This window comes from Lichenostomus cassidix, chromosome 1, assembly GCF_008360975.1.
Source record: "Lichenostomus cassidix isolate B80296 chromosome 1, HeHo_3.0, whole genome shotgun sequence".
Taxonomy (NCBI): Eukaryota; Metazoa; Chordata; class Aves; order Passeriformes; family Meliphagidae; genus Lichenostomus; species Lichenostomus cassidix.
This window is the reverse complement of record NC_139479.1, coordinates 112,639,836-112,855,942: the sequence shown is the minus strand read 5'-3', so window position 1 is coordinate 112,855,942 and position 216,107 is coordinate 112,639,836. Positions and strand designations below refer to the sequence as shown.

The 216,107-nt window shown below is 39.8% G+C and overlaps 1 protein-coding gene across 2 annotated transcripts; it reads left to right on the top strand.

Moving 5' to 3' along the window:
- The first annotated feature begins 26,650 nt into the window (after positions 1-26,650).
- Positions 26,651-203,143, top strand: EPHA3 (EPH receptor A3). 2 transcript variants are annotated; one of them, XM_085077109.1, is made up of 17 exons: positions 26,651-26,884; positions 41,937-42,001; positions 78,196-78,856; positions 140,170-140,325; positions 140,777-141,112; positions 154,795-154,919; positions 161,661-161,820; positions 163,014-163,116; positions 163,562-163,629; positions 167,195-167,320; positions 171,834-172,019; positions 175,744-175,805; positions 178,032-178,241; positions 185,363-185,512; positions 187,470-187,663; positions 197,616-197,771; positions 199,211-203,143. In XM_085077109.1, exons 1-17 carry the CDS (start codon positions 26,767-26,769, stop codon positions 199,314-199,316), a joined length of 2,982 nt encoding a protein of 993 aa, XP_084933235.1. In that variant the 5' UTR covers positions 26,651-26,766; the 3' UTR covers positions 199,317-203,143. The 2 variants fall into 2 exon arrangements, with proteins under 2 accessions (XP_084933235.1, XP_084933225.1); XM_085077099.1 differs by having other exon boundaries at positions 26,652-26,884; positions 161,658-161,820.
- The last annotated feature ends 12,964 nt before the right edge of the window (positions 203,144-216,107 follow it).

Genomic DNA, 216,107 nt, shown 5'->3' with positions numbered 1-216,107 from the left:
CTTTATGCCACATTGGTTATATCACTGCTGTTTAATTTTCCTGAGCTGAGAGCTCATTGGTGAAGTTCTAAACCAGTAATTCATTATATTTTCTAATTATCTATGCAGATAACTGCTGTAATTCAGAAAAAAAATTAATTGCAGTATATGTGGAGGAATAACATTAATAGTAAAAAAATTAACTGTTTTTTAAAAAAAGTTATTAAATTTCTAGAGTGGCTCAAGTGAGATTTAGAATTAGGGAAAAAAAAATGTCTGAAAATAGAGTTTTGACTTGTTTTGCTTGATCTGAAATGATTGGTCCATCCTGCTTCATAGACTTTTGATAATTTGACCTTGAGTGAAAGAGCTTTCATTCCTGATAGAAACTAATTGTATGTGTGGTGTTCAAACCATAGTGTTAAAATTAAATTAGTACTGCACAGGAGGGGATCATACAGGGAGAACCACACTGTCTTAATGGGCTATAAACCTGAGTGAAGCACTGTTTTCAAACCAATGAAATAACTATAAAGTCATCTTTACTCTCTATGATTCAAGTATACCCCTGAAAGTTATAATTTATACCTTAAATACCAAAACTGTAGAGACTGAAAAACTTCATGTTTCAGTAACATGACAAGAAGCCCTCAGTTCAGTTTTTTTACCAAATTTTAATGCTGAGAGTTGACATGAAAAGTTTTTTCAATACTTTCTTTGAAGGAAAGTCAGGTTTCATTATATTACTACGAGTCTTTGAGCTGTGCTTCTCTTTTTTAGGAGCACGTGTTTTAAATTAATGCAGTTTCCATCTCCCTTTTTTTGCAGCACACTTCACTCTCACAGTGTACACAGCGATCTGATCCCAGCTTGTTTGCTCTGAAGATAATGTAAGTTTTGCCAATGACTTTGACAAAGAAAAGCACTTTGCCCAGTAATTGCTTGTAATATGCAGATATAACTATCTATAGTAATACGTGCTGTATTTCAAAAGTAGAAGGAACAAGGAATGTAAAGCCAAAATACTGAAGGACTCTGGGGCTTCACTACACCCCCCTTTCGTACTGGTGAGCTCTGGCATTGTAAAGCGCTCTTGAAATGGTGTAATTATGAATTTGGGTCACTTCAAGGTTGCTTTACACAATGTAAAGAAGCCTTTGCCTAGCAGGGGAGTGGTGTTTGGGTATTGTCTGCAAACCCTCTTCTTCTGTAAAGAGAAGTATGATATTGAAGAGCGTGCTCCAGGGAAAGAGCTGGCTCTGCAGCAAGAAACCCTGTGATAATGAGTCTGTTCTGCACTCCTGCATCTGGCTGGGATAGCCTGTGGTAGGGCAGAGTGAGCACCATCACCACATTCAGGGTATTTTAGCTGGATATCATCCTGGGCAGTGCCCAAAGTCAGCTGGAAATGAGCACTGAGATGAGATGAGAACTGAGATGTTCCTGAACAAGTGGCAGGAGTTTGTGAACTGAAATGATTGTTTGCTAAACCCCATCAATGTGTATGACTGCCTTAACTAGCTTAGGTTTGGGACTAAGAACCTAAACTGATATGCCCTTTGCCTTTTCCTTCCTTTATTTTGGATATATTCTTCAGCAGGCTGGAAGGTGATGAAGCTTGTGGTGCTTCTGAAAACAAATTTATCTGTGCAGGGTGAAGGTAGCTGTCTAGAAATGCTGAAATATCAGTTCTGATATCCTGCCTTTGAACACATGTAGAAAGACACCAGAACTACACCTGCTGCCCCTCCTGGGATCCACATTTAATGGGGATTCACACCCCACACACCCATTTAAAGCCACATTTCTGGGTCTACTCATTAAGGGGAAAAGTCTCAGCTTTTATTTAACTAAACTTCTGTCTTCAGAGATAGACCTGCAAGTGTAAAATCAAACTGAAGGCAAGGAAAACAAACGTCTCTTGGGCTTTTGTGTAGTTTAGTGAAGGAGGGAATCTGGTCACCACTGAACTGTTTGGATGCCCTTTTTTCACTCAGGTAACATGCATTTGTTTTCTGAGAGTAAGAAAACATACAGAGTAAATGGAAGAGCTTACGGCATGGCTTAAGATATCCACATTCACTTACTGCTGCATTTTTTAATAAATAAAGCAAATCAGGATCTTCTTCTACTCCATAGTGTAATTTTGATGTTGCAAATGTATTTAAGAAAGAGCTTTGAATAAGCATTGCTCATCAAAAAAGCCCTGATCCTGCAAATTCTTGTGAATGAACAATCACCTGACCCTCTTGGTTTTTTTTATAGCTCCTTCAACCTGAGTAAAAAAGGCCTAGACTAGTCTTAAAAAATGTAGTATCTCTTCTGTACCCATTCCCATTCCTTAGGTTTTTCTAACTGAGGGGAGTTGTTCTGAGATTTTGATGAAAACTGTAAAATATTTGCTATTAACACAGAGTGTCTTACAGAAAAAATGTTACTGAAGTACAAACCGTACCGGTTCACACCTCTGGACTCTCATTTCTAATTTAATTCTTGTCAGCAGCACAAAATGGATTTGGCATCTTTGTTTAATGTTCACACATCTGAAACTGCTGCTGTGGCTCTTTCCGGCAGGCACTGGGGTTACGCTCCAGTGAAATTAAAGGAATTTCATTTGCTTCTATCTTTGGCAACTGAACAAGGGAGTTGATAAGAGAAACTCTTTGCCAATTGTCTCCCAGCTCAGTAGTGATATAAGATATTTTCATTGAGGTGCATGTGTGAATCAGGAAGTTATTATTCAATGGACAATATTTGTCTGCATTAGAGAAAATAAAAGTGCAATTTAAAAAAAAAAAAATTCATAGAATTTTACAGGATCTACTGGAAAAAACTGAATTCCATTTCTGTGTTGTAATTGTCAGTTTGTAGTGGAAGGGCTGCTTGTTAGCACTGACTAATAACTATACATAAGAAATTTGGCAAATATTATGGTGCTGGCTTTCTCTGTTATTTTGTTCTTTCTCTATAGGAAAGATTTTTTTTTTTTTTTAAATTTACAGGTGCAACAGCATCACTGTTAGTAACCAAACCATTAACATCAAATGTCACATTTCAAAAAGCTAGAAAAATCATACATTCTTTGTTTCAAACTGAAGGTTTTTTCAACCTTCACAATGCTGTAAACTGTTGTTAACTCCAGTGGGATCTGAACATATATTTTTGCTGTTGGTTTCTTTTTCAGTGTCTGAACTGAGCTGTGATCAGTGTTCATGTTGAGAGGAAAGTTGGCTAGAACTGAGGATGTGTGTTCAGACAAAGTTGTTCCATGCAAAGTGCTGGAACTACGTAAGATTTAATTACATGTAAGAAATATTTTCACTTTTCCATCAGATAAGGACTACTGGGAAACCATTTAGGGGCTTGCAAAATAAGACTGGCATTTTTAAAAAAAGTATCTTTTAAGAAACATGGGGCAAAACCCCAGTCGTATTACTTAAAGAACAAATTGACTACAAATATTGGGTTTGATGTAAATTGACAAATCACTTCAGCTGATCTGAGCATGAATATTGGTGTGGACAAACAGCTTGGCTGGGTAAAAATGAAAATGTGCATATTTTCAATTTAAAGTAAGATCTAGAGAATACAGATACCCTCCAGACCGAAGTGCACGAGCTGAAATTTGAAACACATTTATGGAAAAATACAAATATTTTGCGCATGAATTATAATGTGGCTGCAGCCCTGTTGTTTATAGCTGAGGAGGAAGATACACGATATACCCAAAGTGAAAACACTTGTGAGTTAATGGCAAATTTTTCTTCATTCTGCAAAAATATTACATAGACCCTGACAGTCCTTGAGTTTCCAATCCATGCCCAGAGCCATTGGTTCAAATCAGATTTCACTGAGCTGTTTTACCATGAGCAAGGGCCATGCAAAGTATCCTTTCCAACAAAGATCTCCATTGTATGGCTTCACCCCAAGGGTCACAAATTGCAGCACCAAAAGCATGACCATTATTGGTGATGATTAAAGGAGGATCAGATAGATTGCATTTGAATTTACAGGTGGGATTGATGTGGCAGAAAACTCGAGCCCTGGTTTTTTACACAGTTAATTTTGAATTAGTTGAAACCTTAGGGTGGTGGCACTTTCTCAGAGAACCACAGACAGCAATGCACAAAGAGAGGCTTTCTCCTTTTAGTTCAAGTGCTCTTGGCTGGAAATCTTAAAAAGAACAGATCTACACTTTCAGCATTGTAATTTGATTTTTTTTTTTTTTAGTTGTGATCTGAGGGTAATCTGACATCTAGATTGGCTTTACACTTTTCCACAGGCAATATGTGGCGAGAGAGGAAACTGAGGAGATGGGAGCATTGTCTAAATTATACGAGGAAAAGCAGTAAGACATCCTAATAAACCATATATATCCATGTCAGAGCAGTAGTATTTGTAATTGGCACAATGTTAACTCAGTTTCAGAGTGTAACTCAGCACATGTTTCAGCTCTTTTCTAGAAGGAACAGAAAATCCTCACCAGTATTAATTTAGTCACAGCACATTATGAACTTCTAGGCAGGGAAGCATGTCCAGAACTTGGTGAGAGTCCTCAAAAGGGAAGTATTCCTGACAGCTCCAATTCTTTTTTTTAATATAATCCCATTATGTAAAAGTGAGAGATTGCTGGAAACATTTTCCCATAAAGAGGAAAAAATTGTAGTCACTTTCCCTTGCAGATGGGAGGTATCAGGGAAGCAGCTTTAACCATGGAAAGGGAATAGTTTTGCTGCAAGCAGTAACATAAATCAGATGCATCTTCAAAATTAATTCCACTACTTTTATTTTTTTGCCACTAGTTTCAGAATCTAGGGAAAATAACACATAAATAAATGAAAATGTGGCTTCTTCCTACCTTAGGGATATAGAATGGATTAATTTAATTTAATTAGATGAATGTGCTGCTTAAGTGGAAAACGTTTCCTTGGTGGAGTAAACAGACAAGAAGGCTGAACTTCTGAAACTTTGTTAAAGTCTCTCAAATAAGATTCCCTTTGATTCCTTTAGAAAGAAGAAAAACACCCAAACAACAAAACATATTATTCATGATCCGAAGTGAAGGGATTTTTCCTAATTGTATGAGCTCTTACCCTGTCCCAACTTTTTGTCTCCAAGTATGTATTCGGTTTTAAAACTTCCTTTAATCCCCATCACAGTCATGTCAACTGTTCACTGTCCTTTCCAGTAAAGACATGCCAGATGGGGATGAAGGTCAACAATTACCATGACTACAAGTTTTTCAGACAGGAGAAAATGCTATCACAGTGTCTGTTACGCCTATATCATAAAATTAGTAGTTTTTCATCAAAGCAGGTGGGGGAAAATGTGACTAGAACAACAAAGACATTGCTTTCTGTATGTATGGGATCTTCCTCTTTGCAAAACCTAATGTTTTCTTATTTCTGAAATTAAGGCATCACCCAGAATAAGAGTCCCAGATTGGCTGTAACTGTGTGTAACTGTGATTTAAACTTTCGAGTTCTTTTAGTACTAATGAAAAACAAATGGCAAAACAAGCTTTGTTCTCACGCACACACACAAAATAAGATTTTATCTCTGCAAGAAGAATTAGGGTGATTTTCATTCTCTTACCTACTTTACATGTTTGGTTTGTTTATGTAGTTGATTTTGGCTGCTCTAAACCAGCTCAAAAGGAAACTTACTGTGTTCTGCTTTCCCTGTTAAATCTGGCACAGGGGATGGAACCAATGCTGGGAAAGATTATTTCTTGCAGGAATAATGAAGCAATAGGAACACTGCTGCCCATTTTGGTTTTTTTTTCTTCCCTCTCTTAAAGTGGATTTGGACATACCCACTAGTTTGAAAAAATCATATGCTGAATGTCCCATGAGTAATTACATGGTTATTCCTGGATTTATTTGAAAATGCAAGCTCAAGCTCATAAACTCAATTTATGGATAAGAAATCTTATCAAATGTGGAGTGATTCCACTCAGGACAGCAGGAACTGTCCACACCTAACTCACTGCAGGGAACAGGAGACACAAAAGAGAAAAGACAGAGAGAGATTCCAACTTATAAGTTAGGGGTATTGGTGGTACTTCCTGCTTAGGAAGAAGTTTTGATACCTTTCTCTGAGAATCATTTCAGGTGTAATGCTTCTTGGTATATTACTCACTGTATTAGCCACTGCCTCACTCCTGTTCCTGTGCCCATTATTTCATTTCTCTTTCCCCTTCTTTTTTTTCCTTTGGTTCTCTGAAAAAGTTCCTTTTGGACTTCACTGTTCCAGTCAGAGTTCATTTATGTTCAGAGTAATTATATTATTATATAAATTTAGTTTAAATCACACCTGCCAAGTCCCTACCACCTATGTGTCAGGGGTTACAGTTACCTGGATCCACCTGAGGCTTTGCAGATCTTCATCCAAGACACTATTTTGTAACTAAAAGCTACTTTTAAATTGATTATCACAGAATAATTAGAATTGCCACTGTGGGAATGTGCATCTCATCTGTTCTTCTGACCAAAGTGTCTTGACAGGGGCACAAGTTTTAAATCTGAACTTATTTATGGAGCAGCTCTGGGTGACTTAAACTTGCTGCCTTGTGACGCCTTCACCAGCATTGTTAGATCATCATTATTCCAAACTGTGTGACTTGTGTGATAGGGTTGGCCTGTGGTATCAAAAATAGTAATTAAATAATATTGTAATAACCTTTTCAAATGGGCTCATTTGGATTCACAGAGGAAATAGCACCACTGCAGACACATTGTTTGCATTTCACACAGCTGGCTGAGCCAAACAAATTATCAAAATTCACATTTATCATACGTGCCTCAAAAATTCCAAATGGTTTTTGTACATTTTTAAAATTTAAATTATTGGAGTAAATTTGTATTTAAAAAAAATATTGCTAGAAAAAAAGCCTGAAAATTCCTGGTCATATTTCCAGAGGTTAAAAAACCCAGAGAGATTCCACTTTTATTTATGAAAATCCAAAAATTAGCTAAGGAGCATGTAGAACTTTCAGAAGGGGTCACTGTGGTTTAGTGAGGAGCAAACCTAGCAGTTACCCAAGACAGGAAGTTTTGCAAATTTGCCTCAAACACATGTGGAATCATAATGCATAAAAGGTGTTTGACCTCTCTGTCTCAGAGCAGACCAATGTTTTGATCCTTCACAGTCTTCCTTGCTGGTATTATTTGGGTTAAGGGTATTTTAGGACAGGAAAGTTCCTTAACAGCTCTTTTCCCTCTCTGCATAGTATGAAGAAGTCAGAGATAATAACAAATGTGGTGGCTTTCTAGCAGGCTCTAGGTGTAACATGTAAAATATGTGACATAATTATCCATACAGTATCTCCTAAGCATATGTGCTTTCTAATTTCTCTCTTGGCAGTTGCTAAGGTAATCTTGAGCCATGGTGTGAGGAGTATAATCTCCCTGGGGTCAGGGAAAATGTGCATTTGAGTGACCAAATGCCCCATCTGGACCAGGACTTTATTTGGCTCCCCTGTCTGATCTATCCCGAGATGCAGAAAGGCAAATGAGGTCACTCAGGGCTCCTCAGTCCTGGTGGGAGGTGCTTGGCAGGAGCTCTGAGGTTTGGCTTCACTGGGGTAGCCACAAGGGTCGTGGCTTCCCCGTGAATCGACCTGGCTACACAGGTATTCTGTTCATCTGTGTGAAGTAGGATACAAAGAACAACAAATGCAGCTTTAAAAAGACAAAAATTCAATCAATGTGTTAATGAAAGTACTGAAAACAGCCCTGATTAGAATTTAGAGGGCTAAAAATTATTTAGCGTCTCTTTAATCAAAAATGTATTTACCAATTTCTCTGCAAAGCAGTTTAAACTGTCTAAATATTGCAATCAAAATATTTTATTATTCTTGTCAATTTGGTGGGTCCTGTCAAGCTGCTAATGAACAGTGACAAAACAAACCTCAGCTCCTCTAGAGACTTTTGATGCATTTGAGCTTTTGCCTGCTTGAAAGAGCTTATGAGAGCAAATCATATGGATCTTCTTCTAAACCTGGTCACTGTGTCTCATGAACAATGTCTGCATCCTAACATACAAATGTGATTCCTTGAGTTGCTGCTGATGGGAATTGCTTCAGGTGCACTGGCAAAGGCAGCTGTGGGTCAAGGTCCCAATTTTACAGTGAATCCTGACTTTGCTGAACATAAAGTAGCACATCCCTGGTTATTTACTCTAGAATCTGCACCCAGACAGAGGACCCCCAACTTTATGGCCACATTTCAGAACACGAGAATCCCTTATTTCCCTTGGGGAGTTGTAGAGGAAAGGGGAGCCCCCAGCCTTGGCACAGGCCTGGCGTAGAACCCCAGGCTCATATTTAAGGCTGTGAATCAGCTCTGATCCCCTGGCTGCTCACAGCCACATCCTCTAAAGCTGTGACAGCCTCTGCAAAGCTTGGCAAGTAGCTCCTGCTTTTTCTGGTGCTCTGGAGAAGCTGGGAGCCCTGATGGCCTAGTGCAGCTGGGCTTCCCAAGAAAATCTGGAATGCGTGGATGGTGAGCTGTGTGGCTTTGTCACCTCACTGTGCTGATCTCTGTGTTAGCTCCTTCTCCATGTAAGCTCCTTTTCACTTCAAGCCCTGCTGAGGAGGTGGACATGGCAAGAATAGGGACTTGCTGTGAACTGTGACTGCCAAGCTCTGTCATTTGCTTAAGGCAGGCAACTCCTTCGCCTAACAAGGCTTTTTATTGCTATCTAATGAAACAGGGAATTAAATGGCCAGCCAGTTTGTCAGCAAGTCAGGAGTAAACATGACAACTCTGCCTGATTACAGAGGTTACTGCTGCTCAGAATTGCTGTTCTGCTGAGAAGCAGCTTAGAAGAATAAGTGCAGTTGGTGGTTTGTCACCTGCCTGTGCTGTCTGTGAAATGTCACAGCTGCCAGGAAGCACGGGAGGGACACTGCAGGAGCAGGAAGGAGAGGCAGGAGAAGCAGAGGACCTGATAACTGGAAACTACAGAGCCTGGCAACTGCAGATAAGCAGATGCTTCTTACTTAATCTGTGAAGAAGTATCATTAGACAGGTGGCAGGGCTGACATGCTACAGAATTCATTTAATATGTCCCTTTTTGTTTTGCTTCTTGTTCCTTTTTGGATCTTAGAGTTGTGTTTTTCCTGTTGGTATGGGAATGCAGTGGCTTAAGTACACTGGTCCTACAAACCTTGCACATTTCCTCTGCAGCTTGTGGTTTCTGTAATATCTGCAAATCAAACTGAAGGCGCAAATGTTGATTTTTGGATGCAGAGGTACATGCTGAGCCACAACTGTTCAGTCAAAAACATGGTCTTTGTTGAACAGGTCTTAAGGAAGAAATTCCACTCATTTCTACAAACCTGACTTATTTCAGGACAGCTGCAATGCGAGCAGAAATTGAAATATTTGTGCCATAAAACTGGAATATCATGTTTAAAAAGAAAGTCTCTTACAAAGTCTGCTGTTCTTTAATAAATATAGTGATAACAATAAAAAACTTGATGTAATTATACTCGATCCTGTTCAAAGCTTCTTTCTGTTGACAGAAACATGAAAGACTTGGTAGCTACAAGAATGCAGGGGTTTAGTAGAGAAACATTCTTTCAAAGACACTGCAAAGGGGGAGAAATACATGAATAAAAAGGAAGACACACTATGGATTTTAACCACAGAAGACACACTGGAGTATTCAGCCCCAGGAAATTCAAAGAAGGGGAGATTTACTGCAAATTTAAGAACAATGTGGTTACACTGTAGTTTATATCTTGTGGCATTCAAGAAATGTGGTTAGAAATTGTGTTTTCTGCGCTTAAAGAGAAAAGAAGTTTTGCTTTGTGCTTTGTAATGTTGAAAGCATTAAGATCCATAAACAACAGCATAGTTTAATCAAGTTTTACCACTAACTCCTAGAATTATTCCAGAAGCTCCCAGTATTCTGGCAGTGTTTCCCCTCTGTCATCAGCACCCACAGGCTTCAGTTCCCATCTGATGCTCACAAGGAGTCTCCACGGAGGATGTCATTTCCCTGATCACAGTTCTGCAGTGGTGAAACTGCTTTTTAGCATGAAGCACTCTCAGCTACAGCCTTTTGATGCCAACAGCAGCCAATGCACTAAAGCAGATCTGGGATGGTGTCTTTTAAACTTCTTGTAATCTTGAAATCATCCGTGCTTCTGCCTTTTATGTTTTAATAGTAAAGCCAATTTGTGCTTCATGTACAACACATTTCATTCCTATACAGCTGGTTCTCAAAATATCCACATTCTGAGGTTCATAGTTCAGTTTAGTCATGCTTTCTTTTGTTGAGTTGTCTTTGCCATCTCTAATGAGTACCTCTTCTGGAAACTTTTCGAGTAATTTGGAAACTTTTTCTGCATCATTGTCAAAAGCCCTGATATTAAAGAAACGTCATTTCACCAATGAAGTGCTGACAACTGTCCAAGGTGTTGATGATAGTCTGTATTTTACTGATTTTTTTGGGAGAGGAATTTACATTTATAAGTAAGGAATAAGAATGCTGGGAAATTCACTGTCAAATTTTGAGTTGCAGAATTTCCTGGAACACAACAGTATCAAGGTTTGAAAAAAGCTCTGAATTATTTTTCAAAGTTCTGACAGTCCACGTAAAATGCTTTGCATCTCTTTCTTGGTCACACAATTTGGTATTTAACATTTACATGTAAAGCACATTCTTACTAGTGTTACACTTTCCTAAATAGTCTGTCTACCAAAGTAAATATTATAGGGAAAAAAAACTGTTGTGTATTTTTAGTAGAAAGGGTATTTTTCCCCTCAGTGTTTGCTCTATTATATCTCTGGTCTGGAGCAGGTGTTCTGAGAGGGTTTAATTCTTTGCTAAATGAGGATAGTAGTTATTATCTGCCCAACCATAGCTTTAATTTTGATGTGAGCATTGTAGTTGAATGATTCTTAAATGTTTTCATTGAGAGAGAAATTTAAATATTATTGTTAACAATTATGTTCTAAAATGTATTGTTCTTTGCATTCCTTTATTTGGAAGTAATGAATCTGAGAAGATGATTTTGAACATGACCAAGAACTTGTATTTTATACAGAGGGTCAGAATAAGTTTTTTTTTTTGTGTGAATTCTGGGACAGTTGCTTGGCTGGAAATATTAAAATAAATATTATATTAAGATATAGGAATAAATGCTTCTACATAAGATTAGCTTAGCATATATTTTTTTAAATCCAAAATGGAAGATATTTGAAAACTTCATTATCCAGAATACACAAAGTTTGGGTGCCTTCACTGCACCAAGTCCTCATCCCTATGTCAGTGCATCCTGGAACTCCTTCCTTCCCAAATCCAGCTTTCCAGCATCTGAACAAAGCAGCAAATGCCTTCCCTCTCCTCTTTCTTCTTGCCCCTACTGTTTTTAATAATGCCTGTCTGACATGCCAACAATCAGGCACATGCTCTGCCACTGTTGTTGTCTCCTCTCAGCTGCCTGGTAATGGCTTGAGAGGGACGAGGAGGGGAATTGCACATCAAGGAGCTCTTTTGTTGGTGGAGAAACCAGGAGTGCGTTTCCAATTTGCAGTTTGGCACAGGAGCCTCAGAAGCACCAGGGATGTTTGATACCCTCTTGGTTGCCTGCCAATAAACTTGGGGATCAATCACTGCGTTGTGAGAGGATGCAGAAGAAAAGATAAAACAAAAAGGCACATGCACATAAAACAAACAAACAAAAAAGGAGAATAAAAAAGCAATAAAATCCTGACTTTTATATTTGAGCAAAGTAGGACATGTCACAGATTGAGAATTGTATTGCAAAACATGGAGGAGCAAGTGTGTCTGTGGGTGAGAGTGAAAATACATGTCTGTGTTTCTCTTTCATAATATCTCACAGACAAAATATTTCATAATTTGACTCCACTGACTGTTTTTGAGTTAAACCAGGGATTGCACCAAGCCGTTCTTAGGGAACCATTTCCAAGTTAGTTCAAGACTTCTTGTGGCAGATCTCCATTCTTCTTAATCACTTGCAGTCAATCAGATTTTAATTTGTCTTTGTCTTCAGCCCTGCAAAGTTTGGGCCTGAAATTTTTCTGCTTCAAGGATCAAAGAGTGTTTTCCCTGTGTGTGTCAGGCACACTTATGGAATGCTCTTGTATGTTTACTTAGCTCCATAATTATTCCATATTCACAAAAGCAGATTGTTTCAGGAATGTTTTTCAGAAGAACCTGTTTGAAATCAGCCTTTGTTGGAATTATGGCACCTCCAGTTCTGCTATTTTCCCTTTGAAATACATTGTAGGAATTCACTAGAAAATCTATAACAACCCTATTCAGGGATGAATGGCTTATTCTGCTTCTTATCTTGTTAATCAATATTGTTAACTAGCTGTGATGGACATAATTAATGGAATGACCCTAGCCCTTCCTAATTAGAGATAACTGCCTTGTTCAGTCACATTCACTCTCCAAAATATAAGTGTGTGAGCATAAATGTCATAATTTATTTTAGACTCTGCCGTGATCATTATGTATTCTGTTTTCTTGTTAACAACTCATTTTAATTCTTGCTCACCCCGCAAACTTGAAAGCCATAAAATGGTCCTCTTACCTCTCAGAGCTGGATGGCCAAAAACCCACATATTATATTGCACACGTACAGTCAGGAGGATAAAATGATGAGGGTAAAACTAAAATTCCACTTCTTACTGGGTTCTGACTTCAATCCGTTGCCCAACAGCTTCTCAAGTTGTTGCCTGATGAGCAATGTCTTAGCTAGAAGTAAGATGGTGCTTTCATCAGAAAAAAAAATGGATTTTGGTATGCATTTCATGTATCCTTTTATCAGCTTTATTATTTGTTATGCTTTTGCTGAGCTTCCTTGAAGAAGAACAAAAGGGTACACTTATTATGCAGCTATTTCGTGAGAGCTATTTAAAATAACATTTGAGGAGGAAAAAACAAATCACAATGAATAAAAAGCCTGGCGAACACATGATGAAATGGAATGAATATCAGAGCTATTAAATTAATAACCTTGCAAAGCATTATTTATGGTATCTCAATGGAAGTTTAGAAATTGATAGTGACTTCTCAGAATTAACTGAGTACCTTTGTTGTATTTCAGGAATACAGATTCAAGCTCATCGTGCCCATTCCTTGTGGGGAGAATTGTTCCACCTGCCAAAAACCTCAGGAGTTTCATCTGATTTTCATCTTCTCAAGGCAAACAGTGGAGGTATTGACTCAGGATGGCATTCATTCAGCAAATCTGTGCAGTCTGAGATTGTCTGCAGGCAGCTGTCCTTGCTGTCACAAGGTGCCCATTAAAAGAGGGTTTGAAGCAACAGCCTGAAACAGATTTGGCAACTCCATGGCCAAATCTGCAGAATTGCTGATACAGGATTTGGGTTTACAGATTGACATGCCCAAGATGGGTTCAAACCTCCTGCCAGATTGAGGGCCAGAGGTTTTATTCCTGTGTGGATCATCTCACCTGCTTGGGGTTGGAGGACACCCCTCAGCTCTGTGCCCAGATCCCTGTGACCTGCAGAGCAGCACATCTGCACACCAGTTCATAGGACTGGATAGGACTGAGAGGAGGGAATGAATGGTCATAGATCCTCCAAGTGCAGATTTTTTTTTTTATATTATTTTTGCTGCCCTGACTAATATTCACTAGTGCAAATTACACGGCGATACAGAGGTCCAGTTCTCCAAGAAAAGGGTGTCAACAGACCAGAACTGTCTCCTCAGAGTTAGCTGCCTGCTTTCTGATGGTTTGAGTTGTGGTGAGTGGCTGAAATTCATCCTTTTTGCTACGGCTGGGAAACCTCCCTGAGTGCCCACATTACAGCATTAAAAGTACATCTGCTAATTCTTCCAGGATAGACTATTTCTGTACAACATTAATTTGCCCCAGATTTACTAAATCGGTTATTTCTGTTGTAGATGCTCATGCAAGAATGACAGTGAGAGTGACCCAATGAGAAGAGAACAAGGAAGATAGAGGAAAGCTGACAGAAACACTCCCACCCCTGATGTTATTTCACTTTTCTATTCCATTTCTCTTCCCTCTGTTTTGCTTCTCCTTTCCTCTGATCAAGTTTCTACTGGAGTTTAATATTTTTCAGTGAGGCCTCTTTTCTTTTTCAGAGCAATTCTACCGTGTTACAAAATTTGTCTGCACCATGTTTTCCAAGTCCCTAGCAGCTGCATATCAAAGTTTACAGGAAAATAAAAATCCCATATATAATGTGGTGAAGGTTTTAACTTCGTAGTGTTTGGCTAATTTTAAGGGTCCTCCTCCTGTAGTGTCCAGCTTGCAACTGGTGTGATTTTGCAGAGAACCAGACGCCCCCAATGTGAACTTTAAACAAGATATTGGATGAGAGCTCATGATTTTCAGAAAACATTCAATGATATGTAAAAGAAACAATAGATTGGATTGAAGAACAGCACAGTAAGAACCAGTTCTGTATAAAATCTTTCTTGCAAATCTACTTCTCCAAGTAGATTTTCAATTCTGCCAATGCTGCAAATGTTGTTTGCCAGTACCACACATCAGTTCATGGTAAGCAGTAAAAATCCCTTGTTTATCAAGCTGGTTTTTCCCCTCATTGTTCCTCCTAGAATGCTGATAGCTTAGCTGAAAATAGTAAAATTTCCAGTCAGGATCTCAAAGCTTTGTTTCTTTGATTGGCAGTCATCACCTGGAAGGTGTTACACACCACACAGGGAGCAGTGCCATCTCCATGTCCTCCCTGCTTAACTGGAGAACCTTGTGGAGCTCTGCTATAGATAGATACCAAAGCTTTGGTCTTCATTCCTTTGTTCTGAGATATTATCAAAGCAGAATCTTTCCCTTTTCATATTGTCTATGTTGGCATTTTTCTTTCCACTGAAATGCTCCTAAATTGAGCTTCTGAGATGAACAAATGTTTCATCTGCTTAGGGTTGTTCTCAGTAAGGGTGAAAGACCCAATCATTTTTTGGACTGAAGGAGGCAGAGAATGGATTTTTCCGAATCCAATTCCTATCTGTACATTAACATTGAACAAATCCTTATGGTTTTGTTTCTCTTTAATTCCTTTCATATCTTCTTGGGTTAACACCAAGAACTTTATGGCTCAGGACTGTATTCTCATAGATCAGAGCTCTAAAGGACATTGTTCTTGGCTGGTATTTCCAGACACTGCTATAATGCAAAAATAAAAAGAAAAAAAAAGGATAAGATAATGATATATGCTGTTTATATTCATGTTTGTACCTGTAGGGATGTGTTGATGGGGAGGTGTGGTGAAATGATAAAAACATTATGAAAGGCAGTTATTCCTTCCTGCGAAATAAGGAACTCTTATAACAGCACCAATTTAATTCTGGGAATGTAGAGAAAAGGAGCAGGACTATGTAAAGGTAGCACAAAAAAGAAATTGAAAAATTATAATGGAAAAATCTATATTTCAAGCACTGACAGGAATATATTTATGCATGAAGGGTGTTCAGTGATTGATCTGCAATAAAACTGAGTGAGACACAGAAACAACACAGAGATGTTTGTATCACTCTACAACCTCCACTGGAGATAAATATGAAATACACTCATATTTCTTGGGAGATCTATTTTAAGCCTTCCTCATTCCAATGTGCCCTTACCTTTTGTAGTGGATTTGTAAGCAATTCCTTGTTTCTGATGGAGTCATGTTCATCTTTTTGACCCATGAAATGGCTTCCGAGGTCTGTCCTCAATATTTAAATGGTTACCTTAATCCAACGAGTCTGCAGTTCTCAAAATACATGTTGAGAGACAACAGTCCTGATTTCTCTCAGTCAAATCTCTTTATCCCCTATTTTCTGTTACACGAAGAAAACCATCTGTCATGTTGTCATTGTTATTTTTCTATTAACCACAAAGTAGAAAAATGTCTGGTAAATTGAAGTTGCCTCAGTCTTTCACTGGGTTTATTCTTTTTTTTAAATAATTGGACTTGGTGATGTTGAAGGTACTTTCAAACCTTAATGATTCTGTGGGTGCTGGGGGGTGGTGAGGATTTATATTTTCTCATCATTAATATACTTTGATTTGAATACACAAAGGATTTACTGGAAGGAAGCATTGGAAAATATATTAAGCAAAACCACAAGGCTTCTGAAACACAGAAACCAAAAGTCAAAACTACCGATGCGTCTTCTGAGTTTGAAATACCAAAGTCACACTCCTGGCATCACATTTTACATCACATATCTTGAATTTGACATTCTGTGTTTTGTTAGGAAACTCTTTAAATATTACATTTCATGGTACAGACTTGAACTAAAAATTATTTAGTTACAGTTGCTCTGATTAGCTGCAAAAAAGAAAAAAAAATATATGAGCGTATTAGTATGTTAAATCAGCTTGTCTGTTCAGGCTAAGGAGGATTTGGTCTAGAAATGAGACACAGGTCAAAGATAGCTTTGCATCTCTTAATGTTCAGGGCCTTACATGATTTTTTAGTGGGAAGAAATTAGGATAATTTTCAGCACATGGAAGGTAGAGGAGATGACAGACCTAAAAAAAAAACCTTTCCATCCCATCTTTCATTGATATCTGATATCAGATTATAATACCAATTTTTTCTTTTCATTTCAGAACCTATAAAAAATTAATTTGAAAAAAAAACAACTGCAGAAGTCACCATGTGGGTTCAAGCGAGACTTGATATTTACACTCAAGATTGAAATCCAAAATGAAGAGCTGTGTAAGGTAGTAAATGGTATCCATGATTCATTGCCCAAAATAACACCTTGCAAAGGGGATGATGTTTGAGATCCCCCACAGATAAAAGGAAAATCTTCTCTGATATGATTGGCCTTTGCCTCTAGAAAACAGCATGATTTATACAGTATTTTTTGCATTAAGGCAAGTGCTGGAAGAATCAGATGAGACAGTGACGAGGTTTTATGATAGAAATCTTATTTTCTGTCCTGGCTTTTAAGATTAAGCCTCAAATTTTGTAATGCTTGCGTCACAGAACCTCATAACAACTTTCAGGAGAAACTGAGTAGTTGGCAGTGCAGAAGGCAAACTGAATTCCCCTCTGAGAATCTGCAGAAGTCATTGGGGTGTCTGCAGGCTGATAGACACAGCGAGGAGAGTCTCCAGAATGAAGTATTAGTTTAAAACCTTACATTTATCGCATCATATTCTATAAAATTCATGGATCTTTTCCGCATTTGGAGGAAAAAAATCGCAAATGAGATAATTGTTCTGCAATTATTGATAGAATTGGATGCTCAGCAGAAGGAAAACTAATCTGAAATTCAAGTCAGGGCGAGGGAAAGTCATTAGCTATGCTGTGTAAAGCAGACATATACAATCAATGTGTGAATGTCACGTTTGTCAGGCCAAAGTGATGGGAAAAGACTTCGACTAAAAGAGAGAAAATTGAACACATCTATAGCAGTGCAGGATAGTTCATATCCTGTTGTAATTGCAGTGCACTTGAAGCAGAATGAGAATAGCAAGGGAAGAGAAAAAAACCAAAACAAAACAAAACCTCTCCTGAGCTTTACAGCAGCACTGCCTGGAATGTGTGAGAAAGGTAGAGGCTTGAAAGGTGATGTTGGGAAGAAACCTGAGGCCAAGCAAAGAAGATCAGCAAGATGGTGTGGGGGAAAAAAAGCAAAAAAACAAAAAAAAACCAAAGCAGAATTGAGCTTTAGGCAGCGAGGGAGAAAGTAACTGTAAAAGAACCCCAGATGGTGCCAGGGAGAACTGATGGTTCTGTTCCTTCTGTCTGTTAAAATGTGTCAAGTGTGCAGGATCAAAGTGCACATGGTGATTTGATGGCAAACAGAGACATGCTAAAAAATGAAGCTACTCTGGAGGTTTGGATATGCATTATTGATAGGTGTGTATTGGGTAAGATATTTAAGAATTGATTATTATGTATTGCTGCTTGCTCTGGTGGTGTGAGGGGAACGATGTGGCACCAGCCCTTCATGCAGAAAAAAGCTGAAAAAACCCAAAACTGAAAATGGTAAGAATATTACTACCAAGCCAGGAATTCCAGGTTTATTTCAGGCTGTGTCAGGTACAAGTCCAAAAGCTTCTGAGTGTGCACAGAACCAGGAAATCTTGAAACAGTTCTTGCTTGAATTCCTTTGGTATTCTAGGTGTTATAGTCAAAGTCAAAAATCCAATTATAGCATAATAATAATAATGATGATAAATAAAAATTTTGAATTAAAACTCCAAAACACTAGATCATTATACACAAAGCAAGGGAAGTAACAGGTATAAACTTGCCAGCCCTGTACAGTATTTTGGGAGGGGACAGAGGTGGGGACAGTTTACACCAGTGCCACCTTTAAGGCTGCTGCTCTCCCACACCTCTGGAGCTGCTGTGGGTTAATCCATATGCTAAAGGAGCTGAGAAGAAGTGCCAGGGAGAAGAGAAGATTCCTGTACTGCTGTGCATGCGTTTTTGCAGTTTGGAAAACCTCTCCCTTCCATCTCACAGGTTCCTCCACCAGCCAGAGCCACAAGCAGCAGCAGCAGTGTGTTAAGGGATTGAAACAGTAAATTTTACAGCACAATTCATCAGTGGCGTCAGTCAGATTTAAGAGAGAGAGAGAGAGCAGGTTTTAGCAAAGCTGCACAGATTGCTGTAGCTGAGGTCAACAGCAAACTCCTGGTGCTTTTAAAAATTGATTTTACTGAAATCTTACTCAATTTTCTTAGTAATAAAGGCCTCCAAGGATTTAAAGTGCTGTAAGCAAGAGCAATGGTTGGCGCTGTTCTCTAAGTAGGTGTGGCTTAGCTCCATTACAACTCCAATTCCAATAATAACATCCTTTAAAAATGGAGTGCACTTCCTAATATTTTAGTGAACAATTTTTTTGTTTTCGCTTGTAAAAGCTGGGAGGTCAGAAGCTTAAATTCCTAAAGTCTCCAAGAAACCTATTTAGCTCCTTTGCAAAAAGACTAAAATGAAATCGGGCAACATATGTGAAAGGAATAAAAATATATTTGCTCATCTGACAAACCCAGTGCAGATTGCTTAATTTAAAAAAAAAAAAAAGCAACAAAAAACTTGGCAAAATCGGCATGGCTTGCTTATTTAATTCTAGACAAAACATTTGAGACATTTGTATAAAAGAATAGAAAATGCTGTCTTTATTATTCTAGAGCTCACAAGGATCTTTTACAGTCTTCTTAAGGAAAGCTAAAGGGTAGGTGTCCCAGCATGATCTGAAATTGATACAAAAGCAAATTCTTTAGAAGTAGGTGATATCCTAACTTGGATTTTACTTAAAAAAAACAAAACAAAACAAAATTTAATTTAAAAACAAAACCAAAAATAAAAAGAAACCACCCGAAAACCCACCCAAACAAAACTCCCAACCAACCCAACAATCAGGACCCTTAATATAAAAGATCTCACCCTCTCTTCTGTCCCTTCTGGGTCACAGATCTCAGGCTTTTGCACATCTCTGGAGGTGTTTGCAGGGTTCTCCCTCCTTCAGCAGAGATGGAGGTTCCATTTCTGCTTCCGTTTTCTGTGATTTATCTCAGGGGTTCTTACCTCTGTAAATGCTGCAGTTTTGTTCTCCCCTGGGCAATAGTAATAATTCATTCAGCTGCCATCCTAGAGCAAAGTATTATTTAAAACAAAGTCCCATTGAAGGGAGCACATCCATAAAACCAGCAGAATACACTGTTTGCATAGATTGGGTTTCAGCAAAACCTTCCCCTCCACACATCTCAAAAGTCCCTGAATAATTTTCACAGCCCCACTGCAAAGTCTATTTTTTCATTTATGTAAGGCTCTCATGTCATTTTTGATGAGTGTCCTCTTGTCTCAAGAAATACTCTTTGATTCTAGTGGGTTTTGGAATTTTAGTTTTGCAGCTTGGCCTGACATCAGTGTGAATATATCTTAGGAACTGAATGTGGACTATTTTCTATTAGTTGTCTCCAGCTTTTCCAATAGATTGAGGTGGTTTTTTTTTTTTTTGTTTGTTTGGTTTTTATTTTATTATGGTTCTTTTTGTCTATGCATTTTCTACAGCTGCCTCTTGAGTTAGAACATTGCATTCATTTAGGAAAATCCTGCAACTCTTTGTAATAAATTTCCCCCACCATATTGTACAAATTATTTATTTGCTATTTCTTTCTCTTCATCCTGCTGCTACTTCCCAGTTCCAAAGCTGATGCATCCAAAGGAAATGATTTGGTACCGACTGGTTTATTTCTCTCATTAAAATATCTAGAGAGATGACTAATTTCAATTCTGGTAAACCTTTCCCAGCAACTTTGGTAATACAAATGGCAGAGGCTTTCTATCTTTGTGGTACCATAAAAGTAACTCACATATTCTTCCAGGTTTTGGTGGCAGCTGGAAGAAATGAGAGAATCTCTTTAAGCAACAGAGCCTTTAAGTGAACTGTCTCATGAAAAATTACCCAGATGAATAAAGGGCTTTTAAAGACCAAAAATTTAGTTCAGATAAACCAAATCTGACATTGTAGTGGGGAAAACTGCTTTTTCTCATGTTCAAGAAAACCAGAAATCTTTGCAATACATTCTCCTGAGACAGGCAGCTCATCTCCAGCTCAGGATAAGAAATGTTTGCATTTCCAGCTCTCTTTGGTGAGTGAGAAAGGTTAAGGAGCTCCATCCTTCACTACAGAGCTGCAACTGGCTGCAGTACTGGGGAGGAAAACACAAAATATCCTAAAATATCCTATTTAATTGATAAGAGCTGCTTGACCCAAGGCTGACAGACCATCTTGCTATGGGTCATTTATTTCCTCTTGGGCTGGGAGAATATTAATGACGTATAATTATTTATTGCATGTGTTGTCTAATAATTGCAACAACAATATTATAAAGAATAATATTTAGATAGTGTTAGCTTAGTCTTGTGCAGGAACTGCAATTCTTCATTGCCCAAGTGGCCATGGAGATTAATAAAAAGCAACCTCGAGTGTTCTGGCAAAGTAATTAACTGATTATAAGCAAGAAGAGAACACGGGAAGACTTGAGAGCTTCTCAGCACGCACAGGGTCAGCTGGGGTGATGGGTCAGGAGGGTGGGGACTTTTCACAGGACCTGAAGTCATCCAGCAGCACAGGTGGGACTGCTGAGAATGTGTTCTGCACCCTTTGGAAGGGCAGAACACATTGAGCATCAAAGCATGAAATAATTTCATACCTTTCCTCATAATGGCGAGATGCGTATTTGCTTGCTTGGTGCACATGTAACTGACTGCAGCTGGGGGGAATTATGGTTTGGGAGGCTGTAATTAAGGGGTGCCTCGACTTTTAAGGTTTATTTTTGCTGTCTTATGATTGGAGCCTGAGAAATGTTGGTACAAGCTGGGCATGCCCATTTGCTTTCATGGAGGACCTTCTGAAGGGTCTGTGTATCCAGACAAATCCTGAGCTTATGTAGCTCTTAATTATTACATATGACGTTGTTCTCGGTTTCCAAGCTAATTAATCTCTCCCCAAAGCCCTGAATGAAGCAGCTTTGGAAGCAAACAGGAGCTCTCTGTCTCCATGCAGGAATTAGAGTTGGGAACAAGTCTTCGGAAAAAGACTGTCACCTTTTGAATTAGGATTTTCATTTAGTTGAGAATTAGTAACTACATGCGCACCATGCGGTCAAATATACATCTTGCCATTATGAGGAAAGGTATGGAAAGGTATTGTTTCATGCTTTGATGCTCAATGTGAAGTTGAGGCCTTTTCCCCATCTTGTTCTGTCCCCTGAGGCTTCCTTGGACTGTGGACAGAAGTTATGGTGCCATTTCCATGACACAGAAGAGAATTTTGTCTACCAGAGAGGAGGTGAGATGGTTTGAGAAAAAAAACCCAGCAAATGAACAGAAAATATAAAAGTACCTCATCATTGGATGGAATCTCAGGTATTCTTCACTGTAGCAGAAAAAATAGAAAATGTGAAATCAGTTGTCAAATGCAAAATGTTCCCTGTGGAAATGAAACTGTTAAGGAGTTCTCACATGTTGTGAACACAGACTCTTCAGATTATTTGCATTCTGCTGTTTAAAATTGCACTTGGCCATGAATGTTTCTGTCTGTTTTTTAGCTGGCAAAAATAGACGACCTATTTTGCTGTCAGAATGCAAGCCTGGCTCTGCAAAGATGAGGGAATTCTTCCAATCCAGCTCATCCAGATTATGGAAATTTGCCTGTGCACTCTCCAAGTGCATTCCCCAGATTGGATGCTGATCCCTGGTATTAGAGGTGCTGTTTCATTTATTTTAAAATATGTCTGCCTATTTTTTGTCCAACACTGCCTCACAATATCTTCTAAAAAACAACAAAAAAAAATCAGTTAGTTGAAAGACATGAGAAAATTAATTTCATTTCTTGGTTGTCTTTTTTTTTTGTCCTTATAACAGTAATTCTTGAACATTCTTTGTGACCTGCAAGAAAAAAACAAACTGATCAAAACTTGCCATTATGCACCTTATTGGAGGCCTGCCAGGGTCTCCATAATACAGTCTGGCTTTACAGGATTCATGGATTTCTACCGTAAATGCTCCATCCAAAAGCTAAAATTTGGCAAGCTCTTTCACGATAGCAATACTCTCCCCTGCACATAAATGTTGCTTTTCCCTGAAAACTGGCAGTAATGCTGGTGAAGCTTTTCTTTTATGGCTTCTATAGATTTTTGTTTACAGATAGGTAAATTCAGTCTAAGTGCTTGGACTGTCACCTTTTTATTACATATTTAACAAATGATTCAGGCTTTATAGAGGAAACTTGCAGCCTGAACTTCATTGGCATTTTGCTTTTCTACTCTTTTCCATCTCCATACTTTTCTTCATTATGGGGTTAGTGTGCAGTTGCTTCATAATTGCAAGTTCAGCTTTGTTGCTGCTCGAAGCTCAGTTTCCTATGCTGTCTTGTTAATCCATTTTTCTGGATTTTCACATAATTATTATGTAAGTATTGATTGGGAAGGGCTATAGCTTAGCTTTAGATGACTTATTTAAAGTAGCTTTTCACACTTCATTATCATTTGTTTTTATTGCATCCTGCCTTTTACTCTTCCACATCCTGCATTTCCTCATCTGCTTGCATTTTCAGGGCGACGCTGTACATTAGGAGACCTTTGAGTTATGCTGTAAAAACTCTCCCCAAGAATATTCAAACCAAGTAAATCTACTTGGTGGCTCGTGGGAGGGTTCTTCCTTCTTCATCACCATCTCCAAAACTGGCACATGTCCATCAGGCTTATGATGAATTCATGCAGCAATGCTTCCATTTATGATATTTTTTACATGGGCACTAAACTGTTAATATTAAAACTGATACATGCACAAATACATGTAATTTATATATACTCAGGTGGTTATTTGGAGGCCTAACTGATCACTGAACAATTTTGAAAAGCTGTCCCCAGTATGATTTATGTGGAAAAGTTCTGTCACTGCAGGTCCCTGTGAAGGGAGGTGTATCCACATCACCAACAAGAAGCTTCATAAAGAAATCCCAGAAATTGAGGGGGAAATGTTCTCACGCCTCCAAACAATCCCATGGAGGCACAGGCGAGGCATCACTTGGGGAGCATTGTTCTGCCTCCTCCCTGAATAAATGGGGGATTGTCCAGCCACCTTTCTTTATGAGTAGTGAACCTGTCATTAATTCTTTTTGTTTGTTTTTTAGAGGAAAACACTTTAAATCTCTTAAGATTAGAAGTTTCATGTCATTCAATTAATTAAACTACACCGCTCAAGAGCCATAAACATTAAAAAGCTTCTTGGAAGCAGGCTGTGGCCCAGTCCATTGGATAAATTGATTGATTACTTCTGTGGCTATTCCTAATAATCTGTAGCATTTTTTCATTAGGCAGAAAGTTGTTTTCCTATTTAGTATGCAAACGTGGGATCCGGAGCATTCTGCCCATGTGTTATGATTTCTTTTTTCCATTATACAATCACAGAATGTGTCACCTCCCTGTTTACAAAAGAAAAATGTAAGAGATAAAATTTGTGTTTAGTAAGGATTTTGATCTCCAATATATTAAAGAAATTAAAGCCCAGGGCTGGCAGAAAATCATAAATCATAGTTATGTGTTCCTCTAGAAGGATTTTATGGATGCTAGGGCAAAGATATTACCATGTGCACTCTGGTTGTGCAGAAATGCCACTAGAGGCTATTTTCTTTCTTCAAAGGTGCCCTTTAAGCTCACAGAAAATTACTCTTAATAGAGTAAACATGCAATTTGCACAAAACTAACACAACGTGCGTCACAGAGAAAAAAGCCTAGTGAGAAATTTGTAATGAATTTAATCTTTCTTTCCTGCTGAGAATTTTCCCAGGTCTGGGTTTGTTTGTTTGGTTTTTTTTTAACCTGGAGTTTTCTTAGTATGCATTATTTCAAATTTTTCCAAATATTTCTGCTATTCATTTTTTAGCTCGAGAGGTTTTCTTAGAACTTTGATACTAAAAATTTGCATTATATGGATTGTGTTGTTTAATATCCTTTTCTTCCTCTGAGATGAGTTCACTGGTGCTGATATAGTCACAAATTCAGAATATGATTGCCATGAGTAGCCTCAAAAACTCCCTTCTTTGGAAATATTTTATTTATTATCTGAAAACAGAAGTTTGTTGGGTTTTGGGTTGATTGTCATCTTTGTTCTTCTCCACTTCCCTCCCCCGCCCCCATTTGTTATCTTTCTTCACCCTTTTTCTTTCACCTTTTTCTTCACCCTATGTCTTTACCATTTTTCTTTCACCTTTTTCTCACACCTTAAAAGCAAAAAAAATTACCTGAGATAATGAAATAAAGATGTGACTTCAGAGAGACCAGAACTAGTAGCCCTGAGAACTTAGTAGAATTTTAAAGGAGTATCTCTGCTGAATTAAAAAACTCAATGAAAATAGCTGTATATTCTGAAAAGCTGAAGAAAATCTAGGAAAAAAAAACCTCCAAAAAAAAGCAAAATATTTTTTATTACTAGAGAAAGTTACATTTTGAGGAAATCAGTGTGTATTTCTGGACTTTTCGCTGTGGAAAATCATCTTTGTCAAATGAATGAAAAGGTGTGGTGAAATGAGTCTTGAGAAGGACAAAGGAGGACAGGAGATCTCTTTCTCTGGGCCATTGTCAACTGCATGACCAGAGCACCCTGCTCCTCCCTCTGCCCCTGCAGGTTTCCTGCTCAAGAGCTCTGGGCATATTTTTCTCCTTTTGGAAGCTGAACCACAATGGAAATAGGTAGGGTAGATGGTAAATAGTATAAGAGAAAGGAAGGACTGGAGACATGAAACAAATGGTATTAAATCTGATGATTCCTTAATTTGGCTGGCTGAATAATCAAGCCTGGAAACAGGAAAGGAGATGAATGTTTTCATATTAATTTATAGTGCTTATGTTCTCCACTGTACTCTCCTGAAACAGGAACCTGAGACTGACTTCTCACGGCCTTCTCTGTCCTTTCCTTTGGCTTCCATACATTTCCAACCCCTTCAGTGCAGTGTAGACCTGGCAGAGCTGAACCAGATGTTTGGGGTGTGCAGGAGACACCTCAGCACAGGTCCTGCCTTGCAACCAGCCCAGCACCTCCTCTTGTGCTGCTGGGGGACAGAAAAGCTGCATCACTGATGATAAACCTGCAGCTCAGGTGCTGCAGGCAGCAGTTCTCTGACCCTGAGGACACAAGGACACGCAGGACAATGAAGGAGGAGGTTATTTAGATGCTTAACATACTGGTTTGAGAAGCATTGGGGCTCGGTTTCTCTGCTATCAAAGAGTTTTGATGTTAATTCTGCCACGCAGTCCCACATCTGTTGCCAAAAGCTCCTCTCCTCCCATGCTGTTGCTCGCTGCTTGTGCAGGCAGCACATGCATTCAGAGCTAGGCTCTGTACTGCAAGGATGCATAACTTGGGTTTGGAGTGAAATGTTTATTTGACCTCAGTACTATTCAAATATTTTCCCATTTCCACAGAACCACGCTGGGTGGCTCTGGAGACCTGAGACGAGTCGCTTGGGAAGAAAGATGTCCATATTCTGAAAGAAAAAAAGATCTACAGAAGGGGAACCTTGGGAAGTGCTGCTCTGCAGTGATTCCCCCTGAGAGCAGTGGAATAGCAGCATCGCACGCCTGTTTCTCTGCTCTGCTCTGACAGGTACTCTGGGGCCTCTGATGGGCTGAGAGGACTGAAGGAAAGGTGCAGGCATGAAGAGAACGCTTCTAAAAAATACTCATTTCACACGGCAACTTCTAGAGTAGAGCCACACACCCCTACAGAGAGCAGCTCTCGGGTGGAGCCCCTGCTCCAGTTTGCTTTAGCCATGGCAAAGTCACTCAGCTCCTCGGGCCGGAGGTGCACCGGGCTCACCAAAGGGATGAGCGATGCAATTGGCATTTCTCAGCAAGCCGGCTACGGCTGCGGGCTGAACCTCCCGAGCTCTTACCGCTCCTTCGCCCTGCATTCAGCCCGGGGAGCGCGGTAATTGGCCGGGGCGGATGGCAGGGAGCGACACCCGCCCGAGGCTCCCGGCTGACGTGACTGGTGTGAGGCGCTCCGCCGAGCGCCGGGCAGCATCCCCGCGGGCTGCGCGCCGCTCCGCGCTCTGCCCCGGGGCGGGGCGGTGGGAGGGGCGCGGAGCGGGGCGGGGGCTGCGCGGCGGCGGCGGGGCCGGGCGGGGCGGGGGCGGCTCCTCCCGGGCGCAGCGCGGAGGCGGACCGGGGCATGGTCCCGGCGCCGGGGCCGGTGGCGGCGGCGCGGAGCGGGCGCGGAACGGTGGCATGCGGCGCGGAGCGATGCGGCTGTGCCTGCGCTCTGCCCCGCCGACATGGACCGCCGCCGCCGCCTGCCGCCACCGCCGCTGCTGCTGCTGCTACTGCTGCTGGTGCTGCTCGGCGCTGCGCTCGGCGCTGCCGGCCGTCTGAGCGCCCGCCCCGCCAACGAAGGTGAGCCGCGCACGGCCGGGTGACCCCCTTCTTCCTCGTCCTCCCTTTCCGTCATCCCCCCCTCCTCTATTCGTTTTTCTTTCAATTCTTTCCGTTCTTTTCCCCGTTCTTCCCCCGCCGCTCCCCGTTAAGGTGGTCCCGTGCGGCAGCGCCTCCTCGCCCCGGGAGCGGCGGGCTCGCCCTGGCACCGCGCGGCCGCGCTGCACGGACGGACGGACGGACGGACGGACGGATGGATGGGTGGAGGGTTGGATGGGCAGGCGGGCAGCCGCCCCACCTGCCCCCGAGCAGAGTTGACGAGGGCAGCGCAGGCTGTGCCACCCCCGCCCTGCGCCAGCGGTGGTGACCGGGAGCCGCAGCCCCGGCGAGGTGGCAGCGCGGGCAGCGGCCGGGCATGCAGAGCCGCCAGCCCCGGCAGGTGCCCGGCTCAGCCTCCTGTGCCCCGGGCTCCCTTAGCCGCCGCGGGTGACAGCGGCACGGAGCCACCCAGGGGTGTCCCCGCCGCCCTCAGCCCCGGGATAACAGAGCCCTTTCCCTGGGCAGGGAGGGTGGTTGCCTTAGTCATCCTGTCTTTGGAAAGTTTTAATTAACCCAAGAAAGAAGCTTGTTCCCTTGTGCAAGCTCCTTCTGGTTCCCTAGCGGGTTTGTATCAGACCGCGTTGTTCCTATCGGATGTGTATCAATGTGTTAAAGTTGTCTGTGTGCATGTGAATGTGAGTAAATTTCCTAAAACCAAGCAGGAATGGTTTGTTTTCTTTCTCCCTGTTAATTTTAAATATGGCATTTGCTGAACATGCATGTTAGGTTTCAGGGCAAAAAAAAAAAAAATAATTACAAGAAGACACTGAGAAAGTGAATAAAATACTTGGGGGAAAAAAACCAAACAAACCCAAACCACAAAACCCTTGCTCTTTGCCTATTAAAAAAAGAAAAAAAAGGAAAATGAAATGGAGCTTTTGCCTGCTTTCACAGTGAAGGCACTCGGCATGACCAGGATGTCCAGTGTAATTATCTTTAGGGATAAAATCCAGAGGGCAAAGGTTGTGAAGAACTTCTAGCATCCAACAGCCATGTAAAACTTGCACCTGCTTGAGCTGGATTTTTGTGGAGAGAAGCTCTGAAAGCTATCAGAACAATTATTTCTCCTGTAGAAATAATGCTGATGCACTTATTGATATTCTGGGTGCTTGTGCAATGAGGCAGTGAGATAACAACTTTAAATGATTTCTGGAAGGAAAAAGAAATGTAATAAAAAATAAATAAGCAAAGATGCAAACTTTACAAGTCCTGGGAAATCTTTAATCAGCTGGTTTCATTGCTAGGAAGTAATTACAGAACCATTATACTAGAAAAGCAATATGTCATCTGTTTGTATGTTTTATGTAAATTTGTTTTGCATGCAGTTCTTTATAGGCATTTTTTTAATGAGTGAGCTTTCAACAGTCGCTTTCAAACCTCCACTTAGATGCTATTTTGCAAATATTGCCATCTCTCAAAAATACTTTTCAGAAATGAAGCCAAGAGTGTTAATAGGGGTTTTATGAAGAGCTCTTTGGGAAGGGTGGTGGTTCTGTCACTCAGCAGAGCAGCTCAGCCTCCATGGCAGTGGCAGACAGGCACATTCTGTACACTGAGACTGACCATGCCAGTGAGATGTTGGAGCATTCCCGTTTGCAAAAAAACCCCCACTTTTCGTGCCTTTGTTTGGAGTCACTGGCGCTGAGAATGGAGAAAGGAGGGAAAATATGGGTATCATACGGAATGCATGTTAAGTACACTTGTCCAAGTCAGCTTTCAGCAAATGCTGCCTCCCTTCTCTCTCTTCAGCTCCAAGAGCTTGGACAAGATGAGCAAGATTTGCGGAATTGGTAGTGAAAACAACAGTAAAAATGCTGTTACCGGAGAGCAACCTGCTTTTGCATGGCTTTTTTTTTATTTTTATTTTTATTTAAAGTGTATGTTTTGCTATGCTTTTCAAAAGCAGGAATTTTGACAGTTTGTTTTAAAAAAAGAGATCAACTTTAAAGTGGGTTTTTTGGTTTTGTTTTTTTTTTAACCCCCATTTAGGAAAGCTCCGTAATTCTTTTTTTTATTTACACTATACAGACTTATCGTGTGAGTTTAGAAATCTTAATTATTATAATTTGCTGACCCACTAACTGATGAACAAGTGTTAGCATGCAGCTTTAACTCATGTCACAAGATGATGTTTTTCTCTATTAGGTAATATTTTTCTAACAACTTCACTTATATTTCTGCTGTTGTTCCTATAAATTTCCTCCCAAAACTTGAGATAGATATTTCTGCATTTCTCTGGAGTATTTAGAGAAGTTTCTTTTTTCCACCACTGAGAATAAAAGAAGATATATTTTGGACAGCATTTGTTAGTATAGGCATGCATGTGAAAATATGTACCTTTTCCCCTACATTTCATATCAAAGCTACTGCTGAAATTCTCCATGCAAATTGTTTTAAAAAAAGATGGAACCAATTTTTGCTGTGTTTATATAGCTTAGTCTAACTTCTAGGGGACATCAATGTAGCAGTGTGCACATAACAAGGGTATGGGCAGAGCTATCAGAGAAATATTTCCTAAATTTATTTGACTTGAAAGAATTATTTCTCTTATTTAGAACACAACTTCACTTAACATTTGCAATCAATATTAAAACTGATGACTGTTATGGTAATACTGCAATGGAAGTGGATGGGAGGAAGGGAGAGAAGAATAAAGAGGGTTTGAAGACAAACTGTTGGCTTACTGAACTTTGTGCTGTTCAATACATTAATTTTTTTTGTTGTTTGTTTGTTTTTGGAGAGCCTGAGATTTTCTTAATTTGCTTCATCCCAGAGAAGTCTCATTTAGATTTGTTTCTGGATAAAAAGTAAAATTTCCCCTGAGTTTGTTTTCCAACTCTGCCGTGCTCATCAGAAATCTGCCTGTGTTTCCCCCACACAGTCACAGGAGCTCAAGGAGGTTCTCTGAAGTTCAAATTTATCTGTGTTTACTGGTAAGAGGTGTTTGCCTTTTTCTGCAGGGCAGGAAAATGTCAGGAAGATTTAACATCCAACTTTTCCAGTTTGGAGTTTGCAGACTGAGCCCCATAGGTGCATAGTAACTACACATTCTCCTATTCCATTCTGCTGGATATTTTTTTCTTAGTGAGGATTATGGATTTTTTTTTCTTTAGAAGGATGCGATTCCTTTTCCAAATAATTCCTGTGGTATCAAGGAATTGAATTAGTTCTGTCATTCTTTAATTTAATAATTTCTCCTCGGTCTCTTCTGTAACTATATTGCCTGCCTGAGGGTACCAGCAACCTTAATTTCACTGTTTTATAACCCACAACAGTTAACACTTGACCCAGGTCATTAACAGGATTATCAGCAAATTTGTTTAAGCTTTTACTGACAACCTGAATTGCTTCAATAATATTTTGACTGTGCAGACAGGAAACTTCTTGTAACCTCTCAATCTAGCATAAAATTAATTTCTTGTGAACACAGCTACCAAAAGATCAATATGGGAAATCTGCTTACAGTACTGTGTTTCAAACAGTGCCTGTTTTGGGTTTACAGTAAGAAGATTCCAATCAGCCTCTCTTTTCAGTCTGTAATGGATTTGGAGCTGCAGTTTCATTTTTTGTTCATTGATTACCATCTCAGAACTTTGCATAGGTGCACAATTAAATGCACCATTTTTATCTGAGCTGGTCTCTGCTAACACTTAAAGTTGCTAAAGACAATTTGCTGTGCCTTGGTAGTCGTGACAGCTCTTGGTGTGCTTTTGAAAAATGTGCTGCTTGCACATGGAACAAGATGCTTGTGCAAGCCTTGCATGTGATTTTGGGAAAGGCTGGCAATACTGGGAACTTTTCAATAGAATCAGAAGGGGGAAATACTTTTTACAAATCTTACTTTGCTTGTGTCATGTATCATTAGGTCAGGGTAAGTCTTCATTTCTTGTGACACAATTCCTTCTGGTGCCCTGGCTTGCTACTGAGTGTTCATCTGTAGAAGAAGTTAAAAGTAGGTTTAGGTGTCTTAATGTGATATCTTTTGAAAATTAAGTTTCAGAAAGCTCAGTCGTGGCGGGCTAGAGGACTGTTTTTCATACAGCTGTATCTATTCAAAGCTTCTGTGCTTAATCCTAAGCAGTACGATGAGACAAACAATAAACATTTTAAAATTCACACCATGATGGTTTAAAAACTCTGTGCTGTGGGAGAAGTTGGGTAAATGCACTGTTTTCTGTCCACATTTTTGACAGTAGGCTGTAACACATGGAATAATTAATTTTTTTACTGTTTGTCACTGGATTTTTCCTTGACTCACTGCTATTGCAGTATAGAGTATTAAAAAGAAAAATCACTACATTGAGTACAGCAAACTTAAAGCAGGTGTTTGAAACGCAGAGACGTGCAAATTGGACACAGCAATTAATTCTTTTTGCAGTTAATTTGGATACAACATATTTGCTGCCCAACGAAGCACTCAGGGCATAGAAATGGGTCAGAACTCTTCTGTACTATCAGCTTCTGCAAAAAAGCACCAGCAGATGGGCAAGCATGAAACAGATAATAGGCACACCAAGTTTAACAGTTGTTTGCATAAAATCTTTGCAAATCAGGAGTGCGTTCTGATTGAACTTAAATTTTTTCGTTCCCATCTGGGAGGATGTACAAATTAGTTTTAATTTTTTTTTAAATTATTATCTGCTGGAGTTAGGTAAATTGCTACTAGTATACTTACTTTTCGATTCTGTTAGAGAACTTGCAAGTTTTCCTCTAGGAAAATGTCTATAATTGCTCTTGTTCTTGTAATCCCCACTTGATGAAAGTTTAGAAATACGGATGCAGGTGTTCATTTTCTTGTTTTCAGAGCTCTGGATTTTATCACCAGTGAGGGTCACTACAGAGCTGTTACCAAATACCACAGTCCTGTTTGCAGAGTTTTATGCAGAGCCTGAGTTAGTGCCATGAGATACCTGCAACTCGTGTAGCTTTGTAGCTGCTCTTTGATTTCTCTGTAAAAGAAAATCCAAATAAAGGAGTAACTGGGGCAGTAATCATGTGCTTACTTATGGTGAAGTTCAAAGCTCGGCTCAGTGGAGTTGGTGTTTAAACCCAGAAGGTAATTTTGATACTCTAAAGAGCAAAACTGAGTGGATGTTTCCAGAGTTGGATAAATCTGCATAGGTGGGGCAGAGGGCTTTTACTAACCCACTTTCTAAAATGGCCTTAACTGCCTTTCTAAAATGTAATTCCAGCAGCCAAAGAGTGCTTTTTCTAGAATGAACCATTTCCTTTCTTTTGCATAGTTAGATTTGTTGAAGCATTGTATTTGTGAGGAGGAAAAGGCTCTCCATATGAAATGACAGAGTGAAAGAGAAGATTTTATTTGTTTACAAAAGCATCTGACTACTGTTAAATGATCCTTCTTCCTAAAAATTAACCACAGTGGGGTAACCCTTATTTCTGTAAACACTTCAGAGCAGTAGCTTTTTTTTAAAAAAACCCACATATTTCAACTGTTCTAAACAAGAACCAAAAGTTTTAAAAGAAAATAAGTTAATTCAGAAGATTAGATATGAACTCCCAGGAGTGTAATTTTGGGAACAGAGCGTGCTAGCAATTTGTGGGCTTAGGATTGTATTCCCCAGCAGTAGTTTTGTGCTTCTTAGTTTCTTAGGAGTTTGATAAATCCAAGCGCAAGTACTCATTCTGAAGTGTGAAACAGATGCAAGATTAAAATTCAGTGCCTTAAACTGAAAGTTCCTTTCAAGTTTCTGCAGTGAATGAATGAAAGAAATAAAGATGTAGAAATGAAGATAATCCTGCCTGAAAGAAACCTTGGGATGGTGACAGAAAAGTTCCAGTCAGTGAGAGTGACGGGGAGCCAGAGTGAAACCCCAGCATGCAAAGCCTGAAATTTGCAGAGATGTTATTAAATCAGACACATTGTAAGCAGAAACATTTGTACCACCCTCCTTTTTTTTTTTTTTTGCTCATTTAACTACCGTGTCCTGCTGTTCCAGGCAAAATATGGAGGGAAATCCCATTAATCTACTGGAAAAATATTGATGAAAGAAGAATAGCAGACCAAACGAACAGTGGTTGAAACTTGCTAGCAATTAAGAGAACAATAGGTTGAATGTTAAGGTTCAGTCAGGGCAGTTTAGTGTAATATGGTGTGGGAATGGTGCCCTTTTTTTTTTTTTTTATTTCCAGCTGGTTTCTCATAATGTTTTTATATCTATGTTTGGATAGAAAGATTTGCATTGCATTGGTCTCTCCCTTTTCTTTTTTCTTTTAAGGAGTAATTAAGCCTCCTAAAGTATAGCTGCCTCACATAAGAGGACATTAATTAAAACCTGAAACTTTTAAATTGGTGCCTAGGAATGGAGGGGTTTTAGAAAATCTAGAGTGACAAGTTGCTCTTTAAATAAATTGCAATTAAAGCACAAATATATGTTTTGGTCCATGGTAGGCTTCCCACAAACTTTGTGCAGTAACAAATAACAGCAAGTGACATGGAATTTCTTAATTTAATTGCTGAGAAGTAAGGGGACAGCTAGAGGGGGTTTGTTCTGCTTGATTTTTTTTTTTTTTGAGAGGCAAGGCTTTTTGAGAGATCTGTTTTAGAGGGGGAGAGAAGGATCATAGGAAGGGAGTAAGCAGGGAGAGATGAAGTGAAAGTTGGATTTGAATCTTAGAAAAATCAGATCAAAATCCAGACTTTCTCGGATTAATGATGAAGTTAGGAACCCAGAATTCAGCCCTGACAGGGATCTCAGCAGTGAGCAAAGCACAAATTAAGAAATTCCTTGCCTCCCTGAAAGTCTGAGCTCTGTTTACATTAGTAAGCTTCGTGACTCTGATTTACCAGTGGTGAATTTCAACAGAGGCTGTAGTAGGGTAAAGAAAGAGTAGAGACATTTTTACCATTCTATTTAATCTTGCTCTGACAGTGCTTTCTTTAAAAAGGAGGAAAAAAAAAAAAAAAAAAAAAGCAAAGTGAGTTATGTCTGTCCAGCTTCATGTTGATGGAGAACACTGGCTTGATGCCTTTAAGTTGAGATGGCTCTGAGATGGTGAGGACCTTGCCCTGCAAAACCATTTCTCCCATGATTTACCCCAGAGAACAAATGTCCTAGCACTGGTTGAGAGCTCACTTTTCCTGGAGTACGTGGCTCCAGATGTGCAGAATGTACTGTGCTCACCCAAACTCTCTGAAGGAAACCCAGCTGTAGGGAAAGTTCATCAGGTTCTTCTGTTCCCAGCCCACCTACCCACCCTTCCTCTCATGCCTGTGCCATTTTTGCTGTTCCTTCTCCTCCAGAAATCAACATTCAGGCAGAAAGAGCAGAAGGCAAAGACAATTTTCTTTGCTTTTGAGGGCTGTGGGCCAATTTCTTTTTTTACTAAAAGCTGTTTACCTGAGGGGGGACATGCTTTGACCCTGTAGATGCCCAGAAGAAAAGACACAAGAAAATAATGAAATGTTTATTGGCATTGCTTTTCCTGAGAGCTGGGTTAAAGCTCAGACACAGGATGCTCAAGAAGTTAAACAGAAGTTTTCCACGCAAACTGAGGAAAGAAACAGTGGAGAAGAGGTGTGAAGAACTTGTTTAGCTTGTGGAATAGAAAGGAAACCCAAGTCCTTTGTGGGAAGGTAGTGGAAGCAGAAGAATAAGCAGGAGACAGGGATATGAAAAAGGGTCTTGTGGGTGGATGGAAGTAGAGCAGCCATTTAGTCATTTACCTTTGTTATAAATATTTGTGTTTCTCACATATGGAAATGGTGAAAAAAGATGTTGGTGGGGTTTTGGTTGCAAAGGCAGCAAATGAAGTCAGGGCAATTCCATTTTTCATATGGATAGCTCAGCACACATGTTCTGCATTAATTACCTCCATAAATTCTGTTAACCTGGCAAACAATGAAAATATCATGTTGGTGACATCACTGTGTTGGAAAATAAAAATGGCTTAGGCATCTTGGTTTTCTCAAAGTGACATTTGAGGAGATTTCTTGTATTATTGGCATTTTGCTCTTGCACTTTGCACCATGATGTTGAATCTTTTACTGTGTGGGCTTATTTTATCTGTGGAGCAGCCAGGTGAGGACCCAAGCATTCCATGCAGGCTTGAGCTCTTTATTCATGGAGTTAGAGAAGAAAATCTTGACAAAACTATCATGGCACACTTGAATATGTGGCTTTCCAAATATAGTACTTCAGGACTCTCGGAATTGTTTTACAATTCTTGACTTCTGTGTTTTAAACTTAGAAAAACAAAACTCAAGCAAACCCATCCCAGCTCTCTTCTCTTGCAGGGGTTTTGTTCTTCTGTGCCCCATGCAAGGAGTTTCTTAAAAGTGAAATGTTTTTATGAGTTGTGGCATGCTGCCATTTGATTCACTTGGGGGATATCACAGCCTTTTTAACAAATGAATAGTCATTTCCTGGACTTATGCTCTGGTCCCTGTCTCAAAATTTTCTGTCCTCCAAGGGGTATTGATCATTTGCTGTGGTTTCTGTTGATTTCAGGACCTTGAATATGTTTGAACTGCAGCAAAATTTGTGGGAACCTAGGAACTTTTAGTCGTGGGTGTTGTATATGCCCAAGAGTCCTTTCTGTGACACTTTTTAGTGTCTAGAATCCTAGAAACTGAGCATGTCATAGTAGGTTTGGAGTTCTCAGCTTACCTTAAGTGAACTTGAACACTGTGACTCAACATTTATTTTCCCCTTTCAGTTGCTAAAAGTCTTCCCAAGGGGGATCTTTGTCATGTTCCAAATCTACCAGCCCTTCAGAGAGCTCATTTCTGTAAACCAAGTGAATACTGGAACTTTTTTTTCCCCCAAGGGAATGTAGAAGTAAAAAGAGTTGACTGTGCAGCGTGGTTAAACCTTTTTGAGAAGTGCTTTAGAACTTATTAACATGATTTGAGTAATGGTTGCTGTTGAGTTTTGGCCAGACATAACATGTGGTGCCATTTCATGTGCCTCAGGGTTTGGGCACCCAGTGGGACTGACAAATATGACACATCCTACAAGAGACCCACTTCTATTCTGGGTTGATAAAAGGCAGGGATTGGCTGGGTTTGGGTAACTGAATCTCATCCATGGTTTCTGGTATTTTTTTTTTCCTCTGAGAGGGCAAAAAAACTTGGGTTTTAATGGGAATTTAAGCTCCCTTTCAACAGAGTAGCCCCCATTTTGCATTTGCATGTTTAACATGGTGCCTCAGTGAGATCAGATTTAATGCCAGAGTGGTGCAGGAGCATGAGATGTGTAGGATTTGTACTTGAATGTGAGTTCAGCTAAACTGTAATTCAGGTATCTTGAAGCTTTATGCCTCTTGGGTTTTGTAGGGGGTACTGGAAAAGGACCAATTGGAATTGTTAAAAAAAAATCCAAAAAAGTGAAGGCGACACAGTAATTTGGAACCCATTAGGTTAATCCATTTTTAATTTTTATATCCTTGTCTTAATGAATAGAACTGGCACATATCAGCTTACAGGAAATAGCCTAATAAAACCAAAACCTTATTAGGCCCCTTTGATAAACAGTGCATTCCAGCCCACCGCCAGTCATATGTTTTTGCATACTTGGAAATCGAGCCTTGTGCCACTTTAACAATATCAAGAGCACGCTCATGTTTCAAAGTCATAAAAAAGACATAAAAATCTGTTTTGCCTGTGTTCATCGCTGGGAATGGATGGATGGTTGTCTCTTTTCCAGGGGCAGGCTCCAAACTTAGCAAAAGGCAGAGGACCACTGGAGATCTTCCACTTAGCACTGAGCGCAGGTGATGCTTTTATTTATAGGCATTCCAGCATTGCTGGTTGCTGCCCTGCATTCCCTCCTTCGTGGCAGCCTTTTCTGAGAGAAATTTGCAGTGAGGTTGCTGCTTTGGCTGCTTTTAATTTTTGAGCTGTAGGAAAAGCTGAGGTATCTAAATCCAGCCTCAGATGCTCCTGGGGAGTGTGTTTGATAAGAAAAGTAAAATCTGGGAGGAGGAAAATTAAATTCTTCCTCTTCAAAAGCTGAGGGAAACTGCCATAAAATTAGAATTTGCCAAATCATCCAAATTGATGGTGGAGGCTTTTATGTTCTAGAGCAGCAATAATCTCTAGGTTAAGTTGACATATATTGCTGGTCTTTTGTCCTTTCATCTAATATTTGTAACACCATCTCTTAATTTTAGAAACAGTTTTTACTGAACATTTTAAATTAAAATAATGGAGGCTTGGTCTGGGCAGTATTTTCTGAAGATTCCTGTGTTGTTGCAGCAACTGTTCTGTAATTCATTTTGGTTTTTGCTTGCTTGTTCATCCCTTGCCCCTACGCTGGTGGAGTCCTTCAGTCAGCAGTTTAACCACAGATTGAACATGACAGTTGCCAAATTTGGAACGTTCTGCACAAAATCATGTTTGTTTTGTACAGTGTAACAGCAGAGGCAAGGAGGGTTGAAAGTGCAGACCTCACAGTGCTGTGCCTCTCTCAGGAGTCTGGCTTTGCCCTGCAGGAGAAATCTCAGGTTTGGAAAAGAGTTATTTAGTAAATGGGCCAAACTGTTGATGTGTGGGTTGGGTAAGTGCTGCAAGGTTCTCCTGGCTTCTTTTAGATCATTTTCTTCTGAACAGTGCTAACATCTTCATTCCAATATTTGAGGGGAAATGCAGGACCATAAAATCACAGGAGGCTTCACTTTTATTATTGGACAAGCAGCAAATCGGGGGACTTAAAAACAGGTTTCACTGCTGGACACCCTTTTTTATTTGTTGTCCCTTCCCCACGATCTCTTGGTCTGCTCTGGCCGGTTTCAGCATGATTTTGGCAACAGCTGATCATGGTTGGCAATTAAAGGTGCAGCTAGGCCTTGCCTGAGCTTTGTCTGTCTGTGAGCATTGGTTCTAGCCTCAGAATAATCCAAAGACACAGAGGTGATCTGATCCCATTGCTGGGGCAGTGGAGAGTTGGGAAGACTCAGATCTGTGTACATAAGTGAGTGAAAATACAAGTGAAAGCCACCTTTGCTGGGATGGGTTCACCATTCCAAAAATGCACATCAGACTGTGCTGACTCTGCTCTGTCCCACCCCAAAACCAAGTTCTGGCTGACTTCCTGCAGCATGGTATTTTTTTTTTTTTTGCTGCTCAGGATAATATGGCATGTTTCAATTGTGGACATTGACCATTTAATTTTTTTTTTTTTTTTTTAGGTTGAGTAGCAAATTTAATTTTTCTCATTGCTGGCATTTATTTTAATAACTAACCAGTGTATTTCTAAACTGGCAGTTTGATGCCAAACTGGAAAAGGCAATATGGTGTTGTTTTGGGGGGTTTTTTGGTGTCTTTTTTTTTTTTTTTTAGTTTTAATAGAAAATGTTAATTAGTTGAAGAAAAATATATTTCATATATCTTTTGATATTGCCTATTGCTCTGTATTTTCTTTGCAAAGAAGATGATTTGGAAATGCTTTTCCATGGTGAAGTTATTTCTAGGTGGTTCTTTAGATATTGCAAGTTGTCTCCTAGCAGAGTTTCCTCCTCATTTCTCAGGCAGTGAGGTGAATCTCAGAGTGATTCTACCTGGCACAACATTTGTTTGTTTATTTTTTCCTCGGGGGTGATTTTATACTGCATTCAGTTCATCATAGCAGTTATTAATCCATGTGTCTGGAAGTGCTGCTGCTTTCAAACTATATTCAGGAATCACTTCCATTTTAAGGTTCTTTTCTTTCCCCGACATTACTCCTGATGAAACCTGCAGTTCGTGAGCCTCCCAGCAGGCTCTGTACCATCACTCCCAAATCTGGAAGCAGTTTCTGGTAGCAGGAGTGTCATATTCCACCCAAGCCCCCATTCATCTTCTGCTGGGTGCCATGAGTGGGAGAGTGAGGGAGCTTTGCGTTTCACATGCACATCCCTAGTCCAGTTGCTGGAAAGAAATTCGTTTTACCCCCTTGGATTCCACACTGAGAGAGCTGATAATGCTTTCTCTTGTGGTTGTGCACAGGGAAAGCCAGGAGAGTCAGGCAGGAGAGAGCCTTTAAAAAGAGAACATGGTTTAACTGGCATTTTGGGGCTGTGCTGCGTTGGCAGAAATACTGCATTGTACAGTGTGGTGAGCAGGGCTGTTGCACAGGAGGACCAAATCATTGATTTTCAGAGTCAGAAGTCATGGCTTCTCAACTTAATACCAGTGAATTCTCCCGCAGAATTACCACTTAGTTTTGAAGACAGTTAATTACATGATGGGATCCAGTGTGGGACACTGTGTTTGCTAGACAGCACTTTACTTATTTATTTAAAGTTTTTTTTATGAGAACTCCTCTGTGTCTCCTCAGCACAACCAGGAATCCTTTCCAAGGCATTCTGTTAGAAAAATCACCAGTAGAACACAACTGTTCAGCTTTTTTAAGAGTTACCCTTGGTAACTGGCTGGTCAGCCTCAGAGGTTTTTGTAGGAACCAGATGACTGATGGTCATACAGTTTTGTAGGAGCTGGCACAAGGAGAGCAGATGAGTTGTGTGAGAAACTCAAAAACTTCCTGCATCTGGTAAATACGTGACTATTGGCATTTGTAGGGTATTTAAATATTGGCTTTCATTTCGATTTAATTATATGTGGAAAAAACAAATGAGCATCACATTGAAAAATGCCTGCCAGTGATGATCTGGGTGGATATATCTTCATGAAATACTTCATGAATTCGTTCACAAAAGAGACCAGACCAAGTGCTGTATTTTGTTACACTAAGGGATTTATCAGGATTGAAGAAGTTGTAATGAGTTAATGTAGGAACCAAGTACTTGTGTGATATTTTACTTTTTTACTTTTTACTTAGCCATCCAAACCCATGGGGAAAAAAAAAATCAGACCATGAATTTCTAACCCATTCTTTATGTAGTTCTTCTGTCGTAGCGTGGGGAAATGCTTTTTTTCTCCTTCAATTTCCAGGTTAATGTGTAGTTTTAGGACATACAAACTACATATCATTTTTGTCTAGAGACCAGGATTGCATCTTCTAAGTTCTGCATTAATTGTTTCCTCTTTATTGAGATGTGCAAGTCTCTCTTGAAGTCACAGGGAAAATGAGTGTCATAGAAGCTTTTCTCAGGGAGAGGAAGGTGTTTATTATCAGGTTATTACTTGAAAGGAAATAAGTGGTTTGCATTTTAGATACTATTAAAGAACAGCACAACACACACCTGAACCAGTGTGAAAACCTCCCTTCTGAGGATTCCTGAAACATAGTGAAGCAGGTTTGAGCATGGAAAAGTGGCAGCTCCAGTTTGAAGGAGATGAGGAAGATGGAATGAAGGAGAGAAGCTGAAAAAATATTCTTGATTTCCCAGATTTGATGCTGTGTATTGGATCTCGAGTTGCTGCATTTAATTGCCCCCATGTGCTGTTGAAATGCCTTCGAGGGCAGGTCTAGAGAGGGGAAACTACACCAGGCTGTGAGTCTATTGCCTCTTGCTGCTTTGCAGATGAAACTGATTGAGTTTGGACTGAATTCATCAATTTTAGAGTGGCTGCAATCATGTTTTCAAGGAGCTCATTCATAAACAATAAATATATTACTTAAGTTTACTCCTGAGTGATTTGCCTTGGGAACTCCTTGCCAAGTGATTTACCTCAGAAGTCACACTTCCTTCAGCACCATGCCTTGCACATGCATGGCAAACAGATCTGTTTTGTCCTGGGAGATCCAGAATCTGTGGGAATTTCTACTAACAAAAATGAGAAGCCCACTTTTTCCTTTTGAATTTTTATTACCATTTCTTTTTTACAGACACAAACCTTGCTGCAGAATAGCCTGCCTAGGGCTCTGTGCACTCAATAAAGGACTGACTGATTTTTCGTTGTGTGTGTGATTGAGGACTTGATTCAGAGCTAAGAAATATGTAACACTGGATTGTGCTCTTTCTGTAAGATTAGTAAAGATATTTTGTTTATCGATGCAGATAAAACTTCACAATGCTATTGTTTCCTTTTAAAGGGACATATAACTGCAGGGGGAAAAGTTTTTTTGTACTGTATCTTACAGAAATTCTCCCATTCTGCTTCATGTTGATAAAGAAATGGTTACTTAGGGAAGTGTGTGATCCAACAGTTGGAGACTGTATGGCCAAGATGAGGGAGGGAATTTATTTATTTTTGTGCTTGTAGAAAACAAGTTAATGCCAAAGAAAAATATATTTTAATTTTGATGTATGTATTTATTTTAAATACTTGTCAGAAGAAAAAACTTCAGGTATTTTTATACCTAAAAATAGATATAAACCCACTGAGATTTGATTGACTGGAAAATGTCTGTCAGACTGTTTACAAATAAAACCTTCCTTCCTTCCGTCTTCCTTAACTGAAAATTAATGCATAGCTAGAAAAAAAAGGTAACAGCAAGCTTAGCAATCAATTGATGGCCCTATTTAAAAGTAGGTTTGTCTGAACTTGTAACATTGTAAATAATTGCTTTTGTATCTAATGTGTTACACGTGACATTTAGAAAACACTACTGCAAGACAATCTGAGAACAAATTAGATCAGAAGGAAGACACAACTGCAGGAAAGACTTTAATCAGCTTTCATTATTTATTCCAGTATTCTGAGAAAATTATAGATGCCAAATACAGGCTTTTAATCCAATAATGATTCAAATATTCAGATGTCACCAATGCAGTTAGATGCATTGACCCAAATTTCAGGCATCCAAGGGGAAAACGCTGTGGATTGTGAAGAGTTCTGTTCCCACCCCCCGCTGCAATTAATTAAGCAGTGATCCATTGTTTGGTTTTTGTCACTTTTCTGCTTTTCAGAAGTTCCCCTGTCTGCTGTTCATAGTGTTTTAAGCTAAAGAAAATGATCCTTTTCGTTTGTCTGTCTTGTTCTTCTGTGTAGCTTCACTGCCAGGCCACCTGGATAAATCAGCTGCTCACAGGGTCCTCTGAGAAACATGGCTCTGGGTATGGGGAGCCAAGGTGAGCTGGGCAGAGGCAAACCACACTCACTCCTCTTCATTTTGTCTTCTTTTTGCAGTTAATCTGCTGGATTCAAAAACAATTCAAGGGGAGCTGGGCTGGATCTCCTACCCGTCACATGGGGTGAGTTCACCGGAGTGTGAAATGGAAAAGTGCTGCTGCAGACCAGTGTGCTATTTAACCATTGTTTCCTCTTCAGAGGACACCCTGCACTAGCCCTGGGTCTTTGGAGCTGCAAAAATAGTCTGTTCTGAGCTTGCAATATATGGCTTACATACCTGTGGGGTCTTCTCTTTAGAACATGCATCCCACTGCGGGTAAACCCCGAGAAGGGTTTGCTCCTAGTAGGGAAAAATGAAAGCAAGAGGTGCACTGAGCAACAACAACAAAAAGTTCTCTTTGTCTGCTCCTTCTATCATAAAGTGTATTGCTAAAAGAGATTATGGCTCTGATTCATGGTATTACTTGCAAATTTGTTCAGATGAAAGTAGAGGAAAGTGAAAAATATGTGGATATAAGCGGCTGATGTGAGTACTTGTTTGTAACTTTTGTGCTGAATTGTTGCTGAACTTCTCAAGTTATGAGTTAAAATATTATTAAAGAATCATCCAAATAATATTCTGGAGGTGGTTGGTGGGGTTTTTTGCCTTGTACCAAGTTCTAATGAAACTAGGCATCCTATTTGAAGATTTTGAAGTGCAGTCTTAAAGCATCTGTGCTTTTAGACTTGGTGCCATCATTGTACATAGTTTCTACCAGCAGTCTCTGGTAGATATCTCAAATTTTTTGATAAACTAGTATCAGTGCACATCTGTCTCGTGGTGCTGATATCTGGTCACTCCCCACCTACATGTCTCTGTGGAATGTGTGTTTGCATGTAGGAAAACCCTATTGCTCTCTTTCTGCATTACACCCTGCAGATATGCAGGATGACTCTTGCATTCCTGCATTCTGTTCCCCTAAACACAAAAAAGCCCTTGGCAAGGTGAAACCCTGGTGATCAATGCTACCCTTGCTCTCAGAGAAGGCAGAGCCATCAAGTCTTTGCTGAAAGAAGGCACCTGTGGCACTTTTTTTTGCTGTTCTTTCTTCTTTTCTGTAGCTTTGGGCGAGCTGTTAGCTCACCTTCATCACTTTTACAGAGATCAGTGTTAACAGTGCCTTTGCATCTCTGCCTCATGGGATTCCTTTGCTAATATTTAAGTTGTACCTTCTTGATGTTATGCATTATGCAGGTGTTTAGGTATTTAAGGATTAAGGTTTGGTTTATTTTTTGAGTTCACGCATGGATCTCTCTCTGTGTCTCTGGATAATTTTTTTTCCATTCTCATGGGGAAGAAGTGGGAAGAGGGCTCATGTTTCTTCCTAGTGGCTTTTTCTGCTGACTTTTCCCAATGAGAAATGTCTCTAAACAGGATGTCCAAGAGGGAACTCTCCAGCAATTTCTGGCTCATGAGGTTTTTTTGGTTTTTTTTTTTGTTTTCACTTGCATTTTTTTTTTTTTGTGAAGCCTTTCTCTCCCAGCTGCCTGCTGCTCCTCTGCTTTGCTCCTCTGCTCCGTTCAACTCCTTGCAGCTGTGCAGATCTGCTGCTCTACTCCCTGCAGCTGTGTCTCTCCTGCCTTGGATGCCTAAAGCAGTTGGTAGGGAATGATACACGGTATCAGTGGGGGCCATAAGAACAACAGATGTGCTGCATCACCCCACCAAAAAGGGCCCCCGGATCTGTCAAAGCCAATTTTATTGGCTTCTGCAAGTTTTTGTCAGGTAAATCCAGCCCAACTTGTTTGCGTGTGTTTGTACATGCTGTTCCTATTTACTGCTGTATTCACGGATATGGAAGCCAAAGTAAATCACGGAATTTTACTGATGTTCTTACGAGTTAATGAAATTCTAGGTTAAAAATTGCACGGCAGTAAATTAATGTAGATCATATGCTGTGACTGTTTTTGGAAGAGAACTGAGGCTCTAGACTGCAGTCTTCAAAATACCTTGAAATTTCAGCTTACATATTGAAATATAAATGTAAAGTGTAGAAATAGCAGTGTTTATCCTATCCCAATTGGCATTTTGCTGTAAAATGGTGACAACTTGAACATCGTGTGAGAGAGGCGCCTTCTTTTTACAGCCCTTTATTTATAGTCAATTAATTAAACCCGGTAAATATGGCTCTGTCTGTCTCTGAGCTAACTAAAATATGAACTTAAACTTCAGTGGAAAAACATTATAATAAAGATGTCACATCATATTGAAAGATTGCTAATAGCAGAGCAGTGATTTACAAGGTAAAGCTGATAGAGCTGCACTGGAGGCTGTGACTCACAAATGAGAGTATTGGTGTTGTGCCAGTTCCTCTCGAGCGTGCAGCAGTGTTCACATAAATGTCAGTACACCAAAGCTGGTGATTTTTTAAAAAAATAATTTAACTGAAGTGTTTAATAAACCTCTTACTAGGTTAATAATTTTATCTTGTTGATAGATGATATTGATTGATTTCTGGCAAAACGACCCAAATTGATTGGCTGTTTTTCTCCGCTTTCAAGGGTTCTCCTTTATTCTTTTAAGTTGCCCTCGACGTGGGCATATGTAATAATAGCTTTCCAGAAATTCCTGAATATTCATGTTAAGGTTTGTAGCTCATTTGTATTCAGGGGTTTGTGTGTCCCACATGAGAGCAGTGCAACGGCAGTGGTTTAGCCTCTGGTGAGTAATATCACCGTTGAAGAATGTGATCTCTCCTTGAACCATCCCACCCAGCCCCAGCCTCGGCTCCAGGAGCACAGATCTGGTCAAGCTCATTAAAACTCTGTCACTACAAAGCGCTGGCCCCTCCAGAGAGCAAGGCACCAGAATTAAAAACATGTAATAGCAGGTTTTGCTGGTGCTTGAGCATGATTGGCAGCAGCCACAAGGCCTCCATCCTGTGCCACCATCCCCAGCACCTGCCCAGGCAACCTTTTTGTGATGCCAATCAGTCCAATACCAGCTCCATTTCTATAGGTTTCATTAGAGGGGAAAGAAAGAAGAGCTAGTCAGTCTGTGCAGAGTATATTATTGATATGCTGATTAAGCATAATGCAAATGGTCATTAACTGTAATTCACTGAAATTACAGCAGCACAGATGTGGGGGTTGGGAGGATAAAGCAAGTCACTTTAATAATATACAATAGGAAATGTGATGGATAATTCACACAGGACAAAAAGAGTACAGTCTAAACCCTGCTCTGCATATTCATGGGAGGAATTGTATTGGTTTCAGCATCATTTTTTGGTGAGAAAGATGTATCTGACTCCTGCTCCGTGGGGCTTTTTTTGGGAAGTTTGAAAAAAAAATAAATACATTTGTGACATGATCCATCATTCTGTACTCACCCAGCTTGTGACTTGATCTTTACATATTTATAAGTCAAATATATGGACTTGAAAATTTTGGGCAGTTTTTCTCATGTAGTCAGTAGAAAAGTAACAGAGAAGTCACGCTTATCTTGTTTTGCTTGTAGCTGGAGAAGAGAATGCTGTGGCATTTTTTTACTGCCATGTAATAGATAATTGTTGAAAAAGAAACCAAACCAAGTCAGGAAAAACAAACCCCAACAGAAACACCCCTAAAAAAAACACCCAACCTCAATGTGTTCTGTACATGACTAGAGTTGGTAAAATGCAGGAAAAATTTATAAGACTGATTGGAAAATAAAGATACTGTCTTTGATCTTGATAGCTTTCTAAATCCCTGACTTTCTTCAGAAACATAAGATTTCTTTGAGAGCTGGCCATACTCAGTATCTTAAACTTTTGTGCATGTGGTTTAAAATCTGGTATGGATAACTTGGCTTTTTCAAAGTGGTCACTCTGGCAGTCATTAGAAAAAAATCAAGCTGACCATTTCAGTAATGGAAAATGGTTCATCATTATTAGGGGAGAGAAGGATAACATTCCCTGCTCCTGTAATAGTTGGTGTTGTGCTGGGCAGGCTCGAGCCTGCGTGACTGAGATTAATGAGAGTTTTTCCATCAACCAAAAATTGGGTTAGCATCAAAAAAATCCAAGCGAAAGTGAGGAAAATGCCTCCTTTCTTATATTTCAAAAGCCTGAAAGTAGTTTGTCGCAGTAGCCTGCATTACTGCCTACCCAGGCTGCTGGCAGCCTCCTTGGCTTCATTTGTTCTGGTTTCAATAGCTGGCTAATGTGTGGCACTGTAAAAACTTCTGGGTCTTTTCTTATTTTTTGTGGGATATCATGGACAGAGTGACTGCAGAAGAGCCTCACTTATATAAGCATTTGGATATCCCTTGTGACTGGATGAAGGTAGAGGAGAATTTGTTACAGGCAGAGTTACATCCTGGCTCTGATGAAGGTGCACTCAAATAAATGGCATTCAAGAATCACTTTGTCAGGCCACTGTGACTGGAAAGTTTCTCTGTTTATACAGAAGATGTCTTGGAGATTAATAAGTATTTCCATCAGGGCTGGAAATAACGAGGTTTGTTTTCCTGCAGCTTTATGTCTTGCTGTTAATTGCATCCTGTGGTATGGAAGGTTTGGGGTTCTTTTAGGAGCTCCTTAATGCCAGTGGGTTTCCTTGTGTCGTGCTTCAGCTTCTCCCTCAGCTGGGCACCACAGAGTTTCTCTTCCTTGCACAAGTTTCATGTTTTCACACCACTGCAGAGTCTCAGGACAGCTGAGCTGTCAAAAAACCTTGAAACTGGCCAACAAAAATACAAAAATTTATCAAATGCTTCATTTTAATTTTCTTTTCATGCTGATTGATGTCTTAGCCTGTGTTAATTTTTTGTCTGACACCAAACTTGTCAAGTTCCATGTAGTACTGTATATGAAGTGGGCAGTGTTGCTGAAATCACTAGGTGGTTGTGAAAAGTTGAGTTTCAAAGTAAACCCAATGATATCAAACAATTGGTATGAGACAAAAGGCTGAAACATAAAGATATTTTTGTAAAACAAAAAAAAAACATAAGTCCTTGTTTTAAAAATGAAAGCAAACATGTTATGCTATATACTTTATTTTTTCCTATCCATCAGCAGTGGAATTTCCTTAGTACTTCTTAAAACAATGTGTTCTGTTAAAATCAAGATTTATCTGTTTTGCCTGAGCTCTGCTCTCCTTACAACCTCATACTTGTTATGCTTTTTCCCTGCCTTCCTCAACTTGTGCATCATGTCTGAAATGCAGGCAGACTATTTTGACGATTGCAAGTCAAATGAACCACTTGGGATTCTGGTTTTGTGATTCACAGACTTTGTTTCCTCTTACAGTGAGTGGCTGATTGAAATTTTTTTTTTGTTAATATACTTGTTTTTTTCATTTTGGGATGTGCTTTTGGGCTGCACTGAAAGTACATTTATTTCACTTGATTCTTCTTTTTTCAAAATAATGAAAGACAGTGTGAAAATAAGAGCACTTTTACTACAGTTCTCATAAGTTTTTTCCTTCATCTTCAGTCTTCTGTAATCAAGACTGTGCTGTTTCTCATTTTTAGACTTCTTGTTTTCTTCCTGCTAGAATAAAACTCTCTGAATGTATTGCTGTAAAGTGGAAGATTTTGCTTTGTAGAGGGACATTTAAAAATCTGCCTGTTTGTTGAATTTTTTAAACTCTTTAAACTCAGAGCCTTGAATCATAATGCAGTGGTAGTTTCCTCAGCTTGTGGGTGCTGCTTTTAAACAAAATCTGAAAGAGAAAAAAAAAATATTTGCGCTGTGATTTTCCCCCTTTCTGATAGATATTACTTGTAGCAATATAAAGCTATGACACAGGACAGATAAATATGTGAACTCTATGAATATTGTTATATTGATGACTGCTTTCTGAATAAATAGGAGTTTTGTCATCTTCAGAAGCAGTAGGTGAGTAGTCAGTGATAAAGTGTATTTTTGGTGTACTTTAGCTGCCTTTGACTTTTGTTTCATCTGTGCACTGTCTTCTGCTATTTGCATAAAGCATGCAAAAGGAAGTTTAATTCAAAAAACTTAAGTGGAGTTTACTAAAAAAAATGAGGGAAATGCTCTTTTGGGGAGAGAAAAAAAAGATTATACATTTTACTGCAGAATTTAATGTATCCCTGGTCTTGTTAGGAATTGTTACCAGAGAGAAATGCCTTCCTTTTTAAAATGTGGAGTGGTGCTATTCTTAAGATGTGGGGTTTTTTGATAATTGTAGCCTGCATTGCATTCATTTGAAATATTTAATGTGGTCATAACCATGTTTTGGTACATTTTTAAAACAGCTTTAAATTGATCTGAAGTAGAAACTGCACTAGTTTTGGTGATTATTATTAAGGGAGGGAGAAAGACTTTTTTCTCCCCCACTTTTTTACTTCAAACTATGAAATTTCTATTAAAAAATAATGGCAACAACAAGAAGAAAAAGTGCAATAAGGGCAATGTCTTTGTACCATATTTTATAATGAAAAATATGAACACCCTCCCTGTATTTCATTAGCCTCATCAGTCCTTTTATTTGCTGGTAATAAGATTGCTGAAGGTTAGATATCAGTTTTCTGTGGTTTCAAATAAAAAAGGGGAAAAAGGAAAGAGCAAGTTTTGGCTTCTAGTCCATGAGTTAAATAAAGATCTTGTTTAAAATTGGAAATGCAGATACTTCAGCTTCCAGTTTTCACTTTTAACTTTAGAAACAACATCCTTCTCCTCATGAGCAGAATTTTATTTCTGTCGGCATAAATCCAGGCCGTTTGTGAGGAGTTCTTTCACATGGTCTCATCTCCATGATGTATTTTTCATTTTGTAAAGAAACGCTTACTTCATAATTTTTTTCTTTTGTGCTGAATTTATTTGCATAAACCAGCACAGAACAAAGTAAACACAGCGACTGTCATGCAATGCGATACTATTTATCACAGGGGCACACTACAGTCACTTTTAGGACTGTTTTTATAACACCAAGTCCACAAAACGAGCAACTCCAGTCTCCATTTAAAAATGTCCATAAATGTTTTCTCCTGATAGCTTCGCTGTGGTTATGTTTATGGTCTCAATGCTTTTGGTAGGTAGTTTATTCTAGGTATGTATGTGGATATATAGATACATATATTTTAATTTTTTTCTTTTTCCCCCCATATATCTATAAGCATTCGGTGTGATGTGATTGCAGTTGTGGAAGAGTATTTTTTGCCGTACGAAGTTGTGCTTTTGGAAGGCAAGGAGGCACTGCTGGCTGTGCAGGGAGAGGCAGCGAGACTCGCAGGGTGTTTCAGGGCGGAAGAGACGCGATGCTTGATTTCCCCCCGCCGCCAGTCTTTCAGAGCTATTTGTGCAAACGGCCTGAAGATTGTGTTAATTAATTCCCTAATTTCGCCCGCTTTAACTTCTGCGGCGTGTCTCCGAGCCTTGCAGTGAGCGGGGCAGGAGGAGCAGCATCCTGAGGTGCCGGGAGGGTTCCCAAAGGGACAGCGCTTTCTCTTCCCTTCCCTTGCTGTCCCCTCCCTGCTCCGGACAGCCCTCACCTCAGCCGGGGGCATCGCCAGCCCTGGGGACACTGCGACACACAGGGACGGGCTGCGGCTCGGGCAGAGCCGGGTGCGATGATGATGATGATGAAGAGTGTGGTGGGAGCACGACCCACTCGCTGTTCCCTTGTGGGTGCCCTGCCGTGCCGGGCTGCCCTGCGGGAGGCTGACAGGCTCGGTGTGGAGCTGGGACAGCGTCCCCATACCGCTTGGCTCCGCGGGGATGTTGGTGTTGGTGTCCTGCACCAGCGGGCAGCGGCTCAGCCAGCGCAGCCCGGCTTCTTCCGAGCGCAGCATCAGGATCCCATCCCAGCTTCTTCCGAGCGCAGCATCCCTATCCCGGGTCCTTGCCGCCTCCATCCCTATCCCAGCTCCTTGCCGCCCCCCATCCCGGTTCTTGCCGTCCCCATCCCCGCTCCTGCCCTCTCGTTCCCGCATATCCCAAGCCCTGTCCCGCTCCCATCCCGCGGTGTGTCCCGGCAGGTGGCGATGTTCCTGCAGCGGGGACAGGGATGCTGTCCCGCACCTCCCGGCTCCCGCACGGACAGGGATGCTGTCCCGCACCTCTCGCTCCCGCACGGACAGGGATGCTGTCCCGCTCCTCCCGGCTCCCGCACGGACAGGGATGCTGTCCCGCTCCTCCCGGCTCCCGCACGGACAGGGATGCTGTCCCGCACGGACAGGGATGTTATCCCGCACGGACAGGGATGCTGTCCCGCTCCTCCCGGCTCCCGCACGGACAGGCTGGCCGGGATTTAGGCAGCTGCTGTGGGTCACTTGGGATGAACCATCCGTCTCCAGACCACAGCCCAGCCGGTGTTTGGATTTTTGGTGCCCTCGGTTTGGTGTTTGGAGCAGGAGGTGTTACGGTGAAACTCATGTTTCGTGCTCGTGTTCTGCTTTTAATCAGTGGCTGAGCTCAGCGAAGGCTGTGTGGTGCTATGGGCTCTCTGTAGATACCATCTTACACATAATACGGTGGTGAAATCTCAGTTTTACTCTGTGACATCTGACCATTGAGTCTGCGGGTTGGTTTTTCCTTCCTAACCGCGATTCCCCGAACTTTCTTTCCAGCTGCTGGATTTCCAGAGGCCCCGAAGGGCTGCTGAGACACGCAGAGTGATTTGATTGCTGCAGGGATGGGTGGATGAGTGCTGTGCTGCGATGTGGTTTCTGTGCTCTTGCATTAGACAAGGAGGGGCAGTCAACACCATCCTTCCTCAAGAGCCTGACAATTGATTTTAGTTGGACTCCGGGGAAAAAAAAATTGAATTGCTCTGCGTTCGTGTTTTTAAACAAAATAAAGGCCTAACCCCAAAGTGAATCTCTTAAATCTAGAGGAAAGTTTGTGTTTGCAGTAGCTGAAACTTAGTTTCTAAAATAGATGTCAACGTTTATACACTTCACTTTCTGAATAGCAAGGTAGGAATTAGTATCCTGTATCAATTGTTTATCTTGGAATGTTAAAGGTAGACTTTGACCACTAATCCTTTAATTAGTGCCTGGTATATCTGCAGAAGCGTTACAGTGAATTAAGTTGTGTTAAGGTAATTTGCCCAAAAGTTATGACTGCTGGTGATAATGGTGGTGGTTGTGAGTCAGAGTGCAGAATGGAATAAATCAGAGTCTACTTTTCACTTGGAATCCTTATTAAAATTTTGTACTGAAATGCACCCTTTTTTCAGAGGTACAGATTACCTGAGACATATCAGAATGCTGTTTAGAAGATTTGGCAGGAGCCCATTTACTCCATCCAATCTCCTGCTCAGTACAGGACTATTGCTGTCCTGTATACAGGTTCTACCAGGTCAGCAGCTCTGGTTTTGGATAGCAGTCTGAGCTTGGAGATCCCACAGCCCCTCCAGGCAGCCTGTTTCAGTGCTTCTAGTGGATAGAATTCTGCCTGATACCCAGCCTGAATTTCTCAAGACACATTTTGTGGCTGTTTTCTCTTCTTCCACCATCTGCTGTTACTGGGGAGAGTTTGTGTTAACTCCCTTTCAAGTTGTTGCAGTCTGTAATGAGATCATTCCTCAGCTTTTTCCTTTTACAGGACTGATCCATCCCTGTGTCCTTGCAGCATATTTGTGCTCTGTCCTGGTGCTGAGCAATCCTATCAGGTGTGATGCCATACTCACTGCTAGGCTGCCTTTCTTAGAGGGAAGCTTAATGTGGAAAACCTCTGCTAGGATGGTGGGAAAAAATCCAAGAACAGGATGAAGTAAGGATGTAGGTGCTTTATCTGTGTAACTGATCGAGTGTTTCAGTCTAGAAACACTTCACAAGCAACACTGGAGCTTAGTTTACATTCCTTTTACAACCCGGAGATTTAAGAAGTATAAGCTAAAGGGGTTCTGGAGGGATTTCTTGAAAAGAAAGATAACAGTGTAGTGTGGCTTATTTCTTCACAGCTCCTAAAAATGAGAAGTCTGCCTTAAACTAGCTTGTGATTGAAAAGCTCTTATAGTGGGAGACATGTTTGTCTAAAATTTGAATGTTTTCAAGACCTTTTCAGCCTTAAAAGCTTTTTACATGATATCAAAAAAATCTTAGGATTGTATTTCTGCTTTGTTTAAGATTCAGTAACAGAAGTGCTTTTTGGAAATTTAGTGTTTTGGGGTTTGTTTGTTTGGGTTGGGGTGGCTTTTTTTGTTTGTTTGGATTTTTGTTTCTTTGTGGGGCTTTTCTTTGTTAAAACAAACATTTTCTGTGGGTGAATAGGATACAAAAAAAAATAAATAGAGAGCTGAGCAAATAATGGCAGCTGAAGGCGAGAGCTCTGGATATGGTGACATTAAACATTCAAGTCTGTGTGGAGGGATGTCAGGTGTGAGGGTGAAGAGTGAAGAATCGAGACTGAAATCTCCAGAAAGGAACCTGGATTTAAATTACTTATGGAGCTGTTTCTGCTGCCTCCCATCTGGAAGGCTTGGAGCTCCTTTCCCATGTGACAGTAGGGAATAAAGATGCCACAACAACCTTTGTGTTCCAGAGAAAAGACAGGACCCTTTGGCTTCTTTGAGAGGGAGAGAACTTGGATTAACTCCTGGCTTCCCTGAGAGTCTTCCTTCATATTTCAGAGATTGATTCAGTGGCATCTGTGCCTGTCACCTGTTCAAAACTGCCATTGTAAACCCCTGTAACCACTCATTTGAAGTCCAAACAAACAGGATTCTCACTTTCCTACTTTTCTGCAAGAGTTAAAATCCCAACCAGAGCTTCAGAAGTTAATTTTCTTCCTGTCTGTGTAGTTTGATACACGATGTGCAGTGCATTCCATCAAACTTATGGGATGAGTAACCTGGCAAAGCAAATGCTGCTACTGGAACTCGAGCGTTTATGTTCCCTGATATCCTTGTGTTACCTGTTTAACTTTCTCTAATATTTTTGTGACACTTTATTAACAAACATAATGTATCCGTGATGGTAATTTAATTTTCCTTTGAAAGGTGGTAATAAATGTTTGAACTGTAGGGCATTTGTGTAGAAGTGTTTTAGCCTGAAGAAATGTTTAGAGGAGAGGCTGAGCTGCACTTCTCCTGATGGCACTGTAATTCAGCAGCGTGTGTTCAGAGCTAAATGGTTTTCAGATTAGAACATCCTCTTACAATGAAAACATCCAGAGGGTGAATGTTAATCAGATCTTGTAGAAAAGTGCTGTGTGGATGAAGAACAGGCAGGGGTGGTGAGGTAATGCACAAAATAAATGTGCAGCCCAGGTGGAAACTTTCCCTTTTACCACAGGGTTGATTTGCCAGAACCACAGGACTCCTGAATTGTTACTCCTGTAGAGTGGGAGCTAACTGGGGGTATCTTAAAAACACCCATGTGACTGAAGTTAGGTGCTGGTTTTAAAGCACAGAGGATGGTATTAGATGGGCAGATCTGGGAACAAACTCCTTATTGAACTGCACTGCCTCATTTTTCATTAAAATAGTGTTTTAAGACAAAGTTGTGGTTTGTCTGTCTTGTGCTGCAGCAGAGGGTGGATTGTGGGCTACCCCACTCCTGACTTCCTGGAGAGTTTGGGATTTCTATATTAAAGTACTGATAAATACTTCAATAAGTAAGCAGAAACTGCAAGAATGGAAAACATTTTGAAAACAGTAAATACTAAATGTTGGTGTTCTTAAGATTTTTGGAAAACTGACATCTTGCATACTACATATTGAAAAATCAGTTATTGCATGTGGCTGCACTGGTGCAATGTCTTGATTTAGAAGGTGGAGGGCAGCATTAAACTCATAGAGCTAATTTGCTGGGGTAAAAAACTATTATTAGAGACACAAAGTGAAAGTTCTGCAATCTATGTTATATAGACTGAAATGCTGTGACTTTGAAGACAGACCAAAGAAAATACAAAAAGTTTTACTTGGCTTGGAGTTATGTTTTAATCTGAAGAACAGCAAGTTCCCATATGGAAGGTGCAAAAGAGCAGTATAACCTGTTATTAAGTATATAATTTGCATTAAGTATATAACTGTTTGTGTTTATGTCCTTCCCAAACAAAGAGGATTCACCAGTGGCGTGAGGAAGTGTCTGAACTGAAGCTTCATGGACTCTTGTAGTGGTGATGTACAAAAATTTGCAGTGTTGCATCTGCCACCCCATTTTGTGTTAAACATAAAATGTATATTTAATTGTCTCTGACATGTTTGGAAGTGAACTTTTTTAGACCACATGCATTTTAACTGGGGCATGGTAGAGGTATTTACAAACACTGGCCAAATGTGATGTAGGTTTGTTTAACCTGCTTCACGAGTTGAGTTCAAGGCAGTGCTGAGAGCAAATAGAAACAGGTTTTGTCTTGGCCACTTGAAGTGTGTTGTGTTTAGGAATCAAGTTAATTTAGTAACTTAGGGCAGGGTTTTATTTCTCTTTATCTATGCCTTGTTCAAATTGGAATTGTTTTGTTCTTCCATTGTAACTAAGAGTAAAATATGACTTCATGCAAGGAAGAGATGACAAAGAGATGAGTTAATGTAAGGGTTTTGTGGTTTGGGGTTTTTTTCCTTCTTCTGGCATCCTAAATGTGAGTAGTGTTTTGTAAATGTGTGAACCAAAATGAATATAAATTTTATTTTGGCATCACTTTTGGTGCCAGACATTGTGGGACAAAGTCATGGCTGGAAAGGACAGCGGTGAAGTGAGTGTCTGAAGAGGAATCGTTGGTTCAGTGTGACTATAAATGCCTTTGTTGTGAGGAGAGAATGAATGCAGAAGTGTAATGAGTAACCACTGATGGCTGGTGTGAGCAATGGATATGGTATTCTGAGCAACTGGAAAGGTTATGGAATGGCTAATGGCATTATTAAAATGATAATAAAGTAAGAATGCCAAAAGGTCAAAATAAAGGATAAAGGTATATTGTATTATCTGAGAGAGAATGGGCAAATAAAAAGAAGAAAAAGTGAAGAATCTTAGAAGTAAACCAGAGTAATTTGATTAATGTGGAGTTTGCATAAAACCAAAATTAGGTTAAAAGATTGTTTCAGTGTCCACAAATCTCTAAAAATGTGTAAACCAAGAATAATGCAAGAAAAATTATATTGGGCTAACTGACACTGAGAATAGTTTGGTTTCAGGTTTTTTGGTGCCACTTGACATTTTGTGCACTGAAATGAACAGGGATATAGGGAAAAACAGGACATAACATTATAATGGATATTAAAAAGGAGCAAAAGGAGGTGGCACCAAGGAAGAGACTGAGGAACATCAAGAAGAAGGAGAAAACAAGAAAAATGAATGTCACAATCTTTAAAATGCAAAATCATGTATGAACAAGCTGCAAACTGAGGAAGAGACATGCATGGCTTATAGGGTAATTTTTTTTTGCTCTTTTTAGTTAAACCAAGAACAAAATCCACGTGTTCTTCAAGTTTTGGGGTCTGTAGGGCAACACTGACCTTTCTCTCCAGAGGGCTGTTTGTTCCTGGAGGTACTGAAAGGTGAAGGAGAGCCCTGGGCTGTTCTCAAAGCACTGACTCCTTCCATAGCAGCATTTCTCCCTGTTTCCTTTTCTTTTGAAGTCTCTTTTTCCATGGTTCAGCAGATACCTTAATGGGTAAAATAAATACAGACTCCTGGTTAAAGGTACTACTGTATAAAGCAAAACTCTAATAGTTCTTTGCCTACAATTTTATGGATGTAGTAGAAGCTCTCTTTTTTTTCTGTGAAGGTCACATCAATACAAATGTCTTTATAGCCATGCACACACTCACTCTTGCTTGATAAAGAAGTTGAAAAACAAGTAAGTCTGCAAAATTATATATATTTAATACTGTATGTAGCCTTTGCTGTGTATAAAAGGCATATTGCATAGCCTTACAGTTGATAGTTGTTATTTGTGAGTTGCATTAGGTCCTGGCAGTTCAAAGTTTTTATCAGTCTTGCTACACAAACCTTGTCTTTTCATCATGCAAACAAGTTGGTATTTTTTAGTGTTTGCATGCTAATTTTAAAAGACTTGTCTAATACTTATATTTATTGCACCAGCAACAGAAGTTCTAGTTTATCAGAGTAGCCAAATGCAGTGTATGTGAACTGAGGGAAACACTGTCTTGGAAATCAGATTTTTATTTTACTGGAAGTTAAAAATCCCCCAAACAACCACAAACCAAAAAAGCCTTGCCATTCCCAAAGAAAGCAGTCACTATTAAAAGAATTCAGTTGAATTCAAATGAAGGGTATAGACCAAATCATTTTATTGATATCAAGTTCTTTGTGATTTATGGAACAGGAGTGAATATGAAATTAATTTGATAGTCATTGATTTTGTACTGCAGTGTATTGACAACGTGCAATGTGATATCTGCATTACAGAACTTGACTGCTTTCTTATCGCTCTTAAAGGTGATTCCTTATTTCTCTACTTCCTACCTTTTTAATAACATGAAAAAGTGAACATTCCAACCTTATTGTTTTGAGCAACTCATTTGGTTTCACTGGCACAGGATGATTTGGCCTGGACCACTTTCCTCCTTTTGAGAAATTAAGTCTTCATTAAATCTCTTGCTTCTGAAGATTTCATAGCAAAATAAGACTTAAAGGATGGCTATGTGTGTAAAAGTTTTACTGGGTTTGCAGGGTTAAGGTCTAGGTGATAAATTCCTCTACCTTGTGCCGTTTCATTTTACTTTTTCTATCTCTCCCTGAAGCTCTGCTGCCTTTATTCCACAGCTCTGAATAGTTTCATTGAAAAGTCATCAAACCACGTAAATACAGTTTATTGTGTAAACTTTGGAATGTAGAAAGCATTTAGACACTAATGCTGAGGTCAATCGCAGTTTTTGATGATATTACCTCTGGCTTTTGGTGCTTCTAGGCATAGGAAAACTGTTGTGGATTTTATTCAGAGCTTTTTGGGTATTCCTCTGATCCATTCAGATCTGCTCTAAGGATTGGCTGCAAGTAATAGTCATAGAAATATCCCTGAGAAATAGGAAAAAAACCCACAATATTAACTGTCAGAAGTGTAGAAAAAAGCAGTCACCTAATACACACAATCACTTGATGGTTAGAATGTCTTACTAGGAATAAGGGGAGTTATTTCAGACAAGAGTTTCAGGGAAGATGTAGGAGCATGGTGTGCAATATGAAAAAAACAATTTTGTCAAGCTTAGAGTCACAGTAACTCTGATCCAACCTAATTTTATTAGACAGTGAGTGATGTTCCCTAGCACCAGCCTGATCCAGTGCTGATTTCTGGTAGGAAGCTGTAATAATACATCTCAGTATTTCTTGAGGTAAAAGTAGTGACATGGTGTAAACTTGAGCAGCTGCAGTCTGAAATGATTCCTCATGCTACAGAATAGTTCTTATGTAGATTTTTGCCTTATCAAATGTGGAATAGTTACACTGCCCTTGGTGAGCTCTCACCGTTGGGTCTTCCAGCAGTGTTCAAGATCATCAAGTACATCCATTTTACTACTTTTTTTCAGCATTGGTATGCTGATTTCAGAGGAACAGCTCTCCTGTGCTGTGGTTGTATCACTGTATTCATAGAATAAATGCCTGTTTTAAAGTATTGTTAATGAAATCTGATTTTCTTCACAGTCAATCACTAAGTCTAAGTGGGTGAATTTGTAGTAACAACTAGAATCCTAACTTAATGGCATTTTGGTGCTTTTTTTTTACATTATTGTAGACCAGGCCAATTTTACAGGCTTGATTATTCTCACAACTAAGAACTACCTTCCCTCCCCTGCCCTTCCTAACATAGTTGGTTAGTATGAAATAATGTTTTCTGAAATGAAATTAGTCATCTCGGTTATTTAGCGATAAATAAGAAAGCGTTTGTTCATTGCAGAGATGCTACGTCTCACTAGCATATTTTGTTTGGAAAAAAAAAATTTAAAAAAGAGAAAATTCTAGCCAGGGGCTGGCAGAAAAAAATAAAGAGTTTTGAGGGGAGTATGAGAAGGTGAATAAGAAAGCAATTTTTAATAAAAAAGTAGTTTGCTTTTTCCTGACCACGATTTGTGCCAGCTGCTGGAGTATGAAGAGTTAAATTTAAACAAATGGCACAAAAAGTAAAATTAGTGAGGTATGAAGTTTTCACCTGCACTTTCAAACTCTAAATTTTGATTTTTACACTACCACTAAGCACGTCTCAAAAGTAGAGAGAGTCTTCATGTTCGGAGACCAACAATGTGTGTTGCTATTGTTGCTTTATTCTCTGGACTTGATTTTCAGATTTTTTGAGATGTACTTTTGAGCAGAAGTTCTTTCATCCCCTGTTAATATGGTGTGACGCATTCTAAAGTACAAGAGATGGTGTTTTATTGTGGTGGTCTTTGTAAAGAGCAAATTGGGTACCAGGAAAGAACTTTGGGAAGGAATTTTTGTGGCTTAACTGTAAACCACTGTTTAAGGATTGCTTCACTATAATCATTAATTCAATTTAAGAGGGTATTGGACCTACTGCAGAAGAGTTCTGTGTAAGAAGTATCATTGGACCTCTTCAAAGGTCTGTCAAAAGTGTAGCTTGCAGCAGAAAAATCCATATATTTGAATTTTTGTGACAAATTCCGGTCATTAGCCTGGATAGGGTAAGAGTGTGCCATGGAATTTGCATAGAGTGGAACACTATGTCAGGTGGAAAATGGGGACATGAAAAAGAAGTTGCAATTTTTCCAAAGACACCACACTACTTTAGCAGCTGGAAGCGTAGCTGGAATTGACTCAAGACAGAGTTCTAGTTCAGCAAATGCAATTGTTTGAGTTTGGTGGCATTGTCTGAGAAAAAAGCTGAAAAAACAGCAAATATTAAATATTTCAGTGGGTGAGCTGTATCCTTTTGGAAAGAACAGCGTTTTAACTCGGAGGATTGCTGTGACTTTGGAAATGTTATTATGTACCAGCTCAACAAAACCATATTTAATCTGAATTCTTATTTGTGGCATAGGATCTATAGGCCATGCACACGATATGTTTATGGCTGATGTATTTATCAGCTGTAACAATTTCACATCACATCTTTGAGTTTTAGCATTTTAATTACATGTAGTTGACTTGAATTGCTTATGCATCTCCTTTAATGATCGAGTCTATGTGAATCATAAATCAGAGGCAATCAGACAAAGAATCATCTTTGGTGTTGTGTTTTTTATGACTTGGAGTCTGAGACTCAAATAATTTAATTCTGCTCTTAAATTTACATGACCCAGATGTTACTTCTGAGTAAAGAACAAGCATGAGCCTCCCTGGAATATTTTTGTAGGGACAAAATAGTTAACATTGTATTTCAATCACATCCATAGCTGTTAAAGTTCATATCGTTGGAAAAAATTTATGGACAGTATATTACAGGGGAGGACTGCAGTGAGATAAGAGAGCACCGGATATTAAAAGAGATTATACATCCAGAAAAGAAAAAAAAAAAAGAGAGATTTACTGTACTCAGGAACTGCAGCGTGGATGGGGGAAAATGAGACTGGAAAATTAGCTCTCTGATAAAGAACTCCAAACAGCTGAAGGTCAAACACTGACAAATTCTGTGTTTGAGTGGGGCTCTGTCCCTTTCCCAGTGTTCTGCACAGGACAAACTCCCTCAGTGCTCTCCTCTCCTGCAGCTCCCTTGGGGTCTGAGCCATGTTCAGAGAGGCAGCAGGGCCATGCAGAGCTGGAATGCAATTTTCCAGGCATTCCTAGAGAATTGCAGTCTGTGCTACTATGAAATAAAACAGCCGGGTGAGGGGTGGGGTGAGGGGACAGTCTGCTTATTTGTTGCTTTTCACCCTGAATTATGTGTGTTTCGCTGTGTGTAATTGACACCACAGTTCACAGCATCCCTGAATTTGTTCCACTTTGTCAGAAATACCTGATACTTCGTTGTCCTGGGGATTTTAGCCTCCTTCTGCAAGTGCAGTGAATAGACATTTATCTTTTTTTTTTTTTTCTTTCTCTAAATGCTGTTTTGCTCAAAGCAGATGTTTCATGACAAATAATTTGAGGGTGTGACATAGAAGAGACATGAAATAAAACTGCTTGAGTGCAGCATTGTCTGGAAAAAAAAGTAGAAGCATGTGGGGAGAAAAGATTATTCAACAGCATCAGTGTAATCATAGAAAAATGAGTGTGTTTATTTTGGTGAAATTTACTGAGACATTTATTTAAGATGACCGGGATGTTATAGTGCAGTCTGTAGTGTAATCCATTTTATTAATTTGTTTTATGGTAAGATTTCATTAGTTTCTAAACAATATCTGGATGTTGTTTACCTATTGGTTTTAGTTGTTGTGAAAACTTTGCTCATAACAAAGCTTTCAAGTTGCTCATAATAAAAATACTTCTGCTTTGAGGAGCATTTAGCAGTCTTCAACTCACACAGAAGATTTGTGTGTGTGTGTGTGTGTGATGGACAGGAAAGAGCCAAAAGATGAGCTTATGCCTTTGCTTTCTCCTTGTGGAAAATAGAAGTCGAAAATATCACTTGAATTCCAAAACTTAATCTGCCATTGTTGTATTAATTCAGTCTTGAAGGACCTGGAGATATCTGCTCGGGAGATATCTATTCTACAAATTGTAAAGCACTTCCTTTCTTGTTATAACCAACAAAAGCAGATTGGTAGATAACAAACTTCAGTGGGATAAGGTCCATAATAGTGAATTGACCACAAGGAAGTTGGATGCAGTATTGAGGTGACACATTATTGTCATTTTTATTTCTCCTGTTTAGGAAACTTAGTAAATTACCAACTTAGGACATGTTAGCTTGCTTTGTCTTCTGCCAGAATTCTGGTGATGATGCAGAATTGTGAGTGTCAGCTTTGGAACTCATCATACTGTGTAAAATTCATTAACATTTTAGGAATATCTGATTTTAATAGCAGAGTTATTTTGCAATTCATGTTTTAAGTAGCTATCCAAAATACAGCTTGAATTCATGTTTTCCTCTGTGTGTTTTAATAATAGCTTACATTTTAAGTTAACTTCTTGGTTTTTTTAAATCTCTGTTGTGGCATTTTTATGTTGTCTTGAATAAGGCAAGTACATAAACATATCCTGAGCTCCAAAGGGTTCAGAACTTAACTGGTCTGGTTCCTGCATGTCTTCCACTGTTTATTGAACAGTGGAGTAATTTTGTCCCTGACAGGTCTGATGTTTGGGGGCCTGAATGGAGGAATTTGTAGATGGTTTTTCATGAATAAGCAGCGCTTGCACTTTTTTGTTAATATCTCTGGCTACGGTTCCATATTTTCTGTTGCCTCAAAAGGAAGCATGTACTGTGCTCCCAAACTGGTGTGTGTTTAGCAATTAACAGTGGTATGTACAATTAGTTTTTTAATGAGATACATATTTCTTCTACTGGAAATATTCAGGGTGGATTTTCCTTTTTTTTTTTTTTCCAGCTGTTTTTATTTTAACCTGTAATTTAAAGTTAAAGCAGCCCAACAATATAGGAGGTACTTTCATTCTAATGAATGGTTCTGCAAAGCCATCTACACTTTGGATCCCATTGGAATTCATGAGTTTGCTCTCTGTGAAGTTAAACAGACACTTGTGAATTTGGACAAGCCAGTGTTTTATCAATTTGTTTTTATTGTTTGTAATGTCCGTGTTATGAAAGTTTTCATCTTAACAAGGAGTCAGAACTGTAATAGGGAAAGTTTTAGGGACTGAAACAGCTTACGTTTTGGAGCATCAGGATTTACTTTGAGGTTGAGGAAGAGGAATTGTGCTTTTCTAAGAACCTTGCTTGGCAGTTTCTTAAAGTGAGGTTGCTGACCTTTTCTCTGAAGCTTTACCTGTTAGCAAACTTGTTGTCAGGCTCTGAAATACAAAGGCATTGTTAAAAAAGAAGGAACCTTGTTGACATTTTATTGGGAATTCTTAAAGCATCAGAAAACTTTTAATAGGAAGGTTAAATGTGGGCATTGTATTACCAAAAAGAAGTGATCTTGAACTAATTTAAAGTCCACAATTAGTTGGGATCACAGGTGGCAAGAAGAAGTTTTAATGATAGCCTGGCCCAGGCCATGAGGTAAATTATGCATAATTATTCATAACTGCTATTTTTGGCTTGCTTGCATTTGTCCTAGACCTCTGCCTGAGGAAACAATTTGAAATAATTAGTGTGCGAGTGCACTGACAATGATGAATGAATCAAATGCATCTGGTGCCAAACACACATCTTGATAAGAAGCAGATAACTTGGGCAACTGTGGATTTTTTGTTTTTAGGTTTCTGAGACTGGGAACTGTTTGTTCTTGGGTTTTTTTTTTTTTTTTTTGAGACTGGCATGTTCAACATAGAAAATTGCCACTCACTGGGCCATGATCAAAGTGCAGGGAGGAATTCTAGCGCTGCGAACACGAACCAGGTCTGCACGCTGTGTGTGCAGCTATTCAGGGCCAGGAGAATGAAGGGGCTATTAGGGTGGAGCATTTTGAAAACTCAGGTCAGCAGAGCCAAAAGTTAATGTTAAACCAGCAAGATGCATTGCTTATCTTACATTTATTGCAGACGCATTTTGTGTCAATATTCAGCAGCATAAATACAGCTGTCTGTTATTATTAGAGCAAAGCAGAGGCAGAAACAAAAAGATTGTGTTCAGATTCCTGCCTTGTAGCTTAGTTAATGCTTCTGAAGTCCTCAGAGGTGTTTCTCTCTTTCTTTGGCTTGAGTGCTCATTTCTATCTATGTAATTCGCTTTATATGAGCTGAGGTGCAGGTGGATGTGAGACTCTTTATAAATTAGATATGTTTAAAGAAGAGGGGAAACAGTTAATTTTAATTGATATGCCCTTATCTTCTGGACTTCTACATATTTTTGTCTTGTTAGACTAGCTCCTAATAAATTGATTAAAACAGGGCCCAAGGCAGTGCTCAGGTCAGAGACTCAATGACTAAGCTGTGACCAGCAGTCTCTCAATGCAGAGGTAATTGAGATTATCCTCTTACTACCTTGAAATTATAACATTGTGAATGAAGTTCTCTGCAACAAATGTGGCTCTAAAGAAAGAGCTTTCAGATCAAAATGCAAGGTATAAATTTAGTGGAAGAGCTGACAGCAAAATCCCTGCTCCAAAGGTTTCTTCTGGGATAATAAGTTTGCATGATCAGATATTTCTTTTCTTTTAAACATCTCTCAGTCGTGTGTCCAAATTGCCTAAAATTGCTCAAGTTTTTTTGTTTGTTTGCTTGCTCTTTCATCTCAGTGGTCTCTAGATGTGCTGCTTGGTGTTGATGTGGAAGGAGGCTGGCTGGGTAAAGAAAACATAGGGAATAACTGTATGTTCAGAGTCTTTAGTGCAGAAATTTTAAAAAAAGTAAATCCAAATGTTCAATGCTGACTCAGTGGACATGCACCTTAAAGCTTGTTCACCCAGAGGCAAAATACCAAACTGGAATGGGTCATTTTTATATTAACTACAAAAATGCCAGAAGCAAAGCTCCTTGGAATCTTGAGGCTTCCAGATAAAATGCCAAATTAATGTCTGAGCAAAGTCCTGTACGAGTCATACTGCTCAGAGCTTCTCTTGTTGCCTTTTTCACTCTGGATTCTGCCTTTTCCCACCACTGGTGAGCTCCTGCAGCTGACCCTGGTGTTCCCTCTGCAGAGCAGGTGTCCTAAGGTAGATCTAAGGATGCTGCATTCCACTGTCCAAAATCGAGGGGACCCTTGACCTGTGGCCACAAGATGGAATACAATTTGTAAACTCTTTCCCAGGAGTATTTGGATCCAGGCCAGATCTTGCCATTCATCAGGATTTCCCACTCTGATAGAACACAAAGGTCCTGTAAGAAGCAAGATGTGTAATCAGTGAATTAGGTGTTATCATCACATGTGTGCACCCTGGAGCAGAGTTGGATTTCCACATCTCAAAGGCCATGCAGTTTTTTGACATTTCACTGGCTTTGTGACAAATGCTGCTGCATTCTTCATTCCCATCTTTTTCGAGGATCTGGTGGGGTTGATTTCTTTCAGTAGCTGCTACAAGCTTATTAGTGAAGAGTCTGCAGCTCCAGAATCAGCCTAACATTTGTTTTCTACAACGTCAAGAGCTTTTGATCTGTAGGGCAAACCAAGCCCCTTGACTTTCCCCTGCTTCCCACTACTACTGGGATTTTCCATGGGATATGGGGCAAGGTCAGTGTTCCCTGGCAGCTGAAGGTGTTAGCTGGTAGTGCAGAAATTTGTGGGAGCTTTTTTGTCTGTTTTGGTTTTATGGGTTTGTTTGCTTGTTTGGGACTTTCTGGTGTACTTTTTGGGTTTTGTTTGTTTGTTTTTGTTGGTTTGTTGTTTTTAGATGTTTTTTATATGACCTTAAGCATAGAAAAACCTGGTTGCTCATCCTGCATCCCTGCTGTTCATTGCCATGCCAGGAGCTCGTTGTGGAGTTACCCATCCTCAGCTATTTTGAGTTTCTAGGACAAAGATGGCATGCTGGGCAGGAGGGGACACTGGCAGAGGGATTCAGGTGCTGTTGACACCCTGCTAAATAAAATAGAAATATTTAACCTAACTCAGAGCTGCTCCTCAAACCTGGACAACAGAAGTCACCCATGTCCTTCCTAAGCTTCATTAGCAGAAGAGAGAGTGCTATTTTGACATATGAATTAGTTGCTGTGCTTTGTTTTGCTCCAAGTTAACCTTTCCTTTGGTCGCTTGACTCAAATTACTGATAATTGCAGGGCTGTCAGGGGTCTGTGTATGCAAAGAGGACTTAGAGGGGCTTTGCTGTCCAGGGGAGCAGGCAAATGGTTCCTATCACCTGGGGGCTACTGAGTTGTACTTGTCCCACACTGCTTTCATTAAAAAAAAAAAAAAAGAAAAAAAAGGGAACCAAGCAGAAAAAAAGCAAAGATAAACCCAACAGAATACCAAAAGAAGTTGGTCTTAAGGAAAACAGTTCTTCATTGGAAAATAAATGGAATAGTGAGAGTGGGCTGACATAAAATTAACATAGGGAATATTTCTTTGTTTCCTGCATTATGTTACCATGTAGTTTCCTCAGAAGCTACCAGCTTTCAGGAAGATCAATACATTTTTAATTTTTTTTGCATGACTGCTGAATAATGTGCTGTGCTCCCACAGGAAAAGAGTAAGATTCTGGATTGTGTGAAACTTTCTGGCTAAGTAAAACCAAAAAATTGTACAGGTTAACTTAAACTGGTATAGTTTCCTGGATCTCATACTTTTTTTGTATAGCTGTTTAATATTGTGACATATTTAATATTTTCCTTTCCAGGAGTAAGACAAAAAACCTCACCAATTTTTTTTCCTCACAGATATCTTTGTTTTTTTCTCTTAGACACTGAAAGCCAACAATGCTTTCCACTAAATGTTCTTATGACACTTTATTTCAACTTTTCTTCACTACTCCGTTTAAAGACCGGAAATTCTGCATAGTTTTGATTGCCCTTTTCTTAGCTAAGGACTCTGTTTTCGGAAAATGATATCATTAATAGCTGACTCAATCCATTTGTGTGCTCAGACATTTGTATTCGGATGTTACAGAAATGTCCACTTGGATTTTCTGATTTGTAGTTATTTTAAACCAGGACATTACTGTCACTGTTAAGCAGGGCACTTAGGCTGATAAAACATGAACTTCTGTTTTGAGAAATGTTATATTCTTTTTTGGTGTTAATTCACTGTGGAGAGGCATGGGGTCCTTTCAAACCTCTGCTAGGTTCAAACAAAACTTTTTATGGGCAGAGATGAGTCATTCTTACCTGTTCCTATTATGCCTTTCACAATGGAATTGATCCTTCTTAGTACTGCCACTTTTCAAGGAATAAAGGTAGCAGTAAAAATACTTTTTCCTGAACTTGTCTGCTACCAAAAAAAAGTGCCATTACCTCACTTTCAGGAACATTAAACTTTCTTTTTTTTCTTTCTTTTGGTGACCTACTTTGTAGGGTAGATATTTTGTAGAGTTCTGCGTTTTTCCACAGCTAATCTGCATGTTGTCTTTATTGCGTAAATCTCAATTTCTTTGTCGTTTAGTGCACTCTAAGTAATTCTAATTCTAGCTAAATCTTCAGTTTTAAGTTAGTGCTGTATTTGATGGCCATAAACCAGAAATACTTACATGGATTTTAGGTTGTTGTTTGATCCCTCCTTGGATCACACGTGTGCAGTCACCCCAGAATTGCTGTCACGACTGAATTAACACTATTTAAATAAGTGGTTGCTAAGTATAGCCTGGAAATAGTTACCAAAATTCCTGTTGCTGCTATGGAGTGAGGATTCCTCCCCTGCTGATGGAGGAGACAGGGCCCTTAGGGTACAGGCTTCAGGAGCAGAACATGCTGACTGGGTCGGAGGAATCACAGAAGGTGTCTGGGAAAGTGCTTTTCTGTAGGAACAAAAGGCCTTGCACAGGTATTCAGGGCACACTCTGCTTTCTCATGCTCGGCTGAAATGGGAGTTCTCTCATCATAATTTAAAGAGGCCACTTTGTGACCTGTGTGCACACAGATGCTGCAAAGTGCAGCCACCAAGTTACTGATTTATCCTCAAATCACCTGCAGACTGGGACTGTCACTGCTGTTTGTGCTGTGCTTGCTGCTGCTGCTGCTGAGATGGACAATTTCACTTGCATGGTCAAATGCTTTGTGCCACACACAGGATGCTCTCCTGGGAATCAGAATGAGGTGGCTGTAAATTATGCAGGAAAGCAGCAGTGCTGGATCTGCTACGGACTCCTTGCTGCAGTGTATGGAGTGATGCCACTGTGGGAGGGGAAACAGTTTAAAAAGCAATTTGTGGTTCTAAATGTCTCTTTACCAAAGTGATCAGCTTGAGTCACGGTGATCTGATGATCCTCATGGGCACAGGAAACCAGTTTTGCTAAGATCTAAGAATGTTGTTGCTCCCCAGCTGCAGGACTTTGCCCTTTCCCTTGCTGAACCTCTTGCAGTTCCTCTCAGCCCATTTCTCCAGCCTGCCCAGGTCCCCTTGAGTAGCAGCATGACTCTCTGGCTTATTGGCCCATTATGCCAGTGTTGGCTCCCAAACGTGCTGAGGGTGCATCAGCCCCATCATCCAGACCATTAATGAGGCTGTTGAACAGGATTGGAGTCTTGGGGTGTCTCCAGCCAGGCTTTGTGCCACTGATCACAACCTCCTGAACTTAGCTTTTCAGACAGCTTTAGTTCACCTCTCTGTCCACTCAACTTGCCTACCTTTCATCAGATTCTCTGTGAGCGTGTTATGGGAGAAAGTGGGGAAACTATGCTATCTCTTCTTGATGGTGTCCTTGTCCTTTGTGTGCTTGCAAGTGATTCCAAGGGTTACTTCTTTGAATATCTTCACAGGGATGGAGGCTGACCAGGCTGTGGTTCCTCAGGATTTCCCTGCTCCCTATCCCAACCTAGGAACTGGCACTAGCACTTAATGACTGATGATCACAGCAGCCACTTCTGTGCCTTTATTTAAGACTAGGGGTTTGTTTGTTTGCTTTTTTTTCCCCTTTGCTTTAATTTTGGTATGTTTTTGCCGGTTTGACATGCAGTTGGATTTTTTTTTGGTGCAGGGAGCCGAAGAGAAGGTAGGAGTAGGGCAGAGCAGAATCAGCAGTGAAGCTGTGTAAGGCCATGACTTCGCTCACTGTGCAAGTTCAGTCAGTTTTCCATGTGGTGGTTAGAGGTCAGATGCACATTTCTGCACTCCTCACAAGAAAAAGACATCAGAGAGAGAGTATTTTGGCGAGGTATTTTGTTTGTGCTGTTTTAATTTGCCTTAATCAGACAGTGGTTATTTCTCAAATGCAGTCAGTGAATTTTAATTCTTTGTCTTAGAACATCGTTTTAGACCATCTTAAAAAATAATGTCCAAAACATGTCATCTTGAACGTTGCAAAATTGCCACTCCTGTTTAAATTGCCATGCTCTGGGGAGGTATCTAGCATGCTGTAGTCAGAGTGCAGCTTGACTCCAAAAACATGATTGTGTTGCCTCTGCATTCTGTCACCTTCACAGCCTTCTGATTTAATTAGGAGTTGCCATCCTAGCCTTTGGAAAGTTGCATGAATTCGATTCTCTCTCTCTTTCTGGCCTCTGTTCTATCTACTTGCTGATCTAGACCTTGATAATTTTTGATTCTTCCTCAAATTTCCAAGTGTCTGGGAACAGTTCTGGTACAGATGCCACCTTTATGTTTACAGTGCCTGATTTTCCATTCTTTCTTTGAATCTAAGTCTCTCACTTGATTCAATTACTTTCTTTCCTTGACTCCTTTCTCCATAATATTTTCTGAATCATACCCACTTTTGCATGGATTTTGGGTAATTGTTTATTCTTTTCTCTTTCATGATTGCAGCAGCAGTTTTCTTCAGTTCTTTTGTTGTCACTCACTACCCTCTTTGTTGCCTGGTCTTGGAAGCATCACATCATTTTGTCCCCACTTTTCCTCTCCCTGATAGGTTGTTGATACTCTAAATTTTTTTTTCTTTATATTTCCCTAAAAGCTGTTTTGTTTTGTTTTTTGTTCCTACTTGGAAAAACATCCTTGCCTTTTGAAACAGAGCAATAAAAACAATTAATTTTTTTAAAGAGTTCAAAAATGCTTTAATTAAAGGGAGAAATTACAATACAGAATAAGTAGATGTGGTATATAGAGTATGGCCTTTATAATAAAATATCATGTCTTATTATTTTAAAACAGGGTTCTTGTATTTTTAACTTCTTGGAGTCTCTGCCCACACAATTATATTTAGGAGAAGTTCTAGTTCTAAGCAATATCTTCTAAAACTGTGGTGTAAGTAGACATATAAATGGTATTTTATTATTTTCTTTCCAAAATCTCTGTATGTAGCAAATGGAATGTTAAATAGGGTTAAATTATATCCAGGCATGTGAAACATTATTTTTCAGCTTTTCCATTGAGTTTTGCATTCAATTTTAGTAAATAATTTCTGTCTTATCAGTAATGGCAACAAAATTATTTTCCTTTTGGAAGTATCATTGTTTATGGAGTGAAATAGGTGCATTGCAATTACAGTAGACACAATTTTTCATTAAGTAGTAAATAATATTGCATCTAAAACTAGCAGACTGGAATATTCCAGAATGTTTAATGCATAAACTATAAAACTCCTGGGCATAAAGTGTGTATTCAATATCACTTGCATAAAATACTCCTGTGAGTTCAAAGGTGTGTTGTGAGGTTTGGTTTTTCAGCTGTTATTTTTTTTTCCCCGACAATTGAAATGGATAAACAAATTTGCATTTCTGTTGGTATGTTTTGGGCTATTTTCAAGAAAAAAAAATATTAGTCTTTACACTTGAAAATTTGGTATGTGAACTATGAGGCTTGGTGCTTTCAAAGACAGTGTATTTATTTAACAGTTCATTTGTTTGCCTAACTCCTTTGCTTTTGGATGTAGCACCACTGAGGTTGATCAGCAATAATTTTGTTCATTAACATTTCAGTAATGGAACTTTGCTTGTTATGGTTATCAGCTTTCTGTGCTCTCCATCTCCTTTTCTGCTGCTGTGAGTGGCATGTGGGTTCATTTCAAGCTGGAGTTCTCATTTCCCAAAACATTCCCAGTTGGGATGTTGGCTCTGGGACATGTGAATATGAAATAACTATGAAATGCACTTCTGAACTTTATTGCCTATCAGTAAATCTGTGTTACTAGCTGTATTTCATGGGTTATAAATCAGCAGTGATCCTCAATTTTTCCTGTTTCCTGTGGCTTGAAGCACATTCCAAGTGTTTTCATGTCCTGGGTTTCTCACTAGGTCCCATCCATCTTCTAGGGGAGAGTTCTGATTCCAGCAATGGAAAGGACTCCTGACAGCTCAAGTTCTTTGTGGGCTTGGAATTTCATTCTCACAACATGTTCAGCTGGACCCTGGGAAGCAAGTGACTGGGGCTGAAGATCTGAGAGAGTGCTGCATGCACATGGTAGCTTTGCTAACCAAGCATATTAAAATGTAATTTTTATCTCTGGTTTATTGGACTTCAAAGACTTAACTCACCCAGAAAGCCTGTGATGGCTTTATCTCAGGGTCTTGAAACTGAGTCTTTATCAGAAACATAAATAATTTGACACAGTCCCTGACCTTGGGGCAGGAAAATAGCAGTAGGATGAGATAGGGTGAGGGTTGGTTTGTCTCTCATCCTTTGAGCTGCGATTCACCATTCCTGTTGAGGTCACTGTCAGGACATCATGGAAGAGCATGTGGTTACTGCTGCAAGACTACCTGGATGGCAAACACAGGGGCTCCTTGTACTCTGGTTCTGTGTGAACTTTAACCTCTGGAGCCACAATTCAGCAAAATAAATAAAACTCTGAAATCCTTGCCTGATTTTTTTTTCTCTCTCTCTGCAGTCCCAAATGCAGAGAACCGAGTTAAACACACATTTGTTGATGCACATTCCCAGCAGGCTTCCATTTATGTTTTGTGTGTTTTGTGTTAAAAAATAACAAACTTCTCTCCTGTGCAGTTGTTTTCATTCTGAGCTTTTCACATGTGTGTAATCATTGCCTTACTGAGAGCAGTGCAAGCTTAACTTTCTTGTTTAACCACAACACCTAGAAAGGAGGCAATTCTGAATGTTTGAATACAAAAATTGCAGTGCAGTACTAATGAGTGTGTTTATATCCAACATTATGACAAAGAAATGAAGCTTGAGTAAATAAAAGTAAGGTATGGAAGTATTTTCAGCATTACAGATAACGAGCTCTTTATCTTTAGGGTAATTCTCTGACCCTTGTTTAATCTGCAGTAAGGTATTGATAGCACTGATAATAATTAGTGTAGTGGATTTCTGGAAGCACTTTGTGCTCCACTATGCCGTAGTAAGCTGGAAAATGAAATATAAGCCTCATATTTACATGCAAGGTCTTACGGAGGAATTTGGTGAGTAGGATTATAGGTCAGGAGTTTCTGTTCCTGCCAATGTCTCTCAACCTCCCACATGGCAAATATACAAACATCACTATTTAATGAGATTTGAATTTGAGGTTCTTTGTGAGGCTTCTCTAAAATGTGACAATACCTTTTAGTATTGGATGTATCCTATTCCAGGAGACATTTGGTTCCTCCTTGGGTTTGCAATGACCTGTGATCAGATTGATTTTTTTCAAGTGTTTGTTTGTGATTTTGTGAGCTACTTTATCTAATGAACTTCTGTTTACCCAAGACTGAAACTGATTGAACCTGAAAGCTATAAAATTATGATTAACTCTTTGGGCATTTTTTGTAGTTGGTTGGTTTTGGTTTATTTGTTTGTTTGTTTGCTTCTACAGGTAAAGCGGCATATTTCTGTGGCACACTTTTTTTGGGATTCCTAACATGTATGGCTTGTCAAATAAGGAACAGACAGGTTTTAGAAAATGTTTTTTCTCCAACTTACTGCTACAGTATAGAACTATGAAAATTAACTGATGCCATTGCTCCTCAAGAGCCTTTGGTTAAAATCCTGGTTGAATTACTGCTGTTTATTTATCTCATATTAAATTAGGCATGAGTTCTTCTTTCAACCCTAGCTTGACCCAGGAAAAGTAATTGTTTAATAATGTTTTAGAGCCTTGAGAAATCAAGAGTGTCTTAGCCAGAGGTTGAGAAGATATCTGGACTATCTCCAGAATTCCCAGTCTAATTACCTACTTCTTCAACTGAAACAAATTTATCTTTGGAAAATATGAAATGTCAAGCTATGAGTTCCTGTATTAAACATATTTTTCAATTAGAATAACTGGAAATATGTGCACAGAACTAACTTTTCCTAATTGTATGGTGAGGAAATTAATTTCCATAGAGTTACAGTAAAAATACAATAATTACCATTTCTCTTTGGACTCAGCAGTTGACAAAAGAATAATCACCTTTTTGGAGGTATTTTTAACTGAGCCTTTTAAGCATAATGACTTGTCTGATATTAGCCTGTGCTTAATTTTCAAGACCCTATAAGATAGCTATATTTAAAATAGCACGTGTGGCATTTTTATTTATTGCCATTTTTTACGGTACTTCAGATTGGAGGAAACAATATTATGCTTTTCAGGTAAAAATCATAACTATTTTTGGCTTGTCCTCATTAAAGGTGAGGTATGATGGCCGAGAAAGAACTTCAGATGCTGTTTTCTTTAAGGTGTTGTTGCCATCCACAGGAATAAAGAGGCATTCTTAGGAGGAAAAACATATTTTGTTGAAAATTTAAATGAAGATTATAGTACAATTGCCTCTTCAAGTTGTTATTAAGAAATGATGCTAAAGATGGAAATATGGAGATAGGTGAATGTATAACTCCCCAGCTGAAGGATATTAAAAGGGAACAAAAATTGCCATATGAACAAAGTTAAAAACAAATAACCCCAAAGCCAATAAATTATGATAATTACACTGAGCAGCCTTTTATGGGATTGATTGTGGTCTCCAGCTGTCATGGAAGTAGTTTGAGTTTTCAAATTAAGTTGTTCCCTCACGTGAAGTTACGAAGCGTTAACTGCGCTTCACTCAGGCAAATTAAACATTTCCATTTCTAGATTAGCTCTCCCTCTGGCTTGTGCCAGGGGGTTGAAGAAGTTTCCAGTGGAATCAAGGCATTTCAGGAGAGGCAGAGTCACAGGATTTGCCTTTACATGCAGGATGACACCCCGTGCTGTGATCTTAAAAGGTTTTATTGTGTTGGAGGGCAGAGATGCTGGAGCTTTCCTCAGTCTGTGAGGATGGCTGAAGAAAGCTCTGTGGGCTTGGTGATCCTCTGGAGCTGGAGGGAGACTCCTCCATTCAGCAGGAGCCTTGGTAATCCTGTGGTGGCTTTGCCAACACCTAATCCTCTGGAAAGCTGGAAATAGGGACACAAATCTCACAGCAGGTCCACAGGGCAGCTCTGCCATCTCCATTCTGAGCTGCTCTGTGCTCACCTCCTGCTACGTACGTACAGGGTTAATCTGCTTGTGAGCAGTAATGCTGTCCTGCTCACACACAGAATTGGGAACAAATCTCACTTCTGGGCTGGCTGGTGTGGTGTGACTGTTCTCTGGATTCAGCATTGCTGTTTCTTGTCTATCTACCTTGCCAATTAATCTTTATTCATGGCCTGTGCAAGGCACTGGTTGAAGGAAGCCTTGCTCTCGGAGCAGCTGGAGTAAGGATGCTTGGTTTGAAAAAAAAACCCCATTTTTTTCCTGTTCAGTTTTGCACTTAAAAACAAGCAAATATTGTTTGGATCAAAGAAAAAAGGTCTGCTTTGTAAAATTTGCCCAGAACTCCGTATCCATCTTTGGCTTAATCATCTAAGAACAAAAGAGATTTTCTGTTGGGAAGTAGTTTTATATATATTTGTGTGCCTTGCCCTTGTGCAGTAGGGCTGCCAATTATATTTATTAGCCCTAAATATTAAACAGCTGGAAGGATTCCATTGTATATAAATAAGACATTTGAGACCTGGAAGGATGCCATTTTTAATACAGCCAGCTGGTGCTTTTTACAGTTACATTCAGCACAACACTACTGAATTTCACTGTACATTGAGTGTTGTGTTAATGACAATAGGAGAACCATGGGGTGGTTTGGGATTTCTCTAGGAAAAGCCATTGTGTAAAAATACATTGTTTTGAAAGACTGGCTAGCAAGGAAATGCTATACTATGCACCTGTTTTGTGCAGTTTGATGTAAATACTTTTTTTGTTTATGTGTTTTGCTGGCAAATACAAAGCAGCAAAGTGCAGGGGCTTTTCAAATGTGAATTTTTAAATGCTCTTGTGACACAGATGTTTTCTACTTTATCTGTTGAGATGGTGTTTCCCATTTAAGTAATGGTTTCATGCTTAAAAATTCCTGCTTGTTGATGCTTCTGAAAGCATTCGTTAATTCTTTGGGTTTTTTTTTTTTCTTAATGAAGGCATCATTGACTCTTTGTTACACTCCAAGTGATAACTAAAATAGTAACAGAAATATTTCCTTGCTAATCATTTGTTTCTAATCTATGTATTAGAAAACTGAGGCATAAATGTGGATAAGGGATATCTTCCTGTTTAGAGAAGTAGATTCAGCAAATAGTTTGGAGGAGTGGATTCTTCATGTTTTTGATTGACTGTCCTGATTATTTCTTTGTACAGGTTTGCCATCACTACTTGTATGGCTGCATCCAGCTTTAGGTGAAGCAGGGATTCATGCTTGGGGTCCTAATGCTTTTTATTTGGGTTATTATTAAATATTAACACAAGCTGATTGTCATGAGCTAAGTGTTATGTTTAACATTGCATGAAATAACTTCTAATTATAATTACTAGAAGACAGATTTTTTTTTCACCACATTGCCACATCCACAGCCTTGTGTGAATTCCATCTTGGATAAATTTCCATCTCTGGAACAATTACATTTAGAGGCTGAATCTTACCTAGGTTGTACAATGCTAGTGGAGAAAGGTGCTTTTATGGGAATAATTGCTCAGTACAGATTTCAGCCATGGGGACTGTTGTGTTGAGAACTTCCCATAAAATCTGCTTAACCTGGGAGATAAATAAGATTGAAACCTGCTTCTCCAGGAGACAAGCAGCCTAGGAAAAAATAAATCTGTAAATTCTGTGCTTGTCCAAGCTCTGAATGGGTGTTTGAATGCTGGATTCAGATGTCAGCTAGGAAGTCAGATGTTTTCCTCGTTGTGGTGACCTTTTTACCTCGCTGTGATTAAGAGGCTTTTGCTTGCTGAAGGGTGAGAATCAGCTGTCCTTGCAAGTTTGCTGATGAAGTTCTCCTCTGTCTGCTGATTAGAGATGGGGGGGAAAAGATGCCTTTCCCTGTCTTTCTGCAATTTGGTTTAATTATTAGTTTAGTATTCTCGTGGTAAGGTATGGACTCTTGTTTTCTCAATATTGGGTGTTTATGTGTGCTTAGCTTCTGTAAGATGGTTATTTATTATATTTATTTTATTGTCCTTCCCAGTTCTTTGAAAACTCAGAAGCATTACTGCATGGAACACAGATCTGACTGGTTTGGATAATTTGGGATAAATTTGGAGTAATTTGTGTGGTAACATGATAGATCTCAGTTTTTCTTGGGGAAGTTTGGTATCTGGATGCCCTTAATGAGTTCCTCATCTCACCTGAGCACTCAACAGACAAGATATTGATATTTTGTCTTGGTTGTACTTCTGAAACTGTTCTGCTTAGTTATGGAGAAACCCAAGTTTTAGGTTGAAACTATGAGTATACCAAAGTCTGTGTCTCAGGAAGATTTATGTGATGGAAGTGATAATTTCACTGTGTGAATTTCACTGAATCAGAAAAGCAGTGTGACTTATCCTATCATTTGCAACTTAGAAAAAACTAAAAATAAAACCTGTACCTAGAGCCCATGCCAGGAGGTAATTTAATTGATTTTTTTTTAATGCCAAATGTAGAAAAAAAGATTCCATGTTACTTTTTAAGTTTTTTAAACTCCCAAATCACGTCTTTTTCCGTTCTCTGATCTCAGATGGTTGGTATTTATGGGCCTTGAATCAGCATCTTTGGTGATGTTATGAGGAAACTTTTCATAGCGATGAGCTGGTCTGGAATGCATTTTCCTGTAATATGGTCATTACAGGGGTTTTGTTAATAGCAACCTTTCAGAGCTCTTGCGTGCTGCTACTATTTTGTAAAGCTTTTGAACTGTATGTGGGAAGGTCCTGTTTCTTATTTAGACTTGAATTATTTTATTGCTCATCTCAAGTTGGAGTTTTATGCTCTGTAGTTTAAGAGTTTTATAGCAATGTGATGCTGACAGAAAAAATGGGGATTTTTTTGTAGTCACAGAGTTGCATATGTGTTGTATTGTAAATCACAAAATATCCTTCCGTTTCTTATTGTAATTCAGATTTTTTTTTTATTGTGATGGCTAAAAGATACAAAAACTGATGTCACAGGCAGGATGAAAGAATTGAGATCACTCATGTCCTAGCTTCCCACATTGAGTGGGAGCTTTTCATTGAGCCTGCTCATGACATCCTAGGAAACGTCCTACATTCACTTCTCTACATTTCCTTTTGTAAAGAAGTTGGAAGCAATAAACCAAAGCCGTAAGACCAGCACACTGCCGGATCTTGGAGGAAGAAATCCTTTTTGGTGCAACATTGTCACTCACAGCGAATGAGTTAGACCCTCTCACTGGGGATCTGGAGAATTTTCTACATCATTGAAAGCAATCTCTTGTTTCCTGTCATTAACAGCATCCAAAGAGGATTTTAAAAAGTGAAAAGCAAACAAAAGAACATTTTCCAAGAGCCAGATTGCATGCTGGGAAGGGAGTGGTGCTCTGGCACTTCTGGACATGTTTCAAAAGTGTTGAGGGTGCCTGAAGGCATCAGGGGAATATGGTAATAAATACTGTGTAATAATATGAATTCAGAAATGGTTCCTCACATCATTCTGTCATAGAGTCCCTGATAGTTTTTTATAAACATCTTCCTAAATCATTTTGAATTCATCATTTCTATTGGACTTCAGGAGGATAGTCCTTTCATTTCATCATTCCAGAATTTAGGACTTGGCTATTAATTTCCTCTCTAAGAATAGCCAGGACTGATAAATATCCATTAGTTTTGTAGCTGCACAGCACTGAAAGAAAGAAACGGCAGCTGGGACACCTCTGCAGGGCTATGCTCCATGGACCAGAGCTGCCCAATATTTAGTTCTTATTTGTCACTGCCTCAGTCTCATTTGATTGATAATAAATTAAGCCAAATCAGCAAGCTCCTGGTTTTGCCTCTACCTCCCACTGGACATTTAAAATACGTTGAACTGATTAGAAATTACATGGAAATGATAATCACTTGTTGACTTAAGAATCAGTGTAAGCCCCTTAAAAGGTCCGTAAAACTTGGTTTCATTATGTAACATTCTCTAGTTCCACCCAGGTGTTGTTACTGAGTGTTTATTAGTCCAGGTAAGATGTGCAGATGAATCAGTGCATTCAGCCTCACTGGAGGCATTTCTGGCACCCGAGTGGCTCTTTGGAGCAGGGTTGGGGCATTGGCCCAGGGCCTGTGCTTGTGCAAGGACATCTGCCACAGGAGAGTCCTTCACTCACTTTGGGGAGGTTGGCAGAGGCTGGAGCCAGGGTCCAGCTGCCTCTTCTGCAGGCAGGAGCTCATCTGCATGGTTGGTGCCAAGCTCTCAAGTGGCCACAGCTCCAGTGGGGTAATTTTGACTCAAATCTCTGTGCTGATGGCTCTTTTTGGCAATGTTATGTCGTGCTGCAGCATATCAGCTGCTGTAGACACATCCAAGACTGTTTTAAATTATGTTGAACTAGTCAGGCAGAGATAAAGCTTGTGTATAGTCAGATCTGTAAAGTGAACTCCAGTAAACTTTGTTTCAATTAAAGGAAGAGTATTTACACTGCTTTTATCTGCTGGTTTAATAATGTGATTTAAAATCACATCTTCAGTGGTGTGTGGACAATTTCATTGTGCAGACCAGCTCTTAGTCAGATCAAAACTTCCTTAAATCAGCGGGTTGGCACTGAGAACTCTCAGATGCTGCTCTGATAAAGCCATGTTTTCTTTTCTTTCTTTGTATATGTATGTGATATACATGCATTGTAAACCCAAGAAAATGTAAATATTTATTCACCACAGTTTCTCTGTCCTTACAGTGGGAATAGTACTTTCCTCTCCTACTGTCTGCAGTGCACTCAAGTCCTGCAGCAAAAGATGCTTATGTACAACAAGAAATTATTACAGTAAGATCCTAAACATAAAATTAATGTGACTTCATTTTTGAAGGAAGGTGTTTTTCTGATAGAAGTTCTTCTAGTTCACAGAAAAATCAACTAATCAACATATGGTAAATTGGTAGCAATTCTTAATAACTCTGGAAACTGGGTTGAGCTGGACTGTTTGTCCAGACTGCCTATATCACTAAGCAAAATCAATTGTCATGCTTTGAATAAATGTAAAACTGCAACATTTTATTGTGACTATGTGGAATTTCACTTGGAGCCATTGGCTTTTGTTTAATCTTTGAAATAAAACTGATTGTAACAGTGCAAATGGTTGTTGTCCTTGAGGATCTCTTCCATTTGAGGTGGATGTTGCTGTTGTCAAGATATGGAATTGTGATTGAAAGAACAACATTTCTTATGGTTTATGAAATTACAGGTTTTTAATAATGAAAATCAGCTGTAGCACCTCTTTAATCCACCTTGAAATAACTTGGTAAAAAATGACTTATTAATGGTTTATTTTATGTTCATTTAAGATGTTTATGTGTTTTAAGAGGAAGAAAGTAAGTGCAAGTTCAACCAGACTTCATTGCTTATTTTTTGGCGACGTCCAAGCAAAGTTCTTTTTGCTTTTTCACAGCTTTTGCTCTAAATGTGATTTTTGTTGGTATAATTATTAATCTTAAAATATTTTCTTTTCTTCTTCTTTTTTAATGCAGTGGGAAGAGATTAGCGGTGTTGACGAGCATTACACTCCCATCAGAACTTACCAGGTGTGCAATGTCATGGACCACAGCCAGAACAACTGGCTGCGGACAAACTGGATCCCGCGCAACTCGGCTCAGAAGATCTACGTGGAGCTCAAGTTCACCCTGAGGGACTGCAACAGCATCCCCCTGGTGCTGGGCACCTGCAAGGAAACCTTCAACCTCTACTACATGGAGTCTGACGACGACCACTCCGTCAAGTTCAAGGAGCACCAGTTCACCAAGATCGACACCATCGCGGCCGACGAGAGCTTCACCCAGATGGACCTGGGGGACCGGATCCTCAAGCTGAACACCGAGGTGCGCGAGGTGGGGCCCATCAGCAGGAAAGGCTTCTACCTGGCCTTCCAGGACGTGGGCGCGTGCGTGGCCTTGGTGTCGGTGCGCGTGTACTTCAAGAAGTGCCCTTTCACCGTCAAGAACCTCGCCATGTTCCCAGACACGGTGCCCATGGACTCCCAGTCGCTGGTGGAGGTGCGGGGCTCCTGTGTCAACCACTCCAAGGAGGAGGAGCCGCCCAAGATGTACTGCAGCACGGAGGGAGAGTGGCTGGTGCCCATCGGGAAGTGCTTGTGTAACGCTGGCTACGAGGAGAGAGGCTTTGCGTGCCAAGGTAACGATGCTCTCCCTGCTCGTGGTTCTGCCCCGAGCTGGGGCTTCCCCGGGTGTCCCTGCTCACTGTGTTGGGTTGTGGTCGTTTTCTCCGGGTTCTGGAGAGAGATAAACTAGTTGGTAAAATTGCCGCGGAAATGGGGTTTGTCTAAACCGTGTAAATAATGGAATTTGCTAAAAGGATTTGGTGAGAGTCAACAGCTGACTTTTAGTAACACTAAAATTTTACTGTGTAGCAGATCTAGCCTCTCTTAGCGCTCTTGGACTTTCTTTCAGTGTACAGTACTTTTCTCAAATGCTGTTTGTGTCATAATAGGGATTTTTTTGTGTCTTTTTTTTTCTCTAAACTTTTTGGCTTGATGTATGACTTTTGCCACAGAACTGTGTTGATTAGTTTGGATTGGTTGGAGAAAAACATATGGTGGTGTTTCTGTAGCATAATTACTAAATGCAGATGCTTTTGGGAAAGCAATAGTTGAACTTTATTCATAAATTCTAGTGTATTTACTCAATTTTCTCCAAACTTTTGATTTCTGCACACTGTGGTTATGTGAATGCTCCCAAGAACAACAGTACACTGGGGATATGGAATTTTTACACAAAATGGTCTTTTAAATGCTAGAGAAATGCATATTTCATTTGCTAATTTTAATATCAGCCAAGGTGATAGTAGCTAACATCTTAATGCTTTTTATGAAAAGCATACATTTTGCAGTTTTTTGCTAATTCGATCTTTTCACAGAGTGCCTTGAAGGGTGCTGGCTGTGGCAAAGCATCTTCCATTAAATATATAAGTAAAACTTAGTAGTACCTGGAAATCCCATGGATGGAAGGAGCAGTAGCTGAGATGTTTTCTGTGGGGTGTGGCTTTGTGTAGAACAGAAATTTAAAGTATTCTGAACCTTGTTGGGACGGTGCCTACTTCTTTTTAATCAGTCCTGCAGCAATATTTATGTCAAACAAGTAAGTCCTGGGGAGCTACTGAGAGCCCACCAAACCATAGCCAGGTTGTTGTGAAAAGTCTAACTGATTAACATGACTTTTTCTCAAAAAATGGCAGGGACGTGTGGAGAAAGGGTAAGAGTGTGCTTGCTTTGATTTTTCTTTTAAGTAGATTTTAAATATTTTTTTTCCCTTGCATAAATTGGTAGCCAACTTTGAGGATTCTTTTCTAATTTGTTAGATGCTGATACTAAGAAAAAATCCAAATTAAACTCTTCTGTTAAGAGCTGAATTCAGGAGAGAATATTTTATTGTTCAGTAGTGCTTATGCAGGGCCTCATATAGCTGCACTTCAAAATGCTAAAACATGAGTGATACTCTTTTATCCACTGTGTCTATTCCTGCTCACTACAGAGCCTGTGTTCCTGTAAATGGTTGAAAGGTGCTGGTTTAGAATTTCAGTTACACGTGAGCACAGAAAGGCAAGCACTCCAGAAACTGACAGACTACAACTGAGCAAAAGGGAAGCTAAATAAATTAAACTGAGCCAAACTTCTGTTTAAAATAAGTTCTCAAATGCTTGGGGTGGGCAAGGCAGGCCCTACTGGGTTCTGCAGCAAAAATCAGATCATAGAATGAATAAATTTTTCTATTTTGCCTTTTTTTGCTTCCTCACTCCCTGTGAGTGAGGAACTCAAGGGGGTTATATATGATGAAGCCATTAGCAATAGCAACAAGTTCTTCTGGTCGATTCTGATTTAACATAGAATGTTTTACTAAGTTTTTTTGGAAATCATATTGATCAGATTCTTTCAGTGTGGTGTGATTGAAGTGGCTCTATAAAAGCAGGAGCTCACAACCTCCTGTTTGGCATTGGTAACCCAGCAGGAGTTGGAAAGCTTGGAAAAACACTTAAATTTTGACCTGAGGCTTGAGACTGCTCCATCTTTCCTTTGCTTTATCTTCTCTCATTCTCTTGCTCCATCTTTTAGGGTGTTAAAGGATTCTTGTGTTTTTTTTTTTTTTTTTTTTTTTTTTTTTTTTTTTTTTTTTTGTTTTGTTTTGTTTTGTTTTGTCAACAAAAGGGCAGTAGAATCAGGACTGGAGCATCTGACAAAGATCCAAAATGGCATTGCAAGCATGGGCTGGAATGAAGGCATGACTTTGGAAAAATAAGTTTCAGTTGAAGTTTGAAGGAGTAGTAACAGAAGTTATTGCCTTCCCAGTATTTGAAAAACTTTAACAGCTTAGTGACTGTCAGTACTTGATCCTGCATTCAGACTGCTTCTGATTTTGTTTGTTTCCATAAACAATGTCATTTTGCATTAGCAGGAGGTTATCACTCATGATTAAAGTGAAGGACCTTAATGGTCTGAGATCAGCCTATTTAAATTCCATTCAGGACAGCTTTTCATTATACTTGGAGAATTGGGCAAAGTCATGGCCTCCCAAATAGCACAAATTCCACTGATTTCCTTGACTGCTTTTCTCTGCATAACTGGGAAAAGTCAATGTAAAGCTCAGACTGTTTTTTGTTATTGGTGCAAGCACACATTTATGTGAGCTTTATCACACATTTGTATGTAAGCTTTGAAAAGCCAACTGAGTTGATTGGTTATTGCTGGATGGAATGTTGTTCTGTTCTGGATCCTTTTGACTGAAACATTTTACATGTATGGCAGCAACACCCCTACCTGTCAGTGAAAGAATTTCACTGTCACCATCCTTGTCCTGTTTATTGCGTGTGTGTGGAGAAAAGGTTTCTCCAGAGTGAATTGTAGACCTCGCTTTGGGGAATTCTGGTATTTATGACACACTTCAGGTTAAGAGCTGAAGATTTAGTACCTCCCCTAGCAAAGGCTTGTGCACCTGCTCAGTGTTTTGGAGGGATTAGGTTTGTCTGAAGTACAGTAAGATGTGCCAGGGAGCAAGTTGGAAAAGCCATTCTTTCATACGTGTCTTCCCCCTTAATTAATACAGATGTTAGTTCATTAAAACATTGCATGTCATACACTATAGGCTGTTCATTATTACAGCTTTGTTAGCATCACAGTGATCCTGTCTATTTAATGTTATTGTAATATTTCATGGTTGAACAGGAGTTCTTCCTCACAATGTCTTTTACAGATCATATTTTCATGCCACTTTGACCAAATTACATCTTTCTGGCATCTTCTCTCTTAGAATACATGTTTTAATTAGGGAGAAATAACCCAGCTGGCTGGGACTTCACACTAAGCTTAATGCTTTCTAATAATCTCTATCCTGTTCCTCAGTCAACAATGAAAAATCGTCTTTTCAGTTTTTTCCCCATGAAACAGCCAGAGGAGATCAGGTCAGAGGTTTTCCTGTCTCAATATTCTTTCTCTGACAGTGACTAATGGTGTCCTCTTAAGGAAACTAAGGGAAAATATAAGAAACTCTATTAAGTGCTGCTTTCCTGGGTAAAGCTGGTGCCAGGCTACTGCTGACTTTTTAAGATTTAAGATATTATATGCAATAGGAACCAGTGACCAGTGACTTGTTAATTTGTCTATGTTTTGACTCATTTATATTTTTATAATATAAGGTTTATATTATAAGGTTTTCCACGTCCCTGTATATGAGAAAAAAGCTTCTCTCTTTTCAGCTTCCATATTAACAAATTTCAAAATCTCTTTCATGTTTAAATCTTATCTCTAAAACCTCTTTTCTGAACTTTTCCTCTCTACTAGTGCCTTGTTTTTTAGAGGACAGACTAATTGCTCCTCCATACCTCATCCTTTTTGACTGCCTCTGTACATATTCAAAGTAAACAATGTGGTTTTTATGAAAAGGACGATGAGGCTTGTGTGCACTCCTTAAGTTTCAAGTGCAGGAGGAGATTAGGCAGTGGCTTGGAGTTTGGAAAAGCTCAAAGACTGGGCAAAGAAAAGGAGCATTCACATCACCTGCCCAGTGAGGGATCTGTACGTGGAAAAGCTCAACTCAGTTTTGTTTTGAACTCTATAGGAGAAAAAGATCTCACCATCTGGAGGTTGGTTAGTTGGGATATTGGTACCAAAATAAATGGGAAAATGTAGGATAAATGTTAGAAAAACTATCTGTAGTTCTGTAGTGATCTGGAAGACTTCTCAGAGAAATAATGGGAGCCTCATTTCAAGAGCTGTTTTTCAAAAAATGCAGGAACCAGATGATAAAAGAAATCCTGCACTGGCAGGTTTGGACTAATAAATCTTTTCTATCCTGAATGTGTCTATTCTGTTGTTGGTTTATTTCATGCACCTCAGAAAGTTTAGTTGGAGATGGAGAGTGGTTTTTTTTCATTACAATATACTTAATTAGCAAGCATGCAGTGAGCAATTGTTTATCCATGTGGGATTAGGAGTGAGGTTGGATGCTCTTTTGAATGCTCCCAACAAGTGACCCTCTAAACCAAAACCAGGTTTTCTGGCTCCAGTTAGGAAATGGAAAATGAAATTGGTGGGTCAGAACAGAACAATTCAAAAAGCACAGAATGACATTTTCTGCATGGTGGTTGTTTCAAGGTGCAGTTCTATATTTTAGTTGTTGGAACTGAGTAAGTCTGAACTGTAAATTTCCTATGTAATACTATGTAATAAAGTTGTAATTTTTAACCATGAGTGACTGATACATTTTCTATAACAAAGAAAAAAAAGAGAATGTAACCCAACAGTTCTTCCTTATGTATTTAACATTTAGCCATCAATCAGGTGGACTGAATGGCAGAAAAGGGAGTGAGGGGTAAAGGAGGGAGAGGTTAACTTCACCCACTGTGCCTGGTTATTGCAAAAATGACTTCGAAAAATTTCCCTTAACACTAAATTTTTCAGTGCTTCAAGTTGTGCAGTGAGCATCTCCTAAACATATTTCTCTCTCTGAGTTTCTGGAGATATGAAAGGAATGCCATCTGTGGCTGCTAAATCTGAACCATCACATGCATTGCCTAATTCTTTGAGTGGAATGAATGCTGCACTTGAGGTAAAAATATGTACAACATCATTAATACTAAGGAAGCAGAGCATTCCTCTAGACTTCTTTGGTTTTTTTCCCTATGCTTTAAATAACCATTTTGTCTCTGTATAAGTAAATCTAATTTTTAATTTCCTAGATCAGTACAAAAAAAAAAAGATTATTTTGCATGTAAAGAGAGAAGATACTGTTAGGAACTACTCAATTTTGTGCAGGTGGAAATAGACTGAAGGGACAAATGCTTTTTGCAACTGCAAAGTTTCCTTTGGAATTAGTTGAGTGGCTTGGATGTGTTGCTTACACTGCAAAAGTGTGTGACCTTAGACTCTGCATAGGAGCATTTATATTTAATAAAATCTGATTATATGGAGATCATGCAATATAATAATGGAGCTGTCAAGCAAGCTTCCTTTTACATGAAATCTGAAAAAAGCTAGGGATTCAAATTTTTAACAATCAGAGATCTGAGGGTGTATTTTTTATTCCTTTGGTTTGAAGCATTGTTTTGATTTTAGAAAGCAGTAGAGATGCTTTTAAAGAGGACTTTAATCTTTCAAGCTGGTAAACTAAAATGACAGCAGCTATAAATTATGAATCACTTTATTTGTAAAATATTCATTGTTTTTATCCACTTTATATTCTATAAGTACATAAACAGAACACAACAGTGAAGGATTTACCTTCCTGCTAGGAATTTATTTAACTCTTACATAAGTTATGTCAAAGATATCCAGATGATTTTTATGGGAGAAGAATTATATTGCACTGAATGCTTCCTAAAGATCCCAGCCAGCTTTGAATGTAACATTTTCTGACTGTTACAAATTTGGAAAATATTCTCCAATTTGTACATCATAAGCAGTAGATAAAAAATGCAGGGTTTTAAGAGAAAATTTATTAGGCACAAATTTATGGGTTTTGGTCACATTTGTCACACGTCCTGAAGGAAAAAAAAACCCCACATTCTGAAATTACTGAAAAAGACATTTTTTGGATACAACACCATAGACAGTCTCATGTAAGAAAGGTGTTCTTTCAGTCCTTTTAAGTTTCTTGACAAAAACCTTTACTAAATTTGTTGGAGATTGTGACAGAAGTATTTAAAGACATGATTATGATTATTGCTATTAAGCTGTTAATGTTCAGTGATTAGGAGCTTGAATGTAACATTACTGCTAAGGATTCTTAGAAAATTTAGCAATACATCTCTCCAAGCTGTTCAGTGCTACAGTGTCACTATAGGGCAGGACTACAGAATTTAGATTTGAATTTTAGTATTTAAAAGCAGTTGGGAAATTGAAAGGTTCACTCAGAAAAATGGAAATATTTGCAAAAGTTTTAAATTATTCACAAAACGTAACTTAATACAGGTGTATGTTTTTTTAATGCAGATATGTTACCACTTTATATGTGTTTGTTCTGACACTTTGTGGGTGTGTTGACAATTTCATCTTTGTCCCCCTTACCTGCTTTTCAAGCAACAAAATGATCACCCCACTCTGAACCCTGACAAAAAACCCTCTCAGCACACCACAGCCCACTGCCCAAAACCCAGACTCTACAATTTAACAAGCTTGTGAAACATTTACTTGCTTTTTTTTAACATGGCAATTTTTGCCTTAATTCTCTGACACTCACATGTTCAAGAGCACTACGGCTGAATTTGTTTGCAGGATTTTCCTGCAGGAATCTCCTGGATATCTGTCACACAGAATCCTGAGGGATCTCGCTGGCATTTCCTTAACCTTTTCACTTTAATGGGTTCACTTCTTCGGAGGCTTTCAAAAGTTTAAAAACTAAATAATGAGTATCATCCTCAGCACGTTTCGCTCGCAGAGCCTTTGGTGATTTTTCAATCTTGGAGTTGCACAAGGAGGGAATTCATGGAACCTTTTCCTTCGGTTCTGGCAGAGTCTGTGCACAGAGCCATTTGACAATCCCTTATTAGTTCCAGAGTGGGACTTATAAAGGCTAACAGGGGTTTGCATTACCACTGACAGCTGGCACTAGGCTTTAAATAGAGAGCAATTGCAGCAGGAGCTGTGAGTTTTGATAACACACAACTCTGAAAATGCTCTTAGACTAAGGACCATCTTGAAAGATGAGTACAAGCCGACAAGAATCTCTGAGGCTGCTGCTCCTCAGTGTGAAGCACAAGATGTTGTCAAAACATGCTGTTGGCAGACATCTAAATAACCAGCAATTGATAGCAGACTTTATTGAAACACTCAGGCTGCGGGAGAAGGATCAGCATTTGCTGTTTCTTGGATTACAAACTGAACGGCATTCGGTTCATTTGTAATGTCTTGTGTTTGAAATTGCAGTGTTATTCTTTAGAGCACGCCAGGAAAATAATAACTTGGGCTTCACACAGTCTGTTTAGGGAGAGGACATGCAAAGTTAATTGTCTGAAGTTTGTTTGTAGCTTTAGCTTCAGGTACCCTGGCAGTGAGTGTAGGTGTTGTTCTGAGGCAGAGATAGACCTAAACAATGACAAATCTTTGGTAGGTCAAGGAGGTGAACTATTTCACTGTCATGACTCTGTGGGTTCAGTGGTTGTCTACTGTAAGGTTCAAATGTGATGTGATAATTTAGAACATCTGCTCTTTGACAGGAAGATTCACTTTCAGCAAGGGAAGGAAAAGCCATATGGTAAAAGTTGATGCTGTGCCAGGCCTGAGTAGCTGCAGAAGTGATACAGGACAGTTCTCTTCAACAGTGTGCTTGAAGTAATGCATTTTACTTGCTTTGGTGTTTCCAGTCTGTGTGCTTTTTTGAATCATGACTGACCCAGAGTACTTTTTTTTTTAGTTATTTTTATATAATATTTTTTATTAAAATGATTATTAATTGACAGAAAAGGGTGGTGGGCTTTAAAAATACACAGCTCATTCATAGTCCTGTCCAGAGTGCTGTTTGTGCTGTAAAACATATCAAATTTCATACGATTGCTTCAAAATTTTCAAGCAAAATGACATGTATTGTTAGAAGTTGTGTCCTGCACTTGAGTTCTGATGTTCTTAGCAGAATATTTAAGAATTCACTTAAGTGACACGTCCTTCATGCACATAATTAAAATCTAGCCAATCAAACATGTGAAATAGCATGAAATCTAATCGAAGTAGTAATTCCTAGTGCTCATTCCAGACAGTAGTGGTGAGTTTACATGTAGGAGTAAGATGTGGTCATCAAGAATTCAAAATCTAGTGGAGAATTCATTTGCCCTCCAGTTTGGAGGAGGACAGTCATTTGTCACATTAATTAGTTCTAGGTAAAAAAAAACCCAAACCACTCTTTTTGACGTGGCAGAGATTTTTAAGGTTAAGAGAGTAACAGGATAAAATACTTAGAGGTGCCCAGTTCTTACCTTTAAAAAATGCCACCAAAAACCACCAAGAGTGCACTCACCTCTAGGAATACAACTTTTTTTTTGTTTGTCTCATTCCCCTGTCTCCCTGCATAAGGAGGATCGGACAAACCCCTGTTGTTTAAGGAGGAAAAAAATTGTGTTTCCTTCTCTTAGAAAGAAAAAAAAAATGAAAGAGAAAATCTCTGAGGTGATTATAGTAAAGCAGTAAAATACCTTGAAATGGTCATCTGTTACCCAGCTGAACTAAGAAAAGACAAAAGTGTGGCAAATATATTAAAGTCAAATATTAAACATGTTCTTTGATGTTTTGCAACCCTATGCAGAGGTCACTCATGCAGAATTTGACCTAACCTGACCAGCCTCTTTATCTCTCTAAGAGGGAATTCTAAGATTTAGGTATGCACATGAAGAATTGTTTATTTACAAATGTCTTCTGTAGCATTTTTTTAGTGCCACATTAACAGTAGGAAGCGGTAGAATCCAGTAAGTAAAAAATTCCTCTTTTGTTTTCATAATGAATGGCATAATGTAGTCGTTACTATCATAAAAACAAATACAAAAAAATTATTCAATAATATGTAATTCAAATTTAACAGGAGCATCTCCAGCTGCTCTAATGTGCCTCTTTAGATGCCAGAACAACTCGAACTCTCTGATGGTCTAACAGGATCTTTTTTTTCTGATTTTGGTAATGTGATCCTAATACTGAGATGACAGCTATGGGCAGTTTATTTTAAGAAACTACTCTTCAAATCTGTTCAAGGAATTTTCAGGTTTTGCTCCCAAAAGAATAAACGGAAAACTAAACCAGGGCTGAGGGACTGTGACTTGAAGGGAAGTCAAGGTGCATTAAGCACGAGCATGAGATCACTGTTCCAGCTGCAAAACTGGAGTTATCCTGGGCAGCAGGAGGAGCAAGCTGGGTAGGAACCAGGATGTTTTAGCTGAAGAAGGAGCTGTTTAGAAATCTCAGGTAACCACAGCCAATAAACCTTCTGTTTCATTAATTAATAGGCCATTCCTTCAGCAGCTACTTTTGTATAATGTCTCTGACTTTTTTTTTGACTTTGAGTGTCCAGAGCTTTCACCTCAAGCTCACATGAGTATTTGTAAATGCAGGGGATGGAGTTAGGGAGACATTAAATGTTTACATGTGCATGGTATTTAATAAGCACTGACAGTCTTGTTTCTCACACTGTGTGAGGGGATGAACTGGCAGGGAAATTAGCAGTAAAAGGGGAATCAGCTTCTGTGTTTTTTCTCTGCCCACACTAACCGCAGCAGATGGTGGATGAAAGCTAAAAGCATTTTTTAAGAGGGTCAGAATAAGAAAGAGAATGAGAGGAGAGAGAATAGAGAGAAAAAAATAGCCATGATAAATAAATTATACTTACTGTTTCAGTGAAACTTAAATGCTGCAATTAGTATTCTCGAAAAAAAAAGTTACTAAGTAAGAGGCTCTCATGAGAAAAGAAGGAATACTGATTTTAGCACAGATAGGAGTATGAGTCAATGGTGTCTTGAAAGGAGGATACAAATCTCTTTGCAAGTTTGGTCTGTGCCCAACTGCTAAGGGTATTCATACTTCAGGGGACAAAATGTGGCTGTTTCAAGTCCATGTTTCGGTATGTGTCCCGTGGAACTGATCTGCAAATAATAATATTAGAATTGTAATAATGGGAGCTTTAAAGCTCATGTGAGGTGCATTAAACAGGGACACATCTCCTGTGTTTCCTGAGCCCTGTCTCAATGAAGCTGCAGACTAGAAAAGGTTTGTTGTTTTCTCAAGAGCCTTCCTCTATGAATTCTCTGTCTAAATTTTGTCTGGCCAGCATTTTAAGAATCTTTATTTGATATGAATTTTCAAGAGTATGTACCTAGCAGTTTCTCAGAAATTATGGAAATGACCTGGGGGGTTGGACGAGAAGATCTCGAGAGGTGCCTTCCAACCCTAACAATTCTGTGATTCTGTGAACTTTACAGCCAAAAGCCTGGCTGCCCCTTGTTCTGAACTCAGTGGACTGGTTTTTGGTTTGGTTTTTTTTTTTTATTTTTTTTGGGTTTTTTTTGGTTTTTTTTTAACTTGAAGAGCCTTCTATCCAGTGGATTTAGCCCTGCTCTGCAGAGTCCTTAGCAGAGGGACGTAAAATAAAGCTCTTCTCAGTGGCCACATATAAACCCCTGGTTTCCCTTTGCAGGGATGACTCAGAGGTGCAGTTTGCCATCCTCACCCTTCGGGAACAGCTGCTTCATGCCATATTCATGGGCAAACAGCTGCTGTGGCCAGGAGGAGCTGTGTGTGCAGCACAGGGAGCTCAGAGTCTCCTCTCTGCTCTCTTCAGCCACTTTCAGGAGGTGAGAGGAGGGTATCAGCTGATGGATCCCTCAGAGCTTTGGAGGAAGAGGGCAGCAGAGGTTTTTGGGCTGGGTAAAAGTTAATCCTTGCTTGCCCTCCCGCTGCAGCCGTGCTGCTGAGCCGTTCTGATCCACAGCTAATCTGAAATGGGATGATGATCATGCAGCTCACAGGGCTTTGCACTCAATTGGATTTCTGGTTTGACTTCTGATTCACATCTGCAGCGTGATAGCAACCTAACCTTTTAATTTTTAATCTTTTCCCTGAACAAGTAGGCCCTGCTTCCCCCCAAAAGTTAAATACTGGTCTTTAATTGAAAAATACACAAAAGCAGTGCCAAATCCTGTGGTAAAAGCAGGTGTTCAGGTACAAGCCTGTTTAGTAAAGAGCTTATTTAAACATGGATTAAAGGCTTCTTTGGAATTGAACGTGTTGTTTTTATCCTGTGCAATAACTGCTTTCCAGAGCCAGCATGTTTAAATTACTGCCTTAAAACCTAGCATGCCCTCTGTCCCAAATTCTCATATAATTAGGGATTATCTTACAGCTTGTCAGTTACCCATCTGCTGGGAAGCTTCCTTGCCTATGCTGCAGTCATGACAGCCAAGCTGTCACCTCCCGTTGCTCCTTGGCATCAGATCCCCAGATGTGCATCCACAGATTGCACATCCACCAGGCTGAAACCATCACCTGACCCACAGGTGTTCTCTGGGTTTTGTATGGCCTGGAGAGAAGAGGGCTCAGGGGAAACCTTCTCTCTGCTCTACAAGGACCTGAAAGGAGGTTGTGCCAAGGTGTGGAGCAGCACCTTCTGATAGAGGTGAGGCTTTTGGTCGTTCACTGCAAGTTGTAAATCTGCTTTGGGGCATTTCAGCTTGTTTTGTGGTGTTCGATGATGGGTTTGTTGCCTCTCCTTAGACTGTTTCCATTTCTTGAAAATCTGTGTCCAAAGGTTGATTTAAAAGCAAACAGTGTTATATATTCACTCTGCAAACAATTTAGAAACACTGTCTTTGGATAATAGTCATGTCCTGTAGTAATCTGAGGAGGTTTCTAGCTGAGGGGAAAAAAACCCATACAATTTTTTCCTTCCTTTAGTGATTATGAAGATTTTCGGAGTGAGATGTACTTGACTGTTATGTACTGGAGGCTCTTGAATGAAAGCAGAATCATCCACACCAGGTCCCATTAGGAATTCTCTTTATGTCAGGTTGACATGGAGAGGTGTGACAACTGCAATTTTCTATAAAGATTGAAAGAAAATTATTTATGAACACAATTATTGATAGAGGTATTAAGCATTCCCTCTGGAGAGTCACCAAAAGCGTGCTTTGCGAGGCTTTTGCAATTTCCAGTAAAATGTTTCCTAACAAATAAAGGCTTGTTCATTCTGGAGGAGTTCAGTCAAAGAGAAATTAGCAAAAATGACCAGTGGCTCTGGGACTCCTTTTCCCCCAGGAGCAGGAGCACCTTCTGCACCAGCAGCCATCCATAATGCCAGAGCATTCATTTCTTTGCGGTTGTTAACATAACTTTTCCCTTCACCTCCTCACGCTGTGAGGAACCTGCAGGCCTTTGCTCAGGCTGCTTTTTGTGGCTGTGTGCTGCATTCTTGTTGTGCTAAGGGAGAGTGGGTGTGTAGGGAAGGCAGATTTCCCACCTCAGGGCTGGCAAGCTCCTGGGCTGGGATTGATGCTGGTGGCTGGCTCGCAGTGGGAGCCTCTGGAACCTGTGACAGAGACAGATGATGGCACAGGGAGCCTGCCAGCTGAGAATGGTGGGGCTCAACCAGGGGGAATGCTTTCCCCTTCAGCAGAGCTGCATTTTTGCCTCCTGTCAAGGTGGGGCATTGGGGAACGTCGCCTGGTGGAGGATGTGTTTTCTTTTGTCTTTGCATTGTGGTTGCAAAGTCTCTAAGCTTGTCTCTGAAACCATTTGTGAAGTTCCCGTTGGTTTGGTGGGAAAAAGTCAAGAGTTTCAAACAATGAGAAGCTCTTGGACAGATGAGAACGTGGCTTTTTGATAATATGCTGTTCCTTTTAAACAACAACATGTTGTTCTATAGGTAGGAAAGCAAAAAAATGCAATAAATTAGTGAATAAATTTGGGTATGTGTGAAATACAAAATCACAGTATAAATCAGATAATGAAATTTGCAAAATTATGAATTAATCAATTATTTACCTAAGATACCAAGAGATCTTTAGCTTTGTCAGTCACTCAAAATCACTTCTCTGTATTGTGATTTAAAGTACAAGACCATTGTCACGCTAATAATATTTATCAAGTGGCATTCTTTTAGATTCCAGCCTTTATAACTAGCACCAACATGGACTTTGAAACATTTCAATGAAGTATATAACATTTGTTTGACATTAATTCTGTTGAATGTTATCCAATTAGAACACAAAAGCATTTGGTGTGTGATTTTATTAATAAGTGTGGTCCAACTTCCAAATGATCAGTTTAATAAACAAATACATAGTTAAAGAGATTTTTTAGCACATATTTAATCTAAAAATAGTATCTTACAAAACAATAAAAAGGCAGCAGCTGAACTTCACCAGCACAAGTATTTGCAATAATTTTGTGTGTTTAAATGTAATTTTGTCCAGCTGAAACTTAGGTTAGACTATGTACACCCTGGTGTTTTTACAGCTCTCATTATTCAGGATCCAGTTCTGCCATTAAAAAACTTAATGCAATATTTGTACATCAAGGCTTTGTAAAAAAATAAATGTTTTTTATCAGTTACAAAAAATATCACCAGTGGCCCACACATGTTTTGTTACAGGAGAATTATGATAACCTGGAGGCTTTGTTTTTATTGCTTTTGGGTTTGTGTTTTACAGAGTCCTCGTGGTTCCAGTTTCATTACAGCGATATGCATGAAAAATGCTCCAATTAGCAATATATGGAAATGGTTTGCAAATGGTTTGCTCGTTCTGTGTAATTTAGGAGTTTGCATAAATTACTGCAGTCACAGGACTGAACTTGCAGCATGCCTGAGGGCTTTGGGTCTGGGCTTCTGGTTCAAATCAGTCAATGAGAGAAACCTGTCCTTTTCTACCCTTTTTTGGTTTTGATCTTGATGTGTATTTTGTTTCGGTCATACCTATATGTGCATCTCTGTAGATAGATATATATATATAGATATGTAGATATGTAGATATATATATAAAATACATAGATATATCCCACAGAGAGAAGAACTGAAAGTCTGTTCTCTTTGCATGCCTTGAGAGAGCAATTTGCAAAACACAGGCCAGGGAGATTTATTTGGAAACATATGGAAGCCATGGGGGTGAAGCCTGGAGAGGCCACTTCTCCCAGCATGGGATGCTCCACCTTAACCTGACCAGAAGCTGCTGGATCAGGCTGGTGACCCCTGGGGCTGGCAGCCTGCAGGAACTCAGCTTAGTGACCAGGGAAATTTGGCGCTCAGGCCCCTGCAGCCACAGGATATATTGCCCTGTCCATTATGCCAAAAATTGCCAAAACACAGAGGAATTTTACCTAATGCAAGGTATGTTAAGGAGCAATGGATAACAGTTACACAATTCACCTAAAAAAATATCAAAACAACAACAAAAAAATTGCATGTGTATGAATTTAATTGCATTGATGAATTGATTTGTTGGCCTAAATAATAATTGACTCTTTTAAATGTAAGAGGTCTGTTTTAAAACTATTTTGAAGAACAGGCTACTAAGGCATGTGCAGTGAAAAGAAAACTTGGTGCAGAAATTAGGTATTACTATCATTTAAAACCCCTAGCAGCTCTTGTGTGTGTAGCCAAAAAACTGTTTATTTGCTGTGCCTAAACTGAACTGTGATTGGAATACTTAAATTTTAGCAGCATTTTTAGGCTCGTTTGCCATTAGGAATGCTCATCATTTATTTAGAGCACTGCTTAGAAGTAATTATTCAAACAATGCAGTAAATTATTATGACCTGAATGGATGTTTTTTCTTAATACTTCACAGTTTGTATCTCCTCAGCTTTGTTCATAAGTGATATGTATTTTTTATGAGTGCTGAAATGTTCTCTTTTTAAGTGGCAGTCTCTTGCTCACTCTCTTTAATTCTGAAATATGAGTGATTTTAATCAGAAGCCAGTTCCTGGCAGATTTGTTGAGCTGAGCAAATCCTGGTAGATTTGTTCCTGTCCTCCACTCCCCATCACTTTTTCCTTTTTCCAGTGCCCAGTGGTTGCATAGCTCACCTGTAGTCGTATTTTTCCTTGACCCTTGATACAATCTTTTCTGATCACCTGGATTCAAGTGAGATCAGGACCTGTCCAGGTGCAGCCCATGCTCTTCACTCAGGAGAATCATTGCTTCTAGAATTTCTGATAAATATCCCTCAGGGGCTTTTCTGGGGGAAGGTGACTGTAAGGATAGTATTGATTATTACTTCCTGACCTTCTTCACCGTGTCCTATTCTCGCTTAATGTGTGTTAAAAGGATCACTGCTACAGAACCAGCCAGTCTGCTGTTTTTCAGACCTGATAGCAGCACACTAGAGAAGTCATTTCCTAGTTTTGGGGACTCTTTTTTGATGTGCTCCCCTCCTGCACTGTCCCAGGCTGAGCTTTCCTTAGTGCCAGCATGCTGGAGTGCTGTGCTGGGGACAGGGCTGGGGACAGTGGTGACAGCAGGGTGACCATAGGACAGCGCAGGCAGCACTAGCACTGCACAGGGGATGCTGAAGCAAAGCCATCTGTGAGCTGACAGAACTTGGGGGACCTGGCTACTCTAGGAGGAGAGGGTGCAGTGCACCCCAAAAGGGTCGTGAGAGGTTAAATCCCTCTAAGTGCTCAAGTTACTTCTATCTCTTTTCTTTTTTCACTAGTTGTTAAAATTTGCCTGCCATATGAGGTCCACAAAATCTGATGGTTGTAGAAAATGCATTTTGAGAGAAGATGGACTAAGCCACAGCTTTATGCTATGGAAATACTTTAGCTTTGTTAAAGAAAAGATTTCCTTCTTCCCCTGCATCTCACTGAAGAATGTCTCATTCATATTTCATTGCGCTGATGATTATATTTGCAAAGAAGTCTCTTTGTTTAATGATCAATCAGGGAATTTAATTCATTAATCTAAGAGCACTCTGCAGCACAATAAAATATCATCCACAGTTTACAAACAGAGTACTAAAATCGGAAGGGATGCAGCGGCTCGGTCACATAAATCTGTCACCCAGCGCGAAACAGAACTCAGATTTCTGGAGTCTCATCTCTCTGCTTGCTCTATGAACCATGGCCACCTCATCACTGTTTGGGAATGATAAATGCCTCCCATTTATAGGCACATATGCATGTTCTGGTCATGCAGTAAACAAAGGAGCCTTTCAGTATTAATGGAAGTATTCACAAGAGGCCAAGCCTGTGGTCCTCATGCAGACAAAACTCTTGTGGGCTTGAGTCAGAGTTTTGCTTTGAGTGATTGCTAGAACAAGCTCATAATGTGTGTTTAAACCTTCTCAGGGGAGGAAAAGATCTAGCATGAAACAAATCAGAAGTGAGGGTTGGGTTTGGTTGGTTTTTTTTTTTCTTTTAGAATAAAAAAGAATAACTGTAGTATCACTATGGATGAGATCATATGAGAAAGTCCCTTGCAAGAGAAGTGAGGTGACTTTTGCTGCTCCTAAAAGGCTTTCCTTTAAGTCACTTAATAAGTTTTAACTTTCATAACTCATCTGCCCAGTGACTTACAGAAGAGGCATCTTTTATTTGCTCAAAAATTGATGTAGGAATGTAATGAGTGCTATTCCTTATGATTATCCTTAAAATAAAATTTTAGTGAAGGGTCTCACCTTTAGTGTTTTTGCAGACACATTAATAGTGCTTTGGTTTTGAAATTTAAGTTTCAAATCAAAGTTCTCAAAAATCTTTTCCAACCTTAATGATTCTGTGTTGCTATGATGAATTCAGGTACTGTGTTCTCCATGTCACTACACTTTAAACAAATAGAAATTAAAAAAAGGACTGTGGACAGTTGTTAAAAAAACCCCAAAAAACGACCTCACAAAACTTCCAGCTTTTACCAGGAAATATTTCTGGAGGTGAAGCTACCTCAGAGTAGTTTGATAACACAGAATTTAAGAATAATTTTCATTATCTTACCTTCTCCATCATGCAAGTGGACATTGTATTCTGAGCTAAAATAATCTCTTCCTCATGGCAGGTTCATAGAAACCATAGTGTTCACATATCTGTGTTTTCCTTTGGCAATATAAGCTGTCTTTCATTTCTATAATCTTTGTTTTTAACCATTCTGTGTTTATCTTTAGAAATTTTTGGACAAAGAAAAAATGTGGTTTTTAGCAGTTTGTACATGTTCTGTCTGTGACTGTATTTGTAATGTTTATAATGGTGGCAGAGCACAATAATTTTATTGAAATATTGTCTGCAGCCATGACCAGTCTTTCAACTCTCTCATTTCCTACCCATACCGAGAGATCATGGCTCATGCATATATTGTCATAACAGATCAGTGTTTTTTCCCATTTTATATGTAGAATGTGAAACATACTCCAAAAAATGAGTATTTTTAAAATACCAGGTGGTAAACCTCCAATAATCTGACTTTTTAGGATGACATTCTTGGATTTGTATGCTCCAGCATAGGTGGTTCATTGACTTTCTCAATCACCCAAATATGTATGCACATGCACACACCTTGTCAGTTTTGAGAAGGGATTTCAGTCTTGATGGAACAGTATTTTGGGCAGAAAATTGCTTGGTGAAGGATTTTCCAATCAGCTTTAATCTTGCATGTCTGAGTAGCTTTGAAGTCATTCTGGTTTTGGAAAAGAAATACGTGTCCTGTTTCAAATATTGAATTCTCCTACTGAAACCATCTCTGTCCAAAGAGGAATGGGAGCCAAATTTAGCCAGGGATGAATTCCCTCTTCCTAAAGGTATCTTAATTTTAAATTGGCATCATTGGTGCCATCAGTAAAGGTGTCACTGATTTTTAAATTTTAAGTTAAATATTAGTGCCAACGAAGTTTGAGGTAAGAGTTTTATCTCCTGGGAAAGAGAAAATTCCCACCTTTCCATGTCTGTTTCTACCCTAGAGTACCAGGATTAAGGTTATACTCCTTCCCCTTCCTACACTACCAACTAATGTAAATTATCCACACTATGTTAGGGTGTGAGATAGTGATTTTATCCTCACATTGCTAGAGGACATATGTAGTTGTTTCCTTACTTCAACCTGTTTATTTATTGTCTAAGTGCACTTTCAGCTGTGGGACTGCTAGCCTTGAGACACTGGGGATGCTGAAAATGCTATCAGAAATTATTAAATACAAAAGCACCTTACTCTGGCTCAGGAAGTCCCTTTACCACAAATACCTCGATTGTAGGAAAATATACTGAGGAAGCATCAAAAAACATTTGTCTTGTTGCTCTACTCTTTTCAGGCAGAGACTTTGGGAGAGATGGTCTCAAGTAACAATAGAATCTCTGTGGATGTCTAGTCTTATTTGATTAAATACTTGTAGTAGCAGTTCTTACACTTGTAAAGGTATGAAATGTTATCCTTAAAGAAGAAGAATAACTTTGCTTCAAAGTGGCATTGAGAGTAAGTGGATGGAAGTGCAAAATGGGTGTTGAGTAGAGAAAGAAAAAAGCACAAGAGGTGTCAAGGTTGAGCCCCAGTCAGTCTCCAAAATTATTTTACCTGTAAATAAATACTGTAAAAGTATTTTACATGTTTACATGTATGCAAATACATGTAAAAGTATTTTACGTGTTCAGTGCCATGTTTCTTATGCTATCCACTGGTGGTGCCCAATATATGAATATTAGAAATATTAATATTGACCCAATGCAGGTTTATGTTCTGAGTTTATGGAAGTACTTGCCTTCCATTTACACCAGCAGGGTCTAACCCAGCTGTGAATTCATATTTCCAGCATAATAGATCTGAACTTCAAAAACTGGACACCAGAGGGTTCCCCCTACTCCCAACTTTTTTGCTGACAGAAGGCTGTGTAGCTCACGTGAGACCTAATTTTGGTGGAACTGAACCATGGTCCTGTTGTGTAGATGGATTTGACAAATAACTCTCATGTTAATAAAGCACCAGGAGGCAGGAAGGAGGAATCAAGTGAATCTTTATCAAACCTGTCAATATCTCATTTTTGAAAGAGATATATAGAGATTATTTCCTTTTCCCTGGAGCTATGGCAGAGAAGTCTGGAGACAGTGCGAGAAACATCTATGAGAAGCCTGGATATTACTTTCACAGGTACAGATATGGTAATATTTTATGTTATTTTTCATTATTTTTATTGTGTCAAATGAGTTTTACTCCTTCATTTGAAGAGAAACAACCAACCCCAAACAAATAAACAAACAAAACCTGCAAATTGGCGAAATAAAATAAGAAACTGATTTTCCAGATGATTAAACCATTCAAGTAGCTGGAACACCAGACCCAGACTTACAGAGCTCAATACTGGTGTAACATTTTTTTCTCCTTTTTCTGCCCTTTCTGAAACAGCATAATTAATCAAGGCACTATTTTCTAATAATTTCTGTGCAAAGTAATTTGCTTTGTTCTTGTCTCTCAAGTGACAGATTGCTGAAGCTGAACCTCTGCTCAGGCGCCTCTTCCACAGACAGTTTCATATTTCAGTGAACATTTCCCTGGCCTGGCTGACTTGATTTATAATAGCTGAGGTTAGTGGGAAATTAAAAATTAATTAATTTCAATGAATTTGTAATCAAGCAGAGTGGCCTGAGCCGCAGAGGTGCTAATAGGTCTCTGCTGGGTGTCCCTCTGGAGCCAGCTGAGCCTTTAGGCTGCAGAACATCCCAATGTAGGCAGAGGGTCAGGGGCTGGGGCTGGTTTAAGGAGGGAAGCTTGAAGCTTTTAAAACACATTAGTGTGACAGGGATGTCTCACTGAGTCATTGGTGTTAATTTTTGGTAGCTGATTTTGGTCTCTGGGATGCTGTGGAGTGCTCACTTCTATCCCATGTGAGCTACAGCCTCTTTCGTGGGGAAAAAAGTTAAAAGCAGTTCATTCAGCAGTTCAAAGGATCCCTAAATGCTCAGAGATCGGAAGTATTTGAGGAGGAATACATCATAAATTTGAATCAATCATCTTAAAAAAAATTAAATCGCCTTAATATCAATTTTTATATGGTAGAGAGATCATTTTCTGCAAACTGCCCCTTTTAAATAGGAACATGAGAGACATGATACACTGCTTTTTTTCTCTGTTTTTCCTGTGGGAGCAGAAGAAATTGGTAGAAACAGCTACCTCAGTGCATTACTTATGTCAGTTTTGTGATATATTTCAAAGCAAGATGAGCAATTACACCCTGAAACAGTAGTATACAAACTGTTTCCAACCTCCCCTAAAACATTGAGTTAAAAAGGCAAAAAGGTATTATGCCAGCCTGACATCCCTTTCTTTCCTGCTGCTCTTCATCATCCTTTCACTTCCCTGGTGGCTTGGAGTCTGAAATTCTGATGATGTACAACTCCTCTGCTCTCAAGGAAAAGAAAGCATTCAGAAGAAATGGTAGTATTTTTCAGATACAAAAAAAATTCAGTTTAGCTGTGTTAAGCCGTGTGATTCCATGGAATAGTTTTTAAATTTTTAATTTTAAATGAATTAGATGATTAAATTCAGGTGCTTAGGGAAGTTTTGAAGTTTGTACCTGTCTGAGGGTAAAACAGAATGTTGAATTGCTGTGAGACTGATTTTAACCCTTTTCCAGCTTCAATGATGCTATGATTCTGTGATTCCAGCAGCAAAGGGTTCCATAGTGTATTTCTGGTCCAAATTGAAGTGGAAAGAGTAGCTTTCATTATTGGAGCTGTGGCTGGTGGGAATCCAACCACAGCTCCCTCCCATCAGCTTTGAAGGTCACTGAGCCTTTGAAGGCTCAGAACAAATGTATCCATTATTAAATATCTCTCCTGTCCTCACACTGCATGCATTTGCTTATTTATTTAAGAATCTGGCCAGATTGAGAAAAGCAGCGGAATAGTCTCGTGTAGCATCCCCTCAGAATTCTCTTAGTTGCCAAAATATGATTTTTGTGTGCATGTGTGTATTGCTGTACGTATATAAATGTTTGTATGTATGCACAGATAAAAATATCTCTAAAACAGCTGAGGGATTTCCTTTCTGCTGAAGGAAGGTAGCTTAGTTGGAGCAAAGCTGTGAACAAAGATGTTTCACCTTTTCCAGAGCTGTTGCATGAAAACCATAAATAGCATTTTTTAAGTTATCAGTGTGAAGTATTTGCTAACAGGTTGCTCCCTACATGCTAATTCAGGTATAATAAAGCACAGCAAATGTAAATCTGTACATTTGAAATTTTACTGGAACTGAATATTCAATATGTAGATTTCACAGAGTATTTTAGGAGTGGTCCAAGACTAATAGGTTGAAAACAAAATGCCTAAAAAATATAAATGTATTTTTATTTTGGACCCTTCTTTCCAAAAGGTTGATAGCTGACACTTAGATTGTGACACCCTTGGATTTTGACTGGATGTTTATTAGATATTCCTGAAAGCAGAAATTTATTATACTTTAAATAAAATGTGCTCAGTACTGAGAAGGATTTAAATAACCAGGATGTTTAAATAAAGAGGAATATATAATTTCTCTATACATGGTCACTAGTGAAATATTCACTGTGTATTAATTACAATACTGTAGTTGTTAACTGCAGGGCATGGACAACTTTCTCTCTTATTCCATGTCAAGAATGCTCTGCACATAAAATGAGTATATTTAAGATGAGCCTGACCATAATATTTTGGATAAACCTCTCAAGTTCATATGTTTTGAGGAAATGTGGGAGTCTTTAGGGTGTTTTTTCATCTCCATTAGTGTTCCCAGGTGTCACTCAGTTATTCCCAGCGATAATGAAAGATTTATGCATTGACAAGTGTGGAGGTGAAACTGTGGGTAAAGCAGTGCTGCAAGTGATACTCCTGATCCCAGCAGGAGCTGCTGCCATGCTTGCATTTTTTGGAAGGTTTTGCAAAGTTTCCCCTTGTGAATAACCATAAATTATTGCTGTGAGACTTTCTCTGTGTGGAAGCTAATGTCACCTCTTCTGGCCTGCAGATTCCTGAGCTGCATAATAGGAGTTAATCCAGGACATTTTTTGCTCTGAGGATCTGAAAGGGTTTTATTATATGGGGAAAAAAAGGAGGATTTGCAGGCTTATGGAATAAGAACAATTACCATCAATTAATAGTTTGAAAACTTTTTATTCCTTTCTCCCTCAATTTTTAACAAAGAAAGGAATGAAAAAAACCTACCCAAACAAAGGGAGGGGGGAAAAAACCCCTCAAACTTTTCAGGAGTCAAAGTAAGCCTTAGTTGCTGTAATTGTGCTGTAACAGCAGTTAATCTCTTGAGAGCTGTAACATGGATTGAATTCATCAAAAAGAGAATGTGTGTCAGAAATGACCCCATGTATAATGGGGACAGAGCAGGTCCTGGTTTCATGGTGTATTAAAAACTAAAGGCCAGTTTCAGGTCTCACTTATGAAGAAAAGAGGGGAGATTACTGAGTCAAGCAGGGATGTTATAAATAAGCACTTGCCTTGATTAGCACAGTGCAGGCTACACTTCCAAATATTTGGGGTTTTGAACGAGCTTCAAAAGCCTTTGCTGATAGCAGGGAGATTCTCAGAAGGAAAAAAAAATCCCATGCAACTCATAAAAGTTTGGTCTGTCTTTGCAGGGAATGAGGATATAGTGGGTAGCTTTAAGAAATACTTGAATTTCAGCTGTTCTTTGTAGTAGCACTAAAAACCAGTGGTTATCATCCTACACTCAATCTCAGTCGCTTCAAAGGCAAGAATGTCCTCAAAGAGTGTCTGCACATAGTGTATTCTTTGGTTTTACAAGCTGGGAAAATTGCATTTATGATCATCTAAACTGCATGAGAACTTTCTTCCACAGATTACATTGACCAAAAACCCCCCCAAAAAACCCAAACCAAAAAAAGCCCTCAAAAAAGTCCCACAAAACCCCCCAAAAACCAAACCAACCAACCAACCAACCAAAAAAAGAAACCCCAAACAAAAAAGAGGAAATTTGTTGATTTTCTGCAAGGATGGTTCAGATGCATTCAGGATATTTTTGAGATATGGAAGTATTGTGTATATGTAATTGTAAATAAGATTTTTATTTTTCTTGACCTGTCACTAGCCTGTAAGCACAGCTATATACATAGCACTTTCCTGGCTAAAAAATAGAAATAAGACCAAGAGATAGGTCAGTCGATGTGCATATGTTCTTCTGTAAGTCCTTTTGGGGAAATTTTTGGTCCAGCCCAAATTTATTGTTGGCTGTTTCTCCTTTGGAGACATGAAGAGCAAGGCAGAGGACTCGGTTTGTAAAAAGCAGACAAATTAACAAATGGAGGTGCTTATTTTTGGAGCCATCCTAAGAGGAATGTTGACAACAGGCCTTTTCCCAACATTACAGGAACCTGGAACTCTGAACCTACAGTCAGCCACCCTACTGCTGTGATCTCCCCCTATTGTATTATGAGTTGTTTCACATGAAGGTTGTCTTGTGGGGGTTAAAAGAAGAATTCATAGATGGAGGAAATTGGTGTTTAGTATTGAAAAGAGAATGAAAAAGCCTTCTCCAGAGCATTCTGGTTGCTTTACAGTCCTTCAGGTTGCTTCCCCAGCATCTGTGCAAGTCTGTCTTCTTGTCCTGAGGTTTTAATATTCATTATTTCCTCAGGAGATGAACTGCAGGCTGAAATGGGAGAGAGGATGAGGTGGATAGTAAATCTTTTGACCCTTTCACAGTCTTTAGTTTACCTGATGGCTTTCCTGGTGCATGAATTAGGTTTAGGAGGCTGGTTTGGAGGCAAAGACTGTCAGAGGAAATCACAGAAGAGAGACAAGGAGTGGAATGATACTTTTGGGTTCCCCAATAATTTCAGTTACTAACAGCTCAAGGTCAGCACTAATGAATGTTTCCCCGAGGATGGAATGAAAATTTCCCAAACCACTAAAAAATGCTTTTTTGTGGCCAAAAGCCTGGGCACATGTGGCTGGACATGGCAGAATGCTTCAGTGCAGGTTGAGCCTTCTGGGGTCACTGAGCACAGCCTGCTGAAATCATAGGGCACAGGTAGGTGTTTGCTGCTTTGCCTCATTTTGCAGTTGTTCTGTTGTGCCTTTGAGAGGAAAAAGTTGCCTCTTTCAAGCAAGCTGGGGGTACTTTTGGGAGACAAAAATGTGCTGTGGTTTTGGTATTCCTGACATATGGGATGGGGGGAGAATTAGATGTGGAGTAGCAAAACAAACATGAGGAAAGTTGTGTGCTTTTTGTGATCTGGAGTGTAAATAGGAAGTGCGAAAATGAATCAGGTGAAGTGTGGTGATTACTGACCTTGTAATTTGTCAAACTCCCCATCCATAACATTTTTGCACTGCTTCACTACCTTATGGATATTATATTTTATTCAGATACTGAGATCTTCCTGCTCAACCTTTAAAGTCCTTCAAGAGTAGTTGACCTTTAAAAAATACTTAAAACAAAATGCCAGATGAGAGTTTTGTTAAGTGAAACTCTTGCCTGCATCCTTTTCCTCAGATATTATTCATTGCTGAGACAAATTTTATGCTCTCTTGCTGTTACAACACAGCCAGGTTGGTAGAAGCTGAGGAGAAAAGAGAGAAAAAGAAACATAAAATCCAGACTGAGAGATTGCTCTTTTTCTGTGGTAACTAAATTGCAAATGAAACTGAGTAAAACATGGAGCAGAAAAATTAGTAGAAATCAAGCTGGATCAGTGGGAAAAAGTAACATTATCCTCAGAATGCCAAATTCTGAGTTCCAGAAAATGCTTCGAGGCCTCCAGAAGTAATTTAAGGAGCTGGTGAGCAACATTATTGTTTGCTTTGTAAATGAATTCAGTTGTCTGTTTGCTGGTGTGGGAGCTGGAGTTCTGGGTAGCAGTGTGCTGTGCATTCACTGAGAGCATGTAATTAATTATCTGCGCTGATTTTATGCAGTGGATAAATCAGACATTACCAGGCCAGCAGGCAGGGAAGAAATACATTGCAGGAAACAATCACATACTGGAAAAATAGGAAAGGAGGGAGGGGAAGCAAAGGCATGGATGACCTAGGTCTTTTCCATCTCCAACTTATATGAATCTAGGAAATAGACTTACTGGGGCCTTGGGATATTCTCATTAAAAAAGAAAAAGAGGAGTCAGCAAATAGTCCATGAGCAACCACGCTGCAATTCCCAATGGAAATCACAGAGGGGAATGATAGAAGAGGAAATAAATGTCAGGAGCTGCTGGAGTCAGGCCTTGGTGTGCCAGTCACAGGGAGGGCCTCAGCAGGACAGCACTGCTCGACCTGTGTTGGTTAAATCAGAGCACTTTCAAAGCGTTCTGGGACAAATAATGGGAAAATACACTGCATTTGTGATGTGGTGCCACAACCTGAAGATCTGCTTTGGGACTCACTGACATCTGTGTCTAGCAAGAGTATCCTGGTCTGTTTGCTCTGCCTGTTTTTATAGGCTCTGGTCCATCTTTTGGCAGCTTTGGTGAAACTCTCCTTGCTGTTACCTCAGGCCTTGCATGAGGTTTTTTAGTACCTTTTTTTAGCATCTTAGATCTGACCTGTGACGTGGGTTTTGTACTCATTTTCAATCAGGGAACGTCTAAAATAGGAGAAAGCAAAGCTGTGCTGGGGTGTTTGCTGTCCTTTCTGTCCCTTTCGCCTCAGCCTTGCCTGCCTTTGGTCTGCTTCCCTTTTCTGGGACACAGAGGCATCCTTACCCCTTTTTCCACCCCTCTGGAGGCCTCCTGGCTGCAGGGAGCAGTAGGCATCCTATCCTGTCCTCCCTGCTAGCCACAGGCATCCTCCGGCTACCTGTTGGGCTGTGGCGCCTATGGATGAGGAAGGAGGGACTGAAGTGCAAAGCCCAGGGGTTTTCTGCCTGCCAGCTGGTTTCTTTTTACAGATAAACTGAATTGCCTGAAAGGTCTCACCAGTCAGGAATGTGCAAAATCAAAGTGTTCGGGTTTCACTGCTTGTACACGTCGATTCTGCACCTCTTCTTAGGCTTCAGTGGTTTGCAGGAGCATTGGTGTGAATGTAAGCCATAATTTTGGTATGAAGTCATTGACAACACCAGTTTCAAGATATTTTATAAGACTGATCCAAATCCTTGAATAAAACCAGAGACAAGGTTGGGGAAAATCTCTGATGGCTTGAGAATTGTGTGGTCTGCATTTTGACAGAAGCATTTTACCACCCCCTTATTTCTCACAGCTACTCAGGGCTGAGTTCAGACCCTCCAAATATCAGCCTTTCTCTTTGTTAAAATAGGTGAGGAATGTTCTTCAAAGGGATTTATTTATTTTACCGTTCAAAGAATTTTCTAAGGAACCATTCTCAATATTTTATTTTTGTTGTATGCATCTGTGGAGACAGTTTAGACATATTACTGATCTCCTATATGGAATGAAGCTATGAAGTCCATTCAGAAACAGACCAGCATGCTTATGGCATTAAATATTTCACTTTCAATTGCTCCATAATAGTTCTAATAATTAAAAAAAAAAAAAGGAAGGAAATCCAGAGCAAAAATTCCTAATGATAAATTTATAAATGTCTAAGCTAGAGATGAAATAAGAACTACTTATTATGTCTTATTCAGTGTTGATTGCTCCTACTTCCAGTGAGTTCATGGGTAATTCCTCCACCTGAGGCTGGAATGGGGCAGCTTGAAGGCAGGAAGTTGTCTTCCTGCCTTTCTCTGCACTTAGAGCTTGGCAAAAATGCCAACATTTCTGCCAGCAGAATCACTGGAAGGAAAACACTTGAATCCCTTCCCACTGCTGGTATTAACTAGGCTGAGTCAGAAGAAACCCTGCCAAAACCTGCTCTCTTTCACTCCCGGAATGGCATGGAATTATGCGTTTTTCACTTGTGCTGAAATGCTAATGGCCAAGCTGCTGTTGTTTCAGAAGAAAAGTGCTTTATTGTCAAGGGTTTGAGCAACTCTACCAAATCCCCTTCCCATATTCTACAGATGGTTTTGGTGACTTTTTTTTGGCCCTCAGTATTCCATCTCCACAAAGGAGCTAATGTTCCCCATTGTGGTGAGAGCACTGCAGTTGCAATTTAGTTTCTCTTTGTGATACCCAAAAACATGATGAGCTCACATAGGGGTGGAAAAAGGAAGGAGCTCTATCAGGCCTCTCAGTGAGGATGCTGTGCCTTGCATCACAACTTTTCCTGGTTCCTTTTGCAGCTAATCTCTCCCTGGTTCATAGAATATCTGCCTGCTACTCCTTTTTTTCCTTACTTTTTCTTGTACAAATATTTTGATGTTAAGCGTATCCATAAGTTAATGACTGAGATAACAGAGGAAAGCTGAGTAATGTTCCTGGGCCCTGAATTCAAGAGAGGAAACCTGTTTTTAGTATTTTTGCAGGTGATCCCTTTAATTTTAATAAGTGAACCTTCCCTTGGAAGAAGAGTTGTCTTGCTAAAATTGTGTTTTTCAAAAGGATGAACCAAGATTATGAATGGGCTTTGGCTGTGGCTATCTGTGGGTAGTAACTTAATGATATTTTCTTTGTTCACACAGCCACATTTTTTTATTCCTAAAAATACTGTAATCTGTCTTGGGTGTGTGTGTGAGGGGAGGGGAAGTGTGGAATTAAATAATAAAGATCCTTCCTTGGGAATGTGGTGTTCTAAAGTAAAAGTTGTGCAGTCACTAGTATTGAGCAATGAAAGCTTTGACGCTCTCCAAGGTTTTTGGAAAACCTTTTTTTGGAGTGAGAAGCAAAAACATAAACAAATGTTAATCATAAGCAGGTTAACTGCAGTTTCTTTGCTGGTTTTCTTACAGTTTTTATAGAGCAATCCTTGATTTTGCTGAGTTAATGCCAAGGGAAATGGGAGTATGACAATTGTGGAATATGACAATTGCTCTACATGGCTTCAGCCTTTGCACAGCGATGCCTGCATGTAACTTCAAAATCTGCTGTTTGAAGTCCCAACAGGGCTTCCCAAGGGCTGACAGGACACTTTCACTGTTAAACTAGGCCCATTGTAAATGGGATATAATCTTACATGTAGTCCCATGGAAATTCCCTTTGAGAACCATTGGACATAAGGAGGAAATATCTCTTTTTCTTTCTTTTTTCCCCATTCTCTTTGTTTTGGGTATTGTTTATAATGAGTTATAGATTACCTTTTTATTGAAGGGACTTGAGAAGCACAGCAAGGCTACAAACTCTGTTTCATGCCTAATTTAGAGAGGATTAAACGTTGCGCTGGAAATTTGTTCTTGTGCATCTCTTCCAGCACTGAGCCCTGTTTAGGCAGCTGCCATTGGCTCATGGACTCTGTCATTGTTTTGAGCAAAATCAACTTGAATCACTTGAAAGGAAAAAGTTCTCTGACACACGTTTTCTCCACTTGCACTGCAGAGAGCGTTTGAATTGTTTAACAGCACTCCGAGCCGGCTGCCATAAATTTCTTTCCTAATCCAGCCTCACTTGTTGCAAATTCAAAGTCGCCCCTGCGATTTGGCCACCTTTGTCTGAATTACAAACGGTGAACAAGGGGGTTTTGTGATGGTAATGCTGACCCCAGCAGACCCCCAGCCACGGGAATTCTGCGCTGGTTGAAAGGCTCTTTGATAAGGCTCAGCTGAGCCTCCAGTGTGAGCAGAGCCACGTGCCACGCCGAGCTTCACATCCATGGATTATTGATCATCCTACCTGCCCCAAGCTGCTTCTTACACCGAGGGCAAAGGGGAGTGGATGGGAGAGGTTTTTTTTAAATTCCTGCCCATGATGGGAATGGTGTTGTATGTATTTTTCAGCACGTGTCTGATTGGAGCCCGAATAGCAACACATGCAAAGGTAGCTTGTGCTCTTCTGGTTTTGATACAGAGGTTTCACATGAAATTAAAAAAAAACACAGGAGCTGAAAGCAGTAGTGAAGGGTAGAGACCCAGCTGAACAGCTTGGATGTTGTTTTAAAAAAGCTTCATTTTATAAGTTTGATTAAGTAAGAGTGAATTTTACTGAGCTTTCTGAGTTTGGTGGGAAGATTTATGAGAATAAGCTAAATGGTGCTCTCAGGAAGCCAAAGTTCCCACAGAACTCAGGAAATAATGTATTTTTTTCTGTAACACTGAAGAGAGCATTCTGCATTAAAAGGCATATCTGTAAGTCACTGATGTTCTGAGGGAGTGCAGCTGTGGTACTAATCCAGACCACTGTAATTTTACTCCCTGTTAGAAAAATAAAATAACCAGAGATGGATTTACATATATCAGGCAAATATTTTTCAATAAATAATTTTATTTATTTTAAACTGCAGAGTAAATTGAGACAATTAATTTTAATCTGTAATCTTTAAATACTCCCCCCTCCTTGCATCCCCACATCATATTGTTTCCAAATAAGTGTTACAGTTCACTTCCAGCATGAATATTTCAAAAGCCTTGTTGTTCTTCTGTCATCTGACAGGTCTTTGTTTCTTTTTTTCTGTCTAAAGTAAAGTATTTGGTCTGAGAAATTTATTTCTTTTCTCAAGCAATTACAGCTGAGTTTTTACTGGGTGCACTTGTGATGTTGTTGCAGTTAATGCTCTGTCCCTGACAAAGTGCAAGCACTTAAGCGAAATGGAAACTCTGATTTAAGATATGTTATTTCAAGCTTGTTTTCATAGTTACTGTTTAATTTGCAAAATGTGAACATGGATTGTTAGAGGGATTCCAGGAGATCATGTTTTGGCTAAAGCTGTAACAGCAGCTTTTTTTCCATTATGTGTGCTCTCCACTTATATTTAGTGAGGATTGCACTGAAGGATTAAACTTGCAGCTTTTAAGGCCACAACATTTTTTAACTGATTGTCCTATGCACTGACCTTTCTTCCTCTGGAATTTTATAGACTGGAATTTGTTGTACAGCATGATATCAGCAGGCTTGGCAGCTGAGGGTCATCTCCTCCTGGGAAAAGCAGCCCCTTGTGTTTAACCAGAAGGTTCCACTGTGGATTTCCTAGCTGAGGTGGTTTTGCCATTCAATGGAAGGCTAAGAGTTGAAATAATCTCTTAAAAAAGTGGATAGAAGAAAATCAAGGGTGAGTTCAGGAGCCACAAACCAGCTAGGAAAGTGAAGATTTTACACAAAAATACCCAGATTTTCAAAGTTTAAGGCTGCTCATTTTTGAGCAAATAAGCAACACTTGTTTAATTTAGAAAGATACAGAACTGAATATCTTAAAAATTTTCAGGCTCACCATTTGTAGATGAGTATCCTTAGCTTCAGCAGAAAGGACAGGATGAGCTGTTTAAAGTGGCTTTGAACTCCCATCAGAGAAGCAAAGCATTTCTCTGGGGTTTTGTGTTATCCTTAGCAGTGAGGTTATGATTAGATGATGAAATAAAATATGAGCCAACAATTTCTCAAAGCAAGTATTTGCATTAATGTGTCTGTCATGATAGCTGTTCCAAGACTGTGGTTGCATTTTAGTAAGTGATAATATTACTAGCAAATAGCTGCATTTGAAATTATCACCATCTCCTGACTCTTTTTAAATTATGGAAGCATTTCCACATACCTTGTAGATCTTCACACAGAGCTTTTTACTGCTTTGCAGTAATGAACTATCAGCTTTTTACAATTTCTTACCACTTCATGTTTCAAATATGGTTCTTTATTTTTCCAGATTCTAGGGACCCAAGATCTAAAAGGGCTTCCTGTTTAACTTTATTCCTTTAGTAAGACATAAAGGCAAATAACAGCTTAGTGTTGTTTGCCTTTTTTTTCCAAGTGTGTAAGACCAGAAATTAAATACCTGTTTAGTTCATCCACATTTAATACTAATTTGCAGTAACAACATGATAAAAGACAGAAGTTTTTAAGCAGCAGGGGGTTTGGGATTGTCTTGATCCTGTATGAATAAACCCTAAATTAGCAGGATTAACACAATTGGATCTGTGTTTTACCTGGTAAAGACCCTCCAGGGGATAAAAATGGCAGAGAGGAGGGAAAAAGGCATTCATCTAGAACAGCACTTAAATATATGCCTTGCCCCGTAGGATATATGGACGTGCTTAAATTAAAGTATATTTTAAACACACTTCCTGAATCAGAGCTATAGAGAGCAAGAGCTCCTGCAGTACATAAAATACAGGTTGAAAAATAAGAAGACTGTGAAGTCAGGCAAGAAAGAGGAAAGAGATTGGATTTTTTTTTTAAGTATGAATAGTATCTGTTATGAAAAGAACCAGTGATGCCAGTTCATATTTTCAAAGCTTTGATCTCTAACTTCAGGGCGTGACACTTCTGTCTTTTTCTAATGGGGAAGAAAGTGACTTGTCAATGAAAAATGGTTTGGAGTTGAGGAGAAGGTTACAAACCTGAACTTTTGGTAAATCTAAAAGGGAGAGAGAAATTCAGAGCATCATATTTTTTTGCCAGCCTAATACAATTGATATTCAAACAATGTTGTTTCTAGAAGTTTCAGCTCAGTTCCCAAAGTTTTTAATCTTTATGTGAAGAGTAGCACCACCTTACTTTGCTAGGTAGCTTTTTATGCTTCGCTGTACAAAAATCAACAAAACTATTCACAAATGGTGCTTGTTTCTGCTTTTAGAAGCTTCACAATGGGTTTGCACTTTTTACAATGTGTCTTTGTGATAGCACCCTTTAATTCCCCTGTAACCTCTTAAACTGGACTTTGTCAGCTTTGCTGCTGAATGAAGATTACCCTGAATGACAACAGATTTGTGGTAACTTCTCTTGGCCACCTTTCCCTTTCTGAAGGTGTGTTTCTAATCCCAAGCACACTGCAGCATGATTCAAGACATATTGCCTGATGTCATTCCAGTGCTCTGCTGGCTCCCCAGCAGTATCCAGGCATGCCATATCTCTAGAATAAAGGCAGCAGTGAGCATGTGGTTGGCTCTGTAGGTGGTTTCAGGTTGAAGAAGCTGCCTTCTTTCAGGTGGGGAAATCAGCCTGTCAGGCTGAGTTATGGAAACATGATTAGTTTACCAAGTTCATTAAATGAAAACTTTTGCAGCTCTGGGTTCCCATTGCTCCCTGTGTTTGTTCCAGTGAAACAATCCAGTTTTTCATTCACTGAGTGGAATACCATGTGTAGGCCCAGCAGGAGGACATTCCAGATTCCCCATCGATTTCCTCTGCCAGAAAGTTGTTTCATGATTCTGGTTGGTGTCACGTTTAGTATCTGTACTGTCAGTTGTCTTTTGTCTTGCTCTCGTGCCATTGTGGGTATGAGCAAACTCGTATTTTAGATAAAATGTGGAAGCCTCACATGTGGTGACATGAATATCTCATTCAATGACATGAATATCTCATGTAATACCATAAATAGCTCAACCAGACTATTCCTGTTGCTCTCCAAAATATCCTGCTCAGTACACTTAAATATGGGGACATTTGCAATCCAAATGGTTATCCCCATTGAGAAGTCTTTTAACATAGAACATAGTGCAAGATTTAATAAAGAAGGGATGCCCTAGCTCCAGATGTTGCTGTCGTTTGCTATTTTGAGCAGCTGAGGAGCTCCCTAGGTGAGACGCAGAGATAAATTTCACTTACTGCCAGCAGGGAACTGAAATGTGGTACCTGTATGCTTTGTGATTGCTATTTGCTGCCCTCATTCATACAGGTATTTTTCCTCAGTGACTGTACTTTCTTAGGGATAGAAGGGGATGCAGGATTTGGCATCAGCCTTTGTGGGGCTCTGTGAGGCAGAGAGCAGGGTCTGAGAGGTCATTCCTCCCACAAGTGCTGTCTTGTGATGTTTTCATATTTCCTTTTTTTAAATTTTTTTTTAAATTAAGCAGTTTTATTAAAAATAAACCCAAACTAAATGAAACTATTTATGCAGGCTTTCAAGGGCACTTTGAAGATGTTTATCTGGCATCAATATTCATTAGGAGTGAGTTGCCTTCAGTCCATTTTGCGCCTCTTAAAAGTCATCCCCTAAAAGGTTTTTGACGAGAGGCAAGATGCCTTCTGTTGTTATTTATTTATATGTTTGTAACTGGGAAGAGTGACCTTCTTCCTAATGAAATGTATCCGTTTCCATTGAGCTAAAAGTGGCCATTTCTGACTAAAAAGCAAACTGTTATCAGTCAGGTATAGATTCTTCTCCAAGCAGTGAGCAATATGCTTGAAAGGTTGTGCAGACCTGTTTGTCTTTAATATGGAAAAGGTCAATGAGGTACAATTGCTGCACTATAATATTTACAGATAAAGTACCAGATATGCCTAATTTAGAAAAGAAACATCGTGAGCTTTCCATCATTAATTCATTTTATACTTTCCTTCAAAGCAGATCTCCATAGATGATTGGTTGAGGGCTTAAAGATTAGTTTAATAAATGCCTAGGCTAAATGGAGCTGAAAATTCAGAGGAATGGCTCAATTTGCTCAGTGCGCAGTGAAATAAGCTGGTGTGTCAGCCAGTTGTACACACAGAATTTCTGCTAATTGATCACAAGTGACATCCCACTGTTCCTTAAATGAGGACATTCATCTTCAGCAGTGTCCTACAGAAGTGCAGAGTTTTATGTGCAAAAGGTACCTCCTCTACAGCATACCTAAGGTGTGTATTATGCCTTTTAGGTGCTGCTGGCTGTCCTCATTCATTTTCAGCTTAAGCCTTTTAAAACTTGTTCAGATGCCAAAACATTAGTTCTGAGTATAGAGACAATCAGCAATACTGTTTAGCATCTCAAGCATAATTCCATGCAAGACTGGAAAAGACCCTCTTTTCAATCTATTTGGGCATGTTTAAAAAGGAGAAGAATATATTGCTTTAATGCAGTAAGTGTGCTTCATTCCTTTGAAATCAATGCAAGTGTTGTTTCTTGACAATAATACTGTTTTGCAGATGTAAATTACCTTTAGAATATTTTTTTCTGTCCTGTTCTTACATTTGAGAATTCAAAATTACTAACCACTGTTTTGTTTTTTTTTCAAATTCCCTAAAGATAACTTTTTTCCCCCCTTCTCAGCATATATTATACTGACCTAATGAAATGTCCCAAAAGGATTTTATTATTATCTAGTAAGACAAGATGTCTGGGTCTACTGTGTTCAATTCTTTGGCAAGGATAGGGAAAACTAGGAGAACTCTAAAAGGATCAGAACCCTGATCTGAAAAACCATGAAGTGGCATTAAATGCATTAATAAATATCATTACTTATGCTATTTATTATTCAATCTCTGAAAATCCTGCTGGAATTCTTCCAGTGCAATGTTATATTTCACAAAAAATATGTACAGAAAGTTGAGAACTTTGTAGAGAGGCTGAGGGTGAGTGTTGCCTTAGACAGCAGGTCTGCATCCTCCCACCAGCAGAGCAGGCAGAGCTGCTCAGATTGAATTCCAGATCGATAGGAAGGCTGCCAGGGCCTGGTGCAGCAGCCCAGGGACACATTGTCATCTTGTCTCTGCTGCCTGTCGTACAGCTCACACCAATCAAAGCACTTCGGCAGTGACAAGTGGCGTTTCTGTCCCCATCGATCTCGGCTCAGGGAGCCATCCTGCAGGCAATGGCTGTTTTCCAGGGTGTCAGGTGTCCCATCATTGCCTTTCAGATTTGTTTTTTTTAATTATTATTTTTTCCCCAAGTCCCATCAGAACAGCTGTTAGGAATGGCTGCAGTTCAGGTCGATACCTACCTACCTTGCATGAGTGAAAGTCATAGAGTGCTCCCTGTATGTTCTTTATCTTTTGGATCAACAAAATGAGAGAGGAACCCAGTGAAATGATGTGGGAATTACTGGCTAGAAACCAGAGCTGTATTAGCAGTGTTGGTGAGCCTGATCTCTTGGTTCTTCTTCATGCCACGGGCAGCCAGCAGAACCAAATTTTAAGTTTAGCCTCAAAAGCAGCACAAGCAAGTTGAAGACAAAAATTAAAGGTGGGAAACAGTGAAGCTGTGCTGGTTTTGGGAAGTAGTGTGCTGGCTGGTCATTTAATCAGGCACTGCTTTTTCAGCAGAGGTTTTCTGACTTAACCTGGTCTTCCACACCAGCTAATAGACTCTTTCAGATCTCAAATAAGTGAGTTCACCTCCTCTAGAGCTTTTCCCAAAAGCAGGATGCCCTGCAGCAGATCAGCCTTGAGGGATCAGTTGTTTCAGCAATTTAGGCCCAAATACTTTTTCTCCAAGTATGAAATAGCAAACCTAATCAAACAACACTTCGGGTGATTTTTTTCTTTTCCCCCCAAAAAAAACCAAAACCAACAAAAACAAAAAAACCCAAACAAAAACCCCCCAAAAAAGCTCCAGTTTGAATAAAGGGGTAGTTAAACAGCAACTGAACAAAAATCTTATTGGAACAGTTATCTATTTTCAGCACTCCAAAGGTGTTAATTTGTATTGGGATTCAGAGTTTAGTGCTGGAAATCTTTTGCAGCTTCAGCACACAATAAAGGCAGCCAGCCCTTCATCTTGAGTTTCATCAATGAGTTTCTAACTCACAGAATAAAAAAAGTCTATAATTGAATATTTATCTGCTGTCTTAATATTGTTTGTGTTTGAATTGCTACCTGCAATTTTGATGTTCAGTTTCTGGTGTTTTGACTCAGAAAAGTATTGACTGTTGTAATGTGCTGTTGAGGGAAAAGGGAAAAAAATTATTGTTAACCAATAGAGTTTTAGGTGGGACTGTGATATTCACATATGACGCATTTTATGTCATTATAAACTCCAGGAAGAAGGGAGTGAAGAATGTGACACTGGTAATATTTTATAAACTACTTTCCATTAATTTTGCACTGCTTGCAATAGCTACGTGTCAAAGAGCACAAGAAATCCAGCTGAGATCCCAGCAGCTCGAGGCAGAAATGATCCTGCAGCACAGAGTTTTGGAAACTGATCTCTAGTAAACTGATAGTCATATGTTGTGCAAGTTTTACAATAGCTGGAAAGAAGGGTTTGATTGACACCATTTCTTCTTCACTCCTTATTGTTGGAATTGCATGCAGGAACTGTTGGATTTTGAAGCGTGTGAGGACATCTGCCATGGTAAAATCTATTTTTGAACAAAGCCTCCATGCCAAAACTCTACAAAATTCTGAGAAAGTATACTCTTCATAAATACTACGTGCTCTGTATCATTAATAATGACTATTTTGATGGGTAAAGGTTGCTTTCAGGATACAGATACTAAAGTCTTCATTAAGTGGGTTTTTTTTTTTGTTTCTCCTACTGCCTTCCAAGGTCAGCATGTTACAATTCCAGCCAGAATGAAGACATATTCTTTTATTGATTTCTGCAAGCCCTTAAATCCTTCTGGAGCCTGGTATTAAATATTCTTTGGGTGTTTCCTGTTTGCAGCAGGCTGATTTTTGTGAGCTATCCAAACATCTGAAGTGGAGCTGCTGGCAGGGGTTAGTGCAGCCAGCTCTGAGCGCCTCCAGAAACCCAGTTTTAGCTCTAGCATGTAGAAGTGATAAAAAGGAGGAGGTGGTGAAAAGAGAAGCTGCAGCTGGCAAGTGGAAATAGAGGCTTTTTGGATCCCTTGCTCCTTCTTGGTCTTGCTGCATCACCTAAAAATCATTTTTCACCCATGTGGTATCTCAGATACGCAAGAAAGCAAATGCCCTCTTGTGCAAATATCTCTAAAAAAATGACAGGAAATGGAAAGGGGCCTTGTGGCAGGTTTTAAAGGCTCATCCCAGCTCCAGGGTGCTCAGCATCCCAGCAGTGCTGCTGCTGCTGCTTTGGTGAGCAGACTGTCTTTGGTTTATGATGGGCTCACTCTTCTCAACTGACAAAAAACTAAAAATAAGCCTTCTTCACTGATGGCCTGTAATGAAGACTCAAATCATTCTATCTCAGCCTTTCCTGTACATTTATTTGTACATTTCCTGTACATGAAGATGTCTGCTGAGGCAGATGAGCTATTGTTTTTTCAAAAGCTGAAGATAAAAATGACTCTGTTGATGCTGATTTGAGAGGGACAGGCACTTGGCCTTTTACAGTAATTTTGATATACTAATAAATTTCCATTAATTCCTTGTGAGGAGTGAATAAGATTGACTAGTAATTGATGCTTCATTTTAGAATTAGAAAGTTAAAAAGCTTATTTTGAGGACAATTTCCATTTTTGTACCCTATATACCATTTTGGGAGAGATGTTTCTAGGTGGAGTGTCAGTCTGACTTTGGTGGTGTTTTTTGCTTTTTATAAAGAGGGTGGTTAAATTGGTTTGTGTTGTCTTCCTTTAGAGTTGTTCTGCCTTAGAGGAAGTTTGATGACTGAACACACTGAAAACTCCAGAGAAAGACAGAGAGAGGAAACAGAATTCTTTCTTTTTATGGTAACTTGGTGTGCCAAGTTTAGCATTATTTTCACATTCTGTTTTCTAGATTACCAACTAAAAGGAAAGTTTCTCATTCCCAAGTCTCTAATTAGGCTTGATTTTCACAAATGATTTTCTTTAGCTAGAAGCTGTGAGATGACTCACATGGATATGAGAATTGTTATGGACATGAGACAATCCACAGTCTACTTCTCACTGGGTACCCAGTGTGAATCTCCTTTATAGATATTCCTTCCAGGACTTCTCCAGTGATGTCCAGCAGTCTGTAATGGTTTGACATTGAAAAATTTATTGACATAAACCCCATTAAAATGTTTTTTAAAGTTACAACCGCATTTGTAAACAAGAACATCTAAAATTACTCGGGAAATTTTAATCCCTAGTTCTTGGGAAATGTGCCTCTTATCAGTAAGTCATAACACTGATAAAATATTCCAGATGGGTGAGGAGGCTGCATTTTAAGTCAGTGTTCATCTGGGGGTTTGGTGTTGGTGTTTATTTTTCTGGTCAAGTCCTGGTTTTAGTTTTGTAATGGCTAAACCACTGCAATCGCAAATAATAGTTGAGTTGAACAAAATTAATTTTTAATTGTATGGAAAGCCTCAATGTAGTTTATTTTCAGCATGCTTTTCTTGATATGTGGGAAAGTTGTCTTAACATCTCCCTAGGTGTTTTCATGATAAACTTAAGTATTTGGTTCTGGCAACTTGCTTCATGTAAGAGCATCCTTTGTAATTTAATATGGTTGGGATTAGTATTTCCCACTCATCAAAGAGCAAAATCTTTTGTGTTTTGTTTCTCTGGAGCAGGTAGTACAAGATTCTAATGTGAAGTGTTTCATAGGTGATGTTTTGGATGAAAAAAAAAAATTATTATGGCTATATAGGTGATCTGTTTAATAATGGCTTTAATGTATTTTTTTCCTTTTTTATGTTTTTCCTTTAAAAGGTAAGAAGTGATAGTCTTGTGGACAAATCCTTTGTGTGGTTGAGTTTCTGGCTCCCCTTTGGAGAGCTGAATCCCTCTGGCTCTTTCCCAGTTCCCTGGCTGTGGCACCAAGCTCTGATATGGATGGATAGCAATGGCTTGGACATTAATTGTGCTGTGACTGGATTGTACTTAACGTGCTCTATACTGATGAGTTGTTCCTTTCCTCTATTTTTGCTTTTTTTGTAGATGTGTGAGCGTATTCTTAGCACGAGTGATTTGTATGAAATGCAAATGTGCCAGTTGTCCTGGCACTGGCTACCTTACATAACTCCATCAAATGGCCATGATTCAAGAAAGAGCTCTGTTTGTGCAGGTGCTAAGTGCATTTTCAGAAGCCAAAATGTGAAAGTGTTTGTTGTACTGTCGAGAAATCATCCTTTTAACTTGCAGTTGAGATGAATTATAGATTTTCAAACTGTGCTTGTACTATTTATTATGCACCATCTGTATTCTTTACAGCGAGTTTGGCATGACTCTGGTACTGGTTAATAGAGGTTAAAAGACTCTACCTGTGGTAGCTGAGCTTCAAACAGTGATGATTTTCGAATGCCTTAAAAGGTCTCAATATCTTGAATTGACAGTTCCCATGCTTTGGCTCTGACAGGAGTAGCCAAGCAGTTTGTTTTTCCTCCACCCGTCTGATATGAGTAGATATTGTTAGATTACAGGTGAGGGAGTGACCCCTCAGATGAATTTATTTGGAGTTGACTTATCTTTAACAAGATGGTAATTCTGTGGAGCAGAGTTTAGGGCTTGATAGGATCAATATGCTGGAGAAATCCAACTGGAACCATGCAGGGTTTGTCCCCAAACTGTAGCTCTGTGGCAGCAGGGAAGCACATCTTTCCCAAACCTTGATCAGAAACCAGAGTGGGACATGCCAGGATCCTTTCCTTTGCTCCCTGAGCTGAGAAACAACAGAATCTCTGGGCTTCAAGGGGCAAAGAACTCAGCACTGATGTGTTGTTGCGGATTCCCATCCTTACAAAGGAGCTGGCCAAAGATCCCAGACTTGCCCTGTATAATTTACAGTGATCAAACAGCTTTCTAAGCCACCTCTAACTATAAATATGACCATAACCAGCATATGCTTGCATGAATGCAAAGAGGCTTACAAAAGCAGTATTTAGCAGCAAACTGCAGGACATGATGTCAGACTTGTGACACTGGAGCTCTGTTCCAGTCTTTGCCACTGCAACTGCATCAAGTGCAAGGTTTTGTTTGTCTCCCAGCTCCTTGCAGAATAAATGTTGCTGGTGCAGGAAGGAATTCATGAGGATAATGCTGCTCATCATACAAAGATCACTGTGTTTGCCTGCTCTGTACATTACACTTCATATTTTCTACAGCTTTTTAAGGTGGTCCATGGAAAGGGCTGTCAGTGCCAATAGGGTACAGCAGCAGAATTCTTCATCTCTGTCACAGAAGGCATTTTATCAGTTAAATACTAAACATACCCAGAAATTGTGTTTGGCATCCATTTAGGCAGATGTTTGGAATGAAAGGCATGTTATGAATGAGATGCCTCTCACTCCGTGACTGGCTATGAAAAATGTGTTAATCATTAGTGGAGGAAAAATGCTATTTTTTTATAAATGTGACAAAGTTAGGATGATGTTTTGGTATTAGAGTGTGTCCATGTCAGTGTGTGTGCATGGTGTAGTTTAAGACCTGTGGCAGTTTAAGACCTGTGACCTGAGAGGAAAAAGAAAAAAAAAAAAAATCAAACTTTCTGTGTGGTCTTTCTTTTAATACATATTTTTTCCATTCCTTTCAGCCTTAAAGTCTTTTCCTTTTCCCTCGGTGTCAGAGGCTGAAACCTCCCTACACTGTTTGATTTATTGAATCGGCAGCCTTGCTGCTGTAACAGGTAGAGGAGTAGCAGTGCAGTGCATTTTATCTGCTCACTGGGCTACATCAACAGAGAATGATGTCTTCAGCTTTCGGTTTAGTATGAATTCCTTCGAGTGGTCCAACTGGGTGAAAACTCTGTTCTAATAGCTGAGAATTAGTTGGAACATTCATGCATTTTCCATGGCATTGTCACCATATACCTTTTCCCGGGAAGATGATTTTTATGAAGAAAATTAATTTCCAAAAAGCGGAATGCCATGAAATGGGTGATTTCTACAGCAATATTTCTGCAGCCTCCTTTGGAGTGAGAGAGCTGTAGATCTGGTCCCCCTGAGGACACTCATAACACCCCACAGCCACACACAGGAGTGGAATCACACCCCAAGACAAAACTTGTGAGTGTTTCCTCACTCAAAAATGAAACTGTGATGTTTCAGAAACCTTTAAATATGTGTTTTATGTGGCCTTGCTCCAGCTGACCCTTCAGAGAGCCACAGGGTCTTTCTGGTGTAAATACTTGATGGAAAATTAAGACCTCAGTTTAAATGTCAGAAAACTTGTCATTATGTCAGATGTGAAATACGTGGTGTCAAGAGGTCTGTGGGAGTTTCTACCATTGGCTTTGAACTGGGGAAAAGCTTTTAACCTTCTCTTTTATTTTAAAGCATTTACAAAAATATGGTTCATAGCTACCATCTTAGGAAAGTGATCCTTCGAGGGAATTTTAAGGATTTTGGTCAGTTTGCACCTGTATATGAAAGCATAAAAATTTAAAAAGTTTGCCTGTGCTGAGCTGTGAGTCGTGTTGGGTTTGCTGGGGAAGGTTTGTATTTTTACACAGAAGAGCTCTGCCTTATCCCCAAACAGAGCTGAATTCTGGAGCTGAATGAACTGGTCCTGCCATTTTTGAAATTGGTTTTTGTGGGAATGGGTGGTAGGTTTCCTTTATTTGTACTTGAGTGTGATTTACAACATTTTATCTGTACATTTTTTAAAATACATTTCAGCATATTTTTTGAATATGTCTGATTGAGTGGGTTTCAATAGAATTATTTTTATAAAAGGATAATGCCTTCTCTCAAAATTCAGCTTCTGACCACATAGAGTTTATAATGCTTTTGCTTTTGAATGAATACAATGTGGAATAGGATGTAGTCTACCAAGTTTTTGCTTTGGAAGTGAAATCTTTGGAATCCTGGCTGATTTTCTGGACTGTTGCACATTTTGGTAGATTTTCAAAGTGATGGAAAGCAAAAGGAATAGATCCTTATTGCATCATCCATGAGAATATCCTATTTGTGGCATTTGACCACATGAGTGAATGTAATTCAGTATATAAAGGCTGGTGGAGTTAAAATAAATCAAACTATTTCTTGCAAATGTGAATAGCTTAACAAGCACCTTAGGCACGAGAAGGATTTTTCACAGATAAATATCTTCAATACTAGGAAACCCTAAAATGTTCTGCTAACCAGACAGGACATCTCAGAAGCATCTCAAGGCCTTATTTCAAAGCTGGAAAAATGGGTGAATGCAAGTGGCAAACTCAGGGACTCAGACTGAAGTCAGTGACACTGATGGACCCATTTTGTTGCTGTTGGGTTTATAGTAGCTTATTTGGGAGGCAAAATACTTGGTGCAGGGAGCAAACCAAGCCCAGGTCCTGTGTTGTGAGGAGATACCTTTAGCAGGTTATCTCTGATGCTCAATTATTAGCATTTGTCACTTCTGAGAGCTCTAATCCTCACCTTTCCCTGAGGAGAGAGCATTTGCAAACATCCCAGTTCCACAACAAACAGTTTCTCTTAGCATTCCTGAGGCACACGAGGGATGCCTGGCTTGGAGAAAAATCATGGTTTTCTAAACCCTCAGAACTAATTATGTAGAACAGTTCTGTGCATATTCCGAGATGTTAATAAAGGCACTTTTAGTCCTGAACAAAAGCCCAAGCCTGGAAGGAAGGGGAGGAAACAATAGGATTTTCCCCAGAATATTTGAATAATGAGATCAGTACAAGATTGCACGTTGAAGATACCTTTTAGGCAATTTAGGTACTTAGGCTGAAGAGCTATTATTAAACCACTGAGGACCCAGAAGTGCAACGTTGCATGAGATTATGTGCAAGGATCATTTCCTGCACTTCATAACTCTGTCACTTCCTGACAGCAAAAAGAGAGAAACTTTGTTGTGCATGGCTAAAAGTTTGGGCTGATTTATGTGACATGGGTGCCCAGCTGGCATGATGTATGAAAACACCTCTTCTGCTGATGAACTTCTTGTTGTTTTGCAAGAGGTTTGATGTATTCTGAGCAGGTTTACAATCTGCCCTGTGACAGTTTCAGTGCCCAGGCAGTGGAGATGAATTGGGGATGGCTGGCAGTGAAATCTTAAAAAATGTGCTGACATCCCAGCTGAACCACAGACATAGGATTTGATTGATTTGGTTTTGGGGTGGCTTTTTTTTTTTTTTTTTTTTGGTTCCTGGGTGGATGTATAGAGCTGCTGTCACTTGAGGTCCCCCTGCTCCATAAGCCTCAGGAGATGAGGGTTTTTAATTGATGTATGCACAGATAAATCCCAGTGCTCCTTTCACTCAGCACTGATGCTTCTCTGACAAAGTTTGCTGGTTTTCTCTTGCATTTTTTTGGTGTGGTGTGATCTCAGATGCCGTAATATGCAGTCAGCACTTTCTCATCTGTCTCTCTCTGGTGTTAATTACAAAGCCTTTGCAGCCTGCACCATTGCTTCTTTTCAACTGTGTTTAGTCAGGCTTATTTCTGAAACTAAATAAAGGAGAAAGAACTGAAGAATTAATACTGGCACCTGCCAGTGCTTGAGTTAATGAGCTATATGAAGGAAAAGCCTTGTGAAATTTCCCTTTTTTTTTTTTTTTTTCTGTTTTAATTACTCTGGTTGTCCTATAGCACCAGTCAGCACTCCAAGTAGTGTTAATTTATTTGCCACAAGAAATCCCATAAAAAGACCTACTTCCCTGTGTAGTTTTAACCCTTATATTCATCCTAACATCTGATGCAAAGAAGGAGAAAGTCTGAGCATTTCTGCCTCTTAGAAATGCAGGGATTCACCATGAGATGTTCCTCCACTGCATGCTGAGCTGGGATCTGTGAAGGCACAAACTGACCCTTCACCTTTTAACTGAATTTTGCAAGTTGCAGGGTTTTTCTTTGTTTTTTCTCTTCTTTTTTTTGTGTTTAAAAAAAATTATATGACTTATATTTGGAATATAACAATGGTTAAATGACACACAGCAAGTTGAGCTTCATCCTTGTCTTGCTGCTCACTCACACTGAGTTTTTGTGCAGGCTGGACAGTAATAGGCAGCAACTCATTACTGCTTCATGCAAGTGAGTTTCTCCCTTCAAAATATCTCTTGCCTGCTACATGTAAGCAGCTTTTTGAAAGCCAGAGACCAGCACTGTGTCTGTGAAGCCTCTGATCTTAGATTAAAATGATGCTCAGCGTGGGAGGGTGAAACTCAGAATGGTGTTCGGAGTTTGGGAAAGGTGGTGAGGGGAAACAAGAAATATCAAAAGAGTATTTTGGGCCAGATATTCATCAAAAAGTGGCTTCATCGATCCAAAGGCCATAAATACAGTGGAATGGCAGTCTCAAGGGGATGCTGCTTGGGAGAAAAACACCTAATTAAAGGAAGGCATCAGTGTAACATGTCAGAGTGCTAAAATGGTTGTTTGGTCCATGCTACATCTTCATAAATCTAAAAAAAAAAAAAAAAAAAGAAAATCTTCCCATTGTAGAATATTTGCCTAACATTCCCTTTATAGAGGCAGAAAGTAAAACTTCCAGACTCCCTATTTCTGAAGGTTTAGTGTAACTATGGTGGGAGTACACTAAGATGTTCCTTTTCCCATGTCAGAAAAGTAAAGTGCCTCCGTTTTTTGGAGCATTTGTTCATTTTTTAATACCACAAAACATCCATTAGGTAATTTCATAGGGAAAAGCTTTATTTAACAATTTATTTTTAAAATGGGAATTGCATCTTCAGCTTTCTAATTTTTTTTTTTAATTGCTGGAAATTGCCCTTCTCTCTTTTGGGAATAGTTGAGTTTTTATCTTACTTTTTTTTTTGTTTTGATGCTGTTTCTTCTCCTGTTTATGAGAATTAGATCCAATGTTCTTACACATTAATGGGTCAAAAGTAAACCTAATTTAGTAGTGTCATCATAACAGCTTCTTTCTAAAGTGCAGTGGCAATGTAATAAGGAATTACTGCATCAAAAGGAGAATTAATTTTCTCTGTCTTTACTGAGAATGGTTAATTAAAAGGAAGGTATTTAACTGGTAAAGATTGGATTTTTTGTGATACACCTCTAAATAAAGGGCTTGGGGTTGGCTGTGCTGCTACTTCGACAGCTTTCTTTAGGATTACCAAGTACACACAAAATAAATAATCAGAGAAAGGCGGAGAATTTAGCCTGTCTTTCCACAGCCACATAAAATATTTCTGCTGTAATTCATGTGACTCTATCACTGCATTTACTTGTTTTGTTCTTGTTGCCTTTTTTTTCTCACTTGTTTTTCTCTAATTTAATGTTGGCACTTGAGACTGAAGCATCTCACTGTCCTCTCTGAAAACAGGAATATTAGACTGGAGATAAGGTTTTGATCAATCTGAAAATCCACCTTTAAAATATTTCTCCTTTTTCCTACACTTTTTTTTTACACGAGTCCAAGGTATCGTAGTTATGAAAATACTGGGATTAAAGAACATAATTAAAGGATATTAACTTTCCATGGAGTTGCATCACTTAGGCAAAAGCAGAGCCCCTTATCTTTCTCTGGATGCATGAATAGCACCAGTTCAGCATCTGCCACGTCTGTTTAAAACAATAATGAATTTAATCCTTAGGAAAGCCAAAGATTAACAACAGCAGCAGCTCATGCCAGGATTAGAGCAGGAAAATGCTGCAACAGCATTTCTCAGCCTCTGCGCCAAGCCAGTTGAGTTTTAGCTGGTAGGAACCAAGCTGTGGGACCATTGGAAGCACACTTTGCAGAGGAGCTCCCAGCTCCCAGAGGACATGTTCTGCAGATGTGCTCCAACCATGGCTTGGCATTTGGTGCTCACTCTGGTGGCTGACAGGGAGCAAAGCCTCTGTGCTGCTTTGTTTACAATAAATTCACGTCATGGCAGAGGTTGAAAGTGAGATTCAGAGATATTAAAGGCTTGAAAAGAGCTTCTGGGGTAATTTTGCACTTAGGTTTGTGTTAATGCATGACAGTACCACTGGTTTTCCACAGTAGTTCTTTGTCACATCCAACCCTGAGCCCTCTGCTTGAAATGATCTCAGAATCTCCTTTGCCAAATCATTACACTGTTTGTTTTTAGTGGGTTCCTTTTCATCTTTTAAGATGTTAGCTTTAATTTCTTGACTACAGGCATTTTTCTCTTGCACTTGCCTCACCTTTTTATGAACACTTCTTAGGCTCTTACAAAGAATGTTGAGTTTTAGCAGTGATTTTCCTCTGGGTAGCTGTTGAAACCACTTTTAAAAACTGAGACTTTCTACACAGATACCACTTTTTTTTTTTAGTGGCATTTTCTGGAGGGTGTTCTGGACAGAGTTGGGGGACATTTTTAATAGAAACACTGTAACATGCACTTCATCACCAGGTGCTGGGTAGGTGAACCAAATTCTTCCAGCATGATGGATGAAAGATTGGATGTGTCTGACAACAACACTCTTCAACCCAAAACCAGAAATGTCACCATCTTCTCCCTAAGACAATCATATATTTTTAAAGTTTGGAAAGGAATGTAAGATGTTCTGATTGTAACTTCACTATTTCTGTTTCATGAAGCAATTTATAATTTTATTCTAGCTAATCATCTTTCTCTCTCTCTTGTTCCTTGTTCTCTCTTTTTTAAAAAATTTCTTTTTGAATTCTCTCATCCATTATGAATCCCAAAGTTCATCAGCAAAATAGACCTGAGAACGTTGCTCCTGTCCTTCTTCCCCGGGTCTTAATATTGGTGGCAGACAATTAGTGGGAAGGATAATAAAGGGATTTCATTGCTTCTTTAGCTTAATTAAACAGCAGATAGCTAAAGGAGATCAACAAACTAATGCTGAAAATGATTGTGTAAACTTTCTCATTTTTAATGCTTAGGATTATAAAACAGTAAATAATGGAAAATGTGCATTGTCCTCCCTAATAAGAAATTCCCCAAACTAATGCTAGCGCGTTAATTTATTGGTTTTTATACATTTCTCCTTATATGTACATGTGATTAATAAGTCTTTAGGAAATCACAGGAGGTTGTTCTGGAAATATGATTGCGTGGGTGAAAGGAAAAGAGGAGCATAATGAGAAGAAAAATGTGATGTTTTGGTATGGTTTATTCTGCACTCCAGGGTGCACAGCTAGGAGAGACCAAAAGTGGCAAAGCTGTGGCAGGAGAAGAACAATCAGTGCTCAAATAGGAAAGCAAAGTGAAAAGATAGAGAAGTCCTGGGGCTCTTCTGTGGAAAGACAATGAGAATGGAAAAATATGGCAAGATAGGACTCAACAGTCCTGTCCTAAAATTTGGAAACTAAATAATTAGGTTAATTTGGTAGAATTTTTATCTTTTTTGGCCTCTTTCCAGTGTGTGTTGGGATTTCCCCACAGAAATCCTAGAAATGCCAGAATCGGTCATTTTGCAGTATATGTTTCAGCAGAGATTTTTATCTGTGTTTATCAGGAAATCCTGTTGGCTCATGTCAGTTTTTCTGTTAGATATGCTGATGTCCTTATTAGCGAGAACAGCTTTATTGGATGATTGCAAACACATATGGGGACATTATTCTGATTTAAGAAACTCTTGCTTGGATTCAGTGCTTATATTCTTGTTTAGCGCATCAGCAAGCTGTCTAGCTTCAGATGAGGTTGTTGTTTGATATTGATTTATTTAAGCTACTGCTACTCTTGTATAGATCCTGGCTTAATTTCAGGCTAATTTTGCTTTAACTGAAATTGATTAGGTGGCTATTTAATATAAGCTGATAGAATTGACTGCTAAGCAAAAGATGTGCAAAGCTCCAAATCAAACCTCTAAAAACCAAAGAAAACATTCTAAAAGCTTCTTGTTATGTGTGCACTAGAAATAATTTTTTCAGCTGCTGCAAAGGGGGGGTGATTTTATCTTATGGCCAGCTATAAAAACACAAAGCTTCAGATTGAAGTATGAAGGTATAGCTAAGAAAAATATCAATACACAGAGATTTTTTTTCTGAAAGATAAAAATACACCTTATCCAGCTATATTGGTATAATTCTCTGAAATCCAGGGACCACCACAGATGGGGAGTCCTACCAGAATGGATGGGGATGAGTGGTTTTCTAGTCCTGCGTTCTCTGTCTGACAGTGAAGGTGCTTGTTGTTTGTGGTCTGGTTTTTTCTATTTGTGAATATTTAATAATTCAGAAGTATTTTTAATGGGTTTTAAAGGCCCATCCAAGAGGTTCCTGGCCCCGAGGTGGAAGAACCTCACTGCAGAGCTGCTGAAGTGGGCAGGCAGGGTCTGGAGGGGACTCCCAGTCTCTCCCCAGAAGCAAGATCAATTTTAACTGCTTTTCCCATGCTGCCTGGTTATTTATCATTTATAAGCTGATCATGTTCCCTTTCACTGGTGTCACCCCTGGAAACAGATTTTTAAATTTCCCAGAGGAGATGGTTGTGTTTATATCCCCCACTACTTCTTTTTTGTTTTCTGCTCTTTTTACCTCTGAACTCTGAGGATCTCTTGGACTCAGAGTTGAATCCTTTTTTCCCTATGTGGGTAACAAAAATGGCCTGCACAGCAACTTTTTAATAACTTTTTCCATTATTCTGTGTACTCATTTTACCATTCTCAAATATATAATTAGAGAGATAAAGTCCATAGATAAAGCCAAGCCCCTACTAATCTCTTTTTCACTACTCAAAATTCCTGCAGTCAAAATCAGGCTACCTAGAAGCAAATGCAATTCCAATTTATTTTAATGGGAATTCAGGATTTTCAGATCATGGTTGATTAAAACTGCTCCCGATACCAATTGGTTGTAAATTATTCTTGTTTTGCATAACCCCCAAACATATTAATTTGCTGCTTAAAACTGCTGCTGCCTGCTGCTAACAATTAGATAAGCAGGCTGTCACTCCAAGTTTTTTGCCACTGAAGTTGGCAGGGTTTAAGTGGCCCTTTTCTGCCTCACCTCTGGGAGTGCAATGTTAAATTTAGCGAAAATGAAGACTGAATAATCGCATGGATTCTGAACTGCTCATCCAGGCCAACTCCTCTCCTGCTTAAGTTGGAACAGTTTCAGGTGTGGTTATGAAACTGAGTTATTTTAGTAATCTGGAGTTCACAGAATAGTTGGCTGTGAAAATAACATAGTAATTTTTTCCCCATATATTAGGAGGGATATTGCTTAGGTATTGCTCACACTCTCTACTTTTTACTTGGATTGGAATGCTGAGGTAGGAGGCTTATTTGAAAATAATAGAAATCTGATGATAAAATGCTAATTTAAAATATTTAGAGTCTCCTCCTATTGTTTCATTATTATTTTCTACTGTTTTCATTATATCCTTAAAGATTTCCTTCTCATAGAAAATTCAACTTGAGATTTGTTTACAGGCTTAATTTTCAAACTGTTTTGATCGTACAAAGTTTTTCTGGGACAGAAATTACCTAACCGAAAGTGACCCTTGGAAGGGCTGGGAGTTTCTTTTTTAGACCTTTTTCGGTGCAAGTTCTCTGTAAGAAAACCTGGATTAATCAAAGGGTAGAAAAAAATAGAGAGGGAGCTGCACTGTGTCCTTTCCTACATGTTTCAGATGCAAGGAGAAAATGGGTTGGGTTTATTTGGAGATTGCTGCCATTACAGCTTCCTTTAAATAGTTTATCATTTGCTATACACCAGGCATCCACCATGGATAAACATTGCTAATTTCTCAGAGCTTTATTTTCCTTCCTCTGCTACTTTGGAACTTTCATGATGGAGAGTTTTGGGATTGTGGTGCCTTAACATTGTGAGGTGATCTCTTTGTAAACCAGGAACTCTAGAAAAAGAAAGGTGTTTTTTTTTTTTCCTAATAGAACACTATCTTTTATTACTTTTTATTACTTTTATTACTTTTTATTACTTTTATTACTAGATGAGTCTTAACTTCTATTTTGATTTTGTTGCACCATAGATGTAAAAGATGCAGAAATTGCTGTAATAAGAATGAGGTAAAAACACCCATATCTTATTGGAGACTTTGGAGGGTTTCAAATCTTTAAGAAGTCATGTCTGTAAAACCAGCTTTCTTTTCAGAGCTGTCAGTACTGCAGATATACAAAGACTAATATGTACAAATCATTCTATAGGCCAGAAGTCAGGAATTTCTGCCCCTGGCCACTGATCAGCTTAATGTGAATGGTGAATTTAGGTAATTATTTTGGCTCCTGCAGATTCAGTGAAAGAATTGCAGGATGCACAGCAAGTGGCTCCACGTGTCCCTCTGTACCTCTGGGAATGACACCTCCTTCATACCCATTATCATCCATTGAGTTTAGAATTTGCTTCTGACCTTTGGAAGTGGACACCTGTTGAGTTGGGTGTGAGTCTCACGCTGAATTGATCACAGCAATATCAATCTCTGAGCAATTTCTGAGGGAGTTCTCATTCCCACAGATAAATCAAAGCACAAGCAGGGTGCCACCAAGCAGGCAGGGCAGTAAGATTTCCCACTTGCAGCGTAACAGGGAGGATAAATCTGATTCAAGCCAAATTTACAAGCATTGCCTCACTCTTTTCTAAACTGGGGCTGTTGGCAGCTGTTAAATCAGTTGCAAGCATTACAGCTCTTAAGTTACATTATTCATCAAGAATAACAAGCCTGGTTGCTGCTCGCCTCTTTCAAAAGCTTGCAGTACACACATTTAACCCAGTGTTCCCTGCAGCCAAGAAGAGAAGTGGGAAAAGAGCAAAATGTTCTTTTAAGAGTGAATCCTGATGTAGAAGAAAATATTTCCTTGTTAGGGAGCAGTTAGAAACAGGACATTTTACTAATGCATTTTGACAGCACCTTCAAAATACAGTTATACTTGCCTATCATAATCACTTGTTGTAGATTTATAATCTGGCACACAGGACAGGCAGCAAGGAGAGGAGGAAGGAAAAAAAAGTATAAAAGCTTTAGTGACTTACATGGACATTATTACTATTATACTTTAACTGGATTCCTCTGTCTGAAGCACAGAGCCTTATATAGAAGAAAAGCTGTATATGGGATGCTCACAGCTGACATACTCTTATTCTGAGGGTTTGGTGGGGAAAGGAGAGCCCATGATGTGCTGGACCATGGCTTTGTAGAAAGACACTGTTTAAGGAACCTCTTCTGGTAGTCCAGGGTTATCCCAAGCTGAATCCTTGTCCATCTGTGGTGCACATTTCACCCCAGCACAGGGCTGGGAGCTCCAGCTGGGGCTGGAAATCCTACATGGGATCTAATCAATGTGCACAGCTTCTATGCCAGGTGTAGAGTTGGATCCATCAGCCCTGGGCTCTCAAAAATGCACATAGTGAGTGGCGAATGTGAGATGTGTAACCACTTAGTCCAGGACAAACCTTTTTCCTGTTTTCTCTGTATTGCCTTTTAAAATGTAGTATTTAGTGAAAAAAGGTCTTGATGTTGTATGTGCTGAAAACCAGCTGTCCCAGTCCAAGTTAGATCAATAAGCAGAAAATTATTCCTGTTAAAACTTTAGTTTTCAAGAACAGACTTTCTTGACTTGATTGGTTAATTTTTTTTGTGTTTTATGTTCCATTTTGTACCACTTGGCTGTAAGTTAAGTGTGTACAGCATCCTTTCTTCTGAATTCTTTCGTTTCTTGAGACTTAGCCTAAAAAGAAGAAAGTCTTTTTCATTGTCCTGAAGTTTGGTCAGAAAGAAGTAAAATAGATATTTTAGAAACAGATCTGTGATCAGAGTTTTGCTAAGCAAAGAAACTAGATGGAATTTGATTTCTCTCTCTCCAGGATAAAGCACAAAAGTGATTTCAGCTCAACTGCAGAGTGCACTGCCCAAACCTCTTAGTAAACTCCAAAGAATTCTAGTGGGAGTAGCTGGGTATACTCCTAGTAGGAAAACATCCCACCCTCTTCTGCATCAGTTGGTCCTGATAGATACAGAATGTCAAATCCCATGGTGGATTCACCTAAATTCTTCCATCTTTTGAGGGCTTTAGATGTCCTTTCAGCCTCCTTGATTTCTGCTTTTGAATGCTAAAGCAAGTGGCCAAAAAAATATATATATATATAAACCCAATGTTGTAGTTAAATCCATGGTGTTTGCAATATTGTTCCTTCATTCAGAAAATGGCATGATGTCTATAGAGTAAAAGCTTTTGTATGAAACAATGCAAGGTCCTGAAAGGCACTGTAAATGCTGGTTTTTGATTCTTTTCCCCATAAAGTCCAGTGGAATTGAAAACTGTCAATTGAACATGTGGCACTCGATATCAGCACACAATTTGTTTGTTAGAGAAAGCACAGAGCATAATACTGCAAACTTAGTTTCCTGTCCCTTCTGATGAATTTTCTGCATCGAGAAGTGAATGCTGTTGGAGAATATTGAGTTGTTGTTTCCATTTCTGATTGTAAGGAAGGATTTCATTCTGTAGCAAATACCCTATAAAATGCAATATATCATATTCTTTGTTTCCTAAACAGCTGAGGTTGTACCCCCTTTGGATTCACACAGGTAGCAGGCAAGTGAATAAAAATGCTGAGCTGTGAGATTTTTTTTTAAATTTACATTTAATTGGGTTTTTGTTCAGTGGGTAATTGCTTACCTTGCACAGCCAGACATTTTTAATACACGCACAGAAAATGCATGTTAAGTAATTAAGAATTTTCTTTCTAAAAGGAAAAATACCAAGGAAGAAGAGGCAAAAGCTAAGGCACACAATGTAGAAATACACTTGAGTGTTTAGATAGCTTTGCAAAAGCCTTTCTTTTCAGCTGTGAGAAGATTGTCAGCTCACAGATGTCCCCAGGGTCTGTAACTGTTTAATTTTCTGCTGCAAGGATGAAAATACAATCAGTGAAAAAGGCACAAGAGGTTGTTCTGACATTGATGAAGCCATAATGTTTTGGGTCTTCTGTTTAAAGCTTTTCTTTAGCAATCACTGAAACCTCTCTGCACATCACAATATCTGTTTATTTCTGTGTTTAATGGTTTTACATAAAATCAGCCTCCTTTTTCCACTGCCAGGTATTTTTCCATTCTCGTTCTTATGGAAACACCCAACAAATTCAGCAGTTCTGACAGCATGAGATATTTGAAGGCTGGTGCTTAGACCTTAAGCCTACATTAGCCAGGAACAGGAGCAGATCACAGCATTAAGTAGTCAGAATTAAGGACTCTTTTCCAATAGCATGAACATTTCAGCAAGTTTTACTTCTCAATACTCCATCAGGTCCTATAGACTTCCTGTAACAAGGAGTGCATCTTCCATGGAATATATATATATATTTGTGTGGTCTAGACACACTTTACTTTGTGAATCAGATCATGACAAGAGGGGGAGAAATGGGATTTTTACTTTGAAAGTGCAGCTGAAATACTTACATAGATGCACCCCTTAAGTGGCATTAACAGCATCCCTAGCAAAGCAATGTCTGTTTCCTGTACACTGCTACAAATTACAGCCATTTTTTGATACACTAAATTACATCCCAGACTTAATGACAGTGGCTTAAACCTTAGGGTTTTTTTTTTCTTTCCCTACAGGTTTAAGTGCCTGCCATTGCAGCACCATTTCTCTTCTTAAGAGCTTCCCTTTCCCAGCACCAGCTCTCAGTGAATTCTAGAAGCAATATGTCAGTGGCTGGCAGTGAAAGTAGCACTGAAAGAGGCATAGGCACACAATTTTAGCTTCAATTTTACCTTTTCAGCTCCTGTTCATATCAGTGCTTAAAAATGTGGATTTTGGTTTTGGTTTGGGATTTTTGATTTGGTTTTTTTTTTGATTGGTTGGGTGGGTTTTGGAAGGGAGGACAGTGTAGCATCTCCAGGGTTTGCTTCCTGAACTTTGAGGCTTATGTGCCTCTGCCCATAATTTCAAATTCAACCACTGCCTCCTGCCTCCAGTGGTTGAATTAAAAAATATGTTAAAATTGGGGAAAAGAACTAACTGAGGTATGAGAAAGTGGGAGTTTGTAAAAAAATGAATGTGTAGATATTCTAGTCACTGGCTATTAACTGAGCCTTTTTATTTTATCTGGATCTGGTGTAGTTGGTGTTATAAAACTGTCATATTTAAGCCCAGCTGACAACTAAGCTGCTCACTCCCTCTCCCCTGATGGGATGTGGGAGGAAATCAAAGGGGCAAAGTGAGAAAACTTGTGAGTTAAGACAAAGTTTAATAGTGAAAACAAAAGCCATGCAGGAGGAAAACAAAGCAAGGAATTGATTCCCCACTCCCTGTCAGCAGACAAGTGTTCAGCCATGCCCAGGAAAGGTGGTTTGGGATATCCCTTTGGCCACACTGGGGCAGCTGTCCAGCTCTGTCCACTCCCAAGCCCACTCACTGGTGGGGTGAGAGGCAGAAAAGGCACTTTGCAAGAGCTGCTCAGCAGTAAAAAACCCCCAAACATTGCTCAATTATCAGCACTGTTTTCAGCACAAAGCCAAACCACAGCCCCATAGCAGCTACTATGAAGAAAACGAACCCTGCCCCAGCCTAAACAGCATAAAAATAGATTGTCTTTTTTATGTCAGCGGGCTGCTTGTGACAGGCACCAAATTAACAGCTCAAGGAAGCAAAGTTCTCTCTTTTTATCAACAGAATGGGTTCAGCAAGGGTGTAAGGAACACGAGCTTCCCCCACACTGCTGGAGCAATATGCCTCAACCCCGACCTGAGAGCACATCTCGGAGGGAAAAGGCGTTTGTTGTATTTCTTTTCCAATTAATTTGACAGCTCTGCTGAGACTCCTAACAAAAGTACTAATTCATGCAAATTGCAGTAGTGGACCTGTGTCATCGGGGAGCTGGGCTGAGCTGTCTTTAACACCACACAACCCACCAGGCTGCATTTTGATTAGGAGGTGTCGCTGGAAAGAAAAACACTGGATTTGGAGCCTGTTCTGCTGTAATTTTTTTTCACAGGGACAGCAACAGGCTCCTGTATCTGCTAACAGGGGTGGAAAGTTGCAAAAGAACATTCAGCCTCAGTAAATGCATCATCATCTTCCCTCTGTCTCTGAGAGAAAATTATCTTTTATATGTCTGAATTAACTGTTTTGACTTGGGATATGTGCATTGACACTGACAGCTGGGAGAGATGTTCGTGGATTGCTCAAAATGAAAAAAAAGAAAATCGAAACAAGACAAACTCACAAATGTGTTAGAGAGCAAAATAAAAACGTAGCCCAATATAGAAATCAATTGGTTTCATCAGACATGTTATGGAAAGAGTAAGAGCATTTTCCACTGGATAAATGACACTGTAGAAGTAGAGATGGGTATGATCAAAGGATCAGAAGATATTCCTGTAAAAGCTGATTGAAAAGTTTGTGTTCGTTCATCACGGAGAAGATAAGTTCATGATAGATATTTGTAGGATGAGGAATGGCTTAGAGAGGATACATCAGGAGCAGCTGGTCTTCCTGTCTTGGAATAAAAACCAAGAGTACATTGATTTGGCTAAAAAGATACCAAATTTGAAGGTAAATTGAAGGAAAAATGAACTTTTTCATTTCTCCAGACTACCTAGACTGGAGAAGAATGCATTGAGACCAATAATTGGCAAAAAAACCCCAAACACTGGATAATCTACATGAAGGACAGTACAATGAAGAACTAACATAACTAGCCTTTGTTAAAAAATAAGTTAGCAGATAAATCTAATGTTGTGTTTCCAGGTTTTTGAAATAATACCTGGGTTGTAGGTGTGAGGCTGAAGTGGTGAACGATGGCAAATGGTCATTCCCTCCTGGCTGTCCTTTTGCACTTCCATGGGGTGTTCCCATTGGATATGAGATGGGTTCTAGCTAAGAGCCAGGGCTGGATGTCATCTGCAAGGCAATTCATTTCTTCATCTTTATTTAGAGTGCTCTTCCTCTCCTGAACCTGTTCATGTGGCCTGCTTTGGGCTCAGGGAAATTCCATAAGAACCTCCAAGCTAGGAAAATTGGTTTTTAACTTATTAGTTAAATCTAGCCTGTGAGGATCACCAGGCACTATCTTGATTTTTCAACTGAGCTGGAGAGGAAACACCTTGTCACAAACTGGTGGCCTGTGGGACAGAGGCTGCCAGGTCTGTTTTAAACCACATGCTTTACTCTGGGGCATCTTGGTTGCTCTTGTTTTGATTTTTTTAGTGTTCTGACACAGAGGGGGGAGGTTGAGCAAAGAGTAAACATGAACATTGCCACAGCTATCCCTTTGTGGCACTCTTGGCCTGAATTAATTTTTATTTTAAATTTACTGTTTGAAACTATCACAATTCTATGTCTAATTTGCCCTTTGAGGAGTTCATAGTGTAAGTTCAATTCAGCATTTGTTTGCATTTTATCCTTGCCAGCTGATCATTCAAAGTTCTTTATGTATGTATTTGTACAACCCTTTCTTTTCCTGTTCAAGTTGGTTCTGGTGGGCTTTTCTCTGGTATTTCTTTAATTTAGATTTTACAACCTAAATTAAAATGCTTTTTGAATTAGCAAGTTATTTTTCATCTCTCTGTGGGTTAAATTAAGTTGTTTTTTTTTTAAAGAACCAAACATGAGATCGCTCTGTTTGACAAAATGATAGCTTAATAGATCTCAGTGTGCCCAGGCTTTGAGCTAGGAAAACATCTTATTTAGGGAAAGTGAAAGCTGGTGCTTATAAACATGGGTTTATTAAATTCCTGATTTAAACACCTGTTTAATTGATTCACTAGGATTTCTTTCCCCCAAAACTGACTGCAGAAAAGACTCAGTGCCTCACCCATTTTGACAAACCAGGTGCTTGCATGCACACAAGTGAGAATCCCTTTGCTGTAAAACTGTTTTAGACCCTCTGTCTCTGACATTGCATTTTAACCAGCACTGCTGGCAGCAATCCTGGCTGTAATGCACTGCACAAAAAGAGATACAGAAGCCCTGCAAGGCACAATGTGCAGCTATTTTAGACTGTGGTTGAAAGGTGCACTGCTATTCCCTCAGGACAGCGCTATCTCTTATGTACATATAATTAATATGTCTGCCAGTAACAGTTATTAAACAAAGAACAGGAATTGTTTCTGCTCAATGACTTGACCTGGGAGTAAAGCCAATTTAAAAAGCATCTGATTAAAATATGTTAAGGTCACAGATCACTATAAAATACGAAGCGGGGAGGAAAAAACCAGAAATTTATTCATGGGTAAGATTAAATACTACTGGTTGGTTGGTTTTTTGTTTGTTTGTTGGGGATTTTTGTGTGTTTTTTTTTGCTGTTGTTGGTTTTTTGTTTGGTTGGTTTTCTTTTTTGGTGCTAGCAGCAGCTTTCAGGTGTTAAAAATGAAACGTGCTCATTCTGAAGAGAATTCTTCTAGAGGCATTTCAGTGTCCCATCGCACTGAATCCTTGCCCCATGCACATCCCACAGACAATGTCAGAATACAAAGAATACTAAGACCAGTTGTAAGTTTTTATTTCTTCAACAGGCAGAATGGAATCCTACAAGCAAGGAGAGAGAGTCAATATGCTTACCTCTTTCTGGGGATATTTTTACAGTAGTGGTAAATGGGATCCAATCATACAAGCGCTTTTAGCCCTCCTTAGTGGCTTTGCTCACTTAAGTGGTGTCTTACTGTTTATTCAGATCTTTTGACAAAAAGTGTGCCTGAAGTCCAATGGAAATATGAATCAAAAATACACTCTAATTTTCAGAAGCCTTTTTGGGCAGAGTTGGTATTCAGGAAGTTACATAGAGGCCCAGGGGAGAGAGAGGGTGATACAGACCTATAAAACGCTATAGATCATGTGGGTTTTCAAATACTGATAAACAGTGGGAGCTGCTGAAGGTGGTTTCATCGCTCTGAGGGATTTTGAAGGAAACATTATAAAATATTTGCTGGTGGATGAGGTGCCACAGTGAACAAAGGGAGGCAAAAAAGAGCTGTGTAAACACTTTGAAAAGGAACTGGAGAACAGTTCAAAGATGCAAGGCTGTGTGTAGGCATTGAGGTGGGACAGTGAGTGGCATTTTCAGGAAACACTGGACACAGCACAGTGCCATGGGCTCACTGGCATGGTGGTGTTAGGTGGCAAGTTGGACTTGATGGTCTCAGAGGTCTTTCCCAAGCTAATTGATTCTGTGATTCCCTTCCCAACACAGCTGCCCAGCCAAAGGTCATCCTGTGGCCTCAGGGATGCTGAGGCTCAGGTGACAGTGGGAATAGCTTGAAAGGCCACTGCCATGGGGAATGCTTCCCTGTCCTCCCTGCAGGGCACAGGAGGTTTGCCCAGAGTTATCATCTGTCTTGTTAATGCACACTGAGGACATGTTAGTGTGAGCTGTACAGGTTTGTGATTGAATCCCCTTCTTTTCTAAAGGCTGTGGCTCACTGCCACAGTGCCATTTCACCCTGGGCTGTCCTAGCGAGGAGCAGAGGAGCAAAGGGAGGGGACAATGGATGGATGTGTGCTGGATACACAGTGGATGTGTTTGTCACTTCCAGCTTGCTGTGCTGCTCCAGCCTCGCCTCCAAGCACACAAAGCAGAGCCCCTGCAGGACTGGGGAGTGCCAGGCAGTTTGAATTGAAGGTTTCCTGACCTTGTGCAGGGAGGTTGGCTCTGCCAAGCCTGGAGGGCTGGGGCTGGGATGTCACCAGCACGGGTTCCAGTCGTTCCCTGGTGTTTACAGCTGGGAACTGGGGAGATTGCTCTGTGTGCAGTGGGCTGCAGCACCTGAATACTAAAATGCTCCTATTTACTAACAGATTTATGTTTTAATTTAAAATTAATTCCGATTTAAATTAATAATTTAACCCTTAATTAGGGCTGTGTTTTCTTCCCAAACAGATTAGTCAAGCTCAGGCAAAATTCACTTTGCTGTTCCGACACTCACATTTCTTTAATCAGTAGCTACCCACACATTGTTACATGCATTTGTTTTTCTCTCACTGAATTAACTTTCCCTGCTCTCTGCTCTGAGACAGACTCATCAGTTATAGCTTAAGGAAGTTCATTTTCATGCAGTGACAAGGACAACCAGAGTTCTGAAATTCTTACCAGTAGGTGACTCAGTAAAGTCATGCTGGCCTCACACTCAGATAAAAGAGTCTGAAATCAGACTGAGTACAGTTTCAAAATGCTGCAGTTGGAGTTATCACAGGAGTCACCAGGGCCAACAGGCTTGAGGAGAGCTTCCTGAAAAAGCAAAACCAGGCAGCCTTGCTGTACAGTTTATAACACATATATATGTAGAAACTTCTTAAGTTTCCTTTACTCACTTCTAGTGTGCTAAGAGATTTTTCTTCCTGGCCCATTGCATCTACTTCATTTTGCTTTGTTCCAGATTATGAAGGGAAAGAAAAAATTCCTAGTTTTTGGAAGAAATTGTTGAGAAAAAGCAACTGCTGTTTGCAGCTGGTTTCCATGCTAAAATTACAGATTCTGTGAAGAAATCCTAAGCTAATTCCTATGTGGTTTTTTCCAACCTGACTAGAACCAAAGCCAGAGTACTTGCCTCAAAAAGCCAAACCTTCTTCTATCAGTACACATAATCCAATTTGCCTGACAGAGAAATTAATGTATTTTGAAGTAACAACTTTATTTTTTCTCTCTTAATTATCAGAATTTTTAAAAATTACTAGGAAAGTAATAAGTATAGTAACTACACTGACCACATTTTTCATTGGCACCTCCCTTTCTGAGCTTCAGTTTCAAGTATGATCGCAATAATTTTTTTTCCTTGGGGCTGCAGTTGTGAACAATCTTAAATTGGTCTGACAGGCAAAGACAGAAAGTGCAAGACAGCCTGAGGGGAAGACATGAGATTGGGATGCCCTTGCTAGGGCATATTGGGACAGCAGGATTTTGACTGGCTCACTCCATACTGCAATAGCAGAGGCACAAAACAGTTAAATCCCTGCCCCTCTGGAGAAGAAAAAGCCTGATGTCATGTTACTAGGATTCTTCCTGCATGCACCTCTTTCTTTTTCCTTTTTCCCTGGCCTCATACCACCACCACCACCTTTTGTTAAATGAGGTCTGTGAGTTTTCACCTGAGGGATGAAAGAGACATTGATTAATGGAGCAGTTTCTGTTCTTCACCCCACAGAATCTGTCTACTTCTTTGGCAAGCTTGTTTACTCATGTTAAATTCATTGCTTTATTAAAATAATGGTGGTAAGGTCTTTTTTTTGGGTCATTACATTAAACTAGCATATATATTTATTAGAAAATTCTGCCGTATAGAAGAATCATCTTTGCCTTGTGTGTGACTGCCCATAAATGTGAAAGTGTCCCTTCAAGCTGGTTAAGCAAAACCTTTGGAGTTTGATATCTGGTACTGGGTTTCCCTGGGAAGGTTTGATGAAAGTTCTCTGTATTAATAAGGCAGATGAAGTGTGATATTTATTCCTTATTTTGTTTGCTTGGTTGTTAGTTCTGGTGAGAACAGGATTGGCATCCATCCTTTTCTGCCTGGTTTGTTGTCATAGGGCTGGGAACAGGGGCAGTGAAATCATTGGAATTGCCTCTGTCAGCCAGAGGGCCACCAAAGGGACTTTGTCAAGGTACATCATGGGGCAGAAATGGGAGGGAATGGGATTTCAGTCATAAAAGGCTGCAAAAATAAGAGCTAAACAAAAAAATCCACTTATTTCCTACTACATTTTCTCGTAGTGGAGTAGTGTAAGAACGACTTAGGTTTCCTTTATTTCCTCAAGTCAAATGGAAATCCCCAAGCACCCTGGCAGCCTTTGAGGAGAGGGGAACACCAGAAATGCCAGCTGAGGGTGCACAGGCTGTGCCCAGTCGGGTGGGTCAGTGTGGGACTCGGGGAACATCCCCATTTTTAGCAATTTCCTGTACCAGACTGCCTGTTGGGCCCTTGCCTCAAGGGCTCAGACTCAAGGCTGTCTCCTCAGGGCTTGCAGGAGAGAGCTTGGAGCAGGAGGTGTCTTTGCCAGCTGCTTTCTGCAGCCTGGAATTCGGAGGGAGCAGCTGCAGCCAAGCTGGGAAGTGCTGAAGGGAGGCTGAGATTGGCATTTCCCTGTGCAGCAGAGCTTCTCCTGCTGTGTGCAGGGCGGTGGGAGGAGGCTCTCCTTCACTGAGATGATTCAGAGAAGAGCAGAGTAGTTGTTCTCTCACTATATCCAGAGCATTTCACTCAGGTGTTTGGCACCAGGAGCTAACCAACAAATTTGCCTTGCGCAGATGTTCATTTAGGTTTTGGTGGTGGACAATAACAATCTCTCCCTCCTCCATCACTGGCAAACATGCTGGGGTATTTATTTAGGCTTTTTTCCCACCTCAGCCTTCCCATCTAAAGACTTCACTATTTTGGTAGTGCCCAAAAAGACCACATAGTTTAGTATCTCAGATTTTAGACTACATTTGTGAATCAATTTGTGTCCATAAGCAAAACTGAAAAGTGTGTCCCTGGTTGGGCTTATCCCTAGACTGGTGAACCTATTCTTTTTGCTTTGAAGAAGCAAACAGTGACAGTTCCCAGGCAGTTTTATCTAAGCTTAACCCAGGCTCCAGACGTAAAATAAGTCATGTTTTTCTTTGTATTACTCTCCTTTTTAAGAGTTTGTTTGTAATGAGAGTTTCCTGGGGTTTTCCTAATGTGCTTGTGTGTTGGCCACTCTTAGCTGAGGAACCAAACTGTAGCAAAAGGTGAATACAAAAAACCACATTCTTCTTATACAGATCATACAAGTTCCTGATAGAATCAGAAGCAGCAGATTGAGTCTGATGCATGGTCCTTCAGAAAAGGAACAGAGATCTTTCTCTTTTCAGGTTATTTTCTTGGGTTTGGCTTGCTTAGTGCTGACCTGATGAACTGAAGGGACATAGCTTGAAATTGGTTTGCCCTTGTAAGCAAGCAGAGAGAGGATAAAGTTAGTTTCTTATGCAAGACAGGGCCAGTGTTTTGGTAAATTAAGCAGAAGAGAAGAAAAAGAATTGAAGTTCTCAAAATGAAGCATAGAAAATGTTTCTTCTTAGCGGTGCAATTCACTGTGCTGTTTGCCAGGCAAAATTAAATGCAAATCCAAGCTGAGGCATGAACTCCATTCTACCAAGAAGTTTTATTTCTGTCAGCTCTGATTATGACAAAAGTTTGTAATTTTAGACCACAAATGTCTGCAAACTGCAATCCACATATGAGTATGTTCCAGGGCAGTAATCACATGTTAAAATCAAGACGTCCATGGAATTCAAAGCTCTCTTCCTGTCACTTTGCAGCCTGTCGAGCTGGGTTCTACAAAGCCTCTGCTGGCAACGTGAAGTGTGCCAAATGCCCTCCCCACAGCTCCACCTCCGAAGATGCATCTCTGAACTGCAGGTGTGAAAAGAATTACTTTCGCTCTGAGAAAGACCCTCCATCCATGGCTTGCACCAGTGAGTAGCAGCATTCTGCTCGGGGCTGTCATCCCTGCTCCTCCATCTGTAGCTCCACCACAGCTCGCTTGCTTGCTTCCTCTCATGCCCCACTGCAGTCAGCCATCCACTTCCTCACGTGTCTTCTTTGGACAGGCTACCAAAAATTGGTGGGCTGGGTTTGGGTCTTGCTGTTTTCATTTTCTCCTTCTTGTTCCCTGTCAGGCTCGAGAAGGAGAATTGCACTGAACTGCGCCCTGAGGGTACTGTGTCTTTATAAGAAAACAGGGTCCTTGATAGTCTAGGTCTCTGTAGTCTAGTGAAATATTTCAGGATTCTCCACAGGAAATAACCAGAAGGGTTTGGTTATTGATGTTTTTTGCTTTTATATTTCTGCACCTTCGTTGCTCCCACTTTAGAGCATCCTTAGAGAGAAAATCTCACTGCCCTGATTTCCCATTTCCTTTCCCAGGACCACCATCTGCCCCACGAAACGTGATCTCCAACATCAACGAGACCTCCGTTATCCTGGACTGGAGCTGGCCCCTGGACACCGGGGGCAGGAAAGATGTCACCTTCAACATCATCTGCAAGAAGTGCGGCGGGAGCCTGAAGCTGTGCGAGCCCTGCAGCGACAACGTGCGGTTCCTGCCGCGGCAGAGCGGGCTCACCAACACCACGGTGACCGTGGTGGACCTGCTGGCACACACCAACTACACCTTCGAGATCGATGCCGTCAACGGCGTGTCCGACTTGAGCACCCTGGCCAGGCAGTTTGCTGCTGTCAGCATCACGACTAACCAGGCTGGTGAGTCTCCTTCTGCTCACCCTTTGTTCAAAGCTGTGGAGTTTTGTGTGCTTTTGCTTCCTCTCCCTGCTTTGCAGAATTTACTCTGTGCTAGGGTGACTAATTGACTTGAATATTCCTGTGAAAGTAAAGGCAGAAACAAACCCAGTGTGTGTTTCTATCAAAGAACCTGGCAGCATGACTGTTATGATTAACTCCCAGTTCCCAGTTAATAGTCCCTAATAGCAGGCTCACATGATTCCTTAGCCAGAATGTGTTTTATTAATAAAACCAGATTTTAATAAAACACTCATTTCAATAATCTCCAACGTAAATTACTGTAGTAATCTTAGTGATTAATTTTGATTAAATAGAAGTGAAAAAAGGCTTTGATGTTAGACACATAAAAAGCTAACATTAAATTAGAGAGGTTTAAAACACAGATTTTTTTTTCCTCCTATACAAGTTGTCTCACCAACTCTGAATTATTGCCAACATGATGGGGGTGTGGAGCTGAATACTGAATTAGATGGTGGTGTCACAGTTGATGGGGCACAAAAGGACTGCTCTGCTTCTGTGGAGACTTATTAAAGCCTTTGAGGCACTGCATGAGCACAGCAGTGTGCCCTGACTGTTGGATCAGAGCTTTTGTCAGTGCTGCACTGTTCTGCCATTTGCTTCTCATTTGACATGGCTCCATTTATCTGAAAGTTGTGAACAATCCAGACTCTTCCCTGGCATTTGGTTAGGTGCAAATTCTTTTTAGGAGCAATGTTTGCCAGTGAAGAGAGAGAGACTAGATGCTGAAATTTCTGTAGCTATGCTCCACGCAGTTCACCATCAGGAAGCTCTGTACTGAAAACCTGCATGTGTTCAGTGAGCCTTCTCCCACGTCCTCCCATCCCACACCATGTCCCCAGAATGCTTCCATTTCTGTCTTCCTTAAAGCACAAACAAGTTAACATTGTTCTAAGTAGGCATCCTCCTGGTGGGCTATGTTATTGAAATGTTTTTCACTAGAGAGGAGTATGTTTTCTCCTTCAATCACAGATCAGCTCTAGTGGGAGGCGTATAAATGAGAGAACAGGCTGTGTCCTGACACCAGTCACTGCATTTCTCTGCAGTAGGCAGGCAGAGGTGAATCTGTCCAATTCAACTCCAGAACCTGCATTTTATGTCCATTTAATTTGTTGTTGTTGTAGTTGTTTTGGATATTTGGGTCAGTGACTCGAGCATCCTTCTTGATTTGCCCTCTTTTCTTCTGTTTCTTCTCTCAAGTGATGTTGCCTTTCAGCCCATTCATCACCACAGCAGTTAGAAACCAATGGGATGTGCCAAAGTCAAAGAATTTCTGGCAATAGCAGCTCTGTTTATTGCAACCCACAGGCTGCTTAAGCAGTTTGTTTATTTTCTACTTTTATGCATGGCCCATTTTTTCTTTAAGTACATGTTGGTGATGTGGGTTAGCACAGGCTTAGTTGTGCTATCTCTTGATCGTGCCAGTTGGTTTACAGTATTAGAATTCCCTTAGAAACTCTGCAAGTTGCTAAAATTAGGCCTGCAGTAGGTATATGAGCTGTCTCTTAAAGTATAATTACAAAAATACAATTTGTCTTGCATTCCCTTACTAGTCAGATCACCAAAGGGATATACCAGAAGCACATTTTTAGCTAATGTCCTACTTGAACACCTGAGCAGGGGGTGGGCAGAGAAAGTCTGAAGATCTTAAATGACATTATAATTAAGGGTTTAACTGGAAGGTGTTTCAGAAAAGGATCAAAGCACCTTTGAGCTGGATCTGGAAGAGACTGAAATACTCTAAAAACCAGTCTTGACTGTGGGACTATTATTTGCTCTGACTTTAGGTACATTCTTTGAAGGATATAGGTATCTACTAGACAAAAAGAGTCACCTTAAATGTTCCCAAAAAATCCACAGTGGCTCTGAGTTCCAGAAGCTGTAACTAAGAGTCTCAGTGAGATTTTCCAGGAGAGTTTTCAAACCCTGTCTAGAAGTCAAGGTAAGGTGTGCTTTGTTGTCACTTGGGAAGTTGGAAACATCCAGACTCTTGTTCTGCTGGACTGGGAATGCAAAGAGGTTAATGCATTTTACTGTATTTTACTGTTTTAAAGTCGAGATCTGGTTCCCTGAATTGAGGGAAATTCAGCATTATTTTTTAAATTCCATTCTGAGGTTTGCTGTGGTTTTATTGCACTTTATTTTCCTTCCCTTCCAGCAAAGGTTAAACAGGAGACATCTCTGGAAAAAAAAAAAAAAACAAAAGCAAAAGCAAAACACAGGTGTTTCACAAAATAAGGCTAGACAGGTATGACATGGCAATATTTCCAATTACTCTAAGTCTTTCTATCTTTGGTGTGGATGTAAAGAAGAAAGGGAAAATGTTTCTGTTTAAATCAATGTGTTGAACTATGCACATGTTATCTCCTATTAACACCAATCAACCCTGTTTAGGAAGGGTCAGTGGCTGCTATGGGAAAGAATATGGAATTTGGTGACCTTGGAGGTGACATGGTAATTGTGAATGTGACACAGGTGTCACCCTGCCTGGCTTGTTGCTAGCATGGTTCAGGTGTCTGAGCACAGATATTCCAGGGTCACTGGGCTTTCTGAATACAGCTCATGGGCTTTTTAAAATATGGATTTATCTGCAAAGACCAGAAAGTTGGATGCTCCTTGGAGAATTATAAATAACCCAGAGGGAAAAGTCAGCCAGGCCAGGTCAGGGCAGTTCTGCCTCTGGGGTGTAGCAAGCAGAAAACTCATACTGGAGCCAAAGGGGGAATGGAAATCAAATATTCCTAAAAAATGGAAATAGGGTGTGAAATTCACTGCAGAAACACTAATATTTGGTAGGGACAGCGCAGTCATGCTCCTGGATAATCAGGTTACAGAAATGAAGGAGGAGGGTTTCCAATGTGAAACACAGCCATTAGGTCTGGGAAATAGGTGAGTTTATATGTTTTTCAGGTGCTGCCTGAGAAAGGAACAGCATTTCTGCCCACTCAGTGCTTTTATGGTAACCTACACTGTCATACAGGTTAAAGGTATGACTAAGAAATGCTGAGCAAAACGATCAATATTTTAATCAAGGGCCTAATTGACTTAATGTTTTTGATAGACAACTCTGTAGTGTTCTTTGCAGTCTAGAGGAGACGAGAAGAGCTTTCAGAACCTGCAGAATCTGTACTGCTAGCAGATTCTCATGTACCAGGTGGGTTTTTGGAAGCATTGCCCATCCCACTGGTGGCCCATCCCATGCTTTCCTCCCCCCCAGTGAGAAGGGTTGCCATGCAAGAAATGGATCTGCTTGTTTAATCTGAAGTCAGTTTGCTTAGTTTTGTTTAGCTTTGCATTTGTAGATTCCAGCGACTCTAAACTCCTGCAAACAATCTGATAATGGCATCTCTAATAAATGATAAATACAGTTCTCACTGTATTTATTGTGTACAACAAAACAAATACTGAAAGCATTCCCAGCTTGTTGAAACTTGGGACAGAAAACCTGTGGGTGCAGAAGAGCTGTAAACTTCAATATCTCTGCTTCAGAAAATTCAGGATAGTATTGTTGAACCTTTTGCTGTTATTATTATTTGACTGTATTAACCTCCAAACTCTTCACCATTTTCCACAGCACATAAAGTTTATGCATCCATGAATGTGGAAAAGTGTGGTAGGATAGGTTTATTTTACAGAATACCTCTGTAAATCCAGATGGCTTTAAAGGGAGAGATTTGATTTGGTTTAATATCAGTTAAAACTACTGGAAACCTCTGCTTAGTCACACTTGTGTAGAATTATATTTTTCCTACTTTTTCCTGTAAAATTAATTGAAACACTCTGAGAGAAGAGGGCCCATTTTGGGATTTGAGCTGGTCTGAACAAAGTATTTTATAAAGCAAGGAGGTCAAGTCTGTGACCCTCTTTTTGTGACAACATTTTCCTGGCAGCTGCTCTGCATCAATCTGAACATTCTGTCTCAAAACCTCAACTTTACATGTGCATCTTCCTGAACTCTTACCCCTTCCATTATTTTTGATGATTCAGTGTCCATGGTTTCAGCAAAATTATTATTAGCATTAAAGGTCAGTGAAAATAATTAAATTCTCTGTATTTTCCCAATATGCTTTTGTTGATACACAAATATTTCCCTTTTTTGTTCCTAATATCTCCATTTTTTATTGCATTGATAATAAAATAGATTGTTTTCTTTTGATCAGTAAAGGCACACTGTAACAGCTTTAAATGGAGCTTTATGTTAGATTAGTTCAATTTTAAGCCTTTTAAGCCAAGATCTCAACAGTGCAGATGCAAATGTGGTAGCAACTACATTTGGGTACAATAAGCCAATGTCAGCACTAAACCAATTCCAAAGAGTTTTGTGCTGTCACATATCCTGGCATCAGGAGGGGAACAGAGGGGAGTCATTGTACCAAGAGACTTCTTCAAATTCTACCCTCTGTTCACCACAGATAGGATACAGATAGATGCCTAAAATCAATAAATTGGAGAACTAAGAGGAATCTCTGCTTGCCTGCTGTAGAAAGAAATGCAGAGGAAACACAGAAGGCTTTTTGTGGGGTAAATTTGGGCTGAAAATATCAGTGTTTTCCTAAGAACTGTAGAAAGTGATTATGCTTCTCAACTGAGAGCCTAAAAGTGCTTAACCCTGAGTTTTGGCCTCTCCACAGTTCAGTTGTGCACCTGCAAAATTTTGATTCCTTTTTCTGTCATGGACTTTTCATAGAGGAAGCTTAGAGGGTAACCACCACTGGATCCAAACTGACGCATCTTATGCACAGCTTTATTATAAATAAAAACACAGATTTACCATATATCACCTCAAGCTTCCCCAGAAGAGCAGTAGCTTGATTACCAGGAGTCTCCTCCTTTTGCCTTTTATTTTTCTACAACTCCTAAAGCTGAACAAGCCATGCAACTTGTTTAGTTGTCTTGCTTAATGATTGAATCCATGCATGAAAAGCTGTAGGAAATCAGCTTTTTTAAAGAGAAGGTAACCAGTAAGGCACCTACAGAGTTTTTGCAGGGAACCAGAATGAAAATTACTAAAGAAACCCCTTGAGAACAGAGTAAGCACTAGGTAGAGAAATTAGGATAATGAGGAGTGTTGAAGGGCAGACTTAGCTGGTTGTTATTATCTTGATCTCTCTGTGCCATTGAAAATTCTAAGCCGTGCGTTAATTTCAGGTTGGAGGGATAAATATTTACAATGTTGGCAGAATCAGTCAATTTTTCAGTCCTGTTTTAAGCAGAGACTTCTGGGAAGATTTGTTAAAATCTCCTCAGAACCAGAATTTTCTTTGCCTGCAATCTGTGGCTTCGAGGGAATAAGTTCAGCCCCAAGCTTTGTTTCAGTGTATGCAATTGATTACTTGCAGGTACTTTGATGCTATTTATGTGCTCAGCCTGCACTGCAGTGTCTTCAGCAGCTCACAAATGATGTGTGATGCTCCCTGTTTAAATAAAATCCATATTTAGAGAGGGTTGTGTGCACTTTACAACCTATATCCCAAGGCAAGTCCCTTAAGTAGATCTGTCTTCTAAGAGAGACAATTTGAGAGAGGCACAGATGTTTGGGGGATGATATATTTCTCTCTTTCCCTATGGCCCTTATAAAAAGGACAAGAAGATAGACTTATTAAAAGTGAGCTAATGACATGATGTAGGGAGTCTCTGGTTCACTGACTGTTATTACAGCTGTGCCCCATTATGTACTGAATACCTAGGACATGCTTGCTTTTTTGAATGACATTTATCTTTTGCGTTTCAAACATTCCTGGCATAAATAAAGATTTTACGCTTTTCAAATGTGTTTTACAGTTCAGCCCAGAGGCTACTCAAGGATCATTTTAACTCAATAAAACTCCTTTAGGGATATAAAAGGGAAGTGTTTTAACAATGTCACTCCATGCATAGCCTGTTATTAGCTAGAGATGTTCTGCCTGCACAGTCTTTGATCCCTTTTCCCCTGAATGTCAAGGAAGCTCTGCCAAGGCTTCAAAGTCTGTGACACACGTTGGCTCTGCAGTGCTTGCACAGTCCTCATGTGAACGCTCCTGACCTTACAGAAAGTTCACAGGTGAAGTTTGTGGCTCAAAGTTTTCCTCTTTCAAAGCTTTTAAGTTGGCTTTTCCATAGATCACGCTGAAATTTTATTCAGCAGTTGGTGGATAATTATTTTCTTTCCTTGCTTCTATTAGTGTTTATCATTTAATATCTTGATTTGGTAGAAGAGTAAAAATAAAGAAATGTAGGTAAGTGTTAGTCCTCTGTTAAATGATAAACCTTAGATTTAGTCTCTTTTATCTGTGCTGGCATTCTCAGTAATCACTGAGGGAAATTGTGTTCCTCTTGATTGTAAACAGAGCTATCAATTTGCTTTTTGAAGCAATTCCATCTAGGCAATTTACAGGCTGGGGACAGATGGAAAAAAATATCTTTGCGTTTGGGGACTATTTCTCTAATGGGAATTATGAATGTAAAAAGTGTCAACTTCTACAGCAAAGAGTCTTCTATCTAGCATTCCTTGTAGTAAACTATGCCTCTTTGTACATAAAAATTGTTTGAGTCTAACAAAAATATTGAATCGTCCCCAAATCCAAAAGAATGTGAAAGATGTCAGCACTTTTCAAGTTTTTTCCATTAGAGGTTCTTCTTTCCTGATTAACCTTCACTGAAGCAATTGCTCCAAAGGACAGGGCAAGAAGTTTGAGAAATGTTTCTTTTCATAGTGTGTTCTGACGAGGTTGAAAAGACTCTGATGGAACTTACTGGAAGACCAGTTCAGGAGCTCTTGGTGATTACTTAAAGGAGAGAAATATTTTATATCCTAACTTGCTTCTTTGAGAGGAATTGTCTTCCTCAGCTTTGGAAAATGGCATTTTCAGAGATAGTTGTTAAGTATATTCTCACGTTCTGCATGGCATTTCTCTGGTTGAGGTAATAATCAAATTATCACAAAAGCGAAAGCCTGCTCAGCACATGAGCATTGGTGTCGTGAGCACAGTGAATAAATCCTTCCTTCTGAAAACTTCACACCAGGAAACCACGAGGCTCTAACATGCTGTAATGTAACAAAGGGGTAGGGAAGGCAAAGAAAAACAGTTTATTTAAACTGATACGGTCTTAACACATTCAGTGAAAAATATGAACTATTGCAAAACTCCCACCATCACCACCTCAACAGAGAACAGAAAGAATAACATTTGTGTTATGAGTACCTTTGGGATGAATCCTTATGAAAGCACATTCAGTATTTGTCTCCTCTCTGAAATAACAGCTGGGAATGCCACAGCACCATAATTTTCGTTTCTGAAGCGAGTTTCTTGTGCAGCCTGATCCTTCCCAAATGGACATGGCATTTCCATGACTTATTATACATGTGTTAAACACATGAGCAAATCAAACGTTTTGTTTGCTCTCGGGAAGGCATTTGCTATCTCTTTTAATAAAAAGAAGGAGAAGTAAGACCATGATTGTGCTACACTTAGTGACGTTTTCTTTTAATTTAGAATTTATTTGTCAAAGTGAGCAATGATCTCTGATAACCACTTGTCCAGTGACAGCTGCTGCCCAGAAGGTTGCCTTTCTCCGCACTTGAGAGGGAAATCAAGCAGCTGCCTTTTGCTGTAATTCCTGCTGAAGCTGCTTGTTTCTCGCTTTGCAGTTCCCTGCAGTCTTTCTTCCCCAGCACCTGCAAAATGCCTGCAGCCACTCTGGGCTCTGGAACCACAGCCTGGACTCCACCACTCTGCAGATGCTTTTGGGTACTTCTGCCTCAATGCAGGCACTCAGCCATCAGAACAGCCAGGAACAAACCAGTTTTTGATTTTTCCCTGTTTCTGGGAGAAATGTGCCCAGCTTTGTTTCATCCAAAGGTAGCCTGTTTCTGTTTTGTCCTGTTTCTTTCTTTCACGTTTTGATGTGTGTAAATGCCTTCTCCCACAAACTGGGAGCCTGTTCACCCCTTCCCCATGGCTGCATCCTGCTAGGATCCATCCTGGGGCTGCTGTGAGGGTCTTTTGCTGATATGGGATGAGTGGATTCCCTGATGCCTCATTCCCAGTGGCAGGGAAGGGACAGCACCTTCAGGCTGACAGCCACCCAGAGATGTCACAGAATCAGGTGACATTTTACAGCCCGGGTCATAAAACTCTATTGAACCTGCTGCAGCTCAAGGAAAAGGTGCAGGAACACAAACACAGGTCCTGTGCTGGTTTAACTACGTGCCCTGGAGATTAAAGGGCAAAGAGCTGTGCCTGCACACCCTTGAAGTGGTGGGGGATTGTGTCTGGAGGAGCAGCCTGTGGGGTTTAGCAGGTTTCCCAAGTGTGGCTGAAGTGGGATTGTTTCCTCCTCCCCCTGCCTCCTGGGAGGCACCTGGGGACCCAGGGCTGGCTGTGCTTTCCTGGAAAGTGCCTGTGGGATGGATGGGGCTTGCTGGCTTCGTTCAGCACAACCCTGTAACAGAGAAAGTGACTGGGAGTGCAACCAGAGATGGCTTAAAACAGGGCAGGACCTGCTTTGTGTCAGCAGGCTTCTGGAATAAACCCCCTGTGCACTAATCCACAGAATAGATCAGGAGATGTTAAAGAATCCAAGTACAAGCACAGCTGCTCACAGACTTCACCTTAATGTGACCATGGCATGGAGCTGTGACATTACACTGATTTGCAAGTTATTACTTAGGGCTCTGTTATGAATTGAATGCTGATTGACGGTGGAATTGATGGATAAACCTATAGATAAAAGATGGTTCACAAACCCCCAGATTTTGGGTGGTTTTTACATGAGTCAAAATGTGTGTGTGGAGCATTGTGAGTTGAATTGAATATGATTGAATGCTCTTGGTGAATTGAATTGTGAATTGTTATGAATTGAATACTGATTGGTGGTGGAATTGATGGATAAACCTGTAGATGAAAAAACCCCAGATTTTGGGTGGTTTTTGCATGAGTCAAAATGTGTGTGTGGAGCACTGTGAGCAGTGCCAGACCCAGCCATGCACTAAGGTTGGTTCTCTCGTGTCCTGACACTGTGGATGTTCCAGGGTTCCAGAGCAATTGCCTCCAAGAGAGGGATCAGTTTGTTCGTTCAAACACTGCTATTTCTGCTTTGAATTGTATGATAGTTTTGTGGTTTGGATGCTGGTCCTCTCAGACTGACAGATTTAGGTCAGAATCCCTGTGGATCCTACTGTCGGAGAATGCAGATTTAATTTTCAGGTTATGATCTTTATTTACTGCTCTTGTTCCACATTACCTCCTGGGGCATCATAGATATTAAAGAAAATTTATAGGTTATATCAGATTACAGTGTTTTGATTAGATAATAAAAGCATCAGCTTTCTAAAGAAAGAAAAAGGAATAAGCCTTCCATTTGTTCAGCAGGGCAGAAGTTGAAAATTGAGTAATACAGTCAATTCTGCTTGGTCACCATCTTTCAGCAGAGTTAGGAATGTCCTAGGCAAAGCATGTTTTACTCTTGTTTGCAAGCAAAAGCTGGAAGTGAGCTGTGAGTCATTTTAGAATTAAATCCTTTCCTAAAATTTAATTTGTGACCTGGAGACCTGAGCCAGAAACAATAGCACTCTAAATGTTTCAGCAGTTGTACACACGTGGCTTCCCAGAGTTAATCCTGAGCTCTCCCTGCCACAGGACAGGGAATTCTCTTCCAGTGCATTTATACATCTGTAAGCCAGTCACATATGAAAACAATAACCAAGGAATAAGGAAAAAGTCAATAAGGAAATTTATATATAGCTGCTATTAAACTGGGGGAAAACAAATAATCTGCTGGGGTCAGTTTCACTGGGAAATCAATTGGAGCAGAGTTTTATTGTCGTCTCTGCAGATCCTTCCCGTTATTTGCTTGCACCTTTAATAGTCCTGACTGAGGAGGTTTTTACACTTGAGCCTAAGCTCCCTGAATCATTGTGTTTGTTACCTTTTCAACATCCACGTTCCCACTTGTCACAAATGCTACCTAACAGCGCCGAGCGCTCCAAATACATTTCCCCTCTGAACTCCAGGGAGTTTTCAAGGCTCCTATTAAGTGCTTAAAGCAGTTAGGCTGCAGTGCCAGACAAATTCTGACCATCTGATGTGTAAAAATGCCTCTCTGTGCATTGCATGGGACTACTGAGGCTAAAACTCTTCATCTATGTCCATGCAAGCCTAAAGTTAATTATAAAAAGCCCAGCTCTTATTCAAGTGAAGAAATTAAAAGTAGTAATACATTAATCAAAATATCAATAAAAATATAAATGCACAGAGGCATACAGAACATGGGATTAATTTAAAAAATCACTGAAACAGCATTAATTTCTCTTCTTAGTCTAAAGAAAGTACTCTCCTTATTTTACCTTTAAATGCATGTTTTCTAAATGGTGAACTAATTTAACCTTTGCATTGCTGTTGATACATTAATATACTTTTTTAAAACTTCAATCAATCCTGAAAAGTTTCATAACGTCTCATTGTTTGCTAACCCACAGTGCAAACTTTGTTTTGTCAGTGGGAGCTGCAGATTTAAGATAGAAATGTAATTTTTAATTTTCAATTTAAGATAGGGAAAAATGGAAATTTGATGAAAAATGTCTGTTCTAAATATTATGTATTTATTTTCCTTTTTGTAGCCTGATTTTGGTTTCATCCTATTGGTGTTATTTAATTCTTTTCAGGAAACAGGAAACTCTTGGTTCTCTCTTCCTCATATGGAAGACTAAAGACTATGCACTGCTGAGCATGGTGATGCCTTTACTGTTTAATAGTTTGTAATGTTAACTTCCTTTAACTACAATTTTTCTCTTTGCTGGATTTTCAGGCACTTCCAATTAAGTGGTAAAATACAGTAACTGAGCTGCTCTGGTGTTACGAAATGGAAATGAAGGCTGACTTCTGCTTAGCCACTATTTAGGACAGACTTTATTAAGTTTTACGTTGTAATTTGGAGTGCATACAAAAAGTAATTAATTAAATGATCCAAATGTCAAGTTTTTTTTTTCTCCCAACCACATCCCAGCCCTGGCCTGGAGTCATTTTCAGGTTACCTTAACTCTTTATCTAAAATTCATGGATTGCAGTACGTTCAAGCACAGACTTGGAATTTACCTGAACAAGATATTTTCTATAATTGGGCTCAAGACTTCTAACACTTTCCAAACCCACCTGCCTGACGGGTTTATCAGAAACCCCAAAAAGAATGCATTAAGGTTTAAACCCGTGGCAGTCCAGCTTCTCACTGACCAGCAAACGAAAGTTTTGTGCTGGGAATTTTTTCCATTTTCTCTCACCTTGGTTTGGGATTAAAGGTGGCTGAAACATTATGTTTCCCTGGTTATTTTATCTCCCTTCCCTGTGCCCATGCAGTGGGATGCTGTCTATTCCACACGCTCTGTGTGTCTAATTTCTGAGCAGCTTTGGGACCCCTAGGGATTAGAGAAGGTATATGAATGTTTTATAATGTTATTGATAACTGCAGAGCAGATGTTTTCTAATAAACTGCTGTGAGATAAGTTACTGGTAGCATCTGCAGAGATGTGTGCAAATGAGCTCCAAATAATTAATACTGAGTTAGAAGAAACCTTTTTTTTTTAAGTGTATCTGTATTGGAGCATGCAAGATTGTTTCAGCCTGCCCTGAGAACCTGTTAGAGCAAAATTACCATAATTTATTAGGGGAAAAGCCATTTCTGTTAATCATATATTAATTATTCATAAAATCAGTATTAATTTTACCTTAATGGGAAATGTTACCAGCTGGGTACAGCGCTTGATGATCTATTCACATACAAAGAAAAAAAAAAAAAGGGAAAAGATAAATAGCTTGACTTAAAAAGAAGACATAAAAATGACTTAGTAGAGCATAAAAGCAGCAAGTATGGATATATGAGTTCACATGGAGCTGGCTACAGCAGGGAAGTTCAGCCTGCTAAGCACTTTGTGTTTTGGCTCTGAGATGGTTTGTGGAATTCAATTGCTGAAGGATGTTTGTTGCACAAAATCCTGTCTACTTCCCCCTAATGCTTTTCACCTCTTCACCAAGCAGAGATGTGGTGAGGCAGAGTAAAATAGACAGACCCTTTCCCATTCTACTTGAAATAAGGAAACATTATGGAAAAGAAACCCTCCAGCAACTGATTTTAGTAATTTCAGTTCAGGATGAATTCCTCCTGCTGGGAAAAAAAAAATCAACTTTTTAGTCTTTTGTGAACCATGGGAAATGTGAAAGTGCTGTTCAGAGGATGTGTTCAACCCAGAATGAACAAGAAAGAGTGGGTCCTCCTCTCAATTAAAGGAGGATTTCAACACTTAGATTATGACTCGGGACTAAAAGGCATATTTTGCTGCAATTTTAGCAAAATCAAAAACACAATGAATTTTCCAAAATTTGTTTTAAAAAAATATTTTTTTCTTTTTTTTTTCTCCTTTTTTTCCCTCTTTTTTTCTGCTGACTATTGAAAGTCCTTTTGCAGAAATGAAAACCCAGACAAAAAGGGCACTGGCTAAAGCATGCAAATATGTAATGCCTCTAAAGTGCAGCTAGTTTTATATGAACAATAAAAGCTTCACAAAATCCAGCTGATATTAAATTGTTGACATCAGCTATAGAGCCTTTTTATTAGGATAGCAAATGTTGAACTTATAAACACATTTTATACACATGTTAAGATAAAAGGCTGTTTATTAGTAAAAGATTTTTTTTGAAATGACAGTTACAACCTTCAGTGTGTGATGTGTAAGATATAATCTGATGACTTTTGGCCAAATCCGTGGAGGAGAAGCATTTGGAGTGGGAAGCCAACCCAAAAGAAACAAAACAACAACAAAAAATTTTTTAAAAATCGCACAAGTTTCAGTGAGGCCAGGAAGCCCAGACCTGGTCTTGGAACAGCTTATCAGTCTGGGTGGTCTAAAACTGAACCAGTGTTCAAGAATCTTAAGTAATTATGATTTTTTGTGTGTGTTTAACATTGATCTTATTTCCAAGTCGTGGGTGGTAGATGAATCTGTGCTGTGCAATCAGTTGTCATACCTAACCCTGATCAATGCATGTAAAAAAAAAATCACGTTATTTTGCAGCTTAGATTTTTCTTTTTTATCCAAATTTCAGTTTCAAAGAAATGTGGTGAAGAAGTGTGTATGGGAACAATTTCTGATCTGGAAAGCTTACAAAATAATGATGCCAAAGAGTTCTGAATTCTGCTGATGGTTATTCCCAGCCATGAATACCAGGAGCTCCTTGTACTTAATGCATCCCAGCACCCTTTTAGACTCTCATATCAAAATATTATCAGAGTTCTGCAGAGCCTGGTAACGATAATACCTCAGCATTACAACCAACAGGCAGTGCTGCTATTTTGCCATGTATTTTCGTATGTTGAATACATTTCTTTGCTCGCGCTGTAGTAGCAGATCAAAACCATCTGCTGCCTTGCCACCAGTGCCCCAGCTGAGGAGCAAGTCTCAGCTCATTTTCCATGAGGCCAGGGTGCTCCAAGGCAGGAGTGCACACCAGGGCTGCAATCCAGCTGCTGGCTGTTGATTCAGAGCCAGACCTTTGCTCGGGAGCCGTTCCGATGGAAACCGCGCTCGCTGCCAAGAGCTGTAACGAGATAAACTCGGTTTGCTTTCCTCCCTCCCCTCTTCCCCCACCCCTCTGCAGCTCCATCCCCCATCACGGTCATCAGGAAGGACAGGACATCCAGGAACAGCGTGTCCCTCTCCTGGCAGGAGCCCGAGCATCCCAACGGCATCATTCTGGACTACGAGGTCAAGTACTACGAAAAGGTGGGAAGATCAAAGGGGAGAGCTTTTTTCTCAGCATTTCTGTGCTGGAATTGTTGCACCTTGCTTGTTTGAAGGATTTGGAATCACTCAGGTTCATTCAGTCTGCCTCAATGGCACAAAGTATTGAAACGGCTTGATTTTTGGTAATGAGAACATCAGGAAATACAACATGAAATCATTGTGTTGTCTACCAAATTCATCCCAAAGCACATACAAACACAAAGTAATGCAGTCAATATGAAATTGCTTTCATTTATTTTTTTTCTTGAGTAAAATTTGCTTAGTTCTATTATGCTGTCAGTGTTCATACATTTATATATCAGCATCCATGTGCTGGTGCTTCCCTGTGGCACAAACGTCTTTTACATGAAAAGTATTTATTTATTTATATTTTTGTTTGTATATTACTTACTATGAAAATTCCCACTTTTTGTTAATAACTGAGTTTTTCATAAATTGTAAGTAAATGGCTGCGAGTGAAAGAAAATGTGCCATTAAATAGGCTCTGCTTTTCATTGACATTGACTTCAATTTACAACTATTGATTTTTACATCCTATAGAGAACTATATTCTCTATAGGATATAGTTCTCTATATCCTATAGAGAACTATATAAAAAAATCTTTGTAATGGAATGGTTTTAGGAGGTCTTACTGGTAGAATTGAAAAGACCATCAGTTTCTGTGAAGATTGAGAATGTGGTATTAATCATTTTTTGATTGATCAGAAAGACCTTCTGATAGGTCTTTGATATTACTTTTGATAGGCTTTTCATATTGCTACTAGAGTTAACAAACTTTGAAAAAATGTCAGAATACAGGTTTCATTGAGCATTTACTAATGCTCTTCATATCCAATAATCAGGCTTATATTGCATTGAAATCAGAGAAGATGTAGTGAAAATATCCTCTAAGAAAATGCTGTAATACTGTTTAAAATTCTTCATGAGTATTCCATTTTTCTTGAAAGTTTTCCCATGGACCTTTTCAGTGGGACAATATGGAGTTGATAACTCATGCCTGATCTTCAGCTGGAGAAAGAGGATCAGAAGGCTGTACAGGGAAAAGATTTTCTTAATCTGATTTTGGGAAGAGTTTTTTGATGAGCATTTGAGCATTCAAAGACCTTGGTAAAAATCTAAACATACCTCGTGCTAGTGATAAAAGGGGAAAAAGCAAGCATCCGAAACATTTCAGCTCAGTGTCACTTAATGGAGGAGCAACCTGGGGACTTCCACTTTGTTTGGTTTTGGTTTTTTTAATTTCAGTGGTGACAGGATCAGTTTGAGATCCTGGACAGACTTGAGAAGCAAAGAAGAATCAGCTCATACATCAGATTGTCTTGATTTGTGCATCCTCAGTATGGAAAGGATGCAGGAATTACTTGTGATCTCTAATTATCAATTTTCTTCTAAGGAAAGAGACAGTTCTGTTGTGTTTTAGCGAGGCTTGAAATAGCTATTTACATCATAAAGAACCTACACCTGAAAGGTGCCAGAACTCCAGCCTGGTTTGCAGGTTGTTTTTCCACATGAAACACTTGTGTTTCATTTGAGATACCCCTCTGGCTGCTCTTGGTGCCACTGTGCTCAGCCGGAATGAGCTGTCCTGGCTGTGTCACCTCCCAAATCCCTGTGCACCCCCAGCCTCCTCATTGGTAAGGCACTGTAAGAGGCCTTGATGTGTCAGCACTGCCCAGCAATAACAAAAATATATTATCAAACTTGTCTGTTTTCAGCGCAATTCCCAAAGCCACATCCTAGCTACTGTGAAGAAAATTAATTCTACCCCAGCCAAAAACAGCACAGGTGATCTCTTGGGTTTTAGTTGCTCCAAAGGGAGATTTTTTTTTTCCCCCAGCTGTGTGCATTCAGTAAATTTTAATTAAATCACCAACAAGCTTTATTTGTGTTGGTTTGGGATGTTGTGATCATCTTTCTACACGGAAATTGGGTTTTTCTATTCAAGAAAATTGCCATCCAGTGCTGTTGTGTGCACAGACAGAGCACGCAGCTCCTATTCCCACCAGGTGTGTCCACTCTGGTGGAGCAATTGGTCGTCAAAAGACAGCTTTATATGACAACCAGCCAGTCTTATGGGGCTGATCTTGCACATGTGTTTCTCCCCTTTGAAGTCTGTGATCAAGAGTTCATATGCACCAGACAGTTTTGTTAAACCAGGGAGCCAAGTGCTTGACAATGGGAGCCAGACCATTTAGAGCAGAAGGCTTTTAAAAATCCAACCTTCTGGCACCAGCGTTTTTAATGTGTGCTCTGCAGGCCCTTAGGGAGTCAGAAGCCTATTCCTCAGGGTTTATGAGGGGAAAAAGAAAAAAAAAAAAAAAAGAAAAGCAAATCTGTTGTCAGGAGACTTTAATTTCTGTATTTTCAAGCTTTGCAAATTATAATAGGTTTAAAAATCATGCTTTGTCAAACTTAGCTGAGGCCAGAGCAGCTCATGCTGGACTCTTGCTCTTCATTACTCCACCAAAGGCCTTTGGAAGATGCTGCTTGTTAGTCTGGGATCTCTTAGCATTCTTCCTTCCCTGCTCTTTTAAAAAGGCAGATTTCTTTTCAGGCTGGTCCAGTCCGTTTCCTTTCTGCTTCAGAAATCATCTTGGTTGTGCTCATCAGAAAATCCCCTGAAAAGTGGCAACTGCTTGGAAATAATCCCTTCACAGTTATCTGGGTATTTCTGCTGGCAGTCACCTATCTGATTGCTGGTAGAGGATTGATGTTGAGCCCTTCTTCTTCATCCTGCTTGTTTTCTGTTGATATACCTTTTGTCATCCCTTAGAAATTAAAAAATAGAGCATTAATAGAGTAACACAGGTCAGCCCAATTCTGTCATACATCCTGTTTGTGACATTATTTTGCTAGGCTGTTCTTAAGGTACTTAGGGTGTTACAAGAGATTTGGAATAAAAATAGAATGTCATGTGTCTAAATTATCTTGTAGTTTTTCTAATGCATTGTCATAAAATATGTGGAATATATTAATTTTCTGCAAGGGTAGTTAATTAACCTATTCACTTGGAGTTTCTTCACCCTTTATTCACCATTTATTAGTTTTGCCCTTGTGTAGCCAAAAGAACAGAGCTTTTTTCTTTTTTTCTAAAGAAATTCGTAGCTACAGTTTAGAGAAATTATTTTAACTTTTTGGAGTGAATCAGAATGGCCTGGATTAAAAGGGACCTTTAAGATCATCCAGTTCCAACCCCCTGCTACAGGCAGGGACACCTTCCAGTATCCCAGGTTGTCCAAAGCCCCATCCAACACAGCCTTGAACACATTATAACATTATGAACTGAGGGACAGTTTTTCAGAATCAGTGTGTTAAGAAGAATTGCATTTTTTGGAAAAAAAAAAAAAATTAAAGCCTGATTATGAGGCCTCAAAACATTTAAAAGAAATAAAATCTTCCTTCAGAGGGTGACCATATGGAATTTCTAGGCATTTATTTTATGGTAAGGCACAAGATTTTATTTTAAGTTAATGGTACTAAGTGGCACCTCTGTTTAGTTCATTCATGTAATGCTGTGCTTTTAAGTGTCTCAGCCATCAAAGTGCACAAATAAAGCCACCTGTTTTTCTTGCACAAGCCCTATGCTTTGTTTCCTCCTTGTCCTTGTTCACATAATTATATTCTCTTGAAGGAGTATCTTGTCATGTGTAGATAGAGAAAAAAAGCCATTTCTTAAATACCACTCGTGACCTATTAATTGTTTCAATCAAATATGTGGCTTACAATCATGCCAACTAAATCACATACACTTTATTAGCATGGAGCCTTCTGCAAACAATGAGTGAAATTCAGCTGCAATCTCACACTGCTAAAATAGATTTGCTTTTACCATCACAGAAATTGGGTGATCATTGGTTGCAGCCAACAGAGAACTCTGCATTTTTTCTGATGCTGAAAAGTGCATTCAAATGCATTTTGTTGCTTTTAAACTCCTATTATTCTGGTTTTGAGTGTAGGGAGGTCACAAATACTCCACATAGGAAATGTCATATCCATGAAGAGTTCACTTCTGGCAATAAGGGAGGAAGTATCAGGACTGTGGCCTCCTCCCAGAAATGTGTAGTCAGGTTTTGTCTTCTCAAGTGTACATGAAGCTGATGGAAAAAGTAATCCTCCTTATATAATATAAGCACTTTCTGTGCTTATCTGGAAAAGGACAGACCATTCACCCTTACTACTACTGCTGCTATAAATTTAAAATGTCTCTGAAATATGGTTTTTGTAAAACATAGCATAAAATTACAAAATGTCGCTTGCAAATGAGACACCAACAGTACTGGGATTTGCTTCCCAGCAAAGATTGTGTCTGGTAAACTATGCAGAAATATTCAGGAAGAAAATGCTTTGTGCATCCAAGTTCAAATTTATCCTACACCAGAGTGTTTGGTTAAAGTTCTGCTTGGCAAAGTCTGACTCTCCTTTTTGTGTATTCCTTCTGCTTATGGCAGCTATGGTGCTGTATCTCTGGAGTTTAGCTTTATCCCCAAGAAAGATAAACTTGGGCTTTTATGTGGTGTTGCACTGATTTGATTATTAGAAACATAAAAAATGACTTACAAAATATGTGTGTGAAAAGCTTCCCATAAACTGAGATACCATGACATCCTCCATACCATTGTTTTAAAGGTTTATTTTCCAAGTTCCAATGTGGATTATTAACAGACAGGGCCATGACTATATTTTCCTTTGCACGTATGTATCTGCACCAGAAGGAAATGTTTGCATTTCATAAAAGCAGCCTGAGGCGAGATCAAAATGAATGTCCAGTCTCAGCATACACAAAAGATGTTGTGTTTTAAAGACAAGATTATTATGCCTTTGAAATTAAAATAGTTGCCTACGTCCAACTGAATGATGAGATAAGGAAAGCCTGCAAATTGTAATACTAGGCCTTTGTTAGTTCAAAAATAAATAGTTTTACACAAGCCTGTTAGCTCTTTAGAATGTCTTCCTGTTAATTTGCTCCCCTGAATTTAGAACAGAGAATATTTCAGAGAAGTATTGGGAAACTCTGAGGAGGTCCAGTGCTGATTTCCTTTTTATTTTTAGTGTGCAAAGAAAATGGGCCATGGTAAACATTTTTATAGTCATTCTTTGAAGATTAGGTCCAGCTCACCTCTATCTGAGGTTTGGATTCTGGATGGTAACTTTTAGGCTTTGCTGCTTTTTTCTGGTTTCTTTTTTATTTTTTTACTCTCTCTCTATTTCTTTTTTCTTTTTTCCTTTCACTGTGATTTCTCCTGAGCATAATGTTGAATATTATGTGGAGATTCTGGCAGATCCCCTAACCATGTTGTAAATGTTTCTGTTTCTCCCTCTCAAAGACTGCCAAGAACAGGGCACTCAGGCTTCTTTAGCACCAAAGTGAACATTTTCTGATGTTCACCTACTAACCTAGAGTATCCTGGCTTCATTCCTGCAGACAGCACAGCACAGCAGAGCAAACACACTAAAACAACTCCAGTCACTTGAACTTTACACGTGGAGGTGAAATGGCCTTGGCAATGAGTGTGTTGAGTATTTTCCAACCCCTGTGCTTGTGCATTGGCACTCCAGCGTTGTCAGAGTTGGAATGTCAGCCCCTCACCAGCTAATGCAATGCCATAAAACATAATGAGAATTAGGTGAGATTCTCTGCATCCGACGTGCGTTCGCTCTCTTGCTGCTCTCAACCAGCCAAAATTCAATGGCTGCAGTGTTTTGCAGAGTGCTCAAAGTAAAAGGACATCAGATGAAATCCCCACCACCTCCAGAATAAAAAAAGTTCATGGTGGGGAAGCTAAACAATTGAGATTCTCACAGTTTCCCACATGTGTGGCTGCTGGCCAAGATTTTTTTTTTTCCTGAGACAGTTCCAGCTGCCATATTTAGGAAGCCAAAAATGCTCTTTTGGTACAAGATGGCTTTAGTAAAATAAGCAGTACCTCAGGCTCCAAATGCATGCTTAAATGTTAAGATGATCTGCTTACAGCGGGACTGAGACAGACTTTTATCAGAATTAGCTTTTTACACAGTGTGAAGTGTATCCAAACTGACCAAATTACAAACTAGTCCTCCTCTTATTTTATATGAAAAACATTATGTCAGACATAGGTGATCATTAAGCAGAGTGGGGTTATGAACATAGTCCAGGACTGAGTTCACTGTGGTTTTGTCCAAATGAGGATGGACACAACTATCTCATAGTTTTTATAGCATAATAGAAAAACAGCTAAATCTGCCTTTTTGCTGAGCTGAGGAGCCCAAGTGGGGTTTCCCTCCTGACTCTTATAAAGGTAACCACTGTCTTGTAAAATGTGAGGCAGTAAAAACTGCATCCTGCAACAGCTCTGCAGGGCCCTAAAATGTCTTCAGTTGGCCTGTTACAACTTCCAGTTCAGTGCAGTAGGCAAATCTGATTTATGTTTTTTAAATAATCTTTTAATAATTTTCTTGTTTTATTACAGACCATGTACAAAACGATGCAGAGCCATTTAATAAAATGTCATATACTCAACATGTCTAATATTTGATTTACAGTACAATCCCATAGAAAATCTGGTGATTTAGCTATCTTGTTAAAAGATGATTGCAAATGAATGTTTGTAAGAGCATTTGTCGGGCAATAAATATTCAAAAATATGCCAGTTCTCTCCAGGACATTTGTAGTAATTTAGGACTGGCCACTTCTGGTTTTTAGGGTGTGGTTTTAATCTGATGATTTATTTTTTCAAAAGCAGGAACAAGAGACAAGCTATACTATCCTGAGAGCCAAAGGCACCAATGTTACCATCAGTGGCCTCAAGCCTGACACCACCTATGTCTTCCAAATCCGAGCCCGAACTGCAGCTGGATATGGGACAAGCAGCCGCAAATTCGAGTTTGAAACCAGCCCAGACTGTATGTATTTGTTCAAATGGTTTGCACTGACATCCTGCCCGGTTTCTGACTGATCTGAATGGCTGCTTTCACTCCTTTTCTAGCTGAGGAAACGTGTCTCATAACTATTTATGATGTGTCTTTCTTGGTAGCATTGCTGTACAACTTTATATTTTATCATTAAACTTGAAACACGCTATAAAGAGTATCCCATAACTATCCCAGGTGGTGTTTTCTTCCATTCCCTACCCTGTTTTTCCCTCAGGCCAGAATCAATGCCTGGCTAGACCTTGAGTCTTGCTGAGGATAGAAATACAAAGAGTAGGGTCAAGCCAAATCCTTCACTTAAATTCAACATACATTTGAGACATGTCATGTATTTCATCCCCACTTCTGCCTTCTCCACCCCATTTGTTATTCTGAAAAGCAAGCAAGCTTCATGTTTAAAAAACAGTTACAAGTTGCTGTTATGGTGACTTGCAGCTTTGGGCATGCTAATTGAAACTAGAACTTGAGAAAGGAGAAAAAGATAAATTTCAGAGATTAAAAAAAAAAATTAGAGGATAATGAGTTTTCTCTGCAAAGCAATGTTATCAAAAGGGGAAAAAGTAGAAATGTGGAAAGAGACGGTGGTGCACATCTCCATAACAATCTAAAACTCCATGCTTGGGGACCACAGGGAGATACCCAACCTAAGGCAGAAAATAGCCCTTATTTTTCCTGTAGAGATCTGTGTCTGTGTGCCCTGGCTTTCCACAGCATTCATGTGGGTATTGTCAGGCTTAACTGGGAAACTTTGCTCCTTAAAGCACTTTCCTTCATACAGAAGGCAAAGTAAAGGTGATAATTATGGGATTTCTTGCCAAGGAAGAGTTCCTTACTGAGCATGACATGAAGTATGTGTGACACACATGAAATATATGTTTGTATTTATGTCTATGTTTATATATAAATATCAGTTTAGCAAGAGTAAAAATCAACAGTAGCAGAAACAACTTTGGTAAATTGCCAGAGATGGCTGGAGTATTTCCTTTTTGTTTTTCTCCCCACATTTTTTTTTTTTTTGATGGAAAATTATCTACTAGATTAAATATCTGCCAGGAGACCAAACACTATATAATGATGTCTGTCCCCTGAATGTGTGACAGCTGTGATGTCATCAAAGAGGTGTGTGTGCATCAGGTTATTTATGTATTTTGGCATTGACTTTGCAGCATTCTCCATCTCCAGCGAGAACAGCCAGGTGGTGATGATTGCCATTTCAGCAGCAGTGGCCATCATCCTCCTCACAGTGGTGGTGTACATCCTGATTGGCAGGTGAGTTTGGGCTCTGATTTGCACATTTTCTCCCTTTTCCACGTCCCAAAGGTGCCCTGGTGACCACGCTGGCGTTGTGGTATGGCTGGTTTTTAATCCTTTGTCTGCTGCTCAGGAGCTCCAAAGGCTGCCTTGCAGTCAGTAATGAGCCTGCTAACATTAGCAGCCCAAATCATGCAGCAGTTGTTAAAAAATGCTATAAACACATTCTCAGGCAATTGTAAAATTAAACTGTAGGGGTCAAAAATCAACAAATCCTCTCATTAGCCAATTTCCTCAAATTCCCTGAGAACATCACATGCCTCTATAGGGCACAGAGAATGTAAATATCATTAAACTTTCAAACAGGCATTTAATTGTACAGGGAAAACATTTTATTCTGTTTCCACCTGCAGTTGACACATAAAATTCTCTATATTAATTTTTTTTTCTCTGTTGCTTGTAGATTCTGTGGATACAAGAAGTCTAAGCATGGCGCTGATGAGAAAAGGCTGCATTTTGGGAATGGACATTGTAAGTTACTGAAACCTTTTAATGCTTCCAGATCTGTTGAATTTGTCCCCTAGGTAACTGGTATTTTTCAATTAAAAAAAAAAAAAGAAGAGCCATACCTCACTTAAACCAAGGTGAAATTAGGAAGAGAATTATCTCTTCTCTTGTGGGTAAGGAGATTTTCCCCAAACAATTATTCTTTGTTTCAACTTCTTTCATCTGTGTTCAGGTTAGTAATGAGCAAAGCATCACTGTCTATTTTCAAACAGTACATGTGGTTGGAATTGTGATATTGACTCTGCTGTGCATCACTGAAATGCAGAGTACAACTGCAACTTCCTCATTATATGAAGTTTAAGAATGTTTTTCCCCCCAAAGCAAAATATAAATCAATTAAACCTGTTTTGATGGACACTAAAGGGACTGTGAAAATTGTTTGCTTGACAAAGTTCTCCTAATAATATTAATAATAATAATCATCTGATCCTGGATCCTCTCTGCAATGTGCATCACTACCCCACACTTTTCCACAGCAGAACTGCAGATCCTGAAGATTGGATCACAGGCAAAGCTCCATCCAGACACCCTTTAAAATAGAAATAAATTCATTTTGGAGCAGGATAAGCTGAGGGGAAAAGGTGATAACCTAATTGCTGGTCAGGAATGGGAGGATTTCTTATTTTTTTTTTTTTAATCACTGCACTTTGGATTTTTGTATCCTTACAGGCAAAGATAATGCCCCTCATAGACACCAAGACCAGAAATTCCTTTTTTATCACCTACATAATCCATGATATTTTATGAGGATTTGTTTAATAAGAAGCAGTAGTTCATCTTTGAAACTGTTCCAGCTCCAGATGAATGTCCTGCTATGCCATGTAAACCATGGTGAACCATATATTTCTGTTGTAACATTAATATATGTGGGATTTTTTGCACACAGCATTGGCACTGCGCTATTTGCAAGAAAAGAGCTGCTGGTACCACAGCTAGGTGCCTCCTCCCCAAATATAAGTGAAATAACATTTTAATGAGGGATTCACCTGCAGTAACTGGAAATTAGCACTGCTTCCCAATCCCCTTGACAATGCTGACTGCTCAAATTATTATTATTTTAAGTTTCCAGCCCCTCCTTATCTCCAGAGAGCCAAGAGCATGAACATCCCCAATTCCTGTCTCCTTCCCCAGCACTGTCAGGGGATCCACAAGCTGTAGCAGTGGGTTTGCTTCGTGCAGCCCAACAACTGCTAACCAACTATTCTCAAAAAAAAATCTCTACAGTTACATGTGGCCCATAGAATTAATGCTTCATCATCCAAATTTAATGAGGTTATAAAATAAAAGCAGCCAGTAAAATAAGTGTCACAGACAAATAACAGGTCAGAATTTGCTCTCCTTACTCCCACACAATGGAAAGCTGCAATCACTATTCTTAAACATGTCAGTGCTGTTAAATTCCTGTGGATTAAATTGCTTTTAATTTGGCTTTAGATATTTATGTACTGTTTGCTGAGTAGTGCCATGCTGATTCACTGTGCAGTAAGAACAGAGCCAATCATGGGCCTGGCATATCTGTTAGAAGTTCTTGACAATTATTTATTATAGATTTTGCAGATATTTATCTGTTAGGATTTGTATGTATGTACGTGTGTGGCTGTTGGAACTTTTAATCTACCAAATTACCATCTTTCCCAAAGAATAAGAAAATTGCTCCCATGAACTAAAAAAGGATAAAGTAACTTCCATGGCTGTCATAAACTTTCAGCATCTTAAATACAGCAGCTGGTTTATTTCAGTCAGTTTACTCTGAATTACTTTTAAAAAGGCTCCAGCCATGAACTATTCCCTGCAGCCTTATTACAAATCCTATAATATCACTTCAAAGGAACCAAAATGTTTCACCTCCTCAGATCCTCTCCCTTTGCCTTCTCTGGCTGGGCCTTTTTTATTTTTTTGCTACCTTTAGGGCAATTTGTGCCGTTAAAATGAAAATGTAAATTATTATGTTTGCACAGAATGAGCTGTAAAGTAGTGCAGCTTAACACATGTGCACGTGTTTATTATCTGTATTTCATGACAGAACCCAGTTACTACACGGGCTGCCCTTAATTATTGGTGTGAAGAGATTATTCTCCTTGCAGTCACCATCACCTGATCTTGGGAACCTCTGGGGTCAGCATTAAAAACCCGAAGCCAAAAACCCCACAGCGCAGAAGCTTTTAATTGTTATTTTTACGGGGGATATGAGGGGGCCTGTAATGTACATTCAGCATGGACGGAAAGGAACATTTACAAGGTTTTTAACCAACAGCAATATACAGCCAATTACTTTTTGTTTTACTTGCAGGTAATTCTGTAAGCATCTGAAGGAAACACAGTCGGCTTTTAATGCTGGCAACACGCAGCCCTTGTGTTCAGAGCATGGCTCTTAGTCTGCATTGTTTTCAAGGCAATTAGCTTGGGAACTCAGTTTTATCATCTTTTTGTCAATTCTGAGGCCAAAAAATCCCCATAAAAATTGATTTTTTTAAATGTACACTTTGCTTTGTTTGATAAAACAATTTGGGCTCTAACTCCTTGTCCAAAGGTATTTTTTCCCCATCTGTGTAACCCCTGCAAAAAAGGTTTAACTATTTTAACAGAGAAAAAATTGCTGGGGTATAATCATGCTAATCTGGAAAGGATATTCCTGAGTGGCTTAAGGCAGTGTTTGTAGAAGGAGTTAATATCTTTTACAAGACCAACTGGTACAGTTAGGGAAAGCTGGAATACATGTCTGGGAATCTAGGGTTTGTGTAAGGAGCAGAAAACTTCGAGCTGGGTATTTCACTATTTGTTAATAAAATATATTCCTGCTCTGAAATGAGTACAACAGACGCAGGTACTGGGTGAAAACACAAGCAGGGCTTTGAGCTGGGGAGGGGGAATGAGACTGTGCTTTGACTTCAGCATTTTGTTGGAAGCAAAGGTTGGGAATGATCTTTTCCAGCAATCTCTGGCCAGGAAACTGTAGAGGTCAAAACAATAACAAGGATGGAAGGGGAGCAGAGCTCTAGAACCAGTCTTTATTCAGAACCATTTTCTGCCATTCTTGTATGTTTTAAAGAAGGAAATGCGGCAGGGGTATATTTTTTTCATGTATAAGTTTCTTTTAATGCATCTTGTTGGATGACTTGGGGAAAAAAAAAAATTTGAGTTAATCTATTTTTTTAGTCTATTCCTAAGAACTCCTAAGGACTTTTCAGGCTGCCTGTAGCAACACAATTTGGTCCTGGCTTCCTTGAAAGGGTCAGTGTAGGGTAGCATCTAAATGTAGCAGCCTGGGAGGGGTGAGTGGTGTTTTAATATTTGAAAAACAATTAAATACAAGTGCAGATCTATTTGAAATCAGCTGTCAGACTTCTCTGCAGTACATGAGTGTCTGGTTTCACTCTGTACAAAGACTCCTGAAGACACACAAAACCCAGTTTTATCTGAAGAATACTTTTCCCTTCTATTGATTTGGTTTCTGTCGTCTCATGGGCTTTATTTAAATGGATCACTTAACTCTGAATAACATTTTCTCTCTGAATTTGTTTTTTCACAGTAAAACTCCCAGGCCTGAGAACTTATGTAGATCCCCACACATATGAGGATCCCAACCAAGCTGTGCATGAGTTTGCCAAGGAACTGGATGCTTCCAATATATCCATTGATAAAGTGGTTGGAGCAGGTAATGACAACCAGACATATTGAACTAAAGATAGCTTTTTGATGTATATACCATTTTATATCCTGAGTTTATAGTTGTGACTGGAAAGAAAATGTTCTAAAAAGTCTTCAAATTAGTAGGTCATATTCACAGCTGATTTCAGTGCATGTGAAAAGTTAGAGGCATAAGATTTTATATTTTTTTCCTCCAAGAAAGCAGATAGCAAGACAGCTTTTCAAAGGACACGAAGCCCATTCTTGGATGCACCTCTGTTGGAAGGGAAAAGATCATTCAGCCTCACTTTTTATGTTCCTCTTTAAAAGCTGTCAGCACGGCACAGAAAATGTTATCAACTCTGAAGATGTTTTCTTTCTCTTTTTTCCCCCCCATAAAAGGACTCTTGACTATTATGCCTTGAGTGAAACCACAAACTCATTTCATACCAGTCACCCTGCATCCATCAGACTGCAGTGACCTTTGGTTGTTGGATTGATTTTGGTCACTGCTTGGGATTTGAATTATTGATTTAGGAGGACAGGGTTGTCTGTCCAATGACTGATTGTCTGAGCCAAACAGATGCCATAGATTGTTGGATTTACAGGAAACAAGCTGGTGAAATGATGGGATTTTGTAACAGAGGAGCCAGATAACAGAAAGTCCCATTACAATGAGTGTTGCAATGCAACGTGGAGCTCCTGACAGGATATGTGCTTCATCCTTTGAGTGAAGTGGCAGATTGTCCACTGAGTCAGAAGATCATGGAGTGTTACCTTTGCTCCTATATTAAAGCATTTATGAGGAGTACTATTGATTTTTAATCCACAAAAAAATACTAGTTCCTTTATTATTGATTTTTTTTTTTTTTTTTTTGCTTCTCTCTAAATACATGGTTTGAATTAAAACCATGAGATGTGAGAGACATCCCAGTGCACAGCAAAAGATTTTCGGCTGGAAAAAGTGTAGAACCCAAGCTGCTGTACTCAGTGCATCTCCTGAATCACCCATCAGAAAAAAGGAACAGTTTTCATCCCCTCTTAACTGAAGCTACTCAAGCTTTTGTAGTTCAAAGTGATGTTATTTTATGGAGAGGTAGAATCTGTGTTCCTTGCTGGTTTTAATTTTGCCCCACAAGAGTGCACTGTTCTCCATCATCTTCAGTCAAGGCAGCAAAGCTCTGCTTCCTGCAGATAATAATGAATTAGTGTGGGGACAGAGAAGGAGGATACTTGAAATTTAAGTCCAGGAGCAGTGTGTCTCCATGTAAGATTTTCAAGAGCCTTTGTTCACAAATGCAAGCTTTCTAAATTTGGGCTGTATGCAGTACATGAATCTAGAAAAGAAGTTCCTAAGGCTCATGCCATGTTTTAAGCTCAGTTATTCTGACCTATTTTTAGCCACGATGCACATTAGAATAAGAGGTAAACCAAACTTTGTCAAATATGGCCTCTGAAAACGGTGGAAGAGTTTTTTGAGAGGCTCCAACAAAAAGGAATATGTGCTAAAGGAGTCAGGTGTCTTAAAAGTAAGTCTCTCTGCTCCACTGCAGTGAAAACCACAGGTTATTCTGAGTAGGAAAGGAAGCCACAGGGATCACGGAGTCCAACTCTAAATTGAATTGCCCCCACAGGGATTGAACCTGGACCTTGGCATTATTAGCACTCTGCTCAGACCAACTGAGCTAAGGACAGAGGGTTCCTGCAAGTCTCTGACATTAAAACTTGGGCTCAAGATATAAACCCACCATTTTTTGGACACCCTAACTCAGATTGATTCAGCCTGAAGCACATATGGCATTACAGTTAGCATCTCCTGTTAGCAGCTGCTTGAGATGCCAGCAGGAAGAGCCAGGAAGGGAAGAAGAGATGAAAATCAGTCCACGGAGTGCTGGGAGCTTCCAAAATGAGTTTGTGGAATCATTTCACACTGCTGTCACACTCAGCACGTGGTGGCTTTTACATTCAGAGTGCCTCTGAGGCAACTTCTTCAGGAACACTTCTCTCCTCCCCAAAACCAGAAAGGCATTTCCTGCCTCTTGCTGGAGTCAATGACTTATTTGAATGAACAACTTGGTCTCTTCCTGCCCTTGTCCTTTGCAAGGCAAGTGTGAATGAAATTATAAAAAAGACAGGGGTTTGAGAAGAAGGGATTCATTTAACTGCCTTGAAGTGTGACGTAAGGAACGAGACCTTCAAGTCAGGCAAGCAATCTTGATATTCTGAAGTGCTCCAAGCAGTTTTTCACAGCTTCAGCCAGAAGTCTCTGAGAATGGAGGGCTTTCAAAGCTTACATAGCTTTGAAAACATACACAAATGCAATAAGGAAATGTTCTTGTCCAAAAGAACCTCAAGAAAAACACAAGGGATTTTAGTGGGAGGCTAAGCGTAAGAAAATTGAGGTCAGGAGCCACTTTTTCAGATGTTTCTTTACAGTAATTCTTTCTTTTAAAATAACTCACTTATTTTTATGGGTTCAGTTCAACAAACCACTTCAGAAGTTTAAATCCAACTGGGCAGTAGGAGAATACTACAGAAAGTACTTTCTTGGTTTGGGGTAGATTTAACTATGTGCTCTGCTGAACAAGAAAGCAAACGCTTTCCTTCCCAAGTTGAAATGTACTTGTAGCATTACATCTTGTTGATTAAATTATTCCTAAAATGTAGGGGCTACCTGTCCATGAACTTATTGTGAAGCTTTGCAGTGTCTCAGTTGCTGATGTTCCCAAGGTTTATGAAACACTGAGCTTTGGTGCCTCGCCAGGTCTGGGGGAGTTCTGTGCACAGCAGTACAATCATGATTTAAAAGCAGAGAGAGTAGCTGATTTCACAGAATCTTTGTTTGCTGGTCCCCTGAGCCTAAATGCACAGTAAATGCCATTCCCTGATATACTAACTAGCTCATTTAAAAAGAAATTAGGATGTCCTGAAGAGACATCCTTGAATCATGAGCAGCCCTCCTAAATAATCCCTGTTAGCTTTCCACATGTAAATAGACACACCAGTCTGCAGGGCAGGCTACACAGTCTTTATGCATGTGGCATAATTAAAAATAAATGCCTCAAGAAAGCTTTGTATGGAAAACCATCATCCCCATATCCTGCAATCAGTGTAAGGTGCTCCACTCGAACACAAGCCCTTATTCCTCCTAAACAGTGTGTGGTGAGACCCAGTCCATTTCTTACTGGGACCATGTAATAATAATTTGCAGGGGAAATTGTAGTGTAGCTGCATGGGTCACTAGAGGTGTTGAGCAAGTAGATATATTTACATCCATGCTGCACTGGATATAAATAATCACAGGTTAATGTAGCTGGGCTGCCTGGGGAGCTCTTTCCAATGAAATAATTTTCCAAGAAAGTAAACCTGCTTTGCATTCACAGACAGCAGCCAACTTCATTGCTAGAAAGGGCTCAACTTTTATTCTCTTGCAGCATCCATTGGCCTTGAGGTGCTTTTGGAATCTGATTAATCACTCGAGGGCTAAATAGTTCAGCCATGGCTAAATGGGACTGTGTTGATGGACATTAACCGTAGCCTTTTCCTTCCCAAAAGTTAAACAAATATCAGATACACCATTCCAGCTTTAAAATGAAGGATTGATTGCTGGACTGCTTGCTGAAATCATAGCTGAAGTCTCTATTGACAGCAACTGTACAATACTTCTAAGAGCTCAGCTCGTTATAGCTTTTTTGCACCATTAAAACATCAAGAAAATGGGGTTTGAAGCTGGGCACAACAAGATTTATTTCAAGCATTTTTCCCCCCTTCCTTCTGTTTTCAAGATGTGCTTTGCTCTTCCTATTTTGTGGTGCTCTGACAGTATTGAGCTGGGGTTGGTGTTTGAACTCTTGCTGAAGTATAATGGTCATTTAGGCTCGCAGGAGTTGAATGCTTTTAATTAAGTCTGAAAAAGAACTCAACTCCCATTAGTTCCTAGTGATAGGTTTTCAGATTTGTTTTCTGAGCTGCTGCCTGTGTTGGCAGCCTGAAATACAAACAATGTTGGAATCAAAGGATGTGATGTGAGTGGTATTTTAGTGCTAGGTATGTACATGAAGATATATCCTCCTCTTAATGGTGACATTCACTTCTGTGTTTTTGACTCAAATCTGGCCTGGGTTAGCAACAGAGAAAGGTCATTGCCCTACCACACATTTATTCAGGGCCTTTCTTTATCAAGTTGGCTGTCTAAAAAAGAAAAAATATTAAAAAATAGAAAATAAAGTTGAAAAGGGACTTCGAAATTGCTTGCTGCTCAAATAACATATTGAAACCTCGTTATGTGATTCATGTAAAAATCGGTTAACTACAAAAATTTTCAAGTGAGTATCTTCTTCCAACAGTTTTCTACATATTTAATACTTCCTCTTTTGAATGCTGAGATAATTTTCCTTGTGCTCTGCTCTTGCATATTGCAAAAGGATAAACCAGTAAAAGCCACGCTTCAGGGACTTTTTTTGAGTGCTGAGCCTTCTTTGTTGAATTCCTACGAAATAACCACATTTCAGCTTTTGTCACTTTTCCACTCTTTTCATCAGGGGAATTTGGAGAAGTGTGCAGTGGACGCCTAAAGCTGCCTTCTAAAAAGGAAATTTCCGTGGCCATCAAAACCCTGAAGGTTGGCTACACAGAAAAGCAGAGGAGGGACTTCCTGGGAGAAGCCAGCATCATGGGCCAGTTTGACCACCCCAACATCATCCGGCTGGAGGGAGTTGTCACCAAAAGTAAGAAATGAAGGGACATCCCTGCATGGAAACGGCATGGAGGATCCTTCCAGCCTAAAGAATTCTCTGATTTGCTGGTCGTTCAAAGGGGAGCAAAAGTGAATGAAAAACTAAGTCCTCCAGGTTAAAGCTCAATAATAAATTGGCAGATTTAATAAACTCCAGAGCTACAAATTGCCCCAAAGTGGCCAAGGGGCACTGGGTGATAATCTGGTAGGAGTCGTGGAGTCTGATGTGCTGAGGTTGTTTCATTGCACTGATTGGTGCTTTCAACTAAACCATTAGATTTGTCATTAGCACTCATTAATGAGCAGCCTACCTGGTACAACAACTGGTTCTAGTGAATTATTAAATAAGGCCAAACTTTTTTCCTACATGGTTTTCATGCAGGGGAAGTACTCCATGGGATATTCAATGTGTATCAGCATGAGGCCTTTTAAAGCTCCAGAACCCCAGAATTCATACATCTTGTAAAAGTCTGAAAAAAAAAAAAAGTCTAAGGATTTGATCTGTCAGTAGTAAAATCAATTTTGTTCATGTATATTCATATACATATATATATATGTGTATATATATATATATATATGCATTTTCTATATGCATTTTCTAAAGCTGTCTTTGGGTGTCATGGGTTTGGTAGTTTGGTTTTTGCTTTTTTTTTGTTACAGCATATCTTGGGCTTTGTTTATGATAACAAATAACCTTCCTTTTCTGTGCCAAAAAAAAAAGTAATTGAAACCTCCATGTACACGTGGTTACTTCCTGGAAAAGCAATATATTTCAATAACCCTCTTCAGCTACACTTTCTATATTTTCATTGTGGAATAAAGTGTTACATTTAGTGATCAAATTTATCTACCTACAGTAGTTCCGAAGTGGGAGATCAGTAAGATTTTATATGAGGCAGTCTTAAAAAAATACCAGGAATGCTGGTAAAAATACCAAGATTTTTCAGGGGAGTGGAAAAAAATAGTGGGATATTTTCTAGTTCATCTTAGAAGACCCTGATGGCAAAGCAGCTCTCTGCCATTTCAGTGATCAATTTGGAATTTGCTGAGGATATTTCCAGTTTAACTGGATAGAAACGTACCAAATACTATGGTTTTAAGTAGATGGTTTTACTGGTTTTAAGAATTTTTTTTTGATAGTGTGTTTCAAGGTTTCACAAAAATAGATCTGAAAAAAATTCATAGCACACTGCAGAAAAGTATATGAAATTAAAAACCCACCAGAATATGTCTAAAAGTCACTAGTGAAAGGTGTGTAAAACCCTGTGTGTTATGAAGGTCCATAATTACAATAATAATGATGCCTTCTCTATATTTGATTCATGAAAGACTATTTTGCTGATTTCAATAACAAAGAAATTATTGTTTATCTTAGGTCTCACAGTCCCATCAGGGAAGGTCTGCCTGCATAAAGCAAGGTTTATCTCCTGCTTTGCAGTGACACACATTTTCTGCAGTCAGAATAAGTTCTGCAGTCACAAAATCAGCTGAAACGCCACCATCAGTCTGTACACAGCTGAGCTAAAACCTATTTTGTTACATTCTGTATTCCTGGAGAACTCGAGAAAATAATTTAATTGCTGTACATGCAGGAATTTGCACATTGCTCTTGAATTTGTGCATTACTAATTCTCTCTGTATTCTGTATAAGTGACTTTCAGTGAGTTTGCTACTCAGCTGTATTCACAGCTCTGCTGTCTGCTTTGGGGTTTGGGGAGGAGGTCAGGAGTGCCAGCTGCCTGTGCCATCAGTGTGTGACAGAGCAAACTCTGAATATTCCCAGTAAAGCTAATGAAAGCCTCAGGGATAAAACACCCTCTCCAGATAGCTCCAGTGCAGATGAGGTATCTTTGCTGGAGCTATTTGTCTCCATTTTACTGGGCAAAAGTGTATGGCTCAAAGTGTATATAATATTAAAAATAATCATTTGTTTTATTTAGCATTCTACAGGGGGATAGAAGGACAAGAAGCTTGTGGGTTTGTGGGTTTATTTTTGTGGTTGTTTGGTTTGTTTTTTTTTGAACAACTCAATCACCACATCAGGCTCCCAGCCTTGCCTCCAGCACTGAGTTGTTCCTCTGCTCCTTGTGGATTTCTGTCCTGCATTTCCAGCTCCTGCCCCACTCTCCTGGGCACACTGTAGGCTGCAGCCTTAATAACCAGCATGCATGTTCTGCTTAGTTTGCTAATAATTTACAACACTTTGTAGCCTGTTAGTATAATAAACTTGGGCAACACTGTTGACACAACTTGTTATCATTTATAAACGGCTGTGCTTTGATAAATAGGTGCAGAGGGTTCTTTTACAACTTCAGAGCACGTGCTTCTTTTTATGGGAATATTTCCAGCTGAAACCCTGCACTTAAGGCTTTTGGAGCATGGGTGAGCAAGGCAGGAAGATGCTCCTGTAATAATTTGGAAGACACATCTTCTTACTCTAATTAAATTCTTCTGATAAGGCTCATAAAATTGAGTGAGTTTGTACCAAAACCAGGCACCTCTCTCCTGGACTCAAAGTGCATGGCAAAGTAAATTGATTTATCATAGGAATTTTTGGATAGCCCTGTGCTTGAAAAGTCCAGCAGCATCTTCTGTGTGTTACCAGAAATCCCTTTGAATTCAGGTTACACAAAGAGTATAAGTTATGTACTTTAACTTTGTATTTCTTACTAACAAGACTAAGCATAAATAGATTTTTTTGAGCTTTTACATTGTTAGATCTTGTATCTATATCACCTCCTATATAATTCAATATTAGTATTTTTCAATATTAGTATTTTGCATACAGTATTTCCTCATATGACAGTCAATTACTCATTAGCGTGACTCCTACAGTATAACACTTTATTTGTACCACAGAAAAAAGATATTTGAACCCATTAATTTGTGTAAAAAAAGACAAAGGATTTTCTCTTCATTATATAAAACACATTCTTTGAAATTACTATTTCTCTTCTAACATTTATTTTTGGTAGAAGCTGTATTTTTTGAAAAGCAATTAAAAAAAAAAGAAAAATTTGTTACCATTTACTTAGCTTTTTTAATAGCTTTCTTGTTCTTAATTAAACTGGGTACCTTTTTCAAGCCTCATGCTGTTCAATTTTAAAAGCTAAAATTTCACCATGCCCACTACACCATATGCAGGCCTTCATCCTACTTTTATGATCAGATGCCTTCCTGTATTTTATGTGCAATAATAATTCATCTCCTTAAATAACTTCATGCCCTTACCTACCCTTCTCTCTACCACAAAGAGAAAATAAGCAAAGCTTTAGAAAATATTATGAAATAATAAAATCCATATGATGGTAAAATATTAGCAGGGCAATGACCTTTGTCTGAAAACTTCACCGTCATCACAGTAATTTTTGCATCGTTTCTCTCCGGCATGTCAGAGCTGCATATAGAATCTTGGTTGTGTCACTAAATAGCCTGGGGTGGAAGGAATGATTTTGAAAACTAGTCTGAATATGTATGGATGAGGTTTGGAAGATATTAAAGGCTTTTCAAGGTCTGTTTCCTTAGAGTTTGCCAGCGTGGATGAAGCGTGTTCAGGTCCCTGCCTTAGTTTGCCCATGCATCCTTTGCCTTCTGCCAAAATACAACATTATCCTTGGTGTTAGGAAGATCTGGGCACATCCTTGAAATGCTGGAGCTTGCTGATTACATTCCAATGTGTTCCTTTCAAAAGCCTGACCCCTGTGCTCTATTTGCAGGTAAACCAGTGATGATTGTTACTGAATACATGGAAAATGGTTCCTTGGACAGCTTCCTACGAGTAAGTGCAATAAATGGGGCAGAACTGGCTCTTGTTCTGAACTTGTGGATTTGCTGCCACTCTACTCTGATTCATCATCAGCTCTTGTAGCTTGATATTTCTGTGTTTCCATTTGGGTTGGTGTGTATCATGATGTGCTCAGGAAGCCACACAGGGGTCTGCTGGTCCATTTGCAGGAAGCATTATTCCAAAACTAAGACAATTTTGGTTGCATTAATACGTAGCATCTATTAAAAACAAACAAAACAACATTCTGGCGCGCAAGAATGGAAATTGTTTTGCTGGAGGCTGAATTATGACTGCAATGCAGTTATGCTTGTTGGTTGGAATCCTCAATGTCTAAGCAAGCAGTTTTCAAAATGAATGGATTTGTGGAAATCTTACCAGCAGTGAAAAGCTGAGAGAAGAGCCCCATACCTGAGGATGTTGGAAATGTTTAGCTCACAGTTTATTGGGCTGCTTTCTTTTTCCAGCTTTAGACATACGAATACTGTCGCTGATTTATCCTTGTTTTCTGTCAGAGTTGGTAGTGAGCCTAAAAAAATTCGAATGCTCCCTGTGTCACCAAGATTTACTTGTGGCAAAACAAGAAGGGTAGGAGAAATGAAATCCCATCTGAGGGGAAACACTGGTTTAATTTTAATTTGTTAGGGCAAACTCAGCTCTGGCTGAGAGACTGCTTTGGTTCTGCCACGGTTGAGTGACATTATCCCCCAAAGTCATAACATTGAACTAGACATTTAACCCCAAAAGGGGATATATTGTCAACCTTAGTTTCACTATGTACTATATATGTTATGGTGTCTACTGGAGCATGTAAAATACATATAAATAATGTGTCAGTACAGCTGAATGAAATATCTCTGTACTGAACTATATATATTTTGTTTAGGCTTAAAATCTTGAAGAAAGCTCTGAGGAAAGGAGAATAATTTCTGACTGCACAGAACAGTTGTTCAGCTTGTTCTTTCACTGGAGTGTGATTTTTTTTTTTTTTTTTTTAACCACTCTTGTGTGGAAACGTAGATAAGAACCTTGTGACTCATTAATATCACAAGCAACTCAGGCCATATAACCCTTTTTATAAATGCCTTTTGGAACTGGTTAGTTTGCTTTCCCTATTGCTATTAAAAGGCTCACTGAGCATCTGATTCTGTTCATGGTTAGAAACTTCTTTTTTAGCAAAATCTCTTCCAGGGTTTTGGCTCTAATAAAAAAGAGGGACAGAGAACTGCAAAGAATTTTTAAAAATAATTAATTTCTTAATGAAGGGGAATTCTGAGACACTCTTTAAGCATCCACTGTGTCATATATTTTTGTGTCTAATGTTCACAGTGCTAATATCACCCCCAAGTAGACTAATCAAAAATGAAATGGATGTAATCATTTTTGCAGACTGATTCATGTCAGATCACCTCATGTGGCAGAGGCAGCTCCCCTGTGTTTAATAAAATTCCAGAAGCAGCAGCACAAGGAGCTGGAGAGCTGCTCATGAGGATACGTTTACAACACTGGGGAATTCATTTGAGAGCTGCACTACAACAAACTGCTGTCCTATTGTCTATATATCCAAATATCAATATCAAAGATAGATGTTAACAGACAGGATTGGTGAGAGTTGGGAGATTTAAACTATGTCCAGAAGTAGGTGATTAAAAATATGTAACTAATGGTTTCTAGATTGTCACAATGTGTTTCAGTAATTTTTGTGTTCCTCAAGTTCAGAAAAATTTAAACGAATGAGTTTAAAACTAATGGAATTTGAAAGCCACTGACTCAGATCAGCATTTGCTTTTGTTACAAAAAAAAAAAAAATTATGTAATAGAAAACTTTCATGGGAAAAGCATTGGGGAAGGCTTGGATTTTCACTGAAAAATCCAATGGCCTTTCAGGGAAGTTGGACATCTGTTATTCTAATGTTCTGACACTCCAGTCTCAGGAGCACACACAGCTTAGATTTATGTGCTGCTTTCACACGTGTCCCATCTAGGAAATTAAAACTCTGATGACAGCAAGAAGGGGAAAAATGAGTTTTTATCTGAATTGCAAATCTGTCCCCTTCCCTCAGCTGATTGGGAGATCAACGTGGTTCCATGTGTGGCATTTAAATCACAGCACCTGACTCACCAGCTCTCCCATTTGAGGAGCTTCCAGGGCGTTTATCAAAAATCCGTGCAAGGAGGAGCATGAGCAATCCCTGAGATGACATTTCCAATGTTTTCCAGAAACATGATGCCCAGTTCACAGTGATCCAGCTGGTGGGCATGCTCCGAGGGATTGCATCTGGCATGAAATACCTGTCGGATATGGGTTATGTGCATCGGGATTTAGCTGCTCGGAACATCCTCATCAACAGCAACCTCGTGTGCAAAGTCTCCGATTTTGGGCTCTCTCGTGTGCTGGAGGATGACCCAGAAGCTGCTTACACCACAAGGGTGAGTTCCTGTGCTTCTTTATCCTTTTCAAATTCTTGCTGGCTGTGGCAAAGACTGAAATCTGGTGATGGAGTGCCTGAGGCTGTGTTGCAGAGGGCAAACACTATTGTATGGCCAGAGGTGCTCAAAAAACCAGAAGCTCATCACAGGTATTTTTTAATTCATGTCTTGGAGAAGATAGAAGGCAAAAAGTATGGTTTGTGATGGTAAATTAGTTTTCTAAACTATGCAAAATTCTTGGCTCAGCCTCTTTCTTGTGGATGTGTAAAAGAGTGAATATCACAATTAAGGCCTGAGTTGGTTTGGTACACAATAATGTGTGCTTTGAGCAGTTTTAGTTTCACTGCTGATTTAGCTCCCACACAGTAAAAAAATAATCCTACCCATCACATAGTTATGTGTCTTCTAGTATGATGGGAAAAATGTCTGATTGGAGCATACTGATATCACTGTTCTTCAAGGGTGTACCATTTATATCTGCTCTTGTACCTCAAACTGAGTAAAAACTTGAATAAAACAAAAAATACTCATCACCTGAATAACACTTCCATTTTTTTCTGTGGAAGCCTTTAGCTTTATGAATATATGTATATTACACTTGGATATCTGGTTGTTCATTTCAATGCTATTCCAAGTGGATTTTGTTGACTTTAGACAAAGTGACATTAATATCCAGTATTGTAGTCAAGCATGATTTGCATTTCTCATAGTAATCATCTCGTCTTCACTGTACAAACCAGATCAGAGTGTATCAGCACAATCCTTGGGTGGGTTTTCTAGGGCTTCCTTCATTCCTCAGCACTGACAAGAGCAATCAATAATTTTAGTGCTTTACGTGCTGAATTCTTCATGATTGAAGTAAAATAAGATGTGAGAAATGAGTAAAGAAATCCTGGCTGTTTTCTTACACATTATATACACATTCATTTATAGATACTTATTTATCAGTCATACCTTCATAACTTACCAGGCATAAAGACTCTATTCTGTACTTGACCTTTCAGAGCTTTCTTTACTCTCTGATAAACTTTGTCATGTTCTTAGAAATATGCAATATATACCACTTTATGTCTGCACAGATCTGTCATGATGAATATTAAGAGACATTAGTGGGAGAAAGCAGTTTTCATTCTCAGTATAGTGAGAGCATTAAAAAGTAAATATTCCTGGAATGCAAGAGTTCCTCAGTGGCAAATGGTCTGTGGTCCAGCCAGGGGTGTATTGCTGTGTCAGACAGTTGTTTGCTCTCTTCTAAAAATCCAGCTGAAAATGAAGCTTTGGATGAAGCTGTCTCATCAGTGACATGTCTGTGGGTGGCTTGGACAAATCAGGGTGCACAGGGTGTCAGTGTTTTCATCCAGTGTCACATGTGGATTTCCTCTTCCTCTCCTCGTTCCACCTGCTTTCAGAGTCTACCTGCCTATTTGCAATTAGATGGTGAAATCAGATGGAAAGAAACTGTTTTGTAAAGTGTAATCATCTGCGTTCAGTAAACTCCATCTGGCATTTATGGTGTGTGTGCAAACTGCTGCAGGAAGATGCTCAGATAATTAAAACCTTCAAATACAACTTAGGACAAATCTAATTTTTTTTCCAAAGTTGTTGCTGTGATTATACCTCTGCCACGTGTTGGCTCTGAGAGAAGAACAAGGCTATTTGATATTCATCTTTTTTTGCTCATTTTCATTTGAAGTGAATCTTAGGTAGGTGTCAAGGTAGTGCTTCCAGGTGGGATGTTTGATCCCCAGCTGAAAAAAACGGGGACCACAGATATAAAACAGAGCTTCACTCCATGGGCAGAGAGATGAACACTTCATGCTCCTGCTGCTTAGTCGTATCACAAAATCCAGCATCATTTCCTAGGCTTAGCACATTTTGCAAACACTAATTATAGGACAAAGCCAAGGCAAAGATAGTGCCACTTTTTAAAAATAATGGCATCATCTCAAACTGTTTCATGCCTAATAATGCCGTTGTCCCAAACTATATATCGTGTCTTTAAAACTAAAGGATGACAAGTACTTTATAAGATATTTAAAAAGAGAAAAACATTCTAAATTATAACTCCAATTTTAAATGTTACAGAGTGTATATTATACTGATGTCCTCCTGTCCTCCATCTCTTCCCACTCCCAGTTGTCCATTTAGTATCAGTGGTATTAGGTAAATTTATAGTTAGCTGCAAAGATGGATGTTTAATCCATTTAGGTCCTTTTCTACCCCTGTTTTCCACCTGTAAATGCCAAAGCCTGAGGATTATTCCATTGCTTGAATTTATAATTGCAATTCAGGATTATCTATCCCCAAGAAGTCCAGTCAGGCTTTCAATGCTCACCACTGCCTGGGTGATATTTCATGTTGAAAAACTGTGTCTGAAGCTTTGCACAAAGGCTGTGACCATGTATCCTGTTATATATCAATAATTTATGTATCCCTTTATAAATCAATGCATAATCTGAGATGTCCATGCTATTGTAAAGAAGCCAGAAAGACAATGCCCACATCACATGTGCACATGTGAAATATGGGGAATCAGGAGTTGTAAGGAACTTTCCCACCTGACAGGGTCATTTTTTTACCGCCTGAATTATTGTCACTGCCTTGATGCCACAAAAGCCTGTGGCAGCCTGGGATCTGCCTGCTTACAGAAACACAATCCAGCACGTGAATCAGGCTGATTGACTGTTTAGATTTTTTGTTTTAGAGAGTCTTTGTGCCTGAAGGGATGTGCTGTAATTATCTATATTCTCCATATCTCTTCACTTTTAATTGAAACACCGAGATTGTATTAAAATTGTCATTGTCAAATGGAACTGGTTTATCCTTATTATCTTCTAGATGTCTGTATGACAAGTGGGTGGACTAATGACACAGTAGGAAGTGGCAGTAAATTTAAGTGGTAGAGGGACTGTAATTATGTCTCTCAAAGACAATATTTGGGTAATCAGGATATGAACTTTGCCTATTTAAGCACATAACATCACCATGCTCATGGCATTTTAATGTAAATGCAGCCCATGCTGGACAAAAATCACTTGTATTTTCCCTTTATATGCAAAATCTCAGTAATACAATCTGAGTGTACTGAAGGGTGTGGTAAAAAAGGAATAGAACCTCATAAATTCTCTTGCCTGATTAGCACAAGGGAGAGGAACAGTGCTCTGTTATCACTGCCTACTGAAGATGGATATGATTTCAATATAAAATATTCATTAGTAAGGGACTGACAAGCAGCATCAGCTAATTTTCAGGTGTGTGAGAAGGTAAGTCAGGCTCATCTCACGTGAAACTGCCTTGTTCTGTACCTGATATCTGTACCTAAGACATCTGGACTCTCCTAACTCCTGGCATAACGAATCAATGCCAGGTGTTTCTGCAAAGTTCTTCTAGTAATTCAGTTAGAATCCATTTTTCTTGATTCTCTCCACCCAGGCCTGTGGCTTAGGTGCCTGTGGCAGTCACCCTGTAACAGATTATAAATCAGAATATTGGAATGGGTTCTGAAGTCCTGGAAACAGCTGCCTTGTGCTGGAGTGCCAGACGTGCTAGAAATAAATTGAGGACTTCATTGACTTCAGATGAATTATGCTGGGGAGCCAGATACTGCAGGAATTGCAGCTCCATCTACAGAAGATAAAACTTTTGGTTACTGCTGGCTCCCTGAGAGAGATCTCTGACCTAGGCTGCCTGGGATTTTGAGCTGAAATAAAAACTCTTACAATTTCTAACACTACTCTTAAAATTTCTAACACTAAAGCTGTCTTTCTACTCAAATTCAGAGAGCTTGGCTTTATGATGAGCAAGCCCTTAAAGGGAGACCATGACAAAAAATACACAAAACTTGTATTTATCCTAAGAAAATAATCAGTAAATATATTGTAAGTATTAGTAGGTAACACTGTAGCAATTTTAAGTATTAGGACACTGGGGAAAGGGGAATAAAAAATAAGAGATGAGTAAAGAAACACATATGGGACCTTGGTTTTCCCAGCTTCCATTCTGTGGTCCAGGAAAAAGTGTTTGCCTTTATTTATGTGAAGGTTGACTATGTAAGGTATCTTTGATACTGCCAAAGGATATTACAAATGATATCCTCATCCCTGGCAAAGCAGAAAAAAGGAAAGGTTATATGTGTTCAAATGAGATGAGCTTTTCTCAAAAACAGTGGAGAGAAATGAAAAGGCATTTTCTAATGCTGAATGATCGTGTGGTTTTAATTTCAGATTAGATTATATGAATTGCAGCAACTGTTATAATTTTCGAAGGTAACCATAAGTAGAAAACCATGAATTTAATTCGATAAAATGCTTCAGCTTTCCTGTATATATTGATATTTGGACATCTGTTAAAATATGAATGTTGCATAATCCTTTTGAGGAAATTGTTTATGCATTAAAATGCTTGTCTAAAAAATATTTACCAGAACTTTTTTGGTTGTTCTTGTTCTTAAACTATTTGAAAAAAGTTGGCAAAATCCATTTTTAAAAATAAATGTAAGACATTTTTATGACAAACTGGGGAGCAGAATAGCAAAATTACACTTTCAGATTCTATTCAGTGGCAGATGATTTCTTTTTTTAACTACATTTTCATTAATAGTTTTGTGTTGTTTATAGTAATGCTATGTATCTATAGGTTTTTGTAGGATCACAGCTGATATTTAACAAAGAAAATTTGAAAGCCACTGACTCACACTCCTTTTCAAGTGAATCTGGGGTTGATTTCCATAAAGCAAAGCCAGAATTTGTTTCATTTGCTTTCTAATCTTTCTGCAACAAAGCAGTCCCAAAATGTTAGGAGAATAATTAATATCTTTTTGTGTGTGTGTGTGTGTTTCTCTAGTTGTGTAAATGACTTTTTCCATAAGATTATAAAGACCTGCTATCAAATACGAAATTCCTGCCCTTGTCTAGTGGGAGATGTCTGATTAGGAAGTTCTCTCTCTTCATGGTGGTGGGGATTTTGTTGGTGTAGATTCAGGATATGGCTTTCCCCATGGATTGACATATTTTTATTGAAAACCAGAGTTCACTACTAGCATGCGCAGAAAACAGAGGGATTGATTTCTTTATCAGCCTCACATCTAAAACTGTGAGTGGATTTGTTGTGAAAACATGAGGCTACAGGAGAGCTTTCCTTGTTTCTCGGCTGAGCCTTGACTCACTGAGGGCCCCTGGACACTTGTAAAGGGAGTATAATATTGCTTATTAATAGAGGATGAGAAAAACAGTCATTTTTATGTTCTTGGTAGTGTTCTGGAGCAGCACTGGGAATTGTCAATAAAGCTATAATGCATGGAAAATACAATGTACTTTTTGTGACTAAAGAACATCGTCTAGTAGATTATATTTCTAAGAGAGAGACAGAGACTCTTTATCTGGCTTCAGTGATAAAACAGTGGTTTCAAATACTCCAGTTTGTTTTCTCTGTCCTATTTGCTGGTCCACAAGTGATGTGGAAAATCAGTGTTTACCTAATTTTAAGGGTTGTGTGGAAAGTAAAGGTTTGTCTTTTGGTAGGGAGCTCTGCTAAATAGAAGGGGATCCATGAAAACCATATGCCAAAATAATTCCCTCCCTGAGCTTTGCCAAGCCTCTAAAACCTATCTAGTGACATTTTGGAGGTTTAAATTGTAGCCTGAGTCAGACCTGCCTGTGTTGTTTGTACTTAATCTGATTTGTGCAATATTAGCTATGAAAATAAAGATGCTTCAGTGTAGTTAGACTGTATTTAGGTTTTTAATTAAGACAAATGCCTGAATTTCTATTGTTAACCCATGTAGTCAGTCTGAAGCTGGTGATTGTATAGCTACCCTGGGTGCAGGTACAGTTTATGGAAGTGTAGGCAAAGCATTAATATATTTATATCTTTTTTTTTGCTGGTTACTCAGAGGAAGTAAGAGCTCTTTTTGCACACAGGTTGCTGTGAGGAGAGGTGTGTGACTGTAGTATAATGGGAGTGTCAGAAGAACTGCATAAAACTGGTCTGGTGTGAAATCTTCAGAATGTATTCTGTACATGTTATGCATAACTGGAAATAACTTTAAACTTGCACAGTTTTCTGTACTAAAATATAGTCACTCCAGAATTTCCTTCAGCAACAAGTTTTGCACCACATTCTTTTAGAACTTTATTCTCTCATGTGTGACTCTCAAAAAACTCTGTCAAAGCTGGCATCATCAGGAATTGTCTCTTTCCTCTAATTGTCATATTTTAGAAACTCAGCCTGAGGTTCCCTGTGTGCATTTTACTAATTTGACCTATACTGCCAAGTGGTGGCCATAAACAGAGATGTTCCCCTAACTACAACATTAGTTTTATGGTAGCTTCAATTCTCTTCAAGTTTGTCATTTAATGATAGCTTCCCTCTCTTGTGACTGTAAAAATGCTCAACACACTCTCCCAGCTGGCATTTTTGCACTTTTCCCTCTGCACAGATGACCCCATCTGAGTCTGTCTTTCCTTGGCTGTCTCAGACAGGAAACTTGTGCACAAGGTCAGAGTTGCTGCCTTGTGCCACTGGAGGTTTGTCTTCAGAGAAACACGGCAGCATCATGGCTCCTTGTTCTCCTTGAATGTCCTAAAAAACGTGGGGAAACCATGCAGGTTCCACACCCACCAGGAATTTCCTTTAATGCCTTAAAATTAGCCAAATCCAGTGCTCCTGTGCTGTGCAAAAAGATCTGGGTTATAAGCAACTACCTTGTACTGGGTTTTTAGTATTTAATGCTGTAATGCTGTTGTTCAGATTTCCAAACTTTTTATAACTGAAAATCAAGCAGACTTGACTTACCGTTTACTCTAATCTGAGCAAATTATGTTATACATTTAAATATATATGTACATGCATAAAGTATGTATGCTATATTATATATCTGTATTGCATATAGATAAATCTGTAGTAAATCTACTATATGTCAGTGCACTGAAATGTATTTTATTCTGCAGAGTGCTCGAGATGCTCCCGTGACAAATGGCAGCAGCATTTTCCTGCTTATTCAGTTTTTTTTTCACACCAATGTCATGATAACTGAGAACCTCAGAGATAGAATAGCCAACCACACAAAACCCTCTTTGTTGCAGGACAGTCCAACAGGCTCTTCTGTTTTGTTTTGCTGCTAGGGGGGCAAGATTCCCATCCGATGGACATCCCCAGAAGCCATTGCCTATCGGAAGTTCACATCAGCCAGCGACGCCTGGAGCTATGGGATTGTCCTCTGGGAGGTGATGTCCTACGGGGAGAGACCCTACTGGGAGATGTCCAACCAGGATGTGAGTACACTGATATCTGGGTTATGCTCTTAGATCAGGAATCAAGCTGTGAAAGGAAGCCCGGCATGATGAGAACAAGTGGCTCTGAGTTTTTGGTGGTGACATTGAGTACAAGTAAAGTCCCTGGTCAAGTAAAAGTTCATTAGAACTTAACAAACCCACCATTTTTATAGCAGAATACTTTGGACCCCTGAAGGAGCAGAGTAGAGAATTTTATCCCATTGGTGGTTTTCTGTGAGATGAAGCAAACAATTCCACTGCAATGAGGTCATTGCCTTTTACATTCCTTACCTCATTGTTAGAAAACCCTCCTAAATTTCTTTTGATCCCCTTTGGTTCCACTTGTGTAATATTCTATAGAAGTTTTCTGTAAATGTCAAATGCACAGGATAAATTGCTCTTGGCACTTGCGAAAAAGAGAAGCAAGGCATTTCTGCTAAGAGTTTAATGAAACCAAAATGCTTCTGGAAGTAATCAATGGATAAAATAGAGAAGTAGAGTGATCTGATTAGACTTCCAATACAGGTTTCTTTGTAACATTAGTAAACTGTCCAAGCCTGCTATCCAAATGATTAATGGAGCTCTCCCAGTATTTTTTAAAGAAGCATAACATTTCCCTAAATAAGATTTTTATTATATCTATCTTGGGTTCTTTTTCTGTTGTTTTATTAATTTTAGATTTATTCCACAGGAGTTACTGATGAATCAAATTTTATGAAGTGCAGTCACTCACACAAAGAGGTTTTCCAAGGAGCTGGTATATATGGTTACTAGTACTAAATTTAAAAAAAATAAGTAACATAGCTGTAGTAGGACACTTTCTGCACTACTTTGTTAAACAAGGAAAAAGAGAAGAAAACTTCCTTTTAAATGGGTATCTCTGGAACCCCAGTCTCTGCAGAAAACTATGTATTTCTTTTAATTGGTAATGAGTGTTTTTTCTGTTGTTTGTGGAGATTAATGTATCCTGTTGAGCAGACTGATGTATTGGTGGAATGCCTTTAACAATATCACATTAAAATCAGAAACAGAAGGATTAACCTATTTATGTGCCTCTCCTTCATGGCTGCTTAAATCATTAACTGTTCTCTTGTGCTTGTTCTGATTCAGAATATTTTGTCCTGCTTTTCAATTAGCTAATCCAGATAAAAAGGAAAGATTACCAGAATATGGCTTTATCATTTTCTACTTTGAATACATTGGGCTTTTTTATTCATGGGACAAGAGATACCGTAGGCCTGATCAAGAGGTGTTGGAGTCTAATGGAAAGGCTGTATTAGAAAGCTGCTGGACAGTGGAAATGCTAAACTAGTCTTGGGTTTGTGTGTGTCAGTCTGGAGAAATCATAGACAATCTAGACAAATTTTATCAATCTAGACAAATTATACAACAATGCCTAGTAGCAAGTGTGTAGTAATCCATGAGGTAAATTTTAAAAACATTTTATGGCTCTGTGAGATCATCCACAAGACCTTTTGTCTGTTGATTCAGGATGTCCTGTGAGGGGCAGGTTGATTTTTGGCAGAGTAGGTTGGCTTTTTTCGGTTGTTTGTTTGAGTTCAGTGTCCACTGGAGGATGTGGAAAACACATGTTGCCAAGGGTGATCGGAATAAACATATTCAAGACCTTTTGAAGTTCGGCATGCTTAAGCAAGAACTTACTAACTGTGGTTTTTTGTTTATGGATTTAGTTCGACTGAGTGTGAGTTTCTGAGATGCTTTCCACACACTCACCTTCTTCAAAGTCACACCCTGCATCTTAACTCCCCTCTCTGCATGCCTAATCTACCGCCTGGTTTACTTAGCAGATAAACGAGCGGCATTGCACGGCAAGACAATTAGTGAATAAACACCTTTGTTTAAACACAGAATGTCCACGTTAACGCTCACAGAGCTGATAAAAACCAAGTTGGTGTAAAGTGCCTTTAAGTCTGCACAAACTTTTCTCCTTGCGCAGGTGATTAAGGCTGTGGATGAAGGGTACCGCTTGCCGCCTCCCATGGACTGCCCAGCTGCCTTGTATCAGCTGATGCTGGACTGCTGGCAGAAAGACAGAAACAACAGGCCCAAGTTTGAGCAGATTGTCAGCATCCTGGATAAGCTGATCCGTAATCCCAGCAGCCTGAAAATAATCACCAACGCGGCGGCAAGGTGACATATTACATCTTGCATTGCTCATGAACCTCTTTGATTTCTTCATCTCCTGTAACTGGAATTTGTTTGTTCTCTTTACTGCCTCTTCACCTTTTAACTAGCTGTCTGCAATCTGTAAGGATACTGAATGCTTCTGGACTATTCCTTTGGGAGAAGGATTTAATATTATTATTTTCTATTACTTACCCAATTTGTAGGAAATTTTTTAAGCTAAGGTTATGAAACCCATTGTAAGATTGAGCAGAATTTTGTGAGAAAAACACAGATGGCAGATTTGACCATAGCATGATTTTCCTTTTCCTTCTGCCCTTTGGTGATGTTTTAAGTGCTTGGTGTTTCGCAGGTTACAGCCAGCCTTGTTCCTAAGTATCTTTCTGAATTGGGTCCAAATACACTTATGCTCTTCTCTGACAAGTCACATTAACTTTAATCATATGAATAATCTTTATTTTTTTCTCTCAGTGGTGCTCACAGACTTAAAAATGCACTTACACACCCTCTTAGATCAATGTGTTAACTAGGACTTAATTTTCCACCTGTGCAATGTTCCTAATTGCATTTAAAACATTCGTTTTTAATCCTGGGTTTTCAACACACTCTGGAACATCACTGTGATGAGATAAGAATTATCTCATTGAGAGAGAGCAGCTGAAGAGCGTGTTGACACCTAAGGGCATAATGAGGATGTGGTGAAGGAAGAGCTTCAGTTAAGTAGTGGTAAAGAGAATTGGTTTGTACAATGCATGAAATGCCACGCTCTTACTGAAGGGATGTAAAGGATGTAAAATTGTTTTTTAGCATGAATGCTAGTGCCAAATCCTCTGTCAGCAAGGCAGGCAGAATCAGGGAGAAAAGCACTCTGCTCCTCTGCTGCTTCAGACCCAGGCCTTGGAGAGTGCTCTGCGTTTCAGTGGGCAAAAGAGCAGAGCCTGACACGAGGCAAGTTTCAGAAGGGAACTCAGCAAAACCTTCCTCCCAGACCTTTACTTGTGATGCAGCACACTTGTCACAATTGAATGGGAAGGCACAGAGGGGAAATAGAGCAAAGGCAGTGGAAAAACAGCATTGATCCTGCAGCCTGCTGGGCGACTGGCACAGACCTTGCCTCCTTCTTCCTGGCCCCAGCTTTGTGCTGCATCCTCAGCTGGACACTGACCACTCTAATTACCTCCTACTGCCGCTGCAGAGAGGAGAAAAAGAAAGTAGAGCTGAGAGGAGAAAGGCAGTCATACTAATAGGCTTTGCTTGTAAATTTATATCTTGAGAGAAGATGGCTTGCACACTCATTAAATTTCAATAATTTGCTTGGTGAGCCTTTAACACATAGGAAACCAACATGCCAACATGCTTACAGAAGGAATTATTTTTGTGACCTAGGAGGTGATAGAAAAAAACAAACAAACAAAACAACATATTTTTGGGGAAAACCCTGAACTGTTTAAACACCATTTCTTCCAAACATCTTGCACCCCTACTTGGCAAACGATTGGTGCAAATAATTATTTTATAGGGATATGCTGCAGCAATCTGCTGAATAGGGAGTTGGAAGTCGTAACTATCTTGTTTTGGTTTGGAGGTCTGGTTGCAGAAACTACATATTTTGTATTCCAAACAGAAGCAAAATATTCCCTGTTTTGCTGCCCTACCAATTACAGATTTGAACTCCAGCAGAGCTAAAATCAATGTGGAACCATCATTTCCAGCTACCTGTTTGCATCCAGCGGAAGCTGATATCCTCTAATGGAGACAAAATTCAGCCTGAGAACTCTTTCCACCTGCTGGGTTCTGTGCAGGAGCTCCACAGTGGGGAATTGTTCCCTTCTGTCTCTCTCGTGCTCTCTTTGCTCCTGGTTCATTCTGCACTTTGCTGGTATAGCTGCTGGCACAGGCTGCAAATCCCTGACAGTCTGTGATCTCTGCTCTTGAGGAAGGGAGGAAGGGAGGGAGGGAGGGAGGGAGGGAGGGAAGGAGGGATGGAAGGAAGGAAGGAAGGAAGGAAGGAAGGAAGGAAGGAAGGAAGGAAGGAAGGAAGGAAGGAAGGAAGGAAGGAAGGAAGGAAGGAAGGAAGGAAGGTTCTCAAGCTGCTTTATGTGAGCTCCTCCTGCTGCTGCTTTTGCTTTGATACTGAGTGCATCTCTGAGGAGGGCAGTGTCAGAAGTGATTTTATTCCTTCCTTCCTTCCCGATTACCTTTCCACTGCCACATCCCTGCACATTGCCAAGCTCTCTCCCTTCCCTGCCTGGTGGCACACAGGGCACCGTGGGGTCCCAGCATGGATGAGCCCAAGCCCTTCCTCTCTAGGAAGGAATTTCTTGCAATTCAGGGAATGTGTGATCCATGATCTCTCCATCTCACTCTCACCTTGCTGATGTCTGCAGGCCAGCCCAGGCTATCCCTACATAGAAATGAGGGGTGCTGAGCAGTCCTGTGCCATCCAACCATTGTCAAAGCAGACCATTCTCAAACCTTAGACTAATCCCAACCCTTAGACAGAGCTCAAAATCTGCAGCCAGCTCCACACCCCCTTGGTGTCCTGCAGACTGGCACTGGTGGCAGGTGACAGCCCCTGGTGCTGCTGGCCAGGGACTGAGCCTGGAGGTTCAGCACCGCTTTGTGACAGACTGACAGAGGAAAATGAGTGAGAAAAATGAGAAGAGACTTGAGATGGGCTTGGGCCTTGCTGTAGCCTTGTGTGCAGGAATGTGACACTGATCCTGAAGGGCTGTGGGTCAGGGCAGCTCCTGGGGAAGGAAGGGGACACAGGGGGATCCCTGCCAGTGCTCCTCTGCTGTCAGCAGCTGGAGGGGACAGCCAGCAGTGCAGAGGGACAGCACTCAGGGACACAGCCCCGAGGCCTGCTGGCATTCCATCGGCTCAAAAGGCTGCTCTCACTTGTTACTTGAAGCTGTAGCACTCCCACCTACCCATAATAAGCAATTAATCTAAATTATAGTGGTCCCAGCTCTCTTTTACCCACGTCTGTGGTGCTACCGGAGGAATGCTAAAGCTTGATGCCCACCATATGCTGGTAGGTGTTCAGAATATTTGCAGATGCAAAACCTGTCTCTTCTTACGGCTTTTAGGGCTGATGTTTGTTTAAAATAGTCCCAGCACTGTTGTATCCTATTTAAAAAACATATTTGTGGAGGTGCATGGGATATCCCTGTCCTGGGGGATGCTGTTAGCTGAGCTCAGCTGAGGGATGTGCTTGGCTGTACATCTGATCCCAGCCACAGCCCAGGCACATTTTGCACTAATACCTCACAGAAGAGGAGTCAAAGCCTTCAATTCCCTCTTTCCTTTACAGTTTTCTATCCCTTCAGGCCACTCCATGGCATCTAATAATTTCTTGATACCCGAGGGGGATGTTTTCATCCTTATTGATCATGGCTTTGCAGACCATTCTACGTGCTTTTGAACCTTACACTGACAAAAGGATTTTTGTAGCCTCAGCACAGCAAACGCTTCAAACAAACCTTTCCTGGTGTTGTGTTTCATCTCAGATTCACATGAAAACGCCATTTCTGTTCCTTGTAAAGTACAGAGTATGGATGACTTCTTTCTCAGCTGTCAAAATTCAGTTTTTTAATCAGGTGGCCTCCTTGGGCTCTTGCTAACAAGACCTGCACTGGTTCTGGCCACGTGGGATTTTTGTGTCCCCTAGGCTGCTGGGAGTTAACCAGCTCTGTAAGGGGCTGTAGGAACAGAGCTCAGCTCAAGTCATGTGGTTTTCTAAAGCACAATCTCATGGTATTTTTATTTGATTTATGTCTTGCTGTTCTTTCCTGTTTTCTGAACACGATGTTCATTTTTCTAACAGAGTCCTTAGGTTGTTTGGATATCTTTAGGGTGGAAGTGAGTTCATCGTTCTTCCAGTTTTGATCAAGTTCATTATTTTTCCTCTCGAGCTTATTTTTTTTTTCAGCCCACTGTGTATTACTTCACATTTGTGAACATTTCGTACAGATACAAAGCAGATGGAAACTTTTCTCAGCTTGGGCTGGGGAGTCAGAATCACTTCACCCACCTGTGAGCAAGTTGGTGAAGCTGAAATGGCTTTTTAGCTGTTGTTCCATTTGTGTGGGGGAAAAAAATGTAACCCGAGTCATGCAACTGGGTATACTTTTGAACCTTACACTGACAAAAGATTTTTGTAGCCTCAGAGCAGCAAATGTTTCATAATACCTTTCCTGGTGTTGTGGATATACAAATCTTAAATGGACTGATGATTTTTTTTTTTAAATCGGTTTCTTTTTTTCCACTTATTTGTATTGATTTTTTTTTTTTACTTATATTTCTGATTCTGATTTTTTTATATTTTATTTATATATACTTATATTTATATGGTGTGGCAGCTTTCCCATAGTTGCTGTGTGTGTTCATAGTTGCTGTGTGCAGGGGGAACTGAAGTAATTTAGTCTTCATAAACCTATAAAATGGGAATAGCAGAGTTAATGCACAGCCTCTGCTAACAAAAAAAAGCATTTGAAAAAAAATTGAATTTTTTTTCTAATTCCAACATGCGACTTGTAGAAATTCTTGATTTCTGCCAGGCCTCTGATTGATTGCAAAATTGGCACAGAATCTGCACCAAAAAATCCCAACCTGCTTCTCTATTTGCTTTTGGTAGAGTGAAAACAGGTATTAAATATTGGTGGTGTGTTGTTTACACTGCAAGCACATATTTAGGAGAAGAGGAAGTAATTATATTGCAAGGAAGGGGAGAAGAACACCTGAGAATTTAGGATGTTTCAGAAAAATCATAGCTGAAATTCTTTTCATATAGCCCAGAAAATTTAGGGGGTCCGGGTCAGCTACTCTCCTGATGAAAAAACATGTATAAATAATTAATTCCTCGCACATTCTTTTATGTATTAGCAAGTTGTTTACAACTGTATCTTGATTTTCTTAAATTTGATGTGTTGTTTGAAATGCTGGCTGGAGTAATTTCCATGGGCAGTCTTTGGAAGAGCTGTTATTTGTGAGTAATTGATTGCAAGGCTTCACGTGTGCTTTGCTGTCTGTCATTGTGCTGCTCTCACTGGTGTCATTCTCAGACATCCAGGGGCAGTGTTTACAATTTAAAATTTGAAATTTGCTCCTCACAAAGTTTATTTCCACTTAAAATCTGATGATTCAGTCGAAACACTCAATATTTTAGCTTGGTAGGATTTTTATGAAAATCAAATTGAAAAGGGGCAGATAAAAAATTCAGACTTTATGCTCCTCTATGCACCATAATTCAAGCCCTGTTTTTACAAAAATATTTGCAATGAAATGACTGTTTAGACTGGCTGAACATTTTGTTGAGAAGTCCCCTTTTTTCGCTGTTCAGGTCAGAAGGCTTCAGATGCTTGACATATATTGCTGACCTGCTGTAATATTGTTTGTTTGCTTCTCCCTGTTAGGAACTTCCAGGATGGAAGAGAGAAAGAGATCTCAGTTTTTCTTGGATGTTGTCAGGGTCTTAACAACGGGGGCTGAGTTTGGCCAAATGATGTGTAGAGCAAGATTGTGTGTGAATTTTAAGCTTCATTTAAAATCCAGCTCCAACATGATCTGTGTCCTAAACCCAGATTGTTCACACTAAAAGAATTCAAGTAATGTAAACTTAAAACCCCAGCTCTCTCTCTCTCTCTCTCTCTTTCCAAAGCCTGCTAAACATAAAATAGTGAATTTATAAGTGGCTGGGAGGGGAACCTTTACTACAAATCACAAAATGGAATACAGTAAATTATACTCCTCGGTGTCTAATCACAGTTTGGATTATGCAGGGGTTAGACTGAGTAGATTTTTAAGGACTTCATTCAGCTAGAGACAGAAAAGCGCTGTTTTCACCTGATTTTCCCAGCAGTCATTATTACTAAGCCTGGGGCAGGCACGACTCAGCCACTGCCCCTTCAAAGTGAGTAGCTGGAGGTGAGCTGGGGTTCCCTGTTAACAGGGACAGTAAAACATCTATTTGCAGTTTCACACCTCTAATTTGCCTCCACTCGCTGAACCTGGGGCAGGAATTTACAGCCAGCCGAGTTGGGCGCTGTGTCGTTTCAATAGAAAGGCAGCTGCAGCAGCGGGTGGGCTGACGGGGAGGAAAGTTTTGCTGTTTATTGAGAGTTCCGAGGCGTTTTTGTTCTGCTGTTCTCAGCTCGTGGAGCCCTCGTTAGTGGCGGTGGCAATTCCACCCTGGGAATGCTGGAAAGAGGAGCTGCAAGGAGCCATTGCCACGCTTCTTGTGGCAAAAGTAGAAATCTGCAGTGATAAATAAGCTTTTTATATATTTTTCATATATTTGTGGCTCTGTAGATTGCTAATGCATGGCTGTAGCTCTGGGACTTTTCCTACCCTTTTCCCCTAGATTTTTGGACAATAAGCTGACCTTTTAAACCCATTCCTGAAATACTGATTAGTTTTATTCCAGGCAGGGGACCTACAATAAGAAGTGGGGCAGAGAACCCCTTGGACCCAGGGGTGGGTTACTGGGACAGCTGCATCTCCTGTTGGATGTACCTGTTAGTAATCCTAATTAATTAACCTTACAAAATTGTAGAAATTCCATTCTGGGTGTGCCCATCCCCACTGGGACACCTGGAAGGTTCCATAGAAAGGTCTGCTTTTTACTTTACTGTTCTAACTGCTGCAAGGCTTTTCTCTCTTTTGGTAATAGGCAACAACAGTGTAGCCAAAAGTGCAATATAAGGGGAATTTTTCACAGCAAATGGTAGATTTTAAGCATTTTAGGAGCTCTATGAGGCATTTTTCGCTCCCTCTTCCAAGTACTCTCCAAAGTATTCACAACCTGCTTATTTGGAGAGTATGAACATATCACATAAAGACCCTTGGGAAAAGCAAATGTGCCTCCTTAAGAGGTGAATTGTACTTCAGGGACTAAATTACGAATTCTGCTAAAAGCATGTTAAAAATGGGCATGAAGAGTTGGAACTGTGAAGATTTTTATCTTTAAGGTCCAGGGAAAATCAAGTAAACAGAATGACTCTACTTCTCCTTGGCATGTAATTTATTTACTGGTTTCCTGTTGATACACATGTATGTGTATTATTCTGATTGCTTAGAAGATAAAACTGAAACTTGTTTCCATGCCACCTGTTGGTTTTGGGACTATTTTTCTCCTGAAATAAAATTCTTGTTAGACATGAATTCTGTGCTTCAGATTGCCATAATCATAAAGCCCATAGGATTTGTGTTCCAACCAGGCTCAGGGAGCAATTTCACTTCACAAAATCAGCTTTTAATTACCTAAAATTTGCCACAGGAAATTACTTTATGTGTTTCTTTAAATGCTTCCCTCTTTAAAAGAAATTAACTGTGGAAGGGAAAGTCCAGATTTAAAAAACTGAAGGTTGGTTGTGCTGTTTGGAGGAAGGGATGGAAAGAGAGAGGCTCCTACAGCACAAAGTCTGGGATTGTGTGTGCACAACTCCTCTGCATTTGCAGAAGAAATGGCAGGAGATTTTCATTTTCTTTGTCTCATTTCGTGTATTTTACAAGTTAGTGCATCTCCTTTTCTCTGCAGAAAGCAGAGATGAGATTTTCATGCTGCATGGGGAAGGGTTGTAATGATGTTTTCAGTGCTTTTTCGTGACAGTGCAGCAAAACTCTCCCTGTGTTGTGACAAAAAGCTGTGCTAATGACAACACACCATAATTCTCCTCAGTGCAGGTGGCTCAAAGGTTAATTCCAACTGTTAAAGTAATGGACACACCCAGAGAAAGCTTCCAGCCATGAGATGTTCTGTAACTGGCATCTCACTGTTCGATTTGTCTCTCCAAACTGAGTCTTGCTGATTTTTCTTTTTTTTCAGGGTGCCACATGTCAATAAATATAACTTTGTAGGTAGGGCCCACAGTCAGGGTGAACAGGATAGAAAATCTTGCCGTGACTGTCCAAAGATGACATTATAGGATGTATCATAGTTAATCAAAGCAACAAAGTAAAAAGAGTTAAAAAAGGAAAAAAAACACAGGGAGGGGAGAGGAGAAAAGATGGAGAGAAATGTTCTCTTTCACTTCCCCTGAGCAAACATGTAATTTCCATGATTTCTTTTTAATGACTCTCTCCTGAAAGTGGTAGGTACTGATTTATGAAAAGCTGTAAAGGATCAGGTGGAACCCTGCAGGACGTCGTTTACAGCTGCACGGAGCGCAACCCGTCTAATTTGTCTGCTAAAGTGTGAGCTCATGGCGCACATCACCCAGACCATAAATTTCGTGCTCAGCCCTTCTGTCTAGGGGCTGGGGCAGGGGGAAAAGAAAAAGCCTGCCAGGCTGTGCAGATGCTCTGCAAGCCCAGCTTTCCCCTGGTGCGCTTGAGGAGACATCACAGACTCTTCGCAGCGAGGCGAATTCCTGCTCATTGATAAACAGTCCAGATGTCCTCTCTGAGGAGGAAAGTAACTAATTTTTGTTTGGAGTCCTGCAAGAAGAAAAATGATACTTTACAGTGCTGGTTATTCTGAGGTCACTTGCATTAAAATTAGGTCATATTTTTTTGTCATGATGATACTTTGATCCAAGTAATAAACATAAAGGCTCTTTTGGGCCCTTCTAATTCCTAATCCTAGAGACCTGCTCTATTTCAACTTGTTTATACTTTTTCTTTCATTAGTGATTCTTGAGTCAGGCCTTGTTTTATTAGACTTAAGTTAAAAAGGCGTACTAGGCTGGGGAAAAAAATAATCCGTGCTTTATCACTAAGAACACTTCATAAATACTCTTAATTAATATCTTGGGATTACAGACAGTATACCCAGAAAACTATAAATAAAAGGCATTGGTTCTTCACAGGACAAACAGTAGTCAGTGAAATTCAGGCCTTACAGCTGCTGATTAAAGTTATGTTGGGCCTGATAATCAAAGAAATCAGTTGATTGATAACAGTCAGGAAAACATCAGAAGGAAAAGGAGCAGTGTAATGTGTGGCCAATACCAAAACCCATTGTTTCACAAAGCTGTTCTGTTCTTTTCTTCAAAAGTGAAAGGTGAAAGTCTTGGTGTAATTAATGTTATGTAACTGATGTGGTATCTCCTGATTCCAGGGCAAGCCAGGTGTACTGCAGGGATGTGCTGGTGTAGAGCTGCTGATCTTGATAAAATTTAATACATACTGGAATCTAGAAGGATTTGGGTTTTCGTGGCTTCTTGTGAATTTAAACTCACTGGTATTTAAACACGTGGTTCTCTTGGTGCCTTTAAAATCTCCTCCCATTTCTGTTTGTTCCAGAGCTCAGAGGTGGCTTGGGTTTGGGGTGAGGAGAGTGTTTTATGATCCAGTTCTCCAGTAGCAGTAGCTGTCACCTGCCTGTTACACTGTGTAATCACTGCCTTTAAATTATGCTGTCAGACCAGCCACCTCTCATTTTCACTGCTTTCAGTGACAAAAGTCACTTCAAATGGGTTCAGCAGTGCTAGTCAGACTCCTGTGCAGGTTACTAGAGGGAAAAAGAATTATGGGGCTGAAAATAGACTGTGAAGTTGCAGGGACAGCTGCTTTGAACATTCTCTAGTTCAGTCTCCTGTGCTCAAGTGTAGAACAGCTAAGCACATGCTTGGCTTTAAACCTGAAATAAAACAATAAAAAAATAAGGTACTTCATTTATTGTTGAGGCTTCTAACTTAGTAGCAACATTTAGGATTTGTCAGTGGGGCACAATATTCTGAATATTTCATAAGAGTCAATTCTATCAACACACTCAACTTGGAGCTTGGAGTGTGCATCGTTTGTGTGATGTTTGGGGCTTGGTGAATCACATAAAAATAACCTAAGTTAGTCTTTTTTATATCTTCACACATTAAGTTGTGAGGTAACAACACACTTTGTGAGCGCTTCAATGGTTTAAACACGAGCATTTATTAATAAAATATTATTAATAAAATAAATCTGTATTTTTTTTTTTTTGTTCTCTAACCTCCATTCCATTATTCTTTTCTTTCAGGCCATCAAATCTCCTCCTGGACCAAAGCAACATTGACATCTCAGCCTTCCGCAGCACGGGTGATTGGCTCAATGGTTTCCGGACAGGGCAGTGCAAGGACATTTTCACAGGGGTGGAGTACAGTTCCTGTGACACAATAGCCAAGATTTCCACAGAGTAAGTTTCAATCTGCTGTGCCTCTTCCCAGTCTGTCGTGGCTGGAGGTACAGGCTTAAACATAAGCATTAAGGTAGCATTTTTATAGGGCTTAGCTGAAATTCTTACGAAATAATTTCTTATTCTTATCTAATGTTTTCTGACATTTCAAAAGACAAACGGAAATTATGTGTTGTAGTTGAAATACCCATGAAGGAGAGCTGTGTGCCCTGGTGACCATGTGAAGGCCATGGTCCTACAGCTTTTTCCCACTAGATGCAAGGAAATTCCCAGTTTCTTCCAACACAGCAGCACCGTGCATCATCTGGCACACCAGCACCACATTCTCTCATAGACAGTTTAGAAGTTTCTCTGTTGATTCTTTATATTTTGGCTTTTATATAGGAGTTTCTCTACAGCTAGCACATGTGCCAATCTTTCCATTTACTGCCCATCCTGTATTCCACCAAACTGGGTAGGAGTGCAAATTCTTTGTAGCTGTTTTCCTCCTCCATGCTAATAATTATTCAGGGGCTGAACTTCCTCCTGCTATGCTTGGAAGTAAGCAAATGGCAAGTTTACAACATTTTAAATGCAATCCATCTTTGTTCTAGTGACAAGTAAGAGTAAGGTAATGTTCTTTCTGCACCTGAAAAGGCATCAAGTAGAGTTAAAAATTTAATGCCAAAGGAAATCTTAATTCCCAGCTGGGCTTGCTGGATACACACAAGTTATGAAGAAGTAATGCAGCAGCTGTTGAACCAACAATTAAACACATCAATGCCACTAATTGGTGTATTATTGCATCTATAAAAAGGGTGCTAATGGCTTTTTATAACAATTACCCTTTGGGGACAGCATAGAAATCCTCTAGGAATGCCCAATTTCCTGTGAGCCACTGGTTAATTAGCCCTTCACAGGTGTTAAATCACCTCTGTGTTGCACAAGGAACAATGAGACTGGAGCTCCTGGACAAACAAGAGGTGGAAACCAGGGGAGACACTGGAAGCTTGGCCATGTATTCCTTCACCTCACTGCTGATAGCAGAGTACAGAGGACCATTCAGAGGGCAGTGATGTGTCAGCACTGTCAAGGAAAAACAATCAGATTCATGGGGGATGGAGGTGTTAGAGAGGCTCAGATGATCCAGAAGTGACCCCCTTGCCCCAAAATCCCAGTGCTTGTGTCACTGGAGATCACTCTTTCATTGCCATTTCTTCCAGGTAAGCAAAGAAAACAAGGCTAAATGAGTTTTTACTCCTTTTTTTGCTTTCCCCCTGTGTTTTCATGTAGTGGCTCTCCGTGGGTTTTTTTGCCCCAGGCCTTGTGTTTCAGCAATATCCCTGTACCTGGAGGCTCCTGCAGTGCAGCAATTTGAGAAGAGCAAGTTCACTGCTGTTTGCTGAGATCAGTGCTGTGGAGCTCAGTGTCCTCATTCTCACATCTTCTCTTTTGTCCAGTGACATGAAGAAAGTCGGCGTGACAGTCGTGGGCCCTCAGAAGAAGATTGTCAGCAGTATCAAAGCTCTAGAAACTCACACAAAGAACAGCCCTGTTCCTGTGTAAGGTACCAAAAGGATGTTGCTCAGGAGAGGAAAAAAAGCAAGGAGAAAAGTTGCATCACAGGTGAAAAGTGATGGCTGATAAACGGCAGAATTTAAAGGAGCTCTTCGCAACAGCTTTGGAAACGTAATGGTTGAGATTTCAAACCCACAAGACACTCAAATATTGAGTATAAATGCCTTAAAAATAGGAGCAAACTTGTTTTCTATCTGTTAATCCTAAAGGGTGGGTGCTCTTGACTGACTGTTAATGCAGATAGTAAATTTTAAAAGAAAAAAAAATACGTGAAAAATCCTTCCAAGTAAAAACCAGTGTTACTAAAACCTAGAGCCATTTGAATATTGACTGAATAACAGGAAAAAACCATGGACATAAAAGCTGTGTATTTGATCTATACAGTAAACAAGAAGAAAGAAAGACTTGCAGTATTTTTATACAGAAGAGATCTGTAACAGGTATTTTATTTCTTTAAAAGCAAGGATAATAGAGGACTATACCTCACAACCTGTCTGGCCATATTTACTATAATGTCATTGTAACATGCTATTTCAACTTCAGGAAGGAACACAGAAATAAAGTTTGTAGTGGCTTTGAGTTAGTTGACAAAAGATTTTCACCATTATGTTAACTTCCCTAACTGTGTTCATTTAAATAGAAACAAGTCTTAATTTTTAAAAGACTTATTTATTTTCTTGGTTTGTTTATTTTTTTTCATTATTGTTTATATTTATGCTTAAATACCTTAACCTGGCTGTATTATTGCCAAGTGCCAAATGTTATCCAAACTTCATTGGTTCAACCTGAGAAATTGTCTGAGGGTTAGTTACTAGATTATTTTATATTCATAGCATCGTACATGAAATACAGAAGGAAAGAAAGATGGTCTTTTTTCTAGCACCAGAAAAAGCAGCTGGACTGGTTGAGATTTCTTCCATTTGCTGTGAGTGGTATTTTCAACCAGGTCTGAGTTTTGACAGTGGTGTGTGCATTGAACTTTAGATCAGTGTCTGCCCCAAACAGCACATCCCATTTGCTTCCCAAAGGCTGCTTTCCTGGCAGAGTAAGAATCCCTGTTCCTGGGTGATGTTCAGGTGAGAGATCTGCCAAGAAAATATAAAAAAGGGCCAGAGTTGTTGCATCCTGCATTAACTGATGATGCTTTTTGAGTTCCCTGGGAAGTGGCCCTTGTTTGAAAGGATGACTAAGCTATGAAATGGGGGTTTGGTATTTAAGTTTACACATCTGAGCTAGAAATCCTCTGTCCAGGTACTGCCACCCTGTAGGAAACCTGAGGTTTTGGCACGGGTTCTGTGGTTTGGCACAGGTTCCTTAAAAGAAAGCAGAAGGGAGCCCATCTCTAGGAGAACATTCACATCTCCCAGTGGAAAAAGGAGACTGGAAGGTGGATTTTGAGAGCCCTCCCCCATTTTCAGAGCCTTCCAAAGAGCTTCCCAACTCCTGAGTTGTTGCTCTGGAGCACATCAGTTCCAGTTCTGAGCAGACACGACTCTTTGCTCTGAAAATGAGTGGTTTGAAACACAGTGTGAGTCACTTCTTGTGCTTCTTAACACCCTAGATGTGATGCCAGGCACACTGACATCGAGTCTTGGTCACCAGTGGAAACCAGTCTGTTTCCCTACTTGCCATTCTGGAGTCTAGACCTGATTCTTATGGATAACAGTGAATCCCTAAAGGTCCAAGACTGCCTTTTCTCTGTGCATGCAAAAGCAGGTAACCAGTTGGGCTTACTTTCTTCTGTTGGCTTGGTTTTTGTAGCTCTTTGAAGCATAGGGTCTATAAGTTAGGAAAGAATCAGTATCTAGGGTTTGCGGGGCTGAAATTGTTCTCCATGAGTCCAGGACTTATAAAACATCAAGACGAAACATTTATCACACATTGCTAAGCAGAAGAATAATCAGAGTTTTTCATGAGTGCTGGTAGTGAGCATGCTGCAAAGGACTGGATTTAAAACTCACAGCATAATAATTCGTAATACTTTTTGAGAGAAAAGCTGAATGAGTTTTAAAGTAAGTTGAAATGTAAAAGGAAAAATGGAAGAAAGTTGAAATAAAGCACTTAAGATGTAAAGAACATTTCTCCTTATCTTCCCTAATCTATCCTGAAATGCAGCATGCTGGACAGAAAAGCTGTGTTTTCTGTTGCTTAGTTCATTAAGAATCTTTCTTTGCTTCAGGTTGAGATTGCTCTAAATCAGACACCATCAGTGAATTTAAGTCACCAAAATCCAATGGCAAACATTGCCTGTGTGGGGACAGCTTTTTCTGACCTATTCCTCGGGATATTTCTCCTCAGCTTCATTCTGCTGCTGGAGAGTGGGGGCGAGGGGCTGGGGTGGGGGGCTGGCATCTGGGAAATGCTTCTGGAAACACAGAGCCAGTTGGTAGAGTTCTAGACACTTGGAAACTTTGCACCAACCACCCTCAATTTCCTCCTGCCATGTTTCGTGTCGTGTTCCTTGCCCACTCTAGGCATGCTCAGCATAAAAGGTTAAATCTCACTGAGGAGACAAAAGCAGCTTGGTTTTGCTTTTCTTTGCTGTTAGGAGTAGAGAGTTTTTCAAACCCGTTTGGTTTTCTCTCCCTGTCGGAAGTTGATTTGTACTGTAAGTGGCCTCTGTTGCAAGCATCCTGTGCTCCCTGTCCCCCTGTACATATGTAAACATAGCAGTGTACAATTCTTCAGTGTGGAGTAGAGAAATAGAGGTCGTGTGGCCATCTGCCTGTACAGGTTATGGACATCAAGCAAAATGCAAAACTGCTCATAAAATGACAATGCCATGTTATTGGGTTTGTACCTTTCAATATAGTTTCCATTTTATTTATTTCTGTTAACATAATCTAGTTTTTTGTGCTGTAACTTAGCATCCAATAAGCAATGTATAGATGTGGTTTGATTGGCAATATGTATTTACTTTAACTTGTATTTCAAAAAGCATTACTTACTCATTTAGATTATATATTGTGCAATTGTAGATGGCCTCTTACTAATGTAAAATGATTTGTAGTGGAAACATTTATATTTTTATAATAAACATAATGAAAGTATTTTTTACATACTGAAATACTGAGGTGATTGCTTGGAGGACAAAGTAAATTTATTTGATTAGTGTGATAAAATTGTAATTAAATATGGATAAATTCTGAGTGTTAAAGCATGGGTCTGGAGTGAAAGCTAGATATTACCTATATTATCTATTAAAAGAAACAAGCGGTGCAGGTTTTAACTAAACTGACCAGCATTTGTGCTAAACTGACTTACATCAGTCAAAGACTTTACTTTCTCCATGGATACTGGAAAACATCATCTTCTGCAGCCTGCCTATGGGATATCAAAAAAAGCTGTCATTTATTTTAGTTGTGTCAAGTATTTCCAAACTTTTGCTTTTTTCCTCTCTCGACAGTGGACCTCTTCTCATCTTATTACTATGTTGAACCCAGTCAAAGATGTACTTTTCAACAAAATAAAATAGCCCACCACGTACTGTAATTTAACCCCATGATCATTTCTTGCCTCTGACTATCTGTATTAGATAATATTTTGCCCCTGTTTTGTTATGTCCCTGCCATGTTGTTTCTGTGTGCTTCACCCAAGTACAGGGTCTTTGAAAATGCCAACATAACACAACTCAGGAATTCTCTTCCTAGAAAAATAGGAATGGTTTTGATGCTTGCCAGTTTCTTGAATTTGCAGGGTCTTTCTGTACCATAACTGATTTTGCATGCTTTTGTATACTACTCTGCTTACTGGTGCAAAACAATGAATGATATACCTGTCCTGGAGTCTGTAAGTTGATAAACTTTATGAATGTGGATGTAGCATACTTTTATTTTTTTCGGGGGGCATTTTGTCTTGGTGTCTTCACCAGAAAGGGGAATCACAGAAAAGAGTGACCCAGAGTTGGACTTGTCCTTCACTGCCAACAGCTGGACTGAAACCCACTTGCTCTTCCTGCCACCAGGCTGCTCCATGCTGTGCTCTAGGGGATCAAGAATGGTGTCATTTTATCTTCCAAGCAGTGGGGTTTGATGCTGTGCTCGAGCACCAGCTCAGGTGGGGTCTAATCCATGCCCTGTGCCAACCATTTGCTCTGTGAACAGGTTGCACTGCAGGAATTGTTTCACACTGGCTTGTGTCTATCCCTCTGGCATTGCTCGTATATTATATTTGCTCTGCATCCTCGAGGGCACAATGGCTGTTGGTGTCTTTATTGCTTTTACTGTAAAATGGTATTAATTTAATCAATTAATGCAGCCAGCTCTGGAAGGGCAGCAGGATAAGGATTTGTCTTGCAGCCCCCAGCACCAGAGAATCCCAGAATCCCAGATGGTGTTGATTTGGAAGGGACCCCTCAGGATCATGGAGTCTGGAGAGGTAACTTGCTGATAATCAGTTCAATAAATTCAATGTGTCTGTTGGGGTTTTTAGTGCTGCTCAAGTGGTGTTTTTCCACTTTGCCTTTCTTCTCAAGGACGATGCCCAGACCTAGATTTCTGTACCAGTAAAAGCCCAAGCAGTGCCAGGTGAAATCAGACCATCACTGCTGCTGTCTCACATGTGCCACTCCTGTTAATTCATACAGATATCCAGACTGTCATTCCTTTCATTTTCTGAGCTGCTCTAATTCCTCAGATCCATTCCAAACTATCACTGCCTGGTCAGTAATTCCCCATTTAATAGATGTGCACTCAGTTCTTTTTTCTCAGTCCTCGATCCAATCCTTCCATATTTCTTAATGAATTTCACTTTCCCCATTTAAAAATATATTCTAGAAATATTTCTCTCAGCTTTGATTCATTCTCACACACAAAGAGGCACATGCTCATCCAGGTTACCAATGCAAAGGTGAACAGCACAAAACCCAAAGAACAGCTTTCTCTTGGCTTTTTCATTATGCTTTTCACGTGGCCAGAGAACCTCTGATAAATGAAGTGTACTCAGTACACAGGATTTTTCAGCTCACTCTGCTTTCACATTAAAATGATTTCATAATAGCCCATATTTCCCCAGTTAGCTCATAAGAATGTCATGGGGGACAGCACCAGAAGTCTTAGTAAAGACAAGATAAATCACATCCACTACTTTTTAGATTATCCTGTCACAGAAATAAATTAGACGAGTTTGGCATGATTTGTTTATTCTTGACAAATCTGAGTTGGTTTCTTAAGACCTTGTAATCTTCCAGCTGCTTAGAAATGTATTGTGTGAGACATATATAAAAATTTTTTTCTGGTATTTGAGGTTAGCATACCTGCTCTGGAATTGTCTGGCTCTGCTTTTCTCCTCTTTTTAAAGCTCAGGATGATTTTTGCTCTTCTCCAGTTGCCTGGGTTCCATGACTTCTCCAAGAGAATAGCCAATACTTGGCCCAGAACATTTTTGCTATAGTAAATCCCACAGACTCTGAACTCCTGAGTGCATCAATCACTTGGACTCCTGGGATTCCTAATTATGAAACAGAAATAAAATGCATACAGAGAAATGTTTTAGTGTGTGACCAGGTTATGCCAGAACTTTTGCCACCAAGCAATGACTAAGAGTCATCATTAAGGGAGCATTTGCTTAGCAAATTATTTGTTGTCATTATTTGGTTTTAATTAGATTCAACAACTAAGGTCCATCACTGCTGTATCACTCTGAAGTTGGATGATAAGGTCAAGCGTCCTGTGAAGGTAGTTGAGAGCTGGGATCATGAGGAGAAATATCCTTTATCTCCACTCCTCTTTTATCCAGTGTTCTTAGAAAGCTCAATTTTTAAGTTTCATCAGTAAAGTGAATGTTTACTCACCATGGATTTGTAATTAATACTGAGTTTAGCTTTCAGCCCTTTAAGAAGTGTATGTTTGCAAGAGAGTGTGAAATAACCAGAGCTTTTTATTCCTAATATTTGGGGATTTAGGGAAGCAGGATTTTGACTTCTTCTCCTGCCACAAGGACAGCAAGGACAAAATACCAAGTGTTTAGTCTCACTGTGTTCATGAGAGCATGGAGCAAAACAATTTATTTTAAGGCACTGAGGTGAAATGAAGCCAGTAAAAATACATATAAATGCTAAAACCTATTTGTTTAAATGAAAAAAAAATAAAATAGGAGATTTGGTAGTTTTGCACCATGGTCTGACCAGGGATTCAAATAAGCATCTCTGATGTTAATTTTCCTGTCACTCCCCCCCCCCACCCCCAGCAGGAAATAGTCCTTGGGTATAGTTTACATTTTATTTGAATTATTTTATTTTCACAGGGTGGTTCACTCTTTTCACTTTCCTTACTCTCAGAGCTCACGCAGTTCAGCAGAGGCTAAATTAGGCTGAAGCCACCGAAGTCCTGTGTGGCAGAACCTCTTCCTCCTGCAGGCTTTCCCTGGTACCTGCTGTCCCCTGCTGTCCCCACCAAGCATCGTCCTGACCCCTCCTCCCTCAGCTGCTGTCTCATAGCCCAGCCTCCCAGAAAACCCAAAAATAAGGATGGGAGATGACTTGAGGAGATATTGTAGAGTCAAAGCAGTATTTCAGTAGCTGCACTAGTAATTGCTTGCCTTGTTGCACTTTTCATTTCTGGGCCATCCAAGTTTAACTCTGTCAATCCCACCAGACATTTAGGTTTGCCTGTGGTCTTTTTTTCACCCATAAATCACATTCACTGCAGGCATTTTCTCCCACTTAGGATATAGAGTGGTAAAATAACAATTTTAGCAGCAGTAAAGTAGGGATCCTCTGTATTCTCCCCGTGTTTTCTGTGTTCTCTGGGTGGCTTTTTGCAGACCCAGCTGGATATTTGCTGCCAGGTTTTTGGGCACTGCTAAAACATGCAGCTTCCCCTCAGGCTGGTTGTCAGCTGATCATCAGTAATGATTCCCATCTTTTAGTGTGCCCCTTGAAAGCTGCATCACCTTTTATTATTTAGCTATTTTTAATCTCTTTCTTTCGCTCCCATAAAGGTTTTTCAGGGGGCTTTACTTGAGGACTAAGTCACAATTCCCACTCGTATATACTTTTTTTAAAAAAAAATTGTGCCTCATTAACTGAGTTAATACTTGCCTAATTGTAATAGCAAAGCCATAAAATTCAATCCCTACAACAATGTGATGCTGTAACTTCCTTTCCTCTCACTGATGGAGCACTGGGCTACCTGCCAAGGAAGTCAAATCGAAATAGGAAACAATATGAACAAATAAAATCTATTTCTGAGATTTAAATATAGATGTTTCCAGGAGTTTTTTGCTTGGCTTTAGTTTGTTTTTTTTAATATTCTGTTATTACTTGATTCAATTTTTTAACTTTCTGTTCCCAGTTTCTCTCATTGTGCATGTGGGTTTTGGAGACAGAGGAGCTGACTCACAGAGAAATTATTTTTCTGCCCCTTTTTACCTCTTCCTCATATACTAGCTCTCCCCTTCATATAAAGTTCTAGAGCGTTTTTGTGAAAAACCAAGTATAACAAAGATACCAAAAATCTGTCTGTGAACACCTCCCCAGCATGGACTATATAAATAACTACAATTAAGCCAAAGAAATAATTAGATTCCTTCAAACAAATATAAAATAATTAATATAAATTAATATAAAATAATATAAAATAAGGACCAAATTTAAGTAAATCTCTGTTCCTGGCACCAGCCAGCCATGAGAATTGTAACACAGCTTTATCAATATCCTGGTGCAAGGCAAGAGATCCCATCAGAAGAAGAATAGAAGGCAGAAAGAAGACTTTGAAACACAGGGCTAAAGAAATCAGAAACTAATGAATATAAACATTGTGAATTCAAGCAGTGCTCTCCCTGCCTGCCACAACGCCTACTGCTGTTTGGGTTTTAAGCACTGCACTTGGGGCAAAGCTCTGAAAACATCTCATTGTGTGTATCCAGTCTGGTTTTGACCATGACAAGCACAGCACCAAAAGAACCCTTTCCCCCCAGTCTGCCTGCTTTGGTGTTTTCACTGGGACCTGTTCAGTGCCTTTTTTAGAGGAACCTCTTGCACTGGATTTCTTCCCAAACCCAAATCTTTAGTTGTTGTAACGTGTGTCCTGCCTGTCCCTGACCCCGCCCCCCTGACCCCTTCTGACTGGATGTGAGTCAGGACCGCCTCCCATCCCTAGAGATAAAAACCCCAGCAAGATCCGGAACAGCCTCTTTGGTTCTGGGCTCGTATGGAACCTGCACCCTCCCTTGCCTTCCCTTCCCCCTCCCCAGTCTCCCCATTCCTCCCCTGTTTTCCTCAATAAAAACACCATGCAGACCAGGAACCAAACAGCTGCCTTTCTAAACCTGCAACGCTTCTACAAGGACCGCGTCTGACCAGCCCCACAGCTCGTGGCCATGGAATGACCATCCTGCGTGTTCCGGTTCTGGGGCAGCCCTCCCCCGCAGCAGGGGAGAGCTGCCTTCAGGTTTTGCACTGCTGCAATTGGTGGAGAATGCGGGCAGCGGTAAGAACTTGCCTAGACATGCCGGGGAGCAGCGGAGCCCGCGGGAGCTGAGGGGCGGCGGGAGCCGGCGGCGCTCAGGGAACGGCGGGGCCAGCGGTGCGGCCGCGCCGGGCCGGCCCGAAAGGCCAGGCCGGGCCGGGCCGAGCTGGCCGCCGGCCCGCGGGGCCCACGCCTCCCCGCCGGCCTGCGCGGGGCTGCGGCAGAGCGGCGAACGCACGGCAGGGAGCCGCCGACGCGGCGGGACGCTGCCTGCGCTGCAGACGGAGACCACCCTGGCCGCGTGGCCCGCACATGGGCGCCGCCATCTTGTGAGCCGCCATTTTGTGTCGCGGGCGCCCCTCCCCCGGCGAGACCAACTCTGCACAGCCAAACACCATCTCTGCTGTGCAGCACACGCGGTGGCCGCGAGCTGTGAGACTCTCTAAAGACACAGGCGAGTCCCAAGAAGAGGACCCTGAAGGGACTTGTAGAAAACTTGTGAAGTCTGTATTGAGTTGCTGAGGATAAAACAGTGACGAAGAGGACTGTAAGGGACCGGAAAGCGGTGACCAGTCTTGTCAGTCGGCAAAAGTCTACCCAAGAGTAAGAGAGGCTCTGGGGGTGAGCCGATAGCGCCTACAGTGCCTAGTCAGGGAAATTTTCCGACCCTGGACCTCTGCTAAAGGTGTAGTTTGCAGCAGAGGAGGAGTGAATGTTTGTATGAATGTGATTTGGAGGCACCCCCCAGGGGAGGGGGTGGGAAACGTGTGAATGGCTGAAGGCACCCCCCAGGGGAGGGGGTGCAGAAGTGTGAATGGTTGAGTCATAGAACACGGCAGGGTGTAGGGCTCTGTTTTAAAACCCAGCTAATTCTTTTTTATTTTAACCTTAGACAGATAAACAAGTGTTGCATTTTGAGAATTGGGCTAGAGAGGGCTTCCGGAAAAGGCCCTCTCCACCCAATCCTCAAAAAAAGAAAGGTATTTTCTTTAGTTAAAACCCTTTTTCGAGTTACAGTATGTTTTGTTTACCCCTATTAATACCTTTCCTCCTTCCCATGTCCCTTCTTCCCTCCCATTCTGATAAGGAGGTAACTAGCAAGGCTGCATCCCGTCAAAAAAGACGCTGAGTTGCTACCGATTCTCTCAGGCACCTTGCCAGTCCCCCCCTTGTACCATCACCCTTAAAAAATCACTCCTCACCCCCTTTTTTTCTACCCTCTTCTTCCCCAAATAGCCCCTCTACCATGCTCTCTAAAAATTTGCTTTTCCAAAAATCCCTGTGTCTTTCCAGCTGTGTGTAAGCTCTGCCCCTCTCCCTGCATGTCCAAGCTGGGGAGGGCACTGCAGACAGCACAGCCCCGTCGTGCAGCAGAGCAGCAAGATATACCTGACCTCAGCCAAGCAGCTTCAACTCCAGCCCTACTGAAGAAATTTCTACCAGCTCCAAAAGACTCTGAACTAGAAAATTTTTTTTTCCTTTTGTATAAGAGAAAAAGTGGATTTGTTGTAACGTGTGTCCTGCCTGTCCCTGACCCCGCCCCCCTGACCCCTTCTGACTGGATGTGAGTCAGGACCGCCTCCCATCCCTAGAGATAAAAACCCCAGCAAGATCCGGAACAGCCTCTTTGGTTCTGGGCTCGTATGGAACCTGCACCCTCCCTTGCCTTCCCTTCCCCCTCCCCAGTCTCCCCATTCCTCCCCTGTTTTCCTCAATAAAAACACCATGCAGACCAGGAACCAAACAGCTGCCTTTCTAAACCTGCAACGCTTCTACAAGAACCGCGTCTGACCAGCCCCACAGCTCGTGGCCATAGAATGACCATCCTGCGTGTTCCGGTTCTAGGGCAGCCCTCCCCCGCAGCAGGGGAGGGCTGCCCTCAGGTTTTGCACTGCTGCATTTAGTAATCACTGGCTGTTAAATGGCCTCCGAATGAGTCCTTGTGATGATTTTGGCTTTAGCCTTTTGTTGCCAAATGCCTGCTGGAAGAGTGCTAAAATTACAGATCAAACTATTTACTGCTCTCAAAAGGGAGATCCATGGTTCTAGTAGATAGTGCTCCTTGAGAAGACTGAACAAAACCTTTCCATCTTGTGAAAAGCTAGTGGGACAATGAACTTGGATATTTTTCTTCTAATCCTTTTGGATTTAAATCTAAAATTTGGATCCCTCCCTTTTGCAATCAGTGTCCTTGGTGTCTGTGCAGTATCTGCCTCAACAGACACAGAGCCTAATGAACCAATGGTTAAAAATGGCTTAGTGGCTTCCCAACAGGGAAACTTTCAAACTTACCTGCTGCTATTCTATCATTTTATCAACAGGACTTCTTTCTGCAAGTAACTATTCTTGTCACGCTGTAAACCAAAATTGAGTTTGCTATGACAGGTCTGGCTGTCTGTAGTGTGATCTGATGCTGTAAAACTTAGGAAATATTCTTTAAATATTTTAAAAATATTTATCAATTAAAAATTTTATGGGCTTGGATCACCAGACCAATGAAATCTACTTGATGTTTTATGCTAAATGTTAGTCCTATATCTTGAGGGAGAGATTGCCACTACTATGCAGAGGAAAACTCTATCTTCCAGTACAAAGGAACCTGAAAAACCTCAGAAGGGTTGTCAGAAATTTCACCTACAGTTTGTGAAAAGCTGATTAATTTTCCAGTGGGAAAGTGAGAGGGAAAAAAAAAAAAAAGAGATCTGGTTTAGTCCCTGAAATATCAAGCTCAGTAATATCGGAGGCAGGAGTAGAGGACTCAGGGGAAGAATTCCTGTTTCCTTCATTTAGCCTTAGCAGGGTATGGACACAGGGCTAAAGTTACCCCTCTCTCCAGAGATGCTGAGCAGGGGCTTGGATGTGGAATGGGAGCAGTGCATTATAAATCTCTTCGCAGAACATGAGAGTGTAAGATTCTTGGAAGAAAAATATATCGCCTCTTGTGTCATTGAAGGGTTGTGGCATTTCCAACCTCTCAATAATTGCCTAGCTCTTTGCATTTGTGAGAAAGCAGAATGAGATGTCTTAAAAGGGGGTTCTGCGTATTGTAAAAGTCCAACTGCAACTTGGAGAAGCACCCCTGAGACTTATTGCTACCATTAGAAGCTTAGAGTAATGTGCACATATTTTTCTTTTTAGGCCATGCACACTTTATCCAACCCTCAGAGGTAAAAGAAAAAAAAAAATAAGAAAGAAAAGGAAAGAAAAAAAAAATGTTCTATTAAGCACAGGGTGGGTTTTTTATTTTGCTTTGATCTTGCCATGACATCCCTGGCATCACACCCTGTGGTGCCAGAATCTCTGGGCATCTCATGAAGGCCACGATTTCCCAGTGGGGCTGTGATTTCCAGCACTGCAGAGGGGCCTGAAGGAGCAGCTGTGGGGGGAGGCAGCAAGGGAGGGGATTTCATTCAGGCTGGAGACCCCAAAACTCAGCTCCAGGCATCCCTGTGGGATTCCAGCACCTGGCACAGCAACTGCCCAGCTCCTGCCAGTTTTGGTAAGGCTAGATGGTGAATGGTGATGGAATACTTCGTTAAGGAAAATGCTGATCATCTGAAACTCATTACACTTCATTCTCTGTGTGTATCTATTGTTGTGCCTCAGCAACAGAGGAGAGCCAAGGTAAAAACACCACTTTGTTAAATGCCTCCTTGGCTTTGGTTCTTGTTGGGTTTTTCATTGCAATTTAGGAGATCTCAGGTCTGCTTTGTAAACTAACAACTGGAAATTTTCTTCTTTCTGCTGAAACTTCTCAATGTGCCTTATACAAACTGGTGGGAATGATTAAATAGCAGCAAAGAGGAAATCAAATACAATGTTGGGTGTAGCTGTGGAATAATTCAGAAGGAATTGGAATTATGTGGAATAATTGGACGCTAGCTATGATCCAAACTCAGCAGCAAAAACAGGATTGAAACCTTTGTCACCAAAGTCTTTCAAGAAAATAATAGTCTGGGACCTCACAGAAATCACTTGGTATGGCCTGAGGCAGAAAAACCTCTCAGTCTTTTCTGCTTAAGACTTCATGTTTCACCCAGAGTCACACAGCTCTTCCCACCCCTACACTTGAAAAGTCTTTGGCCTGAAAGACAAATCCCATTTTTCCCATCTCCCTGGCATGCTGGGCACAGAGAGATGACAACACTGGCTGGCTATACCTTGAGGCAGACATGGCTATTGCTGCTGCCTGGCTCAGGCTGATTCCCACCCAGCAGGGTCCCTCTGCCCCCAGGCTGCTCAGCCTCACCTGGATATCATCACAAAATCCTGACACACTGTGAGACACACAAACTGGAGGGAAAACCCAACCTGGACGTGGCTGTGCTGCTGCTCATCACCCCATGGCTTTTCCCTAACTCTGCACCTCTCCTCCACCCTCAGCATTCGAGTAACAAGAGAACAACCTGTGCAATCTGTTCGGTGAGAGAACAACTCATAGGAGGACAATTTCCTCTTCTCTGTTGTTGAATATAACTTCCCTTGGGTAGGTGGGAATTTTGGCAGTCTGTACAAAGGCTAGCAGAGACTGAAGCAGAAGCTGTAATAGAGCTGTTATGACTTGACAGCCCTGTTTTGTAATGCACTGGGGGATTTTGTTACAAGTCAATTGTAGCTTCAAGAAATTTAAGAGTATGGCATCAGCTTGTATGGTTTATTTTAATGTTTAATAAATGAAGTTGCAGTAGATTTTAATATGGAGACTATGGCTGCAGCAGGCCTGGATGACTTCATAAAAACTAAAATCAATCAAACAACTTGATTTTGTTGGTGAGTTTTTGCTCTGTAAGTGGAAATAAATGTTTTTGCAATGCTGATAATTTCACTCTCATTTCTTCAGGCACTGCCAAAACACTGGGTTTGTAGTGTTTGCTGAGTGCTTATTTCTTTCTTTCTTTCTTTTTTTTTTTTTTCTCCTTTCTAGATTTGTGTTTAAAGAACACTCTGTTAAAGATCATTTAACCTCCCCAGGATCTTTGTCACTACAGCATCTATCAGTGATGACCAAAAGCTTGAAGGAGTCCTGTGGCTTGAGAATAGACTTTCCCCCTCCCCTCTCACTGTAACCTTTCTTTTTCCTGAATAAACTAAGGGAGGTGATGGCAATTAAAGCTTCAGATCCCTGACTCCATGTGGTCATAATAGAGCTTATTTTTATTATAAGATAATGACTCACAGTGAGGGAAGGGTCTCTGTTTGATTTTAGTGGGAGCATGTTGTTGAATAAAATTACATAAATTATATGAAGCTCTCTGGTGTTTACTCCTTGGCAAAGCAATGGGAGGTAATCAATGGCCCATAATTGGAAGAATATTTGGTTTGCATTTACTCTTAGCCCTTCACTGGGCTGAAAGACCCCATCCTTCAAAACCAGGTAGGCACAACACCCATTATAATCTCATTTTAATGCTGCATGTTGACCTCTGTACCTTGCTGGGCTCCCACAGAATTTAGCTCAGTCCCCAAGCCTGCCTTAGCACATTTGTGTCAGAGAACTTCTGACATTTGCATTAAAAAAAAAAAATTCACCTTTTTTGTGAAGACAGTTTTTTGTTGTTTGTTTGGGGATTTTTTTGCTACAGGTAGAAACAGGACCCGTTTAGTAGAGACAATCTTATAAAATATGTTATGCTCTTGCTGGCACTAGTCATATTCATTTTCTTCAGCTATGATTTTTAACCACCATTTTAGATAACATGCTGAAGCAGCTATTCAAAGCATGTGAAAATTAGAGGTGGTGGCATCTCCAAAGCCTGAAAGTTGACATCCAGGGAAGATAAACTGGAAGAAGGCCATGTGTCCTGTGGCTGGGGGTGGCAGGAAGATGCCAAGCAGGACTCAGAGCACTGCAGGATGCACAGCTGGAGGGCACAGCCACCCCACCTAGGGTGCTGCTGAAGGCAAAGGGAAGTGAAATCCCAGCCTCTTATCCTTTTCCATTCCTGAATGAATGATTACATCGAGCTGTGGATTCCACAGCATTACCTCTGGAGGGTTTTTTTGGACAATCCTGATTCTCCAAGGCTTTGGGGGTTTTCTGGTCCATGGAGCATAAAATCCTGAGGAGGTCAGAGAAAAAAAAAAAACCCAGGATTTACAACCCTGCTGAAGATTTGAAAAGACCTTCTGGGATGCCTGCTCCCACACAGGACTCCCAGAAGCCCAAAAGAGGAGAGTCTAGATATGCATGCCCACCTGCCAAGAAATAGGAAATTTCCAGGCTCAAGCCAGATGTGTAGCTGGAGTTTTTATGACTTCCTGTGCTCTCTCAAATCCATGGCTTTCTGCTCTGAGACAGTTCTTGCAGCAGAAAACTGAATTCAGGACATCTGTAGACTTAATAGCTGCTTATCAGGTTGCTTTGGGGATAAATATTTTCAGATTTTTCACAGAACATTGGAATTTCCACAAATGAGCATTTTTCTAATGAGAAAGTGTTTTCTCAATGCCAGCAGTCCTGAGCAGTGCAGGTGCAGCCAGTGGAGAACTGACATTTATAAAGAACTGATTAATGGGTCAGCTAACAAACCCAACAAAACAAATCCATTTTCCTGGGCATCTTGGAGAGGATTTTGTTCTGTCCTGGATGCAGTGTGCTGCAAAAGATTACTCTTGTTAAAGCCTCTTACTGGACAGAAGGGCATGAAGGCTTTTGTGTCACCTGTGCAAACTTTGATGCCATGCCATGACTCTTTTCTTTTTCTCTGTACAAGGAATTTCCTGAGCTACAAGCAGCACAAAACCTATCCAGAGGCAAAACATGTCCAAGATAGCCTTGAACTCCTTTACTTTTCAGGATTTTCTGACAAAGGGCACGTGATTCCTGTTCAGCACAGTAGCCTTTGGTGTGGGGTGGCCGCTGAGAGGTGGGCAGAAGCCCACCAGGAATACAACCTGTAGTGTGCTCAGATTGCAGATGTTTCTCTGAAGGTGTTGTGAAATCCCAGTTTTGGATCTCCACGTTCTGGATTTCACTCCAATTCTACCTCAGCTGCAGTTTCTCAGGGAAAATCAGCATCCTGAAGTTTGTTATCTGCGAGGGGCTGGTGCACTGCAGAGCCTTTCAGGACACTGTACAGCAACAGGGATGGTGAAAGCATGAGCTTCTATTTATTAACTGAGTGATACCACATGTAGAGTCACTGGATGTTTACAAAACTGCCTGGGTGGGTTGATCAAATGAGCGGAGCCTTTCCTTTGGTTTAATTCCTGTTAACTGATGAGAGTGAAAAAAAAAAACAACCCAACAAATCAAATCAAAACTAACTGGGCTGCAGCCAAACAAAAACAAAAAAGATGATTAAGTTGTATTGTGCTTGTATCTTGGTTTTTTGAGGTTTAAATAGAGAGATGCCTGTCCCCTTTCTTGCTATTCCAAGCCTGGAAGGAGCACTGCCTTCAGCCTGGCACAGCTGGAGCCCTGTGTCCCCTCGAGATGCTTAATGACTTGCAGATTTATTCCAAGGCAGTTAAGGGATTTACCTCCTTCCAGAAACTGCTGAGGAAATGATCATCTGATACAGAAGAAGTGGTTTAATGCAATGGCATGCAAGAGAGAAATATGTCATGTACCCAGGGGCCCAAAATTCATCTCCCAGCCATCCAGATGGATATTCCCTGGTGCAGGATGTGCTCTTGTCCTGGACCCTGTGGTCATCAGGGAGCAACCCTGGAGACCCAAGCAACCAGAAACTTGTCCTACTGTCACAGGAACTTCTGTTTCTCTTGTAGGAACATAACATTTGACCTGTGCAGCTTCGACCTTTTCGTTTTAGCATCCACATATCTTTAGGGGAAACTGTGTAGTTGAGTTTTTAAATGGGATCAGTAGCAACTACCTGCACCTGCATCCATCTGCAGTGACTAATAAAGAGAGCTTGCATTTAGATGTAAAAGTGTGTATTTTCCCATGCTGTAACTTGATTGTCTTCCACAGAGTTACACAAGGGACAGATTTGGAATAAAGTAAATCCAGTCCAAACTTTTACTCAGGGCAAAACTTATATTGGGATTAATAGGCTACTCTGGCTTTCTGTCCTGCAGAATCAATTAAAAACTGTTATAAAGGAAAAAACAAGCCACCCCTGGGTTTAATGCACCTATTTTTTATGGCCTTTTATTGTGTATAGTCCTCAGCACCTGTTTAAAATGCTGTGTAATCTGAAGAGAGCTTCTTTGCTTGGGTGTAAGTGCAGGTTCCCCTGTCACAGCTGTGCACACTTAAAGCAGTGCTTAAAGCAATGCAGGGCAGCTGGCTCTGGCTTTTTTCTGATGACCAAGCACACCACGACTTCCTGAGGGCTGCTCTCTCCTGGCTGGCAAAAGGTAAAATAACTCTGATATTGTTATTGCTCTCAATTTTGACGTAAAG

Coding starts and splice junctions, on each gene's coding strand:
- EPHA3 (XM_085077099.1), top strand. CDS start 26,767: ATGGACCGCCGCCGCCGCCTGCCGCCACCGCCGCTGCTGCTGCTGCTA. Junction 178,242..185,362: donor AAGCTGCTTACACCACAAGG/GTGAGTTCCTGT, acceptor TTTTGCTGCTAG/GGGGGCAAGATTCCCATCCG. Junction 185,513..187,469: donor GGGAGATGTCCAACCAGGAT/GTGAGTACACTG, acceptor CTCCTTGCGCAG/GTGATTAAGGCTGTGGATGA.